Source organism: Tamandua tetradactyla, chromosome 24, assembly GCF_023851605.1.
Source record: "Tamandua tetradactyla isolate mTamTet1 chromosome 24, mTamTet1.pri, whole genome shotgun sequence".
Taxonomy (NCBI): Eukaryota; Metazoa; Chordata; class Mammalia; order Pilosa; family Myrmecophagidae; genus Tamandua; species Tamandua tetradactyla.
In genome coordinates this window covers 29,064,604-29,352,961 of record NC_135350.1, presented here as the reverse complement: position 1 = coordinate 29,352,961, position 288,358 = coordinate 29,064,604, and the positions used below count along the sequence as shown (strand labels likewise).

Here is a 288,358-nt window from a genome sequence, read left to right as displayed (position 1 = left end):
ATTTAAGTTACTAACATTGGAGACACTTGATGCTGGTTTTTATTCCCCCTTTTCCCTACTCAGGGGCCTCAGGGGAAATATATATGAGAGTTCTGCCTAAGGAAAAAGGCACTTTCTATAAGGAGGGCATAAAGAATCAGTTTATGATTGGGTCTGAGAATGGAGACAGTGCAGGCTGCAATTCCCATTTTAAATTCATTGTCCTGATGTATGTATGTATGGAGAGGACCAGACTGAGTGCCACCCCTTGAATGCTGAGGACAAACTAGAGGCACCCAGAATACTGATAAGGTCTCTAAAAAACAATATTTCCAACATTGTTTTTTATAGTAGTTTTTTGGACTCTACGTCCCCGCAGTTTTCTAATGACAAGAGTTAATCAAATTGTCTGCCATATATAAGCTCAGATCTGCCTCGATAAATTTGTACAGTCTTAATTACAGGCAGTCAATAGATAATTTTCATGTATTCTCAGTCTCCTGTATATAGACTTCCTATAATTTTTAGCTGTCCTCCCAGGGATGCGTTTTAATTTCCTGATCCCCAATGCCTGAATGGATGAACTGTAGTACTGCTGTTAAACCCACCTACTTCTGAGCATATATTTACCTAAACTTCTGAAATTGTCTTCATTCCCACTTTTGAATAGAGACTTCAGACTATGATCTCCTGAGATCTGAGATATATCAGGATTATCTCCTCATGTAAATAAAGACAAACAATTATTTAATGAGGTATATAAAATGACATATTATTATATGCAATATTGCTGTATTTTTTCATCCTTGGGATGGTCTGCACATTTGAATTGCTTTCTGAAATCTGTTCACATATAAGCTTTACCAAAATAAATGGATGGTCTTTGGCTGGTCTGTTGGACCTTCTTAATTTTTGGCTTTGTCTTTTATTGGTATGTTCAAAGTGTCTCTATCATGGTTGCTTATAATATTATCATGAAATTGAACACATTTAAACTTCCAATTAAGAATGCCAATCTCCTTTTTTTAAATTCACTAGTTCTTGCCAATCAATAGGTCTAAGAACTGTCCGTATTGCTTTAAAAAGGCAAGTCCCTTCTTCCTCACAAAAAGGTAAACATGACTTGTCAAGGATGTTTCTACAATAAATATAGATTAATTGGGCGGGCCGCGGTGGCTCAGCGGGCAAAGTGCTTGCCTGCTATGCCGGAGGACCTCGGTTCGATTCCCGGCCCCAGCCCATGTAACAAAAACGGAGAAACAGAATACAATAAAACAAGAAAATGTTTAAAAAAAAAATGTTTCCCTTTCTTCCTTCTATCCTTCCTTCCTTCTCTCTGTCTTTCCTTTAAAAAAAAAAAAAAAAAATATAGATTAATTGATCTTCTCTGAGATACAGGGGATTGGACTGGATTTCTAATCTACATTACTCCCAAAGCTAGATTTTTTTCTGCTATGCCTAAAGTTTCAAGTTAGATCTCAGATATGTCCTGCTTGAATGTATGGAAACAACTCCCAAGTGCCAGCAAATTAAGCCAAAAGCTGAGGTCACAACTAACGTTTGCCTATAACCACAAGTGCTCAGAAAAATCCATATCTCTGAGAACTACTTAGTACTGAGTTGGATCCTTGCCAGAAAAAGAGATCGATTTGTATTTTTAGCTTTAGAGAACTTGGCAACAGAATAGAGGCAAGGAGTTTCATGGAATGCAGGTGTGTGCATGTATATATATATATATATATATATATATATATATATATATATATATATATATATATCTCAACTAATTATTTTTTCTGTAAATACAAATAGTTAATTCATTAACATATAAATATTTGTTTTTACACTGTGTGCAAGTATGTATTTTAACATATTATGATGTGGATATTTTAGTGTTAGATAGATTTTTAAGAGATTTTGGGGTTTTGAAGAGTGCTAATTAATTGCACTTTCCTCTTTGATGTTTCAAAACAATGGAGAAATGGATAAAAGAAGAGGTGAAGATTTAAATAATATACTGTTTTTCTTTTTATTAAAGCTGTATCGGAAAATCAAACTGATTTAAAATTTAAGAAGTCCATCTTTAATTGCAGATTGAGCAAATATGCAGAGAGGAAGATAAAGGTAAAGATAGAGAATACCAAAAAGTTGGTTTATGCGTGAACAATGCAATGACTTAATCAATAGAAGGTCAGTGAATGTCACTTTTTCTCTTGAAGAGGAATATGTAAGGAAAATATGCAAAATGCCTGGAAATATCACCTCATCGTATTACTCTTGCCTGAAGAATGGAATAGTTATCCATGCACAGAAATAGAGAAAGCAGAAATAGTATTCTATCAACAAATTCAAAATGCTAAAATAGTGCAGATCGCATGCACTACAAATCAGATATGAGATCATATGTTAAGAATAAGTAGAACCGAGGGATATTGGAAATTTGAGGAACACATTAACTGAAGCTGGTAATAGACCAAATGATCTTCTTTATTTCAAATGCCTACATGTATCCCAAAAACTTAATTGAATATGATATATGGCTGTTAGGAGGGGTAGTAGATAGCACTGTATACCTGGAAGATCCAGAGAACCATGAAAAATTCAGAAACATGACAGGGAGTATTTAAAAAAGAATAACAGGAAGAGAAACAGAAGGAATGCACTATAAACCATCAATACAGTAACAAGAATGTTCTCCTAATATTGGAAGTTTATGCAGTGGCGAGAAGTAATTTCGACCCAGGTATTTTCTGTTAAATAAATAGTAACCACTTGTATTAGTTGCAAATAAAAAAATCTCACCATGTGGAATGAGAAATATGGGTTGTTATGCAAGACCCAGTGCATCTGTCCCGAGTAATCTAATAGTAGGGGACTGCTTTAATTTCCTTTGGTCCAGACTTTGACCTTCAGTCTTGTACGATTAGAAACTGCCTTTGTCAGCTCACCAAGATCATATCTATCTCTCTGGAGCTACTTAAGTTAATCAAAAAGAGAAGGTTTATAACATTTATAAAAGGAAAAAAAGCAATTGGCTCATTTAGACGAGAACTATGGAGAATATAACAAGATGATTATATCCCCAGCCAATGCATTTTTCTGATGAACATGGGAATCTGCATTACAGTTAATAGGTTGTTTGGAGAGCAAGGAAGAGCTAGAAAACTAAAATATTTAATGGCATCAGACTGAAATTTCCTTTTGCATACTTCTCAGGGTGGCAATAAGGGATGCCCACAGATTCTGAGAAGTTCGAACCTTCAACCAGGACATAACTCACTTTTTTTCTGTAACATCTGTTTATATTTTAAGATATTTGCTCATTCTACATCACGAGATTTTTTATTTGCAACTTATACAAGTGGTTGCTATTTATTTAACGCATGACCCAACATGTGTTAACTTAACACTAAAAAGCATTTTATTTTCCTCTATTGTTTTGTAACTGAGGTTGGTATAAGGGCATTTACACAAATTATTAAGAACACTAATAAATTCCTGGCCAGTCTTATTAACACCTGATTCTCTAGGTCAAGGAAAAGGTGAAGAGAAAGGTCTCCTTCGTTCTGTGTCTAGTCCTGTGTAAGAGAACTGACACATGGATAGGAATTTTAAACTGTCTCTTCAAGAAAAATACTCAGCACCCACATTTAACTAAATTTTGTGAAAGACCACAAAGAAATAGCCTCCATACCCAGAGCTTCTCAAATATAGCGTAAAGTTCTGGTATAAGTACTCAATAATTCCATTCTTACATTTGAAATCCTACAAATGGAGAAAACAGGGAAATCTATGAAAACAAAAATGGCTGCTTCTAAATTCACATCTGTGGAATATTCAGAACACATAAAGGAAAAGAGAGACTGTATGTGGCCTAATTGGGGAAACTCAAGATTTAAGACAATTTGCCAAGAAACTAAATCATGGGCAGAAAAAGATTACTCCTGAAGGTAAAAAAGGGTAAGAAAGACTAGCCTATTCTCATCTCTACGTCTTCCAGTTTAAACGCTTACATATAGAAGGTGTATGTAATTAAATACAAATAACCTATAAGTGCTTACCATTAAAATATTCAGAAAGCCCAAACCATAACTTCCCTGATAACTAAAAAATTCTTACAATTAACCAAAACTGCATTTCCTAGTAACATGTTGCCTAATGATTGACCTATCAATGGACAATTATCTTAACTTCTGCCTCCTTTTAAGTATTTTTGGAGTATAGTTTTAGTCATTATTATATTACTTTGAAATGCTGCTATCTTTTTACAGTTTTAATTATTATTAAAATAATAAATAAACTAATAAATCTGGAAGCAATTTCTCACTTTTTCTTGTTTTTGAAAGGCATAAATCAAATTTACAATGTTTTCTGACATTTTTCTTAGAATAAATGCATTTTTCTTTCATCTTATTCATCTTTTTCAAATATTTTTTGCCAGTGTTTTATGTCTTTGGCTAAAAGTTCTTTCTCCAAACATGTTTCATTCCCAATAATAAATGCTTAAATCTTTAAAGCAGTGCTTAGATTTTTTCCCCAGTGTTTTTGCCTTTCTTGATGTTTTATTCCATTTATCAGCACATTTCCAGCACAAAATTATTACCTGCCAATAGTTATTTCTGTTACTGTTTTCTTAAATATTGATAATCTGACAAAGGAAATTGGATGAGTCAAAATGTTATTGAATTCTATTGTCTTATCTTTCAAGATAATTGTTGAAATTTAAAATGAGAAACAAAAAGACATGTTCAACATTAGTATCAGTATTGGGGTAAAATTGTACTCTTGTTTCAAAAAAAGTAATGCGTGTCCATTTTGAAAAGTCATCATCTTGTTAGCTATTGAGGAAAGCCATACGCAGCACAGTATATAAAAATTGTAATTTAGTAATTATTCTTTACTCAGTTCTGGAAAAATGTTGTCTATTATTAAAGTTTCAGTGATTAGCTGTGTAAATGGACTTTGAGATAGAGACTTACAGTTTAAATCCTAACCTGGCCACATTCCAGATATATAACCTTAGTTACTGCCACCTGCCCTCATCTGTTCCAAGATTTTCTTGAGAGTCAATCAGATATAAAATTACAACTATCAACCTTAATACATAGTTTTGACCAGCTATTGATTTTACCATAGTCTTTCTCTTATGGAACCCCAGAGCTGAATGTAAACAATCTCCCCAAAGTTGGCAAACCAAGATCATCCATTTGGTGTAGTGGCATATTGGTACAAAGTGAGATAAAGAAGGATCTTCTGGGTCAGGCTACTGAAATTCAAGTTGAGTTTTCAGATGAATCAGTGCTTCAGAGAGGATTTTCAAATATATCACCAGGAAGAGTAAGTTGCAAAATGGAAGAAGGATAGGGTCTGGGGCTGAGGTTGAAGAACCCAATCAACAAGAGCCAGGGAACACGGCACTTCAGGAGGCTGAATCAGAAGTACAAGCACCAAAAAGCAAGATAACCTATTCTGTGAAAAGCCCTTGGTTGAGACAGCCTGGTACAAATCAAATGGCATTTTAGAGTAGAAAGTGTATAATTCGAGGTGTTATGTCATAAACCCAGAAGATTGGTGCAGCACAGTGATACGCTAGCATTCTGTGGACCATGTTATATTTTCCTTAGGGGGATGGACAAGATGGAGTGCAAGTAATGTGAGACCCTTACCTTCTTATCTATTACCCCTCACGTGCCAACCTAGAACCCATAACTGTATTTTAACTTTTAGTGTAATGGAAGGGAATAAAGAGTCTTTCTAAAGGACTTGAGGTTTCTAAGAAAACTTAGCAGAGGCAAGCCAGTCTCAGTAAATTTCCAGAGCAAAATCAATTTTAGAAGAAAAACATGCAAAACCGGGAAATAAGGACTCAAGGCTTTAAAATTCCAGTATGGTATTGCTATGGTAAGAACTTATCAAAAAGGTTAAAGGTTGGGACAAAAGAAAAAGGAAAGAGATGGATGATTTTTAAGGTAGAATGAGAATTCAATAGAACACATTTGTTAATAGAACACTATTTGTTGGGGACAAATAGCATTAATACAAATAGTATCAAAGGCTTCATACTCCATTCAACTAAAACTTATTTACACATTGACTATTATTTACCATGCATATAGACAACCTCTAGATGTGATATAAAGTGGTAAATAAAACAGATGACCTAACTACCAAATATAGTCCTTTTATCTTCCGTAACAATGATACTGATATCTAATTAGGAAAAAGGTATAAGAAATGGAGTCCAAAAATAGAGTTGATGAGTAAGGAATTAATGAAATTTGGGACTCAGAAAAATTACAACCCAGAACCTGCTGTCAGTAGGGTCATGAGAGAGATGCAAAACAAGGCCATTCTGACTTTCAATTAAAGGGAAAAAGTATACTCAGAAAAATGCGTATTAGTATTCTCAAGTTCACGAGTTCAACAGATATTTATTGAGCAGGATCATCTAAAAAACTGGATAGAGTTTACCACCTAGTGGGGGATGTTGTCATGTACAATGAAGTGTATACTATGATGATAAAATATGCAATATATACAGCAGGGCAAAGAAGAATCATGCCTTTATCTTCTAGGAAGAGGGAAGAAAGCATATACGTTTAAATGCCTGTAACAGAATGCTGAACTAAACATGACATAAATACTGAAGACATTAATCATATGACTTTTAAAGAATTCCAAATTATCAGTCACTGAAGAATGTTACCAAGAACTTCAGCTCCTTCTATTGGTCTGCTCAACCATATCTCTTATGATCATAAGGTGGCTGCACCAGTTCACAAACCATATTCTCACACAACAGGAGACCAAATGCTGGAAGAAAAAGGTGAGATATTTCCTCATACCTCTCTTATAAGGGGTAAAAACCTTCCTAATAGTCCCCAGCAGAATTCTCCCCCAGTTCCCAGGCCCACATCTAAAACCTTTCTTTGACAAAAGGAGAGAATGTCCATGATTGCTTTGCATCAGTCATGACTCAGGTCTTTGATATTGGGAATAGATCAAGTCCTTGAGTATTTTGCTGCCTGAACCCTGAACAAAATCTAAGATCTGTTCGCTAAGAAAGGAAGAAAAGACTGTTCTGAGGTCTTCACAAGATGAGCCAAAGGAAGCTTATTGTAAACTGTCACCATCGGACCTTGAATTTGATGCCTGCAGGGCCAACTAATCCATTAGGCACAAGGCCGAGAGCCCACAATATATTTATCACAATGTATAATTTCTTTTAAGTCAAAAGACAAACATAAATTTTTAGGTCAAATAAAATGTTTAGATATATACCATTAGTATATTCATTTTTACATCAGTCCAGTTGTGAACCATAATTCTTAATTTTTTTTTTTTTTCAGAAAAGACGGGGCTAGAAATAACACAGCCCTGATAGCATGACAGGTGTGCAGGAGAGGATATGCGTTCCAGGAGGCAGGGACAGCATATGCATTCCACCAGGGAGAGATGAGTCATCTATATCATTCACCACATTTCAGAGGAATGAAGGTCTCACTCTCAAGTTCCCAAATGGTCCTAGCATCATTATGTACATGAGCAGACATCTGCAGTGAGGATACTCAAGTTAATTTATTCCAAGACAATTTCCAATTAAACTGTACATATTGAGCAGATTTTCCCAGCCGTACCAGTGAAAATAATGCAGCGTCAAAATTTTACCAGTTTTTCCTTCCTACTTTTCAAAATTGTATAATGATATTCCCAAAATAAAGGTTTGCCCATTTTAGGCTAATTCTGGGCTTCACAAACCCTGTGCCACCCAAGTGTGAACACACACACACATACACACAGTTTTGCTTTTTGACACCTTTTCCAAACTGATATATTTGATAGGTGGCGATCTCTGTATCTTCCCTGTCAAGGGCTTTTATTTGCAGCTGGTTAGAAAAGAAAGAGGCAAAGGTTGATGCGCTTTTCCCCAGAAACAAATCTGTCATATAACTGAAGTTCTACCCCAGCAGCCTTGTGGGAGTGAAGGATGTCAGCCCTCTCCTTCAGGGCACTTTCCACGCAAATACACACCCAACAGGTTTTGTTCTAGATGAATGGGAGAGCAGAATGACAATCAAGGCTGTTATGTCAGAACAGAATTGGAAATAAAAAGATTTTTAAAAATCTTGCCAGTTATTTCCAATAATGAGAGTACTTTCAAAAAGCTTCTTTTGAATCTGCCCACATCAGGGTTTTCTGGTCTTTGTCAGTAAAAGAATCTTATTTTAAAAAGCAAAACTGCAAAGCTGAATGATCAAAAAGCCTCAGAGCTTCTCTGGCAGAAATAAATGTGGTTCAAACATTAGTAAATATGTATGCCATAATGAAATATCTTTTTATAACACACTTCCCCATTCTCAGCCGTGAGTTTCCATGGGAATTATTTCCAAAGACAAGCTGCAGGGAAAGCATCAATTAATCTGCTGAGTGAATTTTTGAATCCATTTTCAATACTGAGACCCCCTCCTAGTGCTTGGTAATTACCCCAATATTTCCTGCACACTTGTTTAAACGGCTTCCTCATGGGCTTCCTGTGAAGAAGGCCTCTCTCCGCTGATCTGAAAGGGAGCGTGCCTTATCACTCTGCCTCATTCCATCTGCGGCTCGTGGGGTATCTCGCTAATCATTGTCATTGGAACAGTGGATGAGCAGTCTGGGGACATAGATAGACGCGACACCGAAAGAGACCAGGGAGTTTCCAACTGTGTGCTCATCTCTGTAAACTCATCAGACCCTCCCACCTTTTGCTTATTCAAAGCAAAAAATGAACCCCTTTAAAACAGAGACTGCATCTTAATTATACAAATACAGTGATCAAAGTTATTATCATTCTTTTCAAAGGCGAGGAATTTAATAGAATAGTATTTTGTTATCCTTGGCAGAGAAGACACACTCTCATGAAGAGCACACATAACAGAAAAAGAAACGCAAAAGGGAGAGAAATAAAGGAAGAGAAAAGGAAAGTGGTTTTGAACAGGAATGCTACTTATAGAGAAATAGGATTGTAAAAGCAGCTGATGCAAAAGAAAAGATAAAGATTTTGAAATACTGAGTTGTGAAAGGACTTCAAATTGTATTCAAATATCACACTGATTTTCTTATATTCTGAAGTAGTTAGTTTCAAAAGACCTATATGAGACACAATTTATTCACACATGATTTATCTTTTAACAAAGAAAATAAAGCACAATGATGTTTTTCTTAAAACAGAATCCTCATTCTGGAAGTATTTATCATTTATCTTAAATGAAGATGATTATCATACTTTTCGAGACAATGACGTTGAATATGATTTTCCAAATATCATTGTTAAGGGATTCCTCGAGACTTCCAGCGAGATATCTGAGAACAAACTATTGTACTTAAGTTGATATGTAATCAGCAAATTGTGTGATTTAATTCAGAAAAAAGATACAATTTCGGGAAGATAAGCCATGAGATTTTTTGCAGACAAGCATTTGAACAAAATAAAACTAAGCAAAATGTTAAAGAAAAATAAATCAGTCCCTTTAATCTTAAAACATAAAAAAATCTCAATTCAATTAATTTATCTCAGAATGGAGTCCCAATATTAAACAAGTTTGTGATTCCTTCTCATTTACAATGCCAGTGACTTCTAGGACATCGGCCTGGAATATTACAAGCACTATTGTACCATTTGTTATCATTCAAATGGTTGTTGTTGTTTTAAAATAAAATATTAGAAAACCTCTATCAGTTCTATGTTTATGCAAATATCTATGCATCATAGTTAAACATTTTACCTATGGAATGACCAGTCTTGAGATCCCAAAGGGCCACCCAACATCAGGAGGTGTCAAGAAGCAGCAGGAGGAACCAGCCAGAATGATAAGGAGACATCTGAAAGCTCCAACTGAAGCTAAGGGGAAGCATGCCAAAATGGAACCAGAGGATTCCTGAAAAATTGTTACCCTGCAACTACATATCCTTCCTTTTTTTGATTGGAGTACTAAAACAGATTAGTGTCAGGATCCTATTTTGCACTACAGATGTTGTGAGGCAGTAATATTTCCACTCATCTTGCCTGAAAGTTAAGGAAACAAAATGACCATGACCAGGATTCGGTCAATCTGAGGCTATCAAATGCTAATGCTAATGGGGTTATGGAAGATGCAGTCGAAAGAGGCACTATTTTTTCATCACAGCATCTGCAGTGTCCAAAGTCTGGTGGTGGTGACAAGCCAATGGTGATGGCCTGAAGGACCACCCAAGAAGATATGACAGGTTCTGAATGGTGTCTTTGTTCTCCCTTGTTTCTGGCTTCTTGAGTCAATTCTGTAAACTCTCACGTAGCCTTCCTACCGATTTTGCTGACCTTAGCAGGGATTTTATTTGTTTTCAACCAAAACCCTGATTGTATAAGAGCAAATCCTTCTAAACTATTATTACTTTTTCATCAGATTTTTGTTTGTTTTGTTGATGTTGCTTCATTTGTCCAGCTCCAAGTGAGTAACCTCCATATTCCAAAATATTGAAAGGTGCCAAGAAGCTGTGGCAGTTGTAAATGCAAGTACAAAATTCAGTGAAGACTCAGAACTGACAGATCATGCTACCCCACTACTTTTGCACACACACACACCTGCATGTCCAAGTTGACTTTTAGTTCCTTAGTAGGTCATTTATTTATTAGAAAACTATTTGAAAGGGAAAAATAGGAAACACAATGTATAATGCTCAGTATGGCACTAACTCCAGTGCAATCAGGAAAAATCTTCCCTTATTTTCTGACATGGTAATATGTGTTACAAAAAAGAGAGAGTATGTCCAAGTTGACTTTTAGTTCCTTAGTAGGTCATTTATTTATTAGAAAACTATTTGAAAGGGAAAAATAGGAAACACAATGTATAATGCTCAGTATGGCACTAACTCCAGTGCAATCAGGAAAAATCTTCCCTTATTTTCTGACATGGTAATATGTGTTACAAAAAAGAGAGAGTATGCATTATCTTCTTACCACCACTAGTTTTATATTTCTTTTGTCTTGCCAGAGCCTTGCTATAACATTTAGTAATTTACTTTGTAAATAGACATTTTGTATAAATACAATAAAATACATCCTGTCCACTGTTTTTCCTTTCATGATTTGGTGCTGTATTCATTATAAAAGGCTATAATAATAAAAGCGTACCAATTTAAAATGTGGAAACATTGGCCACTTTATTATGCTTAAAAATAAGAATTATCCATCATTAATTCATGAGTACATTTAAGCAGAATGAGATTGAGTATCAAAGAATAATCTCACTGAAACAATAAATATTACTGTGTTATAATAAATGATAGCCTAATTGGGAATCTTAATTTATTTATAGCATGAATTGGGCATCTCTTATATCTGCTGTAAACTGAGTACCTTGCTGGGTATAAGCAGGGCCTTAGTGCTTCCCTAGCTCATCCCTACTCCATATACTTTCTTCCTCTCTCCTTAAATCTTCTACACCTCCATCCCATCTCACTCCCATCAGATGACCTTGCTTCTTTTTTCATTTGGAAAATAGAAGCTATCTAATTTTTCCCTAAAACTCTCACCACGTCTTCAGACCTATCTCCATCTCCATTCACACATTCTACCGTGCCTTCTGTTACTGTGAACAAATTTCCCAATTTCCTTTTTAAAGACAACCACTTAACTAGGGCACCACATACACATCTTTATATGTCAGCAAGTTTCTCCTGTCTTCTGGATCATTCTCATCAGCATCAAGTTCAGTCCTTAAATTTTCTCCCCTATCTACATACAAGGCCTTGGTGATCTCATTCAGTTTCATAGTTTAAAATGCCATCTACATACCTGTAATTCAGAAACTGAAAAAATCTTCCTGGAGATCTTCCTTGTAATCCATATTTGTATGTACAACATTTTTACCTCACATAAACATTTTACTAAGTGAGAAATATCCCAAACTTAACACAAATGAAACAAAACTCAGGATATTCCCCCAAATATGTTCCTCCTGAGGAATTAGTATGTCCATAAATGATAAAACCATTTTATCATTCTTGAAGAAAAAAAAATTTAGTCTCATCTGACTCCTCTGTTTCTTTATCTCTCCACACCTAATATATCAGCGGTTTGTTCACAACAGCAAAAGAATAATCCTTTTAAAACTCAAGACCAATCATACCACACTTCTCCTTCAAACCTGGACTGACATTTCATTGTACTCAGATTCAAAATTTGCATTTCCTTCCAATGGGCCACAAGGCCCCAGAAGATAAGGTTTATCATTACTTCTCTGAATTCATCATTCCTTATTTTTGCCTTTACTCATTAAATAACTGTTACGTCAGACTTTTCGGCAGTTCATAGATCATGTTCTACATGATCTCACTTTCGCATTTCCTGTTCCTTCCGTCTTAAGTTCTCATTCCTCACATATCAGCTTGGCTTAAGCACCATCATTTTCTTGAAATCTGTGTTTATATATTAACTATGTTTGTTAGTGACTCTGTGTGACCTTGAGTAAATAATTTAACTTTCTATAAAGCACTTTTATCTATGAACTATTGATAATATTTATTTTATGGGGTCATTTAAAGATCTAATTCTGATATTCCAAGGACGATGAATAAAAGCCATATGAATGGTATATTCTGTTTTCAGTCCACAGCATAATATGCCTCTAGGTGTATATAATAGCAGAGTCTATAAAAGTGCAAATTATGCTAAAATGAAGTCATATCTGCACTTCCCCAACTTGTAAAACAAGAAATAACAAATTTAACTAGGTCTCTAAAAATCAAGGAGTGAAGGAAAGATTACTAAAACTGGAAACGCAGTTATAGTATTTGACTTGAACTAAAAAATACCTCTGTGCTATATGTAAAAGAAATGATGTGAAGAGAGACAAAAGAAGATATCCTTCAAAAGGAGGTACCTTAGAAGAGTATAGTGATATAGTCCTGTATTAGTGCAACTTAAGATTGTTAGAATACTTCACAACCTATGTTGTCTCCAGAGTCATCATTACTTACACCACTATTTACACTTGGGAAGCAACAACATAGTCAATGAGCACATGGGATTTGGTGCTAGATCATTGGGGCTCAAATTTGCTTTTCTACTTATTCGTAGACAAGCTTATCTTGAATCCACATTGAGCTAGTTACCCATCTCTCCAGTTACTTAAGTTCTCTTTGCCTAACATTCCAGTTTGCAAAGTGAGAATAGTGGGGCCACCTACTGTATTTGTGAAGATTAAATAAACCAATGAGATAAAACTTAAAGCAGTGCCTGCTCCATCTAATGCTCAATAAATATTGGTTATTAGTATCATTAGCATAAAAGCAAATCTTTTATAGAGCCCTGAAAAGAAAATCAAGCCTATCTAAGAATCTGTATTGGTAGAATCTAATGTAATTGGATGACATCTTCCAGAGGTAAGAGTCTAGATCTAAGTGTTTCCTATGACTATGGTGATTCCAAACTACCAGAATCACTGCTGGGAAGAGCAATAAGAAGTTGACATGTTGCATGCTCAGCTCTTTTCTTTTAGTCTCCCTGTATCGCCAGTTTCTCAAGAACAGACAGGCTGTTGATTGGAATAAAAAATATGTTATGTTCATTGGTTTGTATGATATAGTTCTAGATATGAGTCTGAACTAAATCCCATTGTTGAGGACTGAGAAATATCAGAGAAGCCCTGTGGGTTTTAGAATGCCCTGAAATTTAAAACCACTTTTTAGAACCTTGGAGAAATTTAAAACTCTAAATAATTCGGCTTCCCGGTGAGGCACTCAAATTTATCTAGAATGTTCAGTCCTAGTGGTTTCTTACGGATATGTTATTTCCCATGATCCTGTTCTTCTAGGTAGCAATCAAGAGACTATTTTAATCTGGATCAAAGTTTAGGAGCAATGTATAAATCAGTGGAGTACTGAGATACCACATCTTGCCTCTCACTTATAAGAGGATTTTGAGAAAAGCAAAAAAACAGAATGGTGAACATCTGTATATCTGTGGATACAAGAGGACAGCTTATTTAGACAAGTCTAACAGATGCGATCTCTTCTCTTCAAGCATGAGTTTGGAACAAATAAACATTTCAATTAGTTTAAGATTATATTTTCTATCAAGTGTTATATAAAATGCAAATTTTGTTTACTTCCATTTTGTATCATGCTGACATTTTAGTGTGCCACTGCTTTCTTTTATATAGATTTCCCTTTCCTGTGGCTATAATTCATAGGACTGGATACATATGTGATCATATATGTGTAATTTATTTATTACACATGCATATATTATTTATATATATATATAAATATATGATATGTAATCACCCTTTTTGCCTTCATAGAGACCACATGGTATTTTAAGTCTAAGTTGCACACTTAGTCATGACTCATGTTCAGTAATTGGCTTTTGCCTTTTTTATATGTTATGAAAATTGCTGTTTTATAATTTCTTTTCATAAAAATAAATGTTAAGAACAATAAAAAGAAATTTTCACAGGTCTATGTACAAATATCTAATCAATTTACAACCTCTACTTTGAGTTAAAAGTGAGCATGAAATTTGGGCAAAGACTAATATTATTTAGAAAACTTCACATATTAAAATCAACTCAAGAAAACTCTAATATGGTAAATTTGGGTGATATTAAGGTGGTTGTTTTTTCTTTATTTCAGATGAGTTTTCCCAAAGAAAACTAAATAATTCAACATTTCATATTAATTCTTATAAGCTAATAATTGTTCGTGAAATACTGATTCAGTTTTAATGTCTTAGATTTTTTTATTCTCTCTTTGTAGGAAATAAGGATCGCAGAGGAATTTTTCTTATCTCTTCCATGAATGCAGAAAATAGGAAATGGATAAAAATTTTCAGGCTGAAATTGCTTCTTTTTCCTTAGAGTTTGAAGTTGAGCTTTTACTGGTGGAGTAAAAAAATGTTTACAATAAATTCAAACTCAAAGATTCTTTATGAATTTTTGAGAGGCAGAGAAATGGTGAACAAGAAAATTTTGATTACTCCTGTTGCAAATGAATTTTATTACCAAAATAAATATAAGAGAAATTGAATGTATTGTTTAAGCTAACTGATTTTCTCCTTTTAATATATAAGGTATTTCACAAGAGGTCTGAAAACTTTATGGGGAATGAGGGAATTCCTTGTGATGATAGACGCCAGCTAAAGTTTACTTACAAATGAATCATTGATCCCTAAAAATATAAGAAAACAAAAGAATGCCAATTGCATAATCAAAAACATATTTACTGAATGGAATAAAGCTCCATGAATTTAGCTTATAGAGAATAGAGAGTATGACATGATTCTGCATGTCAGATTAGGGAACACATACTTCTTTCACTCAGGGCTGTTATTTTCTTCTGTCTAGTTTCAATTTGTAACTTAATGCTGTTCAACCAGTATGGTTTTCATGCTTAAATCTCATCTCATTCTAAGTTATCACCTTGTATTGCATTATCACTTATACTTACTTTTTATTTTGACATTTTTGACATAGTTGGAAGAAATGTTTCTGTGGGAGAACTTTTTATTTTAAATTTGGACATCACTTCTTTTGAAAGTTAGTTAAAAAAACACTATGCATGAAATAAGGATTCTGTTCTTTTTCATTATTTATCCCATCAATATTCAGTATCTACTACATATAATGTGATCTCTTATGTAAATTGGAAGATGCAAAATTATATAAGACCATATCCTTTCATCCAAGAAACCTTGGAAGGAAGAGAAGAAAATGGTTTCTGTTGATTCTTATCTCCTCATGACTGGCACAACAGTGCTGAGTAGGCTGCTAAATCAGAACAGAAGAGAGCTCCCTTTCTCCGTCTTTATCCACAGGTCAAGTTCTACTAGTCTGACCTGCAAAAAAGCCTATTTCTTTTCTTACAACATCATTTGGAATGCAGATATATACACCTTACTTCTAAGAGAAAGTGCTAATTAAACCTTTGTTGAGAAAGGAATAATTTCCTCCATACCCTTACTTTAAGAAAGCTCTATTACCCTCTTCTCCTCTGACATCAACATGTTGAACTAGGAATTAGGCTGGTTATATTTTAATAATTGTTATTGAGTTTCCAGTGAATATTTTTGAAATACATGTTCTATTTATGACTGATATTTGCAAAGAATCTTTTTATCTCTTTCCTTATTATACATCACACCAATGAGTACAACAAAATGAGACAATGTGAGGCAATAGTTTTGCTACCTACATTCACTTCTGAATTAGAAATGGATAACTGTGAGATATTAAGTAGGAATATTGTAAAGGAGCCTTCCCTGATTTAGAATACCAAAATGGCCAAGAGAACTAGAGCCCCATAGTGCATTTATCTTCTCTCTGATACAAGTCTAGGGAATGGAGGGTGTGTTGGTTTCCTAGGACTGCCATAAAAGAAAATCCTACAAGCCAGGTGGCTTAAAACAGCAGAAAGTTATTCTCTCTGAGTTCTGAAAGCTAGAGATCCAAAATCAAGATGTGGCACAGTCACTTTCCTTCTGATACCTCCAGGGAAGTGTTCTTCCTTCCCTTTCTCAGCTTCTGATAGTCCTAGAAGAAGCATGGTCAGAATCTCCCTCTTCTTAAATGGGCATCTGTCATATCGGATTTAGGGTCTGCCCTAATCCAGTACAACTTCATCTTAACTAATTATAACCGCAAAGACCATATTTCAAATAAGGCCTCATTCTGAAGTTCTAGGTTGATATGAATTTTGGGGGACATTATTCAACCCAGAACAGAAAGTATCAATGATCATCCTCCTAAAGACCCAGGGCTTGCCTCACCTCAGATGTTTCAAATTTAAGAAAATGTATTGTTGAAAGTGTAGAATATGATTTGCATTTCTGTAAGTTTCGTGCAAAGTCTTATAAAAGCATTTTGAACTTTGGTCTTAAGTTCTGCACCTTATCAGAACAATTGGGAAATTGAATATGTGCTCATGTGGAAACCTTTTTATGAAGGGCTCTAATTTCTTAGGCCCTTTCTTTACATACTCTTGGGAAAGTTCAATTTAGGGAGCAGCATACAACTTGTACAGTAGTCAGTGACCCATGGCAAAATTAAACACGGAAGAGAAAGAGCCCACAATGCAGGCAAAATGTCAATGTGTGCAAATTAAAATGCATAAACCAAACTTTCTTTTTTAACCCTAAATGGCAAAGGGGGCTGATGCTGAAAGGTGAAGACAGGAAGAATTATGGTTTAGATAAATCATTTATTTTATTTGACCATCCTACCATGTTATTCTTCTGAATAACCATTAGCTATGGTATATCTCTTTGCTATTCACACAAAAGATGGCCAAATAACATGTGCTTATGTTAGAGACTCATCCCAAATAAATGGCTAACTTGAGGAGACTATCTCCTCTACAATATGATTTCAAGTGCACATCTGAAATCTGGATTCATGACTTTGCCCTATCCTGATAACAGTAACAAATGCAGAGCAGTACATAGAGATGTAAACATATGCGTGCTGTGAGTATAAAAGTTTAGATATATATCATATTCTTGTACATAATACTCTGCGATCAACAATTGTCTTTTCATATTACAAATTTAGTTTTCAGCATGTAATTTTGGGAGAAGTTTAGGTTATTTTAATTTAGACAGGATATATTTTAAATGTATGTATAATCTATGCTCATTGTGCCAGTGTGAATCTGTTGTGGATCTAGAAAAGCCAAGTTCTTTAGTCCTCATTAAATATTGTTGGATGAGATCTTTTAAATTATTTCCATGGAAATATGAGCCACCCAATTGTGAGCAGTAGCTTTTGATTAGATAGTTTCCATAGAGATATGTCTCCACCCATTCCAGGTGGGATTGCTTACTGGAGCCCTTTAAAGGGAACCACTTTGGAAAAAGCTTCAGAGCCAATAGATCCCATGCAATCAGAGACCTTTGGACATGCATATAGAAAATGCCCCCAGGAAAGCCATTGAAGAGCCTGGAGAGAAAGCTAGCAGATGTTACCATGTGCCTTTCCAGCTGAGAGAGAAACCCCAAACATAATCAGCCTTCTTGAGCCAAGGCAATTTTACCTGGATCTTCAGTAAAATGATGATCTGGACATTTTTATAGCCTTGGCTTAATTGGATATCTTCAAGTCTTAGAACTGTAAACTTGCAACTTTCTTTGTTAAAAGCCATCACATTTCTAGAATATTGCATTCCAGCAGCTTACAAACTAAAATATTAATTTTAGTGGAAGATAAACTGGCTGAGTGATAATGACAATTAGATTTAATTGCTGTTGAATTACTGGGCAGAGTCAATCAATTGCCACAAAACCTGCATTAAACTATTTTTCAGTATGAAAGTATGATGTTGTACAGCCAAACAAATAATTTGGATTTAAGATATTACATTGGGTCACTATGCTTTTGAGAGCAGCATTCACATAGAACTTACAGTCAATGGTGCCCAGTCAAGTTCTGAAGCAGGGCAGGATTGCATACCACATGAATTGGCCAAATTAGATAAGATTGTAAATCCTTTACCAAGTTAAGTTAGTAAAAGGATGACTTATCTGGCTAATCAGTCTGTTATCTAACTTCTGCAAGTGCTTTGAAACTACTGGTATTTTAAGCAAAAGATAGAAAATATATTTCATAAAACAAATTGCAATTGCAAGAGCTTTTAAGAGTCCTTTGGGATAACATTAAATGATTTTCTTGAGATAAAAATGAAGATTTTCTCTCTTTTTACAGTGGAAACATGTCTTCTGGTGCATCAACAAAAATATTTCTCTTGTTCATATACCTAGAAGTGAAACTCCTCAGTTGCAGGGCACTAATAGAATCATATTTAGTAGGTACTGCCAGACAATTCAACAAAATGACTTTAATACCCCCTTGGAATTTGTTGTGTTTTCATAATTCTTTAGATTGGTATCTTATGTCACTTTTGGAAATTTCCATATTATTTTTCTTCAAATGTAGCTTCTACTCCACTATTCTTCTCTTCTCCCTTTGCTTCTCCAATTATAAGCATTTTAGATTCTTTCACCATGTCTCATATTGATTGTTACTGCTTTTCTCGATTTTTCCAAACTTTTAAAAAATCTTTCTGTGGTTTAATTTGGTTATTTTCTATTGCAAATATTTCAATTCATAAATTCTTATTTTGTCAGTGCCTAATGTACTCATAAAGCAATGTACTGAATTTTTAATTATCAGACTTTTTTTTTTTTTTTTTTTTTTTTGGTGCATAGTCTGGGAATCGAACCTGGGTCTCCCACATGGAAGTTGAGCATCCTACCACTGAACCACCCATGCACCCTAAAACTAAGACTTAGGTTTTTTACATGCCAGATTTGTATTTATATTATTTTCTACAGATTCAATTTTGTCCTAAAATTCTTCATCTTTCTATATGTTTGCTTGAATAGATTTATTGCAGTTATTTTAAAGTCCATGATTGAAATCTCCATTATTCGTATATCTTGTACCACTGTTTCTATTGCCTAGTATTTCAGTTAATTTTCAGTTGTTCTTTTATCCTGGTATACTTGGCTATTTTGTTTTTATGTCAGATATGCATATGAAAAATTGTAAGGTTATGTGTGACCCCATAAAATATTATTTTTTTCTCCCTTTGCTCTTAGCAAACAGCTAGGTTAGAGTCAGATCACTTTAATCCTATCAGAGACTGAACTTTTTGAGGCTGAGTTTCAGTGTTTATGAAAGCAATTCCAAATACTTTTTAATCATTTTCTTTGGGCATGTCTACCTCTTCAGAAATCCCAACTAAAATCCTGGGGTGTATCCCGGGCTTCACCCCCATCCATACTCTCGTGAGATTGGCAAAAGCTCTCTTAGCTTCTCAGCTTTTCTTCTGCTGCTTAAGGACAGATCAACATGACATAATCAGGGATAGAGCTCATTGACAGTTTAAGGCTGACTGCTACTGGTAAGTAGGAAAAAAAATACTCTAGGGAAAGATAAGCTTCTAGTATCAAGCTCACTTCTTTTTGTTTCTTTTTTTTTTTTTTTTTTTTTTTTTAAGAGAGAGGGAGGAAGGGAAGGAAAGACAGAGAAGGAAGGAAGGATAGAAGGAAGGAAGGGAAACATCTTTAAACATTTTCTTGTTTTATTATATTTTGTTTGTTTGTTTGTTTTTTACATGGGCTAGGGCCGGGAATCGAACCGGGGTCCTCCGGCATGGCAGGCAAGCACTCTTGCCCGCTGAGCCACCGCGGCCCGCCCTGTTTCTTATTTTTCTAAGATCTTGACCTCTAAAATCTTGGCTGACTTGATAATTTTCTGATGCTTTTAAACTGATATTAAAAAAATATTTTATTCATTTTTCTAGTCTTTCTCAGCATGAGAGTTGTTCTGGTAACACCCAATTTGTCATGGCCAACAGTAGAAATCTAGTATACTTATTCTTCATATGAATCAAGCCATATTTGCACGTAGATTAATCAACAAAAACAGCAGTGGGGCAGAATAATGTACAATATTTTAGTTGATTAATAAACATTTATTTCATCATTTCAATAAAGCATTTAAAAGAAGATAATTTCAGACATTAAAAACACATATTTATTATTCATATTTATGTGCCACTTTATTTACCCAATATCATGATTGGGTTTTTTTCCAAAAGCCTTATTTAGGTAAGCTATTATAGAATTATTTCAAACTGCATTCCCAGCATAAACATAAAAGTCAAACAATGTTTTTTCTTAATGTAGCCTCTATTGTGTATATAAATATAATTCTATATGAAACTTTAAAGATTAGTTGGAAATTCACAAGTATTCTATAATAATTTAAAATTATTTCTTATATTGCTTTATCTTTCTCATTTAGTTGAGAAAAAGCCTATTAATAGTTACATGATGAAATAATACACTTTCTTTTGGTTTTAAAAATTGTAATTCAATTAAATGACAAATAATTAGCAAAATAATGTACTTAGGCATTTTGGTGATCACCTTAAACCTTGGATAGTTATAATTTTCTATATAAATATTAAATACTCTCACAAACATGCCAATTTTTTGGTGCATTAAAATTTTTCATGTATCCTGCTTCTGGCTAAAAAACCTGAAAAAACTCTTCCAAGAGAACAAGTGAATTTTTTTCGTATTGTACAAATGTCATAATTATAGATGGCCAGAAAATCTTTATCAATAATTATGGAATAAAAAAATAAGCCTATCAATTGGAATTTAGATATTTATTTTGTTTACTAAGAAAATTTTCTACTTGCAATGGTGAAAATAAAAAATGTAATATTTGCACTTATACATTATTTAATAAAATGATGTGAAATATGCTATTATGATTAAATCCTTCAATCAATTCTGCTTTTTTCTGCCCTTCTTACCTAGTCCATCCCCAGAAAATCTGATATTGCTAGAGATTTCCATCTGATGGCTTTTAATACTTCAATTACTTATATTCAAAATATATTTACTTGGCATCTACAGTATATCTCTCCTCTTAGGTTGACCAGGAAGCAAAACCAGTTCCATGAAATACTTGAGTTTCAGCCTGAACCACAGGGTATGTCTCTTTCTGGTTCAAGTCACCAGCACTTGGTCTAGTTTCTGCAATTATGGACAAGGATAAAAGACCTTACATTAATCTGGATCTGACATAGAGGCTGGAACCTATCCCCATTCTGAATAGACAATATAAACTGTCCCTTTTCTGACTCTTACCTAAATTCATACAGGTTCATGGCCAGATCTCTATCAGCCTTCTGATAACCTATGACAGTTCTCTGCCTTTTGCTGGGACAAATTTTTTTTTTTTGTTGCCATTTTCACAAATCATGACCAGAATTGCCGGGCTCATTTGAGAACATGTTCCAAATTGCATCCTCCCAGTCATCAGGAACTGGGCATTGGAGCCTGCTCTACTGTTTTGTTCTATTGTTTTGTTCTATTGTTTCTTGCCATCATTGCAATTCATTATAAATTAGCTGTCTTGCTCTTTCAGGAATTTGGAGCCATGACAAGTCCACTCAAAGCAATCCTTTGCTGAGACCCCTCTTTCCCTCCCCTGTAATGGAGAAAACTGTTACTATGATGTGAACAAATTTGCTACTTAAAAATGACAGTCAAATATTATTTTGCCTATTTTAAAAAAATCTAATGCAAACAGAACATGGAAACATTGAAGTAAGCCGTGGCGTTCACAAATTACACTTTATACAATTTTAGAATCATTCATGCTTTCATCCTGATGTGCATTTTATCAATAAATCTGAATATCTTTTAAATGTCTTTGCATGTAAATTGCCAACATCTTTGTTTAAGTGACAGTTTTCTCTCCTCTGGATCACTGATCTCTTAACCCTTCTTTTTACATCCATTTAAACCCCTCCAATTATATCTCCATAATGCAGCCAGAATTATTTTCTTGAAATATAAATTTTATCATGTAATTTTCTATCTTAAAACACATCTGTGGCTCAGTGGTAGATTTCTCGCCTGCTATGCCAGAGACCCGGGTTCGATCCCCAGTGCCTGTCCATGCAAGAAACAACAACAACAACAAAACCACTTCAGTGTTACTCCATTGTTTTTAGTTTAAACGCCATAACTCTTCAGGATGACCTAAAAGCCCCTCTTTGTTCAAGCTGATCCTCCTCTCATATCATGCTGCTTTTCACCATCTCTGCTGGAACCTTTTTTTTTTTTCCCTTGAATTTACCATATCATCTAGTTATAAGGCCTTTTGTAGGCTGTTTCTTCTGCAAGGGTGATTTTTCCCCTCCCTTCTTCACTATGTTAACACTTACTCATTTTGCAGATCTCAGCAAAATATTACTTTAATCTGAACAGTCTCCCTTGACCACTATGTCAGGCGCACGTACAAGCACACACAGAATAGGTTGAAGCAACTTCTAATGTGCTCCTGTCACACCCTGCACAGATCTTTTCTAACATATATCACACTTGTGATTAAAAATTTAGTTCTGACTTCTCAGTTCATAAGTCTCTGAGAACAATGACAATTACGGCTTTCTTTTTTACGCTGCTATATCTACTGCTCCAGTACAAGGTTAATAATGTAACATAGAAAATACATATTTTTCAAATGAAAAAATTGCCAGTCCTTATGCTGCTTGTCAATGGAAAATGTTTACAAAGACTGGTCAGAAACAGGATTCATTTCCAAAACCGCCATGAGGGTACAACAAAGCTCTAAGTATCAGCTTCAAGACCTACTGTTTCTCCAAGTTTTATTAACACATCTGGGTGTAATTTCACAAATGCATGTGCCTGTACCCCAGATCTACAGAATCTAATCTCAGAGTGCAGGATTCAAAGAACCTGTATCATTAGCAAGTCATCACGTGTATCTGCTGTATTTATTGATGTATCCCAGACTTCTGCAACCATGCCTAGAAGAACAAGTACCAAAAAAATCCATTAAATTAATAAATAATAGTATTTCACACCAAAGATAGAGACTGATTCTGGGTGTAAGGTCTTTTGTGGGCTGTGTCATCCCAGGTTTGGATGATATTCTTGAAAACTATTCAAAAATAATAAATAAGCCCCTCATGGACATATCTTTGTGATTATTTTGGGTTTTTTGCACTAAATTTTGAAATTTTCTAATTAAAGTTAGTATTTATAGGCACTAAATAAGTATTTCCTAGAATGAATAAATGAATTTTTTAGCAGGATATTATTTATAAAATCTTAGCAATGCCCTACCCTAAATCACAATCTAGGAAATGCCATTAATGGTTTCCTGGTAAACATTAATAGAGTGCCCCTTTTCTTGGAAAATTGAAAAATAAGCATGAGTATTCCATTCTGTATCTTTAGCAATACACAAAGTTCTCATTTTCAGAGTCTTACAAGTTCTTCTAAGCTTATTTATTTAATGCACACTAGAAAAATATTTACTTTATGCAAATTTAATTTAAATTAGGGGAGGAAAGTTTATTTTCCTCTTACATTACATATATATTTATATTTAAAATATAGTTAATATATTAGGATCAAATAAATGAGTATTTTTAAATTTTTAAACTTTATTATTGATAATTTAATTCTGTAGGAACTTAAATACTATTCATGGCAACTACTTTATAAAGAATATTCATGATTTGCTAAACAATTTGAACATATTCATAAGAATATCATTCAAATACTTTCTTCTTTTTATTGCTATCAACATAACGTTGACAAGACCCTGGCATAGTTTTGAATTTTACTATTAACAAATGCGGTGGTTTGGAGCTGTATGCCCTCTATAAAAACATGTTCTTAAACTTGATCCATTTATGTGGATGTGAACCATGATAGGTAGGATTTTTTGATGAAGTTATTTTAGTTATGGTTTGGTTGGCCTCAATCAGGATGGGTCTTAATCCTAATACGGGGGTCATTTATAAGCAGAATGAAGCTGAGACAGAGGGAGAAAGTCACAGGAAGCCAGAAGCTGAAATTCAACAGAACCTGTTAAGAAGGGAGAGGACAGGAGAAGGAGCCATGTTCATCGCCATGTGACAGAGGAACAAAGGAGGCAGGATTGCTGGCTGCCATACCCGGTATGCCAGCCTTCAGGAAGAAACCATTGCCTGGATGATACCTTGATATAAACTTTCTTTTAGCCTCAAAACCATGAGCTAATACATCCCCATTGTTCAAGCCAAGCCATTGCATGGTGTTTGTTTGAACTTTCAAAGGAAACTAAAACACCAACAAAAAGCCCTGAATTAATAACAATCACCAAAAATAAATTTGTAGTACCAAGCTCATAATTAAAATACATGGCTTTCAGGGACATTATGCATTTGACTCAAATAACAGCTTCAGTAGGTGCTTTAGTTTCCTGGATTGCTCAAATAAATACCATGAAATAGGTCAAGTTAAACAAAGGGAATTCATTAACTCATGGGTTTGAGGTTAGGAAAAGACCGTTATTAAAGTCTTTCTCCTTGAAGACTGCTTTCTCCTTGAAGACTGCTGCCTTCTGGGATTAGCTGTTGGCAGCTGGCATCCATGATCCTTAGCTCCTCTGACACATGCAATGCACAAAGCAGCCTCTCCTGGCATCTCCATTCTCTTACAGATTCCATTGAAATTTCAGCCTCTTACTGCTCCCTGTGGCTTTCTTTCTATATCAGAATTTCAATCTGCTTATAACATACTTCAGTGATAGAATTAATAACCATCCTTAGTGAGGTGGGGCACACCTTAGCTAAGGCCTATTTACAATGGTTTCATATCCACAGGAATGGATTAAATTTAAGAACATGTTTTTCTGGTATCCATACAGCTTCAAACCACCCTAAGGACTTCAAAAAGACATGTTCTTTCTTAATGCAAAATATATTCATTCCATTCAATACCCAAAAAACCTTAAGTCAACTCAGAAGCAATGCTTAGTACAAAGGCTCATCAAAATCAGTTATGGGTGTGGTCTCTTCTGGGGCATAACTCCCTTTGTTCTGTGAACCTGTGAAACCTAGAGAACAAGTTTTGTGCTTCCAATATGCGATGAAGGGACAGGGACAGGATATACAGTTCCATTCCAGTACGGAGAAAGCATAAGGAAAACAGGGGTTGCAGGTCCCAAATAATTCTGAAAATTAGCATGGCATATTCCATTAGATTTAAGGTCTGAGAGTCATCTATGAAATGAGGTTTTGTCCTGCAGAATTGATAAAGCAGCAGCTGCACCCCTTCCAAGTGCTTCTGAAGGAGCCATCCTCTCCCTAAATCTTGAAATCAAGGACTCACCGTCTCTGAGCACTGGGGAGGCATCCAGAGTCTCCATAATCTTTAGAGCACAGGCTGCTTTCTGTGCTCTCTCAGCATTGGGGTAGTAGCCAGGCTCTTCATGAATGCCAGGACATAGGCTCCACCACTTCTGAGCACTAAAGTGGCAGCACTCTTTCTGAACAATGAAGTAAAACACCAGCCTTTTCACACACATGGCTTGGCCCACTTTTTTGACCTGAGATGTTTTCATTTCAAACCTCACCTTTCATGGTTCTTCCCTTGAAGCCATCCTTCCCTCAATTCCCTTCTCTGTCTCGTTTGGTCCAGGCTAACAGTAGTTCTTTTCACACAACTCTTGCGAAAAGCTTATCAGTTTTGTATGAAGTTCACAAGGGTCCAAAACATCAGATAATAGAGCCTTCCATAGATCTTCCTTGCATACCTGCATTTCTAGTTGTGACTTTCCCTGAAATAGCTGACTGAATCCCTGTTCAGTTAAACCCTCACAAGGAGCACTGTTCTCTAGGTATTCATTCAGAATTTTCCACACCATCAGTTTTGGTTTTCTTTGTGCCCAGGAGTTCAATTTCATCTTATCCTTTTTCTTTCACATTTCAGTATAAGCTGCAAGGAGAAACTAGGCTACATTTTCTACATTTGCTTCAAAATCTCAGCTATATATTGAAGTTCATCACTCTCAAATTCTGCCTTCCATGTGACATCAGAACTACATTTTGCCAAGTTCACTGCATCTTAAAACAAAGATTGCCTCTCTTCTAGTTTCTAATATTACGTCATCATTTTCTCCTAAGTCCTCATAAGAAGTACTGTTGAATCCATGTTTCTACCAACAGTCTTTTCAAACCATTCTAGCCTTTTCCTATCAAACACCTGACAAGTTTTCCAGTCTCTATCTATTACCCAACTCCAAAGCTCTTTCCACATTTTGTTTTGTTGTTATTGAGATAGCAGTATCCCATCTTCTAGGTACTAAAATCTGTTTTACTTTCCTGGGCTGCTCAAGCATCAAATAGATAGCATTAAACAATGGGAATCTATTTGCTAATGGAGGTTAAGAAAATTTCCAAACCAAGGTATCAAGGCAATGTTTTCTCCCTGAAGAACATGTCATTCTGGGGCTCGCTGCTGGTGATCTTTGTTCAGTTTCCTCTGTCACCTGACCACACACATGACAGCTTCTTCAAGTCCCTGCATTCTCTTCCAGGTTCCGTTGAATTCCAGCTCCTCCCTTTGAATTTCTCTTTGTCTCTGTGAATTTCATTCTGTTAATAAAAGACAATAGTAAGACGATTAATACACATTCTGATTGAAGTTGGTCACCCCTTAACTGAAGAAGGCACATCAAACAATTCTGCTTACATGGGTTCTCACTCACATGAATGAGTTAAATTGAATAGCATGTTTTTCTGTGTACATACAGCTTCAGACCACAATATGCAGTATAAAAACAGAACTGTGAAGGAAGAAGATACCCACCTATGAGTCAATCTTGGTGATAAGTGGAGTGAAAGGATTTTTCATTCAGGTCAAAGTAATCTATAAAAGTTGTGACTTGATCAAATAGACAGTCAGTCATTCCATCAATATTCTCCCTCCACAAACACAGAATCTACAATAAAAGGGCAAGTAACATTTAGAAAATAAAACTCCTTTAAAATTTATTTTCACCAGCTAGCTTGATACCAGAATTAATTGCATTTAACTGTTTTATGTGGCCATCCTGGTTAGGGATAATATTGAGGAGATATATGTAGACAACTAAATTTTTAGCCATTGCTATTGCCAAGCAATATGAGAAGCAGATATTCTTACCTTGTGCCATTGCTACAATCGTATGTGTTTGGGATGAGCTGAGGTTAAGAATTGGACAAATAAGATGTAAGTATAAAGAATGACAGATGGGATTAAAGTGGAAAGATGCTTAGGGACAAGATGAGGATCAAAGATAGGATGAAAAATGGAGTGAAGTTCAGATGGAAGACTCACTCAGAATGAGGTAAGGGTCAGTGATTTCTTATTGAACATTAGTTTTGGTGATAAAAATCAACTTTAAACATTTTGATGTGGCTATGCACAAAACACTGGATAGAAATTTTTATGTATAATCAATCATAACCAATGTCTTATTTCATCATAAATGTAGAGTGATTTATAATGAGAAACCCCCTAAGAATTTAGAAATAAGACTGATAATATCTAAGAGTTAAAATATTAAAATATACATGTAGCAGATTAGGTCAGATTTCTGCATCAGTAACTATAATAAGTTCATGGAAAAGAAATACAGAATTATCAATTTTTAGGAAAAATTACCTTGCAAAATTCTCAGTAGAAGAGTATGAGAAGGTAATTCTGATGAGAAAGCTTAACGGTCATTGCTTACACTATTCTTCAGAGAAAAGCCAAATTAACAGAAGGAAAATACTTCAAATAAGACCAGAAAAGTATGCATTCAAGAGGTTGGAATCTATACATGTGACTTCATACATATCTGGTCTGGGAAAAAATCCACATGGTCTATAATGGGAAGTGGCTGCGTCAGGGTAGCCCAGCTTGATAACACCAGCGATTACAATTCTAAAGCTAATTACCCTTGACCTGAATTTGTACTCATCAAACCAACTCTTCATTGGAATTTGGCTTCTCACAAAGACTTTCCTACAGAGCAAATGTCCTGGCAAGTCATATCAAACAGCGCAGTTACATTGCTCATTATAATCAATATTGTATGATTTAGATGTAGAGCTGAATCTTTTAAAAATACGGTTATTGTGGATTAGCTCTCAAGGGACTAATACATGGACAAGATCATGAATCCTGCTTCAGAAATGCTGAGAAATAAAGATATCCAATGTATCTAGTTAATATTGCAATGCCTTTTACTTAGGTTTAATGTATACTTACAAAGTGCAGAGATCTGAAGTGTTCATTCGATGGGTTTTGATAAATCTATGCACTCATGTACAGAACACTCAAGTCCAAATACAGAATGCTTCCACAATCCCATTAAGTTTTATCACTGTCCTTTTGAGTCCACCTCTTCCCACAAAGGCAGTGACCTTTGATTCCTATCACCAAAGATTAGTTTTGTTTCTTCTAGAAATTCATATAAATGGACTCATAAACGATATATTACTTTTTTCTTGATATTTTCACTCACTATGGTATTATAAGACCCATCCATATTGTATCATGAATGCATAGTTCAACACTTTTTCTTGCTTACTTTATTCCATTGTATGACTATTTCACAACTCCATATCAATTTTTCCTCTAAATAGATGTTTTTCCATATTGAGGCTTGTGTAAAACTGCTTAAAACCTCCTCAGAAGTTTGGTAATGTGGGGAGAGAGAAAGGCATTGGGGAAGGAGGGTGCAGGTATTCATTGATTTGTGTTATAGACGAAGAAGTAGAATTGATGGCTTATAAGGTAAGTGCATGTTTAATTTTACAATGAAATATCAGTCCTCCATCTTCTACTTTCATCAATAATGCGTGAGTGTTTCCACTTGCTCCATGTTCTAGTTTGCTAGCTGCCAGAGTACAATATACCAGAAACAGAATGGCTTTTAAAAAGGGGAATTTAATAAGTTGCTAGTTTACAGTTCTAAGGCCAAGAAAATGTCCCAATTAGAACAAGTCCATAGAAATGTCCAGCCAAAGGCATCCATCCAGGAAAAGGTATCTTGATTCAAGAAGGCTGATGAAGTTCAGGATTTCTCTCTCAAGCGAAAAGGCACATGGCGAACACAGTCAGGGCTTCTCTCTTGGCTGGAAGGGCACATGGTGAACATAGTGTCATCTGCTAGCTTTCTCTCCTGCCTTCCAGTTTCATGAAGCTCCCTGGGAGGTGTCTTCATTTTTCATCTCTAAAGGTCGCTGGCTCGTGGACTCTCTGCTTCCTGGTGCTGCAGCATTCTCTGCTCTCTCCAAATCTTTCATTCTCCAAAATGTTTCCTCTTTTATAGGACTCCAGAAACTTATCAAGACCCACCCAAATGGGTAGAGACATGTCGTCACCTAATCTGATCTATCAACCACTCTTGATTAAATCACATCTCCAGGGAGATGATCTGATTACAGTTTCAAACATACAGTATTGAATAGGGATTATTCTACCTTTATGAAATGGGATTTAGATTAAAACATGGCTTTTCTAGGGGACATACATCCTTTCAAACCAGCACACTCCACAACCTCAAAACACTTTTTCAGTCATTCTAGTGAGAGTGAAGGGATACCCCATTGTGGTTCAGTTTCAATTTGCATTTCCATGATGAAAGAAAATATCAAAAACCTCTCATGTGCCTATTTTCCTTTCTAAGGTGTCTATTCAAGTCTCTCAGTTAGGTTGCAAGCATTATTATAGGTAAATTAAAGGAGTTCTTTATGTAATCTGCATATAAACTCTTTGCCAGAGAACTTTCCGATATTTCCTCCCAAGCTGTGATTCACTCTTTCATATATTTAATAGTGTCTCTTAATGATAGAAGTTCTCAATGTTAAAAAAGTCTAATTTTGACACTGTAAGCACGGTTGGCCCACCTGACCTGAAACTACAAAGGAGAAACACGTCTTTCATTGTGAAGATCCTTTCTTGCAAGTGCACTTTGCAAGGAACTGGAAGAATCTTCCCAAAACATATTCAAAGTAGGGATGTGAGTTAGGGTTTTTATAGTTAAAGAAAATGTGGTAGGGATAAAAAACTAAATAATGTCGACATAATTCATTCTTGTCAAATCAACGTTGACATTGGATTTTCATGAGGAAGGCATAGGCAAACGTGTTATCCTGTGTTTTCTCAAGCATGTCTTGTTTCTGCGTCTGTGTATGGTTTGGATATTGACGTGTGACTCTTATGTGCAGGTTCTTCATGACACTTTTCTTAGCTTATCCTCAAGATTGTCGAACTTTTGTCTTTTGAGGAGGAAGTCACTGACTCACTGGGACACAGGGTGTTCTTGATGTTATTTTGCTATCTTATTCCTGTAAGCAGAACTAAGAAGTTTTGGTAAAAAGTAAATTTCTAAGCTCAGCTAGGGCAAGCATATTTTCCAGCTTTCAGTTTGCTAATTTTTTATGTATTGTCAGTGCATTTGTATCTCAAGAAATTTTTGTTTACTCCAGTACCATAATGATATTCTCCTGTTTTCTTCTATAAGTTTTACAGCTAAAGTTTTATAATTAAGTCTAGTGTTCATCTTGATTTAGATTTCGTATATGTTTTTTAAGATATTGAAGAAAGTTCATTTCTTTTCCCTTGAATATCCAATTTTACCAACACCATTTATTGAAAAAGGCTACACTTTTCCATTGAATTGCTTTGTTTCACAGCCCCTACCACTGAATTCTTGGTCGCCTCTTTTTCATCCCAGTGAAAATTAGAAAATGCTTCCATTTTGTCGTACTAAACTAAATGTGTGTGAATTCTCACCATAGGATCAATTATCTTCTGCTCTAAATGTTTCTGCTCAGGTCTGTTGATGTTGGCCATGTGGAAAGATTCTTTCTGCTTAAACTTTGAACCAAAATTGTGTTCCCCAATTTAGGGGCCCGGACACATCACTGTTTTATCACTTCCTTCCTGGTGGTATTTTTGTTTAAAAATCTCATATCTCTACTATGGCTTTGAACAATCCAATTGCAATAATTTGAATTACTCACTGAGGAAATGCCATAATATATAGGGTATTTTTATGGACTAATTGCATCCTCCCAAAAGATATGTTGAAGTTCTAATTGGTAGTACCTCAGAGTGTTATCTGACTTGGAAATCAGGTAATTATAGACAGTATTAGGCAAGTTGAAATAAGGCCATACTGTATTAGGGTCTGTCCTTAATCCAATATGACTCATGTTACTCTAGGAAGAGGAAATTCAACACAGAGAGACAGAGGGAAAGTCATGACAACCAAGATAAAGAATGTCATGGATTTTGACCAAGCCACTGCCAGAAACCAGGAGAAAGACATGGAACAGGTTCTTTACAGATTTAAGATGAAGTGTGTATGGCCTTGCTGGCACCTTGATTTCAAACTTGAAGCTTCCAGAACTTCAAGAAAAAAGTTTCTTTTTTTTTTGAACCATTCAGTCTGTTGTTACAGCCGCCATAGGGAAATAAATCAGGTGGTAATGGTAATTATAGATAAGTGTATTATTAATAATATGATTTCTAATGAATGCACTGTCATCTCAGAAACTTTCTTTGACAAAATATAGCATTTTTCAGAGACATCAGTTTCTACACTGTATCAGTTTGATACAGTGAGGAGAGATAGGGTGCAAACTATGAATTAATAGTGGGTAGTTTCCTAAAACATAACTTGTAATTTTTCTTAATTTCAATGTATAAAAGAAAAATGTGACTACTACAGTATCTCAAAAACCTGAAACATAGTCTTATTTTACAGAAAATATATAATGTTCATTTCAAGTAAATATATTTTAAGGTCTGATATATTTTTCCATGTTTACAACTTCCATTGGGTGGGAGAAATAAGAGTGCATTCTCCCCTTCTACACCGCTGTTCTCAAGCACAACATAGCCAGAGCTGACAAGGCTAATAAAAATAATCACCTGTCAAATGAAAACTGTCTATATCCTGTAGAATCAGTGGTGTTTTACTTAAGGTTTTATTTTATAGGAAGTTTGAAAAAAGATTAATAAAAGACCTCTAAAAATTTAACAACTCTTTCTATAGTCAGACATGAATGTTTAATCTGTGTACAAAAAGCTCCCCAATGCATTAAAAACCTTTGTTTTCTGAATTGTTCTGGCTAGATTAGTGTATTCAAGTGACTGAAGATTTTTTCTTTAAGTGTATGAGGGGGTAAATTTTGGGAGAATTTTGATTAAATGCATGCTGTACATCTGTGACCCTAGTAGTTAGTTTTTCAGGTGTCAACTTGGCAGGTGATGATGTCCAGTTGTTCTGTTGCTGTGGACTTAAATCATCAGCATGTGAGTTTCATCTATGGCTGATTCCATCTGCGGTCTGCTAAAATGAGTGCCTTCTGCAATGAGTGGCATTTAATCTGATTAGTTGGAGGCTTAAAAGAGAGAGGGCAGAAGAGAGTTCAGCAGCTCAGTTCAGTTCAGCATCTCAGCACACCTCATCCCAGTGCTCGCAGCTAACATAGAACCAATGCTTGGAGATGCAGAGAGGAAATGCCCCAGAGAAAGCCATTTGAAGCCATAAGCTGGGGAAGAGGGCCAGAAGATGCCACCATGTGTCTTCCCATATGACAAAAAAAAAAAAAGTTGAAAAATAGCTGCCTTTTTCGAGGAACTGAAAATTTGTAACTAAATAAATCCCCTTTATGAAAACCAACCCAGCTCAAGTATATTTCATCCAGCAGCCTTACAAACTAAAACCGTGACAAAGGCTAAATTGAGATATTTAAAGGTAAGGAGTTGTATCCAAAATAACAGTAGCAAAGTATTAAACCATATTATTTAAAATGACAAATGTTGACATTTATGCTGAACTTATCATCTTCTCTTTTTTAAAAAAAATATTTTTTCTCTCTCTTTTCTTCAAATATTTATTTTCTTACTTATTTTGACTATTAATGACTTTTTTTGGCACCTTGCTTTGCAGTTTTTCTAATGAGGTGCTTGGCATGACTATTGGATGGTACCTTATGTGAAGTTCCTTAAACAGAAAATTCTCCTTAGCATTTTGTTCAAACAGACATTTAACTTGTTTTAACATGGAAATCAAAATTTTTAACACATCCTTACTGGAGCTAACCATACAGTTCTGACCATACTCTTTCTTTCATGTGTATAATTGTTATGCAGAGAATTTTGTTAGCTAAAATACAGTATAGTCTGTTTCCTAAAAATTGTGTCTTACTAAAATCCTCTTTATAAATATTAAAACACCACCAGCTACAATATATGTTAAGTCTCTTAAAATGGAAAAGGGAAATTATATGCTTAGAGATATGGCATAAGAATCTGAATGAATCATTTGGGAAAACTTCCAATATAGCAACTTCTTTAGTGAGCTTCACTGTCATAATAGTTATGATGAGCTTAATTCCTCTGGGTGCATAAAAAAGTCACATAATAATGGTATTGTGATTTTAGATGAATCAAAGTGTTGTGAAGGAGTGAAAATTGGCTCTTGCACACACCTCCATAGCCCATGGGAGAACAGATGAGGCTGAAGCAAAATCCTTCCCAAGATTATAATGTTCAACTTATGAAGCTTATTTCCACATTATTTCACATAACGTGGAAAATACACCTATCGAAAAATCTTTTGTTAACCTTCTCTTGCAACCTTTGCCTCTTTAGCAAGCAGTGAGATGTAGGCACTCACACAGAGAGAGTCTATGTTTGAATAGAAATTGAACGTTCCCAAAGGGTGAGAATATGGCTATTTACACCTTCAAAATGGAATTGGAAGCCTGAGGCCTAAAACACAGTTTTATCAGACATATATTTGACACAATTGACCACCCCCGCCTCCTTCAAACTCCCCCACCCCCACCCCCATCTTGGAGATACTATCATATTTTATTTAGGACTGCTAAAGGTTTAATTACTTCTTCAGTCTCTTTTAATAGCTTTTTTTTTCTTTTTTCTTTCTGCTTGAGAAATATAGCTTTTGGTATCTTTAACTAAATGCTGGGCATTTACATTTAGAAACCCTAGGTTCATTAACTAAAGTATGTCCAAGCAAACTCAAAACCTCTCTTTCCAAATTGCTCCTTCCTCCAGGTTTCACTGCCAGTATTGATGGTGCCATAATTTTTCTTGTTGCAAAAATTCTAAACATCAGAAATATGTTTGCATTCCTTTTTCCTTTATCTCATTAGGTCAACCCCCAAGTGAATAATTTTCACACTGGTAACACCTTAATTATATTTCCCTCTATGATTACTATCACTTTTCCAGGTCAATATCTTACGCTCACATTATTATACTGGTCTTCCTACTGGTTTTCCTACCTTATGTACATTATCATCAAACCTATTTCTCTTACAGTATTTTCATCACGGACTTATCCTTAACCCAAACAAACCAAAAGGGCTTCTGGATAAAAATTCAAAGCCATTACTCTAATAATCAAGGTATTCCCTAATCAAACACAAATCTCTTTTATCTAACCTCCTTTCCCTGTATTTCCAGATATAAGAAAATCATTCCTCCTACTCACAATAAACTCCCTCATATTCTCTCCATATCTTGAACTCATTTTCCTTTGAAATCAAACTCTATTTTCTGAACACATTCAGTATTGATCACACAAATGGAGAACTCCTAATGCATTGTCTATTCCAGGGGTCAACCTAAGACAGTCTGTGGGCCATTTCTGGACTGCTGCATGATTTTGTATTGCCTGAAACTAAAAATGTTTTTCCATTTTAAAAAGTTTGTCACTGCCTAGTCTATGCCAGTATTTGCAAACTGGAAGTGAATTCATTCTCAGGGGTCTCTGGATTCTTGATCTGATTTTTTTTTAATTTGAGTTTTTATTTCATTAACGAAGATAATAAAAATATTTCTAGATCATCTGTGTAAACTCCTTATGATTGAGTACTGTCATATGGTTTCAGTGCTTGTGTCCTAGAAGATTTTAAATACTTTCTAAAGCCTGCCTCAGTGCTATCAGGTTGGCAATCCTCAATCTCCAATTGTAGTCTTAAATTGATGACTGAAATTCATATTCATCATGTAACAATTTATATTATTAAGTCAGTGGTAATTCTCAGTTTCAATTCATGGTCTCAGATTAAGACTTCAGCTTTTTGAGTCAGAACTATTCAAACAATTTTGTGGAGCTTTGTGTGTTCAAGTTGGAGAAACTCTCCTACTCCTTGAACACTTAGATATTGCCCAAATGATCTAAATTCTTGCAGCTTTGTCCCAAAGGAGGCTATAATCTTAAGTCCCTTTTTCTTTTGGTCATCGACAGAACAGAACAATGTAAGTTTATATATACCATTCATGTAACACAGTTTTTTTAATGGATTTACTCATATTCAGAGTGAAGTCATAAGGTACAGCAGTTGGCTTAGAGGACACAACTGTTACAGAGCCCCTGTAGGAGCCCTTTCTTGGACACTTCAGAACTGTCCATTGGCATAGAGGTCATATTTTCCTTTGAAGTCTGATATGGCAATAGACAGGCAACTAAGGAGAAGACAGGGAAATTTCCTTATGTTTTTCTTGGATAGTAAACAAATTCCACTGATTTCCAAATGTAAAATACCAAATCCAGCATGATGCTATGCAATCACCAATGACTCTTTCTTCTATACTCCAAATCTAGGGAAAAAAACACATCTAAACTAGGAAAGTTTTAAAAGGCTAAGAAAACAAATGAGGAAAGCATCTAAATGATGAATTTGAAGATAGTAGTACAAGGTAAAAAAGAGTTTGGAGAATTTCATTATCATTTTAACATTCAAATGGCAGATATTCTCACTAGTGTGTGGAATTAAAAAATGATTCTATGAGAGGAAAATAATACATATAAATAAATACCTTGTTATTACCTTTGGGGGGTGTCATGGGTAGGTTCATGTGTCAACTTGACAAGGTGGTGGTTCCTGGTCATTTGGGCAGACAAGCACTAGCCTGTCAGTTGCTATGAGGACATTTCCTGGACTTAAATCATGATTACATTGACAGCACCCACAGCTAATTGCATGTGCAATTAGCTAAGGGGAGTATCTTCTGTGATGAGTGATACTTAATCTAATCACTGGAGGTTTCTAAGGAAGAATCAGCAGAGAAAGTCTCTCTTCCTGCTTCAGCTGGCAAGTTTCACCTGTGGAGTTCATCCATACCATTCCTTGATGTTGCCAGCTTCACAGCCTGCCCTACTGATTTTGGACCCTTACATTCCCACAGTTGTCCGGCCAGCCTCTCCTGAGAGTTTGCTGAGGAACTTCACTGGAGTTACCAGCTTGCAGCCTGTCCTACAGACCTTGGACTCCACATTCCCACAGTTACATGAGACACTTTTATAAATTTTGTCTTTATGGATATCTCCTGCTGATTCTGTTTCTCTGGTGAATCCTAGCTAATACAGAGGGCATGCATGGTTTCATGATGACTATCTAAATTTACTAGCTGTTCTAGTTTGCTAGCTGCTGGAATGCAACACACCAGAGACGGATTGGTTTTTAATAAAAGGGGATTTATTTTGTTGGTTCTTCAGAGGAAAGGCAGCTAACTTTCCACTGAGGTTCTTTCTTACACAGAAGGCACAAGATGGTCTCTGCTGGTCTTCTCTCCAGGCCCCTGGGTTCCAACAACTTTCCCCGGGGTGACTTCTTTCTGCATCTCCAAAGGCCTGGGCTGAGCTGCTAGTGCTGAGATGAGGAATGCTGAGCTGCTTAGCAGTACTACGTTGCAATCTCCCATTTAAGCACCAGCCAATTAAGTCAAACGTCACTCATTGCAGCAGACATGCTTCCTAGCTGACCGCAGATGTAATTGGCAACAGATGAGGTTCACGCACCATTGGCTTATGTCCGCAGCAACAAGACTAGGTATGCTCACCTGGCCAAGTTGACAACTGAATCTAACTAACACACTAGCCTTGGAGAATTGATACACACCTACACTAGTAAACCCCAAAAGAAGAGGTAGAATGTGTTCTGTAAAAACTTGCTTCTCAATCATCACCTTTAACAGTTAACTGAGAGCTTGCTAGAAATGCAGAATCACAGACCCTAATTCTGGTGTACTGAATTAGAACTCCAGTATAACACTGATCTTTTTTCAATTGAGATGAAATTTCCACAACCTGAAACTAACCATTTTTTCCTGGTTTGAAGATGTTATGTGCCTCGGAAGAGCCATATTCTTTTTCTTAATCCAATCTTGGGGAGAAGACCTATTATTTAGAGTAGAAACTTTTATTGGATTGTTTCCATGGAAATGTGACACACACCATTACAGGTATGACTCTTCATTGGATTGTTTCTATGGAGATGTACCACACCCAATTTTGGGTTGGATCTTTAGGTTAGATGAGATGTGACTCCACTCATTCAGGGTGGGTCTTGATTTGTTTACTACAGTCCTTTAAAAGGAGAAACATTCTGGCAAAAGCTCAGAATTGATACAGATGCAGACCTTTGGAGATGAGTGGACTGTGAACAAAGAGTGAGTGAGAGACAGACACTTAGACATGGGTATTTGGAGATGCAGTGCTCAGCAGACATCACCATGTGCCTTTCCATGAGATGCTAAGCAAGTCAGAGCCCAGAGTTTGCTCTGGAGAAGCTAAGTGAAGGTCCTCAGACACTTAGAGAGGAAGCCAAAGCAATGAACTGGCAGGAAAAAGGACCTGAGAATCCAGCCACATGCCTTCCCAGTAACAGAAATCCTGATGCCATTAGTTTTTTCTTCATGGTCAAGGTATCTTTCTCCAGGTGCCTTAGTTTGGATATTTTTATTGGCTTAGAACCGAAACTAACTTAATAAATAACTTAATAAATCCCTTTTATAAAAGCCAAACCATAAAAAAATTAAAAAATAAAATAAAAAAAAAAGCCAACCCATTTCTGGTGTAGTGCATTCTGGCAGCATTAGCAAACTAAAACACCTTTTAAAATGTAAAATTTCATGGTATTTAGCACATTAACAATGCTTTGCTACTAACATCTCTAGTTTCAAAACATTCTCAGCACCCCAAAAGAAAAGAACATACCACACATGCTTTTTATACATATTAATGTTTGCAAAGCATGATTTTAAAAAAGAAAATCCCGTATAATGTACCTAGATTTTCTCTTATAGAATATTTTCATGAATTAAATGACCTCCCCATCCCCAACCAAATAATAATAGTGAAAGGACTTGAAAACAATAGCAAGGAAGAGCAGTTTACACTTAAAGAGAGAGAGTTCATTAAGAATAAATAAGAATAATTGGAAGGTTATATTTCATTAGCCTGCATTATTTTGCGTACTTTGTTATATTCAATGTAACATTGATTGTTAACTGTTTCAATTTGTTCCTATCAAAAGGATTTGTTTCAGATAGATGATGTGATTACAGCAATCCATATGAACAGTATTAATCAACATCAATTATGTCTTTTCTTCACATACAAGGGAAAAACCTCCACAGCAAGGGCAATGCTTTCTATGTGGCTCATTAACTCAGTATCAATTACTACAATTATTTAAAAGCTGTTTATTTAAATAGTTTTGGCCTCTTCATTTGCCCAGAAAGTTTAAATATATATATCCCTATGCAATTTACCTTAGCAAAGTAAGGACCCATTCTTAATATCATTTCATAAATTTTTGCAATTTCCGAAAGAAAACAATTTTGGTAAGTTTTCTAATAATTTATTTTATCCACTAATAAAAGCTATTCCATCTTGAAGAATAAATGCAGTCAAGGACAGCAAGAATCAGTTCAATGAAGGTGGCATTAAATACAAATTAAAAAGACATGGTCTCTCAGGTTCCTAGAAATTATGCCAAGTTGAAGATCATGCCCTTTATTTAATGGATTTAAGTAGTATGAGTTCAAATAACTAAAACTGGAAGAATTTTTTATGCAAGAGTGTAATGATTTTAAAGCAAAACACTGGAATTTGTAAATCCAAATAAGCTTTTTAAATGATCAACCTGGTCTATACATTTAGTATCTTAATATAATTTGAAAATGTTTAGAGCTCATCTTTTAGACTAATCTTTACTGTGGATATATTAGTCAAAGTTCTCCACAGAAATATATGTATATATAGAGAGAGAGGCAGAGGGAGAAAGAGACAGAGAGACAGAGAGAAAGAGAGAGACATTATAGGAATTGGTTCACATAACCATCGCCATCGGCAAATCTGAGTTATTTACAAGTTGTTATCACACAGGAAGAGCTGGCTGGCTAAAACCGAGATATAAATTATTCTTTTCTGACTGCTGAAATCCTCAGTTTTTGCTTTAAGGCCTGCAACTGATTAGATGAGTAGACTCTTTTCATTGCTGAAGGCAATCTCCTTTGCTAATTTCAGGTAGGATCAACCATGGATGCAATCAAATGACTAATGGTTTAAATCCATCTATGAAATACCCTCAGAGTAACACCCATGCCAGTACTTTGTTGACCAAACAAACTGATACCATAACCTTGCCACTCTGACACCATATTAACCATTACAGCTAATGACATCATTTCATAAAATTCCCAAATGTTCTAATTTTCATCAAATTTTAGATGGATTTGAATTTTGAAAACAAAATCTTTGGTATCAATCTTTGAGATAGTAATTGAAGATTCAGTATCTTATTGAGCATATTGATAGCTGAGCATATTTATATCTTATGCAACAACTTGAATACAGTAAGTTATCTGAAGTAATCAAACGAATGCTCCACAGATCTTATAATCTCCATTTTATTTAAATAGAGGAAGTACCACATATTAAGAAATTCAGGTAGACTGGCCTCCAAATATATGGGTGATGGGCATAAAATACATTTTCTCCCATTTTTCTTTGTCTTCTACTTAATATCTAGTGATTGCTCATAATGAAAAGTTTTTACATAAGAATAAAAATGAATTCAATAGCCTGGAAAATATATGAAAGTCTGTTTGAAAAATTTAAAAAAAATCTCCACAGGTTTCCATTAATTAAATTCAAGAACTATACTGAATTATTAAGGAAAATGTAAGAGCACGTGCATTTTTCTGAAAACTCACTAATTTGTTGGTTTTTTGTTGTAATATCATTGTTCGATTTTTGAGGGGAAAGTGGAGATTCTCAAATATCATCAATCAATAAAATGTGGTAATACATGCTCTGAGAATTATGCCATATTCCTTTCCTGAAACTACATGTAGTATATAGATCAGAAAGAAACTAAAGAGGAAACATATTATTTATACCCTTTCACATCCCCCACCCCCCCATAAAAAGATAGAATAGAACATTTTCTCATATTTCTTTATGTTATTGCTTTGTGGTGTTTCTTATTTTAAAAACAGACAATGTATGGATCAATAATAGAACACTTTTTTTTAACTAAAAGGTGGCACTACTAATGGGTAGATTCCCAAGCTTCACCTCCCACTAATGGACAATGTGATGCTGGTTTTACTAGCTGAAGCTATTCTAGAGAACATTTTAAAAGAAGCTAATTACTCTGACTGACACTTCCCACACCTTTTAAATTGCTTCCCACTACATGTTTTAAACTGTCAATTTGTCTAAGTATAGTATGTGATTGATACTGATTTAGATTCTAAAACAGGTATATGCTTGATGAATGTGACACAATGAATGCTATATTTCTATTATTAAGGTAAGACAAGGCATGAGAAATAATTTCTATCAAATGTTTTTCCCTAAATAATTGATTTTGTTCAAATCAGTACTAGTGTCTAAATAAGTTCCACAGCAGGTTTTTTCTAATTGCTTACTCAGTTACAATCTTTCTTTTGCCTCATTTTTAGTTTGTGTTATCACCACATTAGCTGTCTACTTTTTTAAAATTGAAAGGATGTACTGCAGAGAGAGAAGACAAAAGACTAGTGTGCAATTGAAATTAAGAGCTAACCATTTCAGGTGAGAGAGGCTATAGATATTTAAGTATGTGTTAGAATTTTTTATTTAAGGAGAACTAACTTTATACCTATTCGGTTTTGAGGTGAAAATCACCTATTTTATGAAAATAATCACATCTTTTACATCAATAAAGTATAAAAACACGTGTTTGCACATGAGCACACACTCCTACATCATAATATTCTCGTCCACCCCAATTTTAAAGGACTAAATTGAGATATTGAACATTATCTGATTCCTGTATTGCTTAGATATATAGTTTCTGGTTTCTCTAGGATATGTAAACTGTGTATATTAACTAACTACTGCTGCCTAAAAACAGATTCCAGAAGTCAGCATCTTGAAACAACATATGTTATCTCACAGTTTCCATGCATCAGGAAACCACACTACTTAACAAATTCCTTTACTTAGGATCTTCTATCCCAAGACTCCAATTGAGAAACCAAGTGGGACTACAGTTATCTCAATGCTCATCTGACAAAGGACTTGCTTCCAAACTCACTTACATGGTTGCTGGCAGGATTCAGCTCTTCATGGGTTGTGGGACTGAGGAAGTCTGTTTCTAGTCAGCTGTTGGCTGGAAATCTTCACCAATTCTTTGCCATGTGGACCTCCCCATAGACAACCCACAATATGGCAGCTGGCTTTCATCAATGCAAGTAAGAGGGCAAGAGACGGTGAACATGACAAAAGTCAAGGTCTTTTTAAAACCTAATCTGGAAGCTGCATCCCACTGTGCCATATTCTATTCATTAGAAGTGAGTCACCAGGTCCAGCCCACAGAGGGAAGAGGGGTTACACAAATGTGAGAACACCAGGAGGTAAAGTCTTAGTCCATCTTAGAGGTTATCTACATCCTAGAAGCATGCAACCAATGTTTAATAAATATTTGCCAAATAACTAAATAATTTGTTATTACTAGTATATCCCTTATAAAGCAATAGAATTCAAATGATACCAAAATTAAGTATGGTTACATATGGAGAAAAAATGTCATACTTCCAAAACCAATTGAATTAATTCTAAATAGCATTATTTTTACTTTAATCATTTAATCCAACAAATAGTTCAATATAATGTATCTAATTATACCTGTTCATAACCTGGCTGAGTTTGGCAACCTGACAAAAGTGGAATGCTCTTGCAAAGAAATCCAGTTTCCATAGACGATCATAAATATCTTGATTTAATATTAAATTATTTATTTATATTAAAATATTGGTTTCTTTTAATGTAGTGCTTCCAGTGCAAGTGGCTTTCTGGAACCAATAAACCTTGAAATTAGTAGAAATGTATATCCTCAGCATCAATAGTTGTGCATGTACACACGTATGTATTTGAAAATGCTCATGCTAAACTTTAAATATAAGCCTTCCAAAACATAAGTGTACATCAGAAAGATAATATTCATAGGAAGTAATTAATTTATTGTTGATTTCTACTAAAATCAGAAAGCCCAGTTAAACTGCTTTCCTCAGAAATTTTTTAAATGCTTCAACCAATTTCACTGTGTGCTTGTCTTTGACAATGAGACTTGAAAATTAAGAATATGTATAAAATCAGTTATCCTTGACAGAGGGACAACATTAGAGACAATCTTTGCATGTTTACCTAGAATATATTTGAAAGCTAAGGGCCAAGAAATTAGAATTACGTTTGAATTAATCAGAAATTTAATGTGTCTACATTTAATTTAAATAATTTTATATAACAGTCTGAGAAAAAGCAATGAAAATATCAACTGAGGAAGAGATTCATTTTAAATGCTATTATTTCACAGTAACTGATCCAATTCATCAATTTTTTTTTTACGTTTCCTTTGAAAACGTAAGGAACGTTTCCTTTGAAATGGAAGAGTAGTCAAACTCAAATGATTTTACCTGCCCTTCAGATCGCTAAGATCCTTGATGCTTATGTTTCTAATTCTAATATGCATAATTTAATGTTATTTTCCTGTTAGCTACATTTGAAATATTAGCATTTATTCTCAGGTATTCTGATACATCATTTGTAACTATGAAATTTTGTTATATTTTGTTTGATAAAACAAAATATAAATTTGGAATAAGAATTGAGACAGAATGATCAAATAATAGTAGTTAATGCTGAAATCATAAAGAAGCCCAATTATAAATGCAAAAACAATATTTTATACAAATATATTCATTGTAATTGCTATCATATTTAAAATATTTTATATTATGAAATTATATGCTATTTATAACACTGTACCTCCACATACTTTAGAATTGGCTATTTTTAAGAACACAACACTGTTCAAAGTCGGTATTATCGACCCCTGTAGTGGGTTGAATATTGACACCCTTCACTTATGAATGGGGTCATTATGTAACCTTATTTGGAATCTGGTCTTTGTAAATGTACATAATTGAGAATGTCCAGATGAGATCACACCAGATTTAGAGTAAACCTTAAATACAAGGGCTGGTGTCCTTCTAAGAGAAAGAGATTTGAGGCATGCACAGACAGAGTGGAGAAGGCCACATGAAGACAGAGGCAGAGATTATAGTGACATGTTTATAAACAAGCACCCAGGCTAGTCTATAGCCACCAGAAGCTAGGAGAGAGCCACACCTGATGCTCCGTCAGAGCTCGAGAAGCAACAAACCCTACTAACTTCTTGATTTTTGACTCTGGCCTCCAGAATTGGAGGAGAAGAAATTTCTGTTGTGTGAAGCCATCAAGTTTATGGTAACTTGGAAACTAATACCGCCCTGTTTGCCAAGATGAAAATTAATTAACTGTCTTGAGATGAGACAAGAGAGGAAACTCTTTAACATATGCTTCATTGCCAGTTCGCTTGAAGCCACAGACACTCTAGTGCCTAGACAAAGCAGGCATCATTAACTTTGAATTGAAAGTGATTTTAACAGAGTTAGACTGTTAAAGGGAATGCATTTTAGGAATACTTGCCAATTTCTTACATATTCTTTATTTTTTATTAGTCAAAAATTAATACAAGCCTAGTTATAATAAAATAGTCCTGTTAATAACTACATATTAAAAAATAAGTAATAAAGCATGGTAACAGTTTATTAGGTTTTTCCTCTTAGAGGAAGAACAAAGTAATGCTGTATCTTGTCATTGATATCTTACACTTGATAATATACATAATTACTGGACCGAGTATTTGTGAATGTCATTAGGCTACCTTAGTAGAGGGGGTACGTAGATGAGTTTTTCCCCAGCGTCTTTTCAAGGATGCTCCATCTTCCTGCAAAAAAGCCTGGAAAAATACACTTTGCCCTTTGCCATGACTGCCAAAGATATCTGAGTCTCACTGAAGATGAGGTATTTTCTGAAACAAATGCTAATGTTATATTCAGGAAAATATTTCTAATGGAGAGGACAAATATATTTTTCATTTAGAATACATATTTTCTTCTACTAACATAAGGTTATGATTTTGTTGTATTATTTGATTGCTTTTTCATTGCTATTTCTAAATTCACCCGAGATTTATCTGTGTATCTGGCATGAGTTATTCCAAACCAATACTATCAAGGGCCATTATTGTAGACAGACCCTAGGGTGGGCCCTTGAAAGTGGACTGGATCTGTGATTTGCTTGTAACCAATAAAATAAAATGCAAAGGTGATGAAATGTAACTCTCATGATACATGATTATATGTATGTGTGTGTAATATGCATATCCATCTCCCTATCTCTCTACCCATTTTACACACATATATCTGCCTATACACCTGCATCTATGTAAACAGACATATGCACACACCAGAGAACCTATGCAGAGGGCCTTCTGGTGACAAGAGGCTTCAAGTGACCTCTAATTGCTAGGTGTGTTTCCCAACCAACAACCAACAAAAAAGTCTCAACCCCAGCCAACAACCAACAAAAGAACCTCAGTTCTACATTTGGAAGGAATTTAATGGTAACAGCCACATGAGGAAGCGTGGAAGTAGATCTACCCCCAGTCAAACCTCTGATGAGGATGCATTCCTGGTCAACACTTGCATTGCAGTCTAGGGAGAGCCTGAAGCAGAGAACCCAGCTAAGTCATGCCCAGACTCTCGACACATGGGCCCTATAAGATAATATATATGCATTGTTGTAAGCTGCCAAGTTTGGTAATGTGTTATGCCACAATACAAAACTAATGGAGTGGTCTTTTTCAAAACTCTTGATCATTCATCTATCTTTTTCTCCTTGACCTATATTGCTGAATTAAACTACTTTACATGCAACATCTTTTCTGTTCTACATACTCATTTCCATTTTTATCTGTCAATTCATGCTCATGGTGCTTTGTTCAGAATCCACCTTTTTCTCTGCTCTAGTGTTGGAAAATATTTACATAGTGATTAGAATTTTTGTTTCTTTTGATCGCTTTGTAGTACAATTCAGATTCATGCCCACTAACTACAAGCTAATTTTTGTATAAAAGTTTTTAATTTGTCAAATGCCTATAATGAAAGGTAATGAGAAAACTGCCATCATGTTAAATGTATCAGCAGCACCAAATAAGAGATATACCTACTCAAGATTAAAGTTCTAATTTCAAAGCCCATTATTATAAAGATGATAATGATACTTGGATTTTTAATATTTTGGGGGGGGTGTCCATAGTCTGGAAATTGAAACTGGGTCTCCCACATGAAAGGGATTTTTATCTATTTTATTTTTAATCCATCAATCTAATATCCTGGGTTACAGAGAATCTGGTAGATGTCTCTCTTTTATTCTGTTGATTTGGTAGTTTTAACATGCTTGTAGAGAAAATATGTTTTTTTTTCTTCACTAAGCTCAGGTTTTCTTTTCTTTCTAGCATGAACCCTAAAGTCTAGCAGACTTGAGGGCTTTGCAGCCTCTTGAGAGGGGCACCCACCCATGCCCTCATCCTCCTTGGATCTGCCTCTCGAATGCAATCAGCAGCAAGACACTTTCTCCAGGGTCCGTCAATAAAGATGTAGTAGACTGTATGTTTTTTATATTCTGAATGTCACTCATATTATTTATATGGGCCTATAAAATATCTAAACTGTTTGTCACAGCTTTACATTTTTCTTTCTCATTTTGATTCTTGAAATCATCCACCATTTCAATTTCAAACTTTAAGGAAATGCAGCCAGTGCAGTCTAGTGAAATTTCTGAAATCAATCAGATATGACTTGCTGACTTCAAATGCTTGCTCTGCCATTTACTGGCTACGTGGTTTACACATAAATTTTCATCTTTTGGAGATACAGATACCTCATCTCTAGAATGAGGATCACTATAGTGCTTCCTCAAATGGTAGATGAGATGAAAAAATGAGATGACATATATGTAGCACTTACCAAAGTACTCAGTAAATAATGTGTGTTCAAGATATGGTATATATTTCTATCAATATGATATTAATAATAAAAAGGTTGAAATGCTCCCAGGGTACATTTGGCAATGTGTAGACAAATATTTGGCTGTCATAACTGGGAGTTTATGAGGAATGAGTTTATACTGGCATGCAGTGTGTGGGGACAAGGATGCTGCCAAACATCTTATAAAGCATGGGATAGTCTCACATGGATATTCTTCGTAATGGATAATAAAGACTTATACATAATAAGGTGCTAACAGAACTGAGAATGAGAAGCCGTGCCATATTTCTGTATATTCGCAGAACTTTACTCTCCAGCATGGATGATGCTTTCATTTCAAAGATCACAGTATAAGAAACTTTTACATTCTTCTTTTTTGTGTGTGCTTTAAAGTCACTCCTATGTTTCTGCAGACTAATTGACTTAGCATAAATTGGATGTCTACACTGTATAATATTAGGTATAGAAATCAAGCCTGAAAAAATATCTTCTTATAATGACTATTTTTTTCTTACAAAATGCACTGTTCACTGCAAAATAAATCATGATGCTTTTGACCTTTATTAAGAGATATTTTAAAAAGAGTCAAATTAAGCATCCATCATTATTGTAAGTTATTTGGGGACCTATGAAAATAGATTAATAGGTTAGTACAATTAAATCCATTAAATGCCATACTTAAGTAAAACATTTTACATCACCTGATTATTGTATTTACAGCTAATTTTTTTCCAGCAATGACAAGCTGAATAATTACAGTGTTTAGCAGTTGTATTTAATCAGCACAATTAATTGTTATCAGGGTACACTTTATAGTGATCACTCACATTGAATTTTATGAGCAGAGTTGATCACAAATTAATGCATTAGTAATTGTCCAGAACCTTAATAAACTGCTACCTTCCATTTTAAGTGACTAATTTTATCAATTGCAAACACTTATTTGAATATTTCGAGTATTTTTCAGATTGAAGGAATGTTGATCGATGGAAATGGTTATATTTAAACATAATACATGCAAATTGAACAAATGTCATGCACTAATCTGTATATTGACTTGGTATTTTTAGTCTGTTTCATCTCTTAAAACACAAAAGTTTCATGTGTTTATATATGTGTGTATGTGTCACATTATCGCAACAGGTTGTCTGAACCACCACTTACTCAGAGAAGCCTTTCCTGATAACTGTCTTTGAAACAGTAGCCCCTATCACAAACACACCCCCCAACACACACACACATTTTCCCTCCTTGTTTTCTGTTTTACTCCGTATAATGTTTAACCATCTAATATACTTTGTATTTTATTACTTTCTTTTGACTATGGTCACTTTCTTTCTCCTCACTGTCTTCCTTTCTCTTCCTTTCCACTAGCATTTTTAAAAATTATGAGCTTTGGGGTCTATAGTCATAGGTTTTGAATACAGCTCAAGCTGTTAGCAACTGTGGGACCCAGGGCAAGTAAAATGACCTCTTTTTGCCCCAGTATCTGTGGGAATAATAATACTATGTCAAAATGTTATGAGATTTAAATCACCAAATAAACATAAAAGTACCTAGCATGTAAGAAACCTTATGTACATGTTAGCTTTAAAGATTAATCCTTATGGAAGCAGAAGTTTCTTTTTCACTTCTGTATTACAGGAATGTATTATATATCTGGCACATGGTAAGCAATCAAAAGGCTAGGGTTGTTCAGTGGTAGAGTTCTCACTTGCCATGCAGGAGACCCAGGTTTGATTCCCGGACAAAAGGACATCACAAACACTTTACTATGGTCTTTTAGGATCTGTCATGTCCTCCAACTCTACTTCCGCATGTCTCCCAACTGATCTTATGAGGAAGGGAGGATGGAGAAAAAAGCAAGAATATTTCCAATTAAATTAGGGAAACAATTTTATTATTACCTTTTAATTTTCCTATTTATTTCCCTGACCCCCTTTGTAATTTTCATCAAAATATAGTTAAATGGACAAAACCTAAAGCAGATAAAACATAGTAAACAAAATGTCATAATTGTAACTATAAGACAATTCCTCACAAAGGCAAATTGCAGCATGTTGGATTAAAAATAGCTTTCTATTTAGACAATATGTAATGTGAAAATTGAGTTTAGGTAGACATGTAACTAATAGAAAATTAAAACATTCTGCTTCATAGCTGACAAGCCATCTGCTTGGGGATTTGTGCTTGATTTATTATTGAATCTCATGGAGGACATAATATGTAAAATTAGACTTAAGGCAAATAATTTATTTTCTTTGTGCTTATACTTGAGAATGAGTACTTTTGAATTTAAACAAATCAAATTGTCAAATTACAACTAAAACAAATGTAAGCATAAATATATATAAACTAAATTTTTATTTTCTTTGATTATATACAATAATCTGGAAGTTAATATGTAAGCCTAGAACTTCATTAAATCCTCTCAACAAGAGTATGAGGTGAATTTTATAACACTTTATATTTCAAGAAATTGAAATTGAAAAGCTTAAGTAACATGTCCTTTATGATACAGCAAACATTCAAAATCCAGGGCTATAACACTTTAAATCCCGTGTTTCCCCATTACACCAACCCTTCTCCTCATTGTTTAAACTGAGATCATACAGACTTACTACAAATATAAGCCTTTAATTTTGATTTTTTTTTCTTGTTTTTTTGCATGGACAGGCACCGGGAAATGAACCCAGGTCTCTGGCATAATTTACATTTTAAAGATTGATTATTGCATTAAATTTAAAAACAAATTTCTGTTTCTGGACATGAAAGAGTAAAAAGGGTAGAACTTAACCTCTCATCATGAACTAGAATTTGCACAAAATACATAAAACTATTTTTCAACATTGGACAGGAGGCAGTACAGGTTTGTGATCCTTGAAAGAAAGAAGCATAAATCATGTAAGATTTACAATCTCCCCATCTACTAGCTTGAATACAGATTCCAGGCCAGAGATGCATGAAGGAAAATCTAAACAGCCCAGGCATGACAAAACTGAAGAGATGAGAATCATATTTTTAGGCTTCTAACTCAGCTAGAAGTTTTACACCGGTGTTCTATAGAAGAGGGAGCTATGATGAAAACGTGCTCTCGGAATGTCTTTAGAGATTACTGAATTTTGCTGAATACTAGGTTGTGCCTGCTTGGAGTGAAACTCCACAAGTCAGCACCAAGGAAGACAGGGCATTTGTAAATATTTAAAGATTACTATTTCAAAGCTGAAGTCATGGATACACCTAGTGGCCATTGCTTAGCCTGTGTGTACCCTCACCTTCTTTTCTATTGTGTGAAGATATTTCAACAAGTTTTATTTCACCACCTACGAGAGAAGTTAGAACTAATAGAGTGGTCTGACCATAGCTTAAACCTAGAAACTAGGGAAAAGCATGCCTAGTTTCTTATCAGGGTGGAAACTCTGGGTGCAGGACCCCTTCACCTGGGTGGTATAAATACCCTACTCTTGCAGGAGACAGATTTGTCTTTCCTCTTGGAATGTAGTGGGGATGAGGAGCTGCCATCCACTGACCCTGACTCAAGCAATTGGCCTCCCCCACATCTAGCTGTGATGGAGCTTTTTCCCATTTTTTTGGACCATTTGTGCAATGTAAGTACTAAAGAAGTCATTTGCTAAACATTTCTGTCGTGCCTGAACCTGTGTTCCCATGAAGTACCACATAGAAATTCTCTCCTCCCTTACACAGGGCAAAAAGACTTTCAGGCTCCAGTCCTCCAGAGTGGAGCCATTTCAGCAATCACTAATGTCATTCACTGGAGATCCAAGAGGGCCTATGTCCTAGTAGTGGGTCTGACCTTTAAAAAACAGACATAAATTAATCCAGAAAACTATAATTTTAGGCCAAAGCAAACCCAACACTTTTTAAAGAAAATCAACAAGATCACAATGGTCAGCATCTAATCAAAATTACTAGACAAGTGTAGCTACCAAAAACTGGTACATAATCAGAAGAAAAATTTGTTAAAACCATCACATCCAGGAATAATAGAGATGATGGGATTAGAAGATAAAAAATTTTTATAAAAAGCTGTTATAATCACATGCAAGTATTTAAAATAAAACAGAAAAAAAATAAGGAGAGAAATGGAACATATGAAAAAGATCCAAAGAAGTTTCTAGAGGTAAAACTTTTTATGAATGAGAATGACAGTAGATTACACATGTAGAAAAAAAGTCAGTGAGCTTGAAAGCACAGCAACAGAACCTGTTCAAAATAAAGAACAGAGAAAAGGAACGAAACACGGACACAGCCTCAAGACCTAGGAAATAATTCCAATCACTGTAAAATATAAATAATTGGAGTCCAGATAAAGATGATATAAGAAAAGTATCTCAAGAAAAAAATGACTATGATAGGTTGCAGAGACTATATGGTGGGATCACCATTCCCCTAAGCTTGGTTTCCTTTAGTAAAAGCAACTCATAAACCTTTCTGGTGAAAATGCTGAGCCAAGCTCAGACAGATTACTTCATCGGCACCAAAGGAAGCAGACTATGAGAAAAACTGATTATGTTTCATTATGACCCATTGTGCACAAAAAGTCCTCTTTGTTGAACAGAAAATAATACATTCCTTCTGAACAATGGATTAAAAATGAATTTTGATTTATAAATGAGAAGATTGGAAGATGGGGATACTGATTCAGAAAACCTACAGCATGTAATAAAACAATAAGACATGGCATGGAATCGCTGCCACCAGAAATGCAAAGGCCATTGTAAAAGAAAACAATGCAGTGGAAGGAGATCCTCATATTAGGACATAAATCATTGCATCACATCTGTTTCTCTTCCTGCATATTTTTATAACCCTTAATAAAAATATGAAAATAGAAAAAGAAAGAAACATCAAAATTATTAAAATTTTATAAAAACTACAAACTTATCTGTGATGGTTGAGTTCATGTGTCAATGTAGCCAGGTTATGGTGTCTAGTTATTTGGTTATGCAAACACTCATTTGATTATACTGTGAAGATATTTTGTGAATTTAAATCATCAGTAAGTTAATTGCATCTACGGTTGATTATATCTGCAAACAACTGAGGAGATTGCCTTCAACAGTGAAAACAGTCTCATCCAATCAGTTGAAGGCTTTAATGGGGGAAATGATGATTTCAGCAGTCAGAAAGGATAATTTTCATTTTTATTTCAACAAGCCAGCTTCTCCTGGGGACTTCATCAAAAACCTTCATTAAAGTTTCCAGCTTGTGGTCTGCCCTATGGACTTATCCATCTCCAAGGTCTTCTGTCAGTTCTGTTTCCCTACAGAATCCTTACTAATATACTACCAATCCAAGAAGCTCAGTGAGCTTTAAACAAGAAGCACATTTAATATGAGTTCCACCTATTCCTACATCAAGGCATATTATAAGCAAATTGCTGAAAATCAACAGCAGGAAAAACAAGACTCATTATGTAAACAAAAACAAAGATAAGAATGACGGGTACTTCCCAACAGAAATAATAGAAGAAGCCAGAAGATAATGGTTTTAAATTAATGATAGGAAAAAAAATCTATCATCTTGAATTCTATGTCCCAAAATAGTATCCTTTATAAATGAAAGTGAAATACAATTTTGCTTCAGAAAAAGAGAAGAGGATGCATCACTATTAACCAAAATTCCTCATACAAAACATACTATATGGGATCTTGGATCTCACCAAAAGAATGAAAAATGCCAGAAATTATAAATATGTGGTTAAATAAAAATATCATTGCAAATTTTTTATTTCTTTTATAGATATTTGACTTTTTAATGTAAAATGATAACATTGCCTTATGAGGTTATGACATAGACACAAATAAAATATATGGAAACAATGACATAAAGAATGGCAGGGGAATAGCATTCTTTTGTAAGGGGATACATTATACATGAAAAGAATATTATTTCAAGATAGACTATGATAAAAAGAATATATATATATATATATATATATATATTTTTAGCATTACAAGACTATTTAAATAGAAGAATTATAGTAAATTAACCAGTAATGGAGAAATTTAACATTTAATTTGAAAGAAAAGAATAAAAACAGAATAATAAATAGATATAACAAACATAAATTACAAAATGACATATAATTCTGACCATGTTTATATTTACAGTAAATATAAATATTCTACATATGTCAATAGAAAGGCAGACATTTTAAGATTGGGTGTGTGGAACTCATATTAAATATACAGAAAGAGATAGATTATAAGTAGGAAAATAGAAAAAGATAAACCTTGCAAGCATTGAGCATAAGAAAGTTGTAAAAGCCATGTTAACAACAGAGAAGCTATACTAAAGCAAACGAAATAATAGCATTCATAAAAAGGAATACTATAACCCAGTATCAAGTACTGCTACTAGATAAAAAAAAAAAAAGAAAGGAATATTTAATAAAGAGAAGGTGCAATTAATCAAGAAGACAAAACAATCCTTCATATTTATGCATCCAATAATGGAGCTTCAAAATAATGAAGAACAGAGTAATATGCTATAAATGAAACAAGAAATAAACAAATCCAGAATTGAGAAAGTTTGGAAATTCTAATATCTTTCTTTCAATAGTTGATAGAACAATAAACATAAAATTTAAAAACTGAAAAACAATTCAAATCAAATAGGTCTAATTGACATTTATAGAACCCTTCATCCTACAGTGGCAGAATTTAATTTTCAATTGTACATGGAACATTAAACAATATAGGCCATATGCTGTGCCATAAAATATATTTCATCCAATGTTAATGAATTAAAATCATACATAGTCAAGATTAATTAGAAACCAATAACAGGAAGATATCTGGGAAATCCCCAAATATTTCAAAATTAAACAAAGTATTTCTAAATATCACATAGGTAAAAGAAGAACTCAAAGGCAATGAGAAGGTATTCTGAATTTAGTGAAAATGAAAACACAGCATTTCAAAATCTGTGTGAGGTAAGTTAAGCAGTGCTTATAGGGAAATGTATAGCTATAAGTGCTTATAATAGAAACATTAACAGATCAATGATTCAAAACTGGGGTTAGAGATTTTTTCTTTCAGTAAATGGCCAGATGGGTAGTAATTTAGGTTCTATATCTACAGTTACAACTTCTTAGCTCTGTCATTGTAGTACAAAAGGAACCATAGTCAATACATAAATTAATGAATTTGGCATTATTTCAATAAAACTTTATTTATGGGCACTGAAATTTGAACTGCATGCTGCATGCCACCAATGTATTCTAGTAACATATATGCAACCTAAATTTTTTCCCTTTAGCCATATTTAAGTATAATTCAGTGTTGCTAATTACATTCACAATCAGATACCTTTACCACCATTCACTAACAAATAGAAACTCTGAAACTTTTAAGCTTTTAAGTTTTTATTCACTAATCCCTAAACTTACAATTTTTTAATTGAAATTGAGGAATTGATTCTTAAAGCTATATGAAAGAAGAAATGACTTAGAGCTGTCAACACATCTTAAATAAAATAAAAAGAGGATGCGCAGGTAGTTCAGAGGTTAGAATACCTGCCTTTCATGCGGGAGACCCGGGTTCGATTCCTGGACCAAAAAAAAATAAAAAAATAAATATATATATATAGAAAAAGAACAAGGGGGACTTGCAATCCTTGAGTTTAAGATTTATTGTAAAACCACAATCATCAAGATGGTGTTATTGCCATAGTTATATAAACCAATGAAACATAAATAGAGATTTCAGAAGTGGGTTTGCACATTTATAGACAAATAATTTACAACAGAGATGCCAAGGTTATTCAGTTGGAAAAGGACAACCATTTCAACAAGTGGGAAAACCATTCATAACAGGGGGCAGCTTCGGAAGGACTACAAGAACTTTTTCTTTGGAGTTTATGATGGAATTAAACAACTAAGTCTGACCATTCAAAATAAACTTGCTGGTTCCGACTTCTATAAATAATAACTTTCAGGCCTAGGGACAGAAATTTGTTGGTGCCTGCTAACTGCTATCACATATTAACATTTATTATGCTAAAATTTCTTTATAACTAACTTTACCATTTGTCTTTTTCTGGCCTGCCTACATAAGTGAAAACTTCCTATGGAGAAAAATGACTTGAGAACGTGAACTCCATTCAAATGATGGGGTAAATGCGAGTGCTGTTTAATAGAGTAAATCAGAGGCCAAAAGTCAAAATTGTGTTTTCTGAAGCAAGAAGTGGGCTTTAGCCTAAATCGCATGCAATGTATGTCTAAAGTCAAGAAACTGTAGCGTCAGAGTGAAGTGGGTGGAGCGTCTGTCCCTCTAGTTTTAGTGTGCTGTGCTTAAAGACGTTAAGCTTTTCCTGTGTGCCAGATTAGACTGCAAAGGCAATGACGATAGAGCCCTCTGGAAAGGACCTTGCCAGAAGATGCTCCCTGAGAATCTAAAGCAAACTGAAACAGAGATGGACTGTATAGATTGCACCATCAGAATGGGAGATGAAAGGAAGTGAGAAGAGGTCAAATGCAATCCAGCTTCAGAAGTCAGGTTGTGTATATATGTTTGTGGGGTGGGAGTGCTGTTGGTGGAGAATAAGTATTGGCCATATGCATAAAGGAGAAAGAACTCACATATGAGTATAGTACGTAAAGGGCCCTAATGCTCAGTTACTAGAGCATTCGTCAATATTTACCTTGCTTTTGTTTTTCTTCCTCCCATCTGACAGTGAAAGCATCGGAAACAATGAAGTAAAATTACAGGTGGAGGTAAAGCAAGAAAATAAATAATCTAACAATGATTTCCTGCAGATAATTGGGTCATGTTTTAGCTGAGAAAAGAAAAAAATCTTTAAATGCGATGTAAGACCAAAATTTGATCTGAGAACATTTTAGTTGCTTAAAAAAAGTGATGCATTCAATATCTAAGACAAATGTTGAAGCTCGGCTGTCATGCGGAAGATGGGAAGGATCCTCCAACAGAGTCAGTTTCAAACAATTGTTGGGAGCAACATTTCCTGATGGCTTTCTACTAAATCCAGATCTTTCAATATACCAGTCTCATGTGACTTTTCAGCCACAATGCCTAATTGAAGCTCTGAAGAGACGTTCCCAGAAAAAGTGAGAGAACAATTGACAAGCTGTTATTTCTTTGCTTTTTGTAGCCACCATCCTTAGTACACAGCTGGCCACCTGAAAGTGAACTCCCTGTTCTGGATGGGTCTATTTTCAGAATCAGAAGACAATCTTGGAGTGAAGGTATATGTGTGCTTTGATTTTGAATGAGAAGTTTCCATTAAAATGTGGTCTGTCATGTTTGGTCATGTACAAATGTACTGAGTTATTGTAATTTAACAGAACCTTATACTGTTTCAGCTGAGTTTTTGAATAATGAGATAAAATGAATGTCTGTTAATTAATTTTGAGCAGACATCTCCTAACTTCCACAAAAAATAAATGCAGGGCTACTGGCATCTTCATCCATACTACTTTTTCAAAATATTCTGAATATATTAATAGCCATGATAGAAGAATATCACAAAAAAGTAGTTAAACCAAAAGCATAAATTCATATATGTGCTGTCTCAAACATGGTAAAATTTGCTATAAATTTTAAATATTTGTCAGCTTTCCTTGAAAATGTTAAAATGGTTACATATTTTTGATATTTTAGTCAAATATTTATCTCTGTAGAATTATAGCTCTCCACATAGCATAATTGGAAGGCCACTAAAATAGAAGAATCTATTTTCAGTAGAAAAAGTCTTTTATTTAACCAGCTTGGAAGTGAAGAAAGAAAGCTGCAGTGGAGACTATTTCCCATTATTAAACTCTTAGCCAAAGAATCACTTCTAGAGATTGCAACTATCGTAAAACGAATGGGTTTCAAGAAGGCCATTCTGTCTTGGAGAGAACACAAATATTTATGTCCACTCTTGGGTTAAACTGTTTCCAAACCATTCATAGCTCCAGAGCAGCACACCAACGAGTTTTGTAAACTGCACCTCTGTAATTAACATGTGTTCTTTTATCATTAAAACAAACAAAAGAACTGTGTGTTCTAGTTTGCTCGCTGCTGGAATGCGATATACCTGAATTGTAATGGCTTTTTAAAAGGGGGAATTTATTAAGTTACAAGTTCTTAGGCTGAGAAAATGTCCCAGTTAAAGCAAGTCTACAAAAATGTCCAAATTAAGCCACCTTCCCTCAATAAAGGCTAATGAAGTTCAGGATTTCTCCCCCAACTGGAAAGGCACAAGGTGAATATAGTGATGTCTGTTAGCTTTCCCTCCCGGCTTCTTGCATCATGAAGCTCCTCCGGGGTCATTTTCTTTCTTCATCCCCAAAAGTCTCTGGCGGCATGGGCTCTCTGATTCCTGGCTCTCTCTCCGGGCCTGTCGTCATTCTTTTGGCTATAGAAGGGACAATCTCTAAAATGTTTCCTCTTTTAAAGGATTCCAGTAAACTAATCAAGACCCACCTGGAATAGGTGGAGTCACACCTCCAAAGGAGCTTTCTAATCACCTACAATTGGATAGGTCACATCTCTGTGGAGATACCCTAAAAGCTCTCACCCAGCAATATTGAATGAGGATTAAAGGACATGGCTTTTCTGAAGTCCACAAATTCAAACCGGCAGACTGCGATGGTTAGGTTCAAGGGTTAACTTGGCCAAGTGGTTGTGCCCAGTTGTCTGGTAAAGCAAGCAAGCAATGGCCTGTTACTGCAATGGTATTTTGTGGCTGGTTAATAAACCAGAAAGCTGGTTTATTAAATTATCATTTAGTTGATTGCCCCTATGGCTGATTTTGTCTATGACAAACTGAGAGAAGTATCTTTCCCAAGGAAAGAACCCAATCAATTGGATTTCATCCAAATTGGTTGAAGACTTTAAAGGGAGAGGTGACAATTTCAGTAGTCAGAAGAGGCAATTTTCATCTCGACTTCAGCCACCCAGCCTCTCCTGCGAAATTCATTGAACACCTTCATCATTGTTGACAACCCGCAGCCTGCCCTACGGAATTTGGACACATGCGTTCCCACAGTTGCATGAGACACTTTTATAAAACCTCACATTTACAAATATCTACTGTTAGTTTTGTTTCCCTAGAGAACCCTGACTAATATAGATACCTACAGAGAAATAGGTGGAGAAACTTGAATGCTAGGTCTGAGGATTTTGTGCTCAATTTGTCAGTCAATGAGAAGCCAGCTAAGGTTTCTGAACAGGCAAGTAATTTTTAGGGCAATATTATATGTTGAGATTATGTAAAAATCACTAACTTCCCATATTTTGTTTTAATTGTGAAAGCCCTATAGTAGATGGAAACTTGTTCCTTTACCAGTTATGAAGAAAAAAACGAACAAAAATAAAAGAATCTAAAAAATATTCTTAACATCTGACTTATTTTATTGTTTCTTTCACTTTTTTTGTTACAACAAAGATTAATTCAGGCAAAAAAAAAAAGATGCAACCTTTTTGTATGGAGAACTAAATTCTGTCCATGTTACTAGTTATGTGGTTAAGCTCTTTGACCTATTTATCATTTTGAAAGAAACTGAAATGGACTCCAGCAAATGTTGTAGAACATACCCAGATCAATGTAATGCTCAGCCCCTGCACCATGATGAACAGTGATACATTTGGACATCTAATATTTATAGTCCTTTCAAGTTGTTGGCTCATTTTTCATTGTCAGTACCCACAGAGATGAAAGAAATTAGTTTCGTTGCAGATGACTTTTAAATACAGACAAGCTTGTGGGAAAATGTGGAGAGGGATGGACTCGGAAAGATCCATGGGCTCCAAATTGAACATTACATTCAACTAGTGGCTGTTAAAAAACAATTAAAATGGTTCTTTGGATTATACCTTGAAAAGCCACCTTCTTCTGCCTGTCATTTACATGCATACATGTATGCCAAATCATCCTTACTAAAGAGGTCACACTGGAAAAATCAAATAGATAACCATTTTGAATAAAAGCCACTTTTGAGCTTGACTTCATGTGAACACATAGAAGGACAGTCTGAATAGCAGATTTCTTTGGGAGGAAGCCTAAAACCTTCACTGATGACTCAGCTTGCTACTCTAATGTATATTTATTAATCTGGGAGCTTTCTTGGGAGAACAGAAACTTCAAAATGAAAATAGTAAGTGTTCTTGCTTCCCAGCATCACCCCAACAATTCATATTGTCCTGACAGAATTGCAAAGTTCTTTCCCTTAGTTACCTCTGTGACCTTGCTTGGGATGAATAAAATGAGAAAAGGTTCAAGTTTAAAATATTCCTACAAGAAAATTGACTTTAAGAACTTTTCATAATAGAAGAATAATTTAATTCAAAGAATTCCTAGCAATGCTAATCAACTTCCTGAAAATCATCAGGCTAAAACAATCATTTGCCCTAGACTTTCATTCTGACCTTTCTGTAACTGAGACCCTAAAAGTAAATGATGTAGCATTTCCTCTCTAGAAAGCTCTTTTTTACCATTTCCATGAAACATACACATTAAGATGTTTTGGAAGTCATGGCTAATAACCTTGCCCTTTAGACCCTGCTTGCGGAGATAATGAAATGTGGTTTGCTGAACATTTCATCTCTGCTTCAAACACCAGCATGGTTGGGGTATTAAATGACATAGCCTGGTAAAGCACACTGTTCTTTTTTATTCTCATTAAAGTTGGGAAGTAAAATTATTAGTTAGCTGACAGGAGAACCCTGTAGATTTAATTGAAAGATGACCCATCAATTGGGAAGCTTTACTTCTTTTTATCATTTTAAAGTTGGGAGGAAGACTAAGAGATCTAGGAGATTTACAGCTGCTCTTCAGTGGGTATTTTGCTTAGTCTTTAGTACATGTTGTCTCTTGAACAATGTTTTAATTTATCATAATCTTATTCTGAAAATTTTCTCAAACTATTCCTCTAACTCTAAAATTCAGGTAGAGGTAAGAAGGAGTAGATCTTTAACTTACTTATTATTTTTTTAATTGCAAATTTAGTTGATTGAAACAGTAGTAGCTAAAAAACAAATTTCTTCCTTTAAATACAGGGGAAGTTTACAAAATCTAATATCAGTGATATAGATGTTAATCATGTTTTAACATTTTGTATATTATTCATAAGGTCAATCATAGTACACTAAAATGGATTAATGATGCACATATTAGTTAGTGCTCCTTGATATACTGGACAGTGTGGATATAGAGATATACAATATGTGGGGTTCTGGTTTACATTTGAGAGACAGGAAAATATGCAATAATCTAAAACTGTATTGAAGATATAAAGAGAAATAATAATAACATATATACATATGTAATTGGAGAATACTTCTAGTGTAAAGATTAATCAAAGAATTTCTCTATGATGGAGGTTTTGTTTTCACTGAAGTTATTAATATTTGTATTAGTTTGCTAATTGGTGCCAGAGTGCAATATATCAGAAATTGAATGGCTTTTAAAAAGGGAATTTATAAAAAAAAAAAATGGGGGGGGCATTTATTAAGTTACAAGTTTGAAGTTCTAAAGCCATAAAAATGTTCAACTAAGGCATCAGAGAAAGATATCTTGACTCAAGAAAGGTCAGTGTCTGTCACATGGGAAGGCCTGTGGCTGATATCTGCTGGTCTTCATTCCTGGTTCCATTGCCTCTACCTTCTGATGCCAGTGGCTTCCTCTCTAAGCATCTATGGGCCTTCACTTAGCTTCTCCAGGACACAAGCCTGGGTTCTGGCCTGCTTAGCATCTCATGGGAAGGTACATGACAGCATATGCTGGGCTCTCTATCTCCAAACATCAATGTCTAGGTGTCTGTTCTCTCTGTTGGCACTCCAAGCATCTCCAAAAGTCTGTATCTCTGTTGATTTTGTCACTTCTGAGGTTCTCCAAAATGTTTCTCTTTTAAAGGACTCCAATAAACTAATCAAGACCTATCTTAAATGAGTGAATTCACATCTCCATCTATTTAAAAGGTCACATTCACAACTGGGCATGTTATATCTCCAAGGAGGTAATCCAATTAAAGTTTGCACCCCTCAATTGGGATTAAAAAAACATGGATGCCCCCACAAGACTGGATCATGAAAAGGGATAGGGCTTTTCCGGGGTACATAAAAGCTGCAAACTGACACAGTGTTCATGTGTAGCTTTAAGAGTACTTTAATTTTCTCAAATATGTCTGAATTTCACACATCTGATATTTCAATGCAAACATTCAAACTCTTGCAATTTTTCCTTATGGTATATCTCATATAGAAGTACCTGTAGTACAAATTATCTAGTTTACTTTTGTCAAGTGAGGGCTTGGTGTAAAACGATCACATTTCTATCTCTAGGCCCCCTCACAGAATGTGAAGACAGCCAGCTTGCTGTTGCCCTGTCTTGTTAATGAGCAATTTTACACAATTCCAGAGCCTCGAGTCATAGCATTAAAAGATTGGCGCTAGGTCATATAGTCTCTCCAGGCATCTCCAGTACAGCTGGTTGTATAAAGGCCATGTCTAGTTAATTCCTTGGGATGATGTCCTCTCTGCTAGGCTGACTTCTGGAATGATGGCTCAGTGGATCGTGGCACTGCTATTTTCTTGACTGGTGTGTACTGTTCTGTCTTCTCTGTCTCCATGCTTGTACAGAAGATTAGTTTACTGGTGTCATGAGGACATCCTCTCCTCTGGGGAAGATCCTGAATTACCTCACTGCTAGGCAATAATTATTCTCCCAAGCACTCCTGGAAATGGCTACTATCTAAATTTCCTCTCCTAATAATTAAATCACAACAGGAGAGGACCCATGCCACCTCCCAGGTAAGCCTATCATTCTCTACTTTGCCATTTGTAAGCACCAGGGTATAAATGTTCTTATTGTGTTGCTTGAAGTCCTTAGTGAAAGGACTTATCCTTGATCCCTTTATGCATATAAGGAAATAAAGAACCTTAATCATTGAATTATAACAGAGTCTAGGGATATGGGATCCCCCAGTTTGATAATGTTTTCTCACCTCTGAAGGTCTTCACATGCAATGTGCATGGGAACCTCTCTTGCAGCTTTTCGTATTAATTCTTCACTACTTGCTTAAATGTATCTTTCCCCAGATTTCTGATAGGCATATTAGGTGTTTTTACTCTGTGGATATATACAGTTCTATTTTATTTTCAGTCATAATGATCATCATCTTTTTATTATACTTACTCTCTTCCTTTGTAAAACTAATAAGGACAGGGATCTTGACTAATTTGTTTACCACTATAGTCACATATTAGGTACTCAATAAATATGTTTTGGATAAATAATGAATATAACAGTAATTACTAAAAAGTAACACCATGTCGTTCATATGTATTAGAGTTGTATCATGCTCAAAAATTATTAATAGAGAGATATATTAACATTGAAAGTTACAAAAAATACATATCTGCAACAGATTTTCAAATTGTTTAGAAAAAAGTAGTAGTAAATATGTATATAAAGAGAATGAAAAAATCTGGAAAAATATTTAAAAAGAGTAATCGGTAAAGAATTATATGGGAATTCTTTTTTAGGTGAATGATGTGTGTCCCAAAACAACTCTTTTATTTTTTTTTTCACTTTTTCATTGTATAATATAATATGTATTTTGTGTAATATAATATATATACACACAGAGCAAAGAAAGAAAAAAGCAATAGCTTTCAAAGCACTTTTCAACAAGTACTTATAGGACAGATCCCAGAGTTTGTCATGGGCATCATCTCAGATTTTTCCTTCTAGCTGCTCCAGAATATTTGAGGCTAGAAGGTATATATATATATTTTTATCATCACTTTTTTATTTTCTTGTGAAAAATAACACATACACAAAAAGGAGATAAATTTTGAAGCACAACACAACAATTCGTTGTAGAACAGATTTCAGAGTTTGGTATGGGTTACAATTCCACAATTTTAGGTTTTTATTCCTAGCTGCTCTAAGATACTGGAGACTAAAAGAAATACAAATATAATGATTCAGCAATTATACTCATTTGTAAACTCTACCTTCTCTGTATAACTCCACCATCACCTTTGATTTTTCTCCCACTCTTTCGAGGTATTTGGTTTCTAAATCCTTTATAGTCTGTATTATAAACTATGATTTTACCTTTACCATGGTCATAAAAGTGGAGTTATACAGTATCTATCCATATGTGTCTGACTTATTTCACTCAGCATTATGTCCTCAAGGCTCATTCATTTTGTTATGTGCTTCAGGATTTCATTTCATCTTACTGCTATATAATATTCCATTGTATGTATATATCACATTTTGTTAATCCATTCATTTGTTGATGGGCACTTGGATTGTTTCCATCTTTTGGTGATTGTGAATAATACTGCTATGAACAATGGTGTGAAAATGTCTGTGTCACTGTTTTCAACTTTTCTGGGTATATGCCAAGTAGTGCTATTGCTGGGTCATAGGGCAACTTGATATTTAGTTTCCTAAGAAACAATCAAACTGTCTTCCTTAGCGGCTGTACCATTGTACATTCCAACCAGCAGTGGATAAGTGTCCCAATTTGTCCACATTCTATCCAATACTTGTAGTTTCCTGTTTGTTTAATAGCAGCCAATCTTACAGGTGTGAAGATGTATCTCATTGTAGTCTTTATCTGCATTTCCCTTACAACTAAAGAAAATGAGCACCTCTTTATGTACTTTTGAGCCATCTATATTCACTCTTCAGACAGATGTCTGTTCACATCTTTAGACCATTTTATAGTTGGGTTTTTGTCCTTTTTTGTTGAGTTGTATGATTTCATTATGTATATAGAGTAGAAAACCTTTGTGTGTTGCGTGATTTCCAAATATTTTCTCCCATTGAGTTGGCTGCCTCTTCACCTTTTTGACAAAGTCTTTCAAGGTGCAAAATAATTTTATTTTGAGGAGATCCCATTTATTTATGTTTTCTTTTGTGCTTCTACTTTGGCTGTAAGGTTTATTCTTTTTTGTTTTTTTTTTTTAAGAAGCTACCTCCTATTACTAGGTCTTAAAGAGGTTTCCTTACATTTTCTTCTAGAATCTTTATGGTAGTAGCTCTTATATTTAGGTATTTGATCCACTTTGAGTTAATTTTTGTGTAGGGTGTGAGGTAAGGGTTCTCTTTCATTCTTTTGGCTATTGATATTCAGTTCTTCCATGCCCATTTATTGAAAGACTATTTTGTCCCAGTTCAATGGATTTGGGAGCCTTGTCAAGAATCAATTGACAATAGATTTGGTGGTCAGTTTCTGCAGTCTCAATTCAATTTCATTGGTCAATACTTTTATCTTTGTGCCAGTACCATGCTGTTTTGACCACTGTGGCTTTATAATAAGTTTTAAAATCAGGAAGTACTAATTCTCCTACTTACTTCTTTTTTAGGATGCTTTTAGCTATTTGAGGTCACTTTTCCTTCTGGATGAATTTGATAACTAGCTTTTCTAAACCTTAAAAGTAGGTTGCTGCAGTTTTGATTGGTACTGCATTGAATCTGTAGAAAAACTTGGGTAGAACTGACATCTTAACTATATTTAACCTACATATCCATGAGCAGGGAATGCCTTTTCACCTATTTAGATCTTCGATTTATTTTAGCAATGTTATGTAGTTCCTGTGTACAAATCCTTTCCATACCTAGTCTAGTTCATTTCTAGGTACTTGATTCTTTTACTTGTTATTTTGAGTGGAATTTTTTCTTTAACTGACTCCTCAGTTAGGTCATTGCTTGTGTATAGAAATGCTACTTATATTTTCACATTAATTTTATATCCTGACATCTTGCTGAATTTGTTAATTAGTTCAAGTTACCTTGTTGTAGATTTTTCAGGATTTCCAAATATAGTATCATGTCATCTGCATGTAATGAAAGTTTTTGCTTCTTCCTTTCCAATTTGTATGCTTTTTATTTCTTTGTCCTGCCTGATTGTTTTAGCTAGAACTTCTAGTGCAATGTTGAATAATAGTGGTGACAGAGGGTATCCTTGCCTCATTTCTGATCTTAGGGAGAAAGCTTTCAGTCTTTCTACATTGAGTATGATGCAGCTATAGGGTTTTCATATATTCCTATATCATATTGAGGAAGTTACCTTTGATTCCTATCTTTTGAACTGTTTTTTTTTTGGGGGGAGGTGTGAACCTGGGTCTCCTGCATGCAAGGTGAGCATTCTATCACTGAACCACCTATGCACATTTTGAAGTGTTTTTATCAGAAAAGGATGTTAAATTTAGTCAAATGCTTTTTCAACATCAATCAAGATGATCATGTGATTTTCCCTTTTGATTTATTAATGTGCTGTATTTCATTAATTGATTTTCTTGTGTTGAATCATCCTTGCATGCTTGGTATAAAACCCACTTGGTTGTGGTGTGTAATTCTTTTAATGTGTTGTTGGATTTGACATGCTAGTATTTTTGAGAATTTTGGCAACTATATTCATTTGGAAGATTGGCCTGTAGTTTTCCTTTCTTGTAGCATTTTACCTGGTTTTGATATTAAAGTGATGTTAGCTTAATAAAATGAGTTAGGTAGTATTCCTTTTTCCTCAATTTTTTGGAAAAATCTGAGCAGGATTGATGTTAGCTCATTTTGAAATGCTGGATAAAATTCTCCTGTGAAGCCATCTGACCCCAGGCTTTTCTTTGTAGTAAGATTTTTGATGACTGATTGAATCTCTTTACTTGTGAGTGGTTTGTTGAGATCCTCTATTCCTCCCTGAGTCAGTGTAGCTTATTTGTGTGTTTACAGGGATTTGTCCATTTTATCTAAGTTGTCTAGTTTGTTGGCATGTACTTGTTCATTGTATGATCTTATGGTTTCTTTTATTTATTCAGGGTCTGTGGTAATGTACCCCCTCTCATTTCTGATTTTATTTGCATCCTCTCTATTTTTTTCTTTGTCACCCTTTCTTGTTACCCATCAATTTTATTGATTTTTCTCACAGAACCAACTTTTGGTATTATTGATTCTCTCTATTGTTCTTTTGTTTTCCCATTTATTTAACTCTACTTCGATCTTTGTCATTTCCCTTATTCTATTTGCTTCAAGGTTAGTTTGCTGTTCTTTCTTTAGTTCCTTCAGGTAAGCTGTTAAGTTCTCAATTTTTGCTCATTCTTCTTTTTTAATGTAGGCATTATTGAAATGAATTTCCCTCTTAGTACAGCCTTTGCTGCACCCCATAAGTTCTGATACATTGTATTCTTGTTTTCATTAGTCTCAAGGTAGCTACTGATTGCTCTAGCAATCTCCTTTGACCCACTGGTTGTTTAAGAGTGTTATTTAACCTCCATATATTTGTGAAAGTTCTTTTCTTTGGTGGTTATTGTTATCCAGCTTCATTCCATTTTGATCAGGGGTGTTTTGAATAATTGCGATATTTTTAAATTTATAAAGACCTCTTTTGTGCCCCAGTATATGATCTATCCTGAAGAATCTTTCATGAGCACTAGAGAAGAATGTATATCTTGGTGTTTTGGGGTGTAATGACCTACATTTGTCTGTTAGGTCTAATTCATTTTTCAAGTTGTGTAACTTCTCTATTTTCCTATTGATCTTCTGTCTGGTTGTTCTAGCTATAGAGGAAAGTGGTGTATTGAAATCTCCTACTATTATTGTTGAAACAACTATTGGTTCCTTCAGTTTTGCCAGTGTCTTTCTCATGCACTTTGGAACTCCTTGATTGGGAGCATAGATATTTATAGTTGTTATTTCTTCTTGGTGAATTGTCCTTTTTCTTAATATGTAATGCCCTTCTTTATCTCTTATGATGTCTTTACATTTAAAATCTATTTTGTCCAATATTTGTACAGCTATCCCTGCTTTGTTTTGGTTACAACTTGCATGGAACATCTTTTTCCATCCTTTCACTTTCAATCTCTTTGTATCCTTGTGTCTAAAATGAGTCTTTCGTAAGCGGCATGTAGCTGAATGATCTTTCTTAATCCATTCTGCCATTTTGTATCTATTAATTGGTAAGTTGAGTCCATTCACATTCAAACTTATTACTGTAGAGGGATTTCTATTCACCATCTTTTCTTTTGGATTTTGTTTGTCAGATCTATATATTCTTTTCCTTCTATTTCTATTTATCCTTTAAGTTACCCTTACTGGTACTCTTCAATTCTGTGCTTTCTGCCACACTTCTCTCTCCTGTCTGTTTTTTTTTAATCAGCTGGCAGATTATCTTTAGTATTTCTTGTATGGCTGGTCTCTTGTTGACAGATTCTTTCAGGATTTGTTTGTCTGTGAAAACTTTAATCTCTCCCTTAGTTTTGAAGGACAATTTACCTGGGTACAGAATTCTTGGCTGGAAGTCTTTCTCTTTCAGGACCTTATATATATCATATCACTGCCTTCTTACTCCATAGTGCCTTTGGACTCATCCAAACTCAGTCTTATGTAATTTCCCTTGTATGTAATAAACCCTTTTTCTATTGCTGCTTTCGGGATTTTCTGCTTCTCTTCAACAGTTGATAGACTGATTAGTATGTGTCTTGGGGGAGGCCTGTTTGGATTTATTCAATTTGGGCTTCTTTGCTTTATGTATTCATGTCCTTTATAATGGTTGGGAAGTTTTCCCCCATTATATCCTCAACTAGTCTTCCTACCATTTACTCTTCTCTTCTCCTTCTGGGAGACCAATGATTATTATATTTGTGCACATTGTTTTGTACATCATTTATCTGAGATTCAATTCAATTTTTTCCATCTTTTTTGCCATTTATTGTTTTAGTGTTTGAAATCTGTTGTCTTGTTCTGTAGTTCATGTATTCTTTCTTCTGCCTCTTCATATTTGCTGTTGTGTGTCTCAGGTATATTTTTTATGTGGTCTACAGCATCTTTAATCTGTGATATCTGCTATTTTTCTATTTATTCTTTCAAATTCTTCTTTATGCTCTCCTAGTGTGTACCTGATCTCCTTTATATCATTAGCATCCCATTTATTTTATTTAGTAGAGTTAAATGAATATCTTTGATTAGTTATTCCAAAGTCTGTGTCTTCTCTGGTGTTTTAATTTGGTTATTAGGCTGGGCTGTATCTGTCTGCATCATGATATACTTAGTGATCTTCTGTTGTCTTTTTGGCTTATAAATGTCTTGATTCATTCATTGTCTAAGTTAATTTCTTTCAGTAGTCTAAAGCTTTGTATATGTGGGATGAATGTAGAGCAGGATGAGGAATGTGGAGAGGGACACTACAGTGTGGTTGCAGCATAGGCATAGGCACAGGTTAGGGATGCTATACTTCTGCCTTTGAACATGGGGTGTGTGTTGCAGGGTTGTATAGGTGTGCTGCAGGGGCCTTGAGTATGTGGATCAGCTCAGGTAGCCTTAAGTGCATGAGCAGGGTGTGGCATGGGGGATACAGAGATAGAGTTCTTAGTCCTGGTCTCCCCATCTGTGCAATCCTGAAAGCTCCAGGCTTTCATCTGGAAAAGGGCACATTAGGCTGTTTGCACCAGCTGGATGGTCTCTGGTTCTCTGCATCTCAACTTTTCAGCTTTTCTAACCAAAGCCTCCCTATGTGGTGTAAAAGACTCTCCCAGGTCACTTATACCCTGGGATCACCATCTCAGTCTCCTTCCCATTCCTTCTCTAGCTGTTCCTTGGAGCAGTGGTGGATGCAACTTATTCTTTTCCACCATCTTCTTGGAACCCTCATTGGGAATTCTTTACACAATTATTGTAAACCAAAAATTCATATTAGTTTGAACTTGCTTCAAATTAAAGTTACTTAAAAAAATTTTAAATGTAAAACACTACATTTACTTATATCATTAGCCTATTTTAATTCTTTGCAAAAGCTACCAAGTGTCCTTGTGTTAATGAGTATACAGATAAAAGTTCCCTTCTCTATCTTCCAAAATGAATTTGAAGGTGGGCAATGGTGACACAGTGGCAGAATTCTCGCCTGCCATGCCAGAGACTCAGGTTCAATTCCCAGTGTCTGCCCATGCTAAAAAAAAATAAAGTAAAATTAAAAAAAAATTTGAATTACCAGGACATTCCATTCTATATCCATGGTAGATAAGAAAAGATAAATCAATAATTACAGAAAGTAAAAAAGTTACAAAATAATCAGAAAATATGTGATTGTCATGTATATTCACTAATGCTTTTTGGACTTGAGGTGATGTGATCATTCAGATTCTGACATTTCTTCTCTATGTGAAGTGTGGGCAAAGCTTTATTTTTCTATAAATGAAATACTTTTCTTAGAGTGTATGGAACATTAGAAGTCCTACACAATGGTACCCTTCTATCATTCTTTCCTCTTTTATATTCCACCTGCTTTTAAAATAAGTGATATCCAGTCAATGCTGAGAATTATTTCATGTGGCACAGTTATTTTTCTTAACTTTACACAGTCTAATTGGAAATAAACAGAAGTCTAAGTTCAAACCAAGAAAAACTAGAATTTTCTTTATAGACAGTGAAGAAATCCTTCCCACCATATGCACTCAGATACACACGCCAAATACACAAATAGGAGAAGACTACCACAATGTAAATTATTTGAGAGTCATTTAAATAGATTACAACATTTTAAGTCTAGATTTAAGGCAAGAGACTTGATATTCCTTCCTGAAGTATAGAATACAAAGTGTGCTTTAATTTTCCATGTCTTTTTACAAATGAATTGCTTCTCTTAAATTTTAAGTGTCTCCTATTCAGTATGAAATAAAAATGTCTTTTAAAAGAGAAATCAACTATCTGAATTCAATATGAGGAACTTTTCATATTCCAACATCATTACTTTTTTTTTTTTTCATGGGCAGACAGTGGGAATTGAACCCGGGTCTCCAGCATGGCAGGTAAGAACTCTGCCTTCTGAGCAACCATGGCCTGCCCTCCAGGATTACTAAATCAAATACAAAGATAAATAAAATTACTCTTGGGTAAAAATAACTTTGATTTATACCAAGCTTAAAAACTTGATTGGAGGGCAGGCCATGGTGGCTCAGCAGGCAAGAATGCTTGCCTGCCATGCCCAAGGACCCGGGTTCGATTCCCGATGCCTGCCCATGTTAAAAAAAAAAGAAAAACTTGACTGGATGTTTTGCAGTTAAAACTAATTTGAACAGCATTTTATCGTTCACTCTCAAAATTATTGATATTCAAACATGAATACTTTTTAGAAATTAACTAACTAAATCCTGTTATAAGATTTTAAATTTAATTTTAACACCATCTCTGGTCTTAAAATATAAGAATTTTAATTCTGGCAACAGCTTGGTTCTAATCATGGATGAGTTTTGGTGTGCAGTTTCCACTTGATTATCCATATAACACAATTGGAAAATGTAACTTTATGCCATGATTATATAGCTATTCAGAAATTACTGAGTTTATTTTTGTGAAGATGTATTTCAGATATGGTTTTTTTGACTGCTTAAAATGCGCCAATCTATATACTAAATATTTTAGTGTAAAGAGAAAAATCTTTATAATAATGCTTTAATATGGATTTTATTGTCATTCTTATTTTATAGTGAGAATTCAAGAAATACTGTGTAACATTGAAGAAAGAAAAGGAAGACAGATTTTTTTTTTCTTTTTTAGAAACTCATATGCAAAGAATTAAGTTTATGGCATAAAATCAATATCATTACATTCCCTTTTAATTTATCCTCCTTCATCTCCAGTCCCGTTTTTCTTCCATTCTGCTTCTAGTGGATCAAATCTATGGTTTTTCAATCTATCATTCATTTGCTTCTTTAAATATGTATGCATCCTTGAAAATATTTATTAAGAATGTTTTATATAGTGAAATATATATGTAAAGTATATGAGTATGTTTAAAATGATGATATCTAGTTTTCCATTATATTTATATACTACATTATATTTGTCATTTTACATGGCAGGGGGGACCTAGGTTGCTTGTATTCTTCGCTATACAACAACAAAAAATATTTCAAATGTTCTTACATATGTCATCTTGTGTACCTTATAGGAGCTTCCACTCAACTTTCCTTCCTCACCTCTCTACCTCACTAAGAACCATAATTTATTTGTGGCTGGTGGCTCTCTTGGCATCCCCTGAATCACTCTCATTTTCTTTCACAGGCATTTATGTGAATATGGCTACTAACAACTTTGTGTCTTCTCCTCACATGATCTGGACTATGTGAATTTTGATATGGTATTTGTTTGGTCAGTTTTAATTTCTAGCCTTTCTGTAGAACTCGTTTAATAACTATTTTTTCCATTTGTCTGTTGAAAACATTAATCTGTTCTTTCACATTTTTCAACATTTTCTACTAGTCTTTGACATGTTTTTTATAAATTATTTTAAAGCTCCTGTCTGAAAATTCTAATATGCACCATTGATCTTTGATCTGATTCTGCCAATTCATTTATTGCTTGATAATTATTTCATCACAATTTTTTGCATGTCTTGAAAATTTTATTGAATGACAGAAATTCTGGAAAAAGAATAGTAAAGACTTAGATAAATATTTATACCCAGAAATTGGCTCATCTCTTTCTGTAAGCCTGCTAGTTTGGAAGTTGGAAGTTTGTGTCAATCTAATTAGGGATTGACTTAGGTTTGGGTTTTGTGTTATTACAGTTATTTTTACTGCACCACAGACTACAAATGCCTACATTGTGGTCCAGCTGAATATGAAATCTAGAAGACTGGTATTTTTCTCAGTGTCCCTTCTCCACTCTTAGATTTCCATAGGTTCTATATTATCTGTGCCACATTGTGTAGTCAATGCTCTCTTTCGGTAATAAACTGCTGTTGGTGTTTACTTTACCTAGCTCTTGATGTTGATAGGGAGTATCTTGGTTCCCCTGTTCCAGCCTCAATGTTACTGATGGGATCTTGAGTATGAGCATGTACCCTGCCTCTACTCCAGAAGCAGATCTCTGCTTTTAATCACTGATGGATCCTCAACACCTCAGAGGGTTTCCTGTCCTTTCCTAGTGGCAATTAGGCTTTTCCTCTACTAGTACAAGATGGCAGGGAACTGAGATTCTCTCTTGCTTTAGTAGCTGCCAATGTTTTCTTGAGTTAGGGTTTAGGAAGCCTTCCAACCTTTACCCTAGCCCTACAAAATTTATGCTTTTAACTTTCCTTCACTGGCAGCAGATCTTTGATTGTAGTGTGAGAGATGATGATTTTTACTTTCCATGAAAGAAAATCCCAGTATATGGGCATTTTTGAGATCTGTCCACCAGAAGTAAACATCAGCTGCATGCTTGCACCACAAAGATTGGTTCTCTCAATTCCCTGCCCTTCCCTCTATCTGTTTTATGAGCACCTGGTCAAGGTGCATGGCAAAGAGTTGGCAAGTGGGTTTGGACTCTCCTAGTGTCTAGGTTCTCAGGGATTTTAAACTACCATTCTTGCCCCTATTTGTCCATCAAGAATTATATTGTATTGTATATATTGTTTACTTTTTACCCATGTTCAGGTCTAACACTGCTTCCTCCTGCGGTCTTCCAAAAAAAAAAATGTAACATTTCCTGTCTCTCTATTCAAAGTTACTGTTATCCTTTAGAATTCAGTTTACCTGATTGCCTTACAATCTCATCTCTGTAATGGACTGAAAAAAAAGTTTATTTTTTTAAATTTATATGGTATTTGTTATTAGTATGCAAGCAACATTCTCATATGGCTTTTTAAGCTGGAGTGGAAGCCAAAGTTATTTTTGATAATGAAAACACTATAACCGACTTTGACTCCCAAATTAACTGGAAGCATAAAAGTTTATAATACCAAAAAATGAAGTTTCATGGTTATATATGCTTTTATGTAATATCTGGTTTTAATATTTTACTCCTATGTTACCATTCCAGATTTTCTATTTCTATTGCATCATTAATTCAGGTACTTTTATTTTAAGCCACTTAAAATCTTTTGTGATGGGGAATGTGTGAAATTTGTTTAAAAATACCATTATTCTGCATTTTACAAGTGAGAGATATGAAGCACACAAAGATTGAGTAATTTATCTAAACTCTTATGTAAATTGATGATTATGGCTCAATTTGAGTCTCAACTAACTCCAAAATGAGTATTTATATGTATTTGGAAAATCTGACAAATAGAATTAGATTGATCAAAGTCAGTGTGCATGAAAAATGTAGAAGTCTCTTGGAAATGCAATTATCTTAAGGGCACAGAGTAAAGCAGAAAAATCTGACCCAATAACAAAACCTTAGTCATTACAGGTAAGGGAACAGTGCAGCCAACAGTTGCTCACTCACATTTGTCTTCTGACAGCAGCACTTTAATTCATTTTATTTAAACAGTAATTTGTGGGAACTGCTTCCTCAAGACATTGGTTGAACTCTTTCTGTGTAATCTTCAAAGCTAAGACAAACAGGTGAATATGGATTTGGGGGAGGACATGGCTCAAGCCATGACAGTCCACTTTCTGGCCTCTCAAACTCATGCCTTTTCCATGCACAAAATACATTCATTCCAACCCAACAATCCCCAAATCCTTAACCCAATCTAGCATCCATTCTAAAAGGCCAAAATCTCATGTAAATATCATCAATTCAAAAAGCCCTTAATTTCATCATCTAAATCAGATATGAGGGATACACTAGGTAGGATCCATCCTGGGGCAAAATTCTTCTCCGTGTTTAGATTGTGACCTTGAAAACAAATTATCCTCTTCCAAAATATAATAGTAGAATGGGTATAGGATAGAAATTCTAAAAAGGAGAAATTGGAAGTAAAATGGATCTCATATCCCAAGCAGCTCCCAAATCCAGCAAGGCAAATTCCATTAACTTTCAAGGCCTGAGAATAATCTTCTCTGGCTTGATGCTATAACTTCTGGGCCCATGGTGGTGACCCTGGCCTCTATATCCATGTGCTTGTTCCTGGAGTAATTTTCTTTTTTCTGAGAGCACATCATTGCAAGTGTGAAACTCTAGGCTGCCCATCTAATCAGTCCACACAGAAATGTTTAAATGCCTAGACACCATGGCTTTCTCACGTGAAGGCTGCCAAAGGTTCCCATTTTTCTATCAAAATTGTATAAAACACTATCAAGAAACGTTCCAGTAGGTCACTTGTATATCCTATATATTTTCCTGCCTCTGATATATTAACACCAACCTTAATACCTCCTAAAAGTCAGGGTTAGTTATCTCTGCTAGGGAGATGACTCTGTTCCTTGGCTGCTACATTTTCTTTTCCAAAAGGACTCTAGAATGTCAGGGTATGGAAGAGCTCTTAGTTTAGTGAGACTCCCCAATGTGTACCCTGATGGAACTTTAGTTCTTCTAAGAATCGGGAACTATAAACATGCAGAACTCAGAGTTGCAGGGAAATGGAATACATGTTCCCCAATTGGGTCACTGACATTGTGAAAAACTGGGACACTCAATTGAACTACATGTTTCCTAGATTCACTCAATATACTTATTGAACTCCACAGTTCTGTTCTAGTCTGCTAGCTTCCAGAATGTGATATACCAAAAAAAGAATGGCTTTTAAAAAGAGTAATTTATTAAGTTGCAAGTTTCAGTTCTAAAGCTGTGAAAATGTCCAAATTAAAGCAAGGCTATGAAAATGTCCAGTTGAAGGCATCCAGGGAAAGACACGTTGGTTCAAGAAAACTGATGATATTCAGGGTTTCTCTCTCAATTGGAAAGGCACATGGTGAACATGGCAGACATCTAACTTTCACTCCAGGTTTCCTGTTTTGTGAAGATCCCCCACCTGCATTTTCCTTCTTCATCTCCAAAAGTCTCTGGCTACATGGACTTTTTCTGCTCTTGTGCTCTTGCCAAAATGTTTCCCCTTTTAAAGGATTCCAGTAAACTAGTTAAGACCCAACCTAGAATGGGTGAAGTCACATCTCAGTAGAGATAATCTAATCAAGCTTCCAACCTACAGTACTGGATAGGGATTAAAAGAAACAGTTGGGAAAAAAAAAAAAGAAAAGAAACAACTGCCTTCACTATATGAATCAGGATTAAAACATGGTTTTTCCAGGGTGCATAATCCTTTCAAAGTGGTACAAGCTGCATGTATGAATAATTTATTTAAGGCAAATAATGTATACTTAAGAAGAGCATATCAGTTTCACTGTATATTATCTACAAGCTAGTCTTCTAAAGATCATTCCATCCCTTTTACTCACTGGAAGATTTTGAGTGGTGTGAGATATGATAGGGCCAGTTGACCCCATGGTTATGAGCCTTTGACACAATTCTTTTGCTTTCAATGGTTTCTTTGGTTTGTTTCTATGTTATGTGAGATCCCATCCCACTGGATCAAACATTATGCAAACCCTCAGAGAGTGGTTCTATCTGAAGCATTATAGGCAGATGGGTAAGCCAATAAGCTGAATATTATCATACGGTCAAGAGAAATAAGTATTTTTTCCAAGGTGGGAGAGATTCAATATAAGCTATTTGTCACAAAGTATCTCATGGGTCTTCTTGAGGGATGCTATCATATTGAAGGCTGAGAACTTATCCCTGTTGATCGAGAGTTAGGCACACTCATCTCTCAGTAGTTAAATTAAATTGAATAGGACTCCTAAATTGAATAGGAGTCCAGGCTCTTGGGTTCAAAAATATTCTCCATCCTGCCATCATAGTTACTCTGGTTATGAACATATTGTGCCAACCCCAGGAAGAAAGAGGTTGTTTAACATAACCAGCCAAGTCATTGTGTCTGCTTGCATGTTCAGAATGTCTTTTGCCAGAGGAGCCAAAGGTCACCAGCAGCCTATTTTGTGGAAGAAAACATTTTATTGATGATACTTTGATTTGGAGAAAATATAACTTTGAGTTAATATGGAAATATTGATCAATATCTTGGATTTATCACAGAATAAGTATTAAAAACATTGTCTGACTTAAAATTACATTTGAAATGAACATTTCCAAGAATAAGAAAGAAACCTGTGGAAATAAGCTGAATTTCCTTTCATTGCAATAGGAGATAAATCATTGAATATATTTGAGTGGACTCAAAAACAAATAAAACTACACTGGGATGACATCCCATTAGTGGTGTGCTGGGTATTCAATCATGTCTCATGCAAAAATCATGTTAAAATCTTAATCTGCATTCCTGAAGATGTGAGCCTTATATAAATAGGACCTTTAAAGATATTGTTATTGTATCTTATTATCATTATTATATCCCTGAGATATGGAGTCACTTGTGCATTGACACCTCAAAGATGAAGTCAACCTTCACCCATGTGAAAGAAGTGTTTAGAAGCAAAGGAAATCTGGACACAGTTAGAAGAAGCCAGAAGAAAAGAATTTAACTGAAAACAGAGGAATAGGCATAAGGAAAGGGAGGGGACACTATGTAACAAAGGATTGCAAAAAAAACAAAAAAAAAAACCCTACAGACTCTGGAAGAAATACCCCTACCAAAACCTAATGTTGGAAGTCATAGGTAGAGGAAGTTTCTTGGAATGTTTGCTAGGGGTTGGTCACATAGTGGGAGAAGGGGTTCTGCCTAACAATTAAAAGAAATATAACAGAAATGATAATAATGAAAGTCAAAATAAAAGAGATTAAAAATACACTAGAGGGTGGTGCAACAGTGGCTTAGTGGCAGAATTCTTGCCTGACATGCCAGAGATGTGGGTTCAATTCCCATGCCAAAACCAGAAAACAAACAAACAAACAAACAAAATACACCAGAGAAATAAACTAAAAGATTTGAACAGGCAAAAAAAAAAAAAATCAGTGAACTAGAAGGCAAGACAATTGAAATCTTACAGAAAGAAAAACAGATGGATAAAAAGAACAGGAAACATTGAGCACGGTTACAGGGATTTGAATGACAGAACAAAGTACACAAAAAAACATAGACATCATGTGATTCCCAGAAGAAAAAGAGAAGAAATGAGAGACAAAGAAAATACTTGAAGAAACAATGGCTTGAAATTTCCCAACTTTGTATGTGGAAGAACAAGTTTTATTCCATGTTCCTAAGGGTATGGCTGCATTTATATATAAGACTTTGAAGTGTTATTATTGGTTAGCATGTGGACTTATTTGTGATTAAGGTCTTCAAAGATCCTATTTAAATGAGGTCCAACTGAAACAGGCTTGGCTTTATTCCATATGACTGGACTGCTTATAAGCCAAGAAAACTTAGAGTCAGAAGAAGCCAGAAGTAAGCAGAAGCTAGAAGTCAACAGAAATCAAAAGAGCACATCCAAGAAGAGAAAGACTGCTAAGTGACAGAGGATTGCAAGAATACTATACACTCCAAAAGAAAGCATCTCTGTCAATACCTTGATTTTGGGCTTCTAGCCTCCCAAACTATGAGACAACAAATGGCTGCTTTCTATAACAGCTCATTGTATGGTATTTATCATAGCAGCTCTGATAAAATAAGACATTTTGTGATCTGGATATCTGTTTTATACTTTAATGCATGAAAATTATTTGCAAATATCTGAATAACTCCTCCTAGATCTGTCTCATCTTCTCTATTTCCACTGTTCCCTTAGATTGAGCATTTGTAAACTTTCCTACTACAAAAATTTTCCCAGTTGTTCTCATGATCTTTTGTATTTTTTCTATCTGTCGTTTCCACTCTTCTTTCCAAAACTTTGAAACAGTCTTCAAAAGTGTGTTTTATGAATTTCTCAAAACTAAAATTTTATTATGTTACCTCATGTTTTAGTCCCCCAGGCTACTTAAAGCAAATACCATAAAATGGTTTAGATTGAACAATGGCAATTTATCAGTTTACTGTTTTGAGACTGAGAAAATGTCCAAATTAAGACATCATCAAGACAATGTTTTCTTCCCAAAGACTGGCTGCCAGTGATACTTGGCTCCTCTGTCACATAACAAAGCACATGGTGGTGTCTGTTGGTTTCAGTCTTCTTTTCTGAACTAGTTCTTTTCTGAACTAAAACACGAGGTAACATAATGGAATTTTAGTTTTGAGAAATTCATAAAACAGATTTTTGAAGGCTGATTTAAAGTTTTGGAGAGAAGAGTGCAAATGATAGATAGAAAAAATACAAAAGATCATGAGAACAGCTGGGAAAATTTTTGTAGTAGGAAAGTTTACAAATGCTCAATCTAAGGGAACAGTGGAAATAGAGAAGATGAGACAGATCTAGGAGGAGTTATTCATATATTTGCAAACAATTTTCATGCATTAAAGTATAAAACAGATATCCAGATCACAAAATGTCTTATTTTGTCAGGACTGCTATGACAAATACCATACAATGATGGTAATTTTTTCAGCTTCTTGCTTCCATGGCTTTCCCTCTTTTTCTCTACATTCACACCATTTATAAAAGTGTCCAGCATTAAGTCCCAACTTGAATGAGTTTGGTCACACTGTAACTGAAGTAGCCTCCTCAAAAGAATCATCTTATTATCGGTTTATACTTACAGGAATGGGTTAAATAACCTGTTTTCTAGGGTACATACAACTTTGAGTCACCACATACCTTGCTTATTTTTGAAGTACTTTATATAATTTTTCAAATATTTTTAGTTAGCACTTATTTTTCTGATACCACTTTGGTATTGCTACCATCATTTATAATCTTTGATTTATCATTGATTTCATTTTTCCTTATATTTGCACCTCAAAATTCCCTTCCACATTTGAGTATGTTTTAAAAAATAGTAACACATTCAACAATTTTAAAGAATTAAAGACAATGGGAAACACTATTAAAGGGGATTCAAATTTCTTTCCTATAAAACTGTAGTAAATAGTTCTTCATTGTTTCCTTTAAAATCTTTAAAACTTTAAGATTAAAATTCCTTTGGAAATTTTTTTTAACAATGTTGGGCAGTTATAACTGCTGACAACAAGATATTCCTGGGAAAAGGCACCTTTATACTTGTAACAAGTTGTAAAACTTGTATGTGTAGACTATTGTATTAGCTGGGTTCTCTAGAGAAACAGAGGAGATACCTGTAGATATAAAATTTATAAAATGTCTCACATAACCATGGAAATGTAGAGTCTAAAATCTGTAGTGCAGGCCACAAGCTGGCAACTCCTATGAAGGTCCTTAAAAAATTCTCAGGAGAGGCTGGCTGGACACCCATAGGAATGGAAAAGTCCAAAATCCACAGGCAGGCTATGAAGCTGGTGACTCCAATGAAGGGTTTGAATGAACTCCACAGGAGAAGGTCACTGGCTGAAACAGGGAGAGTGACTCTTCCGAATCCTCCTTAAAAGCCTTCCAGTGATGAGATTAAGCATTTTTACTCATTGCAGAAGACACTCCCCTTGGCTTAATGCAATCAGCTGTGGATACAGCCAATGTAGTCCTGATTTAAGTCCAGAAAATGTCCTCATAGCAACAGACAGACCAGTGCATGCCTGACCAGACAACCAGGCACCACCACCTGGCCAAGTTGACACATGAACCTGACCATGACACCTACCTTTGAAGCTTATTGAGATAAACAAGTAGAGAAATTTTCATTGTGAGGTGTACATTGTAATGATATCTTTCCCTTTTAATCGGCAAATTAAGAGAATATTTCTATAAAGAAACATTGGTTATCAGGTAAATGATTGAATTCATGACATGCTTCTCTAGTAATTTGAGTCATATCAACTCAAACCAATTCTGTTTTACAAGAAATACGTTGCTTTCATTTGAAAGCACACGCATACATTATCTCTTAGAGAAGAGTTTCAATTACACACACACACACATACACATAGACATACATTCACATAACTTACATAGAGATGAATTTCCATTCATTGTTATATAGCTAAGATATAGGAATATATATATGTATATATACATATATATATTGTTTTTTCAAAGTCCATAATTTACCTGTATATGTACATAAATCTTCTTAATCTTCCTGACATATTTGATTGCAGGCTTGTAGGAAGAGTAAACTACCAGCAGAAACAAAGACTTTGGGCCTAATTATTTGTCTCACTTACCAAGATCCAACAAAGGAAAATAAAGTTTAGAATATCTAAGAAGTTATTTAATTAACTTAGAGAAACACTCAAAAGTTAAGTAATGAGGATCAAATAAATGCAGGAAATATGTGATTAGTATTGAGGAGAAACAAGTTGAATAAGGAACACAGTAGCATACGGCAGAGTTGGAGGGTGGCATTTTTCACATCCAGAGGAATTGAAATGAGAGGTATTATTACTTCTGGGATATATATTAAAATGCAAATGAAACCATTGCACTAAATCTTAGGAGTAAGATAAAAAATTTTGGAAAATGCAGATGTCAATTTGGACAGTAATGGTGATTAGTGTGATTTGATAATTATAAAGAGACAGCAAAGACAGAATCTGAAATTTGCATTCAGGTCTTATGATGTATTTTTATTTGACTCAATTAACTTTAATTACTGAGATATAACTGAAAAGTTATATCATGAGCTTTGACTCACCCAAACACATGTCATTCAGTAAGAAAATTCTGTAGTTTTTTAAACTGCAAATTAAGAGCTAATGGGAGTCTGTAAACAACATTTGAGCCCAGTAGCACAGTTTTCTATTTTCTTAAGGACTAATGACTTAAAATGATATCCTGCCTCATTGGTTAAACATCACAATGAGAAGACAGGGACTGTGAATTCTAATTTTGAATAATGATTCATCTCACATTAGGTGAGGCAATTAACTTTGGTTTCCTTGGGTATAAAATGGAACAAATAATACTTAAATACCCTGTGGGAATGTTATAATGAGAAACTCAAAATGCATACTTGTAAATAACTTCAAAATTATGAAGTTATAGATAATGAATAATAATGTTTTCTGACTCATCAGTCAAATACAAAATATGCTGCTAGTTTTATGTTATAATAGTGTGCCAATAATATAAAATGGTGTGTATAAATTTCTTCATTTTGCTAGATAAAATGGCTATGAGACAGAAAACATATTTGTTTACAAACTTTTAAGTTACAAAGTTTAACACAGAGTGACATTGGTCTAAGGATAGAAGATTTTACCAATGCAATAAAAAAGAGTCTTGCAACAAGCCCGCATATATACAATCACTAGTTTTATCAAAGCAGATACTCCAGTGCGGTGAGAAAAGGATGATCTTTAAGATAAATGATACTTAGCAGCTAGATATAACATGGGGAAAATTTGTCTACACCATCCTGGAACTATGTATTAAAATAAGTTACAGTTGAATTATGGATCCAGATGTCAAATACAAAACAATTGTGCTTTTCATAGAAAAGGTAGAATAATATTTTCATGACTTTGGGAATAGCCAGATTTGTCTACTTCATTTACTAGCAGTAGATTTGTCTACTACTAAAAGTCTTACACAGTATAAAATAAAAGTTAAATTAATCTTTAAAGGAAAGGATTGATAAATTGAACTACATTAAAATTAGAAACTTCTATTTCTCAAAAGATTCTATTTAGAGAACAGAAAGTAAGTCACAGAATGAAAGAAAATATTTACAAGTTGCTGTCTGATAAAGGACTCACAACTAAAAATTATAAACAATTCCACACTTAATGTGGAAAAACAGAAAATGAAAATGAAAAATTAGCCAAGTAACTGAACATGAACCTCACAGAAAGAGCTCTCTAGAGGATCATTACACATGTGTAAAGGGGCTCAACCTCATTGGTCATCAGGTAAATGAAAATTAGATCTGCACTGAGCCATGATTGCATTTAAAAGAGGAGAATACCAAATTTTCACAAGGTGATAGAAAAACTACACCCTCGTATACTGCTGGAAGAAGTGTGAATTAGCACTACCTCTCAGGTAATTCTCTGGCAGTAGCTACTAAAGTTGAAATCATAGCCTATGACCCAATAATTCTATTCCTAGGAATGTAACTACATGCACCAAAGAACACATAAAGTAATATAATCTTAATAACCCCAAATGGGTAACAATTAAAATGTCTACCAATAGTAGAAAGGAAAAATAAGCTAAGGTATCTTTTCACTATTGAAAAATATATAGTAATGAGACTGAATGGATGGTTATTACATGCGAAAGCATGAATAAATGTTTCAAACAAAACATGAAACAGTACATATTGCCTGGTTTCATTTAATATGAAATTGACAATAAGCATAATCAAAATACAATGAATGAAATCAAGATATAGATTACCTTTGTGAAGAAGTTAAAGAGAAGGTGGGGCATGAGGGACCTCTTTTTACTTAATTTTTTTTTAATTAAAAATTGACAATTAACAACAAACAAAACATTAAGATATCATTCCATTCTACATATATAATCAGTAATTCTTAATATCATCACATAGTTGCATATTCATCATTTCTTAGAACATTTGCATCGATTTAGAAAAAGAAATAAAAAGACAACAGAAATAAAAACAAGACAATAACAGAAAAAAAAAGATTATACATACCATACCCCTTACCCCTCACTTTCATTAACCACTAGCATTTCAAACTAAATTTATTTTAACATTTGTTCCCCCTATTATTTATTTTTATTCCATATGTTCTGCTCTCCTGTTGATATGGTAGATAAAGGGAGCATCAGACACAAGGTTTTCACAATCACAGAGTCACATTGTGAAAGCTATATCATTGTTCAATCATCCTCAAGAAACATGGCTACTGGAACACAGCTCTACATTTTCAGGCAGTTCCCTCCAGCCTCTCCACTATATCTTGAACAACAAGGTGCTATCTACTTAATGAGTAAGAATAACCTCCAGGATAACTTCTTGTTACTTTAATGCTTTGTCTGTCAATCTGGAAGATTATGACTTAAACTACTCACTTTACAGAAACAAATTGAGTTGGAAACATAATTTTTTTGTATTTTAAAAGAATGCTGTCTTTTAAAAAGTGCTTTAGGGACATTATGAAGTTTTTATAACTTAAAAATATATAGGTAACTCTTCTGCTCAAAGCACCTCAAAGATTCTGGTTCTATCTAACTCAGAGTGAAAGCAGAAGTCATTCATGGACTTACAACTACCCAACTCTACTAGTTTTCTGATTTGACATATTATTGTATTATGCATACATATTAAAGCCTCCTTGCCTTTCCTTGAACACTCCAAGTAGGCTTTCCCTTTTGCAGTTTAGCATAACTTTGTAGGTTGCTTCCTCACAACAGGTTTCTGATCACATATCACTTTCCCTGTGAGGTCTTCCCTGACATCCCTATCTAAAATAGTAATCCTTCTCCACACAAGTGTTATCATCTGTTCTCCTCTTTCTGCTTAATTCTAATCAATTATTTATCAACATACTTATTAGATATTTTATCTGTCTTCCAAACACTTAAATATAAGCTCTTTGAGGGATTGGATTTTATATGATTTTGTTTTCTTTTGCATTCCCTTAAACTGGAATTCTGATAAATATTCCATAAATGTTCAGTTGAAGGAATGAATTAATCTCTTTTCCTCTCTGTTTTAATTATTGGGCTATACTATTACTGTCACCTATAACTGTTAGTAAGTGGATAATTGTCAAATGAAAATAACTTGTGGTTTACCCTAAATTATGAATAAGGATGAAGGAAAGAGCCAAGACAACACAGCATTTACTAACATTGATCAAATGATTTGACATAACATTTCTTAGTTTAGCAATCAAAATGATGACTAAGTGTGCTGATCTGTAACTACTATATACCCCCCAAAAGCCATGTTCTTTAATCTTCATTCAATATTTCTGGATAGAACCTTATTTATTATTTCCATGGAGATGTGACCCGATCAATTGAAGGTGTTAACTTTCGAATAAATGGTTTCCATGGAGATGCATCTCCACCCATTGAAGGTAGGGTTGCTTACTAGAGTGGTTTCAAGGGGAACCATTTTGGAAAAAAGCTTTAGTGCCAACAGAGCCCGTATAGCCAGAGACCTTTGAAGATGAAAAAGGAAACTGTCTCTGGGAAGCTTCATGAAACAAGACACTGGGAGAAAAAGCTAACAGATGTTGTCATGTGCCTTTCCAGCTGACAGAGGTGTTCTGGACCCATTGAGCTTTCTTGAATCAAAGTATCTTTCCCTGGATGCATTAGTTTGGATGGTTTCATGGCCTTAGAACTATAAACTTTCAACTTAAACTCTTCTTTCTAAAACCATTCCAGTTCTGTTATACTGCATTCTGGCAGCTTTTACAGACTAAAGCACAATGATATGACTTGGTAAAACAAAACAAGACAAAAAAACATCACAAAAGAGGATTGAAATTTGTGTCATTTCTTATTTCTTCTCAAACTAGCTATTTGCCATTAGATAGCTACATATAGTTACAAACTGTATAACTTTCTGGAAAATTAAAATAAAATTGCTTAAACAACAAAATTTGAGGTCAATTACTTGAATTAAAATTCACTGTTATCTATGGGATAATATGAAATAGTGAAACAAAGCACTGCATATTAGTCAGGGTTCTCTAGAGGAACAGAACCAACAGCAGATATCAGTAAACATGAGATTTATAAAGGAGTCTTACTCAATCATGGGAATGGAAGAGTCTAAAACCATCAGGACAGGCTGATTAAGGGTCTAGAGGAACCCCACAGGAGAGACTCACTCGCTGAAGAAGCAGTGAAAGAGTCTCTCTTCTTCCTTAAAAGATTTAAGATGATTGAATTATCAAATTGTGGGAGATAAGCCTTAGTTGATCACAGACGCAATTAGCCAAAGATGTTGGTGATTTAATACAACAGTCTTCTGGATTATCAACCAGCCATGAAATATCCTTGCAGACAACTGGGCATAATCCCCTGGTCAAGCTGACACCAGAACCTAACCAGCACATGGTGTTCAGTGCCGACCTAGAGTGTGTCATGTACAAGTATTTTGTTTCCCACATACATTATTTGCATAATTATTCAGTATGTTTTACTGACAATTTCCCCTCTAGATTTCTCTCTATAATGAAGACAAAGGTAGATTGGATGGTTTGATAGAAAATTACTTTCTCCAACTCTATACTTTGTACAAAGCAAATCTTCTGGAATTGGTGTGAAACTGTATGTACCCAAGAAAAACATGTTCTTAAAATCAATGTATTCCTGTGGGTGTGAACCAATTTTAAGTAGAACTTTTGATTAGGTTGCTTCAGTTAAGGTGTGATCAACCTTAAGCAGGATGGGATTTAATTCCATTACTGAAGTCCTTTATAAATGGAATTATATAGAGGTGGAGAGAGAAAGAAAGAGAGAGTGTTATGGAAGCCAAAATAAGGAAACCTGGAAAAGGGAGAGAGTAGCAGATACTGACATGTGTCTTGCCATGTGGCAGAGGAGCTGAGTATGCTGGCAGGTGGTCATGGGGACTAAATATTGCCTTGATGATGCCTAAGCTAATAAATTCCCATTATTGAAGCCAACCCATTTCATGCTATTTGCTTTGCTTAGGAATTTTTTTTTAGGATACTATAAATTGTGTTTTATTGGCATGGGCACAAGTTCTATATATGTTCAAAATTACATCTTCCTGCCTACACAGTCTTTTTAAAGTGTTTTAGCCCAACAACTTAGTCCATGAGTTATTGTCCATGAATATTTCTCATTCGTAGCTGACTGATTTGTTTCTTCATTATGAACGATCCACTATAAGCACTCAGACTGTCCTTTTTCCCCTTCCTTAGAATTAGTTTATGGCATGCTAGAAAGCATTTTCATGAAGCTACAGATAAGCATGGCAGGTCACCTTCCACTGATTTATTATTTTATTAGGATTTGAAATCATTACTATGGAAGAGTGACTCCCAGTTTATCCTGCTAAATCAAGATTTAACTCAATAAGACACTCTAATCTTGTTTCCAACTTGCCAAACTTTTGTGACTTTCAGTAGCTTTTTTTTCCCATTAGACCTCTAGCTCATAAGCCTCTGGTTTCATTTTCTCTGTCCTCTGGGTGTTCTGCCAACCTCTCTGGCTCAAGCTTAAGAGTTTGCCTCCGTTGGCTTTCATGTGTTGTAATTGTGGTTTGTCATTCAGAGTACAGATTGAAAATTCTCCAGAAATGTTGGATAATTCTTCAATTCTGTGTCCATATATTGCATGTGGACACATCACAGTGTATTTAGAGGTCACAAAGTTGAGTCACTATTAATTACACAGCTAAGTTTATTGTTTACCATATGACTCCACCCCTAGACAATAATCTTCATGTGAGCATAATCTACTCTTCCTTGTTTATAGTAACATTTTTACTATAAAATTACTATCTCAGTGACTTTCATAAGTAAATGTTTACTCAAGGGAGTTTCTATTGCTTTTTGGGGGGACTCCTGCAGCATATCCATATTTCAAATACCCATAGTCACCCATTTGCCTCTATTGATTATTAAAATTTCTGAATAAGATAATTCAGATTTAATGTGTCCTTGGAGTACTCTCCAAATAGAGACTTAAATAATGAGATACTGCAATGCTATTTCCCATTAAAATGTATCTCTCTCTTCTTAAAGTACTACTTTTCAACAATACAGGAGAAAAATATGTTACTTTCCATCATTTCCAAAATAAAAAATTCTCAAAGGATTAAGAACAATATTGAAGAAAATTATGGGGGAAATGTGAGTTAAAACATCTCTGCAAAAAAAAAAGTGAAAAAAAAACATAGCTGCATATAAATTATTTTGACACACCTTAACACGTAAAAAAAAATTGACAAGCATAAATGTTATATTATCAAAAAGAAAAGCATTTTACTTCATTAACCTATAATGAAAAGACGCTTACAAGGACAAAACTCTAATTGACTTGTGTCAAATAGATCTCCCCCTGTGTTCTTTTGTGAAAATTGCCCTAGGTTGTTACCTCAGTTAAAAAAATCGATCCAGAATTTCACTATATTTTAATGTTCTGAGGTAGACATATACATTATTTCAAGTGATTTTCCACTACTTTAAGAAAAGCATTTCAACACAAGGGAAATAAAGAATGTAAAAAAGAGCTGCTGAGGATTTATAAATTCATTTTGCCTTTTAGATTAATTAAGTGACCTCAATAAAATGGACAGCATTCATTTTTAAATCTGAGTATCTCCATGAGATTAAATCAAAACCCATATGATCATTTCTGCTATTGGAAGAAGGGTGATTATGTGGGTGGATTAATTTAGCTTTTTGTTTATATTTATCTGACTATTTATTTTTTGTCTTTCCTCTATTTATTAGTGCTCCTTTTAGAAAAGAACTGATTAAAGAGAACTCATAACTTAATTTGTAGCTGAGAGAGAGAGGGAGAGAGAGAGAGAGAGAGAGAGAGAGAGAGAAAATGAGAGAGAAAAGAGAGAGAGAGGTTAAACTTTAAACTCTTGGTTAATAGTTGCCTCTACCATCTTTTCTTTTCTTCTTGGCTATTAGCCCAAAGTATCAGTCAGCAATTTTAGAAATAAAGGCTTCTGCTACAATCAGATGTGAAAAATGAATTTAAAAGTAAACAGGTAGAAAAAAGAGGTCAAGGTTTTAAGGCTGCTTTGTTATAATGTATGAAAGCAGGTATCCTCCAAGACATGTCTACCAGATGGGTCCCAAAACTTAACTTTCAGGGAGCATGTACTGAGTCACAGGGGCTGCCAAGGGAGGCAAACATGTAGAGCATTCTAGGTAGTGCCAAGGAGAACAGTTAAAAGGTCTACAGAGATGGGGAGCCTGAATGAAACAAGCTTGCTGAAATCCAGGAGACCAAAGAGGAAGGTGAAAGCAAAGGAACCAGACAGACAGAAAAAACGGGAAAGTGTAGAAAAATGATAAACTGGTTCAAAGGTGCTTCAAGAAATTGTCCATCATATTTGACAAGGGTTTAATAACCAGATATATAAAGAAATCTGGTCCTGGCTGTTTCTTTGCTGTAAGTTCTTTGATTACTAAATCAATCTCTTTACTAGCAGTTGGCTTATTTTTATGTTAATATAGATCGTTTTAGTATTTCTAAGAAATAGTCCATTTTACCCATGTTATCTAATTGACATACAGCTATTTATAGTATCCTTTTACTATACTATAGTAACTATACTATATTATAGTTATTTTTATTTCCATGGGGTTGGTAGTAATGTCCCATTTTCATTACTGATTTTCATTAATTATAATTTCTCTCTTTTTTCCTTGTTAATCTAGTTACTGCCCAAAGAACCAACTTTCTGTTTTGTGGATTCACTTTATCATTTTTTTCTATTTCATTAATCTTCACCCAAATCTTTGTTAGTTCCTACGTTCTGCTTGATTTGGGTTTAATTTGTTGTCCTTCTAGTTTGTTCAGTTCAGTTTTGAGGTTAGGTCTCCATGAAGTTTTTCTTTTTTTTTAATGATTTTTTAAAATAATTTTAGAGCTATAAATTTCTTTCTCAGCACTGTCTTTGCTGCATCCCATAAGTTTGAGTATGTTGGATTCTCATCTTTTTTCACCTCAAGATTCTCAATTAAATTGAAAAAATAGTTCCTATTTTCACTTGTGATTTCCTCTTTAGCCCATTGGTTGTTTAACTGTAGGTTGTTTAATTTTCACATATTTATGAGTGCTGTATTTATCACTCTGTTATTGAATTCTAGTTTCATTCTGTTGTTGCCTGAGAATATGTATTGTATGAATCCAATATTTTTTAAATTATTGTTCTATCCTGAAAAATGGTTCATGTTTTCTGAAGAAGAATGGATATTTTGCTTTTGTTGGGTGACTTGATTTTATGTATTTATATACATACTCTATTCCAACTAAACATTGACAGTTTTATATATATTTATGTATAAATATTTTACATATATATTTAAACTTTCCTTCACATTTGAAGAAAAGTATCACCAGATATAAAACTATTGGCTGGCAGTTATTTTCTTTTAGTACTTTAATCATTTCACTACACTGCTTTCTTACTTCCATGGTTCTTGATGAGAAATCATCCCTCAATTTAATTGAGAGTCCCTTGTACATAACACATGATTTTCCCTTTCAGCTTTCAGAACAAAAGAAGTGAGGATGATTTACACACATTGCCTTCTTAGAGATGCAAGTAAGAGTTTCCTAAAAGGTGGCTTTTCCCCAAGAAAAGAGGGTGAGGAGGCATGGTGCAGCACTGTTTGTGACTTTTGATCAGCAAATTCAGTCCTGGCTCTGAGCTAAAGTTTCAACACACACTAGACAAAAGGAGCCAGCAGCCTCTATTTCAAATATGCCTCTGATAAGGGTAGGGTTTACTGAGACTTTTAAAGGCACAGAACCTCCTTAGAGCTGAAGGGAGAGTTTGCTGAAGAGTGTCATCTGCTGGGCAAGCCAGGAAAGCACAGATTCAGGGAGCTGTCAAAGAGATGTTCAGTGTCCTTCCCAGGACTCCTTGCTAGGACACTTGGAAACAAATCTACACCCCCTTCATGAGTCCCTGGCCCTGATTTGACTGGGAAATATTGGCTAGGAAAATCCTTTCCAGGATGATCATCCACCTAGAAATTGCCCTCCAGGCAGAAGTAGCCAGAGACAAAGAAAGGAGTATTAAAAAAAAAAAAAAAACAACAACAAAAAAACAACTATAGAGGCAAATCAGAAATAAGCAGAACAGATCTACATTCCCAGAGAAGGAACAGAGGAATGCAAGTTTTCTCCTGAGAGTGAAACAGTTTCATAAATTTTGCAGTCTCAAAAATTGTACCATATATCCATGGCAAGAATCAAGTGAATAAGAGCTGGAAAAATCTGAGCAGTTATATTTGAATTATTCTGCGGATCTAGAATAAGTTGAAGCAAGTGTCAAAGAAGAGCTTTAGCATAAAGCCAATCAATAAGAAAACACCAAGGAAGAGAGGAAAACTGACTTCCAGAGCAAATTTATCAAGTTAATCAGAAGCCTAGACAACCAGCAAAAAGTAAAAGCCAAACTAAAAAGCAAGAATATATGGCTGAGTTGAAAGAACAAACTAAAACTTCAGAGGAGACACAGAATTTGGAAAAGCTAATCAAAGATGTTCAAATAAATCCCCTAAATCAGTTCAAGGAGAGAAAAGAAAAATATGTCAAAGAGATAAAGGACATTAAGAAGACACTATATAAGCAAAAGAATAATTTGAAAATATTAATGATAGGTTTTTCAACCAGGAGGGAGGAGAAGAGACCAAAACTACATCAAAGGAGCTTTATTGTAAGGCTATGCACAGGAGGGCTGAAGATTAAAATGTCAACAGCCCTGAGCAGGGGAAGGGTGCAGGTTATAAAGGAGGGTTGGAAGGAAATAGGGAAAAGGAAGTGATAGATTTTCATTGTCTAGTTTGGATGTAGAAAATTGGCATATTTCATTTGTTGGTTTAGAAGGAGAGGAGTAAGTGGGGAGTTGGCAGCTTTTCATTAATGAGGTTTAAAATTTAAATGCTACTGTTGTCATGCAGGGCTGCAACTGCCAGAGGGCAGATGTTGGGTAAGGAGATTTTATTTTAAGATTACAGCTGCCAGAGGGCAAGAGAGCATGGGCTGGGTCAGCTCTGTGAATTTACTGGAAATCATGGGTGGGGAAGGTTCTTAGAATATTTGCTAGGGATTAGTCACATCATGAGGAAAGAGGTTCTGCCTAACAATTAAAAGAAATAAAACTGAAATGATGACAATGAAAGTCAAAATTAAAGACATTAAAAATACCCTAGAGGCATAAAACAAAAAAATTGAACAGGGAAAAGAAAAAAATCAGTGAGCTAGAAGACAAGACAATTGAAATCTTACAGAAAGAAGAACAGATGGATTTTTAAAATGGGAAAAATTGAACAAGATTACAGGGAATTGAATGACAGCACAAAGTACACAAACATACACATCATGTGTTTCCCAGAAGGAGAAGAGAAGAAATGAAGAGAGAATATTTGAAGAAATAATGGCCCCAAATGTCCCAACTCCTATGAAGGACAAAAAACATACATGTTCCAGAAGGGCAGCATATTCCAAACAGAATAAATCCTAATGGACCTACAGTTTAACACTTCCTAATCAGAATGTCAAATGCCAAAGATAAGGAGAGAATTCTGAAAGCTCAAGAGAAAAGCAATTCAATACACATAAGAGAATCCCAATAAGTTTAAATGTCAATTACTCATCAGAAATCATGGAAGCAAGAAGACAGTAGTATTATATATTTGACGCTGAAAGAGAAAAATTTGCCAGTCCTAAATTCTTTATTCAGCAAAGCTATCATTTGGATATGAGGGAGAGTTTGAAATATTCACAGATAAACAGAAACTGAGAGAGTTTGTCAATTACAAATCTAATCTACAAGGGCATTTGGTAGGTTGAAAAGAAAAGACAGGAGAGAGAGAAGATTTTCAGTAAAGGTAACTAAAAGGGTGAAAAGAGAGGCAGAAATAAGATATGACATATAAAAACTAAAGAATAAAATGGTGGAAGTAAGTCTTGCCTATATGGTAATATTATTTATTGTTAATGGATTAAATTTCCCAATCAAAAGACACAGATTGGCAGAATGGATAATGAAGTGTAATCCATCTGCCTGAGGTCCACCTTAAACCCAAGGACACAAATAGGTTGAAAGTGAAAAGTTGAAAAAACATATTTCATTCAACAAGTAGTCATAAAAGAGCTGGGGCTGCTATACTAATATCAGAGAAAATTAACTTTAAATGCAAAACTATTATAAGTGACAAAAGTGCACTATATATTATAATAGGGTAAATCCACTGAGAAGAAGTAACAATCATATATATTTATGTGCCTAATCATGGGTCCCCAAAATACATGAGGCAAACACTGATAAAATTGAAGAGAAAAGTAGACATCTCTAGAGTAATACTCAGGAACTTCAATACATCACTGTCATCAATAGAAAGAAAATACAGAAAGAGGATCAATAAGAAAAGAGAGAACTTGAATAATATGATAAACTAGACATAAACCAAACGCTCCATACCAAAACAGCAAGATGTACATTCGTGTCAAGTACTCATAGATCCTTCTCTAGTATAAACCACAAATTGGGTCACAAAAAAAGTCTCAGCCCATTTAAAAAGATTGAAATTATTCATGAAATTATACAAAGAACTTTCTCTGATCATAATGGAATGAACTGGAAATCAATAACAGGCAGAGAACTGGAAAATTCACAAATATATGTAGGTTAAACAACATACTCTTAAAACAATCAGTGCATCAAAGAATAAGCTGCAAGAGAAATCTGTAAATATCTTGAGATAAATTAAAATGAGACATATCAAAATGTGGTGGATGCAGTGAACACAGTATTGAAATTGAAAATTATAGCCTTAAGTACCTACATTAAAAAAAGAGGAATGAGCTGAAATCAAAGACAAAACTGCACACCAGGAGGTACTAAAACAAGAACAGCAAATCAATCCCAAAGCAAGCAGAAGAAAGAATTTAAAAAGATAAGAGCAAAAATAAATGAAATTGACAATAAGAAAAATGGAGAGAATCAATAAAACCCAAAGTTTGTCCTGTGAGATCAATAAAAATGACAAATGCCTAACTAGACTGATGAAGAAAAAAGAGAAATGAAAATAAATATAATCAGAATGAGAAGGGAGACATTACTGCTGACTCCACTGAAATAAAAAGGAATATAAGAGGATACTATGAATAACCACATGCCTATAAATTAGACAACTTAGGTAAAATGGAAAAATTTCTAGAAATACATGAACAACCTACGTTGACTCTACAAAATGTTGAATATCTCAGCAGACCAATTAAATTAAATTAAATTTAAAAAATTGAAAATCGTCACAATCCCCCCCCCCAAAAAAAGAAAAAGCCCAGGACCAGATGGCTTCACAGGTGAATTCTACCAATCATTCTAAGAATAATTAATGCCAATCCTTCTCAAATTCTTTCAAAAAATTGAAGAGGAGAGAAAATTATCAAACTCATTCTATAAAGCCAACATCACCTAATACCAAAACCAGGTAAAAATTCTACAAGAAAATAAAATTAAAGATCAATTTTTCTAAAAAACATAGATGCAAAAATCCTCAACACAATGTATGCAAATCAAATCCAACAGCACATTAAAAGAATTATACATAAAGTGGGCCACAGTGGCTCAGCAGGCAGGGTTCTCATCTGCCATGCTGGAGACCCGGGTTCGATTCCTGGTCCCTGCCCATGCGAAAAATAAATAAATAATTAGTATAATGATCAACTTGACTTTGTCTCAGGTAGAAGTGGATCGACACAAGAAAACCAATTCATGTAATATACCACATTAATAAATCAAAGCATAAAAAAACACATGATCATCTCAATTGACACGGAAAAGTTATTTGGTAAAACCTGACATTTTTTTTTTTGATAAAAACATTCTAAAGATAGAAATGGAAGAAAAAATTTTCTCAACAAGATAAGGGTGTATAGAGAAAAAACACAGCTGACATTGTATTAAATGGTGAAAGACAAAAAATTTCTAAGATCTGGATCAATATAAGGATGTCCACTGTCACCAAGGTCATTCAACACTGTGTTAGAAGTTCTAGCCAGATCAGTTAGGCAAGAAAAAAAAATAATGAAAAACATCCAACTTGGAAAGGAAGAAGTAAAATTTTCATTATTTGCAAATGACATGGTCCTATATATATATATATATAGAAAGTCCCAAGAAGTCTACAAGAAAGCTAATACAGTTAATAAATGAGTTCAGCAAAGTGTTGATACAAGATCAACATCCAAAACTTAGTAGTGCTTCAATATGCTAATAATGTGCAATCTGAGGAGGGAATTAAGGGGAAAATTCCATTTACAAGAGAAACTAAAATAAAATATCTAAGAACAAATTTAACCATGAATGTTGTTCTAGTTTGCTAACTGCCAGAATGTGATATACCAGAAGCAGAATGGCTTTTAAAAGGAGGACTTTATTAAGCTGCAAATTTACAGTTCTAAGGCCATGAAAATGTCCAAATTAAAGCAAGCCTATAGAAAAGTCCAAATTAAAGCACCAAGAGATCACCTTCACACAAAAAAACTGATGAAGTTCAGGGTTTCTATCTCAACTAGAAAGGCCCATGGCAAACTTAGGAGTCTGCTAGTTTTCTCTCCAGGCTTCTTGTTTCATAAAGCTCTCCCAGAGGCATATTCCTTCTTCATCTCCAAAGGTCACTGGCTGCATGGGCTCTCATGGTTCTTTTAGCTCTCCCATAGCTTTGAATATCTTTCCAAAATGTTTCCTCTTTTAAAGGATGTCAGGAAATTAATTAAGACCAACTTGGAATGGGTGGAGCCACATCTCCCTCTAATCAAAGGTTAATACCCACAATTGGGTGAGTCTCATCTCCAAGGAGACAATTTAATCAATTTTCCCACCTACAGTAATGAATAGAGACCAAAAGAAATGACTGCTTCCACAAGATGGATCAGGATTAAAACATGACTTTTCTAGGGTACATAATCTTTTCAAACTGGCACAGATGTAAAGTAACTATACACAGAAAACTATAAAAATTGCTAAAAGTAATCAAAGACCTAAATAATAGGAATAACATTATTTGTGCATGGATTGGATTACTAAATATTAAGTTATCAATTCTACTCAAATTCTTTTACAGATTCAATGCAATTCCAATCAAATTTACATCTCACTCTTCATAAATGGAAAAACCAACTATCAAATTTAATTGTAAAGGTAAAGATCCCTAAAAAAACAAAACAAAGTATTGAAAAAAAAAATGGAGGACTCACAATTCCTGACTTTAAAGCATATTACAAGCGGCAGTAGTCAAAACAACGTGGTACTGCTATAAAAATAGATATATTGACCAATGGAATCAAACTGAGAGTTCAGAAATAGAACCTCACATCTATGGTCAATTGGTTTTTACAAGGCTTCTGAGTCTGTTCCACTAGGACAGAATAATCTCTTCAACAAATGGTGCTGGGAGAACTGGTTATCTGTATCCAAAAGAATTAAAGAGGCCCCTGTCTCATTTATTACCCCAGAATTATATCTCATACCTTACACAAATGAGACTCCTATCTCCTATTTTATACAAAATGGCTTAAAAGAGCCATGACATCAAACTTCTGGAAGAAAATGTAGGGAAGCATCTTTAAGATATCATGATAAGCAATGGTTGCTTCGACTTTACACCCAGAACACAAACAATGAAAGAAAAAAAAATAAGTGGAAGCTCCTCAAAATTAAACACTTTGGCATTTGAAAAGACTTTATCAATAAAGTATGAATGAAGCCCACACAATGGTAGAAAATATTTGGAAACCCACATAGCTGATAAGGATCTGATATCTATCCAGAATAAATAAAGAAATCTACAACTCAACAATAAAAAGACAAATAACCCAATTTTAAAAATGGGCAAAGGGCTTCAATAGACATTTTTTCACAGAGGAAATACAAATGGCTAAAAAGCACATGAATAGTTCAATATCACTAGTTGCTAAGGAAATGTAAATCAAAACTGCAACATATTTATTTCACACCTACTAGAAATCTAGCAATTATAAAAATGAAAAACTATTAGTTTTGGAGAAGATGTGGAGAAATAGGAACATTCATTCACTGCTGGTGGAAATGTATAATGATTCAGCCACTCTGGAAGACAATTTGGCAGTTTCTCAAGAAGCTAAGCATAGAATTGCTATATGATCTGGCAATGTAGCTACTGGGAATATCCCCAGAAGAACTGAAAGTAGGGACATGCAGAGACATTTGCACACCAGTATTCATACCAGAATTATTCTCAATTGCCAAAAGATGGAAATAACCCAAGAGTCCATCAACCCAAGAATGGACAAACAAAAATGTGGCATATTCATATGATGGAATATTATTCACCTGTAAGAAGGAATGCCACAACATGGATGAATCTTGAGGACATTATGTTGAGTGAAATAAGCCAGAACCAAAAGAACAAATATTGCATGATTTTACCAACATGAAATAATTATAAGCAAACTTATAGAGTTATAATCTAGAATATAGATTGCTAAGAAATAGAATGAGGGCAGAAAAATGGAGAGCTGATGCTTAATTTGTACAGAATTTTTAATTACACTCATTTTAACTGTTTGCAAATGGATAGAGGTGATGGTAGCACATTTTTGTGAGTGTAATTAACAGCATTGTTTATGTGTGTGTTTACGGTTGAAGGGGAAGTTTAAGGTTGTGTGTGTCACGAGATGGAAAGCTAGAGGATAAAACATGGAACTGTATGACACAGTGAATCTTGTTGTGGATGATGACTGGTTAATAGTGCAAATATGAGATTGTTCCTTCATGAACTTGAACTAGTATATGTCACTATTACAAAGTGAAAATATGGGAAAATGCATCTAATGTAAACTTATGGACTATAGTTAACAGTAATATTTTAATATTCTTTCAGTTTTAACAAAGGTGCCACACCAATGCTAAGGACAATAATAAGGAGTTATGATAGGTCTGGGTTTTTCTTTTCAGAGTAGTGAAAATATTTTGAAATTGACTGTGGTAATGAATGCAGAATTCTTTAATTATACTCCAAGCCATTGAATGAACACTTTGGGTGGATTGTGTGATGTATGAATATATCTCTTAGCTATAAAGCTGCTTAAAAAAAGAGTATATGGAGGGGTGTAAATTACAATACATTCATTTAAGAAGGCCTAATGGAAAGGAGACATTTGAAGAGAAACCTGAAAAAAAATGAAAAAGGGAGAAAGTGTGGATCATGCAGTTATTTGGGTGTTGATTCTCTTACAGGCAGGGAAACAGCAAGTGACAAAACTCTGTACTAGAGTGTTTGAGAAAGATCCTTATCAGAGTAATTGCTGTGACACTGAACTGTGATATGAGTGGGAGGAGATGAGTTTGGGGAGGTAGGAGGAGGCTAGATACAGTAGGGCTACAAAGTCAAGTTATGTATGCTGACAATTACTCTGAGTGATAAGAGGAAACCATAGGCAAAAAGGAGTCTTGATCTCATGTATAATTTAATAAGATCTCTTTGGCTGCAGTGCTGAGGATGGACTAGAGAGGATCAAATGTTGAGCAGGAAGACTACTTAAGAGACTATTGGACTGATCCAGGCAAGGTACAAGCGTGGCGTGTGCCAAATTGTAGAAGTAGAGGTTGTAAGAAGTAGTTAAATTCTAGATAGTGTTTGAAGGTTATAGACAATAGGACCTGATGGAGTGCATAATTGTGAGAGGAAGAGAAGAGTAAAAGATGAATTCAGAACTTTAGCCTAGGCTACTAGAAGGATGGAGTTTCCATTGGCTGAAAAGAGAAAAGCAGCTTTACTTGTGTTGGGAATGGGGGATCGAGTTAAGGCGGAGGAACTGAGCAGGGAGGAGGTTCCAGAATTCAGTCTTGACCATGTTAAATCTGAGATGACTTTTAGAAATTCAGTAGATAGTATCAAGCAGGCCACTGAATATGTGTGGTGTTTGGCATTTAATAAAGTGCTTGGGGAATGGTGGATATAGCTATTATTAACTCAATCCTTCCTAATAATGAGTAATATATTGTTTGAAAGAACTTAAAAGCTCTTTAGATTTCTCCCTTTATTTTTGCAGGGTTACTCACTTGAATTTCAAATTTAAAAAATTGCAAGTATTTGACATTTATTAGAAATTTGAATTCAAAATGTCACCAAATACCATAAGATACATTTTCTTGCTGCCTTAAGTGTCACTGGTCTTTGCATTCTTATTATTCCTTCAGGTTGTTAAAAAAAAAAAACTGGAATTCTATTAAACTAAGTTCTTTGGAATTAATAGTTTAGCTAGAATCTGCTTTTATTAATAATGGTGACTATTTATTGAGAACCAGAGTGAAGAGAGACATTTTTGTAGGTGTTTTAACCATATTGTTTCTAACCCTTGGCACAGTCAGTATTATTAACTCCTTTCGCATATTAAGAGGAAGACATGATTTCCAGTATACAAACTGAGATCATTCTGGTCTCCCATCTAATCTGCTAGAGCTATAATGTGTCATATTGCCTCACTTATCAGCATGAATTCTCCCTGCTGTTTCTAACATACACCTTCATTTTCATTTTCTTATTATTGTATCTACAGTGTTTATATTTCACCAATATGTATGTCTTTGCTGCTGACCTGCTGTCCTCCTACCTATGTGTAATTAATAATGCCACAAGCAGGATTAAAAAACAGGACCCATCTATATGCTGTCTCTACTCAAAGGACATGAGACCAAGGACACAAATGGACATTTACACATCAATGTTTTTAGCAGCATTATTAACAATTACCAAGAGATGGAAACAGCCAAAATGTCCATCAACAGACAGTTGGCTAAACAAACTGTGACATTTACATAAGATGAAATATTATGCAGCTGTAAGACAGAATAAAGTTATGAAGTATGTAACAACATGAATGGACATTATGCTGAGTGTGAAAGCACAAATACTGTTTGGTCTCACTGATATGAACTGACATTAGTGAATAAACTTGGAATATTTCCTTCATTACAGAGACCATCAGGAGGTAGAAATAGGGGAAGATATTGGGTAATTGAAGCTGAAGGGATACAGATTATGCAACAGGACTGAATATAAAAACTCAGAAATGGACAGCACAATATTACCTAACTGTAATACAATTATGTCAAAACGCTGAATGAAGCTGCATATGAGAATGATAGAGGGAGGAGGACTGGGGCATAAATGAAATCACAAAGAAAGATAGACGATAAAGATTAAGATGGTGTAATCTAGGAATGCCTAGAGTGTATAATGATAGTGACTAAATGTACAGATTTAAAAAATGTTTTTGCATTAGGAAGAACAAAAGAATGTCATTACTGCAGTGTGCTGAAAATAGATGGTACTTAATATTTTAAAATTTCAACTAATGTGTGAGACTAAAGCAAAGAATGTTTATTTGGTACAAATCTATACTTTGACTAGTGCATCTCCTAATATAACTTATGTAGATAGTTGATTGAACACCTTAAGTACATGGAACTTTGTATAGGACATGAGATTTTGTTGGTTTGTTCAGGTGATGCCCTGATGAATCCAGAGTGATTTGATCAGTGGGTGGAAAAATATTTGCAAAGTCCCCTCCAGGGAATGGTGAGAACGGGGGAAAACTCAACTTCCCCAAGTTGAATTCTTGATATTCTCACAAGCAGTGTGGACAACCAAAGCTATAGGCTGAGCCCCCAGTCTTGGGGTTTGTTCACATGAAACTTAACCCCACAGGGAATAGGTCAAGCCTACTTATAATTAAGCCTATGAGTCACCCCTAAGAGAACCTCTTTTGTTGCTCAGATGTGGCCTCTCTCTCCAGCCAACACAGCAAGCAGACTCACCACCCTCCCCCTGTCTACATGGGACATGACTACCAGGGGTGTGGATCTTCCTGGCAGCATGGGACATAAATCCCAGAATGAGCTGAGATTCAGCATCAAGTGATTGAGAAAAACTCTAGAATGAGCTGAGACTCAGCATCAAGGGATTGACCAAAGGGGAGAAGAGTGAAATGAGACAAAGTGTCAATGGCTGAGAGATTCCAAACAGAGTTGAGAGGTTATCCTGGAGGTTATTCTTATGCATTAAGTAGATATCACCTTGTTACCCAAGATGTAATGGAGAGGCTGGAGGGAACTGCCTGAAAATGTAGTGCTGTGTTCCAGTAGCCATGTTTCTTGATGATGATTGTATAATGATATAGCTTTCACAATGTTACTGTGTGATTGTGAAAACCTTGTGTCTGATGCTCCTTTTGTCTACCTTGTCAACAGATGAGAGGAACATATGGAATAAAAATAAATAATAGGGGGAACAAATGTTAAGACAGATTTAGTTTGAAATGCTAGTGATCATGAAAGGGATCAGTAAGGGGTATGGCCTGTAGAATTTTTTCTTTTTCTGTTTGTTATATTTTTCTGTTGTCTTTTTATTTCTTTTTCTGAATTGATGCTAATGTTCTGGGAAATGATCATGATGATGAATATGCAACTATGTGATGATGTGAATTGCTGAGTGTATGTGTTGGGAATGTTTGTGTTTCTTGTAATTTTTTTCAATTAATAAAAAATTTTTAAAAAGAACAAGAAGAATCTCCCATCTTCATGTACTGTTCAGCAAAATGACATCTGACTGGTAGAAGGACATCAAAAAAGATTGTTGTATTTACAGTCTCTGATTTCAGCAATTTCACACTGAAATGGTAAGGAAATAAACAAATTCATTGACATATGATAAAAAAAAATAATAATGCCACAAGCAGAATCTTTCATTTTTATACTTGTAACATAAATCCAAAAATAATTGACATGCACAGACACATGCACATGCCTTGCTACAAAATGGAAGCAAAAATAACAAATTCCAGTTTCCTCAAATGTGGCACTAAAGATTCAATATACAGCAGATTTAATACTGATACAATTTTCATATGAATCTCTGCCTTCATTTCCTGGAGCACTAAATTTTATTATTTTACCTCCTAAAACATTTGGAGAATGATCATCTCAGTAGAAATTTTCTGACAGTATTTCAACAAATATGTGATTTTCTATTCATGACCTTTGTATGTCTACTGTATAACCCACCCAGTATTTCTATGTTAGAATATATCATGCTTAATTTCCATCTTTTCACTCATGATTTAAAATTCTGGTGATTCACCATAATATGATATGGTTCTTGTAAACATCCAAAAATTTCTGCCTTGTGAAGCTTAGGTTTCTCTAATGTATCAATGGACATGATTTTAAATTATTCCATAGCATTTTTTTAAGCTGATGCACTTTGACTGTCACTGAGGCACATGAACACTTTGGTTATATGTGAGATACAAATGTAGGTAAGGGGAGTGCATGGGTTGTTCAGTGATAGAAATCTCACTTGCCATGGGGGAGACCCAGGTTCGATTCTCGGTCCATGTACTTCCCAAAAACAAACAAACAAGCAAACAAAAATTCAACATATGATGCAGCGATAATGGGATACTCACATGGAAAAAGAATGAAATGTAATCCCCACCACACAGCACACACACACACAAAAATGTAGGAAAGGAAAAATGTTAAATAAGTGCCCACTGCTGTAATCCTCCTCTAACCTGTCCCCTCCATTGCCTCAGAAGATGTGTTCTCTTCCTTTCTCCCTTCTTTCCTCCTATCTTTCCTCTCTTTTTTCCTTTCCCCTTGCTTGCTTGCCTGCTCTTTTTACCTCCATTTGATTAGCAGTCATCAAGATGGATGTTTAACCCATGATGGCACTCCTGGATTCATGCATAGGAAAACAACATATTTATATCTCTCTGTGCACAAGAAAATTTCCAGTTGACTTTCTTCTTTGATTCTTTTCCCTTTATCTTATGGCAATTTTATTTGCTTTATCTGTGACAAGCCAATGCCATTTCCACCAGTGGGACTGTAAGTAGTATTTATGCTTGCTCATGAGTGTTCAGCAGTGACCTTCATGCCTGAGACATTTTCATCTTCTGCCAAATTTTCTTTGTGTATTGAAGTACTGTTCAAAACTATGCCCTTGAACTTGATGCTATTTGATAATTTTGTTCTGAATTTTCTTACTTGTATTGTGTCCTATCTCATGCATCCTGAGAGCTGAAAGAACAATTCTTTTCTTTCTAATATTGTTATGAACCAGAAATTCCTATCATTCGCTAGTGAGGAATACCAAAGAGCAGTAGATCTGTGCTCAATATTTTCATCCCCATGCTGAGACTCACTCTTTAAGTTCACTCTTGGCTTCATTTTCAACCTTGCTATTGACTTTTGTTAGGATTTTTAACAATCCACAAACCTCTGTTAAAAATCCACTTATTTTTCTTTAATATAGAAATAATAATGACCTCCAAGCAACCTATTTTACTGCAGTTTAGTGTAATAGTCATTGTTTCATGTAGTGTGTGATTTTTATATTGTGATTGGATTTTCATCTCACAAAGTCTTATTTAATTTCTTAGGCTGAAACAGTGAAGAACCCACTTAAAAAGCTTTAGAAAAAATAAGCTGCACATTCTTACAGAAGTTGAGACTACATCATCTTTCTCCTTACAGACATGATGCACCTAATGTGCAAAGCCATGTGGAGAGGGAGTGAAGGTAGGTGTGCAGGTAGGTGTGCAGGTAGATGTGTAGAGAGGTGTGCAGATAGAAGAGCAGCGTCTCAGTCCTCTGGTCATTTACCTTTCCTCACTATTTCCTCTCATTCACGTACATTCCCAGTACCACTAAAATTTTCAAAGCAAAAGCCTAAAAAAATGAATAATAACAGCCATCATTTATTGAATGAATACAGGTATCATGGCAAGCTTTTTACATACACTTACCATTTATTCTTTTTTTTTTTTTTTTTTTTTTTGGCATGGGCAGGCTCCAGGAAATGAACCTGGGTCTTCAACATGGCAGGAGAGAATTCTGCCACTGAGCCACAGTTGCTTATCCACCATTTATTCTTTACAGTAATCCTAAGATGCTAGTATTTTATCTGAACTCTAAGATTAATAAATTAAGTATAAGATTAATTAAATGGCTTGTCCAAGGTCTCAGATTCTAAATATCTGGCTTCAAATTTAAACCCAAGTTGGTTTGATCTCAAAGTCTATGGTTTGAGAAGTCTACCACATCTATGGATATTTAGCGCTTAGGCATCATCTTGCAAGTAATAGAAGCTATTCTCTCCAGAGTCAGTAGAATTTAAGAATCCCTACAGAAGTTTTCAATGATTTCCCACTAGGACACTGTCTTTGTTAATAATATCTCTAAAGATATGATTGCTTTCTGGTTCTTTATAAGCAAGTATGCAAAAGTCATGCATATATTTCCATGATCTAAATCCAGAACTTGTTTCTAAGGCATGGCAACATGGTTGACACTTGCCGGAACTTACATAATACAAACTTTCAGGTCCCAGATTTTATTTTGTACAGAGGGCCAGACTCATCTAATTCTACCAGGTAATCTTTCTGGATCACTGTCTAACCCTGACTCTCTGATTCCCATGAGATATTTTGCTTGCTTAGATTTCTTCTTATCATGTACACTTGGGTCATTTTAGACTTACTTCAATGTCCAAAAGGATCTTTAAAATCCTGGACCCTTATTCCCTCTGAATGGACCTATCTAAAAGATTTTGCTCTAATTTTTCACAAATATTTATTCTATTATATTACAAGAACTAGCTAGATGTTGAGGATGCAATGAGAAGCAAGGCAACAAATGTCTGTTTCCTATACCCTTGTGGAGATAACAGCTAGTGAAGTAGTATGAAAAGGAACAAAGGAATTAAGAAAATAAATAAACTTATTAGAAGTTAATACAAGTGTTCTTAAAAAGACATATGGGGATTAAGTGAATATTGACTTATTGGCAAAGTTAGGTAAGGCCCTTTTGAGGAAGTGACATTTAAAGTGGAGCACAAAAATACATCTGGAATATATGTGAGGATGACAGGGGAGAATTTTGCAAGAAGAATTTGCATTTACAAATATATATGGGCAGAAAAGAACTCAGCATGTTCAAGGAACTGAAAGATTAATATGGTAGTATGTAAATAGAGCTAGATTAGTTTAGAAGGAAGCCATATAAGGTATGCATCATGGTTCATATTTATTTTTTAGTAAACAAAATATTTTTAGATTATATTTGTTTTTTGAGTAATGTTATTGACAACAGATGATTTTGGAAGATTTCTCTAGCTGCTTCATGAGAAATAGGTTGTAAATAATAAGCCCAGATCTAGAGACCATTGAAAGGCTGTGCAAGTGTTGTAGGCCATGAAGGCTCGTGGCTTGGGCTAAAGAGGTGACACTGAAAATGAAGTGTAGTGTCCCATATTTGTTCTGTTTTTTTCCATGGGCAGGCATCAGGAATCAAACCCAGGTCTCCGGCATGGCAGGCATGAACTCTGCCTGCTGAGCCATCGTGGCCCACCCTCACATTTGTTTTTACCATAAACAATTATATAAGTTTCAGCTAAGGTAAGGAAATGAGAGAAATGATTCCAAGATTTCTCATTTGAGCATCCAGTTGGGTGATAATGCCATTTAATTAAATGGAAAGGACTAAGGGGATTAAGATGGACTTGGGCAGTGCCATTTAATTAAGTGGAAAGAACGAAGGGGATCAAGATGGACTTGGGAATTAAAATCAATGATTCAGATCTAAATATGCTCGGTTTGAGATGTGTGTGAGACATTCAGGTAGAAATGTCAATTAACAATTGGAATATGAGTTTATATTTCAGAGGAAAGTTCTAGGCTATGGAAAGCAACTTGAGAATTTCAGTACATTCCATGAGAATTAATGACATCATGAAAGGATAGAAAAGAGAACCTAGAATACAGTTCTGACTCACTCTAACATTAGAGGTGGGAGAAGAGAAGATTAACTAAAGATGATTCAGAAATGACCAGTTAATTAGAAGGAAATATAAGAAAATATCTATGAAGCCAGATGTGAGTAGGGTTGGATCAACAGTGTCATATGTGGCTTAGAGAATAGGTAAAACAGGGAATGGCGTTAATTTCAGGTTCAACAAACTCAAAATATCAGGACCCTGTGATGGTACTCAATTGTTTTAATTCTGGGTGAATAATCACAGTAGTGTCCATATCTCTTTGAGGAAATCTTTCTCAAGCTAAGGGAGTAACTGAATCACTTATGTAATTATCAAGTGCAAGCATTTAATTTGGGAAGTGTTCCCCCAAATTTGCAGTAATCTAATCTAAGTTCTTCTGTTGAGTGTTCCCCAGATTTTTCATTAAAACAGACTAACCAATTAAAATCGAAATATTAACAGAAGAGTTATTTTCAGAAAATGTTGCTGCAATATCAATCCTGGCAATGTATCAAGATCTTGTAATATTTATTGAAATTTAACATATTATTTTTAAAATATAGACATGCTTCTTTTTGACTAATTGACTTTCTTTTCATGTTTCATAACCATCAGTAATAATTGTGCAGAAGATTTGGCATTGGTCATATTACTTCAGTTTTTACTTGGATTTGCAACATGCTTTTAATGGCTCACAGTTTCACAGTCAGGAAGGTTTGCTTCCTTCCAGACCTGGTCCCTTCTGCCTGGCCAGCAAACTTTGAAATTCCCTGGCTTTTCTGTCACATGGCAGCATTTTTTGCTGTCTCTTTGGGGTTATGTTGACTTCCAGTTTCTAGCTGTTCCACTGGCTTCTCCTTCAGTGTCCAATTTCCTTTGCTTATAAGGACTTTGGCTATATTGGATTAAGATTCACACCCATTTAGTTTGGACACAAATTAACTAATAATGTCTTCATATCTCCTGTTTCCAAGTGGGTTCACACCAACCAGAATGTGGACCAAGATTAAGAACATGTTTTTCTTTTTTCCTGAGATACGTATTTCAATCCCGATTTAGGTTACTTTTTAAAGTACATTACTAATTCTATTGATATATTCAGTATTCTATCTATAAATTCTTTGAAGGCAAGGCTAGTATTCTCAGCAAATAACACAGCACATGCTACACAGAGGACTCTCAATAAGGTTTTGGGAATGAATGAGATAAACATGAATAAATGCAAGATGTAGAGTTTTAAATATTCCATTTACAGTTTTGCTTTATATTACTTGAATATGGGCCCTATAAAGCTAGCTGCATTCTGCCAGTAGTATGATACAGGAATTTTTCCTAAGCATAAGTTCAAATGGAGTTACACTAAATCAAACAAACAAAGCAAAGCATAAGCAAAAATAAACTTGGAATGTACTTCCCTAAATCTTTTTGCCCAGATGACCCATGGTTGGTATAAAAAAAAAAAAATGTCTCCCTATACACCCATCAAAATGGCTAAAATAAAAAATAGTGACACCACCAAATACTCACAAGGATGCTGAAAAACGAAGTCACTCACAATGCTGGTGGAAGTGTAAAATATTATAGCCATTCTAGGAAACAGTTTGGTCAGTTTCTGTTACACTAAACTAAACCTGCAAGTATCATATGACCCAACAATTACATTCTTGGATGCATATCCCAGAGAAACGAAAACTTATATTTACATAAAAACCTGTACACAAATGTTCATAGCAGCTCTATTCATAAAGCCCTAAGCTAGATGCAATTCTTCAATGGCTAAATGTTTAAATATATTTGTTGTGTATTCATGCCTTGGAATAATACTCAATAATTTAAAATAATCAATTATTGAGACATGCAAAAACTTGGATGAATCTCCAGGGAATTATGCTGAATGAAAAAAATCCAATCTTAAAAGGTCACATATTGGATAATATATAGCTGGATATGAGAGATAGGGATTGTATTTCAAGAATAAATTATTGACATGACAAAATTAGAGAAATAGAGATCAGATTAGTGGTTGCCCAGCTTTATGGATGGGGTAGGGAAGTGAATATGACATAAAAGGGCAACAGAAAGGATTCTATGGAAATGGAACTATTCTGTCTCTTGACTGTATTGATGCCTGTGATGGTTTTGATTTTGTAAGGAATTACCATTGTGGGAACTTGATTTCCCTGTATTATTTCTCACAATTGCATGTGGATTAACAATTATCTCAAAGTTAAAAGTTTAATTAAAAAATGTTTCTTAGATCTTTTTGGATTTTACAAACAAGAAAGATAGCAATCACCATAACAACAATATAATTAATAATGAAGATTGGCACAGCAGTGATAAATTTAATTCCACCCAGCAGGATATTTTAAAAACCAACAAGGAAAGCCATATTCTTTCACTACCATTGCATACTAAGTTGGGCACTTAAAAACCATGTCTAGGCATAATCCTGAATTTAAAAAAATAATTGGGCTTTATGAGATTCATTATACAATTCTTATTTTGTCACTTGATTAGCTCAATACTTATTTACTGATCCATGTCCAAGCATTTGGGTACAACTGGTTTGGAATATTGCATTACCTATAAATTCCAATATATAACAAAAAAATTGCCTAAGACTAAAAAGTCTAACTTTGAATATTTAGGTATCAGAATTATCTTAGTCCTGGCTATGTCCATTCACTGTGTGTGTGTGTAGAGACTGCTGGCTATCTCCCAAAGTCCATTGCCTCTCTCTTCTTCACCTTTTTGCTTTTGTTCCTTTTATTCTTTAATTCTCTCTTTCTCCTCCTTCTCCTCTTCTTCTTCCTTTTCTTACCCCTCCTCATCCTTCTTCTTTTTCATCTGTATTTTCTTTAGTAAAATGGCTTTTGGTTTTGGGCTAAGCATAAGATCTCCTACATAGATTAGTGTTGCCATGAAACAAAGTTCAGAACAAAAACATGAAAATGGTAGTAGTAGGTGCAACTTTAAGAAATGTTTCTAAAGAGAAAGGTTTCAACCTTCTATTGTCCTGTCCTCTTTCCTGCTAAGTGGAATGCAGAGACTTCTCTAGCCTAGAAGTAGAGAAGCCATGAGGAACTGTGAGACATTAATAAGTTAAAAGTCACATTTCAAATGATGGGTTTCTAAATTAGAATGAGCTTGGACTCATGGTGTGGTAGTTAGATTCAGTTTTCAACTTGGCCAGGTGAGTGTACCTAGTTTTGTTGCTGTGGACATGAGCCAATGGTACGTGAACCTCATCTGTTGCTAATTACATCTGCAGTCGGCTAGGAGGCGTGCCTGCTGCAGTGAATGATGTTTGACTTAATTGGCTGGTGCTTAAATGAGAGAACACAATGTAGCACAACCTAAGCAGCTTGGCATTCCTCATCTCAGCACTCACAGCTCAGCTCAGGCCTTTGGAGATGCAGAAAGAAGTCACCCCGGGGTAAGTTGTTGGAACCCAGGGGCCTGGAGAGAAGACCAGCAGAGACCATCCTGTGCCTTCCACATACGAAAGAATCTCAGTGGAAAGTTAGCTGCCTTTCCTCTGAAGAACTAACAAAATAAATCCCCTTTTATTAAAAGCCAGTCCGTCTCTGGTGTTTTGCACTCTGCAGCTAGCAAACTAGAACACATGATGATCATGATGATTTAGCCTTTCTTACCCTGGAGTGCCTACATATAGGTAATACAGAAAGAAACTAATTTACTATTTAATATTCTGTTATCACTTAGAGATGGATCTAAACCAACAATTGAGTTTATTCAAAATTAAAAATGCTGTATCTTTGTTGTACATTTCAAACAAGTCTAGCAAACTGCCACGTAAAATCCTTTTCTTTCCTGAGATGCACATTTAAAAATCTTCTAAAGTATACTATAATTATAAAGTTATCATGATAACATAACCATAGTCTATACTTATACTTTAAATGTGTAAATTATTGATGTTTTTCTTTACCATCTTGAAGGCAAATGAAAGGAAATATGCATAGTAGAAAGAATGCTGGATTTGTCTAGCTGTCTATCACTTAACCTTCTGTGTTTCTCCATTTTTTTCAGCTGTCAAATCCATATAAGTGTCAAAAGGCATAAAAATAAATGAGACATTTAAAACTTAAAATAGGAGCTCAAGTTTTCATAATAGGACTAAGACATTCACATAAATAGGTATACAAATGGCAAACTATAGAAAGTGCTTTAAGAGCAGTGTCTTGGAAATTCAAAGGGAGCAAATTTTACCATATTGGAGAAGCAGAAAAGCTTGCAGATGGGAAAACTCTTCACTGACATTCAGGCAGGTCAGGAAGTTTCAGATATTTGGGATATAAGAAATTCTAGTAGGAATATTCTTATGGGCTTTTTTGGAAAGTTTAGATAAAATAAATGTGAAATACAAGGAGGCAAGATCAGAGCAATATCTAGAGAGATATTTTGGAGGGGTGTGGAGATATTTGGAGGATTATTTCAAGAAAAAGTTCCTGTGAAATTTGTTTTACCTATTTAACAAGTGATTGTGGTGATTATTCAGTATTAATTCAATTGGGATAAACCTAGAGTAGTTATTGTGTCATTAATGTGTCCAAAACTAGAAGACAAAAGTGAAATCATTTGGAGAAATAATTTGAGGAGACAGTGGAGACAGTCAGGAGAAGTTGGTAGTATTTGAACATAGCCCATTGTTTTTATTCTTTTCAGAAATGAGACAGTGATTACAGGAGATCTTGTGACCCTCATAAAATCTATTCTCAGCTCTGATAAACTTACAGAGGGTGATATGTAAACTATATAACATGGTTACCATGGGAAGAATTGATCAATTACATTGTGGGTTTCAAAATTAGATGTGAGCATTTTCCAGACAATGTTATAAATAAACCTCGGAAAACAATGTGTAAAATGTAGGAAACATTTTCAGTCAAAAAAGATGGTGGTATAAGATGTTCCCAAGCTCTGTATCCCCGAAGATTCTTTGAATAGCTAGCAAAAATTGGTAGAACCATAATCATAAGAGCTCCAGAAAAGAACTAAAGAGTTGCAATAACTGGGCAAGTGTTAAATCAAGAAAATGTAACATAAAACTGGTAGAAGCTCTCTCTTCTACTTCACACTCTCAGTAAAGAGATAGAAATTTTCAAAAGCAATCAAACTGAAATAGTGGAGATGAAGAACACCACTATTTCCTTTCACCACCATCCTTTCATTTAGTGGAAAAATATATCCTATGTAATTACTAACCAAAGGAGAGCTGGGGGAGCTATACTAATTTCAGATAAAATAGATTTTAAGAAACAAACTGTTAAAGGGATAAAAAAAAAAAAAAAGACACTATATACCAATAAGGGGATCATTCAACAAGAATACATAAAAATTATAAATATATATTTACCTAACACCCAAGTCCCAAAATATATGAAACAAATGCTGACATATTTGAAGGGAGAAATACATGATTCTATGCTACTAATAGACTCTAGTACACCACTTTCAATAATGAAAAGAACATCTCAACAGAAGAATGACAGAGACTTGAACAATCCTATAAATTCACTAGACCTAACAGATGTATATAGGACATTTCATCTGGATCATTCTCCAGGATAGACCATATGTTAGATCACAAAAAAAGTCTCAAAAAATTTAAAAATATGAACTCATGCAATGTGTCTTCTCTGCCCACAGTTGAATGAAGCAAGAAATCAATAACAGAGATGTGACTGAAAATTCACAAATATGTGAAAATAAAACCACACTCTTAAGCAACCAATGGTCCAAAGAAGAAATCACAAGGAAAATTAAGATACATCTTGAGGCAAATGAAAGTGAAATCAAAGCATACCAAAAATTCTGGGAATCTTCAAAGGCAGTGCTAACAGAAAATACATAGTGCTAAATGCTTAGATTAGCAAAGAAGAAAGACATCAAATCAGAAACCTAGAGTCAAAACTGGAAGAACTAGAAAAGAAGAGCAAACTGAGCACTAAGAAAAAAGGAAAGTGAATAAAAGAATTTAGGATAGAGATAGATGAAATTTAAAAAAAAACAATAGAAAGAACTAATGAGGCAAAAAGTTTGTTCTTTAAAAAGACCAATAAATTGACAAACATTTTGCTAGACTGAGAAAGCTGGTTAAGGACAGAAAGTGCTCCCGTGAGGGTCAGGAAGAAGATAAGAATGCCCATGGTCATCACTGCTATTCAACACTGTACTGGAAGTTCTAGCCAGAGCAGTAGTCAAGAAAAAGAGTTAAAAGGCATCCAAACTGGAAAAGAAGAAGCAAAACTTTCCCCATTTATAGATAACATGATTCTGTAACAGAAAACCCTGAAAAACCCACAACAAAGCTACTAGAACTGATAAACAAACTCAGTAATGTATATGACGAAGAGGGAGGGTAAGGAAGAAAGAGGGGGAGAGGAAGGTGGAAGGGGAAGAGGGTAAGGAAAACAAATGAAAATATGATGATAAAAGCTAATGGTTAGGGGGTGCAAGGGTTGTGGTAGAATTTTCTCCTGCCATCTGGGAGACCCAGATTCAAGTCCCAACTCATGCACTAAAGAAAGAAATCAACAAAAACCTACCAACAAACAGCAAGTTCAACAAATGGTGCTGCAATAACAGGATACTCACATGGAAAAAAGAATGGAATGTGACCCCAACATATACAGCACACGCACACAAAAAAAGCTAAAGATTATACTTCTTTGCTAAGAGATTTTCTGGGTAGTTTATATGTTGGCATATTTAGTCCTACAATAATAACAAGAAGTGAGTACTCTCCTCTTTTAATAGATGGAAAAAGTAAGAAACAAAGAAGGTAGGGGCTTTGCAAGTTACACAGCAAATAGCTGGAATTCCAAACCTGACAGTCTACCTTCTTAAATATTAAGAATACTGCCTCTCTGAATTGAATTGGGTGTCCTGAGAGTATAAAGTCTAAATAAAAGACTTAAAGAAGGATTGAGGAAATCTGATAAAGAATTAAACAGAATGAAAATGTTGGTTTTCTTTATTTATAGACTAAGTATTTTTTTTTTTTGCTTCTAGTTTGTTTTAGTGTTTTACCAAGTTAAGAAAGAATTACAATCACCAAACAAATGATTTCCCACTAAATCTGAAAAAAAATAAGTAGAAAAAATTCGTGAAGGGCTCTATAAACAGGTATTAGGGAAACCACCCCTGAAATAGACTTCCTTCAGTAAACATAAGAGCTATCTATAATCCTTCATTCACCATTGTAATAATTTATTAGGTACTGCTGAACCACAAGTAGCAACTACCCCTTATATTCAGTAAATCTGTAATCATCAATGTAGGATATTATCCAACCTTTAGTTTCATTATATATATTTTTAACTTTTCTAATTGTATAACATAGCGAAAGAAAGAAAAAAAGCAACAGTTTTCAAAGTACTTTTCAGCAAATACTTACAGGACAGGACCCAGATTTTGACATGGGCTTCATACCATCATCTCAGATTTTTCCGTCTAGCTACTCCAGAACATTGGAGGCTAGAAGGAATACATTTTTTATTTTTATCATCACAATCAACTTTTTTTTCTTCTTTTGTAAAAAATAACATATATAGAAAAAAATGATAAATTTCAAAGCACAGCACAACAGTTACTTGTAGAACATATTCCAGAGTTTGGTATGGGTTTCACTTCCACAATTTTAGGTCTTTACTTATAGCCGTTCTAAGATACTGGAAACTAAAAGAAATATCAGCATGATTCAGCAATCTTATTCATTTGTTAAACACTATCTTCTCTATATAACTCCACCATCACCTTTGATATTTCTATCCCACTCTTTAGGGGTATTTGGGCTTATGGCCATTCTAGCTTTTTCATATTGGAAGGGTCTGTCACTAATATGGAGTAGGGAGACGGAATTAGTTGGTTTCAGGACTTGTCTGGTCCAGGGAGCCATCAGGACTTCGTAGGTTTCTGGAAAGTTAACCTAGTGTGTGGAACCATTGTAGAATCTTATATATTGCCCTAGGTGCTCTTTAAGACTGGCTGTAATGGTCCCGGTTTGGGGTTTGGCAAGTTATGATAGGATGCAATGTCTAACTGAAGCTTATGTAAGCGTGACATCCAGAGTACCCTTTCGACTCTATTTGAACTTTCTCAGCCCCGGGTAATTTCTTAGTTACACTTCTTTTTGAGATGGAATTGCTGATCCCACAGTGCCAGGGCCAGACTCATCCCTGAGAGTCATCTTCCACACTGCCAGGGAGATTTTCACCCCTGGATATTGCATCCCACATAGTGGGAAGGGCAATGATTTCACTTAAGGAGTTGGGCTTAGAGAGAATGAGGCCACATCTGAGCAACAAAAGAGGTCCTCCAGAAGTAACTCTTAGGCATATGTATAGTCAGGCTAAGCTTCACCACTATCTACATAAGCTTCACAAGGGTAAGCCTCAAGATCAAGGGCTTGGCTTATTGATTTGGGTGTCCCTAATGTTTGACACAGTATCAGGGGGTTCTCTGATGGTAAAGTTTAATAGTTTCATATTTTTTCCTCCCATCCCTCAAGAGATTTGCCATTACTTTTTGATTATCTGCTTAATATATTCTAGGATGTATCCAGGCATTATATTAAGCTATACAGGATTAAAGGCCCTCATTCTTATTCTGGACTACCTGTGTTTTAGTTATTCAACTGACCTTTCTAGATAGGTTGAGTGAGATTATGTGCTACAGACAATTTAGTTTCCAGAAAAAATAAAACCTTCTTCCTTTGCGCTCAAAGAATAGGTATGGTTATAAAATATAGGCAATGTCTTCCTAACCCCTGTGTTCTGAATTACCTTAATCCAGACCTGATTGGCTTCATTCTTATCTCTAAATACCAGGTAATAGACATATAAAACAGCCTCTCAAAAGTCAGAAATAATAATTACCACTCTGGACAAAATGCATCTATAAGAGCTTAAAATCTAGGCCCTTGTTTTCTTATAAGCATTTTCTAAAACAGACCATACAATAATTGTTCTTTCATTTCTGGCTATTTTGCCTCACCAAATGTCCCACACGTTCATTCACATCATTGCATATCTCACAAATTCATCCCTTTCTGTAGCAGCACAATATTTGATGATAAATATGCACTATTGTTTTCCAATTTACCTCTCTGTCAGTGCATTCTTCAGCCACCTGCATTCATTAGGCATCACGGATAATGTCCAAGGTCCACAATCCATCAACACTCTCAATTTTAGATAATTTCATTGTTCCCAAGAGGAAGATAACCAATAAACACACCCTCACCAAATAGGGAATCTAAACCTCCCCTTAACTATTTTCCCTCCCCCTATTATTTACCCCTGCTGTTGCTATGGTATTGCTGATGTTTTTCAGTTAAACATAGCCCATAGCATGAAACAGCAGTTTATCCCCCGGTATCCTGGGCTTGAATACACTTTGTACATGAATCATACCTTTACAATAGTTCTTGTAAGAACTTATTTATATTTCCAATGTTAATCACTGGAACAGATAGGTCTATACAACCCCTTTCAATTATGTTCACCTTCAATATGGTAACATCACTTATAGACCCACTAGAGACCTGTCTTTACTTTTATGTAATTCCTTACATTTGAGTGCAGTCTCATTGCCTAGTTATCCACCCATCTCTAGCTTCTATGTATCTCTAAGTTCCCTATATTCTGTATCATAAGCCTCTGATTTTACTCTTACCATGGTCACAAAAGTGGAGTCGTACAATATCTATCCTTTTGTGTCTGGCTTATTTCACTTGGTATATCCTCAAGGCTCATCCATCTTGTCATGTTTTTCAGGGCATTACTTCATCTTACTACTGCATAATACTCTATCATATGTATATACCACATTTTGTTCATCCACTCATTTGTTTATGGGCATTTGGATTGTTTCCATCTTTTCACAATTGTGAATAGTGTTGCTATGAACATCACTGTGCAAATGCCTGTTTATACCATTGCTTTCAGCTCTTCTGGGTATATACCAAGTAGTACTATTGCTGAGTCATAGGGTGACTCAATATTTTCTAAGGAACCACAAAACTGTCTTTCATAGTAGCTGTACAATTGTATGTTCCCACCAACAGTGCATAAGTGTCCCAAATCTCCACATCCTCTCCAACATTTGTCATTTCTGTTTGTTTAATAGCAGCCAATCTTATAGGTGTGAGGCAGTATCTCATTTTAGTCTTGATTTGAATTTCCCTTACAGTCAATTAAAATAAGAATGTCTTCATGTGGTTTTGAACCATCTGTATTTGCTTTTCAGAAAAATGCCTATTCATATGTTTGGCACATTTTATAACTGAGTTGTTTGTATTTTTGTTGTTGAGTTGTATGATTTGTTTGTGTATACAGGATATCAAAACTTTGCCCAATGAGTAATTTCCAAATATTTTCTCCCATTGAGTTGGCTGCCTCTTCACCTTTTTGAAAAAGTTTTTTAAGGTTCAGAAGCATTTGATTCTGAGGCATTCCCATTTATATATATTTTTTTCTTTTGTTGCTCGTGTTTTGAGTGTAAAGTTTAGGAAACTACCTCCTATTACTAGGTCTTGAAGATGTTTCCCTACATTTTCTTCTAGAAGTTTTATGGTGCTAGTTCTTATATTGAGATGTTTGATTCACTTTGAGTTAATTTTTGTATAAGGTGTAAGGTAAGGGTCCTCTTTCATTCTTTTGGCTATTGATAATGCCCATTTATTGAAACCACTATTTGTCCCAGTTCAGTTGACTGTCAAAAATCAGTTGACCATAGATTTGGTGTTCCATTGGTTGATACTTCTATCTTGCCAGTACCATGCTGTTTTGATCACTGTGGCTTTATAATAAGTTTTAAAGTCAGGAAGTGTTAATCCCTCCACTTTGTTGTTCTTTTTTGGATGCTTTCAGCAATTCAGGGTCTCTTTTCCTTCCAGATGAATTTGGTAACAACCTTTTCCAAGCCTTCAAAATAGGTTGTTGGAATTTTGATTGGTGTTGGGTTGAACCTAAAGATCAATTTGAGTAGAACTGACATCTTAACTATATTTAATATTCTTATCCATGAACAAGAAGTGTCTTCCCACTTATTTAGATCTTCTTTGATTTTTTTAGTAAAGTTATAAAGTTTTCTGTGTAGAAGTCCTTTATATCCCTAGTTAAGTTAATTTTTAATTGATTCTTTTAGTTGCTATTTTGAATGGAATATTTTTCCTTAACTGACTCATCAGTTAAATCAATGCTTGTGCATAGAAACATTACTGATTTTTGCACATTAATGTTATATCCTGCCACCTTGCTGAATTTATTGCCTCAAGTAACTTTGCTGTACATTTCTCAGGTTTTCCAAGTATAATATCATGTCATCTGCAAATAATGAAAGTTTTTCTTCTTCCTTTCCAATTTGGATGCCTTTTCTTTGTCCTACCTGATTGCTCAAGCTAGAACTTCTAGTACAATTTTGAATAATAGTGGTGACAGAGGGCAACCTTATCTCATTTCTGATCTTAGGGGAAAACCTTTCAGTCTCCCTCCATTGAGTATGATGCTAGCTATGGGTTTTTCATATAAATCCTTTATCATATTGAGGAAATTATCTTTGATTCTTATCTTTCGAAGTGTTTTTTTTTAATCAGAAAAGGATGCTGAATTTTGTCAAATGCTTTTTCAGAATCAATCGAGATGGTCATGTGATTTTTCCTTCTCGATTTCTTACTGTGCTGTATTAATTGATTTTATTTTGTTGAACATTCTTGCGTTCCTGATATAAACCTTACTTGGTCGTGGTGTACATTTTTTTTAATGTGTTGTTGGATTCAATTTGCTAGTATTTTGTTGAGAATTTTTGCATCTATGTTCATTCGGAAGATTGCCCTGTAGTTTTCCTTTCTTATAGCATCTTTACCTGGTTTGGGTGTTAAAATGATTTTAACTTCATATAATTAGTTTGGTAGTGTTTTTTACCTTCAATTTTCTGGAAAAATTTGGGCAGAATTGGTGATAGTTCTCTTTGAAATGTTTGATAAATATCCCCTCTGAAGCCATCTGGCCCTTATTTCAAGAAGATTTTTGATGACATGTTGAATCTCTTTATTTGTGATTGGTTTGTTGAGATCTTCTATTTCTTCCTGAGTCAGTGTAGCTTGGTTGTCTGTTTCCAGGAATTTGTCCATTTTATCTAAGTTGTCTAGTTTGTTGGCATATAGCTGTTCATAGTATCATCTTATGATTTCTTTTATTTCTTCAGGGTCTGTGGTAATGCACTCCTTCTCATTTCTGAATTTGCTTATTTGTATCCTCTCCCTTTTTTTTTTACTTTGTCAGTCTTGCTAGTGGCCCATCAATTTTATTTACTTTCTCAAAGAACCAACTTTTGGTTTTATTGATTCTTTCTATTGTTCTTTTGTCTTCCCATTAATTTAACTTTGCATTAGTCTTTGTATTTCTCTCTTTCTATTTGCATTGGGCTTAGTTTGTTGTTCTTCCTCAGTTCCTCCAGGTGAGCAGTTAAGTCCTCAATTTTTGTTCTTTCTTAATTTTTAATACAAGCATTTAACAGTAAATTTCCTTCTCAGCACAGCCTTTTCCATATCCCATAAGTTCTGATATCTTATATTCTCATTTTCATTTGTCTCCAGATATCTTTTGATTTCTCTAGCAATTTCTTCTTTGACCCATGGGTTGTTTAAGAGTGTGTTATTTAATGTCCATATATTTCTAAAAGTTCTCATCCTTGGGTGGTTATTGATATCCAGCTTCATTCCAATGTGATCAGAGAAAGTGCTTTAAATAATTTCAATGTTCTTAAATTTATAAAGACCTGTTTTGTGCCCTAGCATATGATCTATCCTGGAGAATGTTCCATGAGCACTAGAGAAGAATGTACACCCTGGTGTCTTGGAGTATAATGACCTATGTATGTCTGTTAGGTCTAGTTGATTTTTCAGGTTATTTTACTTCTCTATTCCTTGTTAATCTTCTATCTGGCTGTTCTATCTATAGAAGTGGTGTATTGAAGTCTCTTGCTACTATTGTTGAAGCATCAATTACTCCCTTCAATTTTACCAATGTTCGTCTCATATATTTTGGAGCTCCTTGATTGGTAGCATAAACATTTATGATTGTTATATCTTCTCAGTGAATTGACCCTTTAATTAGTATATAGTGCCCTTCTTTGTCTCTTATGATGTATTTACATTTTAAGTCTATTTTGTCTGATATTAGTATAGCTACTTCTGTTTTCTTCTAGTTACAACTTGCATGCAATATCTTTTTCAATCCTTTCACTTTTTTTGTAAAAAGCTATCTACAAATAGATTTCAAATATAATCTATTTTTATCCTTGTGTCTAAGATGAGTCTCTTGCAAGCAGTATATAGCTAGATTGTATTTCTTAATCCATTCTGCCAAAGTGTGCCATTTAATTAGTAAGTTTAGTCCATTAACATTCAAATTTATTACTGAAAAGGTGTTTCTTGAATCTACCATCTTGTCATTTGTATTTTATTTGTCATATCCATATATTCTTTTCCCTATTTATCTTTTTATCCTTTAAGTTTCCCTTACTGGTACTCTTCAGTTCTGTGCCTTCCTCCAACCTCCCTCCCCTGGCTTTTTATTTTATCAACTGGCAGAACTCCCTTTAGTATTTCTTGTAAGACCAGTCTCTTGTTGACAAATTCTTTCAGGATTTGTTTGTTTGTAAAACTTTTAATCTCTCCCTCAGTTTTGAAGGACAATTTGGCTATGCAAAGAATTCTTGGCTGGAAGTCTTTCTCTTTCAGGATCTTAAATATAGCATACCACTGTCTTCTCACCTCCATAATGCCAGTTGAGTAGTCTGAACTCAGTGTTATGTGGTTACCCTTGTATATAGTAGATCCTTTTTCTCTTTCCACCTTTAGGATTATCTGCTTCTCTTCAACAGTTAATAGACCCATCAGTATGTGTCTTGTGGAAGGCCTGTTTGGATTTATTCTATTTGGAGTTCAGCGAACTTCTTTGACTTGCATATTTATGTCCTTAGTAAGGGTTGGGAAACTTCCCCCATTATAGTCTTAAGTAATCTTTCTAGCCTTTTACTCTACTTTTCTCCTTTTGGGAAACCAGTAATTCTTATACTTGTACACTTTGGTCTGTCCATCATTCCCCTGAGGTCCAATTCAAGTTTTTCCATATTTTTTTTGCTATTTGCTGTTTTGAGTGTTTGAAATCTGTTGTCTTGTTCTCTAGTTCATGTATTCTTTCTTCTGCCTCTTCAAGCCTGCTGCTGTGTGCCTCTAGTATGTTTTTTATTTGGTCTACATTATCTTTAATCTCTGTGATATCTGCTATTTTTCTATTTATTCTTTCAAATTTCTCTGTATGCTCTTCTAGTGTCTTTTTAATTTCCTTTATGTAATCAACCATCCCATTTAGTTTATTTGTTGGAGTTATTTGAATATCTTTGATTATTTGTACCAATGTTTGTGTCTTCTCCAGTGTTCTAATTTGGTCATTAGGCTGGGCTATATCTGTCTGCATCATGATATGCTTAATGATCTTCTGCTGTCTTCATGGCATGTAAATATCTTAATTGGTTTGCTTTGGAAGTTGATTTCCTTACATAGTCTAAAGCTTTGTATTTGTGGGATGGTTGTTGAGCAGGATATGGGGCACAGGGTGGGGCACAACAGTGTGTTGACACAACAGTGCACAATAGCACAGGTATAAATGTAGATTGGGAGTGCTACACTGGTGCCTGTGAGCATGGGCATCCAGTTGTAGGGAGGTTGGAGTTGTATGGGTGTATGGGTCTGGGATGCAGGGCCCTGTTATGTGCTGTTGTAGGTCATGGGGCCCTTTGTGCAAATGTGCAGAGCTCAGGGCAGCTGGTCAGAGGTGTACTTTTGTGGGCTGGATTGGATGTGGCTTGATGCAGGTTAGCGTGCACAGAGTTAGGGAGCAGGACTGGGGGCTGTGCATGGAGATCTGGAAGGGGCATAAACTGATGAACATTTACACAGAGCTCAGGGGATTTGGGGTGAGATTGTGGGACTATATGAGCTCGGGGCAGGTGTAGCCTGGGTATAGAGGTAAGCACCCACAGCCTTTATGTGCTGGGGACCACTGCAGGAGGGCAGGGATGGGGAGGTAGAGTTTGGAAGGGGTGGGGCAAGACTGCATTTTTGCAGGAGATGAAGGTTAGTCTGGGGGTGGTGTGCACGTGCATTGGGTGGGGGTGTGGGGGGTTACACTTGTTGGGGGATTGGTGGGGGGGCACTTGGAGCATGGGGAGGGTGCTGGGTGATGGGGTCCATCTCCTCATCCATGCACTTCTGAGGCTGTGGGCTTATGCATTAGGCTGTTTGAACCAGTGAGACAGTCTCCAATTCTCTGCTTCTCAGTTCCTCAACTTTTGCAGCCAGGGCCTCTGGAATTGCTGTCTCAGTCACCCTCCCATTCCTTCTCTAGTTATTCCTTGGAGCGGGGTGAATGCAACCTATCTTATTCCACCATCTACCCAGACCTAGTTTCATTAACTTTTATCAATACATTTAGAGTATATGTGTTATGTTCTGTATTATATTATGTTAAGTTATATATATTATGTCTATGTATACTTAAATATAATAACTCCCAAATTTGATCATGCATTGTGTTCTCAGAAAAACTGTATAAAGTATTCAAATGTGTTATTAAATTTTGTTTTCTCCTAGTCCCTTTCAGTGAAACTTCAGAACAACTACTGTGACAGTGGTAGTTAGATTCAGTTGTCAGCATGGCCAGGTGAAGGCACCTAGTTTTGTTGCTGCAGACATGAGCCAAAGGTATGTGAACCTCATCTGTTGCTGATTACATCTGCAGTCAGCTAGGAGGTATGCCTGCTGCAATGAATGATGTTTGACTTAATTGGCTGGTGCTTAAATGAGACAGCTCAATGTAGCACAGCCCAAGCAGCTCAGCATACCTCATCTCAACACTTGCAACTCACCCCAGGCTTTTGGAGATGCAGAGAGAAATCACCCTGGGGAAAGTTGATGGAACCCAGAGGCCTGGAAAGAAGGGCAGCAGAGATTACCCTGAGCCTTCCCACATAAGAAAGAACCTCAGATGAAAGTTAGCTGCCTTTCCTCTGAAGAACTAACAAAATAATTTCCCTTTTATTAAAAGCCAATCTGTCTCTGGTGTGTTGCATTCTGGCAGTTGGCAAACTAGAACAGATTTGGAACCAGAAGTGGGGTGCTGCTGTGGTTTGCAAATACCAGATATATTGGAACAGCTTTTTGGATGGCTAAGGAGAATATTTTGGAGGACCTGTGAAGAGAATGATGGAGAAGTCCTGGAGTGTTTGAAGACACTGTTTGTGTAAATGGAACCACTGCCAACCTGGATAAAGGTGGAAACAAAAGGGAGAGATTGAAGTTTGCAGAGTGAGAATCATGGAAGCTCAGGTATGAAGCCAAGAAACCTCAGCCAAGAGAGTGGACCCACCCATAAAAGAAGGTGAGCTTACCCTGAAGGTCAAGGATGAGTTTTCCACTTGCAGTGGAAGAGTCATGCAACCTCAGGACTTGGATAAGGTACAGCACACTCCTTGGGGGACTGGGGAGAGCCTGGCTGCCACCACATGGAGGGATTGAGTGTGTGCCCTGGAAATGGCAGAGAGGCCAGGGTTGACCTTGATGCCTGGAGAGAGTGGAGCCAAGAAAGAGGTGGTCTCCTCAATGTTCCCCGAGGTTGATTTGGAAAGAGGTGGGCCACTGCATAGGCTCTTGGAAAGGATGGAAATGCCACTTTCTAAAGCTGAAGTATAAATGACTTTCAGACTTTGAAATCCAATGCTGTTTGCTCTGCAGGTTTTCCTTCTAATTTCTCCCTATGGATCTTGTGACTGTCCCTGCTTTGCATATTGACACCAGAGAACTTATTTTGAGATTCACAGGTCTACAGCCAGAAGAGAATTTTTTTGCACCTTAATATTGTTTAAGGTTATGCGTGTAGTTGCCAAGTTGACAAGGGGTGGACATGTGGTAGTTAGATTCAGTTGTCAACTTGGCCAGGTGAAGGCACATAGTTCTGTTGCTGTGGACATGAGCCAATGGTAGATGAATCTCATCTGTTGCTAATTACATCTGCAGTCGGCTAGGAGGCATGTCTGCTGCAATGAGTGACATTTGACTTAATTGGCTGGTGCTTAAATGAGAGAATGCAATGTAGCACAGTTTAAGCAGCTCGGCATTCCTCATCTCAGCACTTGCAGCTCAGCCCAGGCCCTTGGAGATGCAGAAAGAAGTCACCCTGGGGAAAGTTGTTGGAACCCAGGGGCCTGGAGAGAAGACCAGCAGAGACCATCCTGTGCCTTCCACATAAGAAAGAACCTCAGTGGAAAGTTAGCTGCCTTTCCTCTGAAGTTCCACTCACCAAGGCTGACTTGGCTATAGCCACTGCTGAGTGCCCAATCTGCCAGCAGCAGAGACCTTCACTCAGCCCCTGATATGGCACCATTCCCCGAGGTGACTAGCCAGCTACAAGGTGGCAGGTTGATTACATTGGACCACTCCCTTCATGGAAGGGGCAGTGATTTGTTCTAACTGGAATAGACACATACTCTGGATATGGGTTTGCTTTCCCTGCACGCAATGCTTCTGCCAAAACTACCATCCATTGGCTTACAGAATGCCTCATCCATCGTCATGGTATTCCACATAGCATTGCTTCTGATCAAGGAGCACACTTCACAGCAAATGAAGTGCAGAAATGGGCGCATGCTTATGGAATTCTCTGGTCTTAACATGTTTCCTATCATCCAGAAGCAGCTGGATTGATAGAATGGTGGAATGGCCTTTTGAAAACTCAATTATGGTGCCAACTAGGTGGCAATATCTTGAAAGCCTGGGGTAATTTTCTACAGGAAGCTGTATATGCTCTGACTCAGCATCCACTGTATGTTGTTGTTTCTCCCATAGCCAGGATTCATGGGTCCAGGAACCAAGGGGTGGAAATGGGTGTGGTACCACTCACTATTACCCCTAGTGGTCCACTACGAAAATTTTTGCTTCCTGTCCCTGTGACCCTGAGCTCTGCTGATCTACAGGTTTCAGTTCCAAAATGTGAAGTGCTTCCTCCTGGACAAACAACAATGATTCCATTGAACTGAAAATTAAGACTGCCACCTGGTCACTTTGGGCTACTTATGCCACTGGATCAACAAGCCAAGAAGGGGATTACATTATTGTCTGGGATGATTGACCCTGACTATCAAGGGGAAGCAGGACTGTAACTACATAATGGGGGTAAAGAAGAGTTTTCTTGAAATATAGGATATCCCCTAGGGCTTCTTTTAGTAATACCATGCCCTGTGATTAAAATCAATGGAAAACTGCAACAACCCAATCTAGGCAGGACTACTGATGGCTCTGAAACTTCAGGAATGAAGGTTTGGGTCACCTCACCATCAAAGAACCATGGCCAGCTGAAGTGCTTGCTGAGGGTAAAGTGAACATGGAATGGGTAGTGGAAGAAGGTAGTGATAAATATCAACATCAAACACATGATCAGTTACAGAAAAGAGGACTGTAATGCTGTTTTGTTCATGTTATACTATTTAAGTTGTAAGATATTATGGTAGTTAGATTCAGTTGTCAACTTGGCCAGGTGAAGGCACATAGTTCTGTTGCTGTGGACATGAGCCAATGGTAGATGAATCTCATCTGTTGCTAATTACATCTGCAGTCGGCTAGGAGGCATGTCTGCTGCAATGAGTAACATTTGACTTAATTGGCTGGTGCTTAAATGAGAGAATGCAATGTAGCACAGTTTAAGCAGCTCAGTATTCCTCATCTCAGCACTTGCAGCTCAGCCCAGGCCCTTGGAGATGCAGAAAGAAGTCACCCTGGGGAAAGTTGTTGGAACCCAGGGGCCTGGAGAGAAGACCAGCAGAGACCATCCTGTGCCTTCCACGTAAGAAAGAACCTCAGTGGAAAGTTAGCTGTCTTTCCTCTGAAGAACCAACAAAATAAATCCCCTTTTATTAAAAGCCAATCCATCTCTGGTGTGTCGCATTCGGCAGCTAGCAAACTAGAACAGATATCAAGTTTAAGAATGAATATTACCCAAGGATTTGCACCTTATTCTGGAGAGATTTAATGTGTTTCCAGTTATATGCAGGACAGTTGAGTATTGTTAGGTGAAAGAAAAATGTGTGTTTTATTGTTTTTTATTTAGAAATTAGGTATGGTTTAAGGTGGTATGTATAGATGCCAAGTTGATAAGGGGTGGACTGTCATGGTTAGGTTCATGTGTCAACTTGGCCAAGTGCTGGTACCTGTTTGTCTGGTTGGGCAAGTGCTGGCCTGTCTGTTGTGATGAGGACATTTCATAGAATTAAATCTTGTTCATGTCAGCTACATCCATAGCTGATTACATTTGTAATCAGCCAAAGTTTTTCTTCTGCAATGAGTAATGCTTAATCTGATCACTGGAAGCCTTTTAAGGAGGATTCAGAAGAGACAGACTTTTCCTTTTTTGGCTGGTGAGCCTGTCCTGTGGAGTTCATCCAGACCCTCCATCAGAATCGTTGGCTTCACAGCCTACCCTGAGGATTTTGGACTCTGTGTTCCCGTGGTTACATGAGACACTTTTATAAATTTTATATTTGCAAGTGTTCCCTGTTGATTCTGTTTCTCTAGAGAACCCTAATTAATACAGTGACTTTTAATATTTTTTATATTTCACTTTTAGTTTTGTCTTTGAATGCAAGAAAATGGAATTGATGTAAAAAATCACTTTGGATAAGATCTCAATGCCTTTGCTATTCAACTCAGAATACCATTTTCTGCTTTTCAGATATTTCCTAAAAGGTTTAGGAAAATGTTAATGTAGCTATCTCTTAGTAATCAGAAGGAAAATTTAAAAATGCAACTTTATTTAAATGCAACTTTACATTATTTCTTCATTCTTAAATCTCAGGAAACAATGATAAGGAAAAGTTTATTGAAAACAAAAATTGAGATATTTATTAAGCACATTTCATTTAACATTTAAATTTTGGGACAACAATCTAATCAACTTCAAGATGCTTATGTCCTATTTTCATACCTTGACTTCCCTTGACAATCTCATAGTAAGTATCCTGACTTTAAAGTATTAAAAATTTTGCTTCTCAAAATGACTGTTTTAAAGGAAAATTTAGAATGCTATAAAAAGTACTGAAATACAGATAGTAGACAACTGGTGCAAGTTCAATCTAGAGCATTCATTCTTTTAATAAGTAGTGCAATAATCTTAAACCACCTCTTATGGAAATTCAAATTTCACCGCCAGTGAACTTTGAACTTTCTCCATGTATCATAGTTACTTCTACATCTGAACCAAATTTCTTTGTGATGATGCATTGTGATAAAACTGTTAAGTGTTAAATGGCTTTCAGAATCTCTCATTTCTTACCTGAAATATAATTTGCTAGTGATGTACTATTTTACTGTATTTCAGAAGCTGTCCAGATTTTGATTTAATAACTGATTTATTTTAAATATTACTCATGGAATAATCTATTTTCACATCTGAGTTCATAACTGGATGTTTCTTCTGATTTTCTTCTTTTACCTTGCATACTGATAGAATTTTGATTCTAAAACACATGAAGATTTGGCTTATAAAATGTTAATAGAAGAGACCTTTGGGCATTTTCACTTTTACACCTAAGTAAGTTGAAACAAGAATAGAGTTGTCATAGACATAAAATATAAGCCTTTGAAATAATGCAATTTATTTGCATTTATTAATTAGACATATATATAATAAAGACTAAAATGTATATAGTGCTTAATTTGTGCCAAATACTTCAAGCATTTCACATATTTTAGCTTATTTAATCCTGATAATAATCTTAAAAGAAGGTGCTATCATTATTATCCCCATTTTCCAGATGAACAAAAAAATAGCTTACTTACAATTACTAAGTAATAAAGGTAAAATTTGAATCCAGAAGTCTAGCTCCAGAGTTATTGTTGTGAATTGTAAATCTGGACTTATTTTAACCTAGCTCAGAACAAAGAACACTTAGCCATCAGCTAGCTATTAAAATTCCCCCCCATCAAGGATTTGCCAAAGGTAAGGATCTACTTTACAGGCTCCATGAGGAGGTATACGGGTAAGCTGGCTACAGAGAGTCCAGCTTTCCCACACACAGTAGTATTTGAAAAATGAATGGAATCAGGAGCAACATTCTGCTGCATCTTTCTCACAGGCTGTCGGATTAAATTATGTGCATATGCTTTTTGAGAGTAGTAGAGAGGAATATCTCCCTGTGACAGTATGTACTTGTAACAGAGGAAACTCTTTCACAGGGGAACTACAGAGCCATAATCTTCAAATATGTTTCATAGGACAGTAGGACCATATGATTTTTTTAGTTTTTTGCATGGGCAGGCACCAGTAATCAACTGGGTTTCTGACATGGCAGATGAGAACTCTGCCACTGTGCCAACATGGCCCACCAGGACCATATGATTTTTAAATCCATGTAATGTGTGTTTGAATCCCTGTGAAACCCCTGTGTCAGTACTGCATTAATAGTTGTAACTTGAGAAGAAGATTCTGACAGAAATGTGCAGTGTGTCTACATCTTATTCTATACATTCAAGTGTACAAGAGGGTGGGCCACGGTGGCTCAGCAGGCAAGAATGCTTACCTGCCATGCCAGAGGACCCGGGTTTGATTCCCGGTGCCTGCTCATGTTAAAAAAAAAAAAAAAAAAAATCAAAAGCTACAAAAAGGTGCACTAAAAAGTGTACAAGAAATATCATATTCATCTATTTTACAAATCAAACTAAATCCAATTTTGTTTGTGCCACTCTTTCACTAGTTTGGCAGGAAATTTAACCTTAGTCGTTATCAGGGGTCTTTTTACTAGTAGATATTCTTATTCCCAGGTTTCACAGGAACACGAGAGGCTTAGATGGTTTCATGGAAAGCTGTGTGGAATGTTGCTCAGGCTTAGTCACCATGGCAATTGCTGTCATCCCCACTGCCTAAGCGCACATGCTCTACGATGATAAGCTATTTCCTGGCTTTTATGTCAAACCTGAATGGCAAGAGGTTTTTCCCTAATGCTGAAAGACCTAAGTCTTTGGGTCCCTCATCATATGCATCATGCAGCCATTATCTTGTGAATTTTTTCATCTGTCAAGGGTGATATCAGAGAGGAAGATAAGCATCATTGTTACACCAAGGATCTGCTAATTTCAGGTCTGGTTCTCCAGCTACAAATTCCCCATTTACATCTCTGTTCCAACCTCTCTTTGCCCTTAAAGACACTTACCATTCTCTATTTAATAAGCTTAGGATTTTGCAAAGACAGAAAGAGAAGAGAAATGGATCACATTGAAGTATCTTCTACTTTGGCCCAAAAATATGAAAGCACAGAGGTTTCTGGCTACTTGCCTACATCAGAAGAGAACATTACAGAAAATTAAACATGAGGTAATAACTCAATAAATTATTCTGTCACAAAACTGAAACATTTTTTTTTCTGTTGGAATTCTCAGTCTTTAACCTACATTCATTTACCACTAATCTCAACAGGTGATATATTATTTTTCTAAACATCTTTGTCCACAAAAACTCATTTAATTCTCCCTGGAACATTTTTCAAGAAATAATTTGGAAAACATTACTATTAGGCAAAAAAAAAAATGCACATTTTATTCTTTGCCCAACTCTTTATGGACCTTCTAAATTCAAAATATCTCAAATATTCATCCATAGACATCAGAGATTCTTGACATTTGGATTTTCTAAACTTCACAGTCTACTCACCTGTCTCCTCACATAGAGAGCGTTAGCGAGAATAGCATGTTACTTAATGTCTCAAATGCTTTTTATTTCTATATTACTTTATTTTTAAAAAGAAGATGGAAATGCTACAAAGAAAGTTAATATGCTCTCTTTTTGATGTTTCTTCTCAGGAAATAAATAATGCATTTTCCTCTAAAGCCTACTCTTTACAGAAGAGGGTTCTTCATCATTTCACAATAAACACAGCAAGTGAGGAGAGATGTGCTGTTTAATATCTCAGATTCGCTTTCTCTAAGGGTTGATAAAATTGAGCACAAGCAAGATTCTTTCTTCTAAATCACTGGATTTATTGAGAGTTAAACAAAAGAGAAAATACAAATACTCCTTTTACCTATACTCTAGGGGGAAAAAAATCACAAGTGCACACATAAAAAAATCTTTGTTAGTATATAACAAAAAAAGTCATCTGTGAATCCTTTAGACTGTGACACAGTGAGATATTGAAATGCTGCATAATTCATTGTGGAAAACTCCAAGTTTCCTGTGTTTTGTAATTTGAATTCAAAAGTGAGATATTTTTCCCCCTTTTTTAATTGTAGCTTTGCTAAATAAGAAAGATATATATGAAAGTGCTTTTAGTATGAACTTGGCCCATCAGTAGGTTTTGCCCCATAAAAAAGGAAATATAGAAGAAGCATATTAATTGTTTAATGACTCTGGTCAGACCCTTGAACCATACATATTTATTGAGAGTGAAGGGCCCGTTGCTAGGCACAGATGGCACAACATCAATTAGGACTGATATGGGCCCTGCCTCCGCTGATCTCATAGTCTAATGTGGGACAGACAGGCATTATAAAACTTCGAAAATAATGATTCTACAATTATACAAGAGTAAAATGGTGTGAAAGAAGAAGCAGATTGTAGGTTAAAAAGGGGGTCTTGCCTTAATTTTGGAGAAAGTCACTAGCCAAGACTTCAGAAAAGGGGAAGTCAAGGACAGGATTCATTCCAGACACATGAAATTCATAACATGCATGCAAAGAAAGGTGCAGCATATACTAATTTCTGTTTCTGTTCAATTTGTCTTGAAAAAACATTAAACAAATACAAAAGCTAGTGATTTTATAGATTTTGTAATTTTTTCACTCTATTTTCATAGAATTTCCACTAGCTACCTTTATTTTCTCCTGATCAATAGGCTTTAAGTTTTTCTTATTTTTCCAAAATTTGAAGCATAATTATAAATTATGACAGTGGTTTTTAAAAAGGAAAATTAAATATTTGTCATTGCCCAATAGCTTATCACTAGATAACCCTTCCATTCACCCAAATTCCATACTGAAAAAGTGCCATTTGAGCATAACATAAAGCAGAAATTATGTGTGAATAAACAAAACAGCAATTTTGCAGAATCTCAATCCTGTGAGAGCATCTAAGCATCTCTCTGACATCCCCCACACCTTAGCACCTAACAATCAACCTCCTAAACTGACTCCCAGACATACCTCTCCTGGTTATGACTATCAACCAACACATTTCTGCAAGGTGAAACCATGCAGGCATCCTAATGCTTAAAAAGTAGTTCTTCCAAGATGCTTGTATTCCAAATTCTGTCATTATCATAAAGTCTCAGGGGCTTTGCCCAATTTCTTTCTTCTTATTAGCTGTTACTAGTGTCTCTGCCTTTTGGGATTTTATTCTCCCACATTATATTGTGGAATGCAAAGCCATCTCTCAGATCAGCCCTCTTCGCCACATCCTCGTTGGCCCTAAAAAATGCACACAGTCCCTTTCGTATTTCTTTGTTTCTTTCACTCATAATAACACTTATCACAATCTTTAACTACTACGTTTTTAAATATGTTTGCTTGTTTGTTTTTTGATTTCCTTAGTAAAATGTAACTTTGGTGGCATCAGGACCCCCATTACTTTGCTTACCTCTGGATCCCCATCTGATATGTAACAATTTCTCAATATTTGTTCAATAAATTAATAAAAGAAAGTATATTAATATTTATATATCCTTCCCTTCGTTCCATGTTTAGAATGCTAAACCTATTTACTAAATATTTAAGCACCTCAGGTGCACTGATGAAAATCACCATCAAACAAATAAAAGCAAAAGTAACAAATATAGAAGTTTAAAAGATTGTCTGAGATCTTACAAAGTTTTGATAACTGTTTTCTTTTTCGTTTTTTTACTTTTTTCCCTTTAAAAACTCAAGTCTCTGTGAACTCCTGTTATGAGATTGGGACTCCCTTCTTCTTTCTTACTTCACCTTTAGAGACTTTCCCCCTTCGTATTTTCCCAGAATTCAGTAAAGAAGGCACTATTCAAGTTTTGAAAACGTAAATAGGCAATCAGCATTACTTTCTTTTCCCAACTCAGTGGAACATAAATTTGCTGTTTCTTATATTCTCCCTGAAAAGCAGTTTGAGAACCTCTTTGAGAGTGATCTCCTTCTGAATCAGATGACTAACTGGGGGGGGGCACTTTGTGATTACCACAACATAGTAAAGGTTTCCAGAGACCCATGGGTATTTAGAGAATCACCCAGAGGACTTGAGGAGCTTGCGTTTAGTAATGTATTGGCGAGAAATAATGGCTTTATCAGTCCCATACCATTAGTATTGTCACTGGATTGATTTGTCATATTACAACCCAAGTCCTTATTGTTGTCAGAATAACAGGAAATAAATGTTTTACTGAATTGAATTAACTGGGAAACTGTCTTCAGTAACACAGATAAGTACCACTTCTTAAATTGGTTATCAATTACATCAGCTAGCAGTACTAAAGATGCTGATGGACAGAAAATGCTGGCCCATTTTTCCATATTTAAATAGTATTATTTGTGCTCACAGTATTGACAAGAAGAACCAAGGCTCGCCAAACTAGTCTTGGCATATTTTCGCAAATTTCTTCAATTAATTAATCTAATAGCATTGTAATTTCTCACTTCTTAACAATTTCCTTCTCTTCTGGGAAAATCTGAAATATAAGCCAGAAATTCTTAATACAAAGTTTATTAGTAGTAACTATAATGAGCCTAAAACAATATTAATTAAGTTATGGACATGTGAAATTGGCAATCCTCAAAATTAAAAATATTCTAATCCATGCAAAGTTGAAAATGTATAAAATAAATCGGGTTAGGCTTTATCTATTCTGTTTTTCTATTGGCCTTCTTAGTGCTATATGCATTTCTCTTGTACACATGGAAACAGTCTTCTTCAGAGGGCCTGACCAAATCCCTGAGCTGGATGTCTCAGTTGTTTGTAGGCATTCTTTCTTTTTGACTGGTAGTTTACCTTGCTGATTCTACTAGACAGAAGAAAAACATTTTTGTTTTGTTTAGCATTGCTGCCTGTGGTTTTCTTTCCCCCCTCACTGTTCCTATAAATCTCTTCTCCATCTAACATTTGGCATATCATTTCCAGTCTTTCCTAACAGGCTTTTCTCCCTAATTTATCCATTGATTCTTTTTACTCTGGGGTATCCTATAAAAATACTGACTGTGAAGGTTTATATTTAAACTTCTTTTATTAGTTTCTTTTTGTTGTTTTAGTGGTGCAGGTTATCCTCTTGATACAACTTATTCTTGAGGATATTTACCAAGATAACTTTTTGTGTCAGAACTGTTGAGTACGTTGTCTATTGGGCACCTAGGTTAATGGTAAAATTTCCTTCTGAGAAAATGATAGAAAATGAGCTACATTTGTGCAAATTTTGGAATTTTGCTTTACTATTGCTTCTAACTATTTACTAAGCAACAAGGAATCCTTGACTTAACAATTACAGAGAAATGTTAAACACATTGCCATGGAAATGAATGGCTTGCTATTTGAGATTGCACATCCAGATTTGAACTGTAAAAAAGTATAATGCTGGAAATAGAAATTTGGTGTTAAAGAATTATTGGTTAAAATGAGCATTTGGTTGTGTTATCAAGAATAAAAAGTTGCACAACATCGTCTCTAATGATACTTCAGTAAGATTTTTAAACTTTTAATTAGTATATAAGAACATGTATGTTGTACATTGGAATAAGTTTGTGCTTTCAAGAAAATATGCAATTAGAAGTTCTTAATTGTTTCTCTAAAATGCTTCAATAAATAAATAATGAGAATTCAGGTAAGCACATTTTATTTGTAGATGGAAGAAATGATCATTTGCTCTGCTAATCAAAACTTATGTTAGAAGTTATATACATTGAAAAACGAGACAAGTTTAAGACATTGAAATTCTATCACATTTCCCTCATTACATTTTTAGTTGCATTCTGTATTGTTTATTATTCAGGACAGCAAAACATTTCAACACTACCTGCAAATATCTTCTCTCGCAGTACAAGCAACTTATGTTTCTTAGAGCTGAATTTCCTGTTTTTGTAAAATGGAATCCCCATTACTATGCTACGAGAGAGAATTTGGATGGTGTAAGTATAGGGAAAGATGAAATAGCCTTAGCTATGTACATATATTTATTTGTAAAACTAATTAAGAGACATATTTCTGTACAATAATCATGTCTATTAGAAATGTGCTTTTCCCATTGAATATTTTATAAGATGTTGAAATAATAAAAAAGGGTGTTTCAATTTCCTTGGTTATTGAAGCAAATACCATGCAATGTATTGGCTTAAACAATGGTAATTTAGTGGCTCATGGTTTTGAGGCTAGGAGAAGTCCAAATAAAGTCATCATCAGGCTGATGCCTTTTTCCAGAATACTGGTATTCTGGAACTAGCTGTTAGTTAACCTTGCTCTTCTGAAACATGGCAGTGCACATTGTGACTGCTCCCTCTTTCTCTAGGTTACATGGATGTTCAGCTTCTCACAGCTGCCTCTGTGGCTTTCTGCATGAATTTCATTCTGTTTATAAAAACCTGCAGTAATAGGATTCACATTTATCCAAATTGAGTTGGACCCTAACTGAAGTAACCTCATGACAAGGTGCTACTTTACAAAATGTTCACACCCACAGGAATGAATTATGTTTAAGAACAATTTTTCTGGGGGATGTAGCTCCTTATCAAAGAAGGGTCCTTCTGGTAGGTGTCAAGTGAGCCCATATCATAAACCTACATGAAGGTCTGGTAATCACTTGTTATAAAAACATGTTTTACTCAATTTACTTATTCTAAGTGTGGTCAATATGTTTACAATATTTTGGAGATTCAAGAACATCAATGTTATGTCAACACACGACAATTGTTCAGTGAATGTCACACCTAGAAACCTCTGCATAAACAGCCACCCAGAGAAAGAATTAGATTATTACCCATAGTGCAAAAGTTTGGTCATGTTCCTTTCTGATCACTTTCTTTTCCTCAACAAAAGCAACCAGTATCTGAACTTTAACTTTAAAACTGTGCCCATTATTGTTTTTACATTTTATAAATGGAATTAAATATTACCATATTTTATTCTTTTCTTTATGGTTTCTAAAATTTTTATTATGGTAACACATATACAATCTAACTTTTTCCATTGTAACCATTTTAAATATATAATTCAATGGTGTTAATTACTATCACGTTGTTGTGCTTCCATCACCAACATTTATTATGAAATTTTTCCATCACCACAAACAGAAACTCTGTAATAAACACTAACTCCTCACTCCCTGCCCAACCTTGGCCCCAGGTACACTGTTTTTTAATTTCTTATTCTACAAATTTGCACAATGTAAGTATTTCATATAAATGAGATAATGCAATATTTGTCATTTTTTTGTCTAGTTTATTTCACTTAGCATTAACTTCAAGGTTAATCCATTTTGTAACATGCATCAGAATTTCATTCCTTTCATGGCTGAATAACATTCCTTTGATGTATACACCACATTTTATTTATCAGTTCAACTGTTGGACACTTGATTTCCTCCCTTCTTTTGGAAATTGTGAATTAATGCTACTATGAACACTGGTGTACAAATGCCTATTCAAATCCCTGCTTTCAATTCTTTTTGCTATACCTAGGAGAATTGTTGGGTCATATGTTAATTCTATTCTTAACTTTTTGAGTAACTGCTAAATTCTTTTTCCACATGAGCTGCACATTTTACGTTCCCACCAAAAATGAACTAATGATCCTATTTCCCCACATTATTTCCAAAACTGGATATTTTCTTATTTTTAAGAGTAACCATTCTAATGGGTGTGAAATGGTTATATATTAGGTTCATTTTTATGTTTGGATATTTTGTTCAAGATCATATTTGTGTATTTAATTTGTTATTTTCATTACAGCCATGTATTTCTTAGTAGGAAATTAAAACAACTTCTCCATTCTTCTTTTGAAAAAATCTCGTGTTGTTTAATGTATTCATTGATGTATTAATTATATTGGGCTATGTTTATTAAGGACCAATTTAGAGCCAGACATTCTGCTAAGTAAAGGTACATAAATATAGAATACATATTTTGGGCCCTTAAGGGACTTACACTCCTATAGGAGAAAAAAAGATGGACAAATGTTATCAATGCAAGTGATATGAGACTGTAATGAATCAAACAGAGTGAACTATGACAAAGAAGAATGTAATTAATTTTCCCAAAGAAATGAGATCAAAGAATAATTAGGGAACAAGAGACCCTTGACCTGGAAGCATGTGCAAACAGGCATCCGGGTATAGGGAACAGCAACATCAAACTTTAGGAGTAAAATTGAATGGCAGATTTAGAAACAGTAATTCCAAGTGGATACCATCTTCAAAAGTGTGCTTATAAGGATGTGATGATATTTCAAATGTAGGATAGGATCAAATAATAGAGTTATATGTATTTCATTGCATGGTGTTGTGCCATTGTAATAAATAGAATGGCGAATGCTTAAGAAATTTGACAAAATAATAACATAATCATCTTGTTGTTAAAGGACACTCATCATTGTGGAAGATGGAGTTGATGGAGACAAGGCCAAAATATGGTAAACTGATATGGAATCTTTCAAATGATGAGTTCCTTGCATTTGTGGCAATGAGTTAAGAGATAAGGAAACAAACAAGAACTGTTCAGGTATGGAATGAACAGGACTTGGCTCTTGATTGATAGGTGGCTCTAAAATGGTTCTTCAGTTTCTCAACAGTAATATTATCATATTATCCAGATACTAAGTTTAAATTTGTTCTCCTTGAGTTTGAATAAGAAGAATTCTCTAGTAAATAGTTTCCCATAGAGCTCTGTTATTTTAATTACCAGTATTATTCAATTTAATGATATGAATGAAATCACACAAAAGTGAGGAAAAAATGGTGAGAGAACTATTAAAGTTTGGCCTTAGAAGTATGAAAATTTAAGACAAAGAAGGAAGTAGTGGAACCATATGTATCTCTTTAATTGTGTAGTAGCTGATAGTCTGTTTTGATTTTGCTTCATGGATTATATAATTGTGATTAACAAAGGTGGTTTAGTTTCCTGGGATGCTCAAGAAACATAGGTATGAAATGTATCAGGTTAAACAATGGGAATTTATTAGCTCACAGTTTTGAGGCTAAAAGAAAGTGCAAATCAAGGCATCATCAAGGCAATGCTTTCCTCTGCAAAGACAGTGGAGTTCCGGAATTGGCTGTTGACAATCCTTGATCCATAGCTTGTCACATGGGAAAACCCATAACAATCTCTCCTCTTCTCTCCCTTCTCTTCTGGGTTCTGCTGATGTTCAGCTTCTGGTTGATCCCTCTGTGGATTTTCTCTCTAACTAACTAAATTTCATTCTATTTGTAAAGGATTTCAGTAATATGATTAAGGCCCATTCTGACTGACATAGGTCACATGTTAAAGGGAGTAACTCATCAAAAATTCCTACTTACAGTGCATTCACACCCAGAGGAAAGCATTAAGGTTAAGAAAATGTTTTTCTGGGGTACATGCAGTTACAAACCACCACACGCCTCCCTCTGAAGCCCAAGAAGACATGTTCTTCTTACATGTGAAATGCATTCTTTCCATCACCAGATCCAGACTCATAAGTCATTAGAGTAATGATGACTAAGACTAAAGTCTCATCAAAATTGATTATAGTCGTGGTCTGTCCTTGGGCACAATTCCCCTCCACCTGTGAATCTTAAACAGCAAGTCATCTATTTTCAATACAATGAATAAAAATTTCCATTCCCATGGGGAGAAATTGGAAAGAAAACAAGGACACAGGTCCCAAACAATTCTGATACTCCATTAGGTTTCAGGGTTGAGAGTCATCTATGGAATGATGTTTTATCCTATGGGCTTGATGAAATGGTAACCTCACTCCTTCCCAGTACTTATGCATTGGCCATGCTCTCTGTGGACACTGGCATAAAAGTTCTTCAAGCACAGGGGTAATGACCAGATACTCTGCCATCCCTGAGTCATCTGAGAAAACTTGGTCATTAGGATTCTTCCTAAGCTATGGGAAAAATAAAAGGTCCACCCTCTTCAAGTGAGGAGGTACCTTTTCTACGCACATGTGGGCCTGCTCTCATAGCCTGAGAAGCTGTCTTTGGTCCAGATTTCAGCTACCATGGCCATGCCCTGAAAGTGGATTTTTCCTTCAACCTTTCCCTTTTCTGTCAATTTTAGTTCAGTCTGACAATAGTTCTGTTCAAACAGATCTCACCACACACACACACACACACACACACACACACACACACACACACACACACAAACTTGTCGGCTTTGCATGCAGCACTCATGGGTCCAAACCATCAGGCAGTAAGACTTTCCACAGAGTCTTCCTGGACAACTGTACCTCCAATCCTGACTTGCACTGACATGGCTGCCTGGTTCCATAGTCAGTTAAATATGTGCATGGAGCACTATTCCCTGGGAAATTCTAAACTTTCCAGAAGTTTAGAATTTTCTAAGCCATCTGTTTCTGGTTTATTTGTGCCCAGAAGTTCAGTTGTCAGCTTATCCCTTTCCTTTCACATTTTACTACAAGCCACAAGGAGAAATCATGCTGCACTTTCCATATTGAGCTTGGAAAGCTCCTCAGCTAAATAGTCAAGTTCATTGGCTTCAAATTCTATCTTCAATCCAATATCATCACTCAATTTTGACAATGTCTCTGCCACTTTAAAACAAGGCTTGCTTTTCCTCCAGTTTCCATTAACCCATTTGTCATTTTCTTCTAAATCTTCATCAAAAGTATCATGAGCATTCATATTTCTACAAATAGTCTCTTCAAAGTAATCCAAACTTTTCCTATCAAGAGCCAAACAATTCTTCCAGCCTCTACCCATTATCAAATTCTAAAACCTTTTCCACATTTTTGGTATTTTCAATAGCAACACCACACTCCCATACCAAAATCTGTTTTAGTTTCCCAAGCTGCTTAAATCAGATATCATGAAATAATTCAGCTTCAACAATGAGGAGTTATTAGCTTACAGTTTTGAGACTGAAAGAAAATGTCCAAATAAATGCATCATCAAGTTGATGCTTTCTCCCCAAGATTGGCTGCTGGTCAGCCTTAGCCCTTCTGACACATGGCAAGGCACATAGAAACATCTGCTGGTCTCTCCTTTCTCTTCAGGTTTCATTTATTTCAGCTTCTTTCTTCCATGGCTTTCTCTTTCTCTCTCTGTATTCACTTCATTTTTAAAGACTCAAGTAATAAGATTAAAACCCATCCAGAATGAACTGGTTCAGACCTTTTCTGAAGTAGCCTCATTAAAACATACTACCTACAATTATGTTACACCCACATGAATGGATTAGATTTAAGAACATGTCTTTTAGGGGTACATAAGTTTCAAACCACTACAAGGACTGCTTGCTTAAAGCAAGAAAAGAAATTTCATACATTTTGTAGCTGACTACTACAAAAATACCACACAGTTAATTCATCTAATTTAGCCATAAAATACACTTCTTAGTTTTTAAGTGGAAACAATTTTTTGTCTTTTGTCTTCATATGACAACAATTTTGTAATGTTATTTTTGATTGTTTATTCAGCCTTCCTTCAGTAGTTGACTGAAATAAGCTATTGATATACAAGATGTATAAAACACAGAAGTGATAAATCTTTTGCCACTGCTATAGATTTTTCCCTGAAATCTTAAATAATCATATTTCACATAATTCTCATCAAAAACAGGTGCATGGCTTGTTTATAGTTGTAAACATTTGCATTATGCATTATTTTTTGCTGAAAAAACTCTTTGTCAAGGTATCTCTGAGACAAAAATTTACTGTTTATAATTTTATATATCTAATAAATTGAAGCACTTTCTGTAGATCTACTTCTCCCTCTTGACTTCAGACATTTCTTTATTTTTCATTTGCTCATACATCAGGTGCTTGACACTGCAGTGCACTATATGGGTAGCAATGACTTAACTAGTCATTGCTATATTTTTTGGTTGTATATTCTTTGATGACTTTAGTATGACAATAATTTGTCACAACATTTTCTATAGAGAATTTGATATTATAAATCCAAAATACATTTAACAATGAGTATTGCGTACAATATTGTATCTACAACTTAACTTATATTTAGCTAGATCTTCAAAATATCTTTAATCACCAAACAGCACTTGAGAGGTGGCAAGTTTTGAGAGTAAATGTCCTATATATCAGCTGTTTTGTGAATTTTAACTCAGGAAGGACATTGCAAAAATAGCCCATGACCCAAACAACTGAGACCTGAAAAAAATTATAGTTGGACAATTAGGTTTGGTTCAAAAACAGCTTAAAACGCATTGAACATCTGACATTTCTGAGTGTGTCTGAATATTCAGTCAAAATGTTCAACAATGAAGATACAATTATTTGCTTTTTTTTGAAGCAATAACTTAAACAAATAAATATATATTTACTGTAGCACAGGATCATAAAACAAAACAATGCTCTTACTAAATGAACTTATGAAGAAGAACTATATTTGAAATTGAGTTTGGTACACACTGTTTTTTTAATGGCACCTGTATTAGCTTGTTAAATGCTGCTGGAATGAAATATACGAAAACAGAATGGCTTTCAAAAATTGGTACTTATTAAATTACAAGTTTATAATTTTGAGACCATAAAAAATGTCCAGACCAAGGCATATACATAAAGATAACTTGACTCAAAAAAGGCCAATGTCTGTCACATGGAAAGGCATGTGGCTGATGTCTGCTGGTTCTTGTTCCTGGTTCCATTGGTTCCAGCTTCTGATGCCAGTTGTTTTCTGTCTAAGCATCTGTGGGCCTTCACTTAGCAAATCCCAGCCACAGTTCTGGGTTCTGGCTTTGTTAGTATTTCATGGAAAGACACATGATGATGTCTGCTGGGCTCTGCATCTCCAAATGTCCATGTCTAGGCATTTCTGTCAGTACTCCAAGCATCTTGAAATGTCTGCATCTCTATCAGCAACTGTGTTTTCTACAAAATATCTCCCCTTTTGAAGGACTCAGTAATCTAGCCAAGACCCACCTTGAATGGAGAGAGCCATATCTCCTTCTAATCAAAAGGTCACGCCCACAATTGGGTGGGTCAGTCTCCATGGAAGCAGTCTAAACAAAGTTTTCAGCCCTTACAATATCAAATCATGATTAAAGGTCATAGCTTTCCTTGGGTACACAGCACTTTCAAACCAGCACAGCATCTAAATAAATTTCTTTATTTTACCAATTGAAATAGATGATATGATGCAAAGATATGCAAATATACTTGTATGTATTTCAAATTTTATGTAATGTTAACTATTTTAGTACCAATTTTCATTCTCTAAACTGTCTTTTTTTGATGCTGTAAATGATATTAACACACTAGCTAAAGATAATAAACAAGCAACCAAACTAATCAAAAAAGTAAAAATTCTGGTCTACCTGATATCCTACTAAATTATTTTCTTTAGAAAATTATTTACATCTAACCACCCCATACACGTGAACACCACTTTAAATGTTGGACATTTTCAGCTTTTCATTTGGTACCAAATGTGAACCTCTGTTTCTGTGCTAACTTTGATGAATACATTTGTCCCTCAGAATGAGTGATTGTTCTATGATATATTTCACAACTTACACACTGAATTCCTGACACGACCTGTTATTTCACAATGTCAATTCCAAAATACAGCTGTGAAAATACTCCTGATTAATGCATGAAGTATGTGAATAAAATTAAGGTGGAACAACTAAGATTTAAGCTACATCCAAGTAAAGAAATAGAGAAGACTTTCCATTTTCATTATTGGTCATTTATTTCATGTATTTATAGAGAGACTCTTAGACTAAAAGCTGTAAGCAAAGGAATATTTGGCAGAACTCACGTAGATTTTACCTTCTAGGTGGAACTGCCCTAGCACATTTTCAAGGCTAAAATCATTGAAACTTTGTTTACATAATTGATTTTGGAGTAGAAGTTGATATCCCAAGTCACTCAAGTGTTTTTCATTTAGAAACTGATGAAGGAAATATGAATATAATAAAGAATGAGAAAAAATCAAAATATATAGATGGCAAAACAAGTTATGTATAACTGACAGTCAGCTAAAATCTTTGCATTGTGCTGAAAAGCTCCACTTAAATTCAAGTTGATTTCAATGACTCCTATCTTGTTTATGCACCTGGGTTTGTGCTGAGAACTCCTGGCCTCAAAATACAAACCCTTAGACCAGTGCCACTTACTGGGATTTTATTGACTATAACAAAGAATAATATCTTACTTTCTCTCAATATAGAATGTAGCTAAATCCTTGTGGGTAGATGAAAAGTACCTTTTTAAAAACTAGTTACAGCTTGAAGAGTAAAATATAATAACAAATAAATTTTAAGTCTTCCAATTTTCCCTGTGCATGGACAGCTGGTCTTGGTAGAGATGGAAATTTCTGCTTTTTAGGCTATTTAGCAGGACACTCAAAAATGCTGTATTTTATAATGGAGAGGTTATTGCTTTCCCCTCCAGTGATTGAACAGTGAATTGTGGCTCTGAGTGACAGTAAATTCAAATGTGTTACTACTTTTTAATCTTTCATCAGTTACTAGAGTAACCCATTCATTCATATCTACATGTATGTATAAAAAATAAAGTGGAGACTCACTAGAATAGGTCTTAAATAGCTTTTACCATCTAAATGTGAAGTTGACAAGAATTTTAAAAGAGGGATTTAATTAAGCTCATCACTGAAGGCACATTGAGATTGTGAAAATTTGCTAATAAATTATGCATGAGGGGTCACCTAGATACACTCATCCAGCTATCAGTACTGTATCCAGGAGGAAGAGATGCAATTTTTCAAAATGCATTCAGCAGATACATTATTAGATAGAAAAAGGGAGTCAAGTTGAAAACAAGGTTCTGCACAGATGAAATCTGGGCTCAACAGATATTAAAAAATCTTGCACTTGAAATTGATGTTCCAAGTTCATCTATTTGAGATTTTTAGGTAAGCTGTGTTCATATTATTAGTTTGTACATCTATGGTAAATTTATATCATTCTCTCCTAAAACACCACTATTAAAATGTAAAGAAGTGGCTCACTAAGACCAAAGTTAGATATTAGATGTGGTAAAACAAAGATATCCAATCAATTTTCTCACTGGTTATAGCGACAAAAAATAAAATCCTATTTAATATAGGATTAATGGGGAATGTCATATAAAATATGAAAAACATTCCCCTCCATTCACTGTTTTATGCATCTACTTACGCTTCTAGTGTGATTTAAGATTCTCTTGACTTTATCTCCTCCCACTTCCTTTTTTCAACTTTTTATTGTAATAGCATATACAATTCAAAATTTCCCATTTTAACCACTTTCAAGCATGTGATTCAGTAGTGTTGATTACATTCCCAATATTAGGCTCTCATTTTCTTTTAATTAACTTATATTTAGCTCTGCTTTTCACTACTAAAACAACTCTCAACAAAGTCACCACTGACAATACATGTTTCAAGATTCAAGGACTCATTTCTATTTTTGTTAACAATTCTCCCCTTCTTTCCACCTGCCTTTTTCTTGGATTCCAAGATGCACACTATCCTGATTTGCTCCTACCTCTGCGTCTCCATGCTCACATCCATTGGTAGCTACTGTTTCTCTTCCACATGAGGCTAAATGTTCAAGAACTTGTATTGGGTCCTATTCTGTAAGTTTGCTCTGTCTAGGTAAAGTGTTCTCACATATTCTAATGGCATTAACAATAATTTATATTCTAAAATTTCCCAAATTTACATCTTCAAATCTGAATTCTCTCTATCGTAAGCTTATTTAATCAAATGTCTTCTTCATAGCCTATTAAAATGTCATTTAAGTCTTTCAAATATAATATGACCAAAAGGAATGCTTGATTATTCTCGATACTATTTTGTTGTCTAAAACTTTTCCCTCCCCAGGCGTATCCAAATCATCAAATAGCACCACAAGTACCAAAACTTTTCAAACCATAAACCTCAATTGCACTTGTAATATGTAATCTAGCTATGCAGATTATAGCCCCAACGGGTATCTTGCCTCCATTGATTTATCTTCAATTTGTCTGCCATCCAGGCAATCCAAGTTTTATCATCTCTCACCTACTAAAATAACTGTCTACTGATTTGGTCATTTTTTTTTCTCTTTCTTTAAACCAACTGGGTGCATTCAAGCCAACATAATTTTCCAAAAATTTAATTGTACCATGCCATTCCTTTCATCAAACCTTTTGATAACTTCCCATGGCAGTTGGAATGAAGTGCAAATATCTTGCCATGTCCTGTAATCTGATACTGCCAGCCTCTTTGTCCTCATTTGTATCTCTCTACCTTTCATTGTCTACACTCCGGTCCCATTGTTCTTGTTTCCAGTTTTTCATAGGTGTCAACTTCTCTCAACTCAGAGTCTATACTGAGTTTGTTTTCTTGGCTTTGGTATGTTTTTCTTACTGCTTTTCACATGCCAATGCTCTTCAAGTGCCTGCAAATTAACTACTCCATGTCCACAGATTTGTTGAATTCAACAGAAATAGGCCTTTTTTTTTTCCAGAGAATTCCTGACTTATTTAAATGACTCTGAAACTACCAACCTATTTTATTTTAGGTTGAGTTGGTTAGATATCTCCAGGGAAGAAACAAGTTTCACCACGCTCTAGGGGAGGAAATATTTCTTATTATTGCTATATAAACTAAGTGAGCTGAGAATTATTGTGACCACCAGGGCCTTGAAAGATGGAGTTGAACATCATGAACAAGTAAAGAAAAAAACATTAGTGATTCTGTGTTTCTACTCAGCATAAAGATAAATGCTTAAAGAAAAAGTCAGGGGTAACTTTTTGAAAAGTAACTGTCTAGTGGAGTTATAGAAAGCTGAATTCCATTGATCTACTTTCTTCAGAGGAGAGAAAAGGAAGTAGGTGAAACAAGCTTTAAAATATTCCCCATCTTAAGTTATTCTCTTCCTTTTCCTCATCTCCCCTCTATTCATATAACTCTTAAGATGGAGAAAAATCATATTAGTAATTCAAAACACTTATTGTAGTTTCAAGGAAAAAAAGGACTATTGTTGATTCTGAATTATCCAAATGACTCTCTATGAGATAAACTGATTACCTCTTTTCCTACAGATGAATTCCGACTCACTTAACAAATAATATTGTTCAAACTCGGCTGTTGTTTGGAACTAAGCCCTTTTCTTTGGGTTTAATCAGAACTCAATTATCCTTCATGGTCTAGTACAAAATTTATCTTTCCAATAACGTTCTTGCAGACCATTCTAACCTCCATCTTGACTTCTGATCCAAGCTGCTCTTTTTACCACCATAGCCACTTGATCACCTTTTGCATTACCTTTTTCTTTGAAAATCACCAAAACTTTCCATTTTTATTTTCATTAATAAAAACCATGGTGCATTTTAAAATTTTATTGTTATAGCATACATATTTATAGAGTTTTACTATCTTAACCATTTTTAAGTGTACCATTTCAATAAGTGGCATTAACTACTTTCACAATGCAATGCTACCATCACCACCAGCAAAGCTTTCGTCACTCAGAACAGAAACTCTGTACCCATTAAGCTAAAACTCCCTATTTTCCTCCCCGCCAGCCCCTGGCAACCTTTGATCTACTTTTTGTCTCTGTGAATTTGCTTATTCTAAGTATTTCATATGGTAATATCATACGATATTTTGTTCTTTTGCATCTGGCTTATTTCACTCATTATAATTTTTCCAAGGTTCATCATTGTTGTAGCATGTATGAGCAATTCATTTCTTCATACCGCTGAATAATATTCCATTTTATGTATGTTCTACATTTTGTTAACACATTCATCAGTTCATAGACATTTAGATCATTTCCACCTGTTGGCTATTGTGAGCAATGTTGCTATGAACATTGATACAAGTATCTGCTGGAGTCCTTGTCTTTAATTCTTTGGGGTATTGCACTACCTTTTCATAAAATGATTTATGAGTAAAGATTAGTCATCCGCAATGATATCTTAAATTTCTTTGAAGGAAGAAATAATGTGTTTTTGGTTTGTTTGTTTTATATAGTTTCCAGTGCTATCTAGTCCTAACATTTATTTTATAATAGAGAATAATATTCATTTTGTAAATGGTTACTGAGTTCTGCCATCACTACATAATAAACTGCAGTGAACTAAGATTATAGAGTATTAGTATACATTAAGCACCTCATATATGCCAAATACTGTGTTTTAACATTTAATAACTCATTTAATCCTCTCTGTAAAGTTATAACATACTATTATTATTCCCACCCCAATTTATAGATGAAGCGATTGACACACAGTCATATAAAATACTGTGCTCAGTTTCGTAGAGTTTGTAAATAATAGAGCCAAGATTTGAACCCAGGGTGTCTCACTCCCAAGTCTTTGTGATTAACTTCTTTGCTCATTAAACCTGCATTCTGTGAAGACCACATAAAATTCAACAAGCAATTATATACAATGTAAGTACTTTAACAGGGAACAGACAGAGAGTATAAAAGAAAGCATTTAAGATTGACTTGCCTGCACAAGCAACATGGCCTGAGGGAAGGAAAAACTAAACTGAGATCTGGAAAAGAAGTAGCAATAAGCTGACAAAATGAGGGGGCCACATTCCAAGGAAAGAAAAGCAAACTGTCCAAAAGTAAACAGGCAAAAATATCAAAACCTGGTCTTTATAACTGGGGCACTGACTTTGATGGAGAACATGATTATATATGTGGCTGAAGAATACATCTAAATTTCTAAGATTCCCTCTGTACAGAGAGGATCAGAGAACAATGTTTTAAGAGTAATAATTGCACAAAGAATGATTCATCTTTTGTCTCAGAGATTACATTTGCACTCAACACAGTAAATGCTTTTTGACTGAATGAATGATGAATTACTTCATGAGATTCATTAACTGTGACCAAGTGTTCAGCATTGCCCATTTCTTACCCTTTTCCTTATCTGTCTCAAACTTCAGTCGGACTTCTCTCCTCCTTACTTGCCCTAGAATTCTGCTTGTCCCCAAGCAGTACTGAACAAGTACTTAAAGTACTTATGCCTGAGCAAGTACTTAAAGCAGAATGTGCCCCCTTATCTGCTTATCCTGAGAATCAATCAGCTGAGCATATGGGTTATTTTTCTTCTTACAACATGCTGAGGATTTTTCCTTGATTGACCAAATTTTCCTTAAGAGTTTCTGCTAATTTTTGTTTACCTCTTCTTACTCTATAAAAGAAAATTCTTTTTCTATTTGATTTTGAGATATTTGCAGATTCAGTAGATCTGAGCTAGACCTCTTCCTTTCTAAGTCTGGATTTGATTTTATTTTGCAAGTATAAGAAAAGCAAGCAGTGAGGCTAGCTGGATATAATGGTGGGATAAAAAAGAAAAAGATGGGAGATGACAAAAGGATATGCAGAAGTCTTATCAAGAAAAAGAGGTAAATTAAATAGATGAAGTTTAAGGTTTTTAGATGGTGGTGGAGATTGAATCACAAGAGACACATTCAAGTCTTAATCCACATTCCTGTGGATGTGACTCTCTTTGTAAGGTTTTTGAAACTTACTATTAGTTAAGGTGTGAACTCATGAGACCAAGTTGAGTCAGGGTAGGTCTTAATCCATGAATGGAACCCTTTTAGGCAAAGGGAATTCAGACACAATCAGTAGAAGCCAGAAGTCAGTAGACATCACAAATCAAATGGAGCCAAAGGACAAAGCCATTTTTCATGAGACAGAGGCAGAGAAAACCCCAGGATTGCAGCAAGCCAGCACCAGAGCACTACTGACTTCAGGAGCAGAAGCATGGGCTGTTGAGACTTTGATATTGGACTTCCAGCCTTCAAAACCATGAGACAGTAAATTCCTGTTGATTAAGGCAATGATGGTGTTGTAGTTGTTATAGAGGCCCTGGTAAAATAAAAACAATGGCTTTATTTTGTGTATGTGTGTAAATTTTATTATGTTTATAAATTTTATTGTCTATTTAATTGTACTAATCCCTGTAGATTTGGTCTTCAGTTTGTTTCTTTCTTTTGCATAATTGCAATTCTCCATTGAAACCACTTACAAATGGATTTGCAAAGGTGCAAGGGTAGTTCAGTGGTAGAATTCTCACCTGCCATGCAGGAGACCCATGTTCAATTCCCAGTCTATGCACTTCCCCAAAAACAGACAAACAAGCAAAACAAGCAAAAATCCAACAAATAGTGCTGCAGTGATGGTATAGTCACATGCAAAAGTAATGAACTGTGACTCCGCTGTACAGCATACAAAAAAAATGGATTTGCAAAATAAATATCACCTCCTTGTAACCAGCAAATCTTTATCACTTACATTTTCTAATTGTGCTCCTGAGAAAAATCAATGAGCTTTGATCATTTTACATTTAATCATGAATATTCTCCTAAAATTATAAAATTAAATTTCTCTCAAAATAAAAATCACCATTTGATTGCAAAGTTATATAAAAATACTTTAAGTGGGTCTTCCGGAGAAGATGGCGGCTTAGTAAGATGCGCGGGTCTTAGTTCCTCCTCCAGAAAAGCAACTAAAGAAACAGAAACAATACGAAACAGCTCCCGGAGTCACGACAGAGACCAAAAAGACAGCATACCCCATTCTGGAACGGCTGAATGGGCAGGGAGAATCCGCTGCGGTGAGATACCCGAGGGGTGCGTGTTTTCCCGGTCGGGGCAGCTGTCAACTGGGGTCCCCTCCACGCACGTGGCTCCCCGGTCTGACTGGGAACATTGGATAGCGGGGCCCTCCCATCACGCTTGGCATCTCGGGCCAGCTGGGCAATTTGGACTGGCACTCCCCCAAGCTGCGGCGGCCGGTGACCCCCCCTCCACGTGCGGTTTTCCGGGCCGACTGCGAGATTCGGATTGGCAAGTTAAAGGAGCCACAGCATCTTTTACTGGTGGGCCCCGCAGACAGACGAGCACCACGAGCGCCACCTACTGGGCAGGAAAAGAAAAACAGAGCCCAGAGATTTCACAGAAAAACCTTTCAACCAGCCGGGTCCCACACCCAGGGAAATCTGAACAAATGCCCAGACACCAGCAGAAAATAATGGATGACGCTCGGAAAATTGAAGATATGGCCCAATCAAAGGAACAAACCAATAGTTCAAATGAGATACAGGAGCTGAGACAACTAATGCTGAATATACGAACAGAAATGGAAAAACTCTTCAAAAACCAAATCAATAAATTGAGGGAGGACATGAAGAAGACATGGGCTGAACAAAAAGAAGAAATAGAAAATCTGAAAAAACAAATCACAGAACTTATGGGAGTGAAGGACAAAGAAGAAAAAATGGAAAAAACAATGGATACCTGCAATGGTAGATCTAAAGAGACAGAAGCTACAATTAGTGAACTGGAGGATGGAACATCTGAATTCCAAAAAGAAACAGAAACTATAGGGAAAAGAATGGAAAAACTTGAGCAGGGGATCAGGGAACTGAATGACAATATGAAGCGCACAAATATACGTGTTGTGGGTGTCCCAGAAGGAGAAGAGAAGGGAAAAGGAGGAGAAAAACTAATGGAAGAAATTATCACTGAAAATTTCCCAACTCTTATGAAAGACCTAAATTTACAGATCCAAGAAGTGCAGCACACCCCAAAGAGAATAGACCCAAATAGGTGTTCTCCAAGACACTTACTAGTTAGAATGTCAGAGGTCAAAGAGAAAGAGAGGATCTTAAAAGCAGCAAGAGAAAAACAATCCATTACATACAAGGGAAACCCAATAAGACTATGTGTAGATTTCTCAGCAGAAACCATGGAAGCTAGAAGACAGTGGGATGATATATTTAAATTACTAAAAGAGAAAAACTGCAAACCAAGACTTCTATATCCAGCAAAATTGTCCTTCAAAAATGAAGGAGAAATTAAAACATTTATAGACAAAAAGTCACTGAGAGAATTTGTGACCAAGAGACCAGCTCTGCAAGAAATACTAAAGGGAGCACTAGAGTCAGATACGAAAAGACAGAAGAGAGAGGTATGGAGTAAAGTGTAGAAAGAAGGAAAATCAGATATGATATATATAATACAAAAGCCAAAATGGTAGCGGAAAATATTATCCAAACAGTAATAACACTAAAAGTTAAGGGACTGAATTTCCCAATCAAAAACATAGAATGGCAGAATGGATTACGACCCAGCAATACCACTGCTAGGTATCTACTCAAAGGACTTAAGGGCAAAGACACAGATGGACATTTGCACACCAGTGTTTATAGCAGCATTATCTACAATTGCAAAGAGATGGAAACAGCCAAAATGTCCATCAACAGACGAGTGGCTAAACAAACTGTGGCGTATACCTACGATGGAATATTATGCAGCTTTAAGACAGCCTAAACTTATGAAGCATGAAATAATATGCATGGACCTAGAGAACATTATGCTGAGTGAGTCTAGCCCAAAACTAAAGGACAAATACTGTATGGTCCCACTGATGTGAACCGACATTCGAGAATCAGCTTGGAATATATCATTGGTAACAGAGACCAGCAGGAGTTAGAAACAGGGTAAGATAATGGGTAATTGGAGCTGAAGGGATACAGATTGTGCAGCAGGACTAGATACAAAAACTCAAAAATGGACAGCACAATAATACCTAAGTGTAATGTAACTATGTTGGAACACTGAATGAAGCTGCACCTGAAATATGGTTTTTTGTTTGTTTGTTTGTTTGTTTGTTTGTATCTTTTGTTTTTGGTTTTTTTTCTTTTTCCTTTTTATATATATATATTTTTATTAGTATTATTATTTTAATTCTCTTCTCTATATTAACATTCTATATCTTTTTCTGCTGTTTTGCTAGTTCTTTTCCTAAATCAATGCAAATGTACTAAGAAATGATGATCATACATCTATGTGATGATACTAAGAATTACTGAGTGCATGTGTAGAATGGAATGATTTCTAAATGTTGTGTTAATTTCTTTTCTTTTTTTTGATTAATAAAAAAAATTAAAATATGCAACATATTTTGCAAAAAAAAAAAAATACTTTAAGTATTCCCAACAGTTTGTCTTTTGAAATTTAATTATCCTATCTACAGGGTTCACCAGGAAAAAAACACTGAAAAGATATACAACTAATTTCAGCTTTTAGCAATATAATTTCAAAATCTTTAGAAAGCCTTTAAAACTAGCTTTCTAAATAAAAAACAATTTTACTTTATTTTGTAGTTTTAAAATTTCCCACTAGTGGTTCAAAGTTTTTGGAACATTTATTGTCTGTGACCAGGAACACCAACTACACACTGAACATCTCTTAGCATTATTTGAAATTGACTAACGCAGATTACTTCACCAGGAGTTATTTTCATTGCTAATTTCATTGCTAGTTAATTTCATGGCTAAATTATTAAGCATTGACAATATAAAGGTGATTCCGCCATTAGGGAATTCACAGATTTGCAGAAGAAAATATCCCTTGACCTTGTTTTAATCCTTTTCAGATGAAAAATTGGTACAGCTTAACTCTGGATCTGAATGTGCTCTCCAGCATAGCAGTACACCAGGGAGGAAAAGCCTAACAAACAGAGAAAAGCTGGTTGAAGGAGGAGCCACAGATATACTTTAAAAATAATCCTTTGGCCAGGACTGTTGTGTTGCACAGCTCCGGAAGACATCATCACATTGCAAGCTATGTAAGTGATGTTCCCTAAAATTGTGTGGTTTGCACATTGGATGGCCACACCTGGCAGCCCTGACTAAGAATTCACTTTGTGCTCCAAATACCAGTTCAAATGAGTTCATTTTAGAAACATGAAAAAATCAAACAAGCAAGTCATTTCCTTTTAGCTTCACAAGCAGCTAATTTTCTGAAATAATAGAGATAAAATATTTCATTATGAAATTCAGCATTTATATTATAGCACATTAATGATTAGTTTAAGAGACTATTTTAAAGCAACCCAAAGTTCTGTGAATGATTTCATCTTGCCCTCCAATAAAGCTTTTAATTATGAAGACTTTCAAAAGTGCATTACGTTAATTAGCCACTTGCTCAGCAGGCAGCTTCTCAGTGTTCCTTCTTCCAGTACCCTTGAATCTATGGCAGGATCTGACACTACAGCAAGAATAAGAGTTCAGATGTTTGAAAACAGAACTCAATAATCTTTTCCAAAATGAAAAAGATAGATATGAGCATGAGGAAAAGAATGCATTGCTCTGCAAATATTGCTTCATTTCTCAAACACAGAGGGAGGGCAGAGAGGAATAAATTGCATAGGGCTGCTTCTTGGGCTTCAAATAAAGGTTTACAAAGCAGTTCTATCTTTTTTTCTACCATACATCATTAGTTTAACATTATTTGGGAAGGAAACTGATTTAACTCAATTACCCCTAACTGAATTCAGGGCACTTTAGTCACGCAAACAGGAAAGGAAGAATGGAGTTATTAGGGTTGAGGCAGAGATTAAATGTTCCACCCACCCAGCTGCCCACTGGAACCATTACTTTTCTCATCCACGATTACATTCTAGCCACAATTTTATCCTCTTTACAGAGACACACGATCCAACTTTGGAAGTTAATTCTTCAAAGCCATGACGTATTTGTAAAGCTTCACAATTTCAAGCATTTTGTTGAAAATGCTGGACCTTCCTCCCCTAAACTGTCTCCCCTTAAAACTATACTGTTGGGGTGGGCCGCGGTGGCTCAGCGGGCAAAGTGCTTGCCTGCTATGCCGGAGGACCTCGGTTCGATTCCCGGCCCCAGCCCATGTAACAAAAACGGAGAAACAGAATACAATAAAACAAGAAAATGTTTAAAAATGTTTCCCTTTCTTCCTTCCTTCCTTCCTTCTCTCTGTCTTTCCTTTAAAAAAAAAAAAAAAAAAAAAAAAAAAAAAAAAAAAAAAAAAAAAAAACTATACTGTCAATCCCAAGTTAGGGTCCCATAGCCTTGGTTTGGAAATCTTTTTTGGTGGCATCCTCTTTACATTGCACAAGCATGGACTTGTTATTGGGAATCCGGCTACACAATCTCGGGAGAACTTGAATCCTTGGGAGGCAGTGCCAATTGCAGAGGGTAAAGTTCACGTGAATTGGAAGTACTTAGTATAGCAAAGTTCAATATCTGCCTTGTGCAATTCCTAGGAAGTATCCCCAATATTGTCATACATTCTCTTTTATATCCTCCTTATCTTATTCTCCCTACACAAGCATGGCAAAACTTAAAATGAAGGCAGGATGCAACTTACCTCCTGCAAAATATAAGATCCATATTTCCTGGTTTCATATAGTGAAGTTAACCTAGGGTGTACAGATAGAGTCTCAGGATATGTTTATATATAGATGTGTAATAAATGAATATGTATTAAATGAGAGACAAGAGAAAATATATATATTGACCACGTTCCTCTTGCCAAATAAATTCAACCTGAATAAAATGAAAATTGATGTGGATTTTCTGAAACAAGATTGCTTAGTTGGAGATTATCTCATTATTTTCAAGCACAGATTTCAGAAGTGGGCTGTTTCAGGGACTCTGCTGATACATAGAAGTAGAGAAGCAAAATAGATTGTGGCTCCAGGGAAGACTCCTCCAAACCAACCCTTGGGCTAAGATGTTCCTAAGAACAGAAGGTATGTTTAGAGTCCAGGGGATGACGTTCCCTGGCATTAGCAGTCAGAGCCCTTCACTATGGGCTAATACTCTGTTCCGTATTTCCACACTGTTCACCCCAACCTGGTACGGAGAGGAAAGAGAGCCTACTGGGCCTTCTACCGGTTCACATCTCTGCTTGGAGGAAAAGCATAGGTAATAACAGGAAAATGCTTCGTATGTGAAAAGTGAAACATTGGGCATTTTACACATGATCCCTAGACTTAATCCTCCAACACATGTGTGAGAGAAGAATCATTAACTCTATTTTACAAATGAGCAAGATAAGACTCAAAGAGATTAGGTTTGCTCAGGATCATACAACAAATAAATGGTAATGTGGAAGTTCAAATCCAAGCATTGTATTTCCAAATTCAGTGTTTATTTCACTCATTGTATGCTTCTGCAGAATATTTAAATGAAAATTAAAGTAATTCTGTATCATCCTTTCCTAAGATTTTCCTGGTGATCCAAAAGAAGAGAAGGAATCAGTATGCAAAAACTAGTTCATCATCTACATGCTTTTCTGTGGGCCTACTTTTTCATTTCATAAGAAGGATGAGAAGCCAGAGAAGAGTCACAGAATATAGGAAAATTTCCTAGAGTCAAAGGTAATAGAAATTGTTTTTCACTCACGGAAATATATTTTATGAATAAAGTGGCTGCTAAGCTGAAGTTATGTTTATGATGGTGAGACACACAAAGATTTTTTTTTGATGTACAAAATTAAGTCGTTTTTATCAGCAGAGTTATGCAGACAGGGGCATTGAAGCTTATTGACAAGTGTGCCTTAGTTTCTCCCCAGATATCTCTATTTTCTGAGCTTCTAAATTTTTTGACTTTGTAGGTAATTTTTTAATTATCTAAGTACAATTCTGAGATGTCTACTAATATAATTTTCCCCTAAAATAGTATTAAAAGATGTTATTGGATACCCAGAATCTTAAATGATCATTATACATTAAAATTATTCTTCTTTATAAAATGCTTCTTCTTGGAAGACAAAAAAAAAATTTGCTTCAGAGAATGAATTTTATTCACACTTTAAGTTCCAATGTGCTAGAAATGGATTTTAATAAGTTACCATCCATTATGTTCTCTCCCATGGCCTATTTCAAGTTTGTTCCGGATTTATTTTTGGACATTGCTTTCTAATTTTGTTTACTTGAAAACTTCCTCTAGATTTGCAAAAAATGCATAATTTTAAAGACACAAGACTAACAAAAGAAAAATGTAAATAGAATCCCCTTCTCTTTGCTGGCTTATTCATCAAATTAACATCCTCTATTTTCCTATGCCTAAAGGAAAAATACAGTTTCCATTGTTCCTCAATATTCCATCTTCCATTCCACTAAGAGGACCAGTGATACCTGTGAGTGCTGATGGTCACTGGTAACCTATTCACTAGCAAGTCATTTTTTTTCTTTCTGTGAGTTCTCCCTCTGATGATGTCATCACAATCAACTAGGTTCATGGCTGGTAGTACCATACCCTCAGTACTTTCTGCTCATTCTTTTTTTAATCTATTGGCCATTGATTTACTTCTAGAATATCTCACAAAACGACAGTTAGTGGTGCACTTTCCTAAAGCCTTCAACACTTCTTACTTGAATAAGTTACCTATCTGAATCTCAATTTCTATCACTTTTCCTTCCATTGGAAAGAAAAGATCTGTCTTTCTAAACTGCAAATATAAGTGTGACACTCTTTGATGGAAATCCTTCAATAATATTTGAACATGGAAGATAATCATAATGTAAAACTTTGTATGGAAAATATTGCATAAAAGCAGGGGAAATACTGTACACCTTCTTAAAATAACTAGGTATGCATTTTGTACACATGTAGATGAGAACATACAAACTTCTAAACAGTTGTGTGCTATTGAGGGTGATTTAAAATACTTTAATGTTATTTTTTTCTGTGGAATTTTAGTATAAAATTTAAATTAAATATTGTAAATTGTGTATATAGAAAATATGCTGCCTAATATGCATGGTCTAACTACATCAGGTACAGCATAGGAAACACTTAGAGAGCGAAACGCAATACAATTTTTTCCCAGAAAAAGCAGACAAAATTGTATCCAGGCATTTTAAACTATTCATTTTTTTTTAATTTACATTATTGATCTCCACTTCTATTTTGGTGCATTTTTCAATGCTTCTATTTTATTTCTGCCCTAGATCCTACACAACTTTTCCAAGCAGTGAGGCTCTTTGTCTTCTGTTTCTAATGCTCTCTAAAATTTTTGGCACATTGTGCCCATCGCTGGACTGTGACATCCTGAAATGAAGGCTCTTAACTTTTCAATTTTGAGTCTTTTTTTCTATCTGCAAACTCCTCAAAAACACTTCTTTCCCTCCACAAAAGCTCCCTTCCCTCTTACCCCAACCTCTCTTTATAGCAGCTTCTGGACTGTAGCTGAAACTGAAGATTTCTGCTAAAATGCTATAACCCGTGAGACTTATAACTGCTCTAAGTTGAAATAGAGGCAACATCATTAAAAGAAACAGACCCCAAATGAAATCATGACCTCACGTTCGATCTACTGTGTAAAGGAGCTAACCCTAGAGAGTCTTCATTTCCTATTCTGTGCAGTAGTTACGAGATCACAGAAAGGTATCAGAGAACTACAATAAATACACATGAAAGACAAGAATCTACTACATAAACCCAGTCATGACTAGCTATAATTATTTTCAGACTTGTCTTGAAGAGCATGGGCATCCTTGGTGAAGGATTATTCTGACTCATCTGTCAGTCACTAAAGTACCTAATATAATGCCTGCCTTCTCATTCATGCTCAGTGAATGTCAGGCATTATTATAATTATTATTGGGTCCCTGTGATATGTCATCAGCTTCTGCATTCTGGAGATCTTATTAATAATTCTTGAATCATATTTCTGAGTTGCTTGATTTCAAACTTAGATTGCCTCAGCTCAAATATTAATACAAGTCACCATTTCTTAACGCAAGACCAGCCTAACTACTTTGCCATACTCTAAACTTAATAGAAAACATTATTATTTTGAAAGGTAACTGTTGAACCCATGACCAATTTTTTAACTCAATTATCTTCACCTGGATCTCTATGTTATTGCCATTATTACTTATCATTTAAAGGCTTAGCTATTGCGACAACAACACTGGCAAGTCACAAAATTTGGTAATTGTATTCTATGATTATTGTAATATCTATTCTTTAAAGGCAAAAGTAAAATTGGTGATTGAAAAGATCCAGTAAAGGTTAAAAACCAAAATCTCAGAATACATAGAACTCCATTAATAAACCCTATTTTCAAAATATTGAGAAAAATATGAATTGATTTGCTTACTAATCAACTCAGACCTCTAACTATAGAAAAGTCCATAACTAACGGATTTTCTTCTGCTTTATGGAAAATTAATGAAATTAATTAATGAGATAAAGAATGATGGATTTTAGTTTAATTGGCACCTACGTGGATAGTTTTCCAAAAAATATGTACTTGAATATTATAGATTTGAATTCTGGCCAATGAATCAAGAAATGAAAGGAAGTTTCAGATCCTGGATTGGAGATGAGGAGTGAGTTTTAAACAATTAATCTTTATAAAGACTTCTTGAAAAAATTATTTAAATGACAATAAATTAACTATGCTAATGCACATGAAATTGGACTTAAACTTTATGTTAGTCAAAAGGGGGGAGAAGAACTTACAAGAAGACTTGCTTTGACTTGGCCACAACTACAGCAGTTTTAATACACATTTTTATTGTTAGGTTATTAACTCAAGGTATGTTTGAAATATTGGTTAATTTCCCTCAATGCTAAATCATAGTTTGTTCTTTGCCTTTTATTACAGACCTAGAGAAAGACCGCACGTAAATGTGAATGTATGTGAAAGTAGTAGTCACAAAGGAAAGTAAATAGGAAGCCAGAAGCCACTGATTATCATAACAGATTCAGGTAAGGTATAGGAAGCTGTAGGCTTTCTCTCTCTCTCTCTCTCTTTTTTTTTTTTTTTGCATGGGAATTGAACCAGGGTCTCTGGCATGGCAGGTAAGAACTCTGCCACTGAGCCACTGTTGTCCACCTGAGACTGTATGCTTTTAAACTATTTTTTATGTGGTGGCATTTGAACATTTTTCCATCACCTTAGATATTGAGTTTTTTTCAGCCAGAAAATGCTGCAGACATAAGCAACTTTCCTTTGGAGGTTCTAATACTTGGTTCTAATAACAACCTTTCCTTTTGGATGCTATTAAAATTTTTCTTGAGTGAAGCTACACAGCTGTTTATTATTGCCTAAGGCAAATGTATTCTGTCACCTACTTGTAAGCACATCAAATCAATAAAGCATGGATATGAACTTGGGTAGTATTAGGACTTTAGACCCTTCCCTTCATGCAGAATCTCTCAGTGATAAGCCATTGCCTTTCTACTACACATGCTCATATAGCCACACACTTTTCATCTCACTAGTCTTTTCTTACTTTTTCTTTCCGGTGTGTTAACAACATTTTAATTTTCACATAATTTAAGTCAGTACTGATTTCTTATGTCTTCATTTTGTGTTTTCTGTTACTTCAGCAGCATCACCACCATCATTTATTAAGCGTATACTATGTGAAAGGCATTTCCTGGTGACAGTGGAATGTGGTTCTGAGGGGTAAATCTCCTTCTCCCCCACAGATTCAGAAGCAAGATTAACACCTCCCTGTAGAACAAGGTTTATTCATGATGAACCACAGAAGAACCTCTAAGTGAGCCTATTTAAAAAATATATAACTTGGTGGAACTCCTTTTTCTTTGGCCAACTACTAATAAAATCACACTTTGTCCTCCTCACTGCAATAAGGTAGATAGACCTATTTCTTCTTGGGAGGTACATGCAAAACTACTTTCAATCAGGAGTGATGTGTATTCATAAATCCCAATGCACTTTTCTCCTTCCCACTTATCTCTATAAGGTATAGGAACATTTCTCATTTTAATCACCTTGCTCTCCCAATTTGCAAAAGCCATTTGACACAGGCTTTAAGAGTTGAACGTAAAGTGCACATTGTGTTATTTTAGCAAAGTTCATTCCTTTAAGCACAGTAGCAAAAGGACTGTAGAGCAATTTATCCCAATCTCTTTAATAAATGTCTTAGACACTTCAAGAGATACACTGCTTCTCATGAGTCATGGCTGTTTTTCATAAGTACACCACATGTACTTTGGTTTCTTCCTCAGCAGCCATTTAAAAATTACACTGCATGATATATCAAGATATTTTCTTTTGATCCATTAAATATCTAATTAAAAAATTATTAATGTTTTTATGCGATTAATTACCAGAGTTTTTTTTTCCCCTTCCTTTTAAAACTGTTATTGTGTTCTACCTTGCATTTTTTTTGTGGTGCTTATGTTAATAAATTGAGATTATTGAAGCTCAGAATAAAATCTGGTTTTCATTTTTGGAATTCAGGTTTGTATCCAGCTATATCCTCCTGAATGCAATTACTCTAACAAACTGAGAAGAACAGAAACTAATATAAATCTGTCCAAGGATACAAGGTGTGGTAAGGCCTATGATGGAAAGATATTTTAAAAGAAAACCAAATAACTGATCTGTACACGTTGAAAGTGTCAATATCATGAAAAGCAAGGAACAACTGAGGAATTATAACTCAGAAGAGACTAAGGGGAAATAACTTATACTGGATCTTCCAACAGAAAAAGGATAAAAGGGAAATAACTTATACTGGATCTTCCAACAGAAAAAGGATATCAGTGGGAAAAAATGATGAGATTTAAATAAGGTCTATACTTAAGTTCTGTTCTTGACCACTGTACTGTTTGCTAACATTGAAGAAAGTGAGATACTGGATATAACAGAATTCTTTTGGACATTTATGCAGCAACTTTTCTTTAAGTTTAAAATAATTCCAAAATAAAAGTATTTTTTGAAAAAAAATTTTAAAAATTCATGCACAAAACAAGGTCATGTTCTAAAGTTTGGGTTGAAGCCTCACATTTAGAAAATATGGTGGATCTTGAGGGTAAAATTATTTGAATAGTATATGAAACATTTGTTTCCGTGTTAAGATTCACTTTTAGAAGAACTACCTAAATGAATCATCAAACAGCAAACTCTGGGAAAACATCAGAGTAGAGGGCCAGGCCTGAAAGGCAGAGAGCACGGAACAAAGCTTTCTGTTTCCTTCACCAAAACCAGCAAAAGAACAAAAAAAAATCATTTTTTTCCTACTGAGATCAAGTAGCAAGCCATCTGCAACTATCATGGTTTTTTATTTCCATTTACAGTTTGTCCTTGTAAAAATAAAAGTATGCACTTAGTCACTATGACATAGCATTTTTTGTTTGGAGGACTTCAAACACAAATAATGGCATTTATGTAGCTAAGAGGTAGCCTATTTTTGAATCCCAGATAAGATACCAATGTAAAAAAAAAAAAAAGTAGAACAAAACAAAAAAATTTTCGGTGATTCAAACACATTCTTCTGTGTAGTGATGAACTAAGTAAACAGAGAGTTTGGATATCCTTATTTAGAATTACTGAAAATGAGTGTCTATAATTGATGAACATCTAGTTGTTAAATAAATATTAGGTTTACTTAGTTTCATATATTTTCAAAGTGTTTTGACATATACCATTGTAACATCACTATAAAATATCAATATACCCATTTTTTAGTATGAGAAAAGTGAAATTTCATGAAGTTTATTAATTGTATAGTCTATATAGAGAAACAGTTGACACTTGGGTTAAGTGTTGGTGTTTTAGTTTGAAAACTGACAGAATGTGATATACCATAAACAGAACAGTTTTTACAAAGGGGAATTTATAAAGTTGCAAGTTTACAGTTCTAAGGCCATGAAAATGTCCAAATTAAAGCAAGACTATAAAAATGTCCAATCAAAGGCATCCAGGGAAAGATAACTTGGTTCAAGAAGGCTGATGACATTTAGGGTTTCTTTCGCAGCTGGAAAGGCAGCTGAGAAAGGGATATATGCTAGATTTCCCTTCAATGGCTTTTCCAGGGCTCTGTCCGTTTTGTTGGCTCTGTTGGTTCTCACATCTCTAAAGCTTTTTCCAAAATGGTTCCCTCTTAAAGGACTCCAGTAAGCAACCCCACCTTTAATAGGTGAGACTCACCTTCAGGATACATTTAATCAAAATGTACCACTCACAATTGGATGAGTCATATCTCCTTGGAAATAATAAAAAATATTTCACCCAGCAATATTGAATGAAGATTAAAGGACATGGCTTTTCTAAAGTACATAATAGCTTCAAACCAGCACATTCCTTTAGACCCTCAAAAGACATGTTCTTTCCAAATGCAAAATACATTCTTTCCATAACAATATCAGAAAGTCTTAAACCACTGCAGTAACAATACAAAGTCAGAAACAGCACAAAATCTCATCAAAGTCAGCTACAGACATGATCTGTCCTAAGGCAAAATTCTCCTCTGGCTCTGGACCTACAAAACTCAGAACAAATTATTTGCTGTCAACATACAAAGGATGGACAGTCATAGAGTACATATTTCCATTTCTATAGTGAGAACTTGGAAGGAACACAGGGGTCACAAGACACAAACAGTTCTGGAAACCTGCAGGCCAAAGTCCATTAGATTTCAAAGTCTGAGAGTCATTTATTTTCAGGGCTTTAGAAGATGGCAGGCCCACCCTTTCCAAGGGCCTCCTCAGTGTCCTGCCTCCTTGGGAGACACTGGGGAGACCACTTTCTCTGCTCCATTCTCTCCAAGAATCAGGGCCACACCTGGGCTCTCTGCCATCCCAGGGGCATACACTCAATCCCTCCAAAACAATGTAGTGGCATCCAGGCTTTCCCCGATCCCCAAGGAATGTGTTCTACCCTCTCCAAGGCCTGAGGTAGCACAACTCTTCTACTGCAGCAAGGTGGAAGGCCCGCCCTCTGCTTCCAAGCAAACTCACCCTCCCCAAGTGAGACTTGAGTCCTTAACTTCCATAGTTCTGCCTCTGACATTATTTTTCTTCAAGTATGTCCTTTTATGCCCCTCTTAGATCAGACTGGCAGTGGTTTCATTTATTCAGATCCCACAGCACTCTTGTGGGCTTCCTATGTAGTAGGCAACTGTGCCAGTTTGAAAGACTTATGTACCCTAGAAAAGCCATGTTTTAATCCTAATCTGTTTTGTGGAGGCAGCCATTTCTTTTAATCCCTATTCAGTCCGTTAGGTTGGAAATTTATTAGATTATCTTCACAGAGATGTGACACACCCAGTTGTGAGTATTAACCTTTGACTAGAGGGAGATGTGACTCTACCCATTTCAGGTGGGTCTTGATTAGTTTACTGGAATCCTGTAAAAGAGGAACTGTTTTGGAAAAAGTTTCAGAGCCATGAGAGCCATGAGAGCTCATGCAGCCAGAGACCTATGGAGATGAAGAAGGAAAACACCTCTGGGGGATTTCATGAAACAAAAACCTGGAGAGAAAGCTAGCAGAGATTGGCATGTTTACCATGTGCCTTTCCAGTTGAGAAAGAAACCCTGAATTTCACCAGCCTTCTTGAACCAAGGTATATTACCCTGGATGCCTCAGGTTGGACCTTTCTATAGACTTGCTTTGATGTGGACATTTTCACAGCCTAGAACTGTAAACTTGCAACTTAATAAAGTTCCCTATTAAAAAGCCATTCTTTTCCTGGTAGATCACATTCTGGCAGCTAGCAACCTACAACAGCAGGGATCCAGCTTATCAGACATGGGAATTTCCACAAATCCTCCCTGGAGAACTTCATGTTCAAACCTGGCTTTTGGTTAAATCCTCACATGGGGCACTATTCTCTGGGGTCTCCCTTTCTAGAAGTCCAGAATTTTCCAGAAGTCCAGAATTTTCCAGACTAGCAATTTCTGGTTTCTTTGTACCCAAGAGTTCAGCTCTCAACTTATCTCTTTCCTGTCACATTTCACTATAAGCTGTAAGGAGAAACCAGGCTACATTTTCCACATTCAATTTGGAAATCTCTTCTGCTAAATATCCAAGTTCATGGCTTCTAAAATCTGCCCTCCAACCAAAACCAGTAATCATTTTTGCCAGATTATCTGCCATTGTGTAACAAGGATCTCCTTCCTCCCAATTTGCATAACACATGCCTCATTTCTGTCTAGAGCCTCATCAGAGGTATCTTTAGAGTCCACATTTCTATCAATAGTCTCTTCAAAGCACTGTAGGCCTTCTTTATCAAACTCCTCACAATTCTTTCAGAATCCTCCCCTCATGTGTTTAAAAAGCTGGTCCAACATGTTTGGTATTTGCAAACTGAAGTAGCACCCCAAAATCTGCTCTAGTTTGAAAGCTGCCAGGATGCAATGTACCAGAAATGGAGCAGCTTTTAAAAAACTGAATATATAAGATTCTACAAAGCGCCATGCACTAGAGTAACTTTCCAGAAACGTACAATCTCCAAATGGGTCCCTGGACCACATAAATTCTGAAATCTACAAGGCCAAACGTTGCCAGAACATCAGCTAGTCCATCTCCCTACCCCATATTATTGACAGCCCCTTCCAACATGAAAAAGTTAGAATGGGCATAGCCCAAATACCCCTAAAGAGTCAGAAAAGATCAAAGGTGATGATGGAGTTATACAGAGAAGGCAAGATTTAACAAATGATCATTATATTGATATTTCTTTTAGTTTCCATTTTTTTTGTGTATATGTTATTTCAAAAAAGACCAGTGTGATGATAAAATAACATGTATTCCATCTACCCTCTTATGCTCTGGAGTAGCTAGAAGGAAAAATTTGATGATGGCATGATAGCCCATGACAAATTCAGGCTTCTGTCCTATAACTACTTGTTGAAGAGTGCTTTGAAAACTATTGCTTTTTTCTTTCTTTGCTTTGTATATATATTATACACTAAGAAAAGTTAAAAATTAAAAAAAATAAACAGAAAAAGAAATAGTTACCACCCAAAACTGGGTGGGTCTTACTCCATGGAAATAATCAAAAATGTTCCACCTGGCAATATTGAATGAGGATTAAAGGACATGGCTTTTCTGGGGTCTACACTAGCTTCAAATCAGCACTACAAAATTCCAGGGATATGAGGAATGTGATGAACTGAATAATCTGTGCCCCTAAGAGGGATGAAGCTGATACTCAGCTTTTGGTTGATTATTATGTAAGAATCCAGGCATGATGTGATCATATCTTCCAGATTTTCAGGAGGAACTAGAAATGTTAGCAATGTAGTATCTTGTTTCTACTCTGATCTCACTTGGTAGTAGTAGTAGCATTATTAAAACATGTATTCTAGAAATAATGCTACATTACTTTCCCAACCAGCTTTCATTTGAAGTAAAAAGTGATGGATAGAATTTTAGCTTTTGTGCTGTTCTTATTATGAACTATGGAATATTTCATATTATGTAAATATTGTGATATATCTTAATATTTAAACATTGGAGAAACTTCATTTTTCTAAATAAAGTGGCATGCATGCCAAAACTTTGTAAATAAAACAAAGTATATCTGCAAGTCACCAATTTGACATCTGAATCATTCTCTCTAAAAAATCCTCAAGAATTTTTGAAGGAAAAAAAAAAAACTTGGAATAATTTCTTTCTTAACTACCTCCTTGGTTTGTTACCAGGATCAAGTGAAAAAAATGCATGTGTAAGAGTAATTACAAATTGTTCTACCCAGGAAAGGAATCATTATTACTTTGGCATTTTACTTTGAGTTAATGAAGAAATGAGGCTTGACTTAAATTTTTTGCTGGTAAGCACATAAAATGCCCAAACATATTGTCCCAGGTGATTAAAAGAGTGTAAGCAGTCCAAACACACAGCTTAGTTGGCATCTATGGAGTGGTACATACTTGTTTCAATAATGTTATGTACTTGGTTTATATCAGTTTCCCTGAAACACAGAAAACTACTGGAGAAAATTAAGCAAATGTGTATGTGTCATTGCATGTCTTTACATAACAAGGATAGGTACTAGTGGAGTATTTTGTGGAAATATGCTTGGATATGTGGCTCTGTGACCAAACTGTTCAGCTCTCGCTGGCTGCCCCTCAAAACTCACAAGGTTTCTCAAGAAGAAGTTCTCCCACCTTCACCATTCCTAGAAAGGGAAATATGAATGGGAGGCAAAGCTCCATTTGTTATGTCTTTTGAGTCACACTGACTACATTCTGAGCTCTGCCACTTAACTGTGACTGAGCAACTTATTTAAACATCTGAGTCTCAGCTTCTTCATATGTCAGCATTGGGTATTGAAAGTACTTGCTTCTTAGGCTTCAAGGAATATTTCTGAATTTTGCATTCTCATGGAATGTAGATACTTTTCAAAGATAAAAGGAGATTCAACTCTGCTTATTGTCTGCTGTATGTTATTTTGGGTTATAAAGAATAATGTGGATTTGTATAGTATCCAAGAGAGACCCATCATTCTCTTGACTTCATTTATTTCTAGAATGAACCAATTCCATCTATATATGTAAATTATATATTAAAAATAAATATTAATTCTGTTTTTGACTCTTAATTTCCCAATATTTTTAATAATGTAATTGCTATTGCTATTATTCAAATTTTGTTCTGTTAAAAAATTGGAGTCAAGTTTAAATAGTAAAAGTGATAGTTGCTAGCATTTGTTCTAAAATTTTGCTATGTGTCCAGATATTGGGTAAAGCATAGTTCGCACAATATTTCATTAGTAAAGAATGAAGAGCAGGGGCTCTGGAATCCTTGACCTCAGATCAAATCTGGCCTTCCCTCCTTTGTAGCTGAGTTTCTAGGTGGAAAACTGTATAACTTCTCTGTTCATCAGTCTAAATGCCTATAATATGGGGTCCTGTGCTTCTTGCTGTAATTTTAACCCTATCAATTAGTACATTTGGCTCAGAATCTGGTGCCTAGGAAACAGATCATTAATAATAACTATGTATTTTAATTGAGGATTTTGCTTGTTTTCAGAATCACTGTGGTTAGTCTAGTAGCAATAAGTCCTGAGCTTCTTTCTCAGATCTAGAGCCTAACAACTCTTGCTAACTTAATAGTCAGATAACTTCACTGATTTCAATGTATTTATCTATAAAATCTGACTAGTGGACCTACTATTATTGTCAAATGAGATAACATAAGTAAGAATTTTTAATAAAGTCTGAAATCTTTATAACAATATTTTTCTTCTTACATACACATAAAAAAAAATGAGCATGACTGTGTCTTGCCTTTTCTTCTCCCCCACACCACCCAATGGAGGGTTTTGAAACTAAAGACCCAAATTATTATGGTTCTTGTATACATTCAATGGTACATTATACCTAACAAGACTTATTTAAGACAGTGATTCTCTTGAGGAACAATTTGCAATTTGGAACAAGTTCTTCCATGTGCAAAAAAAATTGATATACATTTCTTAATGGGGAAAATTTCTCAAATTTGAGACTTTATTTTATATTGTTTCTGTTTTTTCTTCCTGCTATACTTTGCCTGCTGGTGTTCTATTGATTCCAGATTGTCATTTTTTTCTTGCTATTTAAAGGTTATGGCACCAAGTATAAATATTTTAGGCTAAGGCATCATCATCCCTATACTATTTCTCACCCCAGGTATAATGATTTTTCAGTGTTTAGGTTGGCCTTCACCAATCCAAATGGAGATTTCTGAAAACACCTGGAGATATTATTAACTTGGACAGTAATTTTTAAATAGCAAAGTGTTTAGTTAATGAACACTTAGTTTTCCCAGAAGCTCAGGAAACCATACAGTATTGTTCTGACTTTTAAAAAACCTAGTCAGTAAATAGCTAGTGGAAATCCTTCATTATATATGAGTAATAAAAATTTTCTCTCTTCCTTCCAGTGGAGAAAAGGGGAAATCAATAAGTCAGAATTTACCTGAAATTCTTTTTTAGTAGAAATCTGTTGTCTAATAAGGTTTTGGAATTGCATTCGGTTAGGCAATTCTTTTTAATCTTTCCTTGCAACATACTCCTGAAAATAAAGAAAAGTATTCTTTGAACACTCTGGGTTGATTAAAGTATGAAAGTTCTTTGAAGAGTATCATTTCATTTTAGAAACTCAAGTGAACTTTGCATTGTGATCCTTAATATAGTGGATCTCTTTTCAAAGAAAAATAAAGTTTAAATTTAAAACAATTATAAAAGTATAAATAATGTTCACCAAGAAAATGTCATGTGTATCATGCTTCATTGGAGACAGTGTTCTCAAATTTTAATGTCCATGTAAATCTCCTAATAACCTGTTGAGATTATAGGTTCAGATTCAGTGTTGTTGGCAAGGGTCAAAGCTTTGCATTCGATAAGCCTCCAATAGGGGCCAATGCTGCCTAATTGTCCCTAAATTCTGAATAGCAAAGGTTTTGTTTGGCTTTGTTTTTAATGTAATTTTATTAAGATCTATTCATTTACTGTATAATTCATCCAATGTATACAGTCACTGGCTCACAGTATCATGACAGACAAAACTGTGCATTCATCACCACCACCAATTTTAGAACATTTTCATTACTCAAAAAAAAGAAATAAAAAAAGCAAATTTAAAATATCTCATACCTTTTATCCTCCCTTATTATTTTTTTAACAGTTTCATTCACACACCATGCAATCCATCCTAAGTGTACAACTAGTTCTTCTTGGTATAATCACATAGTTACATAATCACCTCTACAGTTAATTATGAGAACATTCTCATTTCTTCCGAAGAAAAAAATCCCATAGCACTTCTAGCCTCCTCTTATTGACATTTAGGTTTGGTACAGTGCTTTTGTTACCATTAACATGTTTTGTTACCATTAATATTGTAAGAATATTACAATTCTTTTGTAATATTGTAATGTTTTTTTACCATTAATATTTTAAGCATATTACAATGTTACTGTTAACTACAGACCTTAGTTTACATTAATTGCATTTTTCCCATATACCACCCTATTATGAATACCAGGTAATAATGACTTGTATTTATTCTAATTTTCTAATATTTTTTTATATAATTAGCCACCATCCTTGCCCATTCTAGGTTTTACTAGGTTATACAGTCCTAATCTTTATCCTCCACCTTTCCCTCTGGTGACATACATGGCTCTAAAGTCTTCTTTCAATCATACTCACACATAGCTTTGTTAATTATACTCACAGTATTGTGAAGTAGCAAGTTTTTCTTTTCTTTTTTTTTTTTTTTTTTACATGGGCAGGCACCGGGAACTGAACCCGGGTCCTCGGGCATGGCAAGCAAGCACTGTTACCTGCTGAGCTACCGTGGCCCGCCCAGTAGCAAGATTTTAAGGGACAATTTTTTTATAACCCAATTGTAGCCCATATAAACACATTACAAAAGCATAAAATTCCAAAGTCAGATAGGAACATAACGTATTGAATAAGGGTAGTGATTTCTGAATTGTAAACAAAACATGAAAATTTTTTACTTCAATTAAAATCTGACTACTTATCTTAATAATTTTAATTATTCAGATATTAATGAGGGTCACTTAGTTTGCACATATTCTTTAGTTTTTCTTACAGTGTTTTATTTAATGAAACAGGCTCCTTCTTGACCTATTATGAGTAATGCACCTCATTCCATCAATGCAGAAAGTTCTACCTGTCAGGGCATAGCAGGGGACAAAAATTCATAGTCAAATGAGCTAAGTTTTTAAAGCCACAGAAACAGCAAGCGGTTAGCCCAGCATTCAAACCTGGTTTAAATCCAGAACCTGGACATATATTCCTAAAAGGTAATGTTTATCTATTTTACTATGAATTTTAACAACCCATGTTGCAAACACATTAAAAATAGAAGTTAATATATTATGCTGTTTAATTTATGATGATTTTCTTGAACATATGTTAAAGTCATTTGATAGCATACTTTTGGTGGTTTGAAGCTGTTATGTACCCCAGAAGAGGCCATATTCTTTTGATCCATTTCTGTGGGTACAGACCTGCTGTAGGGGGAAACTTTTGCTTAGGTTATTTCAATTAAGTGACCCATTCCATTTAATCTGTGCCTTAATTCTTTTACTAGAGTCCTTTATGAAAGGAGAAAAGATACAGAAAAAGCCCAGAGAGCTCTGAGAGAAACACACAGAGAAGTCTAGAGAGAAAAAGCCCCTGCAGGAGCCAGAGAGGAAGCAACTGAAGCCAGAAGCTGAAAGCAATAGAACCCAGAGAGAAGGACCAACAAATGCCGGCCATGTGCCTTCCATGTGACAGAGGTGTCCCACATGCCAGCAGCCTTTTATTCAGAGAAGGCCACTCTTACTAATGCCTTAATTTGTAGAGTTTCATGGCCTTAGAAAAATAAATGTATAAGCTAATAAATCCCCATTGTGAAAGCCACCCAATTCTGGTATATTGCATCCCAGCAGCTTTAGCAAATGGAAAAAAAAAAAAAATACTTCACTATAAGTACCTAAGAAAGCGAACGTATTTTTGTAGCTATCTTCTGTATTAGTTTGCCATGGCTGCTATAACAGACATCACAGAATTGCTGATTTAAAGAATAGGAATGTATCGTCTCCCAGTTTTGGAGTCTAGGATTCCAGAATCAAAGTGTCAGCAGGACCATGATTCCTCTGAAGTTGTACTATTCTAGCAGTGGCTTGCCGGCAATCCATAACTCAATCCCTGCCTCTGTCATTGGGCCCTCTGTCTCTTTCATCTCCTCCTCACACCTACTGCTTATATATACAGTTATATTGGATTAATGCCCATCCTGGGTATTTGGTCTCTTCTTAATAAGATCTTCAAAGACCCTGTTTACAAATGAGTTCAAATTAACAGACCCAGGTGTTACTACCTGAACATGTCTTCGTGGAGGACATGATTTGATTCACATTTTCTCAAAGAAAGCAGCCGAATTCCATGAGAGCTAGGATGTATAATTTATAATGTCCAGTTGCAGAGACACTAACTCTGTGTTAATCTAATTCAAAATTCAGGATAATTGTATTATGAAAAGAAAAGTGAGGCTTTCAAATTATATGGGGAACACTTACATAAGCTATTCTAGAAGAACTCTACTTACCATTTTGAACTGGATCAAATATTCCTGTGCAGATTCCTGGCCTGAAAATTATATTTGTCTATTATGTCTAGGTACTACAAATGACTATTCTTTTTCATAGTGCTTTTGAAATCAGTGCCTTTGAAGGAGAGGAAGCTTACTAACGTTTAATATTGACAGAATACTTACAAAGTGTGAGAAAATTTTTTCCCAAGGCTACATTTTTTTCCAAATCTTTAAATAGCTTAGCTTGTGCAATTAGATCAGTGGCAGTTAAGGAAGGGAAAAGTTCAGAGCGGTTCAATCAAACCACAAAACCAGGCAAGTGGAAAATTGCATTTCATTGCTTTGAGTTAGGTAAGCTATTACCTGAATGTGTATGCACATACTTATTTTCTGTTTGTTAACTTGGAGTTCTTGACTTCTCTTTACCGTTTCTGTCATCCCATATTTAAACCAGTTGGTATTTTTGTTTCATTTATTTAATCCCTAGATAATATGTTTCACAGTGAGGCTTCCTTCATCTCATTTTATGATCAATAAGTATTTACGAAGGGTGCCCACTTGTGAACTCTAGCGTGTTAGTCATGCTTCAAGGTAAAAATTATGTATGAGTCCTTTGGTGGTATTGAAACTAAACAAGAAAACGCTAACTAAAATGAATACAGGGCTGATGCGCATAGTCAGATAGCAATGCACTATTGATCCCATACTTGATTATTTGTGTGTCTTCATGTACAACCTGTGTGAGCTGTAGACCAAGATGTTTAACCTTTAGTCCACAGGCCCATGAACTGATTTCAAGCATCCATAAACTAGTTGAAATGGGGTGCAAAATCTGTTTTTATATATTTGCATGTGCATATTTCTTGGAAGAAGATCTGTTGCTTTCAGCAGCTTCTGAAAAGAATTTAAAACCAACTGAAAAGAATAAGAATCACCGTTTTAAGTGATAATCTGGTTTGACATTTAGATGCGTGTGTTGGTTGACTAACAGAAAACAGAAACAATGCAAATTAAGGTTAGAAACAGATAAATGTGCCAGACCTTGCCAGCCATCCTAATGTCTTCAGGAAGGTAGAGAATACTAGCATTTGTTAAACTACTGCTGAATCAGACACTGTAGCACACGCTTTTTTATCTTTAATCTTCACTGCAGTTCTGCAGGATGATTCTTCTTTTATTCTGTTTCACAGCTGAAAATTTTGAGGACCAGACAAATAAAATACTTAGCAATTAGAACATAGCATTTAATGATGCAATTGTTAGGCACCATGGTCTGTGTTAGCTACCATTGCACACATTATTTCCTTTAATCTTCACAATCCCTATGAAGTATTACTCTTATTTGATTCATGAGTAAACCAAAATTGAGAAATTTATATAGTCCACTGAAAACTACACAATTATGGAAAAGCAGAAATAAGACATACTCAAACAATATCTGAAATGAATTCTACACTCTTATTACTATTTTATACCAAATTTGACTGAAAACTTTGTACTATTTTTAATAAAGAACAACACAACTGCCAAGAAAGTAATAATGATATCTCACATTTATATTCTACCAAAATGACTTTACATCTAAAAGGGAATTAGAAACAGGAGAGAACAAATTTCTAAGAGGAAGATTTGTAAGCTTTAGGCCAAACTCTTAAGAAGGAAGATGAGTTCGAGATTTCTTATGTATTTAGCACTTTAGAGTTGAAGAGAACTAATGTTCATACAATCTAGTCTCACTATCCTCAGATGTTAAAACACATCTATTTCTTCAAATTTAAGTCAACATTCTATTGTTAAATTCTATCAAAACAAGGTGTTCCCCAGGGCATCCAATTATATTTTAAATTGATATAATTGTCTTATACATGGATCAAATTATATCCTGAATTGGAACATAGTTCAACTGGTTGGGCAATTTAAGCTTAAATTCATTTAAAGCATGTAGATGGTCTTTTCACATTTTCATCCCTTTTGAGCATGCAGCCTCTTTTAATTTTATGTTTAGTATATTCTCTTGTTTCAATAATTTTTAAAATAATAGATTTTATTTTTTAAATAAGTTTCAGGTCTATAGAAAATTTGCACAGAAAGTATAGAGTTTCCATATACATATGCCTTCTCTTGCATAACATTTCTTATATTGATATCTTGCATTAATGTGGTACATTTATTGCAATGGATGGCTCATTATTGATATGTCATCATTAGCTACAATTCATAAGGTTCACGTTTTGGATTGTAAAGTTGTATGGATTTTGGCAAAATTATAATGTCATATATCCACCACTAAGTATCATATGGGATAGCATCACAGCCCTAAAATACCCTGTGTTCCACCTATTCATTCCTCTAAAGATTCTTTTTTTCACACTTACACAGTCACATTTTAAAAGCTATATCATTATACAATCATCTTCAAGGAACATGGCTGCTGGAATCCAGCTCTACAGTTTCAGGTACTTCCCTCTACAGACAGTAAAAAGGTAAATTGGAAGTCAAATATTTATACTCTTTGTCATAGATTGCCAATAACAAGTCTACCTCTTCCATGATTTTCTTGTACCATATATGACTTTTAAAAGCCTCTTTTTTCTGTCCTTAACATCATGTATCCATAATATACACATATATGTATACATACATATATATTTTAACATGGGCAGGCTCCTGGAATCAAACCCAGGTCCCTGGCATGGCAGGCAAGAATTCTGCCATTGAGCCACCATTGCCCATATCCATCATATTTTATTTGTTAATAAAACATTATTAGATTCACTGGCTTATAATGAGCACTCTTTTAGGTGCAGAAAATATAAAGATACATTTCCTTCTCTCAAAGAGAACACAAAGTTGAAAAGACAGACCAGTGGACTATCCAAGCTATACCCATGGAAATAACATGGTGTCTACAAAGTACTGTATGCCACCTAAGCTAGACTGTAGAATTCCCAGAAACGGTGACTTTGGGATGCTTAATTGTACTTCCTAATGTCAATCTCCTGTATTTTCCCTGGGTTTCATGACCTTTCAATCTTGCTACATGAACTTCTGTCATTTTAAAATCAAGTTATCTCAGAGCTTGTGGCTTGCTTCGGGAAAATAATCCTTCCTTTACTCATGAGAATCTTTTGTGACTTTGATAACATTCTTGTCATTTAGAACCCTGCCTCAGGATATATTCTGACTCATGATCCTCATGTTTATTTTGTTGGCCCAAAACGAACAAATGAAAACAAAACTTCTTCCCTTCTTCTAGTAACTCTATTCCTTTCTCTTGTGTTTTCCTGTGGAATTAATTGTTTGTCAGGGCATTGTTTAGATAGTGGTACATTGGCATATAACAAGTGAGCAAATCAGTTTAGGACAAAATATTGGCAATGGGTTAGTAAAAAAACATAATTACACTAAATGCCAATGATAATGCATTATTTTTTTTCCACTGTGAAAATAAAATATAAAAAGTGAAAAATTTCTGATTTTTAGTCTGTCTTCAGATTGATCAGCATTGATCATGGTTCTACTAGTCTAGTGATGACTTTAACATTGTGTTGATGTAATTTTATTCACTTAAACCTTGAGTAATTTAATTTTCTCTTTTTTCACATAATATTTGCAGTTCAAGATTCCAGATATAATAATAAAATAAGTGATGTCAGAGGACTTTTCTACCCTTTAGCCCTGCCCATGGCATGTGGAGTCTCTTCAATAGGTGAATGACTTTTAAGCCATATTTAATAAAGAAGAACAAATGAATCACTAGATATTTCATTATTATCTTCTTTCATATGTATTTCATTATCTTCTTTCATATGTCACAACAATGTAAGTTTCCGAGAAAAGTGCCTTTCTTTTTGCTGAAATCATAATAATAGTAGAGCAATTTAGTTTCATCTTCTTACTTCTTCCCAAATAACTCAAAAAGACTTTCATGAATATTACCTTACCCCAAAGATATGGTAGTTCTACAGTTACCATTTTTTTCCTTCAGAAATTCTTATTCTCATTGTTTCTGAACCTGGCAACTGTCTTATCTCCCATAACCACAAAATGTCATAATATTTTGCTTTATCTCTCATTCCTTCCCAAACATATGCTACCCAATATGATCATCTACTTTTTTAAAAAAATAGTCTTCAGACCTGTATCATCATTACCATATTGTTAACATCCTTTCACACACATTAATCTCTTTTGGAGAACCAGCTTTCAGCTCTCTGCATTTTGTATCTTGACCATTATCCATTTTGAGCTGCATAATGTAGCAAAAGTCTCTGAATAACCTAAAACAACTAATTTGTAGTAGGTCGCTCACACTTAAATTATTAATGAAATATTTTATATATATATTTTTAATTTTAAAATTTGATTTAAGTTTGTTTTTTATAACTAGAGAAAACAGAAAATCAACTGCCAGTTTGCCTCTATCCAGTTCTTTATGATATCTTATACTCACCCCTAAATATATTAACTACAAATGTAAATTCTGGAAAAATTTTTAGAAAGTGAATTCTATCCATTTTTCACCCCCAACAGAATCCAGCCAATGTGTTGAGGCTTCACTTCCTAAAGTAAACTCTTTAACTCCTTATCACCTAAAGCAGAGAAAGGAAGTTCTCTTTTGAGTCTAGAAACTTATAACTCTTGTAAATCTCATTAAAATGAATTCTCTTTGAGAACAGGCAAAGAACGGGTGGAAGACGACAAAGTAAGTTCCAAAAAGGAAGGCATTAATGCAAAGCAATCTGGTGTCATTAATGTGAGAGCTGTCAGGAATGTAGCTTGTAATAACATGAGCAGATAGTGGTTTTTTCAAAGCCTCAGCTTAAAGCCTCAACAGTAAGCAGAGAAATGACATTTATATTGAGATACAAATTGCAGCCAATGGCACTGTTCATTTATGTAAGAAGGATTTATTTGGGGTTTGAAAATACAAATTGAAACCTTGTTTTCCCTTAGAAAAACACATAGAAGGTAAAACTTAAGGATGTTCCTGACACATCAGGAAAATGCAAAGGACATTTCACCATCTAAATGCAAGTATTACTACTGTCCAAAGTATGAGGACAGTAAATTATTTTAGATGTTTATTCCCCTAATTAGATTAGCAGAAATAAAAACATACTTTCCACATATGACTCAGTGATTCCAATATTGGCTTGTTTATTATACCTAAACTGATAAAAATATAAGCAAGAAAGTAATGAGATTAAATTATTTATAATGTACTATATAAAATAATAAATATTTTGATAATTTCCAGTGTTGCAAGATTATTATCACATGAGTACATGCATATTTTATTGATGGCAGAATAACTTGTTGTACTGTTTTTGGAAAGCAATTTGACATTACTTTACAAAAAAAAAAAAAAAGTATAATCTTAGTCTCAGCACCTAGACCCAGGAAATTTATTTTAAGGATAATTTTACTGAATTAAAAAAGCAAAAGAGGGAAATAACTCAATGGTTTAAAGACTAGAGTATGATTTACCATATCACATTCCAACAACTTTAGGCAATATTTTGAGGAAGTTAAAATTATATTTTGGGGAATTCTAGGGAAGATGATGGAGTAGGGAGCCTCACGGCTCAGTCTTTTCACCAAAACAGCAATTAAACAGGTAGGAACTGTCTGAAACAACTATTTTGAAACTCAGAGACTAGAAAAACACTATACAGCATCTAGGGAAAAGACTGATAAATTATGGCAAAGAACAGTAAATTGCTTGCTCTACATGGTGGCTACCAGCAACCATCCCCAGTCTCACAGCAGACATACAGGAACTTAAGCATCTTCTTCCTCAAGACCAGAGGTAGACAGGAGAGATCACAGCTTTGGATTAGTGAATTCAGATCCCTGGGTTTTGACTCTGAGGGCAGCTGTTATTTTAACCCACCTTGGACAAACCATGGTTTCAACCCCATCTTGGCAAGGGCAGCAACAGGCATTGTTTCAGCACCAGACAGGGACAGAAATAGTGGAAATTTAAAAATGCAGTTCTTCCTCAGGACTATAGGGGCAGTTAGCATAAAGGGCTGCATTTGCTGGGCAGGTCAGGAAAGCTCAGCTTTGGGGAACCATCAGAGAAATTCTTTTAGCACCCTTGCTGACTCCCTCCCCAGGACACTTTGCCCTAGTTTTGGCTGGGAAAGACTGACTTGGAAAAATTCTCTCTGGGTTGACCCTCCTCCCAGAATTTGGCCTCCAGGCAAAAACAGCTTGAGACAACAAAAAAAAAAAATGCAAAAAACTAAAGAGGCAGACAGTCTAGGACAAAGGACTGTCAGCTTCAAACATCCCAGAGAAAGAGTTCTGTCTACTGGAAAACAGAGGGGGCCACCAAACTTCTGTAAACAGGAGAACTCAAAACAATTAACAATCCAAAGCCTAGGACAAATCAGAGACCCAGGAACATAGAAAACTTCCACACACTGCATGTTTGCTTTGGGCAGAACTTCCTGATAGGAGGGCTGAAACTCAAGAAAATCTGTATCTTTTCACCAGCTGGTTATAAAAACAAGAAACAGATGTCACAAGCAATAAACCCCAGAGTTAACCCTTTAAAATATCAGAATGTACAGAGTGCAGCAAAAGAGTAGAAGACAAACAAACTGGAAATGATGGCCCATCCTATTTCAAAGGAAGTTGATAAAAATCCAGAAAACACCAATAAAGAAGACAAAAACATGACCGTACCAAACAAAGCCTTTAAAAAAATGATCTTGAAAATGTTCAACAAGGCATAGGAAAGTTCAAGGAAAGAACTAAAGGATAGCATTCAGCAATGAATGGGTAATACAAGAGTCTAAATAAAGAAACAGAACATTTTAGAAAGTAACTGAACAGAGCAAGTAGAGTTGAAGACCCCAATAACTGAAATAAAAAATGCTTAGGAGAGTTTCAAGAGCAGTCTGGAGCTAGCAGAAGAAAAAATCAGTGAACTTGAAGACAAAACACTTGAAATGAGTCAGGTTGAGTGGCAGAAAGAAAAAAGAAATATTAAAAGTGGAAATAGCCTAAGGCAGCTATGGGATACCATCAATACCCAAAATTTAGTGTGCTTCTATACACAAACAATGAATAGTCAAAGAAGAAACCAAGAAAAAATTCCTTTCACAATACCAACTAAAAGAATCAAATATCTAGGAATAAATGTAATCAAGGAAGTAAAGGACTTCTCCACAGATTTACAAATTTTGTGCACAATTTACAAATATTGCTAAAGAAATTTAAAAAGATAGAATAAATGGAAGAGCATTCCATGTTCATGGATTGAAAGACTAAATAGTGTTAAACATCTTAACACTACCCGAAACAGTTTACAGATTCAATACAGTCCCAATCAAACTCCCAGCAACCCTCTGTGCAGAAATGGAAATGCCAATCATCAAATATGCACAGAAAGGTAAGGCATCCAAAAAAGCTAAAGTTATCATGAAAAAGAAGAATGAATTTGGAAGACTCACATTTCAATATCTTAGAGTTTATTACAAAGCCAAAGAATTCAAAAGTGCATGGTACTGACACAAGGACAGACATATGAGCCTTTGGAATAGAATTGACAGTGGAGAAATCAACCCTAACATTTATGGTCAATTGATTTTTGACAATGTGGGAGAGGCAACTCAATTAGGAAAGAATAGTCTCTTCAGCAAGTGGTGCTAGGAGAACTGGATCTCCATTTGCAAAAAACAAAAAAGAAGACCCTCTCTCATGCCATATACAAAAACCAACTCAAACTGGATTAAAGCCCTTAATATAAAAGCTAAAACTTTCAAACTGCTAGGAGAAAATATAAGGAAACATTTTCAGGACATTTTGTTAGTCAATATTTTCTTAAGCTTTACAAGCAAAGCACAGGGCAAATACATACATACCTACATACATACATAAATAAATAAATGGGACCTCAACAAAATTAAAGTTTTTTTTTCCTCAAAGAACCATATCATAAAAGGAAAATGGCAGCCTATACATTGGGAGGAAATATTTGTAAAACAAATATCTAATAAAGGATGAATATCCAGAATATATAAGTCAATCCTTCAATTTAACAACAACAAGAGAAACATCCCAATTAAAAAAACTGGCAAAATACCTGAACAGAAGAAGTACAAATAGCCAGAAAGCATATGAAAAATGCTCAATATCATTAGCCAACAGAGAAATGCAAATCTAAACCACAATGAGATAATAACATTTCACATCCATTAGAAAGGCTGCTATTATAAAAATAGAACACAAAAAAATATGGGAGAGGGTGCAGAGAAATAAGAACACTCAACCATTGTTGGGTGCAATGCAAAATAGTATAATCAGCATGGAAGGCAGTTTGGTGGTTTACAGAAATCTAAGTATAGAATTACTATGTAACCCAGAAATTCCACTACTAGGTAAATACTCCAAAGAACTGGAAGCAAGAGCTCAAATAGATATTTGTACACCAATGCTCAGAAGAGCATTCCTCACAAATGCCAAAAGAAGGAAGCAACCCAAGTGCCCATCAAACAATGAATGGATAAGCAAAATTAGTATATGCATGGAATGGAATATTATTCAGTCATAAAAAGAAATGAAGTCCTGATACATGCAACAACATGGATGAACTTTGAAGACATCATGTTGAATGAAATAAGCCAGACACAAAGTGACAAATATGTATGATCTCACTAATTTGAAACAATTAGGATTAGCAAACTCAAAGAGACAGAATCTAGAATATAAATTATGGGGGGACATGATTGGGAAAGAGAACGGGAAGTTAAGGCTTAAAATGTAGAAGGTTCCTAATTGGAATAATGAAAATATTTTGGTAATCAATGGAGGAGATGGTAACACAACATTGTGAGCATAATTAACAGCAATGAAATATATAACTGGTTAAGAGCAAAAGGGGAAATGTTAGAATGTATAGAGTGTAGAACAGAACAAAATTTTTAAAAAAAATCCATGGAACTACAGTATACAAGCAGTAAACTAAATGTTAAACCATAGACTTCAATTTATAGTATAATTTTGAAAATGATCTACTGTCAATTGTAACAAATGTTCTACACCAATGCAAAATGTTGGTTGGTTGCTGGTGGGGTGGTATATGGAAATCTTAAATTTTATCCATGATTCTTCTGTAAATCCATAACTTCTCTAATAAGGTAAAAAAATGATATTTTGGAAGGCTATGTGCCATAAAAGAAAATCAGTCTAAATACTGGCTTAAATAGGAAGTGTAAAATTGTATTTGTTACATAAATACCTTTTTAAAAATCATGGTTATTAGTGAGAATTGTAAAACTCACAGGGGAGTGAAAATAAAGCATATTTTTAGAGTTATGGGATTATGAGGGTTTTTCTTTTTACAAGTTTTCATTATTGTTAGATGAGTGTACAATAAATAGAATTTGTTTATTTTAAATCACTAAGCACAAGACTTACTCATGCTTTCTTAGGATCACTGGAGAAAAGATTTGTAGTCCTCATTTTCTAGGAGTCATATAAATTAAATGGTACTGTTTTCTATTATACTTAGCTTGTAAAAGGTCTTATTTATTAGTTAGCCATTTCAAAGTTATTGAGAATGAATTGGGGAAAATAAATACAATGGTGTAGAACGATTGTCAAAGGACTTTGATGAAATCTGTAACAAGTATAGATTCTGATAAAGTGGTTTAACAGGAACATTTTTCAAACGGAATTCTGTGGCTTGACATCGAATCCATTTGTGTATTTTGAGGGATGTTTAGAAAATCTCTTGGTGCCCTGCAGAAAGATACACGATAATGAGATAAATTTCTCTGCTAGTTCTTCACTGATAAAATTTGAAGATTATTTGTACCCTACAGCTCAATTTTTAATTAATTACTCTGAAGCAATTGTAGCCTTTTCTATAACTCTTCAAGTAGAAATTATGGAAATAACATATCTCTTAGTATTATATATACAATTGTTAATTCTTTGCAAACAGAAGGTACTTTAAGAAAAGAAAGAGTAATTGAAGTATTAATAGAAGTAAATTAACTTAAATTTAGAAATTGTTACTGTATTATCCTTTGACTAGAGGCCACAACTTTTATCATTCAATCTTTAGAAAAAAAACAAACAGCTCTTTCGTTTTGATGTTGGAACAGACTGTATGCATATATTCATACAAAAATGTTGCTTTATCAATTGTGCATAAGAAATTGAGAAAGAACTTTTCGCCATTATCCATTCTAGAAAGTAATTCATGCAGACAGAGAATAGCCTGTGAAAGAAAATTTTACTGCAAAATATATGCTTGTGTATGTAGGTCAGTATGTGTTTATAATCATATTGCTTTGGAAAATAAATAACACTGGATATATTTATATGTAGATAAGAAGTATGAAGAAAGGAGGCATGGAAGAGTAAGCCCCTTTTCTGATATAAAAATCTTGGGGGAAACAGACCAGTTTGAAGCTGCTCCTATCAGGTAATCATTTGAGACCAGATTATTCATGGCAACTCTTGCCTTAGACCAAGAATTCATAAGAGGGACCCAAGCATAGTCAAGGTCTGGTTTAAAAATACATTGTTAACACCACATCCAATGCCAATCCCTTAATCAACTGTCTTTATGTCCAGGCCTGGGAGTTGAAGAATGGGATGGCAGACTAAAGTGATTCTCTTTCTATGTTTTGTTCTTTGTCTGCAGCCTTTTGTTAGTTCACTTAAGACAAGTTAAAAAACCCTCTACCCCTAAATACCAAGAACAGTAATGATTAGATTGGCACTTCTACTAAAATAAGGATCAGCATAAAAGCAACCATGGGAATGAGCTCCGTGGAAGCCAGTTACAGCCCCATTGTACGCTGTTGGGTGTATATCTATCAGGAAACAATTTACATTTGGTGCATCACTGTTTTACAAGTCATTTTGTTATTACATTAACACGTTTATTAGATATTTGAGCTAAATATCTAGTAGGGAAACAAAATTAAAAGTTCAAGGTAAATCAATATTTTTGTATTTTTGAAGTAATAGGGGTAACAGCTTTCCAATACATTTAGCTTAAGCATGTTAGTTTTACTAACAAGGACATTTTGTCAGTCTTTTCTGTTAGTTTTTATTGTCAGATTGATTGCAAAACAATAATAAAACCTTGTTGAGACTTTATAACTAGCAGAAAATACACTTATAAATGAATCATCAAACACATAATCAATGATACGTGATGGCAACCACTTTTTAAGCACCACAGAAAATATATCTGATTTATAAATAGACAACTATTCCCAGACACTATGTTTGGGACAATGGTATCATAAAATATGTGAATATATTGAACGCAATCTATAATATTGAGGATGGGTTAAAGAAATGTGTCTAATTTTTCAATGGATAGGTTATAAGTGACAAGTGGTACAGAAAAGAAATGATAGAATTCATGATATTTGGATGGTAAAAACATATTTAATCAGAAAGTATAATTGAGTTAGACCTTAACAAATGGTGAAAATCTGGAAAGGGAAGGAGGAAAGAGCATTTTAAACACTTTCAGCAAAAGTCTGCATTCAGTTAGACTGGAAGGAATTATTGCCATAAAAAATGACTAATGATTAAAGCCCAAAATATATAAGGAACCCAAACAGAGAAAACAGCAAAAAAAGAGATAACATTTAATTTGGGTATTGTAAAGCACCAAAGGAGAAACTCAGACAATCTGAACATATGTGCAACCTCATTATAGTGAAATGAAAGCTAAAACAATAGTGGGAAAAAAAAAAACCCTTTCATATATTATTTTTAGTAAATACTAGAAAATCAGGTAATATCAAGTGTTGGTGAGGATGTCGGAAATGAACCATCTTAAGGCACTACTGATAGGAATGTAGGCTAGTGCAATCATTTGGAAAATTAATGAAATAGCATTAAATACACCCTTTCACCAAGAAATCCATACTTACTTTCATATGCCTCAGAGAAACTAGTGCATAAATAAATGTAAGTATTTTATTGTTTTTGTTGTTTTATCACTGCAGGGAGTGGAAAGTGATGCAAACACTTAATTAGAAAATTGACTACAGGACTGACTAAAATAAAATGTGATGGTAACACCCTCCTAATCATCAGAAGTATGATGTGCCATTCTGATAAATATTACACATATACGTCATTTGGTTAAAAAAAAATAGGAGAGGAGGGGATGGTGCAATGGCCGCTCAGTGGCAAGAATTCACACCTGCTGAACTGGAGACCTGGGTTCGATTCCCAAGCCTGCCCATGCTAAAAGAAAAGGAAGGAGGGGATTTTAGGAGCCTTGCTATTGGAGACGAGTCGTAGATGGCTCCAGCATTGGCCTCCTGCATACCTGGAGCTAGGACATCCAAGCCATGAGAAGCAGCAAGGCCAGCTAGGAGCGGTGCATCGCCTCTGTGCGGGGGTCTGCTCCAGAACCGGGGGGAAACAGTCAAATGCTTGATATAAATGATATATTGAATGAAACAACAAAACTTCTCTTGATTAATTTACCTGATGAGACAATTCATACAACACAGCTAGAAAGAGACTCAGAAGTGTCAAGACCCAAACCTCTACTACAAATAGTATGTCTTTACTAGATGAATATAGAAACTTCAGTCCACAGCAGCCAAACTTGGACCAGAAGAAAAGAATCCTTCCAGCCTGGATAGTAACAAAATATTTAAGTGATCAAAATATTTCCACTACTCATTAGTTACTATAGACTCAATGGCTTTCTTACATATGGAGTCAAGTTCAGTAGATGAACACAAAACATTTTTTTCTGGCTCAAGTATATTGGCAATAAAAACGTCTTTAAAAAAAAAAGAAGGGGGAAAAAGCATCAGATCTCTAAGTACAATCCAATTTATGTAGATATTAACTACTTACATACATAAAACAATAGTATATGTAATTTTCAAAGAAGGGTATGTATCCAGAGACATAAACCAAACACAAAGAATGGGTACATATAGTGGGGGAGAGTAAAATGGAAAAGGGGTCTGCCATGAAAGAAAAACTTTCCACTAGTCGGGAATGATGGGCTGACTCAAGGTGGAGTAACTGGATAGATCCTAAAGGACTTGCCTTATTGGTTTTAGGAAGCTAAGAAAGCGGCACAGTAAAGGGAGAGAATCAAGGTTCACAGACATTCATCACTGTCCCTGAAGCTGTTTCTCCCTTTTTTTCTACTCAAAGGAACCAAGACGTTAGTGTCACCAACATCTTTAATCTAACTCAAGATCTATATATCACTTGAGCAATGGCAGAGGTATCCGCTGCAAATTTTTCCTCTAGCTCATGGCTTGCTCAAATCCATTACCAGAGCATTTTCTGGGCCATATCTTTTGCTTCTTTAGGCACACCCTTGGCTCTTGACCTAAGAGCTCACCCTTTATCTCAGCCTGCAACATAAATTCTCCATTCTTAACATACTGATTCTATTCTACTGCTCAATTACCCATGCTACCATTCTGTCTTTGTGGTACAATGTGGTCTTTGCTTTCACCATTCAGGCATTTGGTGAGTTGTAGAAATAATGGGTTGTATAAATTATTCAAATCATGCCCTGTCGAGGGGCAATAATGGAGGAATTAATATAGAAAAGTCTTAGGCATATCCAGAATGATTGTGTGTGAGACAGAGTGACATAGAGAAATACAACTCTATATGGTGATGGGGGAAAATATTAAATTGGTTTTGTTTATATTCTAGAAAATAACAGAAAAGACTGATGCTTAAAAATAATTTTTTAAAAAATTAAAGATAAGCAGTATGTATTTGATTTAAGTGACTTAATTCACACATACTAATATTTTGTGATATATCCCCCATATTTTCCCCTTTTCTTGACTCTTCATTCCTTTTCTTCAACTGATATGAACTATGAATACTCTTATTATCTGAGTGACTAAAACTCTCCACACTGCTTGAGTAGACTTTTGTCATTGTCACTGTGAAAATGAGATGTCAGGACACTGCACAAGCTCAAAGTGCCACCAAAAACAAGCACTATGATTATTGATTCTCACATGACTTGGTTAGAGTTTTGTACCCAATTAGTGTACAGTACAATAATGATTATTTAGACCATTAAATATTACATTAACATTTTATGTTTTTCATTTGATGAGTACAGCAAGCTCTACTCATGTGTGCTTCGTATTCACAGTTTATTAAACACGTAACATGGTTGTCTTCCCATAGAGCTTGATCTCCCCTTGTGCAAACATAAAGAATTTTTTTTTAGCTTTTTCTTTTTTCTTTCTGAAGCCTTATTTTGAGCACAAAATAGGAGCCATCAGAATAGAAATTGCAGGAAATTTTGCAATAAAAACTAATAAGCATTTTGAAAGAAATGAATATTTTGATATTGATAAATAGATTCTTTCAGCAGCTCAGTTCCAGAAGTTACTGGTATGTAGCACAATTGCAAATGCTCTGACTGTGGACTATATGTTTCAGCTAGAGTGTGCGTTAATTGGTGTTTGGGTTTGTTAAAGCTTCCAAAATGCAATTACCAGAAATGGGTTGGCTTTTATAAAGGGAATTTATTAAATTGCAAGTTTACAGTTCTAAGGTGGTGAAAATGTTCAAACTCAGGCAGGCATCTAGAGAAAGATACCTTGACTCAGGAAAAGCTGGATGGGTTCAGAACCCCTCTGTCAGGTGGAAATGAAAATAGTGGCATCTGCTGGGTTCTTTGGCTTCTGGTTTCAAGCAGCTTCCCCAGGGGCATTTACTTTCTGTGTCTCCAAATGTCAGGATTTCATGTTGGCTCTGAAGCTCTTTCCAAAATGGCTCCCTTTTAAAGGACTCTAGAAGTTGAATAAAGACTTACCTTGAATGGGAGGGGTTATATCTCCCTGGAAAACACCTAATCAAAAGTTCCCACCCACAATTGGGGTGGTCATATTTCCTGGAAATGAATTCATCAAAAAGGTCCCACTTTACAATATTGAATCAGGATTAAAGAACATGACTTTTCTAGGGTACACAACAGTTTCAAACCCACACAATTGGCAACACACATTCACAGTGGTGAGAACAAATAGAAGCACATCTTTCTAAAATAACGAGAAGAGAGTTAGGCTTAAGGATGATTCTGTGTGTAAACTCACGAAAGAATTTGTAGTATTTTATCCATTTATTTTAGCAAACATAAGAAACAGAACTCTGGTTCATAGATGAAAATACTGCATCCTCGATGAAATATTCATTTCATGTACTTGATTTGTGATGATAAATTCTAACTCAGGATACAATTTCCAATTTTTTGTGAGTACTATTTTAGTTTCTTAGACAGCTCAAATGAAATACTATGAAATGCATCAGGTTAAACAATATGAATTTATTCACTCATGATTCTGAGGCTGGGAAAGTGTCCAAATCAAGACAGTATCAAGGTGATGCTTTCTTCCTGAACATCAGCTGGCAATGTTCTTTGGCTCCTTTGTCACATGGCAAGGCACATGGTGTCATCTGCTGCTCTCTCCCTTCTCTCCCAGGTTTCAGTGCTTTCAGCTTCTAGCTTCCATGACTTTCTCTCTGTGTATATGAATTTCATTCATTCTCTTATAAAGGACTTCAGTAATAGGATAAGAGCCATCCTAACTGACATAGGACACACCTTCACCTCATCAATAGTTCTACTTACAATGGGTTCACATACCCAGGAATGGATTACATTAAAGAACATATTTTTCTGGGCTCCTTACAGCTTCAAACGACAACAAGTATCATACCAAATGTTGCCCTATATATAAGCCATTTTGAGAAAGTGGCAAATTGAGATAAAATAATCTGCATTGTTAATTAACAACTCAGTGGAGATTACATTTGAACTCTCAATTGTAAACCTGTTCATGATTAGTTTTTGAATTTCATGATCTGTTACCCTTTGTTCATGCTAGTTGTTTTAAATTTCATTTATTTTCTAGTTATTGTGTCATTCTCTTTTGCTAGCTTGCAGATACACTTATTTCTGCAAAAGTTTTCATATATTTTCTAATAATTTTATATCTCCTGTGACCTTTGGTTTTTCTTTTGCAATCTCATTTTTCATTAATATTTGACATATATTAGAACTTATTCTCAACATTCCCTGCAGCTCCATGTGCTGTGTCTCCTTTTTTGACTTGGCTACTCACAGCATTGAAAAGAAGCATTCTTAAATTTATTGCAATCCAAGGGCATCATTCCTCTTTTACCATTGCCATGTATAATGCAATGATGTAAATTCCATTTGTTGCAAGAACACAAGAACAGTTTATAAATGATGAAATACAGGACTTGAAATTTTTTACAAGAATTATAAAGTACATTTCTCTGCCAGGAAGGCCATTTCTAAATAAAAATATAAAAACAAAGGAAATACATTACCCAAAGATTGGAAAATATAACCACAAAGGAATAAACACAACAGACTCTCCTTATAGAATTTTAAGTAGATAGCAGCTCAGCATTAATATAAAAAATAAGGTGCCTTATGGTCACTACAGACTCCTCCAAAATTTATGACAAAAAACAAACAGGAGTTACCAGTTCACAATTAGTCATAATCAAGATGTAAGAAGGAATTTCTTCTCTTTTCAAAATGATCCCATTGTGGCCAAAACACTTTCTGGACAAAGGTCTCAAAAAGAACCATCATTAACAAAGGATCATTAACATATATATGCAAGTTTCCCCAGAAAGCTTATGTTATACTAAAAGAGGTGACAAATTATGCTGTTTGCTCAATCCATGGTCTATTTTTCTGAAAAATTTCCCCCCAACTTGTAGGGTTAAACTATGTGAAATCTACTACTGGTTATTCCTGATTGGGTGGGAGGTGAGCATCTGATTCAGGCTGGAATGACCAGCTCTTTTTGATGGGGCAGGCATGCACAGGCTCAGTGGCTATCTCCCCAGCTCTCACCTATGCACTTCTTTTTCCCCTATTGCTGGGTTTGCATGAAAATATTTCTATATGTTCCCATTTCATAGCTCGAGAAATTGATAGGTCTTAGCCCTTCCCACAATAACCAGATATGGGTAATAGATGAGGAAGGGGATCCTGAAGACCTCCCACCTCTCCCTTAGGCTTTGACGAAGGAGTTTGTCCCCAGGGAGGGACCTCTTTACCCAGACTAGACTTATTTGAAAATGGACTACATTTGGGGTAAAGGGCCCTATTCAACCTTCTGGAAATGAAGACCATATACCCCAGTGGGTGTACAATTTGAGGGCAGTGAAAAAAAAAATAAGGTGCTTTTGCATATAGATGTCTAGGCTACCAACATCTCACAGATGTAAAGGGGTGATGAATAGCAGGATGTTTAGGGCATTCCACAAGTGTATGGGATAGGAGGTTACTGCTGCCCTGGGGATTGGTCCTCTTGGCCCCTTAAGTCTCTTGTGGTCATGTTTCCAACTGGGGTTGTATTATAGGGATTGACATTCTGCACTACTGCACATCCCAGTGACATTTACAGGGTCATGTTTCCCCATCCCAGTGAATTCTGGCCAAGATGGTTGTGGGAGTGATGAATCACACATACCCAGTGCTGCCATCTCCTTGTTGAATTGTCAAACTGTGGCAATGCCACTTTGTTATTGGGGAAAGGGACATTATGGAACACATAAGGGACTTTCTATCTGCAGGTTTTTTCTGCTCCACCAGCTTTGCCTATAATAGCCCAGTGTGGTCAGTGATAAGAGATGAATGAAGTGTGGTGGCTGACTTTAAATGATCAGCACTTGAATGCAGAAGTACCCTTCTGGGCATTGATGGTCCCTGATCATGGCCTCCACCAGTTTTGGTATCAAATATAGGTGGTATATTCATGATCACAGGCCTCCAGAGAGTGACATGCTTGATGTGCAGGTGGTGGCAGCTCCCCTCAACAATGATCCTGTTGCAACATCAGATGAGGGGCCTTCCCTCCCTGCATTGGCATCATGGGAGCACAACTCAAGGATGCCCTACAAGATGGTAAGCACTGGTTCACTGATATATAAACCCAGCTGAATCCATCCATGGGTGACAGTCACTTTTTGTCTTGCTTTGGACAGACTATATACTACCTCTGGGACTAGAGAAAGTGTTCAAGAGGCCAAACAGCAAGAAATTCTCTTAGCCCTGGACACTCAGACACAAGCACCTCTCTGTACTTGTTTGTTGATACGTAGGCTCTCACCATTAGCTTACATTCTGGTCAGGTGCATAGAAGGAATATAACTGAACAATCAAAGGATCCCTAGTGTGAGGAAAGGCCTTTAAAAACAATTGGTGGCATGGCAAGACACCATTTATATTGACTATCTTGATGTGCACAGCAAAGGCCCATATCACTATAGACATCATTGGAATGGCCTAGCCAATAAAGGATGTACAGAGCTGCTTTTCACCTTCATGAGGCCAAAGGATTGGCCATCCAACATCTTGTGCCTTCTCCACTATTTACAGTAATAAACTCAGGAAATCCTTCATTTATGTCCTGTGACAAAAAATATTGGGACAGCCATCAGCTGTGCACTCTTCTCCCAATATAATGAAACTCGCAAATGGCTCGGTCATCTTTCTGCTAGCATCACTGAGATGACCAGTGACTCTCTAGGGGTGGCCTACCCCCTCTAGGATTTATCTTGCTTTGTGGAGGAAACAAAACTTCTGCCAGTTAGCCCACTCCCTGCATACATTATTGGACAGTAATAGGACAATGCACCCTAGTGTTTCTAACTGTTCCCTTGAAAATTCATAACCAATCTGAGACTTCTCATTAAATTGTTCCCTTCAATTTATTGTCCCCAAGCAAAACATGATGTGGAGCTGTTTATGATTCTGGATTTGCCTGCTTTAGTGGATCATTTTTGCCCTGGCTAGGAGTAAGCACTATTGAACTTATGATACATAATCAGTCAGCAACCCTGACTAACACTGATGAGTTTATAACATGAGAACTTTAAGCTTGGCAAAAAAATCTTTAGACCTTCTAGCCAAAGGAGTGCTTGATAATTGCACTGCCTTAAACTTCCTACTAGCCCAGGAAGGAGGCATATATGCTATTGCTAACACCTCCTGCTGTCCATGAATCAATACCTCAGGGAAGGTAGAGCTGGAGGTGACTAAACTCCAATGACAAGCCCACTGGCTTCAAAGTGTATAAACATATTCTATGTGGGACTTCATCAGCTGCATCTGAAGGGGTTGGAAGGCAATGATGCTTGAAGTAGGGAATACATAGAAATCATGAAATTCCTAATGTGTTGCAACCACTAGGGTTCCCAAACATTAGTGTTAAAACTATTGAGCGCTATGGGCCAAAAGGTGTGATGTTTCTCAGCTTTCATGTCTGAGATTAAAGGTGGGCTTGCATTCTGGAAGATAAAGTACAGGAGTAGGTTAGGTCTGGTTGAGAGGATGAGGGGTGGTGTATTGGCTAATGCTCTCTGTGGAAATAGAATCAGCAAGAGATATTCATAGATATAAAATTTATAAATGGAATGTAGAGTCCAAGGTTTGTAGGGCAGGCTGCAAGCTGGTAACTCTGATGAATTCCACAATGAACCCTCAGGAGAATTTGGCTGGACAACCATGGGGATAGAAGAGTCCAAATCAGTAGGGCAGGCTGTGAAGCTGGCAACTCCAACTAAGAGTCTGGATGAACTCCACAGCAGAGGTTCACCAGCTGAAACGGGAAGAAAAACTGTCTCTTCTGAGCCTTCTTAGATTAAGCTTCACTCATTACAGAAATACTCCCCTTAGCTGATAACAAATGCAATCAGCTGTAGATGCAGCCAATGTAATCATGACTTAAGTCTATGAAATGTGTCCTCATAGCAATAAACAGGCTAGCACTTGCCCAAACAAACAAACAGGTGTTACAACTTGGTCAGGCTAACACATGAACCTGACCATGACAGGTGGACTGCTGGGAAATTCAGGGACATACTCAGCAGCCATCTCAGGCTTCATCTACCAAACTTTCCCCTCTTGCTTGTCTGCATGCCGATATTTCAATATGTTTATATTTTGCAGCCAAGAGAAGACATTAGGTTTCAGCTGTGAAAAACAATCTACCCAGAAATAGAATGGCCTGGCTGTACCTTGAACCTGAAACTTGGAACAAGCAGTGCCAGCAGCTTCCCAGGGAAGGAACTCTGCAAATAGTTTTCTTTTTACATGCTTTTTTAACTCAGTGGTAAGTCCTACTCCCCCTAGGGTATATAAAAGTCATTTCTTGGGCATCATAGAATTCCTCATCTCTGCTGCAAACTAGGGCATGTGTAGCCACATCCATAGAACTTAACTAAAGCAGTTGGTTCCACTGGGGAACCAACCATGATGAGACTTCTTTTCCTGCTCTTTTGGACACCTTATGTTGTATAGGTAATGATGTGATCGTTTTTTGAGAATTTGTGTTGCACCTGAGCCTGCCTTCCCATGATGCACTGTATAGAAACTCACTTCATGTTCCTCTCTTATGTATATACAGGTATGTTTCAAAATCTAGTTAGCCTTTGTTAGTCTTCATATGTTTTTCAGAGAATAGGAAAGAACAAAGTATGTGTGTCATAAAAAGAAAATAAAACAACTTTTCTCGCCCCAGAAAGACAGGGAGAAATCAAAGTCTTAAAAACAGAATCACCAATAATTGCATTCAATTTTTCAGGAAGTTTGGATATATGTCCTTCTTTAGATTTCATAAAATATCTTGTTGGTTTTATACTTATGTTTTCCATGTTTTCACCCCCTCTTTCTTTGATTTTCTCATTCTTTAAACTGATCTTTTTTTAAGTTCAACTTTTTTTATTGAGATATATTATATATTCACATATCATATAACCATCCAAAGCTTACCACCAGTGGTTCACAATATCATCAGATAGTTGTGCATTCATCATCACAATTGATTTTTGAACATTTTCATTATTCAAAAAAAATAAAGCAATAAAAATAGAATAAATGTATAAATAGAAATAAAAAAAATACAAACACATAAGGCGAGCCATAGTGGCTCAACAGGCGGAGTTCTCATCTGCCATGTGGGAGACCCAGTTTTGATTCCTGGTCTCTACCCATGCAAAAAAAAAAGGAAAAAAAACCAACACCCAAAACATCCCATTCCTCCCATACCCCACATTGTCATTTATTTATTTTTTCTAACTCATCTGTCCATATACTGGATAAAGGAAGTGTCAGTCACAAGGCTTTCATAATCACATGAACACACCTTAAAAGCTCTATAGTTATTCAATCATCAAGAATCAAGGCTTACAGTTCAACAGTTTTAGGTATTTCTCTCTAGCTACTCCAATACACAAAAAACTGAAAAGAGATATCTATATATTGCATGGTAATAACCCCCAGAATGACTGTACTGGTTTGAAATGATGTATGTACCCTAAAAAAGCCACGTTTTAATCAAAATCCCATTTTGTAAAGGCAGCCATTTCTTCTAATCCCTATTCGGTATTGTATGTTTTAAACTGTAATTAGATCATCTCTCTGGAGATGTGATTTAATCAAGAGTGTTGTTAAGCTGAATTAGGTAGAGGTATGTCTCTGCCCATTTGGGTGGGTCTTGATTAGTTTCTGAAGTCCTATAAAAGAGGAAATATTTTGGAGAATGAAGGAGATTCAGAGAGAGCAGAGCAGAATGACATAGCCATGAGAAGCAGAGTCCACCAGCCAGCAACCTTTGAAGATAAAGAAGGAAAATCCCTCCCGGAGACCTTTATGAAACAGGAAGCCAGGAGAGAAAGCTAGCAGAAGATACCGTGTTCACCATGTGCCCTTGCAGGTGAGAGAGAAACCCTGACTGTGTTCACCATGTGAATTCTCACTTGAAAGAGAAACCTGAACTTCATCGGCCTACTTGAACTAAGATATCTTTCTCTGGATGGATGCCTTTGATTGAGTTATATAGACTTGTTTTAATTGGGACATTTTCTTGGCCTTAGAACTGTAAACTAGCAACTTATTAAATTCCCCTTTTTAAAAGCCATTCTGTTTCTGTCTATTGTGTTCCTGCAGCTAGCAAACTAGAACAATGACCTCTCAACTCTATTTGAAATTTCTTAGCCATTGGGGCTATTTTGCTTCATTTCTCTTTTTCTTTTTGGTCAAGAAGGCTTTCTCATTCTCATACTGCCAGAGCCAGGCTTATCTCCTGGAGTCACATCCACAATTCCAGCAAGATTTACACCCCTGGGAGTCATGTCCCATGTAGTAGGGAAGGCAGTGGGTTCACCTCTGGACTTGGTTTAGAGAGAGAGGTCACAGATGAGCAAAAAAAGAGGTTCTGTGGGTGTGACTCACATATAATCATGAGTAGGTTTAGCGTTTCCTTTGCAGAAATAAATTTCATAAGAGCAAACCCCAATATTGAGGGCCTGGCCTATCAAATTGGCAGTCCCCAATGCTTGTGAGAATATCAGGTCTTCCCCAGGTGGATAAGTTCAATATTTCCATGTTTTCCCCAGTCCCCCAAAGGAATTTTGCAAATACTTTTTAATCTTCTCACATTACTTTGGGATATATCAGAGCATCACATGTAAAAACCAACAAGATCTCACTTCTTATTCAAGGTTCCATGTGATTATGGTGTTCGAATAAACTGACCATATAAGTTCAATTAGGTAGTGTTCTACTGAAAATATAAATTTTGGACCAAATTAACATCACTTCTTTTGATATCACACAGACATTTAGTTTTAAAATCCAGTCATTATCTTTTACTCTTTAGCCTGATTTACCTTAGTCCTGTTTAGAGCAGCTTCATTCATATCTCTAATTAAAGTCTAACTTTTTCAGTGTTTTTAACAGTTACCGAATGGAGTAAGGCCAACCTTCATAGCTGCAAAACTCTACCTCTGAGTCTCAGGTGTCATACAAATACCCAAACTTTAGGGAATGACAAGGTGATACACAAAGAGTTCAGCATCTCAGAATTTAGAAATAAAAATTACAACTCTAGAATAGATGTGACTGCTATAAGAACTTACAAGCTAGGAACTTTACCATAGACCTTCACCTGATTATCTGTACTCTCAAATTCAGTTCTTAGAGTTTGCACATTATAGTTAGTCCATATTAGTGAGGCGTAAAATCTATCTTTTTGTTTCTGGCTTATTTCACTCAAGATACCATTCTCAAGTTTTATTCACCTTGCTGCATGCCTCGCAACTTCATTCCTTCTCACAGCCTCTCAATAGTCCATTATATGTATACACCACTGTTCCCCCTTCCATTTCTCAGTAGGCCACCTCCATCCCTTGCAAATCATAAGCACTGCTACCATTAACAACAGTATTCAAATGTTCAAATGTCCTTTAATGTCACCACTATGAGTTCCTCCAAGTATACACCTAACTGCAGGTTGCAGGATCATGCATCAACCCCACCCTTAAACCTCCTGTGGAGCCATCACACTGCCCTCCAGAGGGGCTTCACCACTCTACTTCCCTACCAACAGTGAATAGATACATCTCACTCTCCACATTTTCTCCAGCACATGTACCTCTCTGTTCAGTTTTAAGCAGTTTTATTCACACATCATACAATCCAACCTAAGCAAAAAATCAATCATAGGAGTTCCAGGAAGATGGTAGAGTAGGATAAGTTGAGTTCACCCTTACTCTAAAGAACAGCTAAAGAAGGAACCAGAAAGCAACTGGGATGGTGATTCCAGGATGTAAGTGACCTGGAAGTTCTTCTATATCACTTAGGGAGGCCCTGGATGAAAAAGTTGGAGAACTGAGAACCAGAGACCATCCAGGTAATACAAACAGTCCAATGAACCCTTTTCCAAATGGAAGCCCAGAGCCCTTAGGAGTGCACAGACCAGGAGATGGGGACAAGGAAGTAAGCCAAGCCACATTCCTTGAATGTGCTACCTACAGGCATGTTGCTCCACCCTCACCCCTCTGCCCCGGGACCTGTGACTCACCCCACACCCCAGGCACCTGAACTTCTTCACCTACACCCACCAGGCACCAAACACCGGCCTCCACCCCCTCAACCTCAAGCATCCCCACCCCACACTTCTGCCCCAGAGCATGGCCACACCTGCCCCAGTCTGACCCATCTCTCTCACACAGGTGCACAGTCTAATCCCACCCCTCCCGAGAACTGTCCACCTGTGTACCCAGTCCCTCAACCACCACCTGCTCCTCCCTTCTCACTGCAGGCAGTCACCAGTATATTAAAGCTGTGGGGGCTCTCTCACCTTCATACCCAGGTTGTACCTACCCAAAATCCATATGGTAGCACTAATCTGCCCCATCTTCTCTGAGCTTTGAGCACAGGTATATCAGCTTCTGGCACTCCCAGATCTCAACACTTGCATGTGTGCACCCCAGTAACACTCCCAGCTCTGGGAAAACTCTGATCTGCACATCTGGACCACACACACTTCCAGCCCACACAGGCACAACCACGGCTGCTACCCTTGATTTCTGCATAGGAACAACAAGGGTCCTGCCCCCTAGACCAGTACACACTAGGGCCCCTGCCCTCAGACCCACGCATGTGCACAGCCATGCACAGGGAAGCCTGCCACTGGGCACCCAGGCATTCACGCACAAGCCACTTGATCCTTGCTCCCCAGCTCCCTGCCTGGCATGTATATACACTTGCCCCACACCCCAATACAAGTGCCCTGCTTACACAGCTGGTAAGTGCACCCATGCACATCTGTGCTACATAGCCTACAAGCTACACATGCAAGTATCCCTGCTCCTACCTCCCCGGAACCTGCACAACTGTGCCAGGGCCCCACCCACCTAATATCCCCTGCCCCTGACCCACATCTGCAACCCCTCTGACCTGGGTCCCACCCTACACACTTCCACACCCATACCCTGGGACCCCGGACCATCTCCCTGATCAAGGATACACCCACTCCCTGCCCTCCCTATATCTCCACCTCTGTGCCACCTACACTACAACCTGATACCCATGACCCCATGCTCCACATATATACCTACCTCCTGCCTGTGCATCAGTTCCCATGCATCCATACAGCCCTCTCCATTCACTTCCTGCCACACCCTCCCATTGTGTCCCTCACACTACACCTTGCTCCTAAGCTCCAAGTCCTGCCTGAGTTGCACCCTGTTCCCATAGTCCCACACCACACCACCACAACTGTGTCCCACATTCCATGTTCATAGGCACCAGCATAGTGTTCCCAATCTGTGTCTATACTTGCCTTGCAACACATCACCATACCGCTGTGCTCTGGCCCACACCCTGCATTCTGTTCCACATCCATTCTGCAAATACAGAGCCTTCGACTACTGAAGTAAGTCAACTTCCAAAGTAACCCTATCAAGAAATTTACATACCTGAAAGGCAAAAGAAGACCATTAAGCACATCAAGATGCAAACAGATATAGTCCAGCCTAATCACTAAATTAAAACACAAAGGAGACACAGATTTTGGAACAACTAATCAAAGATGTTCATATAACTCTACTAATTAAAATCAACAAGATGGTTAATGACATAATGGAGATCAAGAAGATACTAAAAATGCATAAAGAAGAATTTGAAAGAGTTAATAGATAAATAGCAGATATCACAGAAATTAAAGATGCTGTAGTTTAAATTAAAATATAATTTATTAAAGATGCTATAATTCAAATTGAAATATATTAAAGACACATAATAGCAGATTTGAAGAAGCAAAAGAAAGAATAAGTGGACTAGAGGACAAGGTAACTGATTTTGAACACACAAAAGAGCAAATGGCAAAAAAGATGGAAAAAATTGAATTGGATCTCAAGGAAATGATGGACAAAATAAAGAAGAACTGGTGTCCCAGATGGAGAAAGAAAGAGTAAAGGGTAAAAGGCTAGGAAGATTAGTGGGAGATATAATGGAGAAAAACTTTCTAACCCAATGAAAGACATAAATATGCAAATAAAAGAAGCCCAATGAACTCCGCATAGAATAAACCCAAACTGGGTTTATACTAATCAGTCTGTAGAATGTTGAAGACAAGCAGGAAATCCCGAAAGCAGCAAGAGAAAAGCAATCTACTACATACAGGGGAAACCACATAAAACTGAAGTCAGACTATTCAACTGGCACTATGGAGATGAGAAGAAAGTGGTATGATATATTTAAGATCCTGAAAGAGAAAGACTTTAAGCCAAGCATTCTGTACCCAGCCGAATTCTTTCAAAACTGAGGGAGGGATTTAAATTTTCACAGACAAGCAAAGCCTAAAAGAATTTTACAAAAAAAGACTGGCCATATAAGAAATACTAAAGGAAGTTCTGCCAGCCAAAAAAAAAAAGACAGGAGAGGGAGGTCTGGAGGAGGACCCACAATTGAAGAGTAAGGATAACTTAAAGGATAAAAACAGAAAGAAGGAAAAGAATATATAGGTCTGATAAATAAAGTCCAAAGGATAAGATGGTGGATTCAAGAAATGTCTTTACAATGATAACCTTGAACATTAACAGACTATACTTACCAATTAAAAGATACAGATTGACATAATGTTTGAGAAATATAATCCAGCTAAATACTGCTTACAAGACCTTATCTTAGATACAAGGATACATTGAAAGTGAAAGGATGGAAAAAGGTGCTCCATGCAAGTTGTAATCAATGAAAACAGAAAGAGTTATACTAGAATCAGACAAAATAAACTCTAAATGTAAGGACATCATAAGAGACAAAGAAGGACACTATTTATGACTAAAAGGGACAATTCACCAAAAAGAAATTACAATCATAAATGTTTGTGTTCCCAATCAAGGAGCTCCAAAATACATGAGACCAACATTGGCAAAACTGCAAGAAGTGGCAGACATTTCAACAACAATAGTAGGACACTTCAATACACTACTCTTCTCTTTACATAGAAGAAACAAACAAAGGATCAGCAAGGAAATAGAGAAGTTAAACAATTTGATAAATGAATTAGATCTAACAGACAAATATAGGTCATCACACTCCAAAATACCAGGATACACATTCTCTAGTGCTCATGGAACATTTTCCAGGATAGATCATATGCTGGGGCACAAAACTGGTCTTTATAAATTTAAGAACATTGAAATTATTCAAAGCACTTTCTCTGATCACAATGGAATGAAGCTAGAAATCAAAAACCATCAAAGATTGAGGACTTTGATAAATATAGGGAGATTAAATAGCACACTGTTAAACAACCAATGAGTCAAAGAAAAAAATGCTGGAGAAATTGGCAGCTATCTGGAGATGAAAGAAAGTGAGAATACAACATATTAGAACTTATGGGATATGTCAAAGGCTATGCTGAGAGGGAAATTTACTACCCTAAATGCCTATATTAAAAAAGAAGAATGAGCAAAAATCAAGGACTTAACTGCTCGTTTGGAGGAACTTGAGAAAGTACAGCAAACTAACCCCAAAGCAAACAGAAGAAGAGAAATAACAAATATTAAACCAAACTTTAAAAAGTGGTAGAACAAAAGAACAATAGAAAGAATCAATAAAACCCAAAGTTGGTTCTTTGAGAATATCAATAAAATTGATGGTACACTAGCAAGGCTGATAAAGAAAAATAGGAGAGGATGCAAATGAACAAAATCAGAAGTGGAGGGGGGGCTGTCATTACACAAATCCTGAAGAAATAAAAAAAGCATAAGAGGATACTGTGAACAAATACACATCAACAAACTAGATAATTTAGATGAAATGAAAAATTTCCTGGAAACACACAAACAAGCTACACTTACTCAAGAAGAAATAGATGATCTCAGCAAACCAATCATAATTAAAGAGATTGAATCAGTTATCAAAAATTTTCCTACAAAGAAAAGCCCAGGGCCAGTTGGCTTCACAGAAGAATTGTATCAAATATTCTAAAAAGAACTAACACTAATCCCACTCAAACTTTTCCAAAAAAATTGAGGAAAAAGGAATACTACCTAACTTATTTTATGAAGCTAACTTCACTTTAATACCAGAATTGGGTAAAGATGCTATAAGAAAAGAAAACTGCAAGCCAATCTCCCTAATAAGCATGGATGCAAACATTCTCAACAAAATACTAGCAAATCAAATTCAACAATACATTAAAAGAATTATACCCAATGACCAAGTAAGATTTATACCATGAATGCAAGGATGGCTCAACACAAGAAAACTCAATTAATGTAATACAGCACATTAACAACTCAAAAGGGGAAAATCACATGATCATCTTGATTGATACTGAGAAAACTTTTGACAAAATTCAATATCCTTTTCTTATAACATCACTTCAAAAGTTAGGAATCAAAGGGAATGTGCTGGTTTGAAATGATGTATGCACACTAGAAAAGCCATGTTTCAATAATAATCCCATTTTTTAAAGGCAGCTGTTTCTTCCAATCCCTATTCAGTATTGAATGTTTGAAACAGTAATTAGATCATCTCCATGGAGATGTGATTTAACCAAGAGTGGTTGTTAAACTGGATTAGCTGAAGGCATGTCTCTACTCATTTGGGTGGGTCTTGATTACTTTCTGGAGTCCTATGAAAAAGGAAGCATTTTGGAGAAAGAAAGAGATTCAGAGAGAGCAGAACAGCATGACATGGCCAGGAGAAGCAGAGTCCACCAGTCAACAACCTTTGGAGATGAAAATGGAAAATGTCTCCTGGGGAGCTTCATGAAACAGGAAGCCAGGAGAAGAAGCTAGCAGATGACACTATGTTCACCATGTGCCCTTCCAGATAAGAGAGGAACCCTGACCGTGTTCACCATGTGCCTTTCCAGATGAGAGAAAAACTCTGACTGTGCTGGCCATGTGACTTCTCACTTGAGAGAGAAACCCTGAACTTCATCAGCCTTCTTGAACCAAGGTATCTTTTCCTGGGTGCCTTAGATTGGGCATTTCTATAGAGTTATTTTAATTGGGACATTTTCTCAGCCTTGGAACTGTAAACTAGCAACTGATTAAATTCCCCTTTTTAAAAGCCACTCTGTTTCTGGTATATTGCATTCTTGCAACTAGCAAACTAGAACAGGTAACTTCCTCAGTATGATAAAGGGCATATAAGACAAATTTATAGCCAGGATTGTACTCAGTGGTGAGAGACAGAAAACTTTCCAACTGGGATTGGGAATGAGACAAGGATGCCCTCTGTCACCACTATTATTCAGCATTGTACTAGAAATTTTAGCTAGAATAATCAGATAGTGAAAAGAAATAAAAGACATTTAAATTGGAAAGGTAGAAGTAAACTTTCATTATTTGCAGGTGACCTGATACTATACTTGGAAAATCCTAAGAAGTCTACAGCAAACCTATTTGAGAAAAGAAAAAATTCAGCAAAATGGTGGAATATAAAATTAATGTGCAAAAATAAGTAACATTTCTAAACACAAGAAATGACCTAACTGAGGAGTCATTTAAGGAAAAAATTCCATTCAAAATAACAACTAAAAAAATCAGGTACTCATGAATTAACTTAACTAGGGACATAAAGGACACATAGAAAACTACATTATATTGCTAGGAGAAATCAAAGAAGATCTAAACAGGTGAAAAGACATTCCCTGCTCATGGATAGTAAGGTTAAATATTGTTAAGATGTCAAGTCTACCCAAATTGGTCTACAGAATCAATAATCAATGCAGTACAAATCAAAATTTCAACAACCTCCTTTGAAAACTTGGGAGAACCAGTTGTGAAATTCACCTGGAAGGGAAAGAGACCCTGAATAGCTAAAAGCATCCTTTAGGATGCTTTTTGAAAAGAAGAATGAAGTGGGAGGATTAACATTCCCTGACTTTAAATCTTATTATAAACCCACAGTGGTCCAAACAGCATGATAGTGGCACAAAGATAGAAGCATTGACCAGTGGAATCAAATTGAAACTGCAGAAATAGACCATGAATTCTACAGTCAGCTGATCTTCAACAAGACCCCCAAATCCACTAAACTGGGACAAAATCATTTTCTCAATAAGTGGGCATAGGAGAACTGGATATCAAGAGCCAAAAAAAGGAAAGAAGACCCTTACCTTACACCCTATACAAAAATTAACTCAAAGCCTATCAAACATCTAAATATAAGAACTAATACCATAAAGCTCCCAGAAGAAAATGTAGGAAAACATCTTCAGGACCTAGTAATAGGAGATATCTTCCTAAACCTTACACCCAAAGCACAAGCAAGAAAAAAAAAAAGATAAATGGGAACTCCTCAAAATCAAATGCTGTCTCAAAGTATCTGGGGCACTTTTTCAAAAAGGTGAAGAGGCAGCCAACTCAAGGGGAGAAAATATTTGGAAATCACACATGGGAAAAAGGTTTGATATCCTGTATATACAAAGAAATCATGCAACTGAACAACAAAAGAACAAACAACCAAATATAAATGTACTAAAGATATGAGTAGGCATTTTTTTTCTGAAAAGCAAATGCTTTAAATGCTATAAAGCACATGAATAGTTGCTCACTCTCAATACTATCAGAGAAATGCAGATCAAGACTACAATGAGATACCACTTCACATCTGTAAGAATGGCTGCTATTAAACAAACAGGAAACTACAAATGTTGGAGAGAATGTAAAGAAACTGGAATACTTATGCACAGCTGGTTGGAATGCATAAAGATTCAGCTACTATGGAAGATAGTTTGGTGCTTCTTTAGGAAACTAAATACCAACTTTCCCTATTACTCAGCAATACCACTACTCAGTATATACCCAGAAGAGCTGAAAGCAGTGAAACAAACAGACATTTTCACAACAATGTTCAAGGCAGCACTATTCACAATTGCAAAAATATGGAAACAATCCAAGTGCCCATCAACAGATGAGTGGATTAACAATATGTGGTATATACATACAATGGAATATTATGCAGCAGTAAGAAGAAATGACATCCTGAAGCATATGACAAGATGGATGAAGCTTGACATAATGCTGAGTGAAATAAGCCAGACCCAAAAGAATAGAGATTGTATGATTCCACTTTTATGACCATGGTAAAGGTAAAATCAGAGGCTTATAATACAGAATATAGGGGACCTAGAGATACAAGGAAACTATAGATGTGTGAAAGAGTAGCTAATGAGGTTGAATTCAAATACAAGGGAATAGATAGAAATGAAGGCAGTTCACTAGTGGTTCTATAAGTAATATTACCAAGTTGAGACTGAACATGATTGAAAGGTGTTGTATTTACCCATGTGTCCCGCTGATTAACACTAGAAATATAAATAAGTTCTTGCATGAACTACTTCAAAGGTATGAATCTTATACAAAGAGTATGTAAGTTCAGTGTAAGGGGGAAAACTGCTATGCATGCTATGGGCCATGTTTAAGAGGAAAACATCAACAATACCACAGCAATACCAAGGGTAAATAATGGGTGGAGGGACAAGAGTTAAGGGGAGACTTAGACTTTCTATTTCTTTCTTTTAGGTGAGAGTGTGTTTGTTGATTATCTTCCTCTTGGGAACAGTGTTGGTGGACTGCCAACTTTGGGGATTATACATGATACCTAATGAATGGAGGGGGTGGAAGGATGCACTGACGGAGAAGTAGCTCTGTGAACGATGGTGTATACATATGTTTGAATATTGTGCTGCTACAAACCGGAATGACATTATGAAGCATGCAACATTGCAAATGAACCTCTGGGACACTTGTTGAGGCAAAATAAGTCAGAAACAAAAGAGAAATTATTGTATGGCCTATGTATTTATGTATTTAGAAAATGCTTATAAGAAAACAGGGATCTAGACTGTAAGCTCTTATGGCAGTCACGTTTAGTCCAGAGTGATAATTATTGTCAAGCTAAAAAAAATCACAATCTTTATGTGGACATTTCCATTTTTCCTGCAAACAATTCCATATCCCCTGCTTACTGACATTTAACTTTGACATATTGCCTTTGTAATTTTTAATGGAAGTATATTACAATATTAGTATTAATTATAAGTTTGCATTGATTGTGTTTTTTCTGTATACCATCCCATTTTCAATATATTGCAGTGTTGACATTAATTTGTTCTCCCTCATTAAAAAACATTTTTATATTTATACATTTAATCACCATCTTTGTTCACTCTTGATATAGCTAAGTTATACCATCCTCTGTTTTATCCTCTATCTTTTCTTCTCATATCACTCATGCCCCAACCCTCCTCTCAAGCATACTCACACTCAGTTTCATTCAGTGCACTTATAATATTGTGCTACCAGCAGATACTACTGTACTATCTATTTCTGGATCTTTGCATCTGTTGAACATTCTGTACTCTGTCAGCATCAAATGCCCAACCTTTACCTTCTTTCTATCTCCTGATAACCTGTGTTCTCAACTTTAATTCTCAAAATTCACTTATTAATGCTGGTTCATATTAGCAAGACCACACAAATTTTGTCCTTTTCTTTTGGGCTAATTTCATCCAGCATAATGTCTTCAAGTTTCATCCATGTTATTACTTGCTTCATGACTTTATTCTGTCTGACAGCTGCGTAATATTCCATCATATGTATATACCACAGTTTGTGTCCATTAATGGACATTTAAGCTACTTCCATCTCTTGGCAATCATAAATAATGATTATAATGCTATAAACATTAGTGTACAAATGTCCATTTGTGTCCTTGCCTTCATTTCTTCCTAGTAGATACTTAGTAATGGGATTGCTTGATCATAACGGCAATAAGGAACCACCAAATTGCCTTCCAAAGCAGTTGCACCATTCTACATTCCCACCAACAGTGAATAAGTGTGCTTCTTTCTCCAGCCTCCCCTGCACTTGTGCTTTTCTTTTTTTTTTTTTTTTTTTAAATTGGCTATTCTAGTAGGCATGAGATGATATGTCATTGTGGATTTTTTTTGTTTTTTTTTTTAAATGGGCAGGCACCGGGAATCGAACCCGGGTCCTCTGGCATAGCAGGCAAGTGTCCTTGCCTGCTGAACCACCGTGGCCCGCCCTGTCATTGTGGTTTTGATCTGCATTCCCCTAATAGCCGGTGGCATTGAACATCTTTTCATGTGTTTTTGTGCCATTTGTATTTTCTCTTTGGAAAAGTGTCTGTCATGTCTTTTTCCAATTTTTTAATTGATTTTTTTTTGTCTTTTGTTTTTGAGTTGTAGTTTCTCTATATATTCTGGATATCTTATCTGATATGTGGTTTCCAAATGTTGTCTTCCACTGCATAGGCTGCATTTTTACTTTCCTGACAAAGTCTTTTGATGCACAAAATTGTTCAGTTTTGAAGAGATCTCATTTATCTAATTTTTTCATTGTGTGTGCTTTGGGTGTAAGGTCAAAGTAACCCCAACCTATCACAAGATCTTTAATGTATTTCCCTACATTTTCTTCTAAATGTTTTATGGTCGTAGCTCTAATGTTTAGGTTTTCAATCCATTTTGAGTTAATTTTTGTATAAGGTGTGATATAGGAATCCTCTTTTATTCTTTCAGATATGGGTATCCAGTTCTCCATGCAACATTTCTTGAAGAGGCTACTCTGTTCCTGTTGAGTTGATTTGACTGCCTTATTAAAGATCTATTGGCTATAGATGGGGGGTCACTTCTTAACACTCTATTCAATTCCATTGGTCAATACTCCTATCTTTATGCTACTTGCAGACTGTTTTGAGCACTGTAGGTTTTTAATATGCTTTAAAGTCAGGTAGTATGAAACCTTCCACTTCATTTTTCTTTCTCAAGATATGTTTAGCTATTCAGGGCACTTGGGTCTTCCCAATGAATTTGCTTTTCTATTTCTGTAAAGTAAGTTGTTGGGATTTTAATTGGTATTGGATTTAATTTATATATGAATTTGTGTATAATTGATATCTTAACTTTATTTCTTTTTCCAATCCATTATCACACTATGTCATTCCATTTATTTAGGACTTCCTTGATTTCTTTCAGCAAAGTTTTGTAGTTCTCTAGAACTTTTTTATCCATGGTTAAATTTATACTTAAATATTTGATTTTTTTGGTTGCTATTGTAAATGGAAGTTTTTTTCTTGATTTCCTCCTCATATTGGTTATTGCTGATGTAGAGAAACAACAGCTGATTTTTGCATGCTGATCTTGTATACTGCCACTTTGCTGTACTCATTTATTAGCTCTTGTAGCTTGACTGTAGATTTTTCAGAATCATCAGGATCATTTCATCTGCAAACAGTGAAGGTTTTAATTCTTCCTTTCCAATTTTGATGTGTTTTATATTTTTTCTTGCCTAAATGCTCTAGTTAGGACGTCTAGTATAATGTTGAATAACAATGGTGACAATGGGCATCCTTGTCTTGTTTATGATCTTAGAGGGAAAGCATTCAGTCTTCCTCCATTGAGCATGATGTTAGCTCTGGGTTTATTGTATTCCCTTTACTGTGTTGAGGAAGTATCCTTCTATTCCTATTCTTTTGAAGTATTTTCACCAAGAAAGAATGTTGAATATTGCTAAATGTCTTTCATGCACCAATTGAAATTGTTATGTGGTTTTCCTCTTTAATACATTGATAAGGTGCATTATACTAATTGATTTTCTTGTGTTGAACCACCCTTGCATACCTGGGGGGGGGGAATCATTTGGTCATGGTGTATAATTCTTTTACTGTGCTTCTGGATTCAACTTCCAAGTATTTTGTTGAGGATTTTTGCATCCATATACATTAAAGGGATTGATCTGTTATTTTCTTTTCTTGTGGTACCTTTGCCTGGCTTTGGTATTAATGTGATGTTAGCTAAGGTTATAAAGATAGGTATACTGATGAGTAGGTTGATGTTCATTAAATGAGTTAGGTAGCTTTCCCTCCTCTTCAATTTTCTTGAAGATTTTGAGCAAAACTGGTACTAAATTTTTCTCAAATGTTTGGTAGAATTCACATGTGAAGTCATCTGGTTCTGGGCTTTTCTTTTTGGGGAACTTTTTATAACAGACTCTATCTCTTTCCTTGTGATTGGCTTGTTGAGGTCTTCTATTTCTTTTCAAGTCAATGTGGGTTGTTCAGTCTTTTCTAGGATGTTGTCTATTTGATCTAGGTTGTGCAGTTTGTTAGCATATATTTGGTTCATAGTATCTTCTCATTAACTCCATTATTTCTGTGGGGTCAGTAGTTATATCCCGCCTTCCATTACTGATTTTATTTATTTGCATCCTCTCTTTGTTTCTTTGTCAGCCTAGATAAGGGTCTATCAAGTTTACTGTCTTTCTCAAATAATCAACTTCTGATATTACTGATTTTTCTCTGTTTTTTTCATGCCCTCAGTTTCATCTATTTATGCTCTAAACCTTGTCATTTCTTTCCCTTTGTTTGCTTTGGTAGTTGGCTGTTCTTTCCTTATTACTTCTAGGTGAGAAGTAATTCCTCAATTTTTGCTCTTTCTTCTTTTTTAATATAGGCATTTAGGACAATGAATTTACCTCTTAGAACTGCTTTTGCTGCATCCCAAAACTTTTGATATGCTGTTTTGTCATTTTCATTTGCCTCAAAATATTTACTGATTTCCCTTTTAATTTCTTCCTTGACTCACTGGTTGTTTAAGAGTGTGTCAGTTGGCCTCCATAAAGGCATGTCAGTTAGCCTCCATAAATTTGTGAATTTTCCAGGCTCCCGTCAGTTATTGATTTGCAACTTCATTCCATTAAAATCCTGGAAAGTGCTTTGAATAATTTTTATACCCTTAAATTTATTGGGACCTGCTTTGTGTCTCAGCATGTGGTCTACACTGGAGAATGACCCATAGGAACTTCACAAAATTGTGCATACAGCTGTTGTTAGGTACAGTATTCTGTAAATGTCTGTTAAGTCTAGTTCATTTATCATGTTATTTAAGATATCTGTTTCTTTATTGGTCTCTGTCTAGGTGTTCTATCCACTGATAAGAATGGTATTTTGAACACTCCAACTACTATTGTAGAGTGTCTGCATCTCCCTTTAGTGTTGTCAGTGTATGCCTCATGCATTTTGGGGCACTTTGGCTCAGTGAATAGAGATTTATGATTGTTATGTCTTTCTGATAAATTGCCCCTTTTATTAACACATAGGGTCCTTCTTTATCTCCTTTGCTTATTTTATATTTGAAGTCTAATTTGTCTGGTATTTCTGGTTGTTGTTTGTATGAAATATCTTTTTCCAGCTTTTCACTTTCAACCTGTTTTTTGTCCTTATGTCTTAAGTGTGTTTCTTGTAGACAGCATAATAGATGGATCTTATTGTTTTGTTTGTTTGTTTGTTTTATCCATTCTGCTAATCTATGTCTTTTGATTGGGGAGTTTAATCCATTAGCATTTAATGTTATTACTGTAAAGGCTGTGCTTTCTTCAACCATTTTTTCTTTCAGATTTTATCTGTCATATCTTATTTTTTTCTCTCTTTAATTCTATTGGTTACCCTTCCTGCTAAATCTTCATTTCTATATGCTTCCCCAAACCTCTCTGTCCTGTATTTTCCTATCTGCCTGTAGTGCTCACTATAGTATTTCTTGTACAGCAGATCTCTTGTTCACAACTTTTCTCAGTGTTTATCTGTAAATATTTAAAACTCTCCCTTATTTCTTAAGGATATTTTTGCCAGAATATAGAATTCTTTGTTGGCAGTTTTTCTCTTTCAGTATCTTATATATATCATCCCATTGCCTTCTTGCCTCCATTGTTTCTGCTGAGAGTTTTGCATTTAATCTTATCAAGCTTCCCTTTTATGTGATGGGTTGCATTTCTCTTGCTTTCAGAATTCTCTCTTTTTCTTTGACATTTGACAATCTGAGTTTCATGGTATATGTCCATTTGGATCTATTCTGTTTGAGGGATGCTGTGCTTTCTGGACCTGTCATTTTATGTCTTTCATAAGAATTGGGAAATTTTCAGTGATCATTTGCTGTTGTTCTTTCTGTCCCTTTTCCCTTCTCTTTTCCTTCTGGAACACCCATAACACATATACTTGTCTGCTTCATGTTGTCATTCAGTTCCCTGAGACTTTCCTCAAATTTTCCTTTCTTTTCCCTATATGTTCTTTTGTGTATAGAATTTCAGATGTCCTGTTTTATAGTTCACTAATCCTTTCTTCTGCCTCTTCATATCTGCTGTTCTATGTCTCCACTTGTTTTTTTTTATCTCTTCTAGTATAACTTTCATACCAATATGTTCTATCATTTGTTTTCTCAAGCCTTCACATTCTTCTGTATGGACACCCTGTGTCTTCTGTATAAGCTTCATGTCTTTTTCCATATTTTCATTCAACTTGTTGAACAGATTTAGAAGATTTGTTTGAACATCACTAATTAGTTGTTTCAAAACTTGTATATCAGTTCAAGTGTTAGTTAGATATAGCTCTTCATTTGGTCCTTATCTTCAATCTTCCTGGTATGAGTCACGATCTTTCACTGGTGTTGAGGCATCAATTTTCTTGCTTAGTTTATCCTAGAGGGCTTTCCTGTTGGTTGGATTTTTCTCTATGTCTTCATATTTCTCATCAGTCAGTTGTCAGATTGTTTCTGTCCTCCCCCACCCCATCTCTTCCCCAAACCAGGAACCTATAGCATCTTGTCTCAGGGATGGGTTTAGGCAGTGGACACCACAGCAATATCTTTGTTTATGTGTAAAACATGTCTGCTGTCTCCCAGTGGTGCTATTTTCATCATCCTGCAAAACCTGGGTGTTTTGGGGAGCAGTGATTTAACAGTTGATGTTAAACTGTTTGGTTTAACAAACAAAACTGTTTAACAAAAAGTTGTCCGTGTTTCTCAGCCAAAACAGGGCAGGTTCCCATGCAGTGGTTCCAAGCACACTCCAATCAGCCTGAAATAACTTTCTGGATAGATTCTGAAGAACGTTTCCATGTGCTTACACTTTCTGTTCTGCCCAGCAGATAGCAGTTTAGATAATGTAATCATCCTCAGAGCTGTTTGCCTTTAGAGCACTGGCTGCACCTCACCAGGTCAGACTGAGACTGCAGGGTTTCTGTTCCTTCTCTCTGCTGGCCAAAATCTGACTCAGTATGGGTCTGTGTCCTCCACTTTATTTGTGGTGGAGTACTCCAAGCTGCCTCAGATTTTAGCCTTCCCCCAGGCAGGGATCAAGTCTCTTACTGTTGTTTCTCACAGGGGTGGGGAAAGGACTTTTGGACTTAGGGCTTGAAACACAACTTCTGTCCATGTTTTCTCAGACTCTCTGCTTCTCACTGACTGGGACCTTGAAATGCTCTCCCTTGTCCCCCAACTCTCCAAAAGTTGAGGGTCTGTTCCACTGCTGTCAGAGAATATGTATTCTCTGGGAGGTACCCACTCTTGGGAGGTGTGCCCTCTGCCGCTTTTCTGCCCATAATGCTGTCCGTGAGGGGAAGGTAGGAGGACACGCCAGTCTGGGGCAGAAATTTCCTACCTGATATTCATCTATTTCTTCAATTTGGGATTTGTAGAGTCCTTCGCCAGTCCAAATCCTCCTCCAGACTTCTGAGCAATTCAGAATTGTTCTTTTTATTTGCTGAATGTCTGAGGAAAGATTTGAGGCAGCTCCTTATGTCGCCATGTTGATGATGTGCTTTTAAGCTAATGTGAGTGGCTTAATCATGCAAACTACAATCAATATGCACAACAAATTTCTTTCTAATAAAATCAACTGATTTTTTTCCATTTGTTGTTTCATGTTTCTATTCTTAAGCATTTTGAAGAAATAAAATCAATGACTTTTAATTTACTACCACTTCATGAATCATTTCATCAGTTTTTCCTACCAGCATGGAAAAATCCTCAGATGACATCAAATGTAAAGTTTGATTTTTATTCATTATTTTAAGATATAAGGAACAAAGGATCAAAAACCAAGTCATTAAAAGTCTTAAATTGACTTGATTGTGAAATAGTTGCAAATATCCTAAAACACATTAACTAGGACAATACTTCAAAATAATTAATATAAGAAGTTCACTAAAGAAGGAAATAGGATGATAAGAACTTAAATTTAGTAGTATTTAAAGTAAGAGTAGAATGTGGGGTAAGCGTATAAACATTTCTAATCCAATGGTCTGTTACAATCTAAGAAGGAGCTTTACTATGGGTCATGTGAGATCTCAAGATATAGGAAGATAACAAATAAGTATAAGGATATGGCACAATTTAAGAATTTATAGGTTTGTGAAATACAAAGCCAAAATCTGAAGCAATTATCCAGCTGAATCATTGCCTTGGTTAAATCAAGAGAATCTATGTATGGTCTGCCTGACAAGGACCTGAGATTCCTCAAAATACAGATTTAGATTAGGAATAATCTTTTCTGTCCCTGATAAATGGCTTTCTTTTATGGCAAAAGTTTAGGAAATAAATCTTAACTCATCTCCAGAAAATATGTTCCATATCAAGAGTGATAGTAAAATAGTGTTTGTCAAGCATGCTATATGAGAGACTATGTCTACAAAAGTAAAAATGATAACTACATATTTAACTACTCAAAGAAGAAGTGATGTAATGACATTAATGCATGCAAAAATTTAGGGATGAATAGTTTTATATAGTGAAGTTGTCATTTCAGATTTGTGTGACAAAATTTTCAATTAGTCCATCAGATTTGAACATTTCTAAAATAATAATTACAGTAGTGTCAAATATATTTAGCTGGTTAGTATATGAAAATAACTTTAAGATAATCATAAATGATACACCATTTTATAGGTTGAAAGTAAAAAACTGAAATGCAGGTATGTTTACTGAAAAATATCTTCTAAATACGCTCTTGAATGTATGGACTTGGCTTTTTGCCCATTTAAAAAATTTTTGTATTTATAGGGGGCCAGTCATCTAAATTGTAATGAAGATACCCAGATAATATAATACTGGGCATCTTCATTACAATTTAGATGACTGACCCCCCTATAAATATAACTTGTTTTTCATTAATATGGCTTTAGTTATTTGCAGTATGGCAATATATTCATCAAGCCTTTCCTATGCAATTCACAGGAGCTTAGTGTTATTTGAGTCAAATGTAAATATTCTTATAAATCCTAAAGGAATGAAAATCAGCCTAAAAATCTTGGTCACATTGCAGTGTTCTATGGTTGAGTAAAAGGAAATATTGAATACAATATGGCATCTGCTATGGAGACTTGTCCTCTGCCCCTTCTCCAACCTCTGTGAACACACCACTTAGTCTTCTCAAGGAAGTATTCAATTAAAAAACTAAAACATTAGAAAAAGATTCATGTAACCTTTTCTTTTGGATGCAAGGGCAGTGAAACAAATGGATACAGGGAATAGATTACCCTCAATGCAGTGGCAACCGTACTCGTACAAAATAGTGGTGGTATCAGGCTCTAATTGTAATCATTTATACTTAAATAAATGGTAGCAGTTAAGGTAACAGTGCCTCTTTGGCAGTTTCCTTCCAATGAGGTTTCTTGGTAGCACAGCACAGTTTTAGAGCCCTCAATCTGCTGCATTGCTGCAGCTCTTATTTCTCTCTCTATATATAATAATTGCAGTAATGTCAAATATATTTAGCTTGTTAGTATATGAAAATAACTTTAAAATAACCATAAATGATACACCATTGCTGGTCTATAGGACCAGCAACAGAAAACAATTCAGTAGCCAACCCCAGTAGCAGGGGTGAAGACTCCTTCTTGAGATTTGGGGGAAACAGTGCCTTCTGGATAAATTTCAATACTTAATTAGCTAGTGCATATTCTTTCATCTGCCATAGCCAACATATTACTTTCTTAGAGAAGTCTTACCCAGTTCTCCACATATGCATCTGTGACACTCTATCATACTTCTTCAGTAATGCAATACATTTTTACTTGTTCAGTTCCTGCCTCTCCTCTTAATTTGCAATTGACTTGAGAACAAGACATAACACCTGCCTTGTCTTGTTTACTGCTCTATCTCCAGAGCCATGCATATAGTAGCAGCTCAAAGAATGTTTGCCAAATGAAAAAAGCAAATATCCTTGCTGGGCCAATTCCAATGCTGCATGAGGTCTTTTATATGCGATGAGGAAACCAAGAAGCCTTAAATATAGACAGACAGTCTGTGGTATATATACAGGGGTCTACCTTTATCTCTGAATTAGTTAGAAGTATAGAAAGTCAATGGGAAAGAAGTTAAACTTCTACTCAGAGATCATACATACCTGTCTGTGTCTGATGTATAGATTGCAGAGTTGGTAATGGGAGAGGCAAATGGTGAAAGTAGAGCAAATATGCATGGGGTAAAAAAAAAAATAATAACCCAAATGTTCCCTGAGTCCGTATGTATGTGTGACTTTTATGAAATTGGTTATAAAAATTGTTCTTAAATCTACTGAAAAGAACCCTCCTTCATGTCAAGAGAAATTACCACAATCTTCTCTATTTGTTAAGTCTCTATAGAAATGTCTATGTGGGTGGAAATAGGACTATCTCATATACAATCAGAGATGCTCCTTATCTTTTTTGTCTGACGAGTTTCCCCTTCCCTGATGTTCTTTTGCTCAGGACTCTATCCTATGTGCCAGAGACGGTGCTAATCCCATGGAAGTTAAAGGTAAAGGAAGAAAAAAAAAAATTTCTGTGAAGGGACTTGAAACTGTAGAGGAAACAAACAGGGCAACCGATCATTTCAAACCTTATTGTTAAGTCTTGTGATCAGAGAAAGCATGGAAGACTTTCAGTGTACAGGGAAAGTCATGCAATATATTATCAAGGAGGGCTTCTCAGAGAAAGTGGCAACTGAGCTGAAACTTTCAGAATGAGTAGTAGGAGGTTACAAGGTCCAAATAGAAGGCAAAGTATGTGCAATGTTAATGCAGTATGGTGCCTTAAAGAAATTCCAGGTTCAGTATAATTAATTGAGAGTGCAAGGTTAGAAGTGGCAAAAGATGTTAGTAAGGACAAAAAATAAAACCAAGTCATAAGACCAATAAAATTTATGCCAAGACGCTGGATTTCATGCTGGAAAAATTGGAAAACTATTAAAGATTTTAAAATGGGAAGTGAAACGATTTCATCAGTTTTGCATTTTAGTACAATGACTCATGGTAGATCATGAAAAAGTATCAGAGCATGGAAGACTGAAGGGAGATGAGTTTGGAATCCGCTGCACAGTTGCAATAATACCAATGACAGATAATAGTCATAATGATGCCAAGACAGAGAACATAGCACTCAGAAATGAGAAAAGTAACAGTCTCAAAAGCTCTAAAGGACTTTTTGATCGATTTGAGTCAGTTAATAGGGCAAAGAGAAGAGTCGTACTTAAGCATCTCGGTGAATAAAAGTTTCTTGAATGTGCAGAAGGAAAATCCACATGGGCCTGGATGCGATTAGCCCATGGCTAGGTTTGTGTGCAGTCCAAACCTACTGTATTAATTGGGCACTAGGAAGATGCTAACAGAAATTTTTGTAGTTCTGAGTGGAAAGCCTCTTGCCATTAAAAGTTCTTTCAGGAACAGTTCCAAATACACTACTGTCCACTCTAAGACTTAAGAATCACAGATATTCATGGGCTTTTTGTATCACCACCCCCAGCCTCCCCTTTGTAACATCCATTTTACCTCCACCACCTGCTTGAAAAGACCAAGTCCACTTCTCTGAGCTGCTGCTTCCCTTGTAGCCCTCTGAAGTGGCTGTTTTTGGCTGTCCTCTTTCACAGCGCACTGGTGCCACAGTGAGTGGACTAGATATGTCAATGTCTTCTTTGGTTCCCATCAACACCCCCATACCATTGTCTCTTCTTCTTCTCTAAAAAGTCACCCCAAACCCCTACTTATTATAGTCATACACAAATTTCATATCTCTCTTTAAATATTTTAGCATCAGCTTCACTGTCACTCTTTCTGAGCTACTCCTATCATCAGCCGTGATAATTTTCATACACACATATATGATGCTTCCAATGGCATGGCCTCTCAATTCAATGATTTCATCTCTCCAAATAATTTTGATATCATTCTATCCAGCCACCCACTTTCAGAGCTCTTACAATGAGCTCTGAAATAGCTCTTTGTAATAACTGAGCTCTTACAATGGTCTCAGCTTCAAGCCTCTCAATCTTTCACACCACCTCCTATATTTCAGCTCACATTTCTAGTTCCCTAAACCCCACAATTTTTACCTACCTAAGAACTACAATGCATCGCTTCTGTCACCTTTTCTTTCACCCCATTTATATCTTCCCTTTACCTCCTTACCCATGGCTTCAGTTCCATGGTATGTTAGATTAATAGTAATTTTTGCATATAACCTCAACTCTCTTTCTGCTCTCTTCCTCTATTGTACTCACCAAACTATACTCACTCTACATTTGCTTATGGACAGTAAATGAAAAACATATTACCCATACTGACCAGTCTCATTAAAACCCCAGAGCGTTCAGCACAAATAGGTCTAGTGCTACCCATGCTCTTTCTCATTTTCTTAGACATCCCAATCATTGTTATTTCTTTACGAACCTCTAAAATCTCCTCCCCACTTTTCACTCTCAGAGGATTTCCTACTTTTTTATTGCATAGAATCACTGAAGCAATAAGAAGAGAACTTGCATAATCTCCCAAAGCCCCATTTCCAAATCTACCTGCATTTAGAACCAAAGACATTGGCTTTCTTCTGTTACAAAAGATGAATTTCCACTTCGTCCCAGAACCTCTCACATATTTGGCCCCTGTTCTGGTTTGAAAAGGTTTATGTACCTAGAAAAGCCATATTTTAATTCTAATCAATCTTGTGGAAGCAACGATTTCTTCTAATCCCTATTTAGTATTGTATGTTAGAAATTTTGATTAGCTTATCTCCATGGAGATGTGACTCAATCAAGTGTGGTATTAAACTTGATTAGGTGGAGACCACCTATTCCAGGTGGGTCTTGATTGGTTTTAGTGGAATCTTTTAGAAGAAGAAGCAGTTTGGAAAAAGCTTGAGAACAACAAGAGAGAAAGCCATGAGATTCTGAGAATGCTGCAGTATCACGACGCAGAGAGTTCACTGGCCAGTGACTTTTGGAGATGAAGAAGGAAAATGCCTCCCAGGGAGCTTTATGAAACAAGAAGCCCGGAGAGAAAGCTTGCAGATTTCACCATGTTCGCCATGTCCCTTCCAGTTGAGAGAGAAACCCTGAACTTCATCAGCTGTCTTGAACCAAGGTATCTTTCCCTGGATAGCTTAGATTGAACATTTTTATAGACTTGCTTTAATTTGGACATTCTCAGGGCCTTAGAACCGCAAACTAGCAACTTATTAAATTCCCCTTTTTGAAAGCTATTCTGTTTTTGGTATATCATGTTCTGGCAGCTAGCAAACTAGAACAGTTCTTATCTATCTTCATGCTATCAGTAAGTAATGTGTTCATTTATAGAGGTTTTTAGGCAAAATGCTTCTTATTTCTTCAATGTCCAACAATATTCCCTAAGAGCTCTATTGTCAAAAATATCACCAATCTATCTAGTTTTTACCACCACCCTGACACCATTGTACTCCAACCACTCTCATCCATTACCTAGACTAACTCAGATGGCCTCCTATGGAGCTCCCTGGTGATGATGATGAACCAAGAAGGTTTAATGTTTTTCATGAAGCAGCAAAGGTCATCTTTTTAACAATACATCTGAACATATCAGTTCACTGCTTAAAAACTTCCAATCACTTCCCGTCATACTTAAGTAAATTCCTAACCTCTTTCTGTGAAATACAAAGCCTCACAAGAACTAGTTCCTATTTCTCTCCATCAACAACTTGGTGGCATAGGATTAGTTTCAGAAATATTGGCCCTTTTTTGCTATTCTGCAGATTCTCATTTCTGTCTCAGGGTTTTTCTCACCTCTCTGTCCAAATAACTTTGTCTGAAGACCTTTATATGATCACTTCCCTGTTCATTGAGGACTTTCCTTAAATGTCACACTGTCATTCAGGGTTCCATGAGAGAAGCAGCAGAACCAGAGAGCTAGATGATGGATTGATGGGTGGATAAATAAATAGATAGATAACAGATAGCTAGGGAGAGAGAGAAAAAGAAAGAAATTTATTACAAGAAACTGGCTTATCAAACTATAGGATTGCCTGAGCAAGTCCTAAATCTTTTGAGCAGGCCATCAAGAAGGAAAATGGCAATCAGAGACTGGGATTCCACAGACACAAAGCTGTTGTTTAGAGGCAGTATTATTCTGTCTCTCAAGAATGCCTCAACCAGGGTGGGCCACGGTGGCTTAGCAGGTAAGAGTGCTTGCCTGCCATGCCCACGGACCCGGGTTTGATTCCCGGTGCCTGCCCATGTAAAAAAAAAAAAAAAGAATGCCTCAACCCTAATTTTAAGGCCATCCAATTGATTAAGTTACATCCACTTTGGATAAGCATGCTTCTATAAAGTCAAGTCATTAGGGACTTTTATTTGTAAAATATCTTCATGGATAACACCTAGATTACCATTTTATTTCAAAACTTAAAAAAAAAGAATGCCTCAACCCTAATTTTAAGGCCATCCAATTGATTAAGTTACAACCACTTTGGATAAGCATGCTTCTATAAAGTCAAGTCATTAGGGACTTTTATTTGTAAAATATCTTCATGGATAACACCTAGATTACCATTTTATTTCAAAACTTAAAAAAAAAGAATGCCTCAACCCTAATTTTAAGGCCATCCAATTGATTAAGTTACATCCACTTTGGATAAGCATGCTTCTATAAAGTCAAGTCATTAGGGACTTTTATTTGTAAAATATCTTCATGGATAACACCTAGATTACCATTTTATTTCAAAACTTAAGACTGATCCTAGCTAAATTGGCACATCAAAAAGCCATCATAAGCAGAATAACAGAATAGAAATTTTACAAATCACTTCCTATACTGGTAAGGAGCTGGGAAAAAAGACTGGAATTAAGCAGGTGATAATACTGAAACAGGAATGAATGCTGAAGGACAGCTACAGGAGTGTTAGAGGAAGGGAGCTGGTGCTGAGAGCTCAGCTTTTGAAATAAAAGCATAAACCAGTTATCAGCCCTCCCTTTCAGACCCAAAGAGGCTGCAGTTACAGCAGTGCGGCTTGGATTCCAGGAGTGGCTGACCGGGGCTAGGCCTGGTGAAGGAAATCTCCTCCTTCAAAAGTTGAGTTGAGGGTCAGAGTTTGTCTTAGGGAATCCTGAGGGACCAGCATGGAAGTTAGCATCTTTATATGTGCTTATTGGTCATTTATATATCTTTGGAAAAATATCTACTTAAGTCCTTGGCTCATTTTTCATTTGGGTTGTTTGCATTTTTGTTGCATTGTAGAAGTTTTTTATATATTCTGGATGTTCAACCCTTATCCAATAGTTTGAAACTATTTTCTCCTATTCTGTAGGTTTTCTTATCACTTTCTAACTAATTTTGTTCAATGTATAAAGTTTATAATTTGAATGAAATCAAATGTATTGCTCACGCTTCTGGTGTTGTATCTAAGAATCCAGTGCTGAATCTCAGCACATGAAGAATCCCCCATGTTATTTTCTCCGAGTTTTAAAGATTTGGCTCTTAAATTTAGGTCTGTGATACATTTTGAGTTGATTTTTGTATATTTTGTGAGGTAGGCCTCTAACTTCTTTCTTTGCCATGTGGTTATCTAGTTTTTCCACCACAATTTGTTGAAGAAATCATTTTTTCCCCACTGCATGTGCTCAGGACCCTTTTCAAAATTCACTTGACTGTAGATCTGTGGTCTGTTTCAGATTTCAATTCAGTTTTGCTGGTCTATGTGTCCTTGGTGCCATATCTCACCGTTTTGATTACTGTCACTTTGTAATGTAATGAAATTGGGAACTGTGAGGCTTCCAACCCTGCTCTTCTTTTTCAATATCATTTAGGCTATTTGAGTCCCCTTGAAGTTGTACATAAATTTGAGGATCAGTTTTTCCATTTCTGCAATAAAACATTGCTGGAATTTTAATAGGGATTACATTGAATTTTTATATTGCTTTGGGTAATACTGACATATTAACAACATTAATTCTCCCAAAACATGGACATGGAATGTCTTGACATTTATTTAGGTCTTCTTTAAATTCTTTTAACAGTGTTTTGTAGTTTTCAATATACAAGTTTTTTGTATCTTTAGTCAAGTTTGTTCCTAGATATTTTATTCTTTCAGATCTATTATAAATGGAAAGGTTTTCTCTTGATTTTTGCTTTGAATTGTTCATTACTAGTGTATAGGAACACAACTGTTTTATTTTGTTTTTGTATTGATCTTGTTTCATGCCACTTTGCTGAATTTATTAGCTCTAACAGTTTTCTTATACAATCCTTTGTTTTCTATATAGAAGATCATGTCATCTGCAAATAGAAAAGTTTTACTTCTTTCTTTAGAATTTGGACACTTTTATTGGTTATTTTTGCCTACTTTCACTGGCAAGAATGAATAGTTCAATAGTACTTAGCTTTGATGAAGTGGGCATTGTTCTCTCATTCCAGATCTTAGAGGGAAAGCTTTAAGTCATCATATAGAGTGTGACATTAGCTGTGGATTTTTCAAAAATGAACTCGTCATGTTGTAAAAGTTTCCTTCTAATACTACTTTTCTGAATTTTTTAAATCAAGAAATGTTATTGGATTTTGTTAAATGCCTTTTCTGTATCTATTCAGATAATTGTGCGTTTTTTCTCTTCTTTCTATTTATGTTGTATATTATAATAATTGATTTTCTTATGTTGAACCACACTTGCGTTCTTGACTGCATCCCACATAGACATGGTGCATATAATCTTTTTAAAATGAAACTGGTTAGGAATTTATTTGAGTATGAGGGGAATTGATTGGGGGGTTTCAAGCAGTGAACTGATATGCTCAAGTATATTTTTAAAAAGATGACCCTACCTGCTATATCAAAAACATTAAACGTTTCTGGTGTGTGATCATCCCCGTTATATTAGGCCCTGCCAATGCATTTATTACCTTACACATAAACCTGCTCCAATTCTCTTCATCGCATTTCTCAAAATGCTGATGTTACATCATATTTGTTTATTTTATGATTCCTCCAGTAGTTCCACACTGGACTCAAGACTTTTGTTAATGAAGGGGCTAATTCATTATTAACAATAATGAGTAACATCATTACTCGTTCAATGAGTAATGTAATCACTGTAAATGTACTCAGACAGTGGGTGCTTCAAGATGTGATGTAATTTCTTATTCATAACTCTGTTCTCATTGTTTGGCAACAAATGTAGTCAGACTTTTTCTCGGGGACTTGGTGAGAATAATTTGAAGGTGTTGTCATCTGCAGCCTAAAGTAAGAAGGCAAAACTGGTCATGATCCAATTTATTTTTGTCTAAAATGTTACAAGGGAACATTAAGTCTCTGAAAGAAATTCTGACATCTAATATTTGTCTTTGCAACAATTTGGACACAAGAGTATGAAAAGCAGCCATTGTCAGTACAGAAATTAACAATGCATTTTTCAGGGAGGAAGAAAAGAAGGAATGGGAGAGAGGGAATAATGGAGGAAAGGAGGAAGAAGGATGGGGAAAGGAAGGAAGGAAGGAAGAAAGGAAGGGACTCAAAAATAACTCAGTTTCAACATCAATTTATGTTTGCTTGCTGTTCCCTTTAGTTTCAATGGGTATAATACTGTAAACCAAATTGCTATTGTTACTCATTCTGTTTTTATATTATACAGGTAATTTAAAAAATACAAACAACATTTTTGTCAATAAATTTCAGTTTATTTACAATTACCTGTTGAATGGAATGACCCTCATAGTCAGAAAAGGGTGACTTGGGGCATATATTTAATTTAACTTATTTCTAGCATACATTAATATCCTTTTAAGTGACTGGCACTAAGGTGGTGGTAAGGAACAAAAATGGCCCTTGCTTTTCTTTATCTTATATTTATTACATATATCAATCTTTCACTCATGCTTCTCTGAATTTATTATGCACAAATTCCCTCACTCACATTTGTTTTTCAATTTAGCTTCAGCTAATCAGAAGATGACAAAACCATTTAAAACATTTACCTTCACACAGGGGCCCTATAAAAACTATTCCTGATGTGGGAGTTTAGGGTGCATAAAAATCAAAAGCCTAAGAAAAACAAACAAACATATTCTGGGTCCCTTGGAGGGAAAAGAGCTGTGGGTATCCTGAAAATAAATACTGCATTACTCAGTTCTTTGGGCTAGTGAATTCATGAATTACTCTCAGACTGCAGTAAGTTGGGCCATTCAAAGACAGAGATCTCTTTCAAGCCACTCAGGGCCCATTTAGAAAATGAAGCATGGTGTATACATTGTACCAGACAGCCTGGAAATCAACGTGCCTCTGCATCACACTTGCTGGGAGAATCTGGCAAACTGAGAAGTGTTCCATAGAAGCCATAGAAGACGAAAAAAAAAAGTTTCCTTTAATTATACCTAGTGTGGAGAGTGGGAGATGTAAAGAGAAACTCATCTGAAACTCTAACTCTACCAAGATTCTTAGCAGAGTTGGGGTTTCACAATAAATGCTTCTCAGTGGTTTCACACTTTGCACCAAATTCTTATTTAAACAGAATTTTGAAGTTTGCATGAGTGATTGCCCAAAGCCTCTTAATTGTTGCTTTCTGGCTCTGTGGTTCTGAAATTTTCTATTTGTTGCACATTTTTGAATGCAGGCATTTTTCCCATAGGTGAATATTTCATGATGCAAATTGGATATGACTATTAATTAAGTTTGGAAAACAATTATTAATTACTATATACAAACTGGGGTCACAATATTTGTTCTGAGCTAGCATTTATATCAATTATTCTTAAGAAAAAAATCAGATGCATACTTTGGATTTCTCATGAAGTTTAATTGTATATAGATGCTAACTTGTAGCAATTAAAACATAATTGCCTTTGAATCTTCCTATAAATCACTGGCTAGCTCATGTATGAAAATGGGATTTCTTTATCATTAAAGAAGGATATAGACAATTTTAAACCCTCTTTCATTTTATGTAAACTATGCTAATATAAATACAGATGTATATATAAAACATTTCCAGAAGCATCAACATAAATTTTATATTAATTTTTTAGAAGTCTTCCCTGGTCATCCCAATTTAATAGCCAATATTTTTTGAGAACTTATTAACCATTCTCCATTCAAGGAAAACTCTGACATCACACTAGCTGGATATATTCTTGTGGAACAGATACCACAGTGTTTAAATTCCAGTGGTAACACATTATAAATCAAAATGCCCAGGTTTTATCAAAAGGCTACAAACATAGGAAGAAAACAAGAAGTGACAGCACAGGCAAAGGAGAAGATTAAAGCATTAGAAGCCAACAATAAGGAGGACAAGGCCTGGGACATACCAGACAAAGACTTTTAAAAACTGGTTCTGGATATGCCCAAAAAACTATAGGAATATTTGGATAAAAAACTAAAGGAACTCAGGAAAACTATAAATGAACACGCGAAGAAAATCAATAGAGAGATGGAAATTATGAAAATGAACCTAGCAGAACTGAAGTCCACATTAACAGAAATTAAAATTTCCTTAGATGGGTTCAATAGTAAATTGGAACTGGCAGCAGAAAGAATCAGAGAGTTGATGATAAGACAAGTAAAACAATTTCATACGAAGAGCAGAAAGCAGAGTGAAGAAAGGTGAATGGAGCCTCAGGAACCTGTGAAACTCCATCATGTATATCAATATATGCATTGTGGGAGTCCCAGAAAGAGAAGAAAGACAGAAAGTGGCAGAGAGAATATTCAAATAAATAATGGCTGAAAATTTCTCAAATTATAACAAAAGACATGAATATACACTTCAAGATGATCACAGAACTCCAAACAGATGAACCCATATAGACCCATGGTGCAGCATATTGTAATCAAAATGACAAATACCAAAGATAAAGAGAGAATTCTGAAAGTCTCAACCGAGAAAGAATGTGTCACATACAAGGGCGCCTCAATAAGTTTATGTCAGTTTTTCATTAGAAACCCTGGAGACAACAAGGCAGTGGCATGATATATTTAGAGTACTGAAAGTAAAAATTGCCAACCAAGAATCCTATATCCATCAAATCTATCTTTCAAAAATGAAGGAGCGATAACAACATTCTCAGCACTAGACAGATCTACAGGAAATGCTAAAGAGAGATCTACAGGATAAAAGAAAGGACAATAAACAATAGATCAGAGCTACATGAAGAAATAAAGGTTTCCAGTGAGATTAATGACATGGATAAATATAACTGGAAATACTATTGTATTTTTTGTTTTTAACTCCATTTTTTACTCCCTGAAGAATCTAAAAGGCAGGTGCATGAAATGTAAAGATAAATCAGTGGTTTGGGAATCATAATGTATCACCACATAATTTGTGGAAAGAACTACACAAAGTTGGCAAGATGGAGGGGAATAGGAAAATAATTTGTATTAAGTTGGTATCAAAACAAATGAAATTGGAAAGTTTATGATATGCATATACATACATATACATATATGTGCGTATGTATACTCATATATATATTTCCACAATTAAGAGAAAAAAAAAAGAAAGAGCAACTGATAATTAAAGGCACTTTATGATCCTGTATGGGATTTAGCAAGGAGAGGAAAGACTTAAAGGACATTATAGAGACATATGAAAACTTTGGACTATAGACTAAAGTTTGTATCAATGTTCAATTTCTCAAACTTGATAATTATACTTCAAGTGGTTACATAAGTGAATATTCTTGTTGTTAGGAAATGTACAAGGCAGCATTAAGTTTTCAGTGTGCATGAGCTATACACCCTACACTCAAGTTTTTAAAAATTGATTGATAAACAGATAGACATGTAGCTATAGAGATATAGATGGATAAATATGTAGAATGATACGGAAAATGAGGCAAAATATTAAAATTGATGGATCTAAGTATCTGCAGAGCTATTTTTGAGTTCTCTGCATGAGATTTGGATTATTTTTATAACTGTCCTTTAAGTGTGAAAGTATTTCAAAATAAAAAGTTAAAAAAATTGAGTGGAAGCCTAGGAAAGGAAAAACTAGAAAGATAATGAGAAAAAGGAAAGCTCTTGCAGGTATTAAAGGAAGACTTTCCTTATGATCTGCTCAAGATAGCCAGTGACATTCTCCTCGTTATTACAAGTTTCTCAAACCTTCACTTTTATAAGTCTTATCGTCTCAGGTTACCCATTGTTCCTTATCAGACTCTAAAAATTTAATGGAATTGACGGGCTTATACACACGTAGAGAATATTTTTGACTTGAATGATGGGATGGTGGTCAGGTGTCATAGAAATATATATATATATTTTAATTTGAGGCTGCACCCGGTAAAAAGTGCTCAGTATGAGAAGTCTGGTGTACCTACCTGAGCAGCAAATAGCAAGAAGCAGTTAACCGGAAGTTGCAATGAAGGGACTTTGTAGACGAAAGAATGAGAAAGGTATTTTCAGTGCTGTTGAGAGTGGAATGATTTAAAAAGACTAAAACAATTTTTAGAAAACCTTTTGCATGATTTATCTGAACCAAGCATTTAAGAGACTCTTTAATAATATATAAATTATTCTGAGGTCTCTGAGGTTGCACTGCTGTTTCTTTGCATGGCTGTGCAGGACGTGGATATGGAGGAGGAGATGACTTCTGTGTCGCATTCCCATTGTTCCCTTACTAGTATTTTGTATAAAGTACATCTTTTGCAATTTTATTTTATTTTTTATTTTTTATTTTTTTTAGGCAGTAAGTGGGCTCAGATTGGGCTGTGGGAACTGCGACCATTGGTCGGCGCCTTTTTTACTTAGTAAATTATGAAACTAAAGAGGGTTGAAATAAAGCAATAAGAAGGTGTGATTTTTCTTGAGAAAATGAATACACCTATGTAAGATCACCTACGTGTGGTTTTATTTAAATAAACTCAGAAAAGAACTGCACTGCATTCCTCACTCTGATGGCTCGCAGATAAGTGATCAAAAATATATAAAAGGAAATATTATCCTTAAAAACAATGTATTATCTTATTCCCCAAAACGAAGACTTAGAATAGCAGAAAGTAAGAAATTTCCATCAGCTCTCATTAAAGGCAAATTGAATTGAAAGTGTTGAGCCCTTGGGGGAAAGCAATTCAAATCTACCTCACATAGACCACCCGCACAAGTAAAACTCAACTTGGCTGCTAACACAATAAAATTGAAAGCTTTAGCTATGCTGTGTGCTGTGTTGCTTTCTAGTATGAACTGATACAGTTTCACAGGCTTGCCTGTGAAAGGTGCAAGCTTTACTAGGTTACACATGGTAATGAAAGCTGTGTTTGAGGTCCATGACCTCAGTGTGAGATCAGATTCACCCCTTTAAGTTCATATGACCAGTTATAAAATCCCAAAACGTGTAGAAAAACATTTGTCAAACGATAGTTGGTATGCTCTGCTGCCCATATCCTCGACCTCCTTCCAAATAACAAGACCTGTCTTAGCTGAAAAATGACCAAAACATATTTATTAGCCAATATATTGAGTTACTATTTTCTCCATTTTGGAGATTGTTTTGGATCATTTCATTATTCTACAGATCAAGGGTCAGACACTCATGCCTCATGAATTGAATACCATTTACTTGAGCTTTAAAGATGTGTTTGCAAAACAATTTAACCACCAAAGCCTTCAAAAATGTTGACTCTGCCATTTAATTTTTTCATGCCTGGTATGAACAGAGTTCTTAGAAAGGTAAGGAATTTCAAAATGTGTGTGTGACTGGTGTATGTGTGTGTGTGTGTGTTAACCAAGGTTTGGATTCAATTATTTCATACCTAAGGAGCTTAATTTTTCAGAGCACAGAAAGAGAGCTGATGCCTTGCCACCTGTTAGAGGCTGGCATGATCCTTACCGCCTGGTTCATCTGAAGGGCCACCCTCCAAGCCAGCCCCATTAGGACAAGAGTCCTGCTTTGCCCTCATATTTCCTTTTTATTATTCATGTATTCATTCATTTGTTCAATACACATTCTCAAGCACCTATGGAATATCAAATATTGTGTTAATGCATTGAATTCAATAATTAACAAAATAATCCTTTCCTTCCAGAATCTGGAAAGGAAAATAATCAAATAATATGAAGTGATGAGCAATGCTTTAAGGAGGAGAAATAATATTTTAATTGAGTGTTGAGATATAAGTAGTAATTTTCCAAAGAAAGTGAGAAAAGGGATTACCATAAGAAGAAAAAGAAAAGAATGTATGGTTGCTCAACGCATCAAAAAAGCATGGAATTCTTGAAGACATGGATTGCTTCTAACTCACTTATGGACAGTTAAGCAATCAGGCATAATACTCATCTTTTCTATTTGAAGATCATTGATTATTACAAATTCTTAGAAAACCCGCCAGGGTTTTCAAAGTAGAATATTCAGAAATATTAAGGTTATTAATATCCATCAACATTAGTGTTAAGGTAACATTTCCATCTATGGAAAACAATGTAGTAGCACAAACAGCGCAATATATAAAAAATATTCAGCGATATGAACTAGTATTTCAGATTATACATTATTGAGATATTTAAAGAAGAGTAACAGAGCTAGAAGGGAAGGAGTGAAGGAGACAGAGAGTGAGCAAGAGAAATCACTGAAGGCTAGATAAGAATATTGTGAAGATGAGATGGGATTTATATACGTGATAAAGAGTGTGGAGGCACTGTCAGTTTGAAATATGCCCAAGCAGGGCTACAAAGCTGCTCAGTTCTACCACTTAAAGTGAATGCAATTTTTCACTGAGGAGAACTGTTTGCACAGACTAAAATGTGAATAGCCTTGTGTTAGTTGTTCAACTCACCAGCCTAGCCCAAAGCAGTGCAGTCTACCCAGAATAATCTCAGAAAACCTGGCCACAGAATTTCCAGTTTGGAGCATCGGGACTACTTTAAGGACAAAGGAGTCAATTACTTCTCTGAGATCAGGATCAGACCACCCTAACACTGAATCTCAAGAGTCCTGAAGGACACTAGCCTTTTGTGCCTTGCTTTTGCTGATCCAGCACTTAGAATTTTCATTTCCATTTTGAAGGCAATAAATCAGCATACTTTGCTACAGGAGTTTTAACCTCTTAAGATGTAATCAAACTGCTCATTCAGAATGACTCTTAAAAATTGATCTGCACATTGCTAAGAATGGATTAGAACTTTCATGTTTCTAAGGAATATATTGTTGATGTATAGGATTGATGCTAGCCTGATTCTACAGGATTGAGTTATGTTGTTGTAATTAGATCTAAGTTTACCTCTACCAAATAGAACAGAAAGTTGTCCATCAGTGATATTGGACATAACTAGATAACCAATGTGCTTGCCCATGCATTATTTTGTAATTATCTCCATGTCAGTTTGAATGTTTATCATCCTTAATCAAGGTTAAGAACCATAAAAATATAGATGTACCTTTAATTTATCACATACCTCCCTTGGTGCTTTACATAGTGCTCTTAACATATATGTCAAATGCTTGAAATTTGCTTTTTTTGGACTACATTATTTTTCATCCTGATTTTTTTTGATCTGATAGTTCTACACAAATTGTCAACAGATAATTTTTACCAGAATTTAGACTTTAAAATGATATAATTTGGATTTCAACATATTAATATTCTCATCAATTTATTTTTCAAAGCAATAGCAATATCAATACAGTGTTTCTCAGTTTTCTTCATTCCAATATTGTCCTATTTCTTTGGTCATGGCTGTCCCAGCCATATAAGGAAATACTAAAAAGATCATTTATCTCTCTGCATGAACATTGAGAGGCAGGAGAAATGACCACCTCTCTGGAGGCTCCTACTTCCCCTTTTACAAAGCAATATCTACCTAATTAACTTAATCAGACCATCACAAAGATTAGCAAGGTAACATGTCCCAAGGGTTCTGTGGCATTTAGAGAAAAGCATTATGTACACAGAGAAGCAGCATGATTTCTTCTGTGCATTATTCTCTCAGCCCTTAAGCTAGCTGACTGGTTTTCAGCTTGGTTGCTCAGAAGCAAGTGAGCATAATATCAGAGGAGTAATCGTGAGACTCAGATAAAAGGAGAACAAGTGAATCACAGATAAAAGCAGAGCCAGTGAATCAGCAACCACTGAAATCACTAAGTAATATCTGAAGCTTATGAACATGAGGAATAAGTCTGCTAATGGAAAATCTGAGAATAGTATTATTTTTTGCAGTGTTTAGCACAAATTTCTTCCCTCCTCAAATGCTGAATGCCATGCAAAATATAATATATGCATGCTTTGTAAAACTAGCAAGCCAGTTAGCGTGTGTTTCTGTTCTGCTATAGAAAGGAATGCAAACTGCCCTCATTTTAGGTGGAACAGTCTTCCCTCTAGAGTTTCATATTGTTATGAACAGAAAATAATAAGAATGTTTTCTGTTATCACAAACTCAGATTGTGTTTAAATGCAATGATTATAAATATATAAATGGAAGGAACTGAAAAATGAAACAGAGTTGTGAGTAAAAGACAGCTGCAATGCATTCAATTGTGGTCTAATCGTTTCAAAGTTTCCTCAGTAGTGCTTAGGGAAGAATTATAAGTATATTGGAGAGGAAAGGCCAAACTGTGTTAGACATTTTGAAATAAAGTATTCTAAGCTTTCTGAATTCATTATTTCTCCATATGCTTTCTGTAACCCACAGGGCATAAAGAAAAGGAAGCATAGCCCTTACCCCCACCCTAACGCCCTAGTTCTTGGTAGCAAAAGCTTCCAGAATGCTTTCGGTACCTCTGCTCTCTCTGTAATTAGGGTGTGGGCTTCTAATGAAATGAGACAGGGAAAAGTATGAAGAATTATCTTCTTGTATCACTGTGCCCAGAAGTTATTTTTATTCTATCAGAAGCTACACAAAATGCTTCCTGGACCCTCAAATAGGAGAGAAGTTGAAGCTGATATGAGGGATCTTTTACCCTTGTTCATGTTTATGAACTCTTAACTTCAAAGAGTCTATCTATAGAAAGGGAAATATTGTCAGAGCGAGAAATGAGGCTCCTACTGGCTCCCCTGAGCAGATTGTTAAATATTCAGGTATCTATTAACCAGTTGCCAAATGATTAGTATCTTAAAATTGGATTTGGTGGAAGTATTTACAACAGAGAACTTGACAACTATTATAAATCGGTCCCTCGATTTGCCAGCATCCCTGTCTGCTGGATGGAAAAGTTGCAGGACCAGCATCGGCAGCCATCTTGACTTTGCACACGTGAGTTGTGCAACAAGAGGTTGAGAGAGTAAGTGTGACACACCTGCTGCCAGTCTGGTGCTTATCATCACAGGAACCCAGTCAGAAAATGAATATCTGGATGACCCAGCAGTACATAATGAGTGAAAAAATGTCTACAATTTGTTAAAAAGTGGTCTCTAGCTGCCAATAATGGATACTCATTTAGGAATCTTTGTCTTGCTTGATTTTCTTTTAATTAAACATTGCACAAAACTCCCAGAAATTTACAATACTTTTTCTTCATGCTCCCTTCACCCCTAAACAATTATCTTAGAAGTATTCTGAAATCCAAATTGCAAAATATTCTTTTAGGTTTTATGGAACAGAAATCATACTGAACCTTCTGGAGGTCACTTTTTGAGGCCTGGGAGACAGCAGCCTCCTGAACAAATTTAGTTTTATATTCATGCAAATTTAGTTTTATGTTTAGTGGACAGTTGCAAGATAAATAACCAGTACAGTTTTGAAATTAGGCATTGCTTACCATGTGCGCACTGCTGTCCTATCCATTTTATAGATTGATATTAGCATGCTCAATCTTCACAAGAATCTGTGAAATAATAGCTACTATTTCGCAGATGAAAAACAAACAAAAACCCTTGAGTCACACAGAATTTAAATACCTTGCCTAACATCTCACAGCAATAAATTGCAGAGCAGGGTTTCCAATTCAGAAGGTCTGGCCACAGAAGTTCAGAGTTTAAAAACTACCCAAATACTATTCATGGAATCTTGACATTTGTAGCATTTGGAAATGCTACTGGCTAAGAATCTTCCAGTTCAATTGTTCCTGCTATCAGAGAGAAATATGTATTTTATTTTCTCTTTCTTATTTATAAAGAATGTTAGTCCATAGGCAATAGATTTTGACTTCTATATCAATTGCTATGATTATTGTGTCATTTGCATAAATGTTAGTTTAGTAGATTCAATTTAGTTTAATTAATGATTAAGAACTTACTAGAGACTTCATATTCTACTACGAACTCTGAAAAATCAGAAATGAAGAATTGAAATTTGCACCTGCACCAGAGACAATTACAATGGAAGGTTGAGTGGCAATACTTCAACATGTAGAATATTCGAAGAATGGAACAAGATAATAGACAATGAAGTGCTTCCTTCAGGAAAGTTCATATTAAAAAAAATGCAATTCATAAAGATTTTTGATGCAATTCATAAAGATTTTTTATAGATAGAACATAAGGCAAAATAATTAGACTATAGAAATGAGTGAGAAATAAAATGTTTCAGTATAACATAAAGGATGGACAAAATAAATTATGATGATAATCAAAAGAAAAAAGTGATATGTGGAAAACCTGAGAATGAAACAAGATTAGATAAAATAACTGAGAGACAAAAAAGAGACAGAGGGTTAGGAAGAAGAGAACAGAAAGAAGAAGAGAAGGAAAAAGGAGAAGGAGGAGAAAGAGAAGGAGAAGGGGGGAGGGAGAGAGGGAAGGGAGAGAAGGAAAGAATCTGAATCCTAATTTTAGGACTATAGCCATTTCCAGACTTTTTAGTCATTAAACTAATAAGCAGTTACATATTGATGTACTTCAGCAGTTGTGCCTAGTTATGTATGTAAGTAGGGGCAAAGGCTGATTATCAATAATGACTATTTCATTTTATAAAACATTATTTTAGGAAGCTTTTTGTTTCAGATAGGACTTAAAATGCCTTTTTTTCAACAGTTCTTTATACCCACAAAGATTTTCCATAAATTAACTAATTTAAACTTAACATGATTGTACCATAGATGTTATCATCTCACTTTACAGGCAGCAAACTTGAGACTAAAAGAAGGGAAATGATTTGTTCAACGTCACATATAAGAACCACAACATGGACTCAAACCAATGCTTTCATTTCTATTGTGTGATGACTAAATGTTTTCTTAAGGTTAAGAACTATAAAATCTGGTATAAACTTAATCACATATAGTTACAAAGGTTACTTCCAACAAAAAAAAATTATGGAGAAATAGTCATCCTGGTGATTGTCTTAGTTTGAGTGCACTTAAAAGCAGAACCTTAGAAAAGGATTTGGGTGTACATGTTTTATTTGGGGGTGATCCTAAGGAACTGGAATAAAGAAGTAGAGAGAATGAGACAGGAAAAGGGGGGGAAGGCAATAAATGGAATTATTGAGCTTTTTAGCAACATGTGCAATTAGGTCTCAATCCCACTTGAGACCTTCTAATAAATCATTTTGTGTATACTGTAAATTGTTTGTCTGAAGGACTAGAAGCTGAGGTTTTTATCTACCAACTCCTGACTTTTAATGGTTGAGGTTTCCTCTGAATTAGCACTCCCACCATTCCTTTAGGAGAGACTATATACCAACAGTGTCTTCTACAGTAATTCTCAAAATAGGCTCATGTTTAATTTAATGGAGTATCATCAGATCTGAGATTTAATGTGAAATGACAAACACAAAAAGAAAGCCTACTGACAAATCTATATCGAAACTCAAATAAAATAAATGACATTTCTTCTCTCTTTATCAAAGCTGTCTGTATCTCTTGAAAACAATTTGTAGTTCTCAAGAGTTTAGATTTCTCTCTTGAGTAATAAATCTAATTATTCCTAAGTAAACAATGAAAATGAGTTTAAAAGATCAAATTATTAAATATAGATATAAATATTGTTCTTCTTTTCCTTCACGCAGAAATTCTAACTATCACTACTACTAACAAATATGTTCAGTATCACAGATTACATTGCTTTCAACACATATTTCAGGAGAGAAAATTCCTTTGGGTAGTTGACAATGATGTCTCCAAAGAAATGCAGGAACTCCTTTTATTTGTTGGGTGCTTGTGCTGGTTTGAATCTGTGGTGGACCCCAGAAAAGCCTTGTCCTCTAGTCCTCATTCAATATTGCTAGCTGGGATCTTTTTGATTTTTCCCAGGGAGATGTGACTCACCCAATTGTGGGGGTAACTTTTGATTAGAAAGCTTCCATGGAGTTGTGACACCCAATCCAGGTGGGTCTTGATTAGTTTACTGGAATCCTTTAAAAGGGACACATTTTGAAGAGAGTCCCTCTTAGAGCCACGAGAACCATGAGTTCCCACGCAGCCAGAGACATCTGGGGATGAAGAAAGAAAATGCCCCTGGGGGAGCTTCATGAAATCAGAAGCCTGGAGAGAAAGCTAGCAGATGTCACCATGTTCACCATGTGCCTTTCCAATTGGGAGAGAAACCCTGAACTTCACCAGCCTTTCTTGAGTGAAGATAACCTCTTGTTGGTGCCTTAATTTGGACGTTTTTATAGACATGCTTTAATCGGGACATTTTCACAGCTTTAGAACTGTAAACTTGCAAATTTATTAAATTCCCTCTTATAAAAGCCATTCCATTTCTGGTATATTGCATTCCAGTAGCTAGCAAACTAGAACAGTACTATATATTAAAGGTAAAATAGATCAAGAATACTAAATTTAAAATTAGCTCAAAAATCAAGATTGCATAATTTCAGAGCAAATTTGAATTATAGAAATTTAAGCCTTTCTATTTACATTTTTTATTTTATAGTCAAAAAAGTCTTCACATCTGTAATACTTCTAATATACTTTTAGTATTTGCAAAGAAGTCGGGGGGAAAAGCAAGGAGGAAAATATAATCAGAACCTCCTATTGGGAATGTCCTTTATTAGCAATAAACATTTTCTAAATTGGTTTTAACTATGTCACCTAAGTATCATTTCCTGCCTGAATTTGGCTCTTATTGACTTCAGGAGTTAATGCAACTTCTAGCCAGAAAATTGCTTAGGTACACCTCTCAGAATAATTTAGCTTAAAATAAAGAAAGCTAAACCAATTTTAAATCTCAAATGAAAAGTATTAAACAGAGCTAGCATTTACAAGGGCTACAAAATTGTGTTCAAAATACTTGAAATGAGATAGATTTTGTGAGTCTTTCCTATCAATGCACAGAAGCCTCACACAGAAAGGTTACAATGCTAGAAATAAGTAGCTAAGGGAGTTTCTAATATACTCAGGTGTATCTGTATAGGTTTTACGTATATATATTTTTGAAATTTAAATCAACTTTATTGAGGTATAATTAACATTCAGTAAAATGAACCCATTTGAATGGGTAGCTTGATTGCCGAAAAATGTATCCTAGTAATCCCTAACACAATCAAGATATTGAACCCTGGGTCACCTCAAAAAAGTTTCCTTGTGCCTTTCAACAGTCAAACTCCCACTTCTCACCACCCCTAACTCCAGGACAACTGCTGTTACATTCTCTATCACAGTTCATTAGTATTGACTGTTTAAGAATTGCATACATATAGAATCATATGTGTTGTCATTTTCTTCTGATTGGTAGTTTGCTGATTTCCATAGTGTAACTCCTCCTACCTTTGACAATTACAAACTACCAGCATAACATCAACTGGCTGGCAAAATCATTGAAAATTTAGCCATTGATTCTTGAAGGCAGGTCATAAGCTGGCTTCAACAAATCACTATATATAACACAATTTGTCTATTTACCTGTTAATGTCGTCTGTTTGTTGTTCCAGGTTGGGTTATTGAATAGAGCCTCTATAAACATTCATGGATAAGTTTTAGCTCAACATATTCCTATTTTCTTAACCTAATATATAGGAGTAGAATTGTTGGTTCATATGCAAGGTACATGTTTAACAGTATAAAAAAATCAAACTGTGTTCTAAAGTGGTCATATAATTTAAAATTCGACCATATTCACATCCAGATAATTGGTGGCATTTTAAAACTTTAACAGGAGATGCCTATGGGAGAAGTATAGGAGGAAGGCTGGAGAGTTTGGAAAGGCTCATAATTTACAGTCATTAAACTAGAGATTGTTTTGAGATGTTTCTACTAAAGGAAATTAAGAGACATGGAAAAGACTAACATGGAAAAAAGTAATTAGATTTTTATTTATTTATTTATTTTTAAATGGCTGCTCATGTTTTTTTTGTGTGTTTTGTTTTTTGTTTTTTGCATGGGCAGGCACTGGGAATCAAATCCGGGTCTCCGGCACAGCAGACTAGAGCTCTGCCTGCTGAGCCACTGTGGCCCACCTGGATTTTTATTGTTGAGCGATGAATTTGGCAACAATGTGGAAAATAGATGGGAAAGGTATAGTACAAATGAAGGCTGCATTAGTTAGAACACTAATTAAAATATTTCACCAGAGAATAAGAGGGCATGGTAAAAAGAAGTAACATTTGGATGGGATGGAAAGATATTTAGATAGTAAAGTTGACTATAGTTGGTGATTTAAGTAGTTGTGAATAATGAAGAAGAAAGAAAAATCAAAGATCACGAAAGGTTTTTCTTGCTTTTGCAACTAGGTGGTATTAATAGTAGAAATTGAGACTAAATGGAGAAAGGTAGTATTTTTTCTGTTCTCCAACCCAACTCCCTCTCTTTTACTCTTTCACATTTAATAGAAGGAAAGAGTGATGAGAGAACCAGTGGTTCAGTTGTAAATATGTGAAATTCACTTGTGGATGATACCAATTATGTGACTTTATTAATCAAGTTACTTTACTGAATCATTTTAGTTATCTTTTAAAAGTAGAGAACAAAAGAGTTGTTGAGAAGATTAAATAGGATATGAATTTTAAAATGCTACCTGGAATATGATCTCCATGAGCAGGGACCATGCCTTAATGTTTCAACATGACTTGAATACTCACTACATATTTCCAGAATTAATTAATAAGCTCAGGTAGAAATGCCGAGCAATCAGTAGGTATACGGGACAGAGGCATTAGAGAAAATTCTGGATTAACAGTAGTTATTTGGACATCATCATTCTGTTATTTCCCTCTGTTTTGCTTTCCTCATTGCTAAAGCAAAAACCATGGAATAGATTTGTTTGCTTAAACAATGGGCATTTCTTGACTCACAGTGTTGAGGCTAGGAGAAGTTCAAATCAAGGCAGCGCTTTCTTCCTGAAGACTTGCATTCTGGGCATGGTTGATGGTGATCCTTGGTCCTTGGCTATTCTGTCATATAGCAATCAACATGGCATCCTCTCTTGGCCTCTCCTTTCTCTTCTGGGTTCCATTGCCTTTCAACTTCTGACTGCTCCTTCTGTAGCTTTCTCTCTATGTGTCTGAATTTCATTCTGCCTTACCAAGACTCCAGTAATAGTATTAAGACCCATCCTGACTGACTCCATGAAAAAGCTCTACTTGCAATGGGTTCACTCCCACAGGAATGGATTAAGAACATGTTATTCTGAAGAATTTAGCTCCAAACCACCACACCCTCTCGCCAGGGGAAAGAGAGGAAACAATTCAAGAACAAGACCCTAGCATTTCTTTTCTGGTGTGGTACATTTGCACACTTGTGTGTAAGGATATATGAGAGGTCAGTAGGACTTGGGGGCTACTTACTAAATATAAAGTTTAAAGGACAGGAGTGGATGGTGGTAATCAATACCTCTCAGCAATTAAAGTAGAAAGGAGAATTCGTGTTGGGATTCCTATGGTAAGAAAGTGCTAAAATATTTTAAGAAGGCCCTAAACATAATGTTAAAAAGTAATCTGGGAATTATGTATCTTCTACATTCTATATCCAATCTCCCATTGGGAACTACCCACTAGGACCTCTTACAATACACAGTTGTCAATAGTGATGGTTGATTCATTTCTCCTAAGACTCTGGAAAAGTGTTCTACAAGCAAGACTCTAGTTTTATACTGCAAAAATTCTGTTCTCCCATTCATTCAATTCTGAATGGAAATAAGAACTGATCAAAGTTTCCTTCTAATTTATTATGTTTTTACACTTTTTTTCTATGTGCTTTGTTTTATAAAGTATGCCAAAATACATGCATTCTTCTCTCTAAGATATAATTACAATGAATTGAAAACTTCAGAGCACCAATAGGCATAAACTGATCAAAGAGTTTCAAATAACCATTTATTCTATGTCAGTACTCAAGCAATATCCTAATATTAGCTTTACAGCTTTCAATTCTCCATCTGAAAGGGGTAAAATTCAGTTTTGTTATATGATCCTTTGCACTGAGCAATAATTGTTTGATGTTGATGAACAGGGAGAAGGCAAGAAGGAAAAAACTTCCAACAAGTGGGAAAGTAGTATTCTGAACCATTTATATTCTTATGTCGATGAAGATATGGGCTTCCATCTATATCCAAACCCATTGAACTGTGCCCTCATAAGTTCTTACTGTATGTGTTTTGTGACCATTTTCTCCCTAATGTAGAAGAGAAGAATGCACCTATAAAAAGGGCATGTATTCGGGGTTTCTATACAAAGGAATTTGAAACTTGGAATTTGCATATGTCATTTATCACTCTTACTGAAAACATGTAAATATCTCATGGGAAAGAATGCTATTAACTTTGAAATAGCTTACATAAGAACCATGCTTATAATGTTATAATCTTTTATTCCTCAGAAAAAGGCAAAACTATTATGTGACTATTATCAGGGAATTTTAAGACACATCTGGATAGAGTATTCCAGATTCCCAATTTTCATTTATACAGTCACGTAATGTTAATAATTTATCTTAATACTTGAGGACTGTTCTATATCTTTCCTTTTCTTAGATTTTATTTTCTTATTTTTCATTGGGTCTTTCTCTAAATTTCTCATCCTGAAATAATTTAAAATTCTAATCCTTAAAAGAATATGATAATCAACATCAATGTGCTTTAGCCTGGAGGAGTTTATATTTAACTCTGCAGAGAAAAGGTTAATTGAACATTTTTAGCAGAAAGAGGCATGAACATGTTTTGTTTTAGATATGTCGACCTAGAAGATATTTGTGGTATAGATTTTAGTACATGTAGACTTTGTAATATGACTGTAACTTACCTTAAAATTCTTTAGCTGAGTGTGTTGCATGCATGTGTGTATACGTGTATAACTAACTAACTTTTAAAGTATAATCTATACTTTAAAGCAGTTCATCAATTTGAATAATCCTAATCTGGAATTTATACTCCAGAGATGGTTAGTTAAGTGGAGTCCTAATCCAGAAACTACTAAAAGGTTTTCCAATATCTTTAACCCAATCTGCTCTTGTGGGTTTGTTAAATAATGCAAGAGATATTTGAAATAATTGTTTTCAGTGATATGTGCTATTCAGATCATCTTGATTTGCTCATCAGGTTGTACCTTTCAGAGGAATACACTAGACCCAGAACTTTCTATTCAACTTTTGGTTCAAGCATTTAATGTAAGAATTTATCACTGTATGGCAATGAAAAGGATAGCTGGAATCTGCTGCTAGAAGACTGTCATATAAGCTTGAGTTACCCTCCCATGTAAGTGTCTTACCAGAATGCCTAAAATCATAAGTGAACTGGGCTCCACTGAATGTATAGGAAAAGTTAAATGACTGCTTTTGTCAGTCTTTCCTAAAAAATTTGTATATATAGCAGAATTCTAAAACTTGTTTGTATCTTATTTACTATCTGATAGTAAGATTGCAAAGAAGGAAATGTGTGGCTCTCATCTAGCTAATTATTGGAGATACTGATATTTACATTTTTACCTAAACCCTACTAACTTTAATGGCCAAACGAGGTTGGGCAAGCTTGAACAGTCTGAAGATTTAGTATCATTTTAAAAAAACATATCGATAGCATCTTTGTGAGGTTAATGATGATGTGGGCTAGGCTATATTTGAGCATGGAGATATTAGAGAAAGGTCTAACTCGAAATCTCTTTATAAATTTTAAACAAAATAATTTTAATCTCAGATTTAGCTAAACTTTCCAATTAAAAAATTAATTCAATAACATTAAATTAAGAACATTATTGTAAAATGTAAAACATTTATTTCAAAGTTTCATTTAGTAATTTTGATTAATAAGAATTAGTAAGAAAATGGAATTGGAATAATAAAGTAATTTGAAAAAATTAATTAGATCCAGGGAAAAAAAGACAGAATTTCAAAGAGTGCCAGTGGTTTATCTAGTGGCATATTGCAAGTACTCTGGAAAAGTATCCAGCATTGTGTGGGATGATGGAACTGCATTGTGTTATAAAAACACAGTTGCACATTCTGTTCCATCAAAAATGCTACACTGGGTGACAGATTGCATGTAGGTGAAATGTGTACTCAGTTTGTTCTTATAAAGGGCAGTTTCATGTTTTGCCATATCTATGTGACTGTAGTCCATTCTGAAAATTAGTTCATCATTCCCAAGGAATAGAAAGAAAATTTTGTACTAAAATATATTCTTCAAAAATGCAAAATTATTTTCATAATAGCATTGCAGTAATTTCACGCATCTCACTCTTTTATGCCTCTCACTCAGCAAAGCTTTTATTCAAATTTTGACTGGCCACAGGTAAGCAGAATAAAAAGTATGTGAGGTTATGTCAAAGGCATGAAAAACCCCTCTAACCACCAAAAAGCAATTCTGAAGTACTTAACATTGTTATGACTATGTTTTGACATGATGAATCTAACTGAGTTTATATTCCAGCATATGAAATTATGCCTGGGGCATAGTAGGTATCAATGACTCAGGTTGAATTAAAATGTGCATATTAGAGTGAAAAGGAGAATAAAAGATAATTAGCTCCTATTTACAAATCAGCACATATTTGTTTATTGCATAGATATAGATTCTTCTTAGAAGAACTAGGCCACTGTGTTTCAATAAAAGAAGAGCAAGTTGGTGCAGCACTGAACTTTAGCAAATATCTGGAGACACCAACTCAAGCTGATCAAGTGAGACTGGCAACTGCCAGAAAATGCAAAAAAGGGCAAGACCCAAAAAAGAGTAATTTAATAGTATCAAGTTCAAATTGCTACAATATTAGAAAACATTGTATGAGAAAAAAATGCTTACATGGATTTATTTTCTAAATCTTAATTATAGAAGGAAAAGCAATAAAATTCATTTTTAACAAAAACATTTGCTTAAGTTCTAAATATCTTTTTAAAATACTCCAGTTCTGGTTAGTTGTTGGAGGTTAATATAAATTCACTTTAACCTTTAACGCATTTATTTTTTTAGTTTTCTACTAATAAGAAACTATTAATTCAAGACAGGAGTCATATAGTTACTTTGACAATTAGAACTCAGTAAGTCAGTTCTTGGATTTTATTTCAGGGTAAGGGAAATTTTTACATCTATAGCTAATAAGTGAAAAAACTGACAAAAGAGATATTGGTCATGTGTGAAAGAGCACTTTTCTGTTTCTACTCTAAAGCCAAAAGAAGATACATTGCAAAAACAAAGGAATTCAAACATACAAGTGCAATGTAAAACTGAGCAAAAGAATATATGTATATATATATATATATATATATATATATATATATATATATATATTTATAATAATAGCAAAATATTTACATAATTTTAAAAATACAAGAATCTTCTATTTCTGTCCATGATTATATAACAGGGATCAGGTTATCCCTTGTATCTGACACAGCTATTATACTGGACAAAGTATATAAATTGATTACTTTCAACACATTGATTATCAGACAATAAAGGACAGTGATCACTGAAAGATGAAAAACAAATGGGTTGAGTCCTAAGATTGGCTGGTTACTTCTTGAGAAAGGTGTCTAGGCTGCAGCACAGCAGGACCCTGGAAGAGCACAGCAGACTCCTAAATTTGATGAGAAAGAACTGGGAATCTGTAAAAAACAACATGACTAGTATTTGCAGGGCAGAGATGAGAGAGCTGCAAAAGAGAGAGCTCAAGAGATCAGCAGAGGGCCCCCTCAAGCCCTCAGTACAGGTGTGCAGGGAAACTACCTGATACTAGGAAAGAAGATTCAAAAACATTAGAGTAGTGTTCTCAAATGGGGGGAATTTTGCTGCTTAGGGTATATTTGGCAAGGCTTGGAGATTTGTTTGGGTTGCCATAACCCTGGGGGGAGGGTGTTACTAGAATCAAGAGGGTAGGAGTCAGGGATGCTGTTCAATATCCTACAATGTATGCATACAATGAAAAACCATCCTACAACTGATGGTTTTAAAATCTGCAAGAGTAATTCAGTGGATAAATTATAGCTTTTTACCAAATGGTGCTGGAAAAATCAGATGGCTGTGTGAGAATGAGCTCGTATCCATACCCTGCACCAAAAATGTTTTGTAAATTTAATATAGAATTTAAAATATGAAACTTATAGAAGTAAACATAAAAGACAATCTCTTGGTCTTGGATTAGGAAAAGATTTCTTAAATACAACAACAAAAGCACAATTTATAAAATTAAAAAAAAAGATGCAGTAGACTTCATAAAAATTAAGAACATCTGCTCAGTGAAAGACACTAAGAAAATAAAAAACACACCACTGACTGGGAGAACTATTTTCAAAGCATATCTCTGTTAAGCAAATTGTATCCAGAATATATAAGGAACTCTCATAACTTAAAAGGAAGAAAACAAACGACCCAATAAAACATAGGCCAAAGATTTGAACAACCACTTCAGGAAAGAAGATAGAAGAATACAAATAAGCACATGAGGAGATGTTCAACATGAGTAGTCATTAGGGAAATGAAAATTAAAGCCATAAGAAAATACCATTACATACCTAGTATAACGGCTATAATCCAAAAGACTGACATTCAGTGATTTAGCAAGGGTATGGGAAAACTGGAACTCTATACATTGTTGGTAGAAATGGTACAATGTGGAAAACAGTTAGCAGTCTTAAAAGGATATACATATACCTACTATATAACTCAACCATTCCATTCATAGGTATTTCTCAGAGAAATGAAATCATACACTCAGGTAAAATCATGTACACAGATGTTCATAGCATCTTCAGTTATAATAGCCCCAAAATAAAAAAGACCCAAATGTTTGTCAACAAGAGAATGGATAAACACATTGTGGTACAGCCATACAGTGGAAAACTATTCTGCAATAGAAAGGAATGGTACATAAACATGACTGAATCTCAAAATAACTATCCTGAGTGAAAGGAGCCAATAAAAAGTACTTACTTGCACACCAAGCATGGAATGTTCATATGTTAAGAATATTCATGTTATATGTCGATTGGTTTTATTAATAAAAATTTTCAAAAAGTACCTACTCTAATTTTTATGTAAAACTCTATAAAATGCAAACTAATCTGCATACAGTTTAAACAAACCCATGATTGCCTGGGGATAAGGGGGATTGAAAGGATGAGAGAGGGGGTGAAAAATGCTCTTGATTTTGATGGTGGTGATGGTTTCATAGAGTGACAGGGACTTAAACTTAACCTTTTGTATACTTTAAATGTGCAGTTCATTGCATGTCAATGTTTACCTAAATAAAGCTCTTTAAAACAATGTCCTCGGTTTTTTGAGATGAGCACATTTCCTTATGAAAATGTCCTGCTGCATAGCTTGTATTTTCCTTAGATTCATCATAAAAAGGATGCATTAAGAATAAAATACGGGGCCGCGGTGGCTCAGCGGGCAAAGTGCTTGCCTGCTATGCCGGAGGACCTCGGTTCGATTCCCGGCCCCAGCCCATGTAACAAAAACGGAGAAACAGAATACAATAAAACAAGAAAATGTTTCCCTTTCTTCCTTCCTTCCTTCCTTCTATCCTTCCTTCCTTCTCTCTGTCTTTCCTTTAAAAAAAAAAAAAAAAAAAGAATAAAATACGAAGTCAAAGGAAATAGTTAAAAATGACAGTTTTTGATCTTGAAGGGACCACTATAAACACAATAATAGAAAGCAGAAAAATAACTCCTAAAATATTATTGAATTCAAAATTATAGGTAATATTATAAGGTAATAACATCATTAAATGTAACTGCAAATTGACCTGTGAATTGACAAGCAGAATCCGGGAAACAGTAAGTTTCTCAAATTGCCAAACAAACAGAAAAGAACTTATTTTCTAGAATACTACCAGGAAAACATAAACATAGTCATTTAGAATAACTGAGGAAGTGTTTGGAAAAAAATATTAAATGCTTGACTATGTTTAAAAGGTTCTCTAAAAGTAGTAAACATCCACAAGTCTAAAGGACTGCTCTTAGAATAATGCAAGCTGCCCTTATAAATAGTCAGATAATGATGGAGAACTCTTGGATTATTAATAATTTTTTGTGCTATAAAACAAAGATTATTCCTAATAAGAAATCTTTGCAAGATGAGAATTGCTATAATAAAAGAGCTAACATTTGCAAGCAGCTTGAAGCTAGAGACTGGGAGGCCTGGATTTTATTCAGTGTTTTGTTTTGTTTTTTTATTTAACCAATGCCCAAACGAGTTTTTGGCATACTGGTGATATGCAAGAAATCTTGGCTAAACTATTGTTTTGGAGATCATGGCAGAGCCTAGCTTTTAGTAAATTGAGATTTCACACCAGGCAATACTAGTTTAATAAAAAAAAATACATACCTCTCTTGTGTGGCAGTATATTTCTGCTATTTCATCAGTGAGATTAATAAGTGAGTCCAGGGCAACACAAGAGAATCCAAACACAATAGCGGCATCACCTAGACAACCAGCATAAGGAGGTTTATTAAGACAGAGGCTAACAGCTATGGAGTTGAAGAATGACAGAAAAGCAATAGAATCATAGAGAAGGCAAATAACTTCCAAATTAATAAATCAGTCTGATGCAAAGATTTAGAGGGCCTTCATAATTCCTGGTGCTATACTACTTAGGACAGCAATAATGCAGAGCAAGAAAAGAATGCAGTAGTACATAAACTAATAAGCTAAGAAACTGGGATCTCAATAATAAATGGCAATGGAATTGCTAAAGGGCAAGAGCTCTAGGAAAGAGCAAAGAAAACTATGGAGAGGAGAGACCTAAGAAAAGTTGGCCGAAAAGATGAGGGGACATAAAATTTTGTCAAGTAGAGGGGCTTAGGAAATTTAGCTAGAGAAATGAACCATACCAAGACTATGGAAACTTTTATCAGGACTATTGGTGCTAGGGCCTTTATATTCATTAGTGTGGGGTTAGAGTAGAATAGGAGTTTAAAATAAATGCATTTTATTTTTATTATGGGATCATATGTAAAGCATGAATTTCCTAGAAGCATAAACAAAGGAGCCCAGAATCCTGCTAACTTTAACCCCTTCTCCCTTCCCTCATGCTGAAAGCAGTCCATGAAGTGATTCTTGATCAAACTTCATATTAGTTTGCTAAGGCTTCCATAACAAATTAACACAAGCTGCATGGTTTAAAACAAGGGAAATATACTTTCTCTTAATTCAGGAGGCCAGAAATCTGAAATCGAGATGTCAGCAGGGCCAGGCTACTTCCAGAGGTTCTAGGGAAGAATCCAACCCTTGCCTCAACCAACTTCTGTCGGGTGCAGGGGTCCATTGACTTAAGTGTGGCCCCATCACGTCAATCTTTTCCCCAGGGGTCACATTGCTTCCTCTTCTGTGTCTTCTGCTCTGTCTTAAAAGGATTCATGCAATTGCATGTCAGCCCCACCTGGGTTTTCCTAGGATAAATTCCTCCTCTAAAGAGTGTTAACTTAATCGTATCTTTTGCCATGTAAGGTAACATTCCCCTTTTTGCCATTATAAGGTAATATTCACAGGTTCCAGGGATTAGGACATAGTCAAATCTTGTGGGAGACCACCATTCAACCCATTATGATCCTCAGTTTCCATGGGACGCAATTTGAAAACCTCAGCTTGACTAGATGATTTATGGGTCTTTTTCAACATTTACAGTCTGTGATTTTGCTCATTGACTTTGGCATTTCTACAAAAATCATCAAAGCAAATAAATATGTTTAAAGGGAATAAAACCATTTAACCTAGAGGTCAGAGTTCAAAGTATACTCTGAAATGGGTGTGATACTTCGTTTAAGAAGGTTGCCTAATACTTGAAAAAGTTAACTATCACACTCTGTATAGCAGGATTTAATTTACAGTAAGAAAATTCATTATTTTGGGTGTTGAAGATTTATTCTGAGCCACATATCCAGTGGTATGCTAGCAAATGTTTAACAATCAGATCTCTAGGAAACAAATATATACATACACACATATGGATGTAATAAATTATACATGCACATATATATGTACATGCATACACAAATAATATATTCATTTATATATAATACAGGGGTGTGAGGGTAGCTCAGTGGTAGAATTCTCGTATGCCATGTGGGAGACCCAGATTCGATTTCTGGCCCCTGCATTTCCCAAAAACCAACAAGCAAATGAAAAACCAAACAAAAAAACAAAAAATTCAACAAATGGTGCTGCAATAAGGGATACTCTTATTGCAGTACCATTTGATGTAAAAACAATTTGTTGTAAAAAGAATGAAATGTGGCCCTTGCCATTTAGCATACAAAGAAGAAAAACACAAAGTATATTCTATAAATATGAATTTATTATAAATGTTACAGATCAAAAGGATATGCAGCATACAATGTACATATAGTAATATGTCATTATTTTCAATGAAAACAAATAGGCCAATTGATTCTCATGGTATGCTTTTATTGATTTTTGCTGAATGCTTGTAACCACAACCAAACCATGATTTCAATTCACAAATATGTATATTTCTGTCAAGAATGCTGGTTGATATTTCAGTTTATATTAACAAGGCAGATGAAGACGAAACAACAAAAGCAAATGTAACTTCATTCATTCATCAATGCAGTGAGCAACTCTTTTTACTGAATTAATAGTTTTGACTGCTGAAAGGTACTTCCTAAATTTTGTGTACTAGTCACAATGTAATAGCTACAGTCAGGGCATACTTTTAAATTTAATCTGTAATATTAATGTTTTCTCCACCACTTTCTTAAATCTATATAACCAAAAATACAATAGATCAAGTTCTGAGTTTTTAGCATTTGATTATTTTACTTGGTGTAAATATTCTCATCATGCCCAATTTCAGGCTATTAATATGAAACCACTAAATTCCGAGATGGAAAGAGATACCCAGTAATTCACAATTACATAGTATTTCCACATAAAGACACCAGAGATTAACCTCAAGAGCATAGAAAATAATAAACGTACTAAAATAATTGAGAAGCACTGAATTTTGATATGTTTTAATATAATTTTAAAATGTTGGTTATACAATTGAATTCATATAATACCCGTGTTTAACCACTAGCTTACAAAATTCCTGAAAATTTAAGTTTATTCTCGCAAGTTGTTATGAACTGGTTCTAACACACTACTACATATACATGATGATAAAGAATCAGAAGAAATATTTTCAAATCTGTGCACCAATAACACAGAAAATTAATGATTGAGCAGCAATTACTATTGCAGCAAATGCATTTTAAAGCCTTTGATCTTTTCCAGGTTCCAAGTTTTCTGTTAAAAGTCTCAATAACTCAGTACAGAACAAGAAGCCAACTTTCCTGCTTTACAGTCCTAAAAGTTTCAGGTGTGTCTACTGATGGGCCTCCAGGTGAATTCCATAAAAGGGAGGTTACTGATGATTTCTAATTATACCTAATTCTATGTTCACCAACTAATTAATTTCATATTCACCAACAAATTCTGTTTTGCTGTGTGACATTAGGCAAGTCACTTCCTTTTCCCTGGCTGCTGCTTAATCTGCAACATGCAGATGTACTGGTTTACAAGGGTGTAGTAACACAATTATACCATTAAAAAGAGTAAGTAAGAAGTAAGGAAAGGAGAAATATAAAGGAACAGCCTCATCGTGATCCTCTATATCCTGTCTTTTGGGAAGAAGAAATCAAGCAACAGTCACGTTCTCATAGAGAAAAACAGACCTGTGACCACCAGCCTGTTTCAATTACACTGGCATCTGCAATCTTTAGGTTCAAGTGGCATTTTTAAAAGTTATTTTCTGCAAATGAGTTCCACGGAAACAGTCATTACATTTAATGAGATTCACAATGGCACATTAAATACCATTCTCTTCCCCACCTGAGTTCTAAACCAATTGAGAAAGGGAGATGGGCACCAAAATGCCTTCTTCATTTCTCATAGCAGAAAATACGGCTTTTTTCAAAGGGTGAGTGGGTTTTTTGATACTGAACTCCACAAAAAAACTGATCTACACATCCTGTCAAATTAATAGGAAACCACTGCTGGCTTCTGTCCTGGAGCCAGGTTATTTGATAATTTATAGCATGAGGCATGGAGACAAGACATAGGTCTTCTGAGAGAGAGAGAGAGAGAGAGAGAGAGAGAGAGAGAGAGAGAAGGAAATAAGGTCTCTTAGACTCAGCTTTGTACAGACTTGAGCATCAAGTAAGTCTCTTCTCTTCACTTGGGGATAACAGAGGAAGAGACAGAGCTATGCTAATGCTATGCTGTGATAAGGGAGCTGTCTCTACATATAAGGAAACTTCAATAGTGGAGAAAAGTCATTCTTCCCAACTCCACCCCCATTCAAAATTATTGGTGTAGAGATAGAGGATAAAGTAGAAATTGACCATGAGGTGTGTTCTCCCCCAGCAAAAATTTTGAGATCAAGAAAAGGGACACTGCTATTTAATTAACCCCAGTCATATCACACTTAGTACTAAGTGCACAGAGAAGTTGAGCAACTTAAGTAAAGTCACACAGCTAATGGTGGTAAATGCCAGACCATGTGCTCTTTGAAGGCAAGGATTATCATGAATAACCTCTTAATAAAGTATATCTTAATAAGAGCCAGACATGTGGTAAATAATATTGAATACATTTTGAAATAAGGAAGGAAGGAAGGAGAGAGGGAGGTCGAGAGAGGGGGTGGGAGGGAGGAATTGAGGGAAATGAATTCAAACCCAAGTCTCTCTGACTCCAAAGCATAGATCCTCTCACCACTCTGCATTGCATAGGTAGGGGTTACAACAGGACTTTGTGACTCTTGGAATCTTATTGCACCATTAGGAAGGATGTACTCTTGAATGATCATAATTTTATTCTTAAGATAAGTAAGTCTCTGTAAAATGTGCTCAGTGTTTCAACTAGCTCAAATATTGCACAGGCAGCATGCTGAGATGATATATAATCTCTTGGGTCCTCAAGCCAGACTGGGAAAAAAAATGAATGGCATCTAATACATAATGGTATCTATAATCATGCTTAAGATCAGCATGTTCTGCCATAAATAATTGTGTAACTACATGATTGCATTAGCATATTTTAGACATCCTCTCTCAACACAATGTACAAGCTAGGGTTGTCCTTCTTTTGGAGTTAAATGTTCTTCTCATAATATTAGCACGGAAAGATATATGGGATTAATCTCTTTAAGTCATTAATTCAAGAGATGATTCTCCATCATGTCCATAGCTAGATAACCAAGCAATAAACATCATTTAGAAATCACAATCGACCCATTGGTCAAAATAATTCAGGTAAAAACAGAAGTCAGTCATGCAGGACAGGTGGTTTTCTGCTTCACAATTCTTGGGATTTGGGGATTCTACTTTTAAAGAAAAACTAAGCCCTCAGTAGGTACAATGAGCTACTTATATAGGAAAGTGAAATTTCAAAGTGCTTTACATTAGAGTAATAAATGACTCTAATATAAAATACCTTTCAAATTTATATATTCAATCATTGTGATCTTGCCTTTGTTAGAGGATTCTTGCATAAATGTGCCATTGGACCTAGATTTTGGAGTCAGCATCTATTGAAGGCGAGCTGGATGAGCTCAGGCATATGATGGCTCTCTTCATAGTTGCCCTATTTTGCCCATAGGAATGATAGCAGGTGGCCATAGGAAGACAGACTCCTGAGTCAAGTGGCAGCTTCACAACCTCTGTTGCTTTAGATATCGTGATCTATGATTACAGGTAAAAAGTTACAATTTCAAACAACTGGCGTCCAAGGTAGTTAAGTGGCAAAATTCCTGTTATTATGCATGCTGGCCTGTACACCACTGCAGCTGCAGTGGTCCCTCTGACTCAGAGTGTCAGATGCAGCAAGGTCTGCAACACGAACATGAAGGATTATGCTTAGTTTCAGTGTGATCCTCCACTGCACACAGGCCAGTTCCTTTCAGTGCCAGGAGCAGTCCACAGGCACGTCCACACTTCAATTCTATTTTCACAACACTTACTTAAATTCAATCCTGTCTTTAAAACTCACCTTCTCAGTTTTAAATTTCTGACGCAAATTTAGTCCCTAAAAATGTTCATTTATTATCTTGCAATTCAGAAGCCTGTTGCAGGCCTCCCTGGTGGTAACCAAGGTGTTAGCAAAGCTGTGTTCCTCTTGGAAAGAAACTGTTTCCTTGCCTAGAGACCACCCAGGTCCCTTGGTCTTTCCTCCAGCTTCAAAACCCGCACTGTCACATCCCTCTCTTTACTCTCTCAGACTACAGCCAAAAAACATTCTCCAACTTTAAAAGGGTTTATGTGATTACATTGAGCCCTCCAGATAATTCAGAATAATCTCTCCATCTCAAAGTCGATACCCTTATCACATCTTGGAAGCCTCTTTTGCCACATAAAGTAACATGTTCATAGATTCAGCAGTTAGAACAGGGTATCTTCATTGTTGGCATTGGAGGTAGTGATGGTGGGGATCACTAACCCACCTCTGTAACCTCTTCTATGAAACTCCCCATCACTGTTCTAGTCCTTACACAGTAAACTGTGCTCTGCACTGCTGGAAGGTGTCAATGGGCTCAGTAATTTAGCAAGTCATTGTTTACTGCCTTTTTCAATCTAGTCACTTCAAATGTTCTTTCCTGATTGTAAACTTCCTGAAGGCAGATTTTTCTGCCTGCTGCATTCGGTATCTTCTCACCCTAGCAGCTGTCACGTTCAAAGTACTGAGCCCATACCAGTTATCAGGTTATACCTAGGTTTCTTTAAAAATCAATAGCAGGGCGGGCCGCGGTGGCTCAGCGGGCAAGAGTGCTTGCCTGCCGTGCCGGAGGACCTCGGTTCGATTCCCGGCCCCAGCCCATGTAAAAAACAAACAAACAAACAAAATATAATAAAACAAGAAAATGTTTAAAGATGTTTCCCTTTCTTCCTTCCATCCTTCCTTCCTTCTCTGTCTTTCCTTCCCTTCCTCCCTCTCTCTAAAAAAAAAAAAAATAAGTAAAAATCAATAGCAGTTTTTAGTTTATGAAGTACTTGAAGTTATATTATTTTTTAGCCCAAATCAACCAGAGAAAGATGAACACTTAATCTAACTATGGAGATAGACACAGTGTTCAGTACCTACCACTCCCTAAAATGAGTCTCTTTTCTATAACTACATGTTAAAAATGTTTCATAAATAATAATTTTGCACATCGTTAGATAAAAACAAATTGAACATGGGTACATGTTTCCCATGACTTATCAATAGGTAATAAATCATATTCATAAGCCACTTTCCTACATCAGTATGAAAATATTTTGACAGGATATAAAGAGCTGAAGAATATTCTAAATTACAAGGGGCACTGTGATTTAGTAAAATGGTTTTTGTTCCTTTAAATTCTTATTGTTGCATACTGCTGAGATTGGCATGGGTTAAGGTCAAAGTATTTTTACAGCAAGGAAAACTTGCTGAAGTCCTCTACATCCCCTGCCACTGTTTAATGTTACCCATTATAAAAAAGAAAATGTGCTGACTGCCGCCTTCTGCTGAGGCACTTCAGTCTCTATAGGGCTTGTCACTGAAATCTTGCTGGTATTGAAAATGTTCTGGATCAATAATAAAATACTATTGAGGTTCATCAGTGATTCTGCAAGAGCAGAATATAACTGGAATTAAAGAGGTAAAACAAGCAAATGCACAAAACACATTTTTTTTCTGATTGCCCATGGAGAAAAAGATGCTGCAATCGATTTCCTAAGTGATCTGATAAATAAGGTTTAATAGGATCATCTCATTTGTTTTAAGAACATAGAGCCTCCATTCGATTAAAAAGTGATAAAGTCTTCTTCATACACACACAGTGTGAACTTAAAATTTCATGATTTATGGAAGCAGCGAATACTCTCATTTAATTTATGTAATGGTTTAAATGGACACCAGATGCAATTATCCACAGGTGTTTTGGTATATATAAATTTCTCTCCAATAGAATAAAGACATTTTCACTCAATAGAATAATTTGTAACATCCAAATATGACCCATAGCAAATAACATTTGCTTTATATTATAGTAAATAAAATTTTCAAACATAAATGGAAGAACATATTTATTCTATATACCTTATTATCCATATGCACACTCTACCAAAAAATACAACTCTATGTTATTTCAACTCAGAAACTTAAGGGAACAGGAACCATGGAGCAGAGAAGAAGTAAAGACAATGATAAGTCTATGAATGATATGAAGTCTTCCAAAAGATTTATACTTATATGCCACAATCCCTAAACACTATGAAAATGTGTTATATCTTAACTATTGAGAGTAATATTAAAATAGAATGACTAGAAGATAAAATATTTAAATTCTCAATAGAAAAGAAATCCATATCTTTTGTGATGAACTTAACTCAAATGATCTCTGTGGAAAATTTTCAGAAATTCAAATTGTCCTCAAGAGAAGCTAGGGGACATTTTTATTCTCTGCCTTGTTGCATTTTCATGCTGGGAAGAAGTAATGTGTTTGTTCTTTACGGGGCTGGGGCCAAAGGAGAAAAGAGTTGTGTCAACCCCTTTTCTGAAATAACTGCAAAGTGATAAATGCCATTTACTATCTCAGAAGGGATGTCTTAGTTCTGCCTTAGCTGCTGTTCTAGTTTGCTAGCTGCTGGAATGCAATATACCAGGAATGGAATGGCATTTAAAATGAGTCGCTAGTTTACAGTTCTAAGGCTGAGAAAACTTCCCAATTAAAACAAGTCTATAGAATGTCCAATCAAAGGCATCCATCCAAGGAAAGATACCTTGGTTCAAGAAGGCAGATGAAGTTCAGGGTTTCTCTCTCAAGTGAGAAGGCACATGGTGAACATAGTCAGGGCTTCTCTCTCAGCTGGAAGAGCATATAGCGAACTCAGCGTCAACTGCTAGCTTTCTCTCCTGGCTTCCTGTTTCATGAAGCTCTGTGGGAGGCGTTTTCCTTTTTCATCTCTAAAGCGCTGGCTGATGGACTCTGCTCGTGGTGCTGCAGCATTCTCTGTTCTCTCCAAATCTCCCTCATTCTCCAAAATGTTTCCTCTTTTATAGGACTCCAGAAATTTATCAAGACCCACCCAAATGGGTCGAGACATGTCATCACCTAATCCAGTTTAACAACCACTCTTGATTAAATCACATCTCCAGGGAGATGATCTGATTACAGTTTCAAACATACAGTTTTGAATAGAGATTATTCTACTTTTATGAAATGGGATTTTGATTAAAACATGGCTTTTCTAGGGGACAAACATCCTTTCAAACCAGCATAGCTGCTATCAAATATCACATGGTTGGTTTACAGAAGGAAAATTTGTTGGCTCACTAACTTGAGGCTAGGAGAAATTCAAAACTGAGGCATCCGTAAGGCAATGCTTTCTCCCCAAAGCCTGTCACATTCTGTTGCTGACTGCAGATGATCACTGGTATCCTTCGATTCATAGCACTGCCTTGTATCACTTGGCAATATCCTCCCCTTTCTTTTCCAAGCTGCAGTGCCTTCCAGCTTCCAGCTACCCACACTGAATTTCTCTAGCTGGGTCTGAATTTCTTCTTCTTATAAAGGAGTCCAGTAATCTGGATTAAGATCCAATCTCATTCATTTGGGCTACATCTTAATGAAAATAATGTCTCTAAAAGACTCTATTTACAATGGGTTCACACCCACAGAAATATGGATTAAGAATATGTCTATATTAGAATACATTATTCAATCTACCATGAGGAAGATAGGAATAGTACTCTTAGACTGTTGCAAGTTTTTGACTTCTATTCTTTCATTATTTCTATTTAGAGAAACAATAGATTTTTCTTAGTCCTTTCATTTATTCATTCAGAATATTGCATTGGAGCATCTACTATCCATTCTAGGCACTGGCATTAGAGCAGTGATCAAAGTCGTCTAGGTCCCTGCTTTCACCAAACTTCTTTCTAATAGGAATAGACAAACAACAGACAAATAAACAAATACGTGTTAAGAGACTTGATTAGGGAAATACTATAAATCAAATGAAACAAAGTAATATAATAATGTTGACAAAAGTGGGGAATGTCTTAAGGGAGGGATATTATACAGACAAATAAAGCTTCAGTGGGATGATATTAGACTGAGGGCTGAGTTATACAATTCTACCACCAATATTCTATATGCTGTAATAATTTATCAGACACTGCTCTAAATTTCTGCAAATACCAGATAACAAAAAATAGGTAAAAATCTCTGCACCATGGAATTTAGGATTTAGTGGGGGCAGATTAGGCAATGTACAGATATACAAATAGAAAAGAGAGCATGATATCAGATAGTGATAAGTGCTATATGAAGAATAAAAGCAGGGTAGGAAGATATAAAGTGACAATATGTACAATATAAATCTTGAACAATAATCCCTTGTAAAATGCAAAAACTGTTGCAATTCATATTCCACCAGTTCCATATGAGAGTGAATTTTCCCAAGGATGCTGACCAAGTCTCTGTATTGTCAGATTCTGATCATTTTACCTAACCTGACAGGTTAAAGTGCTGTGTCCCTATAGTTTTCCTTTGCATTCTTTTATTTATTTATTTTGCATGAGCAGCCACCGGGAATCGAACCTGGGTCTCTGGCATGGTAGAGGAGAGCTCTGCCTACTGAGCCACCATGGCCTGCCCATTCGTCTATTTATGATTTGTTTTTTAACTCCTGTCAGTCTTTATTTGCTTTCAGTATCACTGCTCATTAATAATTACCAGCATACTTATCATCAATTGCTTTTCTACACATTGTCTGAAATATATTCCTTCCTTTGGTGTTGACTTTTTTCTTTAGCAGAAATATATTTTTAAGTAGTTCTTTCAATAAAAATTTGTCTTTATATTACAGGGCTTTTACTGTGCCATAATTTGTGAATAATCTCTTAGGTAGATAAATTTTATTTCCTTAAAGAACCTTGAAGATATGATCTCCACTGTCATCTGACATCGACTATTGGAAATTATATACTTAATTGTTGATTCTTGAAAGTAATCTATTTTATCTGATGGGGTGAACACTTATTTTGTCTTTGAGGTTCTGTAGCTCCATCATAACATATATAAAAGCAAAGTTGCTTTTATTTATTCTACTCAAGGCTTTGTGTATTCCCTTAATCTGGAAAAGCCCCTTCATTGCCCTGGAAATATTGACATACCTCCATTTTCCATATTGTTTCTCAAATGTTCTATGGGAACTATTTGGGGCTTCAATGGTTCTTTCATATTTCCCATCACCCTTCATTTCTGTGAAGCATTTCACAAGTATTTCTTCCAATGCAGTGTCTCCTTCTCTTGGCATCTATTGTTTAATTCAACCATTCTTAAGTGTCTATTTCTAGAAATGCGTTTCATGTTCAGAATATCTGCTTGATTTTTTTATATATCTGTCTGTTTTACTTCCATAGTTCATTATATGGTAAGCAACAGAAAACCATGTGAAAATATGAGGAAAGAGTTTATTGTGTTTACTGAGCAGAGGAGAGGCCAGTGAGGAAGGAAACAAATGGTATAAAGTGAGATCCGAGAGGTGAGTAGCAGCGAGGTCATGCAAAGCCATATAGACCATTTTAAGAAGTTTGTATTTCATTGTAAATGGGAATCCAGTGTTTTAAGTCAGGGCTTGAGGTGATTTGATTTCTGTTAAGGAGCATGGTTTGCTATTGAAATGAGAAAGGGGAAAAATTGGAAGCAGAGAAAAGTGACAGTAGGCTATTTCATAGATAAAGAATAGAGATTATGGTGTCATAGATTGAACTGTACTGAAAATAGAAGTAAGAAACAGTCCTCAATATATGTTGACCAGTGTCCATAGCTTTCCATACTTCATTACTATTATTATTATTGTCAATTGATATGGGGGAGGGACTCATCACTGGCATTTTTTAAATTTAAAGTTTAATTTACAAACATTCTATATTCACCAAGAAAAATCTTCCCTTTCTCCCTTCCCTTCATCCCCTAGTAACTGCTAATAAATCTTTTTGTCTTTACAAATTTTCTATGTCAAGGCATTTCATATAAGTGACATATATTTGTCCTTATGTGCCTTACTCATTTCACTCAGCATGCTTTCAAGGTTCATTTGTGTTGTAGTAGCAATATTTCATTCCAGGTATGTACCACATTTTGTTTTATCTATTTATCTGGTGATGGACACTTGAGATTTTTCAACTTTTTGACTATTCTGAGTAATGCTACATGAAGATTGACATGCAGATATCTGAGTGAGTTCTTTTTGATTTCTTTAAGTTTACACCTAGGAATTTGAACTGCCAGGTCATACAGTAATTCTCTATTAAGCTGCTTGAGGAAGTACTATACTGATTTCCTCAGTGGTTGCATTGTTTTACCTCCGCACCAACAATGTTTGAAAGTTCCATTTTCTCTGCATTTTTGCCAACACTTGCTGTTTTTCATTTTCTAAATAATTTTAAATGATTTTAAAATGATATTTAAAATACCATTTTAAAATAATAGTAGGTATGAAGTAGCACCTCATTGTGGTTTTAATTTGCATTTCCCTAATGGCTAATGATAATGTATAACTTTTCATGTGCTTGTTGGCTATTTACTATAACCTCTTTTGAAGAATGTCTAGTCAAGTCCTTGGTCCATTTTTTAATTGGGTTTTTCATCTTTTTTGTTGTTGTATTATAAAAGTTATTTGTATATTCTGGATATTGAGTCTTTATAGGATATTTAGCCTGAACTATTTCCTCTCATTCTTTAGTTTGTCTTTTTACTTTCTTGAACATACATATTTGTAATCTTTATAAAAATTGCTAGAATAAGCTATTATTCCAATTTTAGAGATGTTCAAATTGAGGCACAAACTAAATAACTTCCTAAATTTATACAGTTACTACATGACATAAAAAGCCTTCAGTCAAAGTGTCTTAATCTGGTAACTCAGCAAAAAAAGGAGAAAATGAGCAAATAAACAAATAAATAGACAAAGTATATTTAGATAGTGATAAGTGCCATGGAAAATATAAATCAGGATAATCAAGAGATATGTGGCTGGGTGTTTTAGTTTGCTAAGCTTCTGAAAACAATATAGCATGAAATTAATTGGCTTTCAACAATAGGAATATATTAGTGTATAACCTTACAGTTTTGAGACCACGAAAATGTCCAAATCAAGGCATCATCAAGATGATGCTTTCTTCCCAAAGACTGGCGGCTGTCAATCCTAGTCTCCTCTGTTACGTGGCAAGACATGTGGCAGCTGCTGCTGCTTTCTTCTTTTCTGGGTTTTATTGCTTTCATCTCCTTGCCATCATGACTCTCTCTGTAATCACCACCTTTATAAAGGATTCCAGTAAGAGGATTGACATCTACCCTGAGTCACACCTTAACAGAAGTAACCTCATGGAAAGCTACTTACAATAGCTTACACTCACATGAATGGATTAAGAACACGATTTTCTGGGGTGCATACAGTTTCACACCACCACATTGTGGGAGTGATAATTTAGCAAAGTTTGAGTTGAGAGCAAGTTAACGAGGACAGAAGCATGGGTAAATCTGACAGCACTAGGGGTTTTGTGAGGATTGAAAAAAAACATTTTTGCAAAAGTCTTAGCGTAAAGTTAGCTCATGCTGAGGCCACTCTTTTAATTTGTTTCTTTCTCTCCATTTGTAGTGAGTAAACCTAGTCCAAGTCATTGTATCAATTTAATGTCTTATCTCTGTGTCTGTTAGTGATATAAATTAAATGCTCAAAAAGTGAAAAAAAAAAAAAAAACCAACAAAAAACTTTTCCCTGGCTTTGGAGGCAGACAAGGGAGAATGATGGTTGTACATGCATTTTAGGAGAAGCAAAAGGACTGATGTAGATACTAGTAGGTCCCAAGCTATAGCCAGACTTGATAGGGAATTCATAGAAAGACACCACTTAAAAGTTTCTGATAATAAATAAGTGCCTGCCTTAAGAAAGGAGATCAAAGGGAAGAAGTCAAGGTTTGAGAACTAGGCCTGGACTTCTAACAATATTTCCTGATGAATGGATGAATGTACGGTCATTGCAGAGCTCAAGGCTCATTTTCATCCTAAAATGATTCTTCTATTTTAAATATTATCCATCAGGTCTTTATAGTACTTGTACAAAAAAGAAAATCAAAACTTTCTTTTTCACCCTCTTCACCTTGGGAAGTAAACAGCATCAGGAAGAAGCAGAGTTAGCCATGAAGAGTATGGCCTGATTCACATTTGGGAAAATTTAAATATATTTTAAATTTCAGAAAAGGTACATATCTATGGAACATAATATATGAACATATATATATGCAGACATATACATGAACTCCATATGTGTGTGTACACACACACACACACACACACACACACACACACACATTTAAGTATGCTTATTTCTGGCATCCTTTTATTGAATGATACCAAAGTGTGCATTTCCTGGCCTAGTCATATGGAAATTCTAAAGAAACTGAAAGATCACTACATGGTTTAATGGATGACAGGATCCTGAGGCAACGTTCACTTTCTGCTATGGAGACAATCACTTTCATTCCATGATAAAGCACAATTCTATATTTGAGAATTCAATGTTCACCAGCTATAAAGCAAAAGACAATGTTATTTCTCATCATTAGAAGGGAAAGGAAAAGAAACTGCTTAGACTAGTAAATATTTACCAATTTGGCCATGTTGTCATCTTATGATTGTAAAAGGTAAACACATCCTAAATCAATAAGGCCATAATTTTAATTTGATGGTAGACTTGAGATTCGAAATTTTTTATCAGTATTATGAAATACCAACTCAGTTAAGTAGAGCTACTGACTCACTTCTCTGAGATGAAGGTAAAGTCATTGCTATAAACTTTAACACTTGATGATTTTATCAATCCTTTGTGCCTTGAACACGAATACTATGTATCAGAGCTGGAAAATGGGAAATTATGAGTCTATCACTTTGCATTTTTGAGGCTAACCATCATCTTTACCTTCAAATATACACACTACGTAACGCATTGTAAACCACAAGAAGTCCCTCCCAGATGTACTTTGCAACTTTACCATCAGACAAGCATTTTGGATGTCCCTCTGCAGAAGAGGCAGGTACAGAATTGTGTCCTCTTTCTTGGATCTCAAGGACTAACTATTATTCCTTGAAGAGGAGAAATGGAGAAACTGTACCACAGCTTGTTATCATGTTGGTCTTTTTAATGAAGGCATTAAAGTCTCCTCTCCTTAAATTTAGAAAATATTCTTGGAACATACATACCATAATTTTAGATCAAAATTTGTGAATACTTAACAATACTAAAAAATCACTCACAGCTTTCCTTTAAATGAGAAAGCTATATTTCTATTTTTATATAAATGACTTTTTCAAGTTTAACTTACTTCTGTATGTTATGGTTATGTAAAATATGTAAGTTTAGCTATACAATATGTAATAACATGTAATTCAGACTTAGACTGTATCCCAGAGAAGACAACCACACAGGGTGCTGATGAGTTATCTGCTTACCCATGTTTCTGCAATTCTTAGTCTCAGAATTGAAAAGGCTATTGCCTGAAAAGACTTACATTAAAATAAGATCTTACAACGCCTGATTTGGAAAGAGAGGGGGAGGGGGGAGTGTGAGCACCGTGACTTTAGGGGCTACATGTGTTTGACATCATCTCTGAAGTAGCACATTGGATGGCATTACAAGATGTACGGCAGCGGTTTCCCCTGTGAAAAGCTAAGAGGTCAGTGTTCCCCATTAAAAGTCCAATCTAAAACGTTCCTATTTCATGTACGATTAATAGTGACTCCAATTCATTTTCATCCAGGAATGAGAACAGAGGACTGAAAGAGTCGTTAAGTGTTCCAGATTCATGTGTTTCTTTGTTTGTTTGTTTCAAACATGGAACACTTCATGAATTTGCGTGTCATCCTTGCGCAGGGGCCATGTTAATCTTCTCTGTATCGTTCCAATTTTAGTATATGTGCTGCCAAAGCGAGCATAAGATCCACGTTTTTATGCACGTTTTAAAGATGGTTAATTTGGACCTTTGAACTCAGAATTTTAATAGATTTACAAGAAGATTCCATGTGCTCTACCACCTAAAAATATTTTCTCGAACTGCTATTACTATGTTGAAAATAAATATGTATAACTGAGTTCAAAATTTAATAATCTTAAAAGTCCTACCACCCTATCACACAATGAAATAATAATCTAAAATATTTTCAGTATAAAATATACATTACCTCCAGGAATACATGTTTTATGTTGCCTTTTATGTTAAACAAATGTTTTCGCATTTAGATGCCCTACCTGTTTGCAAAATTGCCCACTTACAGAAACTAAAATGATGTGAAACCACATGATGCATTCAAATTCCATTGAATTTGTACTTTTTGAGGCTGCATTTTTCACTAAACTTTTAAAAGACTTCCATGTAATGAATAACTTCTTCTGTAGCACTAAAACAACCAATTCTGCTTAACAGAGTATTTTTGTACTATATATCAAGCCTGAGATAAGCTGACTATTGAAATTGACTATATAAAAACACTGAGAAGAACAGGAGAGAAGTGGCAAATAAAGACATTTGAGCTCAGAATTTTAGTATATGTCGTTTACAGTCCAAGAAAAGTGCCTTCCAAAGAGAATCTGACATTGGAAAACTTATTCCCTAGGCAACAGTTTCAGAACTGTTGGTTGAATAGCGCAATTTATTTGGTACATAGTGCTCTTTCAATTATGGTGTTATCAGTTACTAGTATAATTGAAATGTATTTCTAGACTTCTGAAGGGAAGAAAAAATTCTATAGTTGTTTACTCAACAGAACAGCATTTGTTATTATTCTTTATTAAAACTCACCCATGCTAAAAACGATACAAATTAAATTTTGTATAAAAAGAAAAAAAATCATTTCCTTATATGAAATTATTTTGATGTAGTGAGTGGCGAAAAACATCAAATGTTTGTGCTATTTCAAGGCTTCATTCCTTCATAGCCTTTTATATTTGAACCCTAAGAAAAATAGTAAGTCAATTCACACCCACACGTGTGCACAAACATGTACACACACAAACACACAGACACACACAACTAGCTGGTGGGTTGAGCAAGCATGGCTTAAGAAATATAAACAAAAATGGAGTTTTTTTTAAGATATACTCATTGGGCTTTGGATAATTCTAAAATTAAATCTTGGTCTTGTAGTGCTTTTGTGGAACCCTCAGAGACTCTTTGCTGGGCCGGTGATGTTGACAATCTACTGTGTCCCTATATCTGTCCTATTTCACCCAGTGTCTGACTTTCCTGTGGTTCTTTCTGATATAGTCTAATCTTCAGGAAGAGTCCAGTGGGCTCCATTCTGACAACCCCTTCTGCATGTCCCACATTTTTTTTCACAAGAGAAACCCTTAAATTTTTTTCTTCTGAAAAGAGACATTCCACTATTCTGCTAAGGTCACTTTGGTTTCCTCAGTCATGTTTCATCTCATCTTCTGAGTCCCCAACAGAGCAAACTCTCTGGGTGGTCCCATTGGGACACCTCTCACTAGGCTGGAAATTAATAGAAAAGTGTCCCTTTAGGCTTAGGCTCTCCAGATTAAGCAACTAAAAATACTGGACACCTGTATTTTATCTGGTTATTCCATCTGCCCTTTCCCCCTGTGTTTGAGTAGGAATTCTAGGATTCTTTTTAAATTCTCATTGACAGTTCCCCTCTTAATCCTGGCCATATCCCTAAGAGGTGAAGATAGGAATTTTGTTCTTGGCCATTTCTTTTCACAAATGCATTTTAATCTATCTTACAATTCACTATCTCTGCAAGTCACTTGGTATGGAAACTTCACCCAATTCAGTGCCTCAGGTGAAACTTTAAATTTAGCTTCCTGTTTAATAATTGTGATATATCACTCTAGAATTTTTTAAAATAAACTCTAAATTTGTTCGTATTTTAGTGCTTTACAGACATAACTTGAAGTATGTTAACATCACAATGTTTCACTATTATTACTATCATAGTTTCTTTTTCTAATGCTTTACTTCTTCAAGGATCAGCAGTCCCATTCTTCTGAGAACTACACCTTTCCTAGTGTCAAGTACAACCTTACATGTCTCTGTTATTTAGTGACTTTAGTCACGATGAGTATTTGAACCAAGACAAGCTAATCAGAATGGTCCATTGACCAGTCATATTGAATCTAAGAAAAATCAGTGAAACAAAAACCACCTAAATTTTGGAGGCTGTAACTGATCATGTTTCCATATCTTTAGAGAAAATTGAACAGTTATGGAGGCATGTGAAACTCTATTTCAATGATTTCTGTGGGTCCAGATGCCATTCCGGACCTTCCCACACTAAGGTTGTTCAATAATTCCTTCATTTTCTGTCTATTCTAATTGAAGTTAGGGTTTCCTTACCTTGCAATCAATAGAAAGTTTACAGATTAAAATGCAATTGATTATTTTAATAGTGTCTCCAACAAACACAATATTAATTGTGCAATTTACTATCAGAGGCTTTTACAAAATGCCATAAGATGGGGAAGCTGATGGGTTTAAAATAGATCAAATAAAAAATTAGTCCTAATTTGACAAAAGAGAAGAGAAAAAATGACAGATATTGTTATACTTGAGCACGCTCACCCACATATATGCCACCCACAGGAAAAGACTTTATAAAACCACATTGCAATTAGGGCACAACTGAGTGGAAGTAAAATAAGAAGAAAATAACCAAGAATAAAAGTTATAAGTAATCTTAAACAGATTATAAAATACTCTTAGTAAAATGTTTCTTTTTTTTTTAATTCATAAAGAATTAAGGTAGGAATGATAAACTCTGCATCTGTGCACATTGAGCAATGACATTGTTTAATGCTCCTTATTTTGTCCCCAAATCTCACTTCTCACAATGGCAGGTAGATAATTGGAAAGATACAATTATCTATTTAATCTTCATTTGAGCATCGTATCAGGTCTTGGCCCTGAGAAATATTTTAGACCACATGCTTTGGTCTTCTACCTTTTACACTTCTCAGAACAAAGTCCCTCGTTTTATTAACATCCCTCCAGTACCTTCCCGGTGCTCTTTTGCTGTCCTGTTTTCTTGTGCCACAAACTTAACCTGTTAGTTTCATACCAAACCTAACCTTAACCTAATACCTCTTCCCTACATTGTTAACAATAGTTAATATATCATGAAGATGATCAAATATGAATCAGGCATATTATATTTCTAGGCATCCAATCTAAAGTGCCTTCTTTCATAGGCAATATGCTATGAAATAAAAGTTTTTCCTTTGACCAAATGTTTTACTTCCATTTTTTCGCCATTTTATTGATATTTCCTAAACAGTGGAATGAAAGATGGATCCCTAGGACCTATTGCTTTCAACAGAGAAAATTCACATAGTTTTTGTGGCAATACAATGAATCTTTGAGAGGACATTAATTTAAAGGATTGTATTTCTAGAGTTTATGTTGTATATCTCTCCTCATTCCAGAGGTTGTGTAGTCATAGGAGAAATAATAGGAACAATCTAAAGATGTTATAAAAACACATATACTGAAAACAATGAAAATATGGTAGAAATCTGATATTTTTCCACTTGGAAAAAATGTGTAAAATGCCTGTGTTCTGAGGAAACCAATGTACAGTGTTTTAAAATGTTGCTGTTCCATTGTGTTCTGTTAATTTTTTAATCCAGAAAAGTGTAAAATATAACAATAAAAAATCTGCAGCCCTTTGAAAAAGGCCTTTCCTGCCAGAGTAAAAGATGAGAAAGAAGAAAGGGCTAATGTACAAATCCATTAGAAAAGAAGGCAAACAAAACAAAGTAGCTAGTGGAACAAAAGGAGGAAATAAGAGGCTCTGGTTGAGGTAAACTTGACTATTCAATTAATATTCTGCTCCACATATGCGAGTGACAGATTTGAGGATGGGGGACATCCATAATTTAAGTATTTTTTTCATAATTTGCAATTTTGATATAGAAGATAACAGCTGTCACGATAAGGGACATTTTGAAAGGGCCAGATTTTCAACACTGATAAACTAAGGGTAGAGACTGAGAACTTCTTGAATAAGTAAGCATTAGGAACATATCCTTTCTTTAAGTGATTTAGCAAACAGTGGCTTTTACACAGAAACTATTTCAAAGCAAAAATTAAAGCAGGCAGCGGAAGTGGGCTGTTAGGGTGCTTTGCATTTAGTTTCTCATTCTGTAACTGAAAAGAGATGAATAGAGATTGTTTTATTTGTAAATTAAGCTGGTTGATTTTGCTTAAGCTAAACTTATAGAAAGAGCTATCAGCATATTCTATAATTTATTAATCCTTCTCAATTACAGTTTTCTTTTTTATTTGACTATAAGATAGACCAATGTTCTAATTTCTAGGACGAACTTTAAATTTTTTTATATGCTAGGGCAAAGTATACCTTAGTGGTATGTTGAACGGAACATATGCTGTTTGTCTCCTGGTATGCGGCCTTTGAAGAACCAACCCATCCGTATCTATGTGTATGGGCTGAGCTGTGATAATGGTGACTTGCACTGCCTTTACCACACTTCCACCTCCATTATCTGACCCAAACAAGGGTGACCATGTGATCCACAACTGCCAATGAGCGGGACCACCTTATACAATGTGTTGTGTACAATGGTGTCTGGCTAAGGAGATGGATGAGTGGAGCCTGAAATCTAGCCATGCTTCTCTCCCCAAGCTGTGTACTTGGCATGGGGTGTATGTGCCCCGAGAAAGGTCACCTTCTTCTACTTCTCATAAAGACTCCATCTGCTTTCCAAGCTGTTCACCTGCAGGGCTGCCTCTACCTAGTGAGGAAATAATTTGCTCATTTTCACAAAGGTTTTGAAGCCATATGTGCTAGCAGAGGCCCTGCCAATGAGAGAGCTCTATATCCCTTGCCTCGGTGATCATTTCATGGATGGACCCAGGGTGAAAGGTGGTCAATCAGATTCCCCCTCTTGGACTTTTATATGACAGTTAGCTGAAAATGCTGAATTTAATAGCTAAAATTGCTAAACTGAAGGAATGGTCACAGCCATACTCTTCATTATATAGACAGAGTCTTTTTTTTTTTGCAGAATTAAGGAATGCACAGAGGGAAGAAGAACTGAGAGACGGGAAAAGAAAGAAAAGAATAAACTCTGGTTTGAACCCCTGACTCTAGCCCTCACTGAAATTTCTGCCAGCATTTCCCAGTTACCCCAATCAATGTATTCTTTAATTTACTGTGTGCAAGTTGAGTTCTGTCATGTCCAAAGGAAAGAATTCTGATACATATGGTGGTATACGGATTAGTTCAGCTGTTGGAATTGATTAGAAAGGCTGTTGTGCATAAGGGAGTGCTAGCACCCTCCACCTCAGAGCTGTGGAACTGGTTACTGTAACAAAAAGCATTTGCTGCTTTACAACTTGAACCTGTATGTAAAAACCAATATTTTCAGTGTTGAAATTTGATCACAATGGGATGAGGTTTGTCACGAAAGGATTAAATAAGGTTTTGGTTTGGGAGTTTTTGTTTTTGCCTAATTTCAAAGTAACAAAGCAGGATACATGAAAGAGTGAAGCAAAATATTGCAGTTTGAGGAAATGGTATGAGCAGAGACAAAAAGGGGCAAGTTACAGATATGTATTATGATCCTTTTAAGTTGCAAGTGATAGAATCTATTAGCTCAATGTTTTAAAGCTCTATATTGAGTCTGGACTCAGAATCAGCTTGATGCATTTTTAGACATTACTGTCAGGATTCTTGCTTTTTTTCTCTAGACTAGGGAATGATGCTCTTCTTGGTTATTAGCACAAGTCTTAGGGCTACCTAAGATTGATGCTGCTTAGGCCAGCACCTGGCCCTTACTGTTCTGATTGGATATAGAAATATGAGACCTGACTAGTATTGCCTGGACCACATGCTCAATTCTGAAGCTGAGGGTAGAGACAGCACCCATCTCACCATACACCCTGACAAGTAGTGGCCCAAAGAAAGTGGGGTACCGTTGCTAGAAAAAGGGAGCATAGATAATGGATAAGCAAACATCCAATGCCCATGAAAGAAAGTAAGAAGATCGGCTAGATGACAGGGAATGAATCTATTTGGCAGCATGAAAAAAAAATGGATAAAAGAAGATGCCAGGTCCATAAAATGTTATATTTATTTAAATATAAGGTGTTTGAACAACAGTAATGCACACACAAATGGATTTTACGTACAGTAATCTGTTTGGCATTGGAGAGAAGTCTGTGACATGGTAAGCCACTTTTGAATAGGGTATACGTGTAATTTATATTCCACATAGGGACACTTTTGAGTGTAAAAGGGACACTCCTAATGATTACAGTGAGATAACAGGAATAAATTGGGACTCTCCCCAGAAAACTCAAGCAAATGGGCATCCTACTTACAAGCAAAGTGGTCACGCATTTCATGTTTAGTGTCATTTGACTCTGTTATCATAGTCAGAATCAATCCCAAGAATCCATGACTAGCCCAAGGCACTCACCCATAGATGAACATAACTGAGACCAGGTGATTGGCAGGAAAATCTGCCTCAGAGTGGAAATACCTTATCAGATGTAATCTGCAAAGTCAATTGGATCCTTTCCCTTGAGAAGGGTTAGATGCAAGAAACAGAGTATGACCAGAGAGAAGAAGAATTTGAAAGAAACCCACAAATATCTCAATATATTAGGTAGTATAGGCTAAAAATTTGAAAAATATAGAAATGAAAATAAGTGACCTGACCAACAGAAGTTTGTGTAGAATTCCCGAGAGAGTCCCAAGTGAGCGCTTTCCGGTCAGTGGGAATCTCTCTTCACACAGTGGTTCTGAGCAGCAGGAGTCTTTCACTCTGTAGTCCTGTGGCCCCAAATTGCTTGTTACCTTTTCTCTCATCCAGGAGAAAGGATAAGACCTTGGAGGAACCATATAACTTCTTAAGAGTCCTGGCCACGAGTGGCTTACATCATTTCCACTCACATTTCATTAAGCAGATCCTAAGAAAACAAACCTGAGATGTAAAGAAAATGGACATTTGAGATAGGAAAAAAATAAAAGGGCAATCACTTAAGAAGCAGAGACAAAGAAATATGAACTGAGACTTCTTCATCCTGCCTTTACATGTTGGTAAGTGAAGTGTCTTCTCCTCCCTTCTCTCTTTTTTTATGAAAGAGTTACTATGTGTTCATATGCATTAATGTGGGGAAATTATCAAATAATTCTGTGACCAATCAAGTTCAAAAATCCAAAACTCACTGCGTTTACATTTTCCCCCAGCAACATTGTCCACCTTCACGGCTTCAGTTAGACTCCTCATGGTGATGACTCTCACATCTATTTCTCCAGGATACACTTCTCCCATGAGCTCTATTTCAAATTATTTAAGTTGGATTTTAAATTTGGGTCTGGGCAGAGGTCACAATGGACCATGACACAATGGGAAACTGAGGCCATAATTCATGAGAAAACACAGGATTTTACTCACAGGTCCCTGGAAGAGAAGGGTGCCTTGAGGGGTTACTGTGAAGCACATTGGTTCTGGTGGCTCAGCCAGTACTTGGGGAGTACTTAGTAGAGTGAGAAGATCCCATGCCTTGTGCCTGTATTGTGGTCCTGGGGAGAGATTAGCAGATTTCCCACGGGAGTCAAGGATCCGTTAGTTTCAAGCAAATGTGCTGGAAAAGGCAAAAGGACTGGAGGTCGTAAGGCAGTGGGGATGTTAGCTTCTCATTTAGGACCAGCTGCAGGTCGTGGGTGAGGGGTGTGGGTTGCGCCCAAAGGTGCTGGTTTGTGCTTTGGGGAGTTTAGGCCCCAGGGCCAGAAAGCTGCTTCCTACCAAGGCTGGAGGTCAGCATCAAGGCAAATAAATGGCTTAGCCGAAGAAAGATGGATGCAGAGGCAGCACACAAAACACTCTGATAATTATAATAAGCTCTAAGCTGGCATACAAAATAGTGTTGAAGACCCCTCCACAAAAATAATTTAGCATTCCAGCACTGATTTAATCACTCATTCTTCCCCAAACATATCCTCTGGCACACTTCATCTCAGGGAACAGAATGAACATTCACCCAAACAGGAAACTTTGGTATCACTTCTGAATCCGCTTTCTTTCTCACGGCTTCATACAACTGATCACAACTAGATCCCACTTCCTTCTACAGTAGGAACCATGAGTCTCCAGGCCACTGTGGTAATTATATTCCAATCCCTTATCTCCTCTCACCTATGTTATCACTGGGGCCTCCTAACTATTCTTGCTGCTGCTGGATGGCCCCTTCTTTTTTTATTTTTTTTTGCATGGGCAGGCACCACAACCCAACCTGGGTCTCCGGCATGGCAGGCGAGAACTCTGCTTGCTGAGCCACTGTGGCCCACCCTTTTTTATTTTTCATACTTTGTCCAGTAAAATCGCTCTACAGTAAATATATAATTGAATTACATACTTAGCTTAAAATATTTTAGTTTTTCACCATTACTTCCAGAATAATTCCTAGTCACCATATTATGGCCTGGAAGGCCCTTTTATCAGTCAGGTTCCAGTCAGTTAACAGAATCTACACACAAGTTCATGTGAAAGAGGAAAGTGAGTACAGCAAGCAATTACAATGGGATTGGAAGAAGTAGAAACAAACAAACACAGGGAGTGCTGTGACCATCAGAAATCAGCAATAGTGGGAAACCATTCCCACTCTTGGGAGACATGAACAAAGAAAATAAGTGATGTTATGAGAACCTATGTTCTAGTTTGCTAGCTGCCAGAATGCAACACACCAGAGATGGATTGGCTTTTAATAAAAGGGGATTTATTTTTTTAGTTCTTTAAAGGAAAGGCAGCTAACTTTCAACTGAGGTTCTTTCTTATGTGGGAAGGCACAGGGTGATCTCTGCTGGCCTTCTCTCCAGGCTTCTGGGTTCCAACAACTTTCCCCAAGGTGATTTCTTTCTGTATTTCCAAAGGCCTGGGCTGAGCTGCGAGTGCTAAGATGAGGTATGCTGAGCTGCTTGGGCTGTGCTACGCTGAGTCTCTCATTTCAGCACCAGCCAAATAAAACAAACATCATTCAGTGCAGCAGGCATGCCTCCTAGTTGACTGCAGATGTAATCAACAACAGATGAGGGTCACATACCATTGGCTCATGTCCACAGCAATAGAACTAGGCACCTTCGCCTAGCCAAACTGACACCTAAATCTAACTACCACAACCCACAAGTCAGAGATACCCTGAAGGAGCTGGAACTTCTGCAGGAACTTGCTTGACAGAAGCTGAGACCATGATATTTGGGGGAAGGATGGTCCTCTGGAAAATAGAATCATGGAGAGAATGTAGCTTCTGCAAAAAACAGAAGGAGGGAAAAGCAGTATGACTTCTCTTCCGCTGTCCTCAGGTTTCACACAAGCACCTCCCTTCACTGAACTTCACCAGAAGTCAGCTGGCAAGTAAGGCTGAGTGATGTACTTTGTAGAGCAGAGGATGTTTAAGAAATTTAGGAAATGAATTTGCATAAAACTTCATTTTCTGGTCCCTGTTTACTTCTTTGACAGTCCTCGACACTGCTCTCTACCTTGAAAACTCTGTACTTTACTCCAGGAGCTCCATTGTAGTTCCCTAGCTCACTGTCTTTGATTTTCTGTGTTTGTGGATTCCACTCTGGGCTGGCCAGAGAAGAGGAATCTTTTTGACTTCCTTCTTGCACTTGCCTGAGTACCTCCAAATTATGCTTTGGGTTTCAGCTTGGACACCACTTCCTCTAGAAGGTCCCTTTTGGTCTCAAAATCTGAATGAGTTCACCAGAAAATGAGTGATTTAACAAAACATGGTGTATATAGGCAATGGAATATTATTTAGCTAAAAAAAAAGGAATGAAGAACTGATACATGCCACAACATGAATGAATCTTGAAATCATTATGTTGAATTAAATAAGCCAGACACAAAAGGAAAAATATTGTATGATTTCACTAATATGAAACATCTAGAATAAGCAACCTCATAGAGAGAGAAAGTACATTAAAGATTGCCAAAGGAAGCAAAGATTGGGTAATTTTTGCTTAAGAAGTACAGAGTTTCTCTTTGGGGTTATGAAAATGTTTTGGTAATGGATAGTGGTGATAGATTGCATCATATTGTGAATACAATTAATAGCACTAAAGTACATGCTTAAAATCATTAAAATGTAAATTTTGTTTATATATATGTTACTATAATTTAAAAATACATTACAACCTTGAATTATATGCCTGTAACATATGATCTCTCAATAAACCACAATTCCCTATCACGCATTTGTAAAAATATCAAAAAGCATAATAAAATATCAATTATGGTTTCCTATTTACCTGTCTATATTGCAAATCAGATTATAAATTCTGTGGGAACAAGGAAGGGAAAGGGGCTCCATACTTACTGGTCGCCATTGCATGCCCAGCACCTGGCACACAGGAAGTGCTCAACAATTGTTAGTTGACAGTGTGCCTGGGCCAGTAAGTTACACTTCTGAATCAGGGAATGGAAGTGATCAGTAGGGAACAGCACAGGTTCCTGCTGAGGGATAACCACAGTAATTGCTGTTGGGACAGCATTGCTCTTATATTTTGTAAAACAAAGGCTATTGTTCAAATCTTCCATGACATCCAAAAGCATGATTGCTGACTCTAGATTTAGTTCACCTTCACCCTTGTAATAATTGTCTAGCTTCTCAAGTAGGTAACACATATCATTAAGTATGAAACAGATTAAAGAGAAAGAGAAGAGACCAGGGGCCCAACTAAAAGGCTACCATAGAAATTTAGGTGTGAGTTATAAGAAAAAAAAAAAAAGGTTGAAAATGAGAAAAGCAAGGAAAAATGGGAATATCAGCTAAACATGAGAATAATTTAAATTTGTAAATCATTCTTTAAGGAGTAATCACAGAATGTCAAATTTAGCAGGGAAATTATTAGAATTTATTACAATTTGGTTTAGATATCTCTCTTTTAACATGAAAGAAGCACTTCTCACTTGCACTTTCAAGAATAAAACAAAAAGAAGAGCTGCTAATGAAAAAGCTAAAACCATATTATGAAATAAATAATACATAGTTCACTAATTATTTTTAAAAATAACATATGCCCTGAATGACAAGACAAAGTCTAATATGAGCTTAATTATTATTTCTTCATTTATTGGTCAACTCTAGCCCACAAGGAAGTCAGGTAGTATCTCTGTCATCATGTCCATCACTTTCTTATTTCCAAAGACCATTTCTGCTGCTGGAAACTGAGCCAATTCTCCTATGAAGTAATTGTCATTCTATATTAGAATATCACGTTGTTATGTCTTTTGACTTGCAATTTTTTCATTTTAGTTAGTGGAGATTTTCTTTCTTAACTGCATGGATTTGCTCTTGCCTGTGCTATTTCTATTCCCAATTTTTGTACCATAAATTTAAAATGATGATGCTTGAGGGTTTCCAGTATGATTCATTTAAATTGTGAATATCCCATACTAGTAATCCTCTCTTCTGTGCTGGAGGAAATTTCAATGACTCCTATCTGTGATTAGAACATCTTGTAGACTAGTGCATGGAAAACACTTCTTGGCATACTACGTCCTTCTGTAGCAGTTGCTCCTTGTCTCTATACCAGTTATTAACCAGAGCAATTAGAGGTAAAATCTCTTACACATTAATAAAACATGCATTATTAGGCCAGGCTTACTGTATATTATTTACATATATTCTCAATATTAAATAAAGAAGCAAAGTAAACTTGAAACATAATTTTCTGTAAAAAATATCAGTTTTCAAGAGATTACAGAGAACAGTTATGAGAAATAAACAACATGTAGGTACTATATAGTGTTTTCTATACTCTCTAAAAAACACTACTTGAGTAAATTACCATTAAGTCTTTCCTTTTGAACAGGAAAATTCAAAATTAATAGCACATATACATTAAAATATGAAATTATCCTCAATATTCTTTTTATTTAAACATAAAACTCAGGCAAGTATTTTGCTTGTCATATACCTGAACAGATTGAAGTTATCTTTATGAAAAATATAGCAGGTCTTCAAGGAAAAGTAACCTCAAAAATAAAGGTTGAGGTCAGTTGGCATGATTTCCCAGGAAAGAATTATTATATGTCTGTGATCACTTCACCCAAATATCCGCAAAGCAGTTGTGTGGCCCAGAAAACTAATAACAAATGAAAATATAACCACAAGAGTTCATATTTGGAGTTCCCAGTGGAGAGGAATTCTATTGAGAAAGCCGATTTTGTGACGCTCTCTGAATGAAAGAAAATACACTTTTCAAACGAAGACATGGCAGTGTCTCCTGAAAATTCTGATACGTAGAAGCCAGATATGGTTCTTATCAAATGGAGATACTTATCTCATAGAGTCGTTGCAGGGATTAAATAAGATAAAGCACGTACACTGCCTAAGAGTTCCTGGAACACAGTGAGCATTCAATTGCTGCTAGGGGCTCAGCAGCTTTCTACTATGATCACATTCACTTAAATAAAGGGATGCAGTAGAATATAAAATTTTGGGGTAAAGTTCTCATAGCAATTTTAAGGGCTAAGATTTCAAATCTCTACACTAGTTTCCCAGAGAATAGAGAACAAGGAATCTGAGACCTGGATAACTGGGATATTTGGCAGGAATTAGAGCACAGGACTCATAAATCAAGATTGAGCTGTTCAGTCAATTGACAAGAAAGATGTTTGGCGAGGAAGAATGGAAAATTTTTAGTATTGGCATCAGGATCAAATTAGTCATTCATCATTTATTAAGTATCCATCATAGGTTCAGTTATTTTGGTAGGCACAAAGCACAAGGATAAACAACTTATGGCTTTTGTGTTCAAGAGCTAACATGTAGTCTGGGGGACGTCATAAAAACCATCATAAAAATTATTCTATGGACCTATGAAGTAGAAATGATTGGTAATAAGTAAAATAATTCCAGATAAACTGAAGATCCATATGCAACTGGAAATGATATTTTTTACTGTTCCTAATATTCAACATGAAGTTGTAATGCACCAATAAAATACTATCTGTGACTCCTAAAATCTTCTGTGGATAAAGAAACTTTGTTGTTTGGACCAAACTTTATTAATTGGAAATAAGTGACACTAATGAATGATTTAATGGGGAGGTCATTGCAATATCCCTACTACAGGGTTTTCCTTGGATCTGACACTTAAGGACACAAGTGTCGGTGAATGATTTATTTTTCCCATCTACTGACATCTTCATTATAAACACAAGGATTATTTCTGCTCTAAGAAGCACATCCTTTATAGTAGAATAGACCTTTCCTGTGGAAGCAACAATAGAATAGGACAAAATCAAAGTAGCAGAGAATGATATCAGGAGCATATAGTGGCAATCGCTAAGACAGGAGATTCTTGTTGGATAAGGCCTGCAGTTGGCAGGAAGTGGGCTTGCCTTTTGACAGCACATCAGACTCACAGCATACATAACCTGGAGGTTCTGTGCATGGCAGGAGGCAGGGTACTGCATTTGGCAGCTGGTCACAGATCCTAGGACATGTGAAGAGAGCCTGAGATGTGCTGCAGGTGGTTCCTAAATGACTCCAGCTGTGGGTATTGGCAGAGAAGAGAAAACAGGCTGATTATTTCATAGACTGGGAAATAGGAGGAAGACCTAGAGACCAAGGCAGAAAGTCAGGAGAAACAGCACAGAAAACACTCCAGATCCTCCCCAGATGCTAAGCTCTAGGAAAAAGGCATGACAACAAGTTAAGGACAATGAGGAACAAAGCAACATAATTCAATTGGGGAGGACACTATAGGCTTTCTGTGGCAAGAGAGCCTAATATACCTCCTGCCCTCCAGCTAAGGACTAAAAGTGACCTCAGCTGAGTGGACACCAGCAAAGATAACTGGTTAAAATGAAATGTGAGATTGCCAAAATCAAGGCAGTTTATAACAAAACATGTACAGATTTAGAAAGATAGGAGTAAGATGTAGTTTGTGAGTTGTGTTTTAATGATGGAATTAAAAGTTATAGAAAAGTTTCTGATACATGACATAGCCAAATTAATATAATTATGATTCAATTATATATGGATATTACTACTTCCTAATGATAGCTACCTATCTCAGTTAGTTTTGATAGGGGTAAAAAAGATAAAGCTATAAGAAAAGCAGGCCTCATGCATACTGTCTCAAGGAATTTATTCTCACGGAGGGCCAAATGCAGTCACTGGAACTTTATAGTCAACAATTAAAATGCCTGTGGAAAGAAAAGCACTGAGCGAAGGTCCGAGAGGATCATGCTGGAAGCACGGGAGGGCAGGTCTAAGGTAAAATGGAACCATAATTATACATTTAGAACTACCCTTGAGTCATTAGGAAAACCAGAGAGAATCTATGCATTTGATTTTAAAAAGATGAAAAAAGAAACTTTTAAGTTAATCCAAAAATAATAATAATAATTGGTCCAACGTCAGTTTAAAGCAGTGGTTCTCAGAGTTTCTTCAGAAACAGAGAGCACAATGATATTTGTTATAAATGCAGATTCTTGGGGCCCACCTCAGATTTTTTAATTGAATTGAGTTTCCAGACTCTAAGGGTGGGATCAGTAATCTGTGTTTTAACAACTCTTACCGGTATAGAGTTGCCAACATTTAGAAAATAAAATGCAGGACACACAGTTAAATTTGAATTTCAGTTAAACAACAGTTTTTTGTCTTATGAAATATTTGTGACATACACTAAAAAAAAAAATCCCTTTTTAGCTAAAATTAAAATACAATTGTGCATCTTATATTTTATCTGACAACCCTCCCTAGATGACATAAATGGAACTTAAAGTCTGAGAAAAACTTTCCAGGATAAATTAACAGCAACATTAATAAAAATGCATTGCCCAGGCTCATATTGCAGAAGTCTCAACCTATCTGTTATCAGGCTGAATTTGTTCCTAAAACAGTTTTGATTGACCCCATGGATTTGTTTTTATTTGTTCTCTGTGTTTTGATACTTGAAAGTTGCCAATATTTAAAATGTTGTGAATTTTCACATGAAGTCAGGATCTGAGTCATATTCTAGGATGGCAACAAATGAAGCCATTAGGATATGTTTTACAATGTCCCAGAGTCCCCACCACTCCCTACTGTAAGTCATGAATCTAGGTGCTGCCTATCATTTATGTCTGCAGTTGCATTGTTTTACAGTCCCAGATTGGGATTACATTCCTCACCTAGGTCTTCTTAGACTTTTGAGTTTGCAACCTCTTCTTTAAAAGTTTTCCCCCACAAATGGACATTTGGAATATGAGACTCCGCAAACTGACCTCTGGTGGGAAACAGGAATTATGATGTCATTGACTAGATATCCCAGAAAATGAACTGGTAGAATTAAAAGTCAAGGTCGTGATAGAATCAACCTGAATGTAAATAGAACCTGTTACAACTGGTCTTAATTTACAGAAGGACCAGTTTAAGGTGAAAATTGTTGCTTTTTTTTTCTGTTCATTTACATTGAAAAGATTGTTACTAATTCTCTTGGCAATATATACATGTACATGTTTCCATATATTTTATTGAAGAAAAGAATATCAATACAAAATTTGAAAATGATTTATAACCAATAAAATGTAATTGTTGGAGAATATTTGTCATAAATGTAGACCCAGAGAGAAAAAGAAATTAATATGTTAGATTCCAAGATACAAGGTGTCCTAGCAACCCCACCTTACCCTCACATTCTAAACTGTGAGGACAGGGAGAGGGAGCTTTAGAAACATCCCGAAAGCTGTGATGGAGGCTGACACTTACGTGCTGTCGGCATGCACTCCTGAGTATACGGGGGAGGGTGCAAGTACCTAGTAGAAGCCCTTTATAAGAACACTTTCACATGGCCGTGGGTGATAGTACAGTCCCAATGGCATAAGGGAGGGTGGAGGGAAGAGAAGTAAGCAGGAAGCTAGGGATAAACGCATCTGGGGAGATATGTCAAATAAGCTAGATGTCAACATCATGAAGTCCACCTTAATTTCCAGGACTTTGAAGATGGTCTCAAAGAGTATGCTGCCACTAGCTTCTGAGGCTCATCCGCATTGAAGTAAACAAAGCACAATTGGTAGAGGCAGGGCCAAGAAGGTACAGCACTCAGTCCATCCAATTCCCATGTGACATGGGCAGATTTCAAACATCCCACTTGCCCCTTAAGTGGGCACAGAAGCCAGCTAAACCTGTAACACTAAGTTGGCACTACTATTTTTAAAATCATACAATAGCAAGTATTTGTCTCATGCTCTGTCGTACACCTCTGGAAGTTTCTAAAGAATTCACAATCTAAATTAGGGCAAATACTTTGGAAAATCAATTTGTAATTGACTACTAATATTGAAGATCTGGCACACCTGTCGCACTAACTCAATTTTAGGGTATATAACCTAGAGAACCTCATGCATAGAGGTACCAGGATATACCTCAAAGAATATTTCTGGCAACATTATTTGTAGTAGTTGAAAACTGGAAAAAGATTAAATTTGACTTGTTCATACAATGGAGTAAAGTAGAATTAACTTTAAAGTTAACTTAATATGTTACTACAATGGAATACACTAACAAAAGATAAAGTAATGCAACAACAGGATGAATTCTACAAATATAATAGTAAATGCAAGAAGCAAGGCATTAAAGGTTACTTACAATATGGTTTCATTTGAATAAATTTTAGAAGGAGGAAACTAAACTATAAATTATATTTTATATAATGCATATTTCAGGTAGAAATCTATATAGGAAAATAATAAATTGATTCCCCAAATTGTCAGGATGGTGGTGAGGGTGAAGAGGATAGTTTGTAATGGGCACATGGGAGCTTCAAGGATGCTGAAAGCATTCTGTTTCTCAATCAGTGATGGTTAAGTTGTCATTCAGTTTATTACAAAAATTATTTTTGTTTTTCAAATTATTTATTCTCTTTAAATGATAAATTGTTATCTTTTAAAATTAAAACAGGCCTGCCAGGCAGGAGACCTATGTTCGATTGCCTGCAAAAAAAATAAATAAATAAAAAAAGTTAAAACAGGAAGTTTAGAAAGCTGGGAAGTGTTCCGCCATATGTGGGCCGTGGGTCATAGTCTTCTTGCAGCAAAGGCTGCATGCTGGACTGCCTGGGATGGCACCTATGGACACAGGCAGACCTCAGGGACTCCACAGTTCTAGGGAGAACAAGGTAAGGGCAGAGCAAACAGAGAGGGCTACTGGGCCCTATGAAGCCAAGGGAAAGACCAAGCCATGAGTCATACCAGCTGCAGTCTTCCAAAAGAAATGTGAGCCAAATTTCCAGTGGACAGAAGTTCAGCAGCTCAGACAGCAGCTTCTCTGCAGAATACAGTGATATTCAGAGATCAAATTCATACCTGATCATATTCATATATGAGCTCTCTTCATTGCCATATCATACTCCACTACACTCAGATGCTATCTTGGAAAGAAGCACGGATAGGATTCTGAGCGTTTTTATTTAAATAGACTGACTAAGCATTTAAATTATTAAATACACAATATTTACCAAACTGGACTAAAAATTTCTTGTTTTTTCATTAAACTGAAAAGTATAGGACCATAAGGAAATTTCTATCAATAACACACAAAATAAACTACATTTTCTTATGCCATCTGAATTATAGTATGGGAAATACTTGACCTAACAATAAATAAATCAGCCTGCATATATAAAGGAAAATGGAGTCTGTACTGTTTTGAAGTATATAACCTAGTTTCGTTGGAACAATGTTGGAAACTGACTTAACCCACTAATAATTGCTGCTGCACATAATTCTCTCACCACTTTGAGTCTCAAGGTTGTAAAGCTCCTAAATTTGGTGTAGCAAAAAGGAAGTATCACTTTGCATATATGCATGTTGTTTCTGTTAGGCATGGTTCACATGCAGAACTGTATTTGATTGTCGTTATCACTCTGTGTACAGAGAACACTGAAATACAAATATGGCCATTCACAGGCAATTGAACTATCAATATCCTTTACTATAATCACTGAAGTTGCGAAGTGAAATGAGGTAACTGAAAATATTCATGAGACTTCAAGTTAAATAATACTTTTAATGATATTGAAAGGTAACTTTATCTTTTATAACATTGTTTGTTAATCTGTTTGATTCAAAGAATAATAATTATTCTTATATTATTCTTATTAGAAGTGCCATAAATAATGTTCTGCATTAGAACAAAAACTCTCTGTAATGTGAAAACGTTAGCTGTTGGGGGGAGCTCTTTTTAGAACTGCTCTAAAGTAGGGATTCCATTTATTTACAACCTTCACAGCATATAATAAGAAACAACCAAGAGAACATCCTTTAGTATTTCTCATAAGGCAAATCTGTAGCGATGGATTCTCTATTTTTTTGTTCTTCAATTTTTTAATCTGGGGGTGTCTTTATTTCATCTTTTTTGGGGTGTGTGTGTGCATGATCCAGGAATTGAACCCTGATCTCTCACATGGAAGGTGAGCATTCTACAACTTACCTTGATTTTTGAAATGTAGTTTTGCTGGTATATAAGATTCTTGGTTGGCAGTTTCTTTCCTTTGCACCCTTTGAAAAGGCCATCCATTGCCTTCTGGCCCCCATTGTTTCTGTTAAGAATTCAGCTCTTAATCTTATTGGAGTTCCCTTATATATGAAGAGTTATTTTCCTCTTGTTGCTTTCATGATTTTCAAATTGTCTTTTTCAGTATGTTTAGTACGATGTGTCTAGGTGTGTATGTCTTTACCCTTACCTTACTTGAAGTTTGTTGAGTTTCTTGGATGTTGTGCTGGTTTGAAAGGAAGTATGCCCCAGAAAAGCCATGTGTTGATCAAAATCCCATTTCATAAAGGTGGAGTAGTCCCTATTCAATACTGTATGTTTGAAACTGTAATCATATCATCTCCATGGAGATGTAGTTTAATCAAGAGTGGCTGTTAAACTGGATTAGGTGATGACATGTCTCCACCCATTTGGTGGGTCTTGATTGGTTTATTAATGTCCTATAAAAGAGGAAACATTTTGGAGAATGAGAGATTCAGAGAGAGCAGAGAATGCTGCAGCACCACGAAGCAGACAGTCCACGAGTCAGCGACCTTTGGAGATGAAGAAGGAAAATGCCTCCTGGGGAGCTTCATGAAACAGGAAGCCAGGAGAAGAAGCTAGCAGGTGATGCTGTGTTCACCATGTGCCCTTCCAGATGAGAGAGAAACTGTGACTGTGTTCGCCATGTGCCTTCTCACTTGAGAGAGAAACCCTGAACGTCGTCGGCCTTGTTGAATGAAGGTATCTTTCCCTGGATGCCTTTGATTGGACATTTCTAAAGACTTGTTTTAATTGGGACATTTTCTCAGCCTTAGAACTGTAAACTAGCAACTTATTAAATTCCCCTTTTTAAAAGCCATTCTATTTCTGGTATATTGCATTCTGGTAGCTAGCAAACTAGAACAGATGTATAGGCAAATGTTTTTCAGCAAATTTGGAATGCTGTTAAGCCATTATTTCTTCACGTATTTTTCTGCTTATTTCTCTTTCCTGCTCTCCTCTGGTACCCTAATTGCACTTATGTTGGTGTTTTTAAAAGAGTTTCATATTTATCTGGAGTTCATTCATTTTTCTTCTTTCCATATTCACCCTGCTCTTTGGATGGCATAATCTCAATCTATCTCAAGTTTGCTGATTCTTTACTCTGCCAGTTATAATCTACTGCTAAACCCCTCTAAATAATTTTTCATTTCAGTTTCTGAACTTTTCAAATCTAGAATTTCCATCTTGTTCTTTTTAATAATTTCTTTTTATTGATATTATCTGTTTGATGAAACATTGTCCTCATATCTTTCATCATACTTCCTTAGCTGGTTGTTCTTAAAAGGAGTTATTATTTTCAAGAGTATCTTCACCTTGAACTCTCTCTCACTGTGTGTCAAATAAACTCAGTTATTTTATGTAGAGCCTCTATGGACTGCTTCTTCTGGACCAATTCTGGGCCATTTATCTGAGCTCTAGTAGGGCAGTAGCCTCTGTTTCTTCTCAGCTTGCTTTTCCTGGTGTAATTTCTGCCCTCAAAGTGAACACAGTAAGAGAAGCCAGGTCCCAAGTATTCTTGGTTTGCCACACATGCTTTAGAGCCTCTGTCCTATGGATAAGGGCAAGGTATGAGAATGAGGTCCTCAACCTCTTGGCCAGAATGTATCGGTAATTTAGCCTTTTTAACTTGCAGTTGAAGGGAATGAAAAATGCTGATGGCCTACCCCTTCTGGTAAAATATGATAAGCCTTGAGTGGGAGCTAAAGGGAGAGGGACCCTAGCCTCTTAGACATAGGACTAACAGTGGAGCTTTCATCAGGATGAGTTGGGTTGAGGCAAGGGAGACAGCAGATCATAGTTCAAATGCCACAAACTCTTACAATATTCATGAATAAATGTTTCTTCATTTGCTGGATGCCTTTTGAACGATTTCCAGATAGAAATATTTTTTATAGTTTTCACCAGCTTTGCTGGTTTTTCTGAGAAATGGGTCCAAGTATCTCCTTACACTATCATCCTAGAAATTGAAACCTTATAAATTTATTCTTTTAAAATTCTATTTTCCAAAATTCCAAGGGGGTATGAGGTAAGATTGGAGGAAGACAAATATGCTCAATTTGCCATTTGGACCTAATCTCCTTCTAGGATGTCAGGCCTTCCTTCCTGATCACCTCTGTTTCCCAGTTGCATGTAGTTTATTCATTTGGTCATATTGCTGGCATTTTATAGAGCCAGATCCCAAACTCCCATAGGCAAATGTGGTTTCAAACCAGTCTCCTCTACTTACAATTTGTTTTACCTTAAAATCATATAGGCATTCTATATCTCTGTTCCCTCATCTATAGTATAGAGAATGTTGGTAGGGTTGCAGGTATGTAAAATGTCTATCTAAGCTTCAAAAATAAATCTGGGTTATCTAAACCTAATAATAGGAAATACAGGAAAGTTCATGACAAAATTATTATTAGCTTTATTATACAAACAACTTGAATGTGCTCTATACCAAAAATTAATCATCTATACACAAAGCAAACTTTGCTAAATTAAAACATTCAAAAGAAATGCAACCAGTTCAAAACTATTTTTTGATTCCTTATTAATCTCTACAGTGCCTTAATTCTCATTTAACAGGCCTTTAAGAGTTTATGACTGGGAAGAAGCATTAGTTTTTCTTTTTTCATATGAACACTCAGATGGGTGCTGTATTAGTGTAGACTTAGACAAAACAGGTAGAATAATTTTAAAAATGCAAGTACAGAGCATTCTATTTTTAAAACCATTATCATTAAATCCCACAGTGACTGATTGCTGTATCTGGAGTGGGTGATTTAATTCAGGGGTTTGTAACTTCGGCACTTTTCTTACCATTAAGAAATGCCATATTATTATGCTAAAATTTTGTCAATTCTTACTCCATTCATTTGAAACTTGTGAAAATTCATACATGGTTTGAGGGAAACTTTGCCTTTGTGTATAAATAGTATAAATATATATAAATAGTGTATATTTATATACAGTTTTGTTTAGTTTTCCTGCTTTTTGGTTTTTTTGATTGTTTGTTTGTTTTTTGGCACAGGCAGGCTTCGAGAATCTAGCCCGGGTCTCTGGCATGGGAGGCGAGAATTCTGCCACTAAGCCCATGTTGCACCGCCCATGATTTCCTAAAATTTTGTAGCACAGAACCTTGCAGGGAACAAAGAATAAAGTAAACAGCTAATAAATGGTTATTGTATTTAATAACCTGCTCCTAGGTGTTGAAAGCATTTTATAAGCATGGATTCGTTATACATTTAGGAAAGTGGCAAGCCAACAAATCAACTATAGATTTTTAAAAATTTATAGTAAGGAATATTTATTTCCTTAGTATCTCACCTGGCAATATCATCTCACATAAGTTGGTGTCTGAGAGCTGGAAGTAGCATCATTATTCTACTGTTTATGCTATTTTTTAAAGACTGCATCAATAAATCCCTGTGTATTTCCCAGGGCCCCTTAGCTTCTAATGATAGAAAGTGGTTGTGTGAATGTGTGGCTTTGTTGATTGTAAGGGTTTCCTAGGACCCATTTTGCTTCAACCATTAAGCTTTTATTTGTTTCAAGTACCAGTCTTCTGAATATTGTTTCATGCATCCAAACAAAGGTCCAATTGCTTTAAAAAGTTCTAAAAACTTTGATTAACTTCAACCCCCTCTTTTAACAGTAAGGAAATTACGCTCCATAGAGTAGCAGTCTCAAGATCATGCAACTATTATGCAGATGATCTGGAAATGGCCTGGTTGCTTTGACTCCTTCAATAAACAATAGATCTTACTCTAGGCCAGCGGTTCCCAAACTTTGGCATGCATGAGAATCACCAGGAGCTCTTACTAAAATTCAGATGACGAGGCTTCACCACCCCACAGAATTTCTGATTCAAGAGAACCGTGGCTGGACCCAAAATTTCAAATTTAATTTCTAAAAAGTTTCCAGGTAAACCTAATGCTGCTCTTTGGGTATCACATTTAAAGACAACTGTACTAGACCACAATTTAATATGTGAGGAAACAATACATAAATTGTGGTATACTAAAATGAATAAGTCAGTAAATTGTTTGGCATGGTGTTTGCTGATCTCTTGATTGAGACCTATTAAAAGTATCTTCTGCATTCCTAGGCCTCAGACTTTCTTATTAATAAAATAAGGACTTTGGAGAAAATGATATTTGATGTTCCTTCTAGTTTAAGTAATTTAGAAAACAGCACTTGCATCTTGTGAAAACTACATAAAATAATGTATGCAAAAATATTTAAGGAAAAAAAATTATGGAACTATCTCCATGTAGCAACTAGGAATGATTTGGCAACAAGGAACTGTGAACTCGGCAAGTAACTGGTTTGAATATGTTGTTTTTTCACATACAAAGAAATCTGGAATTAGGTGACAATGATTTTTTGTTTCATTATCACAAGTTGGGTTTGCTGAAAGATGTAGTAGGATGGAGTGTAAATAGTATGGTGTAAGATATCTGGGGTGTATGATGTTTGGGGTATAAGATATTTGATATGAATCAACACCAGTGGAGAGTAGTGGAGATGGCATGATTGGGCAGGAAAAAATAAAAATACAACCAAAAATACGGACTGCCATGTATGCCCAACAGAACCTCAGTCAATGTGGTAGGGAGCTCTGGAGTGACTAATGCCTGTCACAGTGTCCCACATTTAGGAATTGAGCTGAAATGGCTGAGCTTTAATACTCTCACTCACTGAGAGTATTTAAAGAGCCATTAAAAGAGCGTGACCTTGGGCCAGACAGCTCTCAGCAACTAGGTAGACCTCTGCTGATTGCACTCTCTACAGACAGCAGCAAGTCCTTCTTTGAAGGGGATTCTGGGTATCGTGTCGCCGTGTCTATCAGGATATGACAAGTTCTCAGAGATTCCCTTGGTCTTTCCCTCTTGTTCAGAATATGGATCCTGCAGCTGCAAATATTACATCTCTTTCAAAGCACAAAGGAAAGGAAGAAGGAGCAATATCTATCCTTTTATCAGGAAATCATAACTTTCATAGAAACCACTGAGCAGATTTTACTTGTCACTCACCTGAAAATTGTCCCATGACTAGATAATAGCTAGAGGTTGGAAAGGTGAGTTGCTAGCAGCTCCAGTCTCTACAGTGAAGGAACAAAGGGAACAGGGGTTGGGAATGGATGTGGAATTACAACCCTGAAAGGTGTTTGTTAGTCACTGTATTCATCACCTAAAATGTCTGCCAGTTGCTCTGCAAAATACTAGCTGACAGATATAATAACAATCTTGCAAAAATAGTTACTAATATGGCCAATTCCCAAGTAAAACTTACAGACTAAATCCTTACTTTTTCTTATATTCTTTCACAGTTTTCTCTGCCATTGTGATGGCACCATAATTAAGGGTCTTGGGTTTAAAAGAATTCACTGGAGCAGCATAAAAGGGTATTTTCTGGCAATAAATGTGGAGAGCAATCTAACTGCAAATATGTATACTTCCTTACTGGGAAAAATTAGCATTTGTTCAGCTTAGTATGTTTATGTTTATTTTGCCTTGGAGCTTAAAGTAAGTTTCCATCTCTTCCTGGGAAAAGATAGGCAGTCAACTCACAAATTTGACACAAACTGAAGGATACAGGGCTATAATTTGCATCAAAACCAAACCAACAGGACTTCTGTCATCTCCTTTTCAAAGGAATATTATCCTAAGGGATATGCTGTTTCATTACAAACCAAGGAATTCATGCTCAAACATGCAGCTGCAAGCTCACAATTTCACATAAAAATTTGTAAAAGAAAAAATGAGACAGAGACAGAGAGAAAGTAAGTGGGTGGAAAGCCCTACCAACTGCTCTGCTCTTTAGAAATAGGCAGTACCCCATCCCCTCATTAAATTCCAGTTTTCATGCTAATGAACAAAATGAAAACTAATTAACAAGTGAGATACAGGAATACATACTATCAAATGGATGAATCATAACTAAAAACAAGGGCTATGGTTTTCATAGTTGCTGAAATGGATAGGAAAGTGGTGGATTCTACCTTATCTCTGTAGTTATATGACTGAAATTTAAATAATATTCAAAATCACTTTCTTTTGAGAGCAAAATTATTTCGGGGCGAATATATTTGTTTTAGACCTGGAAGAAATTCTCAATAAATTGAAAGATTATATAGAGCATCAGAATGATATCAAAATTATAATTTCATATTAAAATTCTTACTGTAATAAAAATTACTTTTTAGTAGCCATATATAGGTTTTCAAAACAGTTCAGATGGCTGTTGTTTATGATGCACTTTCAGGAATTGTTAAAAAGTAAATATTTTGGTGCATTGGGAAAAGTATACTCTTTTCATAACCACATTATAAAATGGCTCTCTGCTTCTCTGAATAGCAAGCAGAATAAACCAACCAATGAGCACCTTTGAATTAGGCGACTTGCAATATGAAAAATAAGCCACAGTTTAAAAATATCGTTATTTTAAAAGAAAACAATGGAGTGCTCTGAAGATGATGAATTACGATTAACTGCAAAATACTAACTCAAATGAGTTCCAACTAGGTTTCTGACACTTAATGCACATCATCTTATACATAAAAGTTGTGTATAAAGTACGAATAGAGGAATTAGAGAGTAAGTAGTTTATGAATAAACAGTATATATATCATTTTGTCATTTCTTAACTATTTTATTTATTATTATTATCTTTAATAAAAATTTGCAAATGTATACTTCCCTGCTGTTACTTCTTTAGGAATTAGTATTTTTTATCTTGTTACAATATCTATTTATGTGTTAATGTTTTTCTACCAGAGCATATCAGGGGTTATCTTTCTAAATTAGATTAAAATAATCTAATTACTTTTTCTTTCTAAATTTCCAAAAGGCATTTTTCACAAGAATAGAAATATAATTCTTAATGTTCTCCTTAACAGCACTAGAAATAATCGCATTATTTTCCTAATTACTGTTTTGGTTTGCTAAAGCTGCTGGAATGCAATATACCAGAAGTGGGTTGGCTTTTTCAAAGGGGATTTATTAAGTTACAGATTTACAGTTTTGAGGCCATAAAAATGTGCAAATGAAGGCATCAACAAGAGAATACCTTCACTGAAGAAAGACTGATGGTGTTCAGGGTTCCTGAGTCACATGGGAAGGCTTGTGGCAACCTCCGCTGGCCCCTCTCCCTTGTTGGTTTCAAAATGGCTCTCTCAGCTCAAATTTGCTGGAGTCAAAGCCAGGCTCTGCTATTCACCAATCCTATGACTGTAGGCAAATTGGAACCTCTCTGTCAAAAAGATGTGTTACATAATAAACTTATTATTATTATACTGTTGACATAAAGCATTAATGCACTTTCTAAAGGAGTATTCTTTATTGATAAGACTCTAATTTAAACATGAGAAAAATTGAGTTGAAATAACAAATCATAGTTAACCATTTTGAAGTATGTGCAAATAGTTTACATTTTTAGACAATTAATGAGCCCATAGTAATTATATATTCAAATCCCTTATTTCTATTATTTGCAAATTATATTTTTATTTTTTATTTTTTACCTCTCCCTTTTAACTATAATTGGACTCAGAGGCAAGACAGAAAGAAAATACAGAAAGTTATCGTGAAATTTTCTTTGAATCTATATGTCAGCAGAAAATTTCCTGGTAAAATCCCCAGAAATCTTCCCATTAATAGTCTATGCCCTGTCAACACTATATAGCAACTTTTGGAATTAGAAAAGTAAGGAAAATAACTAACTAGAAAACCAAGGGCTACTCATATTCTGTTTTTCATTCCTTCCTAGAATAAAAATCAAATATATTAAGATTATATATGCAAAATATATTTGACATTAAAGACTGAGCTCTTTCTTTCGTTCTCCACCCATTCTGTGTCCTTCCATCTGTAATACCCGTAATACCTGTTAAGCTAAAAAAGATGTTTGGTCAGTTTTTATTTTTCTCAAAGCATTCTCATTCTCAATTAGCATGCCACACAACTGAAAGTCCTGTCAGATGATATTAAAGATAGACAAGGTTAAAAATGGACATTAATTGAGTAATTTAATTGTCTGCCACCAATACTATTGATTCACTGTTCTTGTGCTTCTGTACCTCACAGGAAACAGCTGTCTACCCAATTATCTCTACCTATTTGTGAAAACTCAAGGCCTTCTTTCATAACGATATATGGTACTGGATAACTGACATAAGGTCTTTTTCTTGCTTACTTTATGAGGCAAACTCTAAACAAGATGATTCTATTAATCATGGAAGGAGTTAGGTAAAATCAATATATTTAGAAAATGACTTAACGTTAGCAGATATAGGCAGGGACTCAGATTAGCTGTGTCTGAATGTACTTGCCTATTTGTCTTCCCTTAAGGAAGAAAGAAATGAAGATAAGTACATATATTAACTCTAAAAAATGATAGTTTGAGGAAAGAAGTTTGTTGTTTGCTCTAGGGAAATAGAAAACCTTTGGCACTGAATAAAAGTCATGCAAGTATGTATAATTGTATAGTCACATATATGTAAAAATCAAAGCAATACATAATTTCAACTTCACTATAGGACTTAGTTAAAATAAATATGGGGTCTTTGAAACCTTGAGATTGTCATAGAAAGTAATGATGTTTTAAAGAGAAACAATTTTTAAACAACACTTTTTGATCTTAAACTGTAGAAAAACCACAGGGAGGGAGAAATTGCACCTGATTTTAAAGCTTTTACATTCACTGGCATATTTATATCCTCAAGGGTGCCACACAAGGTTATTTTATAACTTTCTTTACCTTTCACTATTTTTCATTCCGGAAGATAAGTTAAAGGGAGGGCGGGAAGAAGAAAATTCAAGCACCTTACTTCTACTCTCACATTTACTAGCTTTTCTATTCAGTTTCCCGAAGGCTTTAGCACTGAGTAGGAAGGCACTTACAGAGGTAGAACAAATGCATTGCACAGTGATGGGGTTGATTTGATCTCATTTTAGACTGTTTTATTCTAACCTCTATCATTAAATCATAGAACAGAAAATTATCACATATCTGAACTGTTTTACAGGCACACCTGGGGAAATTAAGACTAAAATTTAGCTGCAGAGAATAAAAACGGAGAAAAAGACTTAACTCTGCATGAATGAGAATAAATTAAAAAAAGTCATTGCTCCTGAATTCTCCTTTTCTTGCATCTAAACCAGTGAAACATATGTATAATTTTAAGGAATTTCAAAGCCAACTAGAACTTGAGTAATATGCATTCTTTCATTTCATGGATGAGAAAACTGTGATATAGTGGGGTGAGGCGTAGATTAAAGAACGAGTTTCTCATTTAGTTTTTTATTCGTTAATTTATTTATTCATTAAATAAACATTTACTGAAGGTTATTAAAGAAGACACCATATTAGCCCTAAAAGAAATAAGTACAAATATGATATTGATTATTTCCTCAATGAATATTGTATGTTCTTGGAAGAAAAATACAAATTCATTTGAAAAAGTCTATTGGAAATACTGTTGTAATTTTAAATATGAAAACAGAAATTGAAGTTTATTCATAAAAAATAGAACTACAGTAACTCATTTAATATATATGTCTATAGATTTGTATATATGTATATATATTTATATATTTCTGAAAGAAATGGCAATGTAAATACCTTGAGTTTAGAAAGCACACAAGTACTTAAAAATGTTTAAACAAAGAACAGTCTAGGACCAGAGGGGCTTTACTAGTTAATTCTATGAAACATTAAAGGAAAAAAATGAACACAATTGTACACAAGCATTTTCAGAAAACAAAAGAGGAGGAATGATTCTCATCTCATTTGATGAGGCCAGTATTATTCTGATATCAAAAGAGACAAATATATTTGAAAGAAGAAAATGAGACCGACAGAATACTAATGCAAAAATCTTCCACAAAATATTAGCAAATCAAATCCATTAACATATAAAAGGGTTAATATATCCTGAAAAGGGTTACAGAAATCAAGATATCATAATACAGCCAACCCATCAAGAGTGCAAGGTTGGTTTGACATTCAAAAATCAATGTAATTCATTATAGATCAGTGGAAAAGAACTTTACAAATCGATAAAGGCCAGGTCTGAACAACTTATTGCTAAAACCTCATCCTTAAAATGCTTTTTCCCAGGGATAATGGACAAGGCAAAAATGCTTGCCTTCACTATTAATGCTCAACAGTAATACTGGAGTCCTAGCCATTGCAGCATCAATGAATGACATAAAAGCATAATGATTGAGAGGATTAAGTACAAATGTTTTCTTGTAGATGACATGACTGTTTACATAGAAAAATCATCAAGAATTCACAAGACAACTACTAAAAGTGATAGACTAATTTATCAAAGTTTCAGAATACAAGGTTAACAAATAAAACTATTCGTATTTTTGTAAAATAGCAGAGCAAACATGCAGAAATGAAAGCAGCGTATATTCCATTTCAATTGTGCCAAAATATAAAATAGTTAGGTATTATTTGGCAAAAGATACCCAGTGAAAACTTCAGCATACACTGAAAGCTACAGAACACTATTTTTAAAAATTAGAGCAGTCCTAAATAAATGCAAATGTGTGCCACATTCATGGGCTCTAAATAAATGCAAATGTGTGCTACATTCATGGAATTCAAGATTCAACATTGCTGGCATGTTAAGTTTCCTTAATTTTAGCTGTAGAATCAATAAAAGCTTAATAAAAATCTCAGGAGCTTTTTTTCACAAGTTAATAAGTTGATTCTAAAAGTCACAAGGAAAAGTTACCCAGGACAGTAAAAGAAAATTTTTTCAAAAAACAAAGAGGACATATTACTTGATTTCAAAATATACTATAAAGTTACAGAAATCAAGATATCATGATATTGAATGAAAGAGAAGAAAAAAAGGAGTTCTTATCATATGACACAATTTATATGAAACTATTGAAAATGCACCATAATGACAGAAAGTTCCTTAGTTGCCTGAAGTCAGGGACAGAGGTATATCTGAAATGAAAGTATAAGGGATGACAAAAGGACACAAAGAAATTTGTAGGGCTAATGGATAATTGTTTTGATTGGGGTGATGCTCTCATAGAGAGATATATATATGTCAAAATTTATAAAAATATGAATTTTAATTTGTGACTTTATTTTTTACCAATTATACCTCAACAAGTGACCTGCATACTTGCAAATAAAATATGCAATAAAATAGGGCGGGCCGCGGTGGCTCAGCGGGCAAAGTGCTTGCCTGCTATGCCGGAGGACCTCGGTTCGATTCCCGGCCCCAGCCCATGTAACAAAAACGGAGAAACAGAATACAATAAAACAAGAAAATGTTTAAAAATGTTTCCCTTTCTTCCTTCTATCCTTCCTTCCTTCTCTCTGTCTTTCCTTTAAAAAAAAAAAAAAAAAAAAAAAAAATATGCAATAAAATAGTTTCAATAGAACAAGTATATTTAGCAGGAGAAGAGGAATAAATATTTCCAAGTATTTGAGATAAGCTCCCAGCATGGTTTGGGACAACAGATTCTGCGCTTACCTTCTGAAAAGTAAAGACAAAGAGTGTGAACAACTTAACTACATTATTCTATTATCTCCTCAATAAGGCACATTTTATTTATAGAAAGAAAGCTTTTTCTTGTTACTGAATGTCAAGGGATAATATGTCATGGGAATCTTTATTTTCAAACAATTGGATAATATTATAGACAAAGTAGTTAACTCTTGCACATAAAGCAAAGAAACAAATATTATCCAAGGATAAGTTTTGAATGACCTATACATTCTGTAGTCAAAACATTAAATTTTAATTCACTGAAGAGATGGTGGCTCTCTCACAATCTTATTAAAGAAATGATAGTGTGTATTTCCGGTAAATGCTTGGGGAATTTAAAGAAATAGCTAGTAAGATGTCGACTGGAATATCCTTCTAAAACATGAGTTTTGCACATTCCTTTAACAAATACTTGAGTAAAAAGATGGAATGTGAAAGGACTTTTATCTGATGGTCTGTGCTGCTGATTGTTAGGTATCATAAAGAACAAATTAGGAATAATTTATGTAGATAGCTTAATTGAACACCATAAGTCCATGGAACTTTGAGTAGGACATGAGATTTTGTTGGTTTGTCCAGAGTGATGCCCAATAAATCCCAGAGTGATTTGAACGGTGAATAAAAAAGTATTTGCAAAGTCCCCTTTGGGGAATGATGAGAACAGGGGAAAATTCAACTTCTCCAAGTTGAATTCTTGATATTCTCCAAACAGTGTGGACAATCAAAGCTATGGGCTGAGCCTCTATCTTGGAGGTTTTTCATATGAAACTGAACCCCACAAGTGATAGGTCAAGCCTACTTAAAATTAGGCCTAAAAGTCATCCCCAGGAGAACCTCTTTTGTTGCTCAGATGTGGCCTCTCTCTCCAGCCAACACAACAAGCAAACTCACCACTGTCCCCTTGTCTATGTGGGACATGACTCTCAGGGGTGTGGAGCTTCCTGGCGGCATGGGATGGAGGTCCTGGAGTGAACTGGGACTCAGCATCAAGGGATTGGGAAGACCCTGGAATGAGCTGAGACTCAGCATAGGGGGATTGGGACAAACTTTTCGACCAAAAGGGGGAAGAGTGAAATGAGACAAATAAAGTGTCAATTGCTGAGAGATTCCAAACAGATTTGAGAGGTTATCCTGGAGGTTATACTTACACATTAAATAGATTATCACCTTGCTAGTCAGAATTTAGTGGAGAGGCTGGAGGGACTGCCTGAAGGTATGGAGCTGTGTTCCAGTGGTCATGTTTCTTGGGGATCATTGTGTGGTGATGTAGCTTTCGTGGCATGACTGTACTTCTGGGGGCCTTGTGTCTGATACTCCTTTTATCTGCCTTGTCAGCAGATGAGTAAAACATATGGAGTGGGTATGAATGATGGGGGGAAAATGTTGGAATGAATTTAGAGTGAGGTGCTGGTGGTCAGTGAGGGGGAGGGATGGGGGGTAATGGTGTGTATGAGTTTTTTTCTATTTTCTTTTTGTTTCTTTTTCTGAATGGATGTGGGTGTTCCAAGAGATGTTCATGATGATGAATGTGTGACTATGTGATGATGTTGTGAATTGCTGATTGTATATGTAGAACAGAACGATTAAAAGTTGTGAATGTTTGTGTTTGTGTTTTTTGGTATTTAAAAAAAGTTTTTTTAATTAATTAAAAAAACAACAAATTAGGAATATGTGATTCTCTTATAAATGTTTAGTAGGCTGATTTCACTTTTCATAAGACTCCCACATAAGTACCAGATAGGCAGGTAGAATTCATAAAGGTGAGTTTTAAAAACAGAGCAGGAATTTGGGCAATTTCTTAATTGGAAACCCTGTATTCTATAGCTTCAACTGATAACGTTTTAGCTGGATTTCTGCCTCTGAATCTCTTATGTGTCTACATCTGATCTCTGCATGTAGGTCCAGCTTCATCTAGATTTTAAATCCAACTTTTTCATGAAGTCTGAGGGAATTACACAGTTTATAAATCATGTCTATGAATCATTCTCTGATCTTGTACACCATCTCTGTGAATTGGTCTTTGATTTGTTCCTACATCCCAGATCCTAACTTGAAATTTTCATATCTGCACAAACATTTTCATTATTAGTATTGACTGTATGTGTGTCTGTGTGTGTACACACGCATGCCTGGGTTTAACTTCCGGAACCTTCTCTTGCTCTTGCCAAATCACTCATTCCTACCAGGAACTACTGTTATGGCTGTAAATCCCAGTTCCAAAGATACAGTTCTGCTCCCTGTTGACAGTTTACCCATACGAATTAACTGCTCCCACATGCTCAGTGACAATGCTTGAGCTGTGGGGTGGAGCCGATACTTGGATCAGTAAGGTGTAGAATTCAGCACATATCATCCCTACACTCTGACAGCTATATTTCACATATCCTAATTAACATGAAACCTAGGGGAAAAGATTCTAACCATGTCAACAATTACACCTTAGAAATAGACAAATGATCTGACAGGAAATACAGAAGGTTATGTGAGAGAGTGGGTAGAATTTAGCAAAAGTCAAATTACTGAAAGATTGAGCTAAGGTGGGAGAAATCATACTCACAGAAAAATGATTTAAGCTCTTTGAGCTAGATTTGCAACTGGGATTATTGCTATCAGAAGCAAATAGTGGTTTAGGGTATTTTACTATATGATTACTCCTAGGGCTAATTCAATTCAAGCACCCAGTAGGCATTTGTGCATACCAAAGTTAAAAGGGTAATAGTTAAGACTGAGAAAGCTTAACTATAAACTCTCTAGCCTTCTAATCCAGACAGTCCTGCCTAAGACCATACAAATTTAGAATACAACAAAGGGAAAGGGGCCTTTCTCTTTCTTTTCTCAGCAGAGGGCCAAGCAACCCTGATGCCACTGTGCTTTAGAACATCTACACATGTGGTACCACCAATGATTTAGAATCTTTATAGATATAACATAGGTTGAATAGTGTCTGTGATAGTTTGAGCTGTATGTAACCCTGAAAATATGCTCATAAATTTAGCCCATTTCTATGTGTGAACTTATGATAAGTAGGGTCTTTTGATGAGGCTACTTTAGTTGAGGTGTGACCTATTTCAATCAAGATGGGTCTTAATCCGATTATTGGAGTACATATAAGTAAAATGAAATTCAGAGAGAGTGAGAAAGCCATAGGAAACAAGAAGCTGAAACAGAACCCAGAAGAAAAAGAAGAGACTAGAGATGTCACCACGCAGCTTGCCATGGTACAGGAATGAAGGATCACCTGCCAAGAATGCCAGTCTTTCATGAAATAGGCATTGTCTTTAAGATGCCTTGATTTGGATATTTTCCTGGCCTCAGGACCATAAGCAAATAAATTCCCATCATTTAAGCCAATCTATTTCATGGTATTTGTTTTGAGCAGCCTGGGAAGCTAAAACCATGCTCTGGAGTGGCCTGGGAAGATAGCAGTTTGGCTGGTCCAGAGCAGCAGGATGGCCATAACCAACAGTGGAAACTTTTCCTGGAACCATGGTGAAACAATGTCAAATAAATAGTGGCCCACATTTGCCATGCTGGGGCAATGGCAGATGAATAATTACTTGGAGTAGACAATCATGGCAGAGAAGGCAGAAATAAGAGACACAGGCAGGTAAAGCTAAGATCTCAAGCAGCAGGATGAAAAGTGAGACATAGCTTAAAAGATAATTGAGAAAAAACACACATAGAACTGTACAATACAAAAAGAACTCTAATGAAAGCCATGAACTATAGTTTGACTACAATTATAACAATATTCTTTCATCAAGTGTAACAAATGTACCACCAATGCAAGAGTGAGTGCACAGGAACTCTGTAATTTTGCTTGATTTTTTTTGAAAACCTGTAACTTCTCTAATAAAAAAAAGTGGGAAAAAAGAGAATTTAAAAACACTAAATTGACCAAAATGAGAGTATAAGTTGCTCAAGAGTGTCATTTTCACATGTAATCTTTCAGCACTAGCAATATTGGCACAGCCATTTTCCTCAAAATTCTGTAAAACAGTTATGGATACAATAGTCAGGTGGTACTGAATCAAGAAAATGCAGCTTTAAAAACAGTAGAAGCTCAGGGCACTGATGCTGACCCTTTGACTACCCCCTTCCTAGCATGGGGTAGAATCAGCCTGTGCCTCCGTTGAAGGTCTCTGGTACTGTTCCAGAAGGAACAGAGCTAATCTCATGCACATACTGGGGTGCCTGAATGTTGGTGCCAATCTATGAGGTGGAAGCTGGATTGTCCTTTTGGACCGAGCTGTTACACAGTATGTTATGGGAACACAGGTCAGGCACAATAGAAACTTTCAGAAAATGACCATTTTATTTCTTAGCATGAAGGGTCCAAAAGTACGAAGAAGTGACCAGTCTCCTGGGAAAGTAAACTGCTTAGGTCAGGGTAGATGATGTCAACTATACTTGCCCCACCTTGCGTTAGAGATGCAAGAGGAATCTATGCTGTTTGCATGTTGAATATCTATCTTGGAGGATGGGTACCCTGACACTGAGAATTCCCTGATAAGCATCTGGGGTTGCTTATTCCTAGTTTCCAGGTCAAGATATGATGAAACATCTACATTTGATCTAACAGCTCTTCCAGGCTGCCAAATGGAAACATACTGAAACACCTGCACACAATAGAAAAGGAGGCAGGGGTGAAGAGGTGGACTGTGGTGGAGGTGGTGGTGGTGATGTTTAGATAAGAGTTGGGAGATGGCCACAGTGCATCTATGGCTTCCCCAAAAGTCCACCCCTTGGCCTCTTAATTGGACTTGCCTACTCCTCTATATCAGCTTCTACAACACAATCCCACCCCTCAACTCAGAAAGCAAGGCAGAGACAGATTGGGCCTATCAGTTCATGGCTCTCAAGAATGTTAAAGGTTTGAGAATACCAGTGTCTGCAGAACATTAGGAACGTTTCACCTATACATTTCATTACTCCAAGAAGGGTGATCATGCCCATCTGGAGTAATGGTTGCATCCATGCCTCCTTACCACCTAGGAGACAGATTAAGAGGTCCCACATACTATCTGTGTGTATACTGTGCAACCATTAGGCTTGTCATTGGATTTTAATCACCTCCTGTTCCACCTCCCATAAGGTGTTAACATATAACAAGAGGTGAGAACAGTAGCACTTAAACCTCCTTGTTGGGCTGGGAAGAAGTCTAAGACAATGTGATCAACAAGCATTATTTTGGCTAGAGAATCTAATAATTTTTGCTGAGCCTGAACTCAGCAATGTCAGCAATGTCAGTCAAGGTAGTGGACAGTTTATGCATCATGTGTTCATTGGTGCCTACTCTCAGCCAGACAATAATGATCTGCCAAAAGAGATGAATCTGGAATCATTGATACTCCCAGGAAAGTCAAGCATTGCTCAAGATAATAAATTGGAAAGATGAATATCCATTTGCCAATTTCTTTCCATAAGGAGCTGTTGCACCTGGCAGTATCTCCAGAAGTGTGGAGAAGAGTGACCAGCCCACAGCTGTACCATTATCTTTTCCGCAG

General features: G+C 35.5%; 2 long non-coding RNA genes and 1 other non-coding gene across 4 annotated transcripts; 1 reads left to right on the top strand and 2 right to left on the bottom strand.

The window, feature by feature from the left end:
* The first annotated feature begins 103,775 nt into the window (after positions 1-103,775).
* On the top strand, positions 103,776-151,165 carry LOC143668484 (uncharacterized). The gene is made up of 3 exons (XR_013168465.1): positions 103,776-103,881; positions 148,423-148,614; positions 151,031-151,165. It is a non-coding gene; the product is annotated as an uncharacterized LOC143668484 (long non-coding RNA).
* On the bottom strand, positions 144,719-260,106 carry LOC143668485 (uncharacterized). Of its 2 annotated transcripts, none has more exons than XR_013168467.1 (3): positions 259,995-260,106; positions 259,623-259,749; positions 144,719-144,849 (listed from the first exon to the last, which is right to left on the bottom strand). It is a non-coding gene; the product is annotated as an uncharacterized LOC143668485 (long non-coding RNA). The 2 variants fall into 2 exon arrangements; XR_013168466.1 differs by having other exon boundaries at positions 259,623-259,735.
* LOC143668649 (U6 spliceosomal RNA) lies at positions 252,616-252,722 on the bottom strand. The gene has a single exon (XR_013168514.1). It is a non-coding gene; the product is annotated as a U6 spliceosomal RNA (small nuclear RNA).
* Positions 260,107-288,358: the final 28,252 nt, after the last annotated feature.